Source organism: Artemia sp. Qi Xiang Cuo, chromosome 17 (genome assembly GCF_049724085.1).
Source record: "Artemia sp. Qi Xiang Cuo chromosome 17, ASM4972408v1, whole genome shotgun sequence".
NCBI lineage: Eukaryota > Metazoa > Arthropoda > Branchiopoda > Anostraca > Artemiidae > Artemia > Artemia sp. Qi Xiang Cuo.
Window position 1 is genome coordinate 50373850 of NC_142810.1, and position 264517 is coordinate 50638366.

Genomic DNA, 264517 nt, shown 5'->3' on the forward strand with positions numbered 1-264517 from the left:
AAGCTACAAAATATCAAGGTACTTTCAGAAATTTCTGGTTGGATCGAAATGAAATTAAACTTTTAGTTGCAATACAGAAAATTAAATGGGAAATTAGAACCTTTTACTGAAATTTTAGAACTTAAATGAAGAAATTTAATAGATGAAAATTAAACTTGGTTTCAATCTTTCTAGTTCTGCAGAGTAGTGCTGCATTGTTTTTGGCGCTTGTGATTTTCAATTTTATTAACATACTTTCTGACATTCTTGTATTCGTAAAGGATTTCAGAAAAATTCTCTCCACGCTCGATTTCTCTCCTTCTTAGAATTCTATCCATGCTCGAAGTTTTTATGTTTACTTAGCGGCATCAAATAACAAACCTTAACGACATTATCATACCTGTTATTTGCTCCTCCTCTGATAATACTCCCTATCTTTTTTACCCGTTCGGCCAACTCCTGGAATGGTTTAACTAGTCTATAAGGATAAAAAAAAATAGTTATATTTATAAAATGTGAGGATGGCGCACTACAACTTCACTCAAGTTGGCGTCACTTTTTTAGTCATGGTTTCTATCAGTTTTTTTTCATTTTTATGTTTAAAATTGTCATTCAATAGCAGGCAACTAAACTTTCTGTATCCAGTCAAATAGTAATTAGTAAGCTTTGTTACGTTTTAAATCCTAGAAGTTCTTTTTTCTTGTTCCCCAAAAGTTGTTTATGCTCCAAAATATTTCTACAAGTGTTCTTGGAGTCCCGAAATTTTTTTTTTTCTAGGGGGAGAGGAGAAATTTGTGGGTTCTTTTAAGCTTAAATCTATCTCCAAATCAGTATTTAAATAACAACTCTTTATTATGGTCTAATCTCCTTTGTCACTGAAAATAAATCAAGGTTTACCTTGCTTGACCCCTACCCCCTCCAACTACATACAGATGGTCAATAAATAAAAACCATCGGTACGATTCAAACACCCCTGGACAGAGAAAACGCGTCTTAAAACAATACATTGCCTGAAAACCAACCGTTTGTGTTAACTGTAATTAAGAAGCGACTCGGTCCAATAGTAACAAAACGTAACATCAGAATTGTTATAACAATAGATATATTAAATGGATTGGAATTTTAAGCTGATTTAAAATATTTAAAATTCATTAAGATTAATCTTACACATCGAAACCTACGAGCGTGAGAAAGTTTGTGTAATTTTGAAAAAAATGGGCGAAAACCCCCCAAAAGTCAAGCGACCTTAATGAAAATCGTATTATTAGATTCAGCATACCAGAGAGCCCTATTGTAGAGGTTTCAAGCTCATACCTGCAACAATGGGGAATGCCATAACAAACATCACAGATGTGTGTTTATTACCTACACAGGTTGCCGCATCGCTGAGTACATTTTTCGCAAATATTGGCGATACCACAGCAAATTCCGTCGGGATACCATCTAAATCATACAAAGAATCCCTTGGCCCAAAGTGCATGAAATCAATGGCAGTGAGTCCTGTAACACCAGGTGAGCTCGAATTACTCGTAAAAAATTTGAAGGGCTCTTCTGCTTTAGGTTTTGACCTGGTCCACACAAAGGCACTGAAAGCAGTAGTGACGACCATTGCTGAGCCTCTAACTTACCTTGTAAATCTTTCATAAGATAAAGGGGTCTTTCCTGAAATGTTAAAAAAGGCAAAAATAATACTTCTTCACAAAGGTGGATGTAATACAGACATAGAAAATCATAGACCAATCTGAATCTTATCAGTTTTCTCGAAAGTCTTTGAAACGCCAATGAAAAACCAGCGTTACCAATATTTAGAGGCCGAAGGCTTTTTTTAACAGCCACCAATTCGGGTTTAGGGCTCGCTATTCAATCGAAGACGCCCTTACTTCACTAAGTTTATTCGTAAACAGAATCCTAAATTCGGGTGCTTTACCTGCAGCAGTGCTTCTAGATATCAAGAAAGCGTTTGATAGCATGCACCACGAAATATTACTAGGAAAGCTGGATCATATTGGAGTTCGTGGCCAAGTCCTATATTGGTTTAAGTCTTACTTTGAAAATTGTCAAATTTTCACAGGAAATGACCATAGAAATGATGTCATAGTAAACTGCGGAGTGCCAAATGAATCTAAATTCGTACCAACATTGTTTTTTGTTAAAGTAAATCATCTTCAGCAATTACTGGCTTCTTATAGTTGTAGTCCTTATTACTGCCAACTCTGTCACCCAAAAACGACACCGGGGTCTATAATAGAAGCCAAGGACGAACTAACGGCATTTGCGGATGATTCACATATGGCAAGCTCAGAATGGAACATCAAGTCTTTCAAAACAAAGCTACAAGACATTCTTGAAGAAACGTACCTCTGGATGGACGCAAATCGTCTGGTCAACATTGACAAATCGAGTGTTTTATTTTTTTCACGTATAGATTCGCTGGCTCCTGATGTGATTGGTATTGAAACCTCTCGTGGACTTATCAAGAGACCAGAAAAAGGACACGTTCGATACCTAGGGGTTTTAATCGACGAAAACCTCTCGTTCAGACACCACATAGCAAGTGTCGAGACGAAGCTTTCAAGGAACCTTGGAATCTTGAGAAAACTTAGTCACCATTTCCCTAAAAAAATACTGATCCTGATTTACAATGCAGTTATCAAGCCTCACATTCAATATTGTTCTACGGTTTGGCAATCAAATTTCAAGACACATTTACAGAGACTAAACTCAGTTCACAATAAAGCACTTCAAGTTTTAGGCCCAGCACCGAACAAACTATCAATGGCATCACTTTATAGACTATCTTGCACTGTTTTTTGTTTTAAATATTTTTCAGGAACACTCCCATCACCATTTAGAGGCTTATTCACACTAGCATCACAAATCCATAGTTTAAATACACGATCTTCATCAGACATTTACATACCCCCGACACTGACAGCTAGGTCAGAATTTTCTCCTAGAATTGCGTGTGCTAGAGAGTGGAATGCACTTCCGCAAGAGCTGCGGTCATTTAGGTCTCTCGGCTCCTTTAAAAAGAATCTGAAAAAATATCTAAAAGATTAAATATTTTTTTAATAGATTTATTTTATTATTATTATGTTCAGAATTTTTCGATATTATTATTAATTATCATATTTTAGTTTGATACTTCAAGGGGTGTGAGCGGAGGAGAAGTTGAGTTAAATTTATTGTTATTTGATGGTGGTTCGGGGTGGAAATTGAAGAGGACAGGAGGCCACGCTGTATTTAGAGTGTGCAATTATTGCGGGCCCGAACGTGCATCAATGCACAAGGAACTAAGTTAAGTGTATTTTTATATATATTTTTTTTTGAATTAAAACCCATATTGAACTGAACTGAAAAAAAAACTGACAGAATATGGACATCATTTGGCTGAAAATGACATACTTTCGGATGCTCAAGGGACATATTCACTGACCAACAAGTTGGCAAACCTGACCCCAATTCAAGGGAAATAGCCGATCCTAGTAGCAGAGTATTTTAGCGCTTGTATGATATTTGAAAATCAGAAATTAAAGCTTTAATTATTATTAAATTTGACAGGTCAATACGTACTTTTTTATTTCTTTTCAAAATATCTTTTGCTGTTCAAAAAACCCTAAATATAATATCCTTTTGAACTTCCATTATTAAATATTCTATATATGAAATTTTGTTAATTAATGAAATCTTTATTACAAACGATAACATATTTTAAAACCAATAATGCTTTTTATTATAATAATGAAAACAACTTGTCAAAACTGTAACTATAAATTGATCCTTTTGCACGAGACAAGTTAGCGAAATAGTAGCCCCTGGTACGGCTGTTACTTGTTAACTGGTCTCGTGAAAAAGGATCAATCAATTTGTAGTTAAAGTTCTGACAAATTGATTTTACTATTAATTTAAAAAGCATTATTGGTTTTAAAGTATGTTTACGCTTGTAATAAAGATTCTATGAATTAACAAAATTTCATATATATTATATCTAATGGTTGACACTCAAATGATGTCTTATCTAGGATATTTTGAATAGCTAAAAATATTTTGAAAAGAAATAAATGAATTTAAAGACATATTTAGAAGATGAATTGAAGAAAGTCACGTTCAATCATTTCAAATAACAATTTTTGAAGAGCTCTAATATAGCGGTGTGGCCGTAAGTCTGACCACTATTAATTTAGAGCTCTGAAATGATCTACCTAATATATCCCTCGATTGAATTAATCGGAATAGAGTTAATTCCATATAATACGTACACTGTTAAATAGATGGCTATAACGAGTGTTCGAATTCGGACCAGGGTTGCCAACTTTTTGGTCAATGAACATGTCCCAGTCAATGATGATAACCAGGGTTGCCATTCTAACGAAATTATTGGTGCTAATCAGGGTCTCTAAAAAGTACTACCTCCCGAATAATTTACCGTGTATTGCCCTTGCAGAACACCACTTAAGGAGCACATCTTAAATACTCTTTGACATTATCATATAATTCAGAGTTAATTTTTTATTTCTCTATGGTTAGTTCTCTTCAACTGACTTCTAACTTGACAGAAAATAGTAACTTAAATGGGATGCAACTATTTGTAAAAACGCCTTAACTCTGTATGTTCACTTTCAGCCGCCCTTAAGGAAACCCAAGACGGTCAATCATTTTGTTCAAAAGCTTCCGTCAATCAATTGATTAAAGCATGATTGACCGTCTAGGAACCGATTGAATTATTCAAACTTTCTATTAATCACCGCCAACGCTTGACTCAAGCGTCAAACAGGTTCCTAGACTTTTAATCATGCTTTAATCAATCGATTGAAGGAAGCTTTTGATCAAAATGATTAACCGTCTAGGCTGTCCTTTAGTGTTGTAGTAATAGCGCTTTCAGACTAACCAGTTTCTTAAAAAAATGGGACGGAAAACTGGAACCCGTAAAACACTATATTCTACCCCCCCCCCCAATATACAGGTATATAGCCCAAATTATTCATTTCCCATGTATTTTTCCATTTACCGATTTTGTCAGCGTTGATTCAACTTACGGCTAACCAGGTTAAAAAATGCATGGAAGAAAGAATGGAAGCATGGAAGAAAATGCATGGAAAATATTTAATTTTGGCTATATATTGACATATTAGGAAGTTTTGGAGGTATAATTCAGTGGAAAAGCATCCAAATGTATTAAGTGATAATTTTTTGCATATTATGAAGTCAGAATTGTTTTGAAACGTTTTTCCTCCCGAATATTCCTAATCCTATTCTTTTTGTCCAAAAATATGTTATCTATTGGTTTTCAAAGTCACAACCGGTTAAATTAACGCTCAGACCGGCTTTAGATTAACTGGCTTTTACCTGTTAGCCAGTACACACTCGACAATTTGGATGTTCTGGTACGAGGTTGAAACAACTGAGATTTTTGGGTGAAAGATAGGATGCATATAAATTGGGCTGTATCTTTGCACATTAGGGTGGAGGTTGGGGTTTAACGTCGAGAAGAACATTTCCTGAATATTGGGCATTAATAATTTTATCAAACGTATTTGACTAAATAATATTCAGAATATTTTGTAAAACATTCATCAACAAAACAGAGGTATCCTATATAACTACTGGTTTTAAAGTCTTTGATTTAAGAGCGTCTTTTTAGTCTAGGATTTCAGGAAGAGGATGGGCACCGAAGCCCCCGCTTCTAGTACTTTAATAATGGAGTGCCTATATTATAATGTTTTATTTCGAAATAACTTCTTATAATCTTTAGCACTTCAAATAATATTTACCCTTATTCAGTCTGTCTATGTAATTCTTATTTCTCGATGTTTATACAATGTGTGACTGAACAAAACCCAAAAGCCTTCTGTCTGTAGCCTGTAATATAATGTAGCGTCTATTTGTTAGCATAACAAGAGGACAAGCTAATGAACAAGTTGATTTCTTGAACATTAAATTTTAAAAAGGCACTACTTTTAGCAAAAAGTACTTCTTTTAACAAAAAGTATAAAAAAAAATACTACTTTTGCAGAAACTATTCAAAAAGTACTCCTTTGATTTAAAAGTATTAAAATAGTACTTTGGTACTTCCCGTGGCAACCCTGATGCCAAAAGTGGTACGATTGTACCATTTTGGTATATTTAACCTCTACTGGTACAATTTAGTACAATCACACAAAATTTGGTACATTTTACAAAATTACGGTACAATTTGGTACAATTCAGTATTTTTGCAGTGATGTTTTTATTCTTTCATCTATAAATAATTTTATTCATCCTGATCTTTGTCAGTTCAGTCAAGATAAGAGACAGACAAGCAGTAACTTTTTTTCCATTTTTTGCAAGTTTGTATTGGTTGTCTTGATTTTGTTAGTTAGTTGTTTGGATTTTTTAATGGTTGTCTGGATTTTGAATTGGTTTTTTATAAAGTTTTTAGATCAATGTCACATTTTCGTCAGTGTTGGCACGTCGAAGCTTGATAATGAATGACCAAAACTAATTTGTTAAACTCAATAAAGTTTTTCGCTGTGAAAATTTAGACATAAAGAAATTGTTAATTCCTAAGGCCAAGTACACATTCAAAAGCAATCCAAGCCTTCTTCAGCTGTCTGGTACCATGCCTAAGTTCTTAATCTATTGATTTTATCTGTTTTTCACTAATTTTTCCTCTTTTTTTTTAAATTTGATACCCTCTAGAAACAGTAACAGAGTTTTCTTATCGACACCTTTATTTTGATTTTAGTTTTTTGTTTACTCTGTACCGACAGCATCAATTGGTGATAAAGATACTGATTTTTGGTTATACCATATGGTCTCTAATGCTGGCCTCCATATGCCAATAGCACCATGTCAATAAAATACGGTGATTTTTTGTCATACCATATGGTCTTTAATGCTGGCCTCCATATGCCAATAGCACCATGTCAATAAAATACGGTCTCCAACACAGAACTTCTCAATTATGTTTTAAAATTTCATGAAAAAAATTATCGATAAAAATGACTTTAAAAAAAGTGATTAGCCTTATATAAATATTCCTTACTATAAACAAAACATAATCCAATATTTGTGTTTTCGTGTATCCTATGAAACTGTATTTTTTGTTTCTTTTGAAGAGCTCTTCATTTATATTTTTTGTTTCATTTAATTAACAGGAATTCAAGATTCTGTCTATCTTTTAAGTAATATGTTAGATTTCCTGTTTCTTTGAATTATTATGCATATATTTGTGTTTTAAACGCCTATTGTGCCATATTTGTGTTTTTAGCAGTATGTATATATTTGTGTTTTAAACGCCTTTGATAAATGCAATTTTTATCAGGCATTCTAGACTGATCTCTTTTTCTTTTTGCAGGCCTCTTCAATTCCAGAATTAGGTCAAACAATTTCTCGTTCACCTTGTATATATTCTAATAGCCATCAACAAGAAAAAGTTTCATCAACAAGCAATACTAACAAGCAAAAGTATTAACCGCTTTATAACTAGCATTAAATAATATAACTAAAGTAGTTTTAGAATTACTTCACTTTGGTGCAGTGACAACCTGAATTAGGATGAATATACATTTAACCCTGTTTTATTCACGACATTTTTCATTGTCTTTGTTTATTTTATCTCTTTATCTAATATCCTTCAAACACTAAAATGCGAACCGTTTAACCGCTTTTTAACAATTATTTGATAAAAATAACTAGAATAATTAATAAAATTACTCTATATTAGATGAGGGACAACGTGAATTGTGTTAAATACGCACTTGTATTTTTGTTTCATTGACCAATTTTATCTTCCTCTATCTTTATTTTATCTTTTTATCAAATATCTTTGATGATTTTTTTCTTTCATTTTTTTGTAAATAAAATACTGATTACAATTATAACTTTATTTTAACTATTGTCATTGTTTGTGCTCTGTATCTCTGATCATTTTTAGCATTAGCTGCTTGTTTAGAATATTCAGTTTTTTATCGTTAATTTTGTTTTAGTAACAAAATGCAGAGAAAATAAAAAAAACTGACACCACCCACCAGTCATCCCCCCCCCCAAAAAAAAATTCAATTAATAACCGGTAAAATTATAATTTAGCCCTGTTCTGGTATTATGAAATAATACTACCATCTTTGTGAAATACATACATGACGTAGGCATTGACATTTCCACTTTTTTATTGAGGAAATTATTGATAGTTTGATATTTGCTGAGTTATTCTAGTCTCTGAGAAGTTCAATTTATGCATATAATTGCACCAATTAAGGCGGGACTTAAAAGTAAAGGAAAAATATTGTTTTAAATCGACGTTGTCATTGCAACAATCTAAAAATGAACAATAGGATTTACTTGCAAGTAGTATTTTTCCCCTTTTTGACTAAATTTTCCTCTCTGTATGCATGAATCCATGGCTTCAGGTCTTGGTCCCGAAATTTCATTGATTTTTTTTATATTATAACTTAGATTAATTTTATATTAAAATTTTATTTTGCCATCTTGATTGCACGGAAACAGAAAATTTACCAATCCATTTGGCGTAAATAAAATAATTGCGCTATCTACGTTACGTGTTATTTACGTAAATAGCGCAATCATTTTTTTTAAAGACAGTGGAGTGTAGAAGAAAACTAATTGAGTATTTTGGCTATATTTCTAAGAGACCAAATGAAAAAGCCGAAGTTGTGTTTTTGTTTGTTTTTTACAATTAACTGTCTTTAGAATTTCTTTATTCTAAAGACAGACCCTTTATTGTTTGTAATCCATTGGAAATCTTAAAAAAGAACAAAATTATTAAGTTTTCAGTAATTTTTTTGTCTTCCATGAATCAAGTGGCAGATTAAAGATAAAACATATTATAAGAACTATATGATATCACGCGAGAACTCCTTTTTGGAGGTCAGGCCCTGAAGCTGTGGATACATGTATGCTGAGGAGGAACTCATGGGATGAAGCGACAATCGGAAGTACTGGCACTTTTGGGATGTCTGTAAGGTCAAAAAATATGGGTAACTTATAAGAGTGGAAATTGGCAATAGTTCCAAAAAAACTAACAGTGCCATCTAGTGTCTGGTGACACATGGAATTCTTTTCAAGGTTTGTAATTGTTTTTCAGTCAGGAACTGAGATTAGACACTTATTTCTACCCTAGTTATACCTATGACACAAATTATATTAATTGTTTTTATTATGACACTGAACAAAATGCTGCCAAGCGCTACATGGCGCTGATGGTCTTCTTTCGACACTAGTGCCAGTCCCGACTCTTGTAAGTTACCCATATTCTTTGTGTTAGTGCAAAAACAGTTGGAAATAACCGTGAAATTCCATATAAAAAAAACTATAATCTTCTTCTTCTCTTTTGGATTAATATGCAGACGCTTTTGCATAATCTCATCGCCAGAATAAAATTCCGAGCCTTGCAGTGAGTGGGATTATGAGTCTCATACCACCCCTGGCACATGAAACTCGAGGCATAAACAGACTTGGAAGTATGTACGACTGAGAGTTTCCGGGTGTTGGTTAGGGCAAAAACAATCGTTAACAACCTTAACTTTCACTTTTACAGAAATTCTTAACTTTTACAGAAATTTAGTCTTCCAACCAAATTTTATGAGTCTTTTGAGTTATTTAGTACGAAGTATTTATCTTAAAATCTTACATTTCTTTATACATTACATTATTGTTTTTTTTTTGCCATCTTGATTGAGTGAGAACCAAAAACTTACCAATCCACTGAAAGTCCTAAATGGGTAAACTTTTGTAATTTTTTATTTCCGTGAGTCTAGTGACAAAGTGCAGATAAAATGTATAAGATTTTATTGCTGAAGTTATTATGAGAAAGCGTCACCGTAACAATCCAAACAACAAGAAAAATAAAATATTACGAAAGGAATCTATATTTTTTTTTAATGGGGCCCGACACTGAAGCCGTAGCCATATTCACATAGAGGGGAACCAGGGAAAAGGGAACACTTCATAGTATGTATCATTGTATTTTTTAGAATATTTGAAGGCAAAATCAATCATTGATAATCTTTTCCTTTACCTTTACAGAGATTTAATTTTCCAACTAATTATAAAATATTTTGAGTTATTTAATTATTAAATTATTTAGTCTTTTAATTATATAATCTTATTTTTCATCTTTACTTTTTCAGTTTGATTGAATGCATACCAACCATGCATCAATCAGATGGGGGCCTATTCATGTATCAATCCGATGGAAGTCTTAAAATATAAAGTTTTATAATATTGAGAAAAAACGCTAATCTTAAGGAAATCAAGCAATTCTTTTATCAAATTCTTTTAATCCATTAAATCTTTAATTCAACCAACAACAAATGAGTAAAATAAAAATAAACTCAATTTTGTCTCACCGCTAGTTTCTCCTTTACAGCATGTATATTTCTTTCAATTATATCACTCACAATTATATCCCTACTTCGAAGTTGCTGCTGCATTCGAAATTTGCTTATTTATTTGCTAATGAAAAAATAAGATAAAAAAAAATCATTGTAATAGCACCTCAAGTCTTGGAACAACCAGAATGTGTTGCAGACGATGGATGTCCACTTAGTAAGTCCTGTGTGAGGCAAATATGCGTTGATCCATGCTCGGAAGAGCCTTGCGCTGAGAATGCCATCTGTAGTGTGCAAAATCATAGAGCCCAATGTAGATGCGCGTTTGTATTTGTTGGTGATCCTAGGTTTTACAAGAGGTATGGCAAGATTCTTTCTACATGCTACGTCCCTCCCCCTCCCACCAATATAAAGAAAATGACGGCAGGTGTTTTTCTTTTTTTTTAACAAATAAACTGCTAATTTTTAGGTGAAGGTTAGCCTCCTAATTGTAGAGCAAATGTGGTCACGTAGCTTTTACGTCGTAGCCCCTGCTCCAAAAAATTTGGAAGCCCTTTAGTACAGGCAAACTAGACTTTGACCCCAAACAAATTGCAACAAAAATGATTTTTGCACCATGTTGTAGAAAAAAAAATCTGAACAACATATCCAAAGTTGCACATTGTAGGTCACGGAAAACTAGCTTTTTTTTTGCTTTTCGTGTCAATTTTTTCAGTTAAAAAAAAAAATGAACTGTCAGTAAATGTTCGTTTTTCTTTATATGAAGTACCATCCCGATGTAAAATAAAGAGCTGAACCCGAAAATGAAAGCAAATTTGATGTACAATGTACCAGAAAAAGTTTCATAATCATCAATATGTGATTTCACCCTTCTCATCGTTGTGACCTCTTTTTCACCATACTATCAGAAGGCAGCTATTCTGACATAAAATGATGAGCTGAGCCCAAAACTTATATTAAGCTGATGTAATGTCTACTAGAAAACTCGTTTCATATTCATCAATATGCATATTTTACTTTCACTTGACATGTTTCTTTTAGCCCTTATTGTCCCCCAATTCGTCGATTGCTGTTAAAAACAAATTGCAACAGAAATGATTTTCACACCGTGTTGTTGATAAAAAAAAAAATCTGAACAACATTTCTTAAGTTGCACATTCTAGGTCGACGCAAAACTAGTTTTTTTTTTTGCGTATTTGAATTAAAATCAAGTATTTTTCAGAAGGCATCAAGACATGGCTAATTGTAGAAAAAGCAAAGACAGATAGTCCGAGTAATTGAGAGGTAAATCTGGGATAAGCCCTTTTTAGAACAGTATAAAAATGATGTTATTTCATTTTTTGATAGATAAGTTTATTTATCATTCATCCATATGTCATTCCTAGGGCAGAACTGAGGTAGATAGTCATGGAATTAAGGGATGAAAGATTGGATTGATCTTGGCTTGACGCGTGATGGACAATGTCCACTGGACTTGTATGCAATTTCTGGGACTAAATTTGCTTTGACTCACAGGCGGTGAACAAATGAAACCTAAGCCTATTAGGCTAGGCTGCTTGTAGTCTAAAGGTGGAATACCGTGTCATAGGGTTGACACATGCCCAAAAAGTCCCCTGGACTTGTTGGCTGAACTGTTGGTTTTGAAATCTAATAATTAGTTAGCCTGAATATGATCGTCGCTGGCTCCATCATCTCATGGGTCCGCCTAAAAAAAAGTGATTGTAAGATGTTTATTAAAACATGAGAAATATTCGAAAAGGGAAATCATCTATGAAACTAGTTTTCAGCAATCAATACTTAAAATTCCTAGTAGAAAAAACTATTATCAACACACTGACTAGTCTTCACAACTTATAAGACTATTGAATCAACTTCATGAACATTTGAAAGACAGAATCAAAATCTCACTAGTATTCACAACTTACTCTTTTGATTTAGATATCTAAGCTTCGAACTTCTCCTCATCATTATAGCTTTCAATTCTAGTACAAATAGAGCCTGCTGTCCCTTTGCACGTTTTACACGCTGCAGTGCAAGCTAAGCCGTTTTTAAAGCATCTATATCTTGTTGAGCTACATTCCAGTTGACAGGAGCACTTCACGATTTTCAGAAGCAGACGAGGGGCTGGTGGGACGTCAGAAGTCAATGAATACAAGAAGTCATCTTTATTTTTCCAACTCTATTCCTCGGCTTTCAGTTCAGAATCAGGATCTCCACACCTTACCGGAACTTGGTACAAAACCCCGTAACTGTTAAATTTAGCCGCATCAGAAGTTGGTGGTAACTGTTCTGGGTAGACGAACGTGCTAGCAGTAGTCACCTTTTTAAAAACTTCCCCGCGGAGTTCATTCAGAATTCATTCTTTTGATGAGCCGTATATCATGAACAGAGCGTCTTATCCAGCAACACTTACTTCCTCCTTCGAAGCTGACTTCAGCATGAAAACTGCAGCTGATGTACGAAAATCGGTATCTGCATTAGCTTTTTTAGAACAAGGCATTTTCCCACACTGTGGATCGTTGGAGTTGAGTCAAGCCTAAGATGGCGCGAGCAAAAAGAGTCCAATGGCATGTCTCTTGGCACAGCTTTTCTTTCAATGTGTGAGTATCCCATATTCGGGAAGCCTTGTTCGACTTTGACTTAGGATCAAACAATTGTCTTTTACTTCATAAGCCGCCATGATAGCACAACAGGCCCGAAACCCCAATATCGTGTTTAATGATAACAATGTTGTAATACCGGGGAGAATCAACAGCAGCTTGCACAATTGGGACATCTGCATCACCTGATATCTGGACTACGACGAAGCCCTTTGATCAGAGATAAACAGGCAACGCGCAGATAAATCTGGCCTTGATTTTCTTGCAGGACAAGAACTCATCCTTTTTTACCTTCAGCTGCATATCTGCTGTGAAGAAGATGTCACGGCAGATTATACGACTTCTCTTTAACTGAGCCATACCCTTTATGGTAGCTCGGCCATTGTAGCCGTCGAACACAATAGTGGCAGATGGATACTTTTAGGTCACGTAGTTAGCATAATGGTCAATGATTTTGGAGTATCGTTCATTTTTGGCCCATGGAATCATTTTGCAGAAGAGCTCCACCGTCGATGATATATCGAATGCCTTTGGTAAGGGGAGTCGAGCGCTCCTCAAGATTACAAGCCTGTGCTATAGCCTTGGCAAACATTGGCTTGTTCAGTGACCGGAGCATTCAAGAACTGTCAAAAAGTGATGCCGGGTATAAGCACAGTTCGTGCTGAAAGTACTCAAATTCCGTGAGATTGATCCTCTTTGCTAGCGTGATGCACCTCTGAAAAAGGAGAGTGGGGTCTAGTCTTTTGCAATCGCCACCCGATTTCTGCTTTGCAGTAATTTGAACTGTCTGTTGTTTTATTCGTAGCACAAAATCAGCGACAAGCTTTTAAGACATAGAGTCAACGATTTTTACGTCTAAATCTCTACAAGAATCAACTTAGGCCGATTAATCAGATATCTGACGGTTGTTGATGTCTCTTAGCTAAATATCCCTATTGAATGGTGATCCTTTTTCTTGGAAATCGATAGCGATCTGGTTGTCTTTACAGTTTCTTAAATGCCTCAGTTCGGATGTTTCCTTATGTTGTGCACTAGTTCCATAAAAAACCTGTGACATACCCTCTATCAGAAGATTTACTGCAGAGCAGACTGGTCTATACAGAGCCCATAAAGACCTTTGAGCCTATGTCATACCACTTCCATTGGTAAGACCCCCAGTCGTTTTGAGACAACGCATGAACTCTTGCTCAATGACAATATCCGTGAAGAGCCAAGCCCAGAACCTATCAGAACGTCTGATCACATGCATCTTCTTTGACTGTTTTATTGAGATCGTTTGGGTAGGGTGGAAAAACTAGGGTATTCCCAAGAAATTGTTTATTCAACTGTAAACCCCCGACAAAGAGGTCCTCCTTGATCCGAAACGTCAAACAATATAAGAATTTTTAAACCAAATCAGGATTTGGAGATAGCACTTAACAAACTTAAACTATGATTTGCACAATGAACGCTTTTAACATATTACAAAACATTCGAAAATGGGGTTAGGTATAGAATTTCGGGTAGGGCCACTCTATTAAAAAAAAAAAAAACAATGGACAAACGATGGGCTACGCTTGCATATATAAAGATTGCATGATACCAGATGGAATAGCATAAGGGGTATAATCAATATATTTTATTAATATTGGATTTTTATTTAACGAAAACAAAATAAAGTTTATTCCCAAATATTTAAATCAATTGACACCTCTAAATTGTGTTCTTTTAGTTCAAATACCATATAATATTGCCTGTACTGTTGATTCCGGTTGTCCAAGCATGCATTAATAACCAGTGCAGATCTTCATGCAGCAGCTGCGGTAGGAGTACTGTATGCCTTGTACAGAACTGTCAAGAAGGGTTTACAGGCAACCCACAAACTGGATGTTATGCTGGTAAGTTTAACTGATCTTAAATTTTTCTTTATGTGCCATCTATCTTGCAGGGGTCCTAAGAAAGGATTATAAAGGGAATTTGAGCTTCCTGGGAGGAGGTAAAGAGTGAAGCATTGAACGGATTGAGATGACGGAGGATTGATCTTACATTTAGCCTCAAGTGGCTTGGTCTTGTAGTTTGCTGTTAGTAGTAGTAGTAGTCTTAATTTTTATATTTGCCTTAATCTCAGGAATATTTTCACTACTGAAATTACAAGTATAAGAACAATGATACACTATTTTAAACATTTTATAGTCTCTGGTAAAATTTTGAAACAATAAAAGTTGCTTCATTTTTTAAATCAAAGCCAACTCTGATTCCGTCGATGAAAGATAAACCTCTTAGCTTTAACTGCATATAATCTAGTATGAGAATAAACAATCGCTTTTCGGCAGAAATATCGATAGTTATATATAGATTCATGTTTCTGGGTATTGCAACCCGGTATAAATTCCGGGGTATAGATCTATCCGGGTAGTGTAAAGAAAGTAGTTGAGCCATGTATATGGAAATTTAAATTCTGAATGTAAATTTTTAATTTGTCCTCAAATCTCAGAAACAAATACATTTTTGGAATTACCAGTACATCAAAAATAAGACCTTATTTTAGATCGTTCAAAATTTTTAATCCTATTTTAATATAATCTGATTCAGAAATCTAATTCTATTCCAAATTAAAATTTGGAATTAAATAAGAGTTGTATTTATTTTTAAGGTTAAAGCAAATAATTTTCAGATAATGAACGATCAATATTTTGAATTTTTGTGTGTGTAAAATATAGTAGATTGGTGTTAGTGTCGGGGCTTGTTTTATCATGCCGAAAACAATAAACACGATGTGTCACTATAAACACCATATACCGTCATAATGAAGTCAAAAGGGAGCATTTCAGCCTTCTTCAAAAATAACTTAAGGTAAACTATCGCTTTCCTTGCAAAATTTTCTTGATATTTTAAAGAAATTAATAGGGTCTGATAAATGAAATTTTGGAAATTACCCCAAAGGTCATCTTTGCTAGTCTCTGAAAGGTTCATTAACCTAGCTCAACTATTAGGGGGAAGCAAAAGAGGTTGAGGTTAGTTATTAAGATTATGTACCAAGTGTCTTATGCACCTCTTACAATATATATTTAATCTGTACTTAGTATAATATTGATGCACCATTGTCTTTACCTAACGACCTCGAGAAGAGTGGTTCAAGTGGTTCGAGTGGTTCGACGTGGTTCGAGTCTTATCAAGCGTGGTTTTCACTTCATTTTTTTTGTTTGTGCAACGTTTTTAGTTTTAGTGTTGGGCATTAATACTCTTCTGTTAGGCGAGACATAGACATTTCAGTCAAGACTATTTAGCCCTAAGTGTATTAATTTAATATAGGGTGCTTTAGTTGTTCTTCTTCTATATCAAGCGGCCTTTGCACTACATAGTCTATTTTATGTGCTAAAAGATTAAGCTACGAGCCGTAGAGTATAGCCCTTCATAATTTAAAAAGCCCTTCTAACATGAAAATCCATAATAACAATAAATCCATAAGGCTAACGTGAAAATCCATAATGACAATAGGTGTATCGTTTAAAATCATCTTTATCCTTACAAACAAACTATTCAAAATTAAAAATAAGGAATGAAGATGGGGATCCAAGCTCTGATGAGTATCTTATCCTTACTTTCAGTTGAAACTAAAAATGTTTTTTTTTTTAACTTAATACATCCCAATGACGAATATACCTTAAAAGAGAGCTACACCCTATTAAGCTGTTTGGTGCCATCTGTTTTGAAACATATTTTTCGCTGATATTTTTCTGCTTTTCTTCTTAATTTATTTTCTCCTTATTGTTCTTATTTTCTTCTTTTTTTTTAATCTGGCACCCCAATTACCAAAATTGCAGAACTGTATTTGAAGGTCTTGATCCTTAAATATTGAATTTCCAAATTCTAACAATATTTTAAGTGTCTGTTTGGTTTTGTAAGCTTTCACTTTACTAATTCAGACAATCAGACTCCATCTTCACTGTCCTTCGTATATTCAGTTGCATAGACAAAACTGAGGGGTAGTGTATTCCCTGCCAACTTATGTATATGTTGGAATACCACTGATTCTGCCTGGGTTGGATCACGTTTGTCACGCAAAGCCTCTTTGTGACATGCATAGCATGCTTCGTACCACGCTTCGGCGCACTTCCACCATGTAGTTTGAATTATTATAGGAATAATTTCTGCTGGTCTAAAGTTTAACATAGTTCTTTAGTTTTCTTTGAAAAACTTCTTTTTAAGAAAGTGTTATAAATTATTTTCTTTAAACCATATAATTTTCTATTCAAATGTCTTAAACATCAGTTGTTCAAAAAATCTTAAAAAGTGAAACTTTTTTATTTTACACGAAATCATAACTTTATCTTAGACCTTAGATCCGCCTATGCCTCCAGAGGCACCCAGGGCAACAAGAAGGAGCCACCAATCTTCCCGCCGGTTTGCTGCTGCAAGTATGTCCTCCCACTGAGGTTGGATTGATGTGTGCAGGTTGCGGAGATCTGCCTGGTACGTTTGACGCAGGGTGTTTCTGGGTCTGACCCTGCGGCGTGGACCCGATGGCTGCCAATGGAGCGCTGCATTTGGTAGTCGGAGATTGTCTATAAGTAGTACGTGGCCAAGGTATCTCCATCGGCGGATTCTTATGATATATGTCACAAGAGGCTGGCCAGTCTTGTCACGGATGGATTGGTTTGTTATTCTCTGCTACCAACGGATGTTGAGAATTCTTCTGAGACATGTGTTTTCGAAAGCAAGTATTCTTCTCTCTTGTTCCTGGTTCAAGTGCCAGGTTTTGGCTACGTAAAGCAGCACTGGCATAACATTGCTATTGAAGAGTTGTAACTTTAGCCGTATAGAGAAGCTATGGGAGCGCCATATTTTCCGTAATCTAATGAAGGCCCCATTGGCTTGGCCGATTCTTGTGAGCACTTCTTTTGTGGTCGATCCGGTACTTTCTATTATGCTTCCCAAGTATTTAAAATGGACGACTTGCTCTATGTGTTGGTCTCCGCAAGTGATGCTCAGGGGTGAATCTATGGTAGCCATGCATCTTGTTTTCTCATTATTTATTTTCAGGCCGACATGGCTATCTCTCTCCCTCACTTTGTCAAGGAGTTCTTGGAGTCTTGGCTTGCATGATTCTAGGACGGTGATGTCGTCAGCGAAGTCTACATCACTGAGCCGTGTTTCTGGATTCAGCTGGATTCCCTCTGTGCTTGTATTTAGCAGTATGTAATCAATGACGATTACGAAAAGTAGCGGTGACAAGACGAGCATCTTGCTTAACTCTTGACAGAATGCGGAAGAAACGATTTTGGCCATCTGTTGTCTTTACACAGCACTCGCTATCTCCATAAAACGCAACAATCAGTGAAACTATCTTTTCAGGGATTCCGTAATGAAGTAGGATCTTCCACAGACTTTGGAGGTCTACTGAGTCAAATGCCTTTTCAAAATCGATGAATAGCATATAGATTTTGGAGCGCCATTCTCTGATTTCTTCCGTCAGTAGCCGTAGGGTAAATATCAAGTCTGCACATGAACGGTTCGGTCTGAATCCATGTAGCTCGTCGCAAAGGTGTCTGTCGAGCTACGAGGTGATTCTCTGCAGTAAAATGTGCGTCAGCAATTTGCTAGGTATGGAAAGCATGCAGATTCCTCGCCAGTTGCCTGGGAAGGACGCTTCACCTTTCTTAAAGATCCTGACATGCGTGCTGCGTTTCCAATCCTAAGGTATCTTGGCGGTCGTCCAGATTACGGTGAACAACGCTTTCCAGAACTTGAGGCAGGTCATAACAGTCGCTTTGATCATTTCCGCGGATATCCTGTCTTCGCCAGGCGACAGCCCATTTTTCAGCTTCTTTGCTGCTATAATTTCAGTGGATGACGGCGGATCCGTGCTGATATCTAAGGAAAACAGTGTTGTTTCTGGAATTTCTGGGGAATCCTATGGTGGAGGTCTATTCAACAGCTTCTCGAAGTGACTGGCCCCAACTTCACTTACGTCAGACTGCTGTGTTATCAGGATGCCCGAGGGGTCTGTTACTAGTCTATGTTGAATAGAGGATTTCTTTCCAATAATCTCATTAGTGATTTTATAGATGGCTTTTGAATCACCTCTCTCCGTCGCTCTCTCCGCTCTTCTGCCTACGCTGCTTTTCGCTCCAGCAGGTTTCTCTGGTCTTTTCTGGCACTCTTCTTTACCTGTTTATCCGCGGCTCTGTATTCATCGTTTCTGAGGACCTGTTGGTCGGGGGTTTGTCTTTGGATAAGTGATGCTTTTACTTTTTTCCTTGTCTCTATGAGTTCCCATGTTTGGTCAGATAGCCACTGGTATTTTGGGCTCTTGCGGTACCCAATGGTGGCTTTCGCGGCATCGTGAAAGCACAACTTTATGCTTTCCCAATATTGATTTCTATCAGCATCATCTAGTAAAGACAAGGCTTCAAATTTATTCCGCATCTCTAGTTTAAAGGCTTAGTTGAATTCTCTCAACCTTAGTTTCTCCGAGTCAAAGACTGGGTTTAAGGGAGCCTCATTTGCTTTTCTATTTCTTTTCAATTTGAGGTGGATTTTTGCTGCCATCAGATTATGATCTGAGCCAACGTCAGCTCCTCTATATCCCCTTATATCAAATAGGATTGATCTCCACTTCCTGCTCCAAAGACAATGGTCCCTCTGATTTCGAGTGTGGCCATCGGGAGATATCCAAGAATATTTGAGTACGTCCCGATGAGAAAATAGGGTACCTCCGATTACTAGGTTTTTAAGGAGCGCGAAGTCGATAAGTAGTTCTCCGTTTTTGTTTCGCTGGCCCAGGCGATGCTCACCGAGAACCTCTGGGGAAAACGATCGGTCGTTCCCTACTTTCACGTTAAAGTCTCCTAGAAACATGTCATGTCATGCCGTGGTATGTCGTCTGCCACGGAGTTGAGAGCTCTATAAAATTCGTCTTTTGCTTCGTCGGTGGCGTCATTTGGGGGTGCGTAGCATACTATTACTGACAGTTTCACATGCGCGCCGATGAAGCGGGCTTTCCGGATTCTAGGTGACACCGGTGTCCACTGTAGTAGAGCTTGGGAAGTCTGTTTTGTCATCATTAGGGCTACTCCGTGTTCACGCTTTTGCTGCGATCCACTGTATATAATGATCACATCTCCATCCAGTTTATTTGATCCAGGTCCTAGCCATCGAACTTCTGACACAGCCAGAAGGTCGAGGTGGTAATTTTCCAGTGCTCTTAGCACTTGTTCAGTCTTGGAGTCTTGAGACATTGTGCGGACGTTCCAGAAACCAAATTTGAGGTGTTGCTTCGCATTCATAAATCTTGTCCTTGGGCATGCATAGTTCTTCATCAAAAGGGGTTCGAAAATCCGAGGCTCAAGCTTAATGTTTCGGTTGCAGTTAGGATTTTCCCCGAGGGCAGGCCCTTGAGGTCCTGGTTGTAGGTCGCAAGCCCACAGCTCAACCCTCCCTCTTTATCCTGGCTTGGGACTTTTTTTGTGAATGTTTCTACGTTGCTTCAAAGTTTAATTCTAATGCGACCCATTTTTTTAAGTCGAAACAGAATATTTATGCTATTTAGATTTAAAGACCATTTCACCATGGTGCTTTGCATTTTCCCATGATAGTTTTATCTAAAAAAAATGTACTTAGGTAGACTAAGGTATCGATACGTCTTTTAAGTAATACTTTTGTTAAGGTTTTCAAAGCCAGTCATGTTTCTTATGAGCAAAGCTGGCACTTTTTTTCTGAAATTTTTTTATTTTTTTTAATGTTTTTTTTAAAGCTATTTTTTTTCTTAAGGTTGCATTTGTCTTCTGAGAGGTAATTATACTCTCAGTGTATAACGGGGCAAGCCCCTAAACGGGGCTTCCAAACCTAACTTTAGATTCAAAGATCTTTGTTCTGACAAAAAATAAAAAATGCCACATTTTGGAGCCTCTATTGTTAGGTTTTCTAATACGAGATTTCTGGACTTTTAGAGGGTGTATCTTCCCTCCGTTTTTTGGGAAAACCAGACACATTTTCTCAAGCTCGTATCTTTTTACGAATAACAACAAACCTAATGAATCTTATTTATTTGGAATAAGCATTATGCGCCTATTCATCTGATGTATCTATCGACTCTTGTTGATAGAAGAGCATCGCCAAGTGCTGAAAACCGTGTTGTGACCAAGATAGGTCCAGGATTCCACAAAGCCTCCATTCATGGAGGTCCCAGGGACTTCTTGCTGTACGGTTTAAGCCGGCTTAAGCACTTCGGTGTAGACTTGAGAAGATATGTGATCCCCGTCCTGCACTGGTATTCGGGATCATTGCTTTTCCTGAAGCGAAAATAATTTCAATGATTTAAAGAACATGAAAATTGGAACTTGGAATGTTACGACATTAAAAAATGACTATCGTATCGACATTATGACTGACGAATTCAGACGATTCGAACTGGATTTAGTAGGAGTTTCAGAAACTCATATCCCAGGGGTAGGAAGTATGAAGTTAGGTGATATAGAATTTATTTACTCAGGTAGGAAGGATGGAATACATAGATAGAGAGTAGGGCTCATGATGAATAAGGAAGCTGCTAAGTCTTGTTTAGGCTGGGAATGTATTAATAATAGAATACTAATTGCTCATTTTATGACTAGAAAGTTCAGGGTATCAGTTATAGTAGTATACGCCCCTGTAGAGCCGACTGACGGAGACACTGGTGACTCAGATGAATTTTACTTAGTTACAGGACCAAATAGACAAGGTCCCAGGTAGAAATATGACGATATTCCTCGGAGATTTTAACACCCAGGTTGGTAAAAATAGGGATAGATGGTATCCCAGCCTAGGTAAATTTGGTATAGGAAAAGAAAACAGTAATGGATACAGACTTTTGCAATTTAGTAGGTATAACAATCTAGTTATAACCAATACGGTGTTTGGTCATAAAATGGCTCATAAGTTAACATGGTATTCACATGATGGTAAGACAGCAAACATTATTGATTACTTTGTTGTAAACCAAAAAATGCCAGGATCAATACAACATACTAGGGTATATAGGAGTGCTGTTATTGATGTTAAAAGTAAAGATCACCATCTAGTAGTGTCAAGGGTTAATTTAAAGCTGAAACATCGGAAGGGTAAATACCTCGCGGGAAGTTATGATGTTGGTAGACTCCAGGATGAGAATTTGAGAGAAACTTTCCAGGAACAGTTGAATACTAAACTTGAGAGTTTAAAATTTGATAATGTGGAAGATGGTTGGAATAATTTTAGAAAAATAATTTGTGAAGTTGCTGAAGGTGTATTAGGGAAGAAAGCTAGAATTGCAGCTAAGAATATTAGTGAAAAAGCTTTATGTTTAATAGAAAGGAGAAAGGACTTTTACAAGAACTATCTGAGTGATAAATCGTATAAAAACAAAAGAAATGTAAAGAAAGTGGAGAAAGCATTAAAATATGAACTAAGGATATGAATAAAATATGATAAAATTGCCGAGGATCTGGAAGATGCAGCTAGACGGCATAATAGTAAAATATTGTACTGACACGTTAACAAATTGAGAGGGAGTAGTCAATCCGGACTTGTCCCAGTTAAAGATAGGAATGGGGTCGCAATTAGCGATTAGGAAAAAACTAAAGCGAGATGGGCCGAACATTTTGAGAACTTGCTTAACCGAGATAGAGTTGCAGGAAAAAATATAGAAGAAAATGAAAAAGTTTGTGATACCTTGGATGTGAAGGAAGATTTGTTTTGCGAGGAGGAATTAGCAACAGTACTAAAAGGATTAAAGAATAATAAGGCTCCAGGTACTGATAGGGTGGTAAATGAGTTTCTTAAATATGGTGGCTCTGGGGTTAGAAATAAGTTATTGAAGATTATGAATATGATTTTTGAAAAATGGGAAGTACCTAACGATTTTAGGAAAACCTTAATTAAGCCACTTTATAAGAAAGGTGATAAAAGTCAGTATGGTAATTATCGAGGCATTAGTCTGGTCTCTGTAGGTAGCAAATTACTTAGTAATATGATACTTTTTAGACTGAGAGATGCCGTAGACAAAGTTAGACACTCAAACGGCCACCAGAGGACTCCCTGATTGTGGTGCTTAAAAAAAAGCGTAGACGGCGTGGAAAGAGAGGCGGGCGGCGAAACAGACAGACGGCCATACCCGTTCATGTTTCTGAGGAACGTCTTTCTGACCGGAGGACGGTGGTATGTGAACCAAGGACTCTTGTGAAAATAAGATGTTTGCAAAGGTACGAAATTCGTCCCACTCTTTCTCCATCACAGCTGCAGCCGATCTTACCGTGTTCCTCTGATGAACTTTCCCCGCTATTACGTCCTGAACAGTTATCAGCTCAGGCAAAGCTTCCGAATTTCATTCTGGGTAATGCCCGATCCTTAACAAATAAAGTTGACGAGATGGAGATACTGCTGAGAAAAGTGAGTGTTCCTATTGCCGCAATTACCAAATGCTGGGATATCACTGAGAAAATGCGTAGAATAAAAGGCTACACTAGCTATTTCAACACTCGCCGTGATAGAGGCTTGAGTAGAAAAGGTGGTGGCGTTGGTATCTATATTCGTAATGACATTTTATCTAAGCTGTTAAATATACCAACCGATTCATGTCATGAAGTTGTCTGGGTAGAGTGCAAGCCATCCAAACTATCAAAAAAGTTCTCATGTTTGATAATTGCATCTGTGTATTACCCAGATAGTGCAAAAAATAGGAAAGAGCTTATCAGCTACTTACAGACCTACATAGATAAACTTCGTCGTGCCCATGCCTATCCTGGCTTTATAATAGCTGGCGATTTTAACCAGACGAACAGACAATGGGTATCTAGTGTCCTTGATCTGAAGCAAGTAGCTACCATTGCTACGCACCAGAGTGGCAGTACTCTAGACCTAATTTTTACAAACATGAGTGACAATTATTACTCCCCTCGGTCGTTAGGTCCTCTCCAGAGTTCAGATCATTATTTAATTCTCTGGCAAGCCCAAAATAACCAACCGAAGCCAAAGAGAACCAAAGTGACTATTCGTCCGCTTAACTCTCAATCAATCTGCGATTTCGGTCGGTGGATCGGGACTTACTGCTTCGACGATCTGTGTTCTATAGTAAACCTGAATAGCAAAGTTCAGCAGTTTAACTATCTTCTGTTAGAGATGTTTCACAAGTTTTTTCCCACTAAAGTTGTAGTGGTAAGTGAGTCTGATAAGCCATGGATTACAAGCGATCTCAAACAAATGATCAAGATGAGGTGCAAGCTGCACAGTTCCGGACAAATAGCCGTGGCGGTGAAACTTAGAAATCGAATCGTGGCCGTCAATCGTTTCAAGCGAAGAAATTATGTTCGGGAAAAGGTAGTACCCCCTCTCCAAAGTAGCAGTCGGAAGCGGCATTCCACAGTGAAACAAATGACTGGCAAGTCAGTTAACAGTGAGCTAAAAATACCCAAGCCTGACGGATCTCAAATGAGCACTTCAGACGTAAACGAGTTCTTTGCTGGCATTTGTACCACCTACCCCTCCATCACAGAGGCCGAACTGGTTGATCTCTTAGTCGATTGTGAAACTGACGAAATAAAACAGTTTACCGAATTTGCTGTTTTTAAAGAACTTCAAAAACTAAAACCGAATTGATCTTCCTACCCTGGTGAGTTGCCGGTCAAACTTATTTGCGAATATGCCTTGTTTTTAGCCAAACCATTGGCATCGATCATCAATCAGTGCTTCAGTGAACAAACCTTTCCCGATGCTTGGAAGCGAGCCTATGTCCGCGTAATACCCAAAGTTAAAGGACCTAAGACATTTGATCAATTAAGACCTATTTCGATCACACCGAACTTTGCTAAAGTTGCAGAATCTTTCATATATCGTGAACTTCTCACGGATATTTCACCGTCACTTGACCCCTTCCAGTATGGTTGCTTGAAGGGATGCAGCACGTCTGTTTATTTAGTACGGCTTTATCACCTAGTAGTTGAATGGTTGGAGTTTGGAAGCTTGTTTGTAGATTTACTTCTGCTGGACTACCAAAAGGCATTTGATTTGATTAAGCACCCTCTTTTCGCCCAGAATCTCAAGTCAATGGGGACCCGTAAGTACAACCTCTAATTGGTAGTTGATTTCTTACGTCACAGGTATCAAAAAGTGTACACCCTTTTTCCCAGTGATATTGAATCGGAACGGGTGGAAATTACATGTGGCGCCCCACAAGGTACCAAATTCGCGGCTCTTCTTTTCCTGGCTGTTATCAACTATGTACTTTCTGACTTTGACGATCGTTTTAAATTCGTCGATGATTTGTCTGCGCTTCTTAAATACCACGTAAAGGATTCGCAAGCTGTAGCCCAGTTCGACCCAAATTTTTTCGATTAGTTAAAATCACAGTGTACTGCGAACAGTCTTCAAATTAATGAGAATAAATCAAAGGTTTGGAGGTTCAACCCACTTAAACGCGATTTTACCTACCCCGCGACTTTGTTCCCTTCCGCTTCGTGTGCGACTATCTTGGGCGTCACCTTTAGTGTGGACTGTTCGTTCTCTATTCATGTACAAGAGCTGGTTAAGAAGGGACATTATGCTATGCAGACAATGGTGGCGATGCGCCACCTAGGCTTTCCAGTGTATCAGCTGAAAACAGCGTACCTCACTTTTATTTGACCCATCCTTGAATATGCGTGTCGCGTCTGGGGCCCACAAGTTCATCACATAGATTACTTAAGTGATGATTTGGAGGGGATCCAGAAACGAGCTGTAAAGATCATTCTTTGGGACAAATATGTAGATTACAGCTCCGCTCTGAAGTCACTTGAAATACCAACCCTTCACGATTGCCGTTTTCAGCTGATGATTCGTTTTGGCCAGTTTTTATTGTCTAGTCCTGTACATAGGACAATTTTACCACCTAAAATGCCTGTCCGCGCAAATACCAGAAGCAAAAGCAAACTTATGCCCGTCTCGTGCCGCACAAACAGACTTAGTAACTCCTTTGTTCCTTTTTTTACAAGTGCTTTTAATAAAATGTAGAGAAGTGTTTTCATGTAAAAATGTTTTCATGTAAAAAACAGCGCCTTTTAGTGCATTTTTTTTAATGCGTCTATGAAAGCTGTTGTCATTAAAATGATTCTGATTCTGATTCTGTGTACGAGAATAACACTGCTGCGGTTAAGGTAGGAAATGAGATTAGCAGCTGGTTTTGTATTATATCAGGAGTTAAGCAGGGTTGTGTTCTATCCCCCTTTATATGGATTATTTTGATGGACTTTTTTTTAAGGGGCACAGAAAAGGCATATGGAGACCAAGGAATCAAATGGGGAGGAAAAAGTCTCCTGGACTTAGATCATGCTGATGATTTAATCATCCTAGATGAAAGTGTCAGCAAAATGAATTACGTTTAAAAAGTTTTGCGTGTTCAGGGTGCTAGAATCGGTTTAGAAATCAATATTAAGAAGATAAATCACAAAGTCTAGGAATAAGTGAAGATGAAAAGGTGACGTTGGGCAATGAAAATATTGATCAGGTGGACAGCTTCACTTACCTTGGTAGTATTATCACTAAAGATGGTGGGAGCAGTGAAGATGTTAGAAATAGAATAGCCAAGGCTCAGGGTGTTTTTTCACAGTTAAAAAAAGTCTGGAAGAATAGGAAGATGAGTCTACAAACCAAGATTAGAATCTTAGAAGCTACAGTGATGACAGTGGTCAAATATGGATCTGAAGCATGGACGCTCCGAAAAGCGAATGAAGATTTGCTAGATGTTTTCCAGAGAAATTGCTTAAAGATTGTTCTGAGTACCCGGTTGACTGACCGTATTTCAAACAATAGGCTATACGAAAAATGTGGTTCAATACCGCTCTCTAGGGCTATAATGAAAGAAAGGTTGAGGTGGTAAGGGCTTGTTGTGCGGATGAAGGATGACAGATTGCTGAAGAATGTTCTTTTCGGCCAACCATCTAGGGCTAAACGGAAACCGGGTCTTCCCCGTCTGGGGTGGGAAGACGTCATAAAGAAAGATTTAAAGGAAATGGGAACGTGGGCGGGTATAAAAAGGGAGGCCTTGAATAGATTGGGATGGAGGAGGAGCGTGCGTAGCTGTGTTCGCCTCAGGCGGCTTGGTGCTGCGGTGAGTTGTTGGTAGTAGTAGTAGTAGTAATAGCCCATTGGAACAGAAGGTCAGTAGTAAGGGGACAATCTATTTAAACCAGCCCATAGGAAAATTAACATGGGATTTTAAACCAGCCCATAGGAAAAATAGCATAGGATTTTAAATAGGCCCATAGGAAATTAACATGGGATTTCCAGCGCAGCCCTATCCCTTTTCCAGGGGATTCTCATGACAGCTCTCTGATGTCAGGTTTAAATAGGTCATAGAAAAAATAATATAGGATTTCTGTTACATGCACTCTGACGTTTTTTAAATAGGCCCATAGGAAATTAACATAGGATTTCCAGCGCAGCCCTATCCCTTTTCCATGGTATTCCCATGACAGCCCTCTGATGTCGGGTTTAAATAGGTCAATAGAAATAATCGCATAGGATTTCTGTGACATGCGCTCTGACATCACGACACACCCTCACGGCTTTCTACGACGCAAATAGTAGATTAACATGGGATTGTGGAAGTGAGATAAGTGGATCTACCAGCCCCTCAGCCCATCATACCTGTGTAATGCAGTCACCGGTCTTATTAAAGGTAAAACAGTTGGCAACACTAACACGACACACTCCTGTAGACTCCAATAACATCACATGACTTTTCCGCTCTTAAATGGTCAGATGCAATATTCTGGAGATGATTTTATGTAAGCATGTATGAGAAAACTGGATAGAATGTCTATTTATAAATCAGTGACAGCACACACGTTATCTGATGTCACGTAAAGATTGCACAACCATCACTGTCATGTAATAATTTTCCGACATTGTATTTTTTTTCGCATGAAACGTTCAAGGCATTTTTTTCTTTCTTTTAACATTATGACGGTGCAAACTTTATATAAGGTCAGCACACACTTTTATGTAAGGACGGCGCACATCACTATCGCACAATACCTTTTTTTTGGCCTTTTTTTTTCGCCCGAAATTTTCAAAGCATTTTTTTTAGTTCTTTGACCTCGCTAGGTTTCTTTTTCTTAGGTTTTTTTTAGTTATTAGACCTCACTCAAAAGGTGAATTTTCTTCCAGTGGGAAAGCGCTCCAAGCAACATGACTTAACTCCCATTCCCAATATTATGTATCAGGGAAATACTTTCAAGAAATAACACATTCCCATGACGTCACAAGACTTACTTCTGTCTAATCCATGACACATCTAGCAGGATTCCAAGCTCATGTCAGGCTTCTCCTGGCCAGGTCTAACATTGATTAAGCAAAACATGAAGGAGGAATATTCGTTTTTAGACAAAATTGCTCGAAATACATTTCTAGTGATGAAAAGAAATGGATGCTTAAATCTTCCAAGCTTTTTGATCGTGCTATAAAATTCATCTTAAAAACTCAGACTTTGTAAATAAAAATTTTATTGATTCAAAAAAATTTACAACAATATTAAAAACGCAGAACAAAACAGTTAAAAAGCATGGCAAACAAAAAATAAAACGTAAAAAAAGCCTTATTGCAATCTATGCAAAAAAAAACCGTGTATTATAGAAAGTCGGGGATCCTAGCATGCAATACCATGGGGTATGACTGAATTAGATGCACATTTAAGCCCTATTAAGAACTTTTTAGCTAAAATGTATCTTTTCTCTGAGTGGGATGTTAGATTTCACACTATCGTGACAATACGCCCCACCCTCCCCCTAGAAATCATTTCCAGAGGAGAAGGTTGATATTCGATGCAAATTGAAGACATATTAAGAGCTTTTAAGAAAAATATCCCGTTTTTATAGCTAAACCTATGAATATTTCACAACTTCCTAACAATACAACCCACCCCCCTAGCAATCATTTCCAGAGGTTGCGTTGGTATTAGAGTTAAATTTAAGTCATATTAAGAGAACGAAAATGCATCGTTTCTAAGACTGGGATGTTAGATAACAGTCCCCCTCTGCCGAAAAATTCCTGTAACACATCCACCCTAACTTTTAAGGTGTAAAAACATATTACTCCAAGGCAATACGCACCACCCTAGTAAACTATGGATGGCATACAGCATCCTCTAGCACTCTCGTTATGCCAAGGCATTTACAGATATTTTCATTATAAAAATATGCTTTTAAATCCACTGATTTATGTTTTAGCAATCCACCCTGAAAATGATACAAATCAGTTATATATTACAAATCTAGTTGAAAGATCTTTCTAGAACGGGGCTCTGAAGTTGGAGTCTGAGTAAATTTGTTTGCAGAATGGAGTCAGAGTTGGAGTCGGCATATGGAATGCACCAGGAATTAGAGTTGAAAACGGTTATAAATTACAAATATAGTTAAAAGGAACCTTTTAGAACGAGGCTCTGAAGTTTGAATTTTAGTAATTTTTTGCTGAGTGGAGTCGGAGTTGGAGTCGGTATATTAAAAATGTCTGGAGTTAAAAGTCAAATAGGTTGTAAATTACAAATCTAGTCAAAAGAACCTTTCAGAAGGAGGGCTCTGAAGTTGGATATTTAGTAATTTTATGCTGAATGGAGGCGGAATTGGACTCGGCATATTAAGAATATCTGGAGCTAGAGTTGAAATTAGTTTTAAATTACAAATGAAGTTAAAAGAATCTCTTTGAAGGGGGCTATAAAGATGGAGTTTTACTAATTCTTGCTGAATGAAGGCGGAATTGGACTCGGCATATTAAAAATGTCTGGAGTTAGAGTCAAATCAGTTGTAAATTACAAATGAAGTTAAAAGAATCTTTTAGAAGGGGGCTCTCAAGTTGGAGTTTTACCAATTTTCGCTGAATGAAGGCGGAATTGGACTCGGCATATTAAAAATGTCTGGAGCTAGAGTCAAATTGGTTATAAATTACAAATGAAATTAAAAGAAATTTTAAAACAGGGCTCCGAAGTTGGAGTTTTAGGGATGCCCCCACCTCCTTAGCAATCATTTGAAGACGACAGGATTGAAATTAGATGAAAAATTTTGGTCCTATTTATGTATTTCCGAGAGCTATTAACGAAATACAGCGCGGGACTACAATACATATGATTTAATTCCATATTTTATCGATTTTTTTCTTGATATTATATTCTCCTAGTTTCAAGTCAATGATTCATTTTAGATACGAACGCGCCTTATACGGCATTGCCGTCCCTGAAACAAGAGGTCCAATATGGCTATAGATTTTCGAATCTATCAACTATCTAAGAATTTTCATGAAATAGCTTATTTTGAGCTATTTTGGCTAGAATTCTTGTTCCGTGCCACTAATCATTTGAAAACATCTCTTTACTGAGGGAAAGACTTTTTGGCTAAAAATAAATTTATATGTTAACTCTCATTTTATAAGACTACATACACCCTTAGAAACGAATTTGCAAGCGTACGGTATTGCTGCCTCTGCACCTCGGGGCAATATTTTCTGAGCTTTGGTCATGATGTCTCCAGATTGATCTGGACTCTTGGGGATGATCTTGAAATTTTTTGTAAATCCGTGAGGATATCCACACAACACTTACGATTTCTATTAATTCTTCCATATTTCAATGCATTGGTTATGATTTTTATGAATTCGTAAGGATTTCTATGTATTAATCTGGATTTTCTATAGATTGGCATTAATTTTTAAAGTTTGCAATTGGTTTCTACACTTTGGTCCTGTTTTCTATGGTTTGATCTAGATTTCTAGGACCGGGCCTGATTTCTACTTTTTTCTCTTGATTTTTATGAATTTGCCAGGGTTTTTCTGTTTTGGTAATGATTTTTTTAGGTTGATCATAATGTCTACAGTTTGCTCTTGATTTTATGAATTTGTAAGGGTTTCTTTGTTTGGGTAATGATTGTTTAGAGGTTGACCATGATTTCTAAACTTTGATCATGATTTCGATGGTATGGTCCGGAGTTCCAGGGTTGACTTTGTATTGAAGATAAAATTTTAACGGAATAGCTTTTTAAGTTTTTTTGCCTAGAATTATTTTTTCGTGCAACAAATTGCCTGAAAACATCGCTTTACTGATGTAGCGATAAAAATTTATGGGACTGGGCTTAATTGTCGTCATAAGATTGACCGCGTCAAATGTAATATTATGATTTATAGCTGTGAACTTACACCCTATAAGTTCTCCGATAGAGCCACTTATAGTGCTAAGGACTGCGCCATATGTAATTTTATGAGATAAGGCGGTGTACCGATCGCGCCTTTCGCAGAAAGCGAGAAAATAAAATATGTAATTATATAAATGTAACCTCCTTTCGTTGGGTTATCTCAAAACCAATTACCTGTTATAGTATGTAGAAATCAGATACCTGGGTGTGCTACCTTGGAGACATACGAACTATTTACCTGTCGTGTGACTAGATACAGACATATAAAATAAAATAACACAAATAGAAAAGCAATAGATTTATTGTAACTTACATTTTAGGTGTACAGCAATGCTCACTTCAATTGACGACAAAGAGCAGAGATAATAATAATGACTGAATTGCAATGCCTGAGTGTCGAAATAACTCTGATCATAATAATCCTGAATCTGATTTACGAATCCTCCAAAAAGCACTTTTACCACTATAAAATACTACGCACCAGAATGGCAGTACTCTAGACCTAATTTTTACAAACATGAGTGACAATTATTACTCCCCTCGGTCGTTAGGTCCTCTCCAGAGTTCAGATCATTATGTAATTCTCTGGCAAGCCAAAAATAACCAACCGAAGCCAAAGAGAACCAAAGTGACTATCCGTCCGATTAACTCTCAATCAGTATGCGATTTTGGTCTGGGGATCGGGACTTACTGCTTCGACGACCTGTGATCTATAGTAAACCTGAATAGCAAAGTACAGCAGTTTAACTCTCTTCTGTTAGAGATGTTTCACAAGTTTTTTCCCACTAAAGTTGTAGTGGTAAGTGAGTCCGATAAGCCATGGATCACAAGCGATCTCAAACAAATGATCAAGATGAGGTGCAAGCTGCACAGTTCCGGACAAATAGCCGCGGCGGTGAAACTTAGAAATCGAATCGTGACCGTCAATCGTTTCAAGCGAAGAAATTATGTTCGGGAAAAGGTTGTACCCCTTCTCCAAAGTAGCAGTCGGAAGTGGCATTCCACAGTGAAACAAATGACTGGCAAGTCAGTTAACAGTGAGCTAAAAATACCCAAGCCTGACGGATCTCAAATGAGCGCTTCAGACGTAAACGAGTTCTTTGCTGGCATTTGTACCACCTACCCCTCAATTACAGAGGCCGAACTTGTTGATCTCTCATTCGAGTGTAAAACTGACGAAATAAATCAGTTTAACGAATTTGTTGTTTTTAAAGAACTTAAAAAACTAAAACCAAATTGGTCTTCCTACCCGGGTGAGCTACCGGTCGAAATTGTTTGTGGACTTGCCTTGTTTTTAGCCAAATCATTGGCATCGATCATCAATCAGTGCTTCAGTGAACAAACCTTTCCCGATGCTTGGAAGCGAGCCTATGTCCGCGGAATACCCAAAGTTAAAGGACCTAAGACATTTGATCAGTTAAGACCTATTTCGATCACTCCGAACTTTGCTAAAGTTGCAGAATTTTTCGTGTACCGTGAACTTCTCACGGACATTTCACCGTCACTTGACCCCTTCCAGTATTGTTGCTTGAAGGGATGCAGCAGGTCTGTTTATTTGGTACGGCTTTATCACCTAGTAGTTGAATGGTTGGAGTTTGGAAGCTCGTTTGTAGATTTACTTCTGGTAGACTACCGAAAGGCATTTGATTTGATTAAGCACCCTCTTGCCGCCAAGAATCTCAAGTCAATGGGTGCCCGTAAGTACATCCTCCAATTGGTAGTTGATTTCTTACGTCACAGGTATCAAAAAGTGTACGCCCTTTTTCCCGGTGATATTGAATCGGAATGGGTGGAAATTACATGTGGCGCCCCACAAGGTACCAAATTAGCGGCTCTTCTTTTCCTGGCTGTTATCAACTATGTACTTTATGACTTTGACGATCGTTTTAAATTCGTCGATGATTTGTCTGCGCTTCTTAAATACCACGTAAAGGATTCGCAAGCTGTAGCCCAGTTCGACCCAAATTTTTTCGATCAGTTTAAATCACATTGTACTGCGAACAGTCTTCAAATTAATGAGAATAAATCAAAGGTTTTGAGGTTCAACCCACTTAAACACGATTTTACCTACCCCGCGACTTTGTTCCCTTCCGCTTCGTGTGCGACTATCTTGGGCGTCACCTTTAGTGTGGACTGTTCGTTCTCTATTCATGTACAAGAGCTGGTTAAGAAGGGACATTATGCTATGCGGACACTGGTGGCGATGCGCCGCCTAGGTTTTCTAGTGTATCAGCTGAAAACCGCGTACCTCACTTTTATTCGACCCATCCTTGAATATGCGTGTCCCGTCTGGGGCCCACAAGTTCATCACATAGATTACTTAAGTGATGATTTGGAGGGGATCCAGAAACGGGCTGTAAAGATCATTTTTTGCGACAAATATGTAGATTACAGCTCCGCTCTGAAGTCACTTGAAATACCAAGCCTTCGCGATCGCCGTTTTCAGCTGATGATTCGTTTTGGCCAGTTTTTATTGTCTAGTCCTGTACATAGGACAATATTACCACCTAAAATGCCTGTCCGCTTAAATACCAGAAGCAAAAGCAAACTTATGCCCGTCTCGTGCCGCACAAAAAGACTTAGTAACTCCTTTGTTCCTTTTTTTTACAAGCGCTTTTAATAAAATGTAGAGAAGTGTTTTCATGTAAAAAAGTTTTCATGTAAAAACAACGCCTTTTAGTGCATTTTTTTTAATTTTTATATGACAGCTGTTTTCATTAAAATGATTCTGATTCTGATTCTGTGTACGAGAATAACACTGCTGCGGTTAAGGTAGGAAATGAGATTAGCAGCTGGTTTTGTATTAAATCAGGAGTTAAGCAGGGTTGTGTTCTATCCCCCTTTATATGGATTATTTTGATGGACTTTGTTTTAAGGAGCACAGGAAAGGCAAAGGGAGACCACGGAATCAAATGGGGAGAAAAAAGTCTCCTGGACTTGGATTATGCTGATGATTTAAGCGTCCTAGATGAAAGTGTGAGCAAAATGAATGAAGTTTTAGAGGTTTTGCGAGTTCAAGGTGCTAGAATTGGTTTAAAAATTAATGTTAGGAAGACTAAGTCACTAAGGCTAGGAATAAGTGAAGATGAAAAGGGGATGTTGGGTAATGAAAAGATTGATCAGGTGGGAAGCTTCACTTACCTTAGTAGTATTATTAGTAAAGATGGTGGGAGCAGTGAAGATGTTAAAAATAGAATAGCCAAGGCTTAGGGTGTTTTTTCACAGTTAAAAAAAGTCTGGAAAAATAGGAAGATAAGTCTGCAAACAAAGATTAGAATATTAGAAGCTACAGTGATGACAGTGGTCAAATATGGATCTGTAGCATGGACGCTCCGAAAAGTGCATGAAGATTTGTTAGATCTTTTCCAGAGAAATTGCTTAAGGATTGTTCTGGGTACCCGGTTGACTGACCGTATTTCAAACAATAGGCTGTACGAAAAATGTGGTTCAATACCGCTCTCTAGGGCTATAATGAAAGAAAGGTTGAGGTGGTTAGGGCACGTTGTGCCGATGAAGGATGACAGATTGCCGAAGATTGTTCTTTTCGGCCAACCATCTAGGGCTAAACAGAAACCAGGTCGTCCCCGTCTGGGGTGGGATGACGTCGTAAAGAAATATTTTAAGGAAATGAGAACTTCGTGAGACGGTGTAAACAGGGATGCTTTGAATAGATTTGGATGGCGGAGAAGCGTGCGTAGCTGTATTTGCCTCAGGCGGCTTGGTGCTGCGATGAATTGTTAGTAGTAGTAGTAGTAGTAATAGCCCATTGGAACAGAACATCAGTAGTAAGGGGACAATCTATTTAAACCAGCCCATAGAAAAATTAACATGGGATTTTAAACCAGCCCATAGGAAAAATAGCATAGGATTTTAAATAGGCCCATAGGAAATTAACATGGGATTTCCAGCGCAGCCCTATCCCTTTTCCAGGGGATTCTCATGACAGCTCTCTGATGTCAGGTTTAAATAGGTCATAGAAAAAATAGTATAGGATTTCTGTGACATGCACTCTGAAGTTTTTTAAATAGGCCCATAGGAAATTAACATAGGATTTCCAGCGCAGCCCTATCCCTTTTCCATGGTATTCCCATGACAGCCCTCTGATGTCAGGTTTAAATAGGTCCATAGAAAAAATAGCATAGGATTTCTGTGACATGCGCTCTGACATCACGACACACCCTCACGGCTTTCTACGACGCAAATAGTAGATTAACATGGGATTGTGGAAGTGAGATAAGTGGATCTACCAGCCCCTCAGCCCATCACACCTGTGTAATGCAGTCACCGGTCTTATTAAAGGTAAAACAGTTGGCAACACTAACACGACACACCCCTCTGGACTCCAATAACATCACATGACTTATCCGCTCTTAAACTGTCAGGTGCAATATGCTTGACATAATTTTATGTAACCTTGAGTCAGGAACCTAGGGGGAATGTCCACTTGTAACTTAATGACAGCACACACCTTATGTGATGTCACGTAATGATTGCAAAACCATCACTGTCGTGTAATACTTTTTCGACATTTTATTTATTTTTTTCGTATGAAACTTTCAAAGCATTTTTTTCTTTCTTTTAACATTATGACGGTGCAAACTTTATATAAGGTCAGCACACACTTTTATGTAAAGACGGCGCACATCACTGTCGCACAATACCTTTTTTTTGCCTTTTTTTTCGCCCGAAATTTTCAAAGCCTTTTTTTTAGTTCTTTGACCTCGCTAGGTTTCTTTTTTTTAAGGTTTTTTTTAGTTATTAGACCTCACTCAAAAGGTGAATTTTCTTCCAGTGGGAAAGCGCTCCAAGCAACATGACTTAACTCCCATTCCCAATATTATGTATCAGGGAAATACTTTCAAGAAATAACACATTCCCGTGACGTCAAAAGACTTACTTCTGTCTAATCCATGACACATCTAGCAGGATTCCAAGCTCATGTCGGGCTTCTTCTGGCCAGGTGTAAAATCGATGATGCAATACATGCAGAGGAAATATTTATTTTTAGACAAAATTTCACTAAATGCATTTCTAGCGATAAAGACGGAAGGGATGCTTAAATTGTGTAAACACCTTGATCGTGATAAAAAACAAATCTTAAAAACACAGACTTTGTAAATGAAATTTTTCTTATTTAAAACAAATTTACAGACAATATTAAAACACAGAAAAAAAGTTAAAAAACACGACAAACAAAAATAAAAGGTGAAAAAAGGCTTATCGTAATATATGCAAACAAAAACCGTGTATTATAGAAAGTCGGGGATCCTAGCATGCACGACCATGGGGTATGACTGAATTAGATGCACATTTAAGCCCTATTAAGAACTTTTTAGCTAAAATGTATCTTTTCTCTGAGTGGGATGTTAGATTTCATACTATCGTGACAATACGTCCCACCCTCCCCCTAGAAATCATTTCCAGAGGAGAAGGTTGATATTCGATGCAAATTTAAGACATATTAAGAGCTTTTAAGAAAAATATCCCGTTTTTATAGCTAAACCTATGAATATTTCACAACTTCCTAACAATACAACCCACCCCCCTCGCAATCATTTCCAGAGATTGCGTTGGTATTAGAGTTAAATTTAGGTCATATTAAGAGAACGAAAATGCATCGTTTCTATGACTGGGATGTTAGATTTCAGTCCCCCTCTGCCGAAAAATTCCTTTAACACCTCCACCCTAACTTTTAAGGTGTAAAAACATATTACTCCAAGGTAATACACACCACCCTATTAAACTATGGATGGCATACGGCACTCTGGCACTCTCGTTATGCCAAGGCATTTAGAGATATTTTCATTATAAAAATATGCTTTTAAATCCAATGATTTATGTTTTAGCAATCCACCCTCAAAATGATACAAATCAGTTATATATTACAAATCTACTTAAAAGAACTTTCTAGAACGGGGCTCTGAAGTTGGAGTCTGAGTAAATTTTTTTGCAGAATGGAGTTGGAGTTGGAGTCGGCGTATGGAAAGCACCAGGAATTAAAGTTGAAATCGGTTATAAATTACAAATGTAGTTAAAAGGAACCTTTTAGAACGAGGCTCTGAATTTGGACTTTTAGTAATTTTTTGCTGAATGGAGTCGGAGTTGGAGTCGGTATATTAAAAATGTCTGGAGTTAAAAGTCAAATAGGTTGTAAATTACAAATCTAGTCAAAAGAACCTTTCAGAAGGAGGGCTCTGAAGTTGGATATTTAGTAATTTTATGCTGAATGGAGGCGGAATTGGACTCGGCATATTAAGAATATCTGGAGCTAGAGTTGAAATTAGTTTTAAATTACAAATGAAGTTAAAAGAATCTCTTTGAAGGCTATAAAGATGGAGTTTTACTAATTCTTGCTGAATGAAGGCAGAATTGGACTCGGCATATTAAAAATGTCTGGAGTTAGAGTCAAATCAGTTGTAAATTACAAATGAAGTTAAAAGAATCTTTTAGAAGGGGGCTCTTAAGTTGGAGTTTTACCAATTTTCGCTGAATGAAGGCGGAATTGGACTCGGCATATTAAAAATGTCTGGAGCTTGAGTCAAATTGGTTATAAATTACAAATGAAATTAAAAGAAATTTTAAAACAGGGCTCCGAAGTTGGAGTTTTAGGGATGCCCCCACCTCCCTAGCAATCATTTGAAGACGACAGGATTGAAATTAGATGAAAAATTTTGGTCCTATTTATGTATTTCCGAGAGCTATTAACGAAATACAGCGCGGGACTACAATACATATGATTTAATTCCATATTTTAAAGAATGAAGTTAAAAGAATCTCTTAGAAGGGGGCTCTTAAGTTGGAGTTTTACCAATTTTCGCTGAATGAAGGCGGAATTGGACTCGGCATATTAAAAATGTCTGGAGCTAGAGTCAAATTGGTTATAAACTACAAATGAAATTAAAAGAAATTTTAAAACAGGGCTCCGAAGTTGGAGTTTTAGGGATGCCCCCACCTCTCTAGCAATCATTTGAAGACGACAGGATTGAAATTAGATGAAAAATTTTGGTCCTATTTATGTATTTCCGAGAGCTATTAACGAAATACAGCGCGGAACTACAATACATATGATTTAATTCCATATTTTATCGATTTTTTTCTTGATATTATATTCTCCTAGTTTCAAGTCAATGATTCATTTTAGATACGAACGCGCCTTATACGGCATTGCCGTCCCTGAAACAAGAGGTCCAATATTGCTATAGATTTTCGGATCCATCAACTATCTAAGAATTTTCATGAAATAGCTTTTTTTGAGCTATTTTGGCTAGAATTCTTGTTCCGTGCCACTAATCATTTGAAAACATCTCTTTACTGAGGGAAAGACTTTTTGGCTAAAAATAAATTTATATGTTAACTCTCATTTTATAAGACTACATACACCCTTAGAAACGAATTTGCAAGCGTACGGTATTGCTGCCTCTGCAACTCGGGGCAATATTTTCTGAGCTTTGGTCATGATGTCTCCAGATTGATCTGGACTCTTGGGGATGATCTTGAAATTTTTTGTAAATCCGTGAGGATATCCACACAACACTTACGATTTCTATTAATTCTTCCATATTTCAATGCATTGGTTATGATTTTTATGAATTCGTAGGGATTTCTATGTATTAATCTGGATTTTCTATAGATTGGCATTAATTTTTAAAGTTTGCAATTGGTTTCTACACTTTGGTCATGTTTTCTATGGTTTGATCTAGATTTCTAGGACCGGGCCTGATTTCTACTTTTTTCTCTTGATTTTTATGAATTTGCCAGGGTTTTTCTGTTTTGGTAATGATTTTTTTAGGTTGATCATAATGTCTACAGTTTGCTCTTGATTCTTATGAATTTGTCAGGGTTTCTTCGTTTTGGTAATGATTGTTTAGAGGTTGACCATGATTTCTAAACTTTGATCATGATTTCGATGGTATGGTCCGGAGTTCCAGGGTTGACTTTGTATTGAAGATAAAATTTTAACGGAATAGCTTTTTAAGTTTTTTTGCCTAGAATTATTTTTTCGTGCAAAAAATTGCCTGAAAACATCGCTTTACTGATGTAGCCATAAAAATTTAAGCGACTGGGCTTAATTGTGGTCATAAAGATTGACCGCGTCAAATGTAATCTTGACCTCGTCAAAAGTCTTTAAGGCAGTGAACTTACACCTTATAAGTTCTCCGATAGAGCCACTTATGGTGCTAAGGACGGCGAAATATGTAATATTATGATTTAAAGCGGTGTACCGATCGCGCCTTTCGCAGAAAGCGAGAACAAAAAATATGTAATTATATAAATGTAACCTCCTTTCCTTGGGTTATCTCAAAATCAATTACCTGATATAGTATGTAGAAATCAGATCCCTGGGAGCGCTACCTTGGAGGCATACGAACCAATTACCTGTCGTGCGACTAGATACAGACATATAAAATAAAATAACACAAATAGAAAAGCAATAGATTTATTGTAACTTACATTTTAGGTGTACAGCAATGCTCACTTCAATTGACGACAAATAGGAGCAGAGATAATAATAATGACTGAATTGCGATGCCTGAGTGCCGAAATAATTCTGGTCTTAATAATCCTGAATCTTATTTACGAATCCTCCAAAAAACACCTTTACCACTATAAAATATAGTTTTTGTCCTGCGCTCTAAGAGCTGACTCACTATTGGCCCAAATCCTGAGGAGAGGGCCGCTACTTTGTAATTATGTTCGCAAACTCACTACATTATACAGACTATTTATCCAATAATTTCGTTTTAAGTATGTCGATGATTCTCACGTTCACACTCTCTTATCACTTAGACTTCCTGCGAAACATTGTATTTAGTAGTTTTTTTTATTACCAACCTTCTCGGCGAAATTCAAAACCATCTCCCGTGATTAGCACCGAGTTTCGGCTGGAACTAAAAGGCAGTTTTTCTTTATGCTGATTAAGAATTTAGACTATTGGGAACGGTATTTGAACTCAATTAGGGGACGTTTAATTTCAGTCAGAATTATCTTTAGAAAAAGTAATTTTATTTTTTTTTTTTTAAATATATCCCATTTTACTCACGGTAAATATTATCCTTCCCATTATTTAATGACTTCCCGTCATTAGGATTTGCTTGCGTTTGGGCTTTTGAAATGTTCGAAGTTTATTAACTATTTATTCTACATAATTTTAATTGACATTGTATTATTTCATATTTTTATTTTGGCTTAATCAGGAGTGCTAAAAATTTTCTCTATTACGTTTTTTATTTTATTCTACATCCCTATCTAAAATTCATCTATAGGACTAAGATTATTCATGGTTCTAGGCTAGCTACTATACTAAAGATATTTTTTTTCTACATCTAACACTGATTACTTTTACATTTCCAACAAGGTTGGGGCTATTCTACCTTTACATAAGTTATTTTTTTGAGAATTTAGCTTTTACAAGTTTTTTTTTGATTTTGCTGTCTATAGGGCACACTTCTATCTATCCACACTACAATAAATGAATAGCACGACAACGCTACATATAACTCTGTCTGAGCATCAAACAATACATATAAGAAGGATTAAAAACATACAACAGTGGGTTTACCATGTTCACTGATAACATTAGAACATTTTCACTGGGGATGTTTGCTACGCAACGTTAATGATAAGATATTGAAATTTTTGAGTTATCAAAGTTATTAAAAAGTAACATATATAAATTCACACCTATTTCATGATTATTCATGTCTTTTTAGCGTACTCAATCCTTTTGTTGTAAATTATGGTCCTTCATTCCTTTCGTCTTGTCAAAATTTTTAAAACACTTACGATATAGTTCTTCAACGAATAGTTTGACCATGTCTATGTTCATCTTGCTTCTCCAATTTTCAAACGGGAAATGATGCTCCCAGATACAGGTGTGTGGAATTTTGATATCAGAGTTCATTCTCACCTGCTGTTTTTGGATTGTTCGTAGGGTGCCTTATCATTAAGGGGTTGAACACTGGGATGGCGTTCATTTTCCTCTCAGCATATCATTTTTGGGATATTATAAAGCACAATGAGAATGTACTTCTCATATAAAATTGTTTCGTTCGTGCACTTAGAGACGACGCTTCACTTATAAAAGTGTTAGTGCATGGCTTGCGTCTATTAACTCTTGCGGTGATTCCTTGGTTAATCACAGGGGAATTGAAGTTTGGATTTGGAACAGGTTGACATCAAACTATAGTGACTCCTTCAACATATTGTCTTTAAATTGTGGGAGGGTATATTGTCACTAAGGGGATAGTGACTGGGGTTAATTTTCGTTTCCGTAATTCAATTGTTGGTTTCCAGGTCCAGTTTTCAGAAATTCTCTACTAAGATTTATGGGATAATGGAGATATGAAATTTTCACATAAAGGGGATGGGAAGGGTTCCGAGAGATGGTCGAAGGGATTAGACGCTTGAATCTGCGTCATATAAATAATTTTTGGGATCATCAAATATCATATCTATACAGTCGTATATGGTACATGGGTCCATAATGATTATCAAAAGTGATATTTATGAAATTATATCTTGTACTGGTCGATGGGGTTCTCAGGATTTATGTGATTATATAGTTCGATAATGCACTGCATACTGAGATTCAAATATAGTGTTACCTGATACGCAATACGGTTTGTGGTTGAGGAAACAACGATCAAAAGTAACTATAATTTTCGTAAACAATCTGGGATGCAAATTGCCTGGAGTCTATGGTGAGAGTAGTAATCAAGGTTATACTTCTAGGAGACATATAGCAATTTCTACGTTATTCTATAGAAACTCTACACCTTTCCAAAGAGATTCAGAGCTCCCTCACATGGCATTATACTATGTTCCATCTTGTGCTAGTTAGGACCTTGCATAATATGTTATGAAGGACAAGTTTTTCTGACATAATTTACGTAGACTAGATTTCTACTTCATGATATACATGTCTTTTAGGGTAAATCCGTGTCAGAAAACCAGTGGTAAACCCGTATCAGAAAACCAGTCCGTCTTGTTTAGCTGCCAATATATTCAATTATTTTTTGTATATATTCAAGTTTCAGATTAGAATTTTCTACATTTTGAATAGTTCATTCAATCTACTACTATCAATATTTTTGCAATTATTTACATAGATATGGAATGTTCTAAGCGACTTCTGGTGAGTAAAATTTTCTCATTATTATAATAAAAAGAAATCTATTTTTTTCTCTCGTCATTAAGTTAGGGAAGAATTTCCTTTACCTTCCTTTCTTAAGCTTTTTTTTCACCGTGTTGTTTGCTCTTTTAAAAAGTATTTCGCTAAATATTCAAAACAGGGTCGGTCAGTTTTACTATAATAAAAATAAATCTTTTTTTTTTGTCTCATCATTAAGTTAGGGAAGAATTTCCTTTACCTTCCTTTCTTACGCTTTTTTTTCACCGTGTTGTTAGCTCTTTTAAAAAGCATTTCGCTAAATATTCAAAACAGGATCAGTCAGTTTCGCTATAATAATAAAAATATATCTATTTTTTTTTGTCTCGTCAATAAGTTATTTACGTTTTTACTTTACCGTCCTTTCTTAATCTTTTTTTCACTGCGTTTTTTGCTCTTTTAAATATTATTTATAAAAATATTCAAAATAGGGTCAGTCAGCTTCGCTATAATAAAAATAAATCTATTTTTTTTGTCTCGTCATTATGCTATGGAATAATTTCATTTACCTTCCTTTCTTACGCTTTTTTTTTTCACCGTGTTGTTAGCTCTTTTAAAAAGTATTTCGCTAAATATTCAAAACAGGGTCAGTCAGTTTCGCTATAATAAAAAGAAATCAATTTTTTTGTCTCGTCATTAAGTTAGGGAAGAATTTCCTTCCTTTCTTACGCTTTTTTTTCGCTCTGATTATATATCTTTTCAAAAGCATGTCACTATAAATTAAAAACCTTATCGGTCATTTTCTATATAATAAAAATAATACTATTTTTGTTTCGCCATTTTGTCTATGAAGTATTTACTTTTACCTTCCCTTATTATGCTTTTTTTCACCGTTCTGTTATCTGTTTTAAAAAGTAGTTAGCTAAATATTCAAAACAGGTTCAGTCAGTTTCGCTATAATAAAAAAAAAGAAATCTATTTTTGTCTCTTCATTTAGTGGCTTTTTCAAAATTGAGTTATGAATTAACTTACAAACTATGCCTGAACTGGACACTTTAATTGTTACGAACTTGGCACTTTAATTGTTAATATGGTAGGAGAAAAGAGTTCTTCGCTTAAAATGATTTATTTAGTTCAGGTTAACTGCTTGTGTCATTTTTTCAACTTTTGGAGGTTTAGTACCGTGATATTCGCAATTTTAGTATATAAGTTTTAAAAGCTTTACATATAAAAAAAAATCGTTTTACTAGTAAATTCAAATTTCAGGGGGACTTAGCCCCCCTTCCCTCCAAACTCAAAATTTTCCAAAATTTTACTTTAAAAGCTTTTCTTTTTAAATACTTCGAAAGCGCTAAGACATAGAGAGCTACACACACATCAGAATAAACTTTAGAGGGCAATTTATCTGTAAAAGAGGAGTTATTATTTCCTTACTAAATTTTTCTTCTTTTTTAAGGATGTTGAGGTGGATTCATGCAATTACCCTCCCTCCGAAAAGAGACCAAGATGGGATGATATCACATCGATGCAAGATGCAAGACCATCGGTCATCAGATATGCTAGCTCCAATACAAGTTCGATGGACCTGCCAGGAGCCTCTCAAGCCAGTGTCAGCTCTGCGCAAACCTCTATGCAAACTGGCAGAAAATTCAAGAGAGAATGGATAGATTCTCATAATGCATCAGTCTCATCTGGTCAAGATCGGGAGGACACTCCTCTTCATGCTTTTCCAGGGACTTCAGATGTACAAGTGCAGTCAGAATTTGTAAATGTTTACATATTTTTTTCCGTATTTTCAAAAATAAGGCAAATTTTCTCAAGCGCGTAACTTTCGATGAGTAAAACTTAAATTTGTTTCTAAACTATTCTATAATAATCCTATTTCTTTTTCTTTCATTACCATCAACCAAATTAGCAGTATATAAAAGTGTGGTTATAACACAGAAGTAGCAAATAGCTTATCATACTTTTCTATAGATTTATAAACCTTACCTCTAATTTCTCTTTTAAGCATAATGTTTTCTAATGCAAAAATCCAATTATTTCATTAAACAAACTCTATATATAAACAAATCACTATTTCACAGTTGACGATTGAACAAACTTTCTTAAACTAAGATATGTTTTGCAGTTAGCTTTTGCGCGTATTTAATCCTTTATCAAAATAACCCATCAGAAAATTTGAATTTTAATCTGACAGGTATAAAATGAATGTTAATCGCTCGTTACAAAGTGGGCTTCAAATAACCGGATGTTTCTATCTTGGATGAAGAGAGAGATATATTAACACCGGAAAAAAAGGATTTTTAATAATTTAAAATGTGACAACGCAGTTTTATCAAAAACATTATTTGGATGAAACCGTTTTGGACATTTTAGGCAATTATTTCGGCGAAACAGTTAGAGACATTTTAAAAAATGATTTTAGAATATTTTTTCGAAAAGGATTTGAGGCTGAAACTCTAGGGTTGTTATAATAAACAAGTTCTATTTGAATATTGTTGAGAAGTCCTCTACCCCAACACGAAATGGCTCCGATCCTCCTACCCCGAAGGAAGCTCCCGGTCCCCAAAGGTCCTCCCCGGGGTTCTAAAAAGGACCATCCAGCACATTAATTGCACTTTAATTGTTGATATGGAAGGAGAAAAAAAGTTCTTCGCTTACACTGATTTATTTAGTACAGGTTAACAACGTCCAGCACTTCAATCAAATCCGTCGCCAAACGACATAGGAAAATTCGGATTGTCGAGAAAGTTACACCAACACCAGCAACCAATGTATGGGATTCATGCCCATTAACCGAGGCTGAAGAGCAATGCTTCATAGAACACACTGCATGGGTTGAACGATGGTCGGGTTTTATTGAAAATTACAATCAAGAGGGACAAGCACTAGAGTTGGATCCCTATTTTGCATTTTTATTCTTAAAAAATTTTTTTTTTTGAATAAAACCATTAGTTTTATATATCATTCTCTTGCTCTAACTTATCCTCTAAGAATAAAACTTCATTTTCCTGACTAAAACAATATATGTTTTTAACATGTTCAGTTGTCATTATGAAAGACATATGCCAATGTAACTTTTTTTTCTTCTTTTTATTGTTCAGGTGGTGAGACAATGACTATGAAAAATTTTTCAGGTGGTGGGACAATGACTATGAAAAATTGACATAGTTTATTAACTTTATAAAAATAATGGTTATTTCACATAGAAAATAAAACCTTTTTTCTACAGATTAATGAAATAGCACTGCCATTGAATGATGAAACAACTGAATTTACAGGACAAATTCTATCACCGCCAATGGAGTTCAGAGACGAACCTACATTAGTTGTAGATAATATGGAATGGCAAGGGGTTTCCTTAACGATGTTTTTTTTGGGGACATAGATAGCCTAGACGATTTAACTTGTGATATTGATATGATAGAGGATTCGGACTGGGTAGATAGATTTATGCATTAAGATTTAGGCGATGTTACTAGTGCAACTGAACCGGGTCCTCGTAAAGAAATTACGTCGCAGGACAATACAGGCTGGTTTGATCAATTGTCCCCAAACACCTTGGAATATGTACTAGGGGACCTCATGTCATCTCCAACCATTGCAGTCGAACAGACCGGGGGTATTGACAATTCTATGTCACCCTCCACCATTTCGCTTAATGATACAACAATGCAAATTGTTGGGCCTAATTCTTCCGGGGACATTTTTGACGACAACTTTACTATTAGTGAATTGGATCCTGTACAAATAGGTGCAGGACATGAAAATAGTGTCATGTCCTCGGAATTACGTGAATTTTATTTGTTAGAGTCTGCTCTAAGTCACTTACAAACATATAGGGTAGAATTTAACCCTCCCGAGGAAAACGCGATTGACGGGAGCCTTATTTTAACTAAACCTGTGAAAGTTCCCCAGAGCTACATCGACAGAAGTCGAGTACAAATTGAGATTCAGATTCAGAACTGGGGGGGTCAAGGGAGGTTAAAGCATCAGTGAATCAAAAAGTTTATTTACAAAAGGGAACATCCGGGGATATTTTTTATTTTTATTTTTCAACTGGCAACCAGACTTTTTACCCAGGTCTAAATGAATTTGAAGACAACTTTTTCAACTGGGTAAATAAATTAATATCAACTTTGGACACGTTTAACGAGAGGGGAAGTGGGTCCATCATTTTATACATTGAACACATGGATCTGATTCTCAGTAGATTTAAAAAAAACTTTATTTTAAGGGGAGGGCGGGGTAACAAAATAAATTGCCACCCAGATTTGTCAGCTACCAAAGGGGTTCAGAGTTTCAGTTTTGACACAGGGCTACAATGCTTTAAATATGCATTTTTAGCAGCCCATAAAACATTAAACAAAGAATCGTCAATGAAAAATCTCGATGGACTTGCACGTAACGGTGGAAAACATTTCCCTAAAGTAAATTTTGATTGTTTAGAGCGGAAGTATCAGGTGTCCTTTAAATAAATAAGCATAATCGAGAAAGAAAATGAAAATCTTGGGTTGGGGGTGGTTGTTCTCCAGTATGGCACTGAATTTGTAGATGGGAGATAAAAAACAAATAAAAAAGAAGTTGTGTATTCAGTGAAGACACCGATGGTGAAAAACTTTAAAAATTGGGTATGGGTTATTTACAAGCCTCCAAAAGATGTAAATTCCTATGTTAATTTTTTCCCCGTTACAGCAATAAGTTGACTCATATCCCATAGTGTGAAGAAAGGGGAACGTCACTATTGCCCCATGTGCCTTTCTCCATTTCGAAATTAACAAACATTCTCAGATCACATGAACCATTGCAAAATTCATGGGAATCAACGAATTGAAATGCTGGCAGAAGGCAAAGATACTTTTCAATTTAAAAATTTCCAAAATTCCCTGCTACAAGTTGATAAAATATCTTTAGCTTGGGAAACAAGACTGGTTGAGGTATCAGACCCATCAAGGCCAAATATAGTCAAGGAACACAAACTAGTTGCGTGTTCCTACGCACACGCCCATCGCGATTCCAACAATAAAATGCAGTTGGAAGAGTTTTTTTTGGCTATGGATGAGGAGGGCAGCATGGACAAGTTATTGGTATCTTTAATAAAAACAGCAAACGGCGCAATTTCACGATAAAGTCACACCAACTACCCAATGACATTGTCAGATAAAGAGCAACTGGCATTAGAAAAGGGGACGATTTGCTGGGTTTGTAGAGGTGTTCTTGCCCCAATAGACGGGGTCCAGGACAATAATCAAATTATTGATTCTATGTGACCGGGGAAGAGTGGATTTTAAAAGTGGACCGACAGTTATTATAATGTAAAAATTATACATAAGCTTTTTCTTCCGGTTTTTATAAATGACGCCTTCCACGATCTAACTATTGAGATACAAGCATTAGCAAGTCATTAAGGAAATGGACGAGTGGATGATGATGCATGGGTGATAGACAGCTTTACCTACAAAATCCTACCTAAATCATCGGAAAAGTTGCTTGTTTTGGAATTTATGTGGAAATTTGTTGAAGCCGAAGTTGAGTACACGAATAAAATTTGCTTTTTAGATTCCTACAGTTTTTTCCCCAAATCATTGAGCGAATTAATTCAAGTGCAGAAAAACGATGACAGCTGATATGCTTTCCCCCTTCTCAAGCAACAATTTCCAAATGATTTATATGATTTGTTAACGGTCAAGGGCATATATTTTTATGATTACTATTGTTCCTTGTCGAGATTTACCAAGGAAACTATTCCTTTGATTGAATCGTTTTACGACAGTCTTCACGATCGTAGGTACACCCCCGATGAATACAGTTTTGTTAAAAAAAAAGTTTGGGGAGAGGGAGGGTGTAAAATGGGTTTGACTACTCCAAGCTGTATTTGTCGAATGACGTGTTAACTCTGTTGGACATTAACTGTAAAAAAACGAATAAAATCTATGAGGAATTTTATCTTGATTTGGGCTATTATTTTTCATCTCCTCATCTAGTGATGGACCTCATCCTAAAAATTAGTGGAGAAAAAATTTGGCTAATCACAGACACTGATCAGCATCTGTTCATCGAAAGGTCAATGAGGGGTGGATTTGTTTTTCACGGGGATCGTATATTGGAAACTGATCCAACAGGAGAGAAGACGGGGACAAAATCGGATGCAGTTTTTCTTGATATGAATTCTCTCTACCCCTCGGCCATGTCTCATTATGCGCTACCTTGCGGTGACTATAAATGGCTCAATGACCCTCAAGCTCCCCATTTCCCCAACATTGACAACAGTGTTGAGGAGAATGGACCAGTTGGATGGTTTTTTGAAATTGATGGGGAGATACCAGTCGAGCTTCACGATTCAGTAAAGGATTTTGTTTTCCCGTGCATCAATAGAACTGTGACTAAGGACTCTTTGAGCCCTCGCAATAGGCGTTCAGTCGAGGTGGACGGATTGCATTGGGCACCTTCAAAACAAAAACTTATTGCTGACCTTCTGCTGAAAAAAAACATAGTTGTACATCATGTAGCTTTAAAATGGATGTGCAACGACGGTTTAAACGTCACAAAGGTTCACAGAGCACTCCAGTTTAGTCAAAAACCCTATCTGAAAACGTTTGTTGACACTTTTGTCAACAAACGTTCTGCAGCGCAGACGAAAGCCGAAAAACAAATTTATAAACTCATTTTGAATTCAGCTTTCGGCCAAATGTGTGAGAGTGTTCGCACTAGGAATCGTCTTGAAGTCGTGACAGATCCCGAACAATGTGCTCGAATTATTGCCGATCCAAATTACACTTCCTTCACAATCATTGGCCCGGACATGGTACTATTGAATAGGAAAAAAAGAAGCATTGTCTTGAATAAAAATATTGCTGCAGGCAGTGCTATCTTGGAGATCTCTAAAAAGCTCATGTTGGAATTCTACTACAATGTGGCTAGGGTACAGTGGCCGGAAAAGGGTCAAGTTGAGGTCTGCTGCGGTGACATAGTTTCTCTACTGTTAAAAGTAAAAACCACAAATCTAAGTGATGATTTTGCGCATGGTGAAATTATCTGCTCACGGATGGACTACACTAATTGGGGTGGTCTTTACTCAGAGCTAATGAAACGTCGGGCACCAAATCAGCTTTTATTTTTTAAATCAGAAACGGGAAGCGACATGATTTCCAGTGGTATATTCGTAGGTCCGAAGGTGTTCTTTATACAGACAAATGACGTGGAAATCAACTTATTTTACAAAGGAGGGCCCCTATGCACTGAAGATAAGAATTTCAAAAAGAAAAGCTATAAGAAACGGATCGTTCAAAATACAATTCAAAGAGCCAAATTCCTGGCAATTCGTTCCCAAAAATACAGAAACTTTACTGTAAATGTAGAAAAAATTGCCATGAGTACCATCTCCAACAAGGTCTATGTTTGTCAAGATGGTTTGACTACCCTCCCCCTTGGACACTATTTAACTTCACACCGGGCCAAATGTGTTATCCATAGGGAAAGTCTCGGTTTGAATAAAGTCTAGAAAATTTTTTCCTAAAACCTTTGGGGGGGGGCCTCGCGGCCCGGGGGTGGGGGGGTTGGCCGCCAGCGGGGGGCGCACCACCACTATCAAAGTTATCTTTTTGACTTAGAGCAGAATTTTTTTTTGTAAATGTTTCATTAAAAAAAAGTGATATTTTTTCAAGTGCTTTAATCTAATGTTTTATTTTTTCTCTATAAATAAACAAAAAAAAAGTGAATTTATTTAAATGTTTTTTCTCTGTGTGCCTATGTAAATGTTGTATTTTTTTATTATAAATAAATTTAAAAAGAAGTGTATTTTTTCATGTTTAATGTGCTTTTTTCAATGTATTGTTTTTTATTTAAAAAACAATTTTTTATTGTTTCTTTTTTTTTATGCATATAATAAAAGAAAATATGATTCTTTATTCGTCTTCTTCTTATTATTATTCTTGAACGGAGTAGTAGGGAAATTATTTAGTCATTAGACATCTATGGTCCACAGTTAGTTGTCCAGGTGAACTGTTGAAGGGAACATGTATCAATTTAAAACACCATTCAGATCGTTTCTGTGTGGAACCTCAATGTCAGGCAAAACAACACTCTTAACTAAAGTAACTAGAAATTGCGATAAAATACACACGGAAAAGCTGAAAAAATATACTATTGTTACATTATTTGACAGAAGTCTTGCGATAAAATAAAAGCAATTGCTGCCATCATAATATTGGTGAAAATTCCGTTCATGCAGATTCTTGATGGTTTCCACATTATTGAAGAAAAATCTTGGTTGATCATTGACTATCTGGCTGAATCAGTTAAACAATGGTCCTAGGAAATGCTGCAATTGTTCACTGTTCGCTCTCACCATGAACAGATTTCCGTTACTCTGGTTCTACACAATCTCTTTCATCAGAGCAAATGTATGTGAACACTTGCTTTGAACTGCACCTACTATATCATCTGCAGAGTTGTTCGTGATTATAGCTCGGTAATAACCCTCAATACACAAATCTATCCAGTTGCCCCTAAATTTCTGCTTTCAGTATAAAATTAGGCAACTAATAAACCCTACGGCTACATACTCTTGGATCTTAATCAAAATACACCCGAGGATCTGCGTGTAGTCACAGATATTTTTGACAATGAAATTACAGTATATCTCCCTGTCAAGACTAAAAAGACCTATTAGTCGCTATCATGACACTGAAGAAACTACATGAAAATAGACATTTGTTTTCAGTTCTAAGCACTTCAAAACCTCCGCTCAGGAAAGCAATACTCAAACATGGTATTGACAATGATTTCATTAATTTAATATCTGAACTTTGTTTAAATTTGACCGAGGGTAATGTTCAACTGCCAGAAGTTGTTAAGCAACAGGCAAAGCAACATCGTTCCATTGTACGTACATTAGTTTATACAAAGAAAGGAAAGAATTTTAAAACGAAACGACTTGTTTAGACAGGCAGTGGCATTTTCACGCTTATACTGCCAGTTATTGCAGGACTTGAAAACAGTTTTTCCTACATGGCAAAATCCTATAAATTGACTCCAATAGAACTAGCTCTCTCACCCGTGGAACACTTTGAGAACAATCTGAGTAAATTCCTTGACAATGAAAATATTGAGGATTATAAAAACTGCTTTTACTTCAAGATGCACTTCGCCGAGTGGACAAACACAAGTCCTATTTATCGAAGCCCACTGCTGCTGCTGGTATTGATAAAAAAAAGAACCATCTCCTCAAGAGTCTGCTGCTGCTGCTGCTGGAACAAAATTAACGAAGGAGTATTTGTATTAATTTTTTTCGAAATTTTGAAATCTATGGCCAAAAAATTTTGTTTAACAAAGAAAACGACTCCTAATCTATCTCTTGGAAAGTGATCAAGATCATATTCAAGTTGAGAGCAATGGGAAAGGGATTATAATTCAGGGCAAGAGATATAATCTACTTGATTTAATCTATGACATGGTTACAAATCGTAAAGGACTATTATCATTTGACACTCATCTATACAACTTTCTAAATACATTAAACTTCCCCAAAAGGCTTATTGGCAATAGACAAATTCTAAAAAAATTAAATGAACATGCATCATCATCGTCAATATCGACACCATTAATATATAAACTTGAAGAAGAAAAAGATTTTAAATAGATTTTGAAAAATACGAGCTCACCACTGATAGCTAGACAAAATCGAAAACTTGTCAAGTCAAATTCATATTTACCACCATCACCACCAATAGCCCGTACACCCAAGGGTGTCGGACATTACACAACGTGTTTACGTTCAAAATGGTTGATGTTCTCAAAGGTGTTTATGAAAATATTGATGAGGCGGGGAGTTTAAGTTCCCCCACCACTCTATCTAAAGTCACGGGTGTTCGATCTAAAAGTATAAAAGACTACCTAAAGAATGAATCAAGTTAAAATCTCCACTAAAATCATAGACTTCGTGCTAATCAATATTGAAAAACTAAAGCCTATCACCCACTGCAAAGAATGTAAGCAGATCTCCTGACTCTAGATGAGTTTCAAAGACGTCACAATACACCGTAAAAGTGCATTCTACTTGCAATCAGTGTTTTTAGTCGCTATGCATATGCAATTCTATTGCGATCAAAGAGAGGTGTTGAAATTGCTCAGGCCATTGAAAGTATTCTCGAACAGGATTCATATAAAAAAATTCAAACGGATCGCGGTACTGAATTTGTTAATCCCCATGTTGCAAAAGTACTAGAGAAATATAGTACACTGCTCTATCATAGTCACAGTCCTATGAAGGCTGCATTGGCCGAACAATTGACAAGAACTATTCGACTTTTAATTTCAAGATACTGTATATTGAAATATACACCGGATTTTATTCATGATCTAGATAAAATCATGTTGATTTATAATCATCGACCTCATAGATCATTTTCAAACTCTACATCAACGAAAGTTCATCATTCTGATCATGATACAATTGACATCTTTCTTAAACAATATTCCAATGAATCGGTTGTCAAGAAGAAAAATAAATTCAATGTTGGTGATACTGTTCGAATTAATAGAACAACAAATGTTTTTGAAAAGGGGAATTACTTGTGGTCCACTGAACTTTTTTAAGTGGAAAAAATCCTAGACACTAAACTCATAATTTATCGTCTGCTTGATACCAAACATGAAGAGATTCTCGGTGGCTCTTATGACTATGAACTGCAAAAAGTTAAAAATGCTAGTGAAATCTATCAAATTGAAAAGATATTAAAGACACGTACTCGCAGGGGTAAGAAATAGTTACTTGTTCGGTGGCTAGGATACAACTCTGATTTTGATTCTTGGATCGGTGTTGAAGATATTGACAATGTCCAACATTTCCAATCCTCTCTACAACGACTTGAATATGACAAGTGATTTTTGGACAAAACTCTCCCCCGCCATCAAATTTGACGGTTCGTATGAAGTGGCTCTTGTCGACTGTATTCTCAAAAATACCTATGACATCCTGAGAAAGGATCGTGTGTATGATATAAAAGTTATACCATTCGACTGGACTATGAATGGGGTGGGCTATGTCGACTATGAATGGGTTGAAGCACTTAAATCTAGTGACTATCCACATGCCAAATTGAAATATATTGAATATGATAATATGGGAGATTTGTGTCGTACAATCAATAGAAAAATCTCATATCGTAGGAATGAAAATTCCATTTTAATTATTCATTGGAACATGATAGGATTTACATTAGCTCACCTGTTGATACTGAAATACTTATTCTCAATAATAATCTGAGATATGTTCTTGGCTTTCAACAGATTATGATCATTGGGAAAAATGCTGGCACCGTTTACGGGATGGATCAATCTATTTTTGCTTATTATCCACCCGGTTTCGCCTTAGACTCTTGCATATTTCTCTATGCATCCTTTGTGGAAACGTCAAGTCGGTAATTCAAGTGTCCCCCTCCTACGTGTTCTTGAACGAAAAACAACTGATGAACTTGTTCATCACTATAATATAAAGAATCTTCAGTATGTTCCTGTAAAAACTTCGTATTCGGAACTCTGCCAGTTAACACTAAGAAGTAAATTGGGCGATCCCCTGGCAATAACAAAAGGCTTAGCACTGATTACTTGTCATTTTCTAACCATTGTCAACGACAGTAGAATCACCTAAAATGAACAATAGGAGAATTCCATTTGTCTGCCCCGATATTGATTGTTATGTTGGTGCTATTAGTCCACGTCAAATTGGCAATGGATTGGACTACTACATGTGGCATACTACAATGACTGGCTATGGTCTTGGTAGCTTGTTTGCTAGGCTATTTCGTTCTGCACTACCCCTTGCCATAAAATATTTTGTACCTGCTGCCTAGAATTTTGCTGTATCTACACCAAAGGACTGGGGGTCGGGTAAAAATTTCAAGGAGAGTGTTAAGAAAAATATTAGATCTTCAGCAAGAGCCGTTGGTGAGCAATTAAAATCTCGAAAAAATGGGGAGGGGTTGAAAAGGATGCGGTCGCGTCATTCAGTCATCAGTCTCCACCCAGGCAGGAAGCAAAGGACATCAACAAGGACTTTGAGGACTAAAACAAAGCAGACCAATAAGCAGAAGAAGAACAAAAAGAAAAAGATTGTTAGATCAAAGAGGGAGTTCTTCTCTTAAGATGACTTATCTACCCCACAAGGAATCATATCCATCAATCAGTTTCTCATTGAATCTGTTCAATGCTGAAAATGTTGATGTCAGTGTCAAGTATGGCTACTATGAACAATTTCATCCCCAACAACCTCTCTCGGAAAATATACACTTTCAAATATTTTCCAAGGAAGACTATTTTATTGATTTTTCATCAATATTTATTGATTTAAATGTTGCGGTAAAGAAAAAGTCAGATAATACAGCTCCAAATTCCGGCGATGGTCTCTTCTATGAAAACTGTATTCTACACAACCTATTCAAACAAATTAATGTATTTGTTAATGGAACTTTGGTGAGCACTAGCAATAATTTATCAAACTATGCAAGCTACATACAATTTATGATGATGACGCCAAAGGCATACAAGGAGTTGAGAGGACAATCATTAGGCTATGAATATCGATCAGGTGTTGATACTGACGGTGAGTTGACTACTGCAGTGACCCAGGAGTATCATCTGGTTGGAAAATTTAATCATGAGATATTCAATATATCCCAATGGCTACCCCCCAATGTCAAGATTGACATAAAGTTACAGATGGCACCATCGAATTTCATTTTGAGAAAAACACTTCCTGCAGCACCCGATGCAAATGTCATTATCACATCGGCAATTCTCCACGTCCGAAAATAACAGGTTATGAGCTCTGTTGCATTGGCAGTGGAAAAGCTAAGAGCCAATGGCAACAACATTAAACTTCTTGTCCCCCATACGATCACAAATCAACGTCACATTGCCACCGGCTCTCGTAGCTATAGCGATTCATCATTTATCAATGGAAAAATCCCATGAATATTGGCTTTGGCCTTTGTGAAGAGTGGCAGTGACGTTGGATCTTGGACTGAATTGCCCCATGATTTTAATTTTTTCGGTATATATAGCCTTGTGTGCAAAGTGAATGGTGTTCCACTGTTCACTTTATCATTTGACAAAAAATCCTATAGAACTCTGTACGAGTTGGCCATGCAATCCCTAGATCAGGACTTTCAACTATTTGAAAATGGAATAACCGATTCAATGTTTTCAAAAAATCATGGATTTATTATTTTGGACTTGTCCGGGACACAGGATATGAGCATAGTACCAACAGGGAATGTACGTTTAGATTTTAAATTTGCAGATGATTTTACTGACAGTATCAAGATAATATAGCTGAGTGAATTTGAAACATAATTTTAAATCACAGCCGAAGGCATTGTTGTACTAGAACTTGAACCATGAACACAAACCAAATAATCAACGTATTTAGTATTGATCCATACATGTCCCAGTACAAGTCCTATTGCATACCTTCGGACTTCATTGAAAACATTCCAAGTGTTAACAATACCCTTATCATTGTTAACAGCAGTCCGTCGACTTTGAAGACCGGTCATTGGCTCTGCATCTTTCAAACAGCGAAGAATATTGAATTTTTTGATCCTCTTGGCCTATCGTATAAATTTTACACTCCATACATCAGCAACTTTATTGAAAGCAGTGGGAAGACTATTATTCAAAATCAACGAAGAGTACAGAATTTAACGACCCTGACCTGTTGCTTTCACGCACTACTCTATTTCATGTGCAGATGCCTTAGCTATACCTACAGGCAGTCTCTCGGCATCTACCGTGACGTACCTGAATTGAACGACTTTCTAGTGGATAATATACTTACAAGTGTTTTTAATATTGATTTTAGTGTCCTAAGAATAAAATGTTTTATAGATGTATGTGAAATTGTTTATTAATAAAAAAAAAAAATTATATACATGATAAAAACGACTTTTCTACTCTTTAGATTTCATCCAATACTAGATATTTGTCGACAACAACTAGTGCAGGTAGATTATCTGAATTCACAGTGTACTGATCCTGATGTACTGCAATGTCAGGGTCATATTTTCTACAGTAGAGTGTGACTTTACTCTTGTCATATTCCTTTGTATAGTCAATGATACTATTCTCATTCATTCTATAGAATTCAAATGTTTCAATTTGCTTATTTGAAACAATTTCATAAACAGTGTCCTCAAGTGTCGAATCACATTCCGTCACAGCCAAATAAAAATCAGTGGGCTTATAATCATAACACCCATTGTCTTCACAACGATGACGTAAAAACCATATTCTTTTGTTGTTCTAACAGTTTAATCGTTGACCCGGTTCCTCATCCCAGAACAATCTAAAACCACGACGATACCAATCTCGTAGCAATAAACTAAAATAACGGTTAGGATTCTTTCCAATCATACATGGATATGTATTCTCCCACTGATTACATTTATCATAATGGCAATTGGATCATAGGTGGCCTCTAGGATGAGAGTCACACACCTCTTCAAGACAGGAATTACAACCTTTAATTTGTACAGCATATCTTCTATGCAATTTACACGGGTTGCATAATCTACACTTTTCATCATACTCATCAATCATTGTGCAATTCTCACATGATGACCAGCTGCTCAGTGTGTACATACATCACATAAAGAAAGAAAAACGAGCAAAAATGGGGTTTTTATAGGCCAAATGAAGATACTGAAAAAACAAAGCGAATATTTCGAGAGGACAAACGCCTCTCTTCTTCAGCGCGAAACGAAACGATGTATCAATAAAAGCCAAAAGTTAAAAGAATTAAAACCAACTACCTAACAACCATAAAAGCGATTTATTCGCCAATATCCGCGATTTGCAAAAAATACAAAAAAAAATGAAATCCCATCGACGGATACTAGCGAACAACTGACAAAGGAAAGGAATAAATTAATTCACTCGAAAAAATAAAACGAACCTGCAATTAAATAAGTTTTAAAACTATGTCATTTGATTTCGGATTTTAATTAAGGCATTTCTTGCAGACACCCTTTGAGACCTAAGGGGTTGTTCATGTGTTTGATTAGATGACTGGGAAAGTGGTTCAAGGTTTATTTCAGGGATTACTAACGTATCGGCTTGTCTTTTGAGAAAACCGAATTATGACTCGTTTATTCTTAAATCACCGGAATCTCTGTTTAAAGCTAGACCTAAATGTTGGTATTTATAAATTTCAACAGCTTCTCTGTAGTGCTGGACAATACCTTTATCATGCGAAATAAGACTAGCTTGATTAAACAAAATAGTATGGTTTGGTTTTTCAAAAATGTGCTCTGCAAGGGCAGAGTCAAAATTTTCTGTTTTTTTCCGCTTTTTAAGTGTATTATTAATTGAACTAGAATGCTGAGTTAATCTATCTGTTAGTCGCTGATTAGCTCTTCCGATATACCAAAGACCACACGAACAAGGAATTCTGTAGACACCGGAGTTTTCACCTATCGGGATAGGGTCTTTACCTTGATAAATTTGGGACCTTATAGTTTTTCTGGGTCTATAATAAGTGTAAATGTTATTTTTCCTTAGATTTTTTGAAATGTGGTCTGAAATCCCTTTAACGTATTGGAGACCAAAATAAACTGAATTTTCCCTTTGATTTGTGTTTTCTGTGGAACTATCTGATAATCTTTTAATGCGTTTTGCAATTACAGAATTTATTAGACTAATTGGATAACCATTCCCAAATAAAATACCCCTTAGGTCTTCAAGGGTGTGTTCAAGAAATACCTTAATTAATATGCGACCTAACATAACATAGATTTACTGCGTATTTAATTGCAGATTCGGTTTATTTTGTCGAGTGAATGAATTTATTACTGTGATGTTTCATTCATTCTCTAGTATCTTTTGATGGGAGGTCAGTTTTTTTCTGAATTTTGTGCAAATCACGGATATTGGTGAATAACTCGATTTTATGGCTGTTAGGTAGTTGGTTTTAATTCTCTTAATTTTTGGCTTTTATTGATACATCGTTTCGTTTCGCGCTGAAGAAGAGAGGCATTTGTCCTCTCGAAATATTCGCTTTGTTTTTTCAGTATCTTCATTTGGCCTATAAAACCCCCATTTTTGCTCGTATTTCTTTCTTTATGTGATGTCAGGCCAATGTGATTAAAGAAATTATCTTTGTACATACATAACGGACATGTATGGAACATATTGTCATGTGTTGACACTCTCACTGCCACAATGAAACTGAGCTAGCAACAACAAAAATTGTCTGAGAGAGAGAGAGAGAGGAGTAAATTATTCTTGAGCACCATCTTTCTTACGAAAAAAAGTCCTAAAATTTCAAAATTAATTTTTGAAAGCATATCCACAATATCATTTTGCCGTGTCGTGATCAATATTACAATAAATTGTGTAAATACATTTGGACCACGACGTAGAGGCTTCATACAATAGTCTAATGATGGAGAATCAGTTTTCATTATATCGACAAGCATTCCCCGAGAAAATATCTTCCTTTGAATAGACAACTCTAGAAAATCGTCATCTAGAATCAAACGTTTTTCCATAGGAACTAGATTCCCCATGATTCACTCTTTCTCGAATCTATCCATTTTGTGAGAGAGTCCTAACTCTCTCACAACCATCTTCAGACTAACCAGAATTTTTTGTACTCTAAAAAATATACGCAAGTCTACTATAGAAAGAAAAAAAATACCACTAATTTATAAAAAATTTTATTTAACATTATTACAATAATAATTATTGATACATGTTGGTCTCAACAATATATATTGATAGGACATCTAATACTGAACGAGGTCGATTTATATGGAGAATATTATATCTTCCAGCTAAACATAGCTGTTGGTCCTGTTGAAGTTTGCTTAATGATATCACGTATCTGGCATACATAGTGTCTCATTCAAGACATAGTCTACAACCAGTGGTTATTTCCACAGCCACATTGGGTACTCGTATATCGTTGCTGCTGTTGTCAGCTCCATCATTAATCTCCAATAATGTAAATGCACCACTCATTTTTCTCTAGTAATATCTTCGCAATCAAACTATTCTCTTTGAATTCAATTCTCTTACTAATATGAATTGTAAAGAAAACTATTCCTTTTATTCAAATCCTAATCACCAATCAAGTTATACTCACTCTCTTTGAAAAGGTGTATATGTCCTGTAGAAGTATTACCTATATGCATGGGGATAGTCACTCTCTTTGAAAAGGTGTAGAGCTTCTATAGAATAACGTAGAAATTGCTATATGTCTCCTAGAAGTATAACCTTGATTACTACTGGAGAGTACTCTTCGTTGGTTGAGGTATGATGAAAATAGATGCTACTAGGTTGTATCTGCACTGGACAACGCATTGTAATGATCGATTTCCAATATGTCAATACACTTCCTGTAATAGAAATAGCGAGGCAGAATCACACGTTCTTTAAAATCAAGGAGTCATAATATATAATAGACAGTGAGATTAGGTGCATTTTGGGTTGAATGCAACCTTACAAGACAACCTTAAATAGATACACTAACACTACTACATGAATATTGGCTTTAATAAAACAAAATTATTATCATGTTGGTTTCAGATACATATAATTCCCATTGGGAAATTTAAAACAGTGATGTCTCCAAAATTTTTTTGAGAAAGGTAACAACGATAAAAGGCTTATTTAATTCTTCAATACTTATTTAATTCTCCCTTAGATTTAAAACAATCCTTTAAACATAAGTTACTCTCCATTATTAAGTTTTAGGTCTAATTTTACTACATATTTCATGCCTGCATTGTTCACGCACCTCCGTGCTGTTTAAGAAACGCATGTTGCAGCGTCATAGCCACACAGTTTTACGTAAACAACCTTACAATGAGGGAACAAGACATAGCAAGGGCGTGTGGAGACCTCTATACCCACTCGTTGTCTAATGTCTTCCCTTTTTCTTGGCTTAGACGTTCTCATGGGGTTCCGGGTTTAACCTCTGCATTTCGGCCCTTTTCCCGTGTTCTTCTCTTGGTTTTCGCCTTCTTAGTCTCAGGATTAATTGCCTTGAAATTGATTATTTTGAGACTTATTATCTTTGTGCTCGTGGTAATTAACGGCGTTCGAACAGTTGACTCTCTAGTCACAAGTCGACATCCTTGATTTATGGTTATCGTACCCACATCTTGTAACACTAATTCTGTTTTGTAACTTGGGTCTATTCTTTCTGTATTATTGTAACAAGACAAAGGTTCAAGCATTTCTCTTTGAACAGAAAATAACCAGAGCTAATCTAGAAGTTGAATGAATATTTTTCGCTTATTGCTTCCTATCACGGCCTTGTTTAATTGGACTGGATACATCTTACTGGAATTGTACGGATATACGTTTCTTATTAAAGTAAATTATTAGAATTAATTATATACAATGTGACTTTTTAATTAGAATTTGTTTTTGGGAACTGATATATGTTGAACGGACGGTATCAGACGGTTTTGATTCATGCGAAGCCATGATATACGTTGAACAAAATTTTTCTACAGCATTTTTTATAATTGTATGATTTTTACTTGTGAGCTAAAAAAATTTTTTTAAATTGTTATTCCTTTATGACGCCTATCCATTAAAATCTCTTAATCCTATACTGATTAAGTGTAATTCCATCTATCGAGTTTTTTAACCATTCTACCCGATTGTGTGGTTACCTTTTCTTCTGTTTCTTGCGGTTTTTTCTTTTTTGGTTCTGCCTGCGAAATAAGATCAAAATTTTTGTATTTTTTTTTCAAAAATTCTTTCACTTTTAATTTTGTTTCTTTCGCGTGTGTGGCTGCTGAAGTCGGTTTTGATTTCCCTATTTCTTTTACTACTATATGGTCTGATTCGCCGTCAGACTCTTCGGAACTGGTTTCCGATGATTCTGTATTATAAGTTTTAGAAGTTGCACCTCGCATTTTTGAGGTATCATCTCCCTTTCGTTCGTAATTTTCTACTCCTCTGGAAGTAGAAGGTTTATCCTCTAAGTCCTCACTTTGAGTTTTTAACTCGGGAGATTTGAAAGATTCTTGAGAGCTTTGAGAAGAATCAAGAATATTTGTGGGTTTCCTCCATTGCTTAAATGCCATGTCTTCAGGGGGATGGGATATTCTTTGCGCTAATATTTTCCTCCATGAACTCCACTGCTTGGGCTTGACCATGGACATAGTTAAATAATAATATTGTCCTTGCTGGTCATCCCCGGGTGTTTTATTCTTAGATAATGTACTTTGACTCGTTTTTATTGGGAAATTTATTAAATCCACAGCTTCTCACAGATTTGTTTTAGTTGATCCTTTGGGAGGAGTTTTCCTTACAGTAATACCCGGAGTTTCTACCGCTCTTTTCAATTGCTCCTGTAATGACAGGGGCCTCTCTATTGGTGTTGCAGGGGAAACCATATCGTCTGGAAATATTTTGGGGGAAAAGGGGTCAAAATTCTATCAGGGAAAATAGTTCTTTGTGGCACTGGGGAGTTATCCCTTGAAAAGAAATTGGGAGACGCCTGATCACCCTTGAAGGTCATGCTTGCGTTTGATTCGCCTAGGCTATTTATTTTTGCTTTACTGTGATTAGCCACCATTGTATCAACTTCGATCAATCGCCCTACCTCCTGAACTGCAAGATCCAACGTCTGAATATTTTCAGATATTACCATTCTATATATTTTTGGGGGTAGCCCTTGCAAAAAGGTATTTAGTATGACTTTTTCATACAGTTCTCTTGAACCTTTTCCGTATTTTGCTTCTACTGAAATCTGTATATTATCAAGATATTCTCTTACATTTTGTAAATGGTCAAAGCATACCATTCCGTGTTTTAATTTATTTGTAGAACTGGTTTCGATAAATCTATCTTTAAATGCCGTTAACAATTTGTCCACCGTATTTATTGGCAAATTGGCGTCATCACCTATAGTACGTTCAATCTGCTTCAGAAAGGTTAAGGCCTGATCTTTTAATCTTAACCGAAGTATACCGAGTAACGTTTTCAGCTCTTTTTGTAAGAATTATACAAACTGGGCCATTTGGATGTTAAATTCTTCGATATCTGACTTCCCCTCGTAGTGTGGGATAGACTTTGCTATTTCTACATTTTTTGCGACCAACTTTTGCGCCTTTAATAAATCACTTAGTTCTTCTGACATTTTTTTTTTTTGCGTTTGAATAACTCAAAATAAATTTATTTTTTTCACTTAACCTATTTTGGGGGAGGCTATTATCTCCTATAAGATATTTTAAATAGTTTTCCTATAATTGCTTAGTGGTTGTAGGCTTATTTATTTTTCTTGTATGTCTGTATCTCTCCAATAATTAAGTTTAAATTACAAAGTTTATAGCCTAATTAGTTCGCATTATTTTCTCCAATTTCTGACCATGCCATTTGTAGCGATAAAAATTTAATTGGCCTTAATAATAATTGTGGTAAGAAAAATTGACCTTGTCAAATGTAATCCTAGGCTTTAAAGCTGTGAACTTACACCTTATAAGTTCTCCGATAGAGCCACTTATGCTGCTAAGGACTGCGCCATATGTAATATTATGATTTAAAGCGGTGTACCGATCGCGCCTTTCGCAGAAAGCGAGAACATAAAATATGTAATTATATAAATGTAACCTCCTTTCCTTGGGTTATCTCAAAGTCAATTACCTGTTATAGTATGTAGAAATCAGATCCCTGGGTGCACTACCTTGGAGACATACGAACTAATTACCTGTCGTGTGACTAGATAAACACATATAATATAAAATAACACAAATAGAAAAGCAACATATTTATTGCGTCTTACATTTAGGTACACTGCAGTGCTCAATTTAACTAACGACAAACAGGAGCAGAGAAAATAAAAATGACTGAGGAACGATGCATGGGCGCCGAAATAGTCCTGATCTCAATAATCCTGAATCTGATTTACGAATCATCCAAAAGAGCTGACTCACTATTGGCCCAAATCCTGAGGAGGGGGCCGCTACTTTGTAATTATGTTCGCAAATTCACTACATTATGCGGACTATTTATCCAATAATTTCGTTTTAAATATTTCGATGATTCTCACGTTCACACCCTCTTATCACTTAGACTTCCTGCAAAACATTGTATTTAGTAGTTTTTTTATTACCAACCTTCTCGGCGAAATTCAAAACCATCTCCCGTGATTAGAGCCGAGTTTTGGCTGGAACTAAAAGGCAGTTTTTCTTTATGCTGACTAAGAATTTAGACTCTTGGGAACGGTATTTGAACTCAATTAGGGGATGTCTAATTTCTGTCGGAATTATCTTTAGAAAAAGGAATTTTGTTTTTTGTATTTTAAATAAATCACATTTTACTCACGGTACACTGAGGACAGGCTTTTTAGCTAAGAATAAATGTATATGTTAACTTTCATTTTATAGGACTACCTGCACCTTTAGAAACGAATTTGCAAGTTTACGGTATTACTGCCTCTGAAACCCAAGGAAATATTTTCTACGGTTTTGTCAAAATGTCTCCGGATCGATCCTGATTCTCTGGGACGATCTTGATCTTTTTTGTAAATTCGTGAGGATTTCCACACAACACTTACGATTTCTATCAATTCTTGCAGATTTCTATGTACTGGATATTGTTTATATGATTATGTAAGGATTTCTATATATTAATCAGGATTTTGTAGAGATTGGCCTTCATTTTTAAAGTTTAATATTGATTTCTACCCTTTGATCCTATTTTCTAGTGTTTGATCTAGATTTCTAGGTTCGGAGACTGATTTCTACGCTTTGCTCTTTATTTTTATGAATTTGTCAGGGTTTCTTTGTTTTGGTAATGATTTTTTTAGAGGTTGATCGTGATTTCTACAGTTTTCTCTTGATTTTTTGAATTTGTCAGGGTTTCTTTGTTTTGCTAATGATTGTTTAGAGGTTGACCATGATCTCATACACTTTGATCCTGATTTCAATGCTATGGTCTTGATTTCTATGGTTTGGTCTGAAGTTCCAGGGTTGACTCTGTCTTGTAGCGTCTTATGAATTTTCTTGGAACAAACTACCTTTCATGGCGATAAGGTATAATAGGAGGTAACAGAAGACTAAAACATATATTTTAATCATGATTCACATTTGTCTCCTCTTGCTTTGTAAGAACGTCAGGGATTGTAATTTTCTCTGGGACACCAATCTTTCTTGAGCGTAATATTTCTTGAAAATAAGGCATAATCACGTTTGTGGAGGTAAAGGAGGACTAAAACTTAGATTCTTTAAACGAGCTGTTTTCTGTTAGAAGTAGCAAGTTCCTCTTAACACTAAAAAATTTTCTCTTCGAAGTAAGAACTTTTTCCTTCATACTAAAAAACTTTTACTTAATATTATCAAATTTTTCGAGAAGGTAACAGCTTTTTCTTAATAGTAACAATTTTTTATAATTGCAGCAAGTTTTCCATCAAAGATAATAAATTTCTCTTAGAAGTAACAGTTTTCTGATTTTGATAATAAGTTTTCTGTTAGAAAAAGTAAGTTTTTCTTAACACTAACAAATTTTCTCTTCGAAGTAATAACATTTTTCGTTAATAATAACAAAGTTTTTTTAATAGCAATAAGTTTTCCGTCAAAGATAAAAATTGCTCTTAGATGAAACAATTTTCTGTTAATGCTACCAAGTTTTCTGTTATAAGTAGCAACTTTCTCCTAACACTAACAAATTATCTCTTGGAAGTAATAACTTTTTTCCTTAATAGTGACAAAGTTTGTCTAATAGTAGCAGGTTTTCCGTCAAAGATAACGAATTTCTCTTAGAAGCAACAATTTTCTGTTAATGCTATCAAGTTTTCTGTTAAAAGTAGCTTTTTCTTAACACTAAAAAACTTTCTCTTCGAAGTAACAACTTTTTTCCTTAATACTAACAAACATTTAGTTAATACGATCAAATTTCTCATAGAGGTAACAGCGTTTTCTCAATAATAACAAATTTTTCTAACAGCACCAAGTTTTCCGTCAAATAAAAAAAATTTCTCTTAGAAGTAACAATTTTCTAACTATGCTAACAAGTTTTCTGTCAGAAGAAGTAACTTTTTCTTAACACTAGCGAATTTTCATTTCAAAGTAACAACTTTTTTCATTAATAGTAACAAAGTATTTCAAATAGCAACAATTTTTCTGTCAAAGATTGCAAATTTCTCTTAGTAGTAACAATCTTCTGCTAATGCTACCAAGTTTTTTGTTAGAAGTAGCAAGTGTTTCTTAATATTAACAAATATTCTATTCGAAATACAAAACTTTATCCTTAATCCTAACAAAGTTTTACTTAATACGGTAAAATTTCTTATGGTGGTAACAGCTTTTTCCTAATAGTAAAAGTTTTTATCTAATAGCAGCAATTTTTCCGTCAAAAATAAAAAAATTCTTAGAAGTAACTATTTTCTGTTAATGCTACCAAGTTTTCTGTTAGAATTAGTAAGTTTCTCTTAACACTAACAAATATTCTCTTCGAAGTAACAAACTTTTACTTAATATTATCAAATTTCTCATGGAGGTAAGAGGTTTTTTCTTAATTTTAATATTTTTTTCCTAATGACAGCATGTGCTATTAGAAAAAATTTGTTACTATTAATGAAAAAAAGTTGTTACTTCGAAGATAAAATTTGGTCGTATTAAGTAACAATTTGTTAGTATTATGGAAAAAAGTTGTTACTTCGAAGAGAAAATCTATTAGTATTAAGAAAAAGTCGCTACTTCTAACAGAAAACTTGATAGCATTAACAGAAAATTGTTACTTCTAAGACAAATTTGTTATCTTTGACAGAAACTTTTTGCTATTAGAAACACATTGTTACTTGTAAGGAAAAAGGTTGTTACTTTGATGGGAAAATTTGTTAGTGTTAAGAAAAACTTACTTCTTCTAACAGAAAGCTTGTTAGCATAATCAGAAAATTTTTAATTCTAAGAGAAATTTGTTATCTTTGATGGAAAATTTCCTGCTATTTATTCTGCTTTTTTTTACCAAATCTTTCTATAAATATACTTAGAAGTAGCAACTTTTTTTTAACACTAACAAATTTTCTCTTCGAAGTAACAAATTTTTCATTAATGCTAGAAAACTTTTACTTAATTTTCTCAATTTCTTAACTACATTAAGTTAACTATGTTTAAGTTAGGTTCATTTAACTTAGGTTAGCATGAGCGGTCATGTTAACCTAGCTTAAATGAACCTAACTTAAATGTAGTTAACTTAATGTAGTTAAGAACTTTTCTAGCCGATTACTTGCTAGCGCAAACAGAAAATTGTTACTTCTAAGAAAAGTTTCTTATAGTTCACAGATAACTTGTTAGTATTAGAAAAAAAATTTGTTAATATTAAGTAAAAAACCTGGTACTTCCAAAGACATTTGATTGTATTAAGTAAAACTTTGTTAGTATTAGGGAGAAAATTGTTAGTTCCAAGAAAAAATGAGTTTCTTAGAAGTAACAATTTCATGTCTATGAAAACAAGTTTTCCGAAAGAAGTAGCAAGTTTTTCTTAACACTAACAAATTTTTTCTTGGAAGTAACAATTGGAAGTATTGGCAGAGTAACCAAACCTTTTTTTTATCCAAAACCTAAAAAACAATAATTTGATAAACATTCACCATTTAGACAACTTACCATTTACTGTTAAAACAATATGAAAAACCTACTTTTATCTTGTTTTATTATTCGTTAAAAAAAAAAGAAATCAAATAATTATTATGAAAATTTTACCTTAAGACTGATTGTATAGAAAACCCTGCTACAGAGATTTGAAGCTCCAATCTGTAAAAATGTGGATTTTTTGTTATACCAGAAGAAAGACCATGGATCTGTGTCTTTGTTTGTTTGTGTCTTTTTTTTTTTCCAGGGGTGATCGTATCTAATTAATAGTTTTAGAAGATCTATAAAGGGCTCTTTTGAGCAGATTCAACATCCAAGCGCCTTAAAGTCACCAAAAAGATTGGAGGGTAACAATCCCCATCCCACGTCCCTCTTTTTCCCAAAGTTATCTGATAAAAATTTTGAGGTAGACATATGGTTCAATTTGGTTGGAAAAATTCAATGATTACACTTTTAAGGTATGCCAGAGCCCCCCACAACCATCAGGGAAAGGATTGTAATTTTGAAATTTGCCCATTGTTTACATATAGTATTTCTCATTTGGAAGTATTTGTTTTTGAGCATAATTAATAAGATGAAAAACTGTCAAGCTTAAATAAGTAAAAAGGAAAGGGAACAACAATAAGAAGGAAAGTAAGCAAGCCATTCTTATCTTAGCAAGCCATCATCTGCAAAACGTGTGGTAGCCATCAACTTTTTTCTCATTATAGCCGTGGAAAGTGGGACAGAGCCACATTTTCCATTTTCTTATCGGGACTTTTAGTTTTGTGTTTATTCAAGTAAAGGATACTACATTCTTACTATTTATATTCCGTTCGGAAATTAATATTGAAGCTGAGGCCTTTGTGGCCCTAGCCTAGACTCACATTGGTGTGTTAGGTCATGGAATCATGAAAGCAAAAATAATTGACAAATAAAAAAAGGCAGTGAACAAAGAACCATTAGATTGGAAATAAACATCCAAACCTAGGTTTACTGAACAAGAATTATAGAAGTATTTTGCCGAAGAAGGGGAATTACCGAAGGAAAAATTAAGTAAGAAAAACGGGTTTTAATTTTAATAAAGCAGTGAATAAACACCATAAAATAAACACTTAATTAAACAAATACACTCCGAATATTTTGGCCCCACGTCCGGGAGCCTTTCTCAACGAAAAAAAAGGGGAGAAAATGAAACAAAAAATGTAATTTTTTTAAAACTTAACTTACATCAAAATACAACATACTAAACACACGAAGAGAAAGAAAAACAAAAGAAAAGAAATATAAATAATCGGATATTCAGAATTCAGAATTCGGATTCGAAATATTCGGAGTGTGTTTGTTTAATTCAGTGTTTATTTTATTGTATTTATTCACTGCTTTATCAAAATTAAATCCCGTTTTTCTTGCTTAATTTTTCGTAAATGGAAAAGCAGTGTGGTCTAAGAAATGAATTACCAAAGGAAGGATAAAAGGATCGAAGATGCAATTTAGAATTTAATTCTCATGGGTAACGAGTTACCCCTGAAGGACTATGTCGCATTTCTTTGTACGTTTCTTCATTCTTAATAGACGTTTTTGTCTGTTGGCTATCTAAAACCCAAACACATTAAAAAAAACAGGTTTCAAACTATTTTAATTTCAAATTTTAAAAGCACCAAGAATATCAAATAAATAAATTTTTGCCCTTTAGGCCCATTTTAGCTCTAATATTACCTCAAAATTACGATTATGTGTTTTTTTTAGACCGCGTCTCCCTCTCCTTCTCCTACACCAAGTATTTTTTATTATGATTTACCTAACTTCAATTTATGAGTGAGGTTGGGAAAACATATAAGTATCATTTCATTTTACTAATGATTTTTAAGCGATTATCGTTATCTTTGATCAGACTAATATCAAAAACTTTTGAACGCAAGATTTAGTTCTGATTAAACTGTGATAGACGGAGTAATTGCTGTAAAAAAAAAAGAAAAGAAAGGAAGACAGAAGCACAAACCCAAGAGTGTGCTATAGCGTTCAAACTTTTGAACGCAAGATTTAGTTCTGATTAAACTGTGATAGACGGAGTAATTGCTGTAAAAAAAAAGAAAAGAAAGGAAGACAGAAGCACAAACCCAAGAGTGTGCTATTGAGAGTTTATTTAAGAATTTACTCCATCTAATTGCAACCGAAACCCGACAAAGAAGAAAGACTTCAGAAACAATATACATATTAAAGAAATTAGGTTTTTATGGAAATTCCAATGCACTCCTTATTTCTGCTTTTATATTTCGATCATATGCGTGTGTCGTATTACAAGTCTTTTCACGTGCTAAAATTTCTAATATGGTAAAATGTGAAATATTTTTTATACAATTACCACATTTTGAAATGTATATTCAGAAAACTTGTAAGCATCAATATTTTTAAAACATGTTGTGTAGCAGGAACTTATTTTTATCCCAAATGATTCTAGACGTATTGCGAAACAACTTATTAATGTCATTAAAATCAATATAAGTTCTATATGAGTAGTAACCTAAGTGCTGATTTCACACCTACATTCACACCTACAAGACTATACACAATTTCACACCTACATTCCCACCTACAAGACCATACACAGTTTCACACCTACATTCACGCCTACAAGAATATGGTCAAAAGTGTAAACAATATGAGGCGTACAAGAAACTGGTTTTTTGTTATTGATAAGAATTGCACAGGATTGTACCGTTTGACGTACACATTTTTTAGGAGCCAGTCAGAGACGGCGATGGTTGCTCAATATATGATAACTCAATTGGTAGCTGGTAGTGGAATAAAAGAACAGGCTTTCACTACAGTTCTTATAAGTAAGAGATCTTAATAAAGATAGAGTAGTTTATATGAGAGGGTATTACTAGAGAAAAATGAGTGGTTCGTTCACATTATTGATGAATAATGATAGAGATGGCAGCAGCACTGATATACGAGTACCCAATATGGCTGTGGAAATAACCGGTGGCTGTAAACTATGCCTTGAATGGGACGATATGAATGCTAGATACGTGATATCATTAAGCAAATTTAAGCAGGAGGAGCAACTATGTTTTGCTGGAAAAGTGAATATTCTCCATATTTATAAACTTAGGGCAGCATTAGATGTCCTATCGAAATATAATGATGAGAAAAAAATGCATCAGTGAATATTATTGTTGTAATTATGCTCAATAAAATTGTTTCTAAATCAAAGGTATTTTTCTTTCTATAGTAGATTAGCGTATATTTTTTAGAGTAGAAAAAAAAAATTATGGTTAGTCTGAAGTTGGTTGTCAGAGTGTTAGGACTCTAAAAAAATGGATAGATTTGAGAAAGAGCGAATCATGAGGAATCTAGTGCTTATGGAAAAACGTTTGATTCTAGATTACGATTTTCTAGAGCTGTCTATTCAAAGGGTGATATTATCTTGGGGAAGGCTTGTCAATATAATGAAAACTTATTCTCCATCATTACATTATTGTATGAAGCTTTTATTTTGTGATTTATATGAATTTACACAATTTACTGATATATTGATCACGAAACGGCAAGTTTATGTTTTGGATATGCTTTTAAACACTATCTTTGAAATTTCGGACTTTTTTTTTCATGAGAAAGATGGTATTCAAGGATGATTTACTCCTCTCTCTCTGTATCTCAGACAATTTTTTGTTGCTGCTTGTTCAGTTTCATTGTGTCAGTGAGAGTGTCAACACATGAAAAAATGTTCCATACATGCTCCCTATGTATGTACACACTGGGCAGTTGGTCATCATGTGAGAATTGCACAATGATTGCTGTGTATGATGAAGAGTGTAGATTCTGCAGCCCGTGTAAAATGCATAGATTATAGCTGTTCAAATAAAAGATTGTAATTTATGTCTTGAAGAGGTGGCTGACTCTCATCCTAGAGGGCACCTATGCTTCAATTGCCACTATGATAAATGTAATCAAGAGGATAATATATATCCCGGTATGATTGGAAAGAATCCTAAGTGTGATTTTAGTTTATTGCTAGGAGATTGGTATCGTCGTGGTTTTAGATTGTTCTGGGAGGAGGAGCCGGGTCGGCGATTCAACTGTTGGAACAACAAAAGAATATGGTTTCTACGTCATCGTTGTGATGACAATGGGTGTTATGATTATAAGCCCACTGATTTTTATTTGGCTATGACGGAATGTGACTCGTCACTTGAGGACACTTTTTGTGACATTGCTTCAAATAAGCAAATTGAAATATGTGAATTCTATAGAATGAATGAGAATAGTATAATTGACTATACAAAGAGATATGACAAGAGTGAAGTTACACTCTACTGTATAAAATGTGAGCCTGAAATTGCAGTACATCAGGATCAGTACACTGTGAATTCAGATAATCTACCTGCACTAGTTGTTGTCGACAAATACCTATACCTAGTAAAAGATGAAATCTAAAGAGTAGAAAAGTCATTTTATCATGTATATAAATTTTTATCATTTATTAATAAACAATTTCATATAAATTTTTAGAACATTTTTTTTGTAGGGCACTAAAATCAATATTAAATACGCTTGTAAGTATATTTTCCACTAGAAAGTCGTTCAATCGAGGTAAGTCAACGAAGATGTCGAGACAGTGCTTGTAGGTATAGCCACGATTTCTGAACATGAAAAAGAGTAGTGCATGAAAGCCACATGTCTTAGTCGTTAAATCCTGTACTCTTTGTTGATTTCGAATAATGGTTTTCCCACTGCTTTCATTAATATTTCTGATGTGTGGCGTATATAATTCATACGAAAGGATAAGAAGATAAAAAAATTCAATATTATTCGCTGTTTGAAAGCTATATAGTCAATAATCAGGCTTCAAAGTTAATAGACATGCTATTAACAATGATTAAAGTATTGTTAGCACTTGTAATTTTTTCAATGAAGTCCGATGGTACACAATATGACCTGTACTGGGAAATGTACAAATCCATACTAAATACGTTGATTATTTGGTTTGTGTTCATGGTGCTAGGTCTAGTAGAACACTGCCGTCGGGTGTGATTTCCCTATAGGTTTCAAATTGACTCCATGATATTAGCGTGATACTCTCAGTCAGAGCATTGGAAAATGTACACTCTATACGTACTTTCCCTGTTCGTACTATACTCACATCCTGAGTACCTGACAAGTCAAAAATAATAACACCAAGATTTTCTTAAAATATTGAATTGGTTATTCCAGTTTCAAATAGTTGAGAGTCATGATCTAGGGATTGTTTGGTCAACTCGTACAGAGTTCTATAGGATTTTTTGTCAAATGATAGAGTGTGCAATGGAATACCATTCACTTTACACACACAAGGCTAGATCGACCAAAAAAATTAAAATCATGGGGGGATTCAGTCCAGGATCCAATGGCACTGCCACTCTTCACAAAGGACAAAGCCAATTTTGATGGGATTTCTCCATTGATAAATGATGAATCGCTATAGCTACGAGAGCTGGTGGCAATGTGACGTTGATTGGTGATCGTATGGGGGACAAGAAGTTTAATGTTGTTACCATTGGCTCTTAGCTTTTCCACTGCCAATGCAACAGAGCTTATAACCTGTTGTTTTTGGACGTGAAGAGTACTCAATGTGATAATGACACTGGCATCGGGTGCTGCAGGAAGTTTTTTTCCCAAAATGAAATTTGATGGAGCCAGCTGTAACTTTATATCAATCTTGACACTGGGGGATAGCCATTGAGATATTTTGAATATCTCATGATTTATTTTTCCATCCAGATGATGCTCCTGGGTCACTGCAGTAGTCAACTCGCCGTCAGTATCAACACCTGATCGATATTCATAGCCCAATGATTGTCCTCTCAACTCCTTGTATGCCTTTGGTGTCATCATCACAAATTGTATATAGCTTGCATAGTTGGATAAATTATTGCTAGTGCTCACCAATGTACCATTAATAAATACATTAATTTGTTTGAACAGATTTTGTAGAATACAGTTTTCATAGGAGAGACCATCGCCAGCAGTTGGAGTTACATTATCTGATTTTTTCGTCACCACAACATTTAAATCAATAAATGTTGATGACAAATCAATGAAGTAGTCTTCATTGGAAAACATTTGAAATTGTCTATTGTCCGAGAGGATTGGTTGGGGGTGAAGTTGTTCATAGTAGCCATACTTGACACTGACATCAACATTTTCAGCATTGAATAGATTCAATGAGGAACTAATTGATGGATATGATTCCTTGTGGGGGAGATAAGTCATCTTAAGAGAAGAAGTCCTTTGATCTAACAATCTTTTTCTTTTTCTTCTTCTGCTGGTTATTGTTCTTCCTTGTTTTATTCCTCAAAGTCCTTGTTGATGTCCTTCGCTTCCCGCCTGGGTGGAGACTGATGAGTGAATGACGTGCACGCATCCTTTTCAATCCCTCCCCATTTTGTCGAGATTTTAATTGCTCACCAACGGCTTTTGCTGAAGATCTAATATTTTCCTTAACACTCTCCTTGAAATTCTTGCCCGACCCCCAGTCCTGTAGTGTGGAGGCAGCAAAATTTGATACAGCAGGTACAAGATATTTTCTGGCAAGGGGTAGTACAGAATGAAATAGCCTAGCAAACCAGCTACCAAGACCATAGCCAGACATTATAGTACGTCCCTTGTAGTAGTCCAATCCATTGCCTGTTTGACGTGGACTCAAAGCACCAACATAACAATCGATATCGGGACAGACAAATGGAATTCTCCTATTGTTCATTCTAGGTGATTGTTCTGTCGCCGACAATGGGTCGAAAATGAAATGTAGTCACTGTTAAGCCTTTTTTGATTGCTTGAGGATCCCCCAATTCACTTCTTAGTGTTATCTGACAGAGTTCCAAATACGAAGTTGTTACAGGAACATACTACTGATTCTTTGTATTTTAATGGTGAACAATTTTATCAATTGTTTTTCGTTAAAAAGCATGTAAAAGAGATGCTTTTAAATTACCAACACTTAACATTTCCAAAAAGAATAGATACAATAATACGCAAGAGTCCGAGGCGAGACCTGTTGAATGATTAGCAAAAATTACTTGATCAATTATTTAAAAGGTACCAGTATTTCCTCCATTGATCATATTCTATTTAAAGCCAAGAACGTCTCTCAGATTATCATTGAGAATAATTATTTCAGTGTCAACAGATGAGGTAATGTAAATCCTATCGTGTTCCAATGAATAATTAAAATGGAATGTAACATTCCTACGATATGATATTTTTCTATTGATTGTACGACCTAAATCTCTCATATCATCATATTCAATATATTTCAATTTGGCATGTGGATATTCGCTAGATTTAAGTGCTTCAACCCATTCATAGTCGACAAAGAGTGTCCAATCGAATGGTATAAGTTTTATGTCATACACACGATCCTTTCTCAGGATATCAAAGGTATTTTTAAGAATACAGTTGACAAGAGCCATTTCATACGCACCATCAAATTTGATGGCGGGGGAGAGTTTTGTCCAAAAATCACTTGTCGTATTCAATTCGTTGTAGAGAGGATCGGAAACATTGGACATAAAAGTTACATAGAAATCATTGGGCATTGTCAATATCTTCAACACCAACCCAAGAATCAAAATCAGAGTTGTATCCTAGCCACCGAACAAGTAACTGTTTCCTACCCCTGTGAGTACGAGTCTTTAATATCTTTTCAATTTGATAGATTTCACTATTATTTTTAACTTTTTGTAGTTCATAGTCATGAAAGCCGCCGAGAATCTCTTCATCTTTGGTATCGCGCAGGCGATAAGTTATGGGTTTAGTGTTTAGGATTTTCGCCACTTTAAAAAGTTCTGTGGACCACAAGTAATTCCCTTTTTCAAAACCATTAGTTGTTCTATTAATTCGAACGGTATCACCAACATTGAATTTATTTTTCTTCTTGACAATCATTTCATTGGAATATTGTTTAAGAAAGGTGTCAATTGTATCATGATCAGAATGATGAACTTCCATTGGGGATGAGTTGGACAATGATCGATGAGGTCGTTGATTAAAAATCAACATGATTTTATCTAAATCATGAATAAAAGCCGGTGTATTTTTCAATGTACAATATCTTGAAATTAAAAGTCGAATCCATCATTCGGCCAATGCAGCCTTTATAGGACAATGACTATGATAGAGCAGTGTACTATATTTCACTAGTACTTTTGCAACATGGAGATTAACAAATTCACTACCGCGATCTGTTTGAATTTTTTTATATGAATCCTGTTCGAGAATACTTTCAATTGCCTGAGCAACTTCAACACCTCTCATTGATCGCAATGGAATTGAATATGCATAACGACTATAAACACTGATTGCAAGTAGGATGTACTTGTACGGTGTATTGTGACGTTGTTGAATCTCATCTAGAGTCAGGATATCTGCTTGCATTATATGCAATGGGAAAAAGGCTTTAGTTTTTCGATAATGATTAGCACGAAGTCTGTGATTTCTATGCAGAGTGTAACTTGATTCATTTTGTAGATAGTCTAGTACACTTTTAGTGTGAACACGACTGACTTTGGAAAGAGTGGTGGGTGAACTTAAACTCCCCACCTCACCAATATTTTCATAAACACCTTTCAGAACTTCAACCATTTTGAACGTAAACACGTAGTGTAACGTCCGTTATCCTTTTGTATACTAATTGTGGATGGTAATGGTGACATGATACGTTTTCGCTTTTTCCTCCCCATAATTTTCAAGTTTCCACTAGGTGTGCTACTATATTCCAAGATGGATTTAAAATATTCTTCTTCTTCTTCATGTTTTAATGGTGTTGTTGTTGTTGTTGGTGCATGTTCATTTAATTTTTTTAGAATTTGTCTATTGCTAATAAGACTTTTGGGGAAGTTTAATGTATTTAGAAAGTTGTATAGATGAGCGTCAAATGATAATAGTCCTTTACGATTTGTAACCATATCATATATTAAATCAAGTAGATTATAGCTCTTGCCCTGAATTATAATCCCTTTCCCATTGCTCTCAACTTGAATTTTATCTTGCAACCTTTCAAAGAGATAAGTTAGGAGTCGTGTAATTTTTTCACGATATGATTTGGGCATTAGATTTCTAATTTTCATTACAATTGAATCCAATTCCTCCTTCTTTAATTGTGTTCCAGCAGAATCCTGAGGAGATGATTCTTTTTTGTGATCAATACCAACAGTAGGCTTTGTGCGATAGGGCTTATGTTTTTCCACTCGGCGAAGTGCATCTTGAAGTAAAAGTAGTTTTTTATCATCCTCAATATTCTCGTTGTCAAAGAATTTACTCAGATTGTTCTCAAAGTGTTCCACGGGTGAGAGAGCGACTTTTATTGGAGTCAATTTATAGGGTTTTGCCATTCTCTCTAGAGAAAACTGTTTACAAGTCCTGCAATTATTGGCAGTAAAAGTGTGAAAAAGCTACCGCCCGCCTGAAGAAGTCGTTTCTTTTTAAGATTCTTTTCTTTCTTTTTAGAGGCCAATGTACGTACAATGAAACGATGTTGCTTTGCCTGTTGCTTATTTACTTCTGGCAGTTGAACATTACCCTCGGTCAAATCTAAACAAAGTTCAGATATTAGATTAATGAAATCATTGTCAATACCATGTTTGAGTATGGCTTTCCTAAGCGAGGGTTTTGAAGTGCTTAGAACTGAAAACAGATGTCTATTTTCATGTAGTTTCTTCAGTGTCATGATAGCAACTAATAGGTCTTTTAGTGTTCACGGGGAGATATACTGTAATTTCATTGTCGAAAATATCTGTGACCACACGCAGATCCTCGGGTGTATTTTGATTAAGATCCAATAGGATATAGCCGTAGGGTTTATTAGTTGCCTGATTGTATACTGAGAGCAGAAATTTAGAGGTGCCGGGGTATATCTGTTTTTTGAGAGTTATTAGTGAGCTAGAATCACGAACAACTCTGTAGATGATATAGTAGGTGCAGTTCAATGCAAGTGTTCGCATACATTTGCTCTGATGAAAGAGATTGTGTAGAACCAGAGTAATGGAAATCTGTTCATGATGAGAGCGAACAGTGAACAGTTGTAGCATTTCCTGGGACCATTGTTCAATAGATTCAGCCAGATCGTCAATAATCAGCCAAGAGTTTGGTTCAATAATTCTGAAAACATCAAGTCCCTGTATGAATTGTATCTGCACCAATCCCGTCGTGGCAATTGTTTTTATTTTATCGTATGACTCCTGTCAAATACTGTAACAATAGTAGATTTTTTTCAGGTTTTCCACAATCATTTTATCACAATTTTTTATTATTTTAGTTAAGAGTGTTGTTTTGCCTGACATTGATGGCCCACACAGAAACGATCTGAATGGTGTTTTAAATTGATACATGTTCCCTTCAATAGTTCACCTAGACAACTAACTGTAGACTATGGCTGTCTAATGACTAAATAATTTCCCTACTACTACTCCGTTCAAGAATAATAATGAGATGAAGAAGACGAATAAAGAATCATATTTTCGTTTATTATACATAAAAAGTAACAACACTTAAGAAATACTACATTGAAAGCACATTAAACATGAAAAAAATACACTTTTTAAATTTATTTATAATAAAAAATACAACATTTGCATAGGCACTAGAAAAAAAACACTTAAATAAATACAAACTTTTTTTGTTTATTTATTTATAAAAAAAATACAACATTTATTAGAATAATACACTTGAAATAATATCATACACTTTTATTTACAGCATTTTAAAATTTGGGGATCCTCCCCACCCCCCGGGGGGGGGCGGCCACTGCGGCGGCCGCGGGGCCCGCTGCGGCGGGCCGGGAAGCGCCACGGGCCGGCAAGCGGGGGGCCCGCGACGGCGGGCCCGGGCCGGGGGTATTAAATAGTGGAAATTGATCTGCCTTGCACACACACACACACAAAAACACACACACACACACATTGAAAATTGTTTATGATATAGAAAAAAAAAGAATTAAAAAAAGAATTTAAAAACACCCATTACCCAACAAACCCTCCCACCCAATTTATACTTTTTAAATGAATTTAAGTTAATTTTTCTAGACCGAGTTGTTTTCTGTACTCTGCACATTCAACTCGGTCTCAAATTAAATAATTGCCGTGTGATTGTACCTTCACACCATCCTTCAGTACAATGGCTTTATCTAATATGGCAAACCTGGTATGTCTCACAGCTCTGCCTGTGTAGTCTTTAAATTGTAAGTAGTGAATTGCCCTTAATTTTGCTCTCATCACTAAACTAACTTCTACAAAGTTTTTATACACACTCATGTTGAAATTATTTTTTAAACAATGTGTAGGCGCCCCCTTGCAAACTTGTTTGATATCCTTATTGTGCGTTTCCACACAGTATACCTTCGGACCAGGAAACACACCACTGGATATCAGATCGCTACCCGTTTCAGATTTTAGCATTAACAATTGATTTGGGGCCTGGCGTTTCACTATCTCTGGGTAGAGGGATTCGTCCCAATTAGTGTAGCTCATTCGTGAGCTAATGTACTCACCATTTTCCAAATCATTCAATAGATTTTCAGTTTTGACTTTTAACAGGAGTAAATCAGTGTCCCCGTAATATACTTGAACTTGTCCCTCAATCGGCCACTGTACCTTGCATACATTATAATAAAATGACAACATGAGTTTCTTGGATATTTCGGTTATTACACTCCCGCCTGCAATATTTTTATTTAAAACAATGTTTCTTTTCTTACGGTGTAGGAGCACCATATCAGAGTCTATGATTGTGAACGATGTGAAGTTTGGATCCGCAATGATTCGAGCACAATCTTTGGTGTTGGTTACGATGTCACATTGACTTATGTGTCGTACTCTCTCGCACATTTTACCGAAAGCTGAGTTCAAAATGAGTTTATAGACTTCTTTTTCAACTTTAGTTTTTGGTTGTGAACGCTTACTGACAAAGGTGTCAATAAACGTTTTCATGTAAGGCTTTTGATCAAATTGGAGAGCTCTATGAATCCTTGAGACCTTGAAACAATTGGACACCATTCATTTCGATAGCACATGATGAACAACGATATTCTGTTTCGGGTTGAGGTCGGCAATTAGTTTTTGTTTTGAAGGTACCCAGTGCATACTCCCATCCTCTACTAAAGATAATTTGTAGGGGCTCAGAGAGTCCCTACCCACCAGTCTATTTATGCACGGAAAAACAGAGTCTTTTACCGAGTCATAGATTTCCATGGGTTTTTCCACCGTCAATTTCAAAAAACCATCCCTGTGCCCCATTCTCCTCAACACTAGCAATGTCGGGGAAATCCGAAGAAAATGGATTGTCAAGCCATTTATAATTGCCACACGGCAAACAGTAGTGAGACATTGCCAATGGGTAGAGAGAATTCATATCCAAAAAAACTGCGTCCGACATTTCATTGGTATACTGTCCGGTCAGATCAGTTTTTACGATAAGATCCCCATAAAAAACATACCCACCCTTCATTGATCTCTCTACAAACATATGCCGATCAACATCGGCGATCAAACCTATTTCCTCTGTGCTTATTTTAAATATCAAGTCCATCAACAAATGAGGAGTGGAAAAATAATAACCTAAATCCAACCCAAATTCCCCATAGATTTTATCCGTATTTTTGCACACAATGTCCAGAAGAGTGAGTACGTCACTGGCCAAAAATATTTTACAATAATCCCACCCATTTTTTCATCCACCCTTTTCCCAAACCCTCTTAGAAAATTCGTAGTCGCTAGTGGTGCACTCACTCTCAGTAAGAGAATTGTAAAAAGCTTCAATGGGTGTTAGTGACACCTCATCTAGCCTCGAGCCAGAGTTGTAATAATCATATGGATATGTACCCTTAGACGTTAATAAATCTTACATTTAATCATCGGGAAAATGCCGTATGAGGAGGGGGAAGCTGTCAAAATTATCACTTTTCTGTACCTGAATCAACTGACTTAGAGATTTGGAGAAGTAGCTGAAAGAGTCTATGAAACGGATTTTATTTAGGCAGGTGATACCCTTGTCAACTGTTTTCCACATGAATTCCAGCAGCAGTAGTTTCTCCGATGATTTGGGTATGATATTATATGAAAAAGAACCATCTATCCATGCGTCATCTACAACTCCACCCTTGGCAATGCGGGCCAATGCCGGTAGAACAAACTTTAAGTCGTAGTTGGAATTGTGTATAAAAAAGGTACGAAATACTGCTGTCTAACGTTTAAATTGCATGACTGATGTGTTACCCCTCTAAAGTTACTCCCTCCCGATGTAATGTTCTGCCACAAATCATCATGGTCGATCACCTTCCTCCTCCCCCCAGTCCCAACACCATCAGCAAATTCTCCCTGGCAAACCCAACATATTTTATGATTTTTATTGGCCGTTATGTCATCTGGTGATAGGAGCATTGGGTAGTTTGTGTAACGAAGGCGCGAAATTGCACCGTTCACTGTTTTAATTAGACTGACCAATGCCGAGCGCATGCAGTCTTCACCGTCACCCAACATCTCAACTACATCCAGCACTTGCATGATATTATTGGAATCTCGTCGTGCGTGAGTGTAAGAGACCCCTATGGCTTCATGTATTTTAACATGATTTGAATTTTACAAATTGTAAAGGTCTGCCAGTTTCGATTTGCAGTCTAAAGCGATTTCACTGCTCTGTTAGAGTGTGTTCTGGAGATTTTTAAAGCGTAAGATAGCTACTTTTCTACTTATAGTTTCCACAACCTGGTATCCATGACGTTTACAGTGTTTCATGTGATGCTTTAACTTTAAATCAGAGTGAAATCTTGAGAGGCATGTTGGACAGTAAGAACGTGCCTCATGTTTCTTACCCTCACTTAGAACCCTACTAATATCCGTAATTGGATTAAAATGACCAATTGAATCGGGGTCTGTGGGTGGGGTGTATAGAAGCCACGCCCAACGTTCTACTGCTTCAATTGAAGGAGCCCGCACTGGATATAATACCCCCTTCTTATCGGAACGGTGACCCTCCTCAAATTCTGTTTCATACTGTAACACCGTGACACCAATATTTAGATATGCATTAGCCCGCTCAAAAACATCCATTCCTTTTAGTATCACGGGACATTGACCATTTAAACCATTAAAATCTACTTTGGGGAACTTTAAACCCTCCCTACCATTAACTGCCATTTCATCCAACTTTTTCTTAGTGGTATCCTCGCGCAGAGGTCTGTAGGCCCCAATTAAAAATGCATACTTGAAACACTGTAGCCTCGCATTGAAATAGTTTCGTTGTATCCCTCTACACCCCTCTAAATCTGAATGATATTTTAATTCAATTGCCCTCCCTCCCCCAGCCCCACCTCTTAAAATAAAATCCTTTTTAAATCTATAAATATTAACATTTAAACTTTCAATATATAAAACCACAGATCCACTACCCCCTCGTTATAATTTCCCCACTTGCTTTGAATACTATTAACCCAATTTAGAAAAACCTCCCCGTAAATTGATAAATGCGGGCGAATTGCCAACATCTCTGTGTGCAAGTATTTCGAATACACCTCGCCCGCATTTCCCTTTAAAAAAAATATTTTTAGTGCTATTGAAGCTTTTAAATTGACCGCCACCCCCCACACCCCCATCTGTTGTTCAAGAATGGCTCGAATCTTATTAGTATATAAATGTGTAATGGCCGAGGAATATGTTATTTTATCCCCCGACACTAGAGAGTTGAAAGGATCACCGAAATTGGCGCTGTAGACCTTTGTTTGGTGCAAGGCAGAGTTGGACAGAAAAAAATCTGGAAGAGGGGATACTTGTGTTGTTGTTGCTGTATTACTACTACTACTACTATTGCTAGCACTAGGTGTATCATTAAGCGGAATGGTGGAGGGTGACATAGAATTGTCAATAGCACCACCCCCAGTCTTTTCAATTGCAATGGATGGAGATGGCATGAAGTCCCCTAGGCCTGTTAGTATGTATTCCAGGCTGTTTGGGGACAGCTGATCAAGCCAGCCTGTATTATCCTGTGATCGAATTTCTATATTAGGACCCGGTTCAAATGCACTAGTAACATCCCCTAAATGCTCACGCATAAATTTATCTGTCCATTCCGGGTCCTCCATCATGTCAATGTCACAAGTTAAATCATCTAGGCTGGCCATGTCCCCAAAACAATCATTAAGAAAACCCCTATGCCACTCCATATTGTCTAGAACTAATGCAGGTTCAAATCTGAACTCCCTTGGTGGTGCTGGAATTGGTTCAGGTCGAGTAAATGCTGATGTTTCATGACCCAATGGCGCTGCTATTTCATTAATCTATAGAAAAAAGGTTTATTTTCTATGTGAAATAAGCATTATTTCATAAAGTTGAAAAATCATGTTCATTTCTAGTCGTATTTTTACCTGAATATTTAACAAGTACTATTTCTTCACACCAGCCCCCCACAAAAATCACTTTCTCCTAAAATTGTTTACAGTAAATACTCACCCCCACCTCCCAGTGAAAGTTAAGAAAGACACAATAGACTTATTTATAATGAAGCTCTTTTCTAGTCGTCTTGTTGCCCTAATATTGATTACGCAATATTTTTCCATACCATCCAAATAACTCAATTGCTACTAGAATTATTTAAAGTAAATACTTAACTCCGCCCTAGAAAGTTCAGAAAGATGTAACAGCCTTATTTATGTTGAAGCGTTTATTGGTCGTATGTTTACCCGAATATTTAATAAGTACCATTTTTCCACACCATCCACAAAACTCAATTCCTCCTAGAATTATTTAAACTAAATACTTACCCCCCCCCCCCATCTCCCACAGAAAGCTCAGAAAAAAAAACGATAGCCTTATCTATAGTGAAGCATTTTTCTAGTCGTAAGTTTACCTGAATATTTGACACGTACCATTTTTCCACTCCACTCACAAAACTCAATTCCTCCTAGCATTTATTAAGTAAATAATCACGTATAAGGTAGAGGTAAAATACCTACATTTACAAATTCAGACTGCACTTGTATGCCTGAAGCCCCTGGCAAAGCAAAAAGGCAGGTCCCCTCACGATCTTGAGTAGACAAGACCGATGCATTATGAGAAAACATCCATTCCCTCTTGAATTTTCTGCCAGGTTGCATAGTGGTCTGTGCAGAGCTGACACTGGCATGATAGGGTCCTGGTTGGTCCAGAGAACTTGTAATGGGTGGCAGTTAAGCTTGCATCGATGTGGTATCGTTCCATCTTGGTCTCTTTTCGGGGGGAGAGTAATTGTATGAATCCACCTCCTCCTTAAAAAAGAAGAAAAATTTAGTAAGGAAATAATAACCCCTTTTTTACAGATAAAATGCCCTCTAAAGTTGATTCTGTTATTTGTAGTGCTTTAGAAATATTTCGGTAAAATTTCCCCCTGAAAATTTCACCCTTGGAAGCCCCCCTCCTCATGTAAAATTAATCCCCGTACAAAATCCTTCTACTCTGTCAAAACTGCAAAATTCCACATTTTTGATGATAAAAGCTTGAAAGATTCTCTTTACTAATAGAACAGCACACTCATTTTTCAATTTAAAAACTTGAGGAGCAAATCCCTAAGACAAAAGAGCTAAAATGTAATTTAAACGTTAGCTTATGTCTCCGGAAAAAAAACTGGTAAAATTTCCCCCTGAAAATTTCATCCCTGGAAACCCCCCTCCTCATGTAAAATTAATCCCCGTACAAAATCCTTCTATTCTGTCAAAAATTCAAACTTCCACATTTTTGATGATAATAGCTTGAAAGATTCTCTATAATACTATAAAAGATCACACATTATTATATTAAATAATTTTAGGAGCAAATCCCTAAGACAATACAGCTAAAATTTAATTTAAAAGTTAGCTCACGTTTCCGGAAAAAAAACTGGCAAAATTTCACCCTGAAAATTTCATCCCTGGAAACCCCCCTCCTCATGTAAAATTAATCCACGTACAAAATCCTTCTACTCTGTCAAAACTGCAAAATTCCACATTTTTGATGATAAAAGCTTGAATGATTGTCTTTACTAATAGAACAGCACACTCATTTTTCAATTTAAAAATTTGAGGAGCAAATCCCTAAGACAAAAGACCTAAAACTTAATTTAAAAGTTAGCTCACGTTTCCAGAAAAAAACTGGTAAAATTTCCCCCTGAAAATTTCATCCCTGGAAACCCCTCTCCTCATGTAAAATTAATCCCCGTAAAAAATCCTTCTACTCTGTCAAAACTGCAAAATTCCACATTTTTGATGATAGAAGTTTGAATGATTGTCTTTACTAATAGCACAGCACACTCATTTTTCAATTTAAAAATTTGAGGAGCAAATCCCTAAGACAAAAGAGCTAAAATTTAATTTAAAAGTTAGCTCACGTTTCCGGAAAAAAAAACTGGTAAAATTTCCCCCTGAAAATTTCACCCCTGGAAACCCCCCTTTTTTACAGAAGAAAAAATTAGTCTGTACAAAGAATTCCCCCTCCCTCCTCCCTTACTTTCCATGCGATGAAATAGTTTATTTTTTCGCATTGTAAAACACTCTTAATCATGGAATACAATTGAAAATAGAATATATTTCGTTTAATTATGATAAAATACAATTTGTCTCTTGGTCAAGGAACACCCTTGTTGCTTTTCCATAAACATGTGCCGTTAATCTATGATAACATGAGCTTGAGAAATTTGGTCCCAAAACTGACCCTTCCTTTGTAACACAGAAGCTTCCATTTAAACAGATAAAGAAAACGCATTTTAATTAAAATGAATGAGGAAACTGACATTTTTGAAGGAAATAACTAGAACTACAGAGCAGTGGGGGAGGGTTTTTGTTTACATAATAGAAAAAAGAGCGTACTTTGCGTTTTCTAGAGAGTATACTTATACTATTGTAAGATTTTTATTGTTGGAGGGGAGGGGGCCTATGCCCCTGAATTTGAATTTACTGATAAAATGATTTTATTTGGGAATAAATTAAAAAATTTACTAAACTGTACTCACGTTGAAAATTGAAGTATCCATTGTTTTAAAGTTAATAATATTTAATGTACTATCTATAATACGTTAAATCATAATGAAAATTAAATCGTAAGGTATGGGCATTTTATACAAAATCTCAAGGACGAATAAAAAACCAGTCCTTTTATTTTTAACCAATCACCAATCAACCTACCGTATATTGAGCAACCACCGATGTCTCTGATTGGCTCCTAAAAAATGGATGTTGGCTCGACAAACACTCTGTTTGAGTTATATAATTTCGAGCATACTCCTAAAACATGTTGGACCACATTATACCATGCCAGCTTTAAAAAAAAAATGTCCACGTGAAGCTGAAGTGTAATTCCATGCGCACTTGACAACAATAAGGCAATCTTCCAAATAACATGCGTGCCCACTCTATACCGTGCCAGCTTTTTAAAATGTCTACGTCAAACGGGACATTCTTGTGCAATTCATATCAATAACAAAAACCCATGCCAGCTTTTTAAAATGTCCACGCGTATGGTTGTTACCATGCCAGCTTTTTTTTCGCAATGTCCATGTCTAAATATAGTGTCAAAGGCGTGGGTTTTCCATGTATTTTTCATGTACCGTTCATATTGTATACACTTTTGAGCTTCTTGTAGGCGTGAATGTAGGTGTGAAACTGTGTATGGTCTTGTAGGTGTGAATGTAGGTGTGAAACTGTGTATGGTCTTGTATGTGTGAATGTAGGTGTGAAACTGTGTATGGTCTTGTAGGTGTGAATGTAGGTGTGAAATCAGCACTTTGGTTACTACTACTTATATGGCAATTTTTTAAAGTTGATATGCCTTCATAGAGGTAACTCTGATTTTAGGTCTTAGCTAGTAGTATTATCATTAAATCGAATGTTTGCAGCAAGTGGTGATGATTTGGTTATTCAATTAATCGATCAGTTTTGTTCAAACTACCTGTCAATTATGACAAAGCATGATTTCAAAAGCTGCAATTAAAGAGTGTTTATTATACTTTTTCAAACGCCAACTAATATAGAATGAAACAACAAAAAAGATCTTCAATCATATAAATAAATATCACGAAAGACTAGATTTGAAATTATTTGGGTTTTGTTAAAAGAAAATCTGGCTAGCAAAAAAGCAACATAAGAATCAGGGTTGCCATTCCAACAAAATTAATGATACTACTCTAGGTCTTTAAAAACCACTACCATGGTATCATAGGCAGCCCGATAGCGCTGCCTAAGTAAAGAACGATGTGGGCACAATGTATTATTTATTTTTCTTTTTTCTTCTTTTTTTTCCTCTCCATAACCGGACACCTCGTATCGAAGGAGTTGTCGTAGAAACTTCGAAAAGGGCTCATTCGATTGGAAATTGGAGTGGCTAGTGGCTTTTTTATTAGTCGAAAGTGATTGGAGGGCCAGTCGCCCGCCCCCCACGCCCATCCTTCCCCCAAACATATCAAATCAAAATTTTAAGATAGCCATTTTGTTCACCGGATTTTATTTCCATAAAGAAAATATCTTTTTGAGGAGGACACTCCCGCATAACCCTCAGGGCAAGGGTTTTTATTTATGCCCTGAGGGCATATAAGAACGATGTCGGCACAATGTATCATTTATTATTTTTTTCCTTTAGAGCAGGGCACTTCATATGGAAGGGGTCCGTAACTTTTGATTAGAACGACTAAACTTGATGAAACTTATATATTTGAAATAAGCATAAAAACCTGATTCTTTTGATATATCTATTGGTGGCAAAATTTGGTGTTCTGGACTTTCGGTTACTATTGAGCCGGGTCGCTCCTTACTTACACTTCGTTACCACGAACTGTTTGCTCAAACAATCAGATTCAGCGTACTAAAAAACCCTACTGTAGAGGTTTCAAGCTGCCATATAAAAAATGTGGAATTTTTACGGATGCGCTTTTTATTTGTCCCAGAGGTGATCCTATCGAATCGGCAATCCTAGAATGTCGGGAGAGGATTTATTTGATTAGGAATCAGAATTTAGTGCCCTTTTTAAGGAACTAAAATATTTAAGGATGGTCACCCTCCCACACCCCTTTTCCCCATAAAGTCCCCCCATCAAAATTAATAGATAGCCATTTTGTTCAATATAGTCAAAGATCTATTAACAATGTCTTTGAGGACGGTTTGAGCCCCCACAGTCCCTGGGGGAAGCGCTACAAGCTATGAACTTTACCCATGGGTTATATATAGTTTTGGTTATTGGGAAGTATGCAGATACAGTGTAAAGAGAGTAAAGAGCGTAACTCCAGCGTAAAGAGCAAGGTAAAAGCATAATTTCTGTTCGTTTTAAGTTTAATGTTACTCCTTACCTTCAGTTAAAAAAAAACTCGTTTTTTAAATTTAATTTCTGATCGTTTTTCAAATAATGCCAATAAATCCATGATTTAGTAGGGTCATGCAATAAGTTCTCTTATTTTTTTTCAATTCAGAGGGGAGTTTTTCGGACAAGTGAATAGTTTACCTATGGGGGCCCCTTTATTAGTTAATATTTTTGTGGAGAATATTGAAACAATTGTGTTAGATTCATATTTTTTAAACCATATTTTTTGGTGCCGGTACATGGATGACATTATTTCAGTTTGGGATTATGTGGAGGAGGAATTAACAGGATTTTTGGAACATCTTGGGGGGAACAATTGTTTGGGGGGATTTAAAATTTACTGTTGAATTAGAAGAGAATGGAAAACTTTCTTTTCTTGATGTTCTTTTTTTAAAAAATGATAATAGTCTGGATTTTAAAATTTACAGAAAACCGACAAATAACAATAGATTTTGTCTTATAGTTCCGGGTCACGCTTGCCAAGTAAAAATTGGTTTGATCATTTTTTTTCACTGACCGGATCATTAGTATTTGCTCTCTAATTTTTTTGAGGATGAGCTCTTTTCTCAGAAAAATACTAATAAGCAACATGTATCCAGACTGGTTAATTAACCAGACTTTTTCAAAAAGCAGAAAAAAGGCTTCTAGAGATTTATAAGGAAGTCTTGAAGACAACTCGGGAGAAGGAATTTTGCAGAGTAATGGTCTAAGGGTAGCTGACTTAAAAAAGGCAGAAGGACTATATCAATATAGAAATATAGTGTATATAGTCTAGGACTCTACGCCTATCTGTTGCCCCAAGGGGAGACTGAGATATAGTTACTACAGTAGAAGTTGTTATGTTTCGAGGTATTTGTCTCGTGTGAATAAAACTTCCTCTAGTGGATCAAGAACCCAATATTATGTCCTGGGACAGTCTTTTGAAGTGTATATCTAAACGGTGTGAGTATCCGTCTACACGTAGCTTACACGGCGAGCTCAATAAAATAAAGACACGGGAGGATAAAATTCTCTGTTTGGGGTTTTAGTTTCTGTATAGCTTTATCTCCGATAAGATCCTTGTTTCTATTTGTGACTTACCCACGAGTATCTGCTTTGATATTTTATTTTCTATGCTTTTCTATTATGATGACTTCAAAAATCCCTTTCTTTTTCGCTGGGATGATTGAGAGCTTTCTCTATTCAGCTTTTTATTTCTGTTGCTTAAGTGTCTTAACAACTAACAGCTTTCAGCTAGATGCTCAGCCTTAATCTCACTTGACACAGGCTGGTGCCTCCTTCCCCCCCCCCTTATGGGCGTCCATGCCAGGCGATTAGCATCGACACAAAAGGTTAACTGAATTGGAAGCATACATTTTTTAGGGGGGGGGTGCTCACATTCGTGTTTATCTTCTACCTTTGGACAGAGCTATGACCACTGTCCAAATTTTATATCATTGAACGCTAATGAACCGAATCCAAGAAGGTCAAGGAGGCTAGCTTCCGCCTTTGCTTTGGAAAGAATTAGAGAATTAAACAATATGTAGTTTTATTTGATTTCGTAAATAAACTTTTGTTTTAAATTGTTTTAGTTTAGTTTTACTACTGATGACGGTCACTGTATATGTGACCGAAATATCTGGTATTTTTGTGCATATTTATACACTGTCTATTAAAACGGATTTTATGCCTATTTTGAAATTTTATTTTATCGTCATGGAAAGGCAGTGTGGTCTCCGAAATTATTTGGGGAAATAATGGGCGTGGAGGGGGGGGGGCTGATTCTACCTCCGATTACTTTTGACTATTAAAAAGGGCCTTCTCAATTTCCAATCGAATGAGCCATTTTTGAAATTTTGACAACAACGTTTTCTATAGGAACCTTATATGCTCCCAGGTCATAGCTTACAACCGTAGCCCTGAGGACTGTGGGGGGTCGTCGTACTCGAAGACATAATTTCCGGACCCTTCAACTGCGTTCAACAAAATGGCTATATCAAAACTTTGATCGGAAGTGTCTGGGGGAATGATAGGCATGGGAGGGGGAGGGACATTCACCCTCGTATCCTTTTTTACTATTAATAAAGGTACTAGCCCTCTCAATACCAAATTGAATGAATCCTTTTTGAAGTTTATACGACAACACTTTCTATAAAAACCTTATATGAAACCAGGGCATCACTTACAACGTTTGCCCTGGGAGGTGTGGGGGGTTTGCCATCCTCAAAGACATAATTTCTGGACCTTTCAACTACGTTGAAAAAAATGGCTATCTCAAAATTTTGATTTGATGTGTTTGGGGAAATGGTGGGCTTTAGAGGGGGATTAGTTACCCTTCAATAACTTTCGACTATCAAAAGGGCACTAGCCCTTTCAATTTCAAATCAAATTAGCCTTTTTGTAAGTTTCTACGACAACACTTTCTACAAATTCCTTATATGTCCCCAGAGTATAACTTACAACCCTTATGCTGAAGGGTTGGGGTTGGGGGGGGGGGGGGGGGTTGTCATCCTCAAAGACCTAATTTCCATTAATTTCAACTACGTTGAACAAAATGGCTATCTCAAAATTGTGATTGGATATGTTTGGGGAAATGGTAGACGTGAGATGGGAATTAGTTGCCCTCCAATCACTTTCGACTACTAATAAAGGCAATAGCCTTTCAATTTCCAATCGAAAGAGCCCTTTTTGAAGTTTCTACGACAACCTTTTCTATAAAAACCTTAAATGTCCCAAGGGCATAAATTACAACCCTAGCCCTAAGGGCTGCGGGGAGAGTGTCATCCTCAAAGACATAATGTTCGGATCTTTCAACTACGTTGAACAAAACGCCAATCTCAAAATTTTGATTGGATATGTTTGGGGAAATGGTGGGCGTAAGAGGGGGTTTAGGTACCCTCTAATCACTTTAGACTATGAAAAAGAGCACTAGCCCTTTCAGTTTCAAATTGAATGAGCCGATTTCGAAATTTCTACGATAACGCTTTCTATAAAAACCTTAAATGCCCCCAGGGCATAACTTATAACCCTTGCCCTTAGGGCTGTGGCGGGGTTGTCATCATCAAATACCTCATTTCCAGAACTTTCAACTACGTTGAACAAAATGGCTATCTTAAAATTTTGACTAGATGTGTTTGGGGAAATTGTGGGCATGATAGTTGTGGGCGTTAGTTGCCCTCCAATCGCTTCCAACTATTAAAAAGGGCACTAGCTATTTCAATTTCCAATCGAATGAGCACTTTTTTGAACTTTCTACGACAACGCTTTTGAATAGATACCTTATATGCCCCTAGGGCATAACTTACAACCCTTTCCCTGAGGGCTCTAGGGGGAGTGTCATCCTCAAAGACATAATGTCCGGACCTTTCGACGACGTCAAACAAAAGAGCTATCTCAAAACTTTGATTGAATGTGTTTGGGGAAATGGTAAGTATGAGAGGGGCGTTAGTTTCCCTCCAATCGACTATTTAAAAGGGCATAAGCCCTTCCAATTTCCAATCGAATGAGCCCTTTTCGAAGTTTCTACGACAACTCCTTCGATACAAAGTGCCCTGGTCTAAAATCAAAAAATAATAATAATAATACATTGTGCCAACATCGTTCTTTACTTAGGCAGCACTCGGCTGTGGCAAACCAAAAGGCGGTAAGTGACATTTTGTAAATTTTACAGGAGACAAGAAAAACGTTTTAAACAAATAACCCAATTTAAAACTAGGAAAATGAGTTGCTGGTAATCCTTTCTGAACATGAGCAGACGTAATTTTTTGTGCTGAATCACGTGGTACTTTCAAAAATCCAACTTTCCATTTACTTTTGGCACTTTTGTCACTTATCTTCTTTTGTCGCGTTTTTCGGCAGACCAAAACAAGGTATGTGCCGTTTTGCCGTTTAAATTTAAATGCAAAAAAAAATAAAAGTTTTGACAATGTTTTCAGCTATTAAACTTTCTAATCGACATTTTTTTTTCTTACTCCCTGAATAGGCCATGTTGAAAACTACCCTCTCTGATGCCACCCACGCCTATGAAACGCAGAAAGCAGAAGTCCAAATCCTGTAGAAACTTCTCCTATATATCACATTCTCAGAACCATAACTTCAACTATTTTAATGTAAAACAACGTATAAAAGGATTGTTCGGTTATTTGGAAACTGACCAGAAAACAGAAACAACATTCGACTTCAATTAAACTTTAAGGAACTCAAAAAATCATACATCATTATAGTCCATCTTGTTCTTCACATCCCTCAAAAGTGAGAGCAGCAGATGCTTTGTCTTCCGTTAATATCTTTTTCCAGAATTCTCTGGATCTCTGGTCTCTCACGTGTGGTACCAGCTTTGTCATGATCTCACCTATTTTCGAGGCATTTATTCTCCTCGGTTGTTTCAGAGACTTTGGCAATCCTTTACCAAGTTCTTTCTTCGCTGCAACTGTAAGGGAATCGTAAGAGACAGACTCCTGATCAAAATCCTCACGATAAAACATAGAGGATTCACCTTTTTTTAACACAACTTCAACAATTTTCTGTAGCAGCACTGGTTGGTTATCTTTCTTCTTTTTGGAGGATTTTTCGTTTTTCCACTCGCGAAAGTCATTGATGCAAAGCTCCCTGACGCGAGTATTTTCCCTGGAATCTTCCATCAGCTTCTTCAAAGCGCCGAAGTCCTCAACATTTCGTTTCTTCCTAATTTTAGCCTTGATAAGTCCATGGAGTCCATCGGCAGACATATGAGTATGACCTTTCGTCAAATAATTGATGGTGATCTTGGCGGGTTCCCAGGGTTCGTTCGATATCCTCATTAGCATAGAAAACAGAATGTAATTTTTTTTAGTCCACTACAGTTGTCGGCATAAAATATGAATTCATCTATGTCCCTATGCTCGTCAATAAGTACATGATAAGCTGAAGCAACTGCGTCTGCACTTCTTCCGTAAGTTGCCTCGTGCCAGACAATACAATAGGCTGGAAGAGGAGCCGACCCTGTGGTTGGGCTTTTTGCAGGCACAAACGTTTCGTTGAAACCTACCAGGCGGATCGAAGGGCTTTAATTATCGACGATTAAGGGCCAGTATCATATGTTGAACCTATGCTATTGATATGCTATCATATGCTATTGTTTCACATTTTGCACTTTCTCCTGTTTGTACTTTGCTGTTTTCTCCTTCCGCTCACTTTCAGTTTTCTTGCATTTGTTTTTATAACCCTTGGAATCAGGGATGGCGAAAAGTCGGTGTGAAAAAAAATTGATTCATTAATGGTTGACCTTTATTTAATTAAATAAAAAAAACAAGTTTTTTAAACTGAAAGTAAGGAGCGACATTAAAACTTAAAAGGAACAGAAATGAGTCCGTATATGACTGGGGATATCCCCTCCTCAACACCTCATTCTCTTCACTAAAGTTTTTTATTGTTTGAAAAAATAAAGTTATTAGACAAAGTCAAATTTTAGCGTCAAGTATGAGGCATTGTTGAGGGGACAGCCCCTTTCATATACGGAATAATTTCTGTTCGTTTCAAGTTTTAATGTCGCTCCTTACTTTCAGCTATAAAAACTTGTTTTTTTAATTTAATTTCTGATCGTTTTTTAGTTAATGGAATTTTTATTTTGGCTCACCGTCATTGAATAAGTAAACAAAATTTGCATAAAATTTTACTTTTCTTTTGCTAAATGGATGTCTCTAAATTTGGTTATGACGTAATTTACAAATTAACTTACGTAACTAACTTCTATATTCGTATATTTTTCTTCTGGTAAAAAATACAGTTCCAGATTTTTGCAGATATGAGCTTGAAACCTGTGTAATAGAGGTTTTCTGATATGCTGAATCTGACGGTGTAATTTTCATTAAAATTCTTTCACTTGTAGGGGATGTTTTCCCCCTCTTTCAAAAACCAGGTAAATTTTCTTAGGCCCGTAGCCTTTGATGAGTAATACTAAACTTAATAAGATTTATATATTAGAATCAGCATTATAAACCCATTCTTTTGATACATTTATTGACATCAAAATTCCGTTTTTAAAAGTTTCGATCACTATTGAGCCGTATCGCTTGTTTTTTTATTGTTTTTTTTATTACGTATATGTTATTACGTATATGAGGGGGTTCTCCCCGTAGTCAATAACTTGCTCTTTTCGTAAAAAGTTAAAAAAAAATTTAATTAAAAAACCCCAGAATCAAAAAGGTCGTTTAGTTAGAATAGATAGCTCTTTTGAAAGCACTAAAAAAAAACTGTAGCGTAAAGAGCGAGGTATTAACTTGGGGGAGAACCCCCTCATATACGTTATAATTTCTATTCGTTTTAAATTCTAATGTTGCTTCTTCTTTTCAGTTGAAAAAAGCTTGTTTTTTTTTATTTAATTTCTGATGATTTTTTTAATAATGTTTGTAAATCAAGCGCCCCCTTAATAGAAATTTCACCTATTCCAAAGTAACTACCTCCACAAAAAGATTCTCCCAAGAAATCCTCTCCTCCAGCCCCATCGTCCAGAAAAAAAATCCTTCCTGAAAATGTCTGTATACTTCCCAATAACCAATAAATAATGCTGGCAAGTCCGGCGCCCCCTTCATGGCAATTTCCCTTCCCCCATGAAAACTTCCTTCATGGACAGATCCTCCAACATAACCCCCGACCCCCCCCCCCTCACTACCAGAAAAAACCCTCCTGAAAACGTCTGTATACTTCCCAATAACCAATACTATATGTTAACATTGGGTAAAGTTCATAACTTTTAGCCCTCCCCCCGGGGACTTCGGGGGATTAAGTCATCCTCAAAGACATAGTTATCATATTTTTCGACAATGCTGAACAAAATGGCTATCTAAAAAATTTCGATCGGATGACTTTGGGAAAAAAATGAGCGTGGGAGGGGGACTAGTTGCCCTCCATTTTTTTTGTCACTTAAGAAGGGCACTAGAGCTTTTCGTTTTAGCTCCAAGGAGCCCTCCTACGATAACTTAGGACACTGGATTGATACGATTACCCGTGGAAAAAACAACAACAAAAAAACAAATAAACACGCATCTATAATCTTTCTTCTGGCAAAAAAATGCAAAATTCCACATTTTTATAGATAGGAGCTTGAAACCTCTATAGTAGGGTTCTCTGATACGCTGAATATGATGGTGCAATTTTCATTAAGGTTCTATAGCTTTTAGGGGGTCTTTCCCCCTATTTTTGAAAATCTGCCAAATTTTCTCAGGCGCGTAACTTTTGATGGGTAGCACTAAACTTGATGAAAGTTATAAATCAGCATTGAAATCTGATTCTTTTGATGTATCTATTGGTATCAAAAAGCCGTTTTCTAGAGTTTCGGTTACCATTGAGCCGGGTCGCTCCTTACTTACAGTTCGTTACCACGAACTGTCTGATAAAATAAATAAGATTAATAGAATATTGTGTGGAAAAACTCGGTGAATAGACAGAAAGTGTTACAATATTTGGATAGAGAATTACGAAAAAAGAATTTGAATCACACCTAAAAAAAGAGAAATAATAGATTTCTTATTTTAACATTGATAAATCAAAAAAGATTATAAAAGGATATCAGAGCCAAAAAGAAAGAGAGGACAAGAATTTGAGGTATGCTAAAAAAAAGATGATAAATTGTGGATAAAGCGAAAAAGATTACAAAGACGAAGATGATCATGAAGAAAGCAAAACATAAAAAAAACAGATTTTGAGTCTTCTATTTTGACTTTTCATAGATTTGTTATAGCTTAAACAAAATGAATTATTCCACCTAATACATAGATAAAGAACAATAAATAGCATATGGATACAAGGATCAAGAAATAAGAAAAGCGTTAAAAGGGAAAGAAAATTTTAAGTCATTTTGAAAAGAAGCTAAACTAATTGCTTCTTACAGGCCGTAATAAAGGGTGATTAGAACAAATGGGCCCAATGGAACCCTTCGTTTGAAAAGACCCCGCGCTGGCATCAAAATAAACATTTTTTAGAAATTGTGAAATAGCCTACTCTTAAAATTTCTAATAAGCGTTGCTTTTGGAGAGGGATGATTTTTCAGGCTAAAATCAAAAAAAACTATCTGATGTCAACGATGAATTAGGATTAGGATAGATTGATTTGGATAGATTTGGAATAGATTGATTGATTTGGATAGATTGAATTAGGATAGATTGATTGTCGTAGCAATTATATTGATTCAAAATGAAGACTCAAGAAAATCGTATTTTCAATCAGTTTTAGAGGAATTTATAGAAGAAAAACTTAGAAATATGTAAATTGATGTATTCACAAAAGGTGATGTAGATTTCTGCATTTTCAGCAACTTCATAATATATAGAGGACAAAAAGGAATAACCTTATACTGAAAATGAGGCAAAAAAAGGACAAAAGAAGACAATAATGTAAGCTCCATATAAACAAACTGGACCGCGAAATAAGATAAGATAAAGAGAGAGACATGAGGAGAGTAAATGAATAACCTAGACCATCAAAAGCGGCAAGACCAATCCAAGCAGCTAAGGCAGAGGGCATTGAAAAAAATGTTTGAAGCAATGATAAACGAAAGGAAGGAACAAAGAAATAAGATCTTAAAGATGAGTGGTAGCGAGAAATACAACGACTAAAAAACGAAAGTGAAGAAAAAAGTATACGGTTACATGACAAGCGACAATAAGGATCAGAAAGAATTAAAATTAAATAAGGAACCAAGAAATTTGTGATTAGAAGATAAACAACAGCGAGAACAAGAACAACGCGATTACAATCTTTGACGCCAATAAACTGTGACGCAAAACCCAGTAAAAACTTACAAATATGCCGTCAACTAAACTAAGTAAATGTTAATTACAAGTCATTGCACCATTGCATAAAATAAATTTCTTTTGTTGCCTACTTTTCAAGTGGGAAAATAGAGGGCTCACTGTGGAGCCCTCTATTTCCCACTTGAAAAAGTAGGCAACAAAAGTAATTGATTTGGAAGTTGCTGCTTGCTTGGAAGAATTTGATCCATAGGGTTTACTTTTAGCCATTTCTTAATACATCCACCACAAAATGCGTGCTTACAAACTGGAGACTGGAGAGGATCCTGTAGAACATTCAAGCAAATGGGACAATATACTCTTCGTGAATTTCAGTAGAAAATCTAGTTTGGTTCATGTCACTTAACATTAACTTTCCATACTGAGGTGACCTTGTTCTATGAATCTTTTTATATTAGTTGATAACACAATTAAAAACTAAAATAATTTTAAATTTTCAGGCATTTTAGTAGTATCAATTCAAAGTCTAGAATTGTTGCTTTGACACTATATATATTTTTGTACTTCATATAATAATAGTTTTTATCGAAGCCTCTCTTTACAGTAGGAAAACCCATTTTATTCTAAAATTTAATGACGTACAAAGTAAATGACGAGCAATGACGAGTAAATAACGAGCCTCAGAGATTCAAGCAGCTAAGTGGCCCAAAATATGGCACCATACCCTAGAAAAGCCACTGATGATAATACTGCCACTAAAGCTAAGGCTACTAGTATTACTTAATATCTCAGTTATTATGAGCTAACGTACGTTCTTTCTTATAAAACTTTCTACAATACGCTTTTATTGTATTAAATTTTATTTAATATATGCCATGGTTTTTTCTTTACTAGGTATCACTCATCCTTATAACCATGATAGTAGTATAGCCATAAAAGGTTCTGTGAGAGCCCAACCCCTTCGAATCCCAATCCGGAAACTTTTTTTACCTGTAACATAGGGAAATTAACATATGTTTCTTGGTTATGTTTGATGTTTGTTGGTTATGTTATGTTGATGGTTATGTTATGTTGTTTGTTGGTCATGTTACGTTGATATTGTTTTATGGTTATGTGATTTGATGGTTATGCAGTTTGTTGGTTATTTTGTTGGATGGTTGTTGTTATGTTATGTTGATGTTTGTATTGTATGTTATGTACGAGGCAATTATGACACCTTGATGTTCTGATAAAGATCTAAAATTAAAAGTTTTTAGCTGTGCCGAAATCCCGTGAACAGCAGAACAGATCAAATTTTTTAACCGAAAAGATTCTTTCGACTTATTTTACTTTACTACATTCAAATATAAAATTCACAATGCTAATAATGTATCAATCTTTTTGCCAATTACATATCTTTTTACCAGTGAATTATTATTCACCAGTGAATATATATATATAATTTTACCAGTGGAATAAATTACACAATTAATTAATTAATAATTCCAATAAATGAATCAGAAATTTCACTGGTAGAAACTTTTCTCGTGGGGATTTTCTTTCTTTTTCTAAAACTTCCCATCTCTTGTTCATAATAGTTACCCAGTGTAGTCTTAAAACTCATTTAAATTTCGATCGAAAACTTCATTGGTCTTGATATGTGTAATTATTCGATAGTTCTGTTCATAATCTTATTTTATTTAATTGGCAACTGTCTGTAACTCTCAGCCAATCACTAATCTGAAAAAAAAAACACAGGATGTTATAGGACAGGACTCTGAAGCGAATTGTCTCCAATACACAATCATAACCAAAAGTGATTCCTGTTACCTCCAGAGTATACTTTTTTTTTCAATGCATATTCTCCGAGAGTATTTGCGGGTAGCTGCTGCCTAGGTGTAGGTCTACTGGTATAACATTTTAGATTGAAACACAGTTAAAACGCACCGAATAAAATTTAATAAATTCAATTTTTTAAATCAAATTGTACACCAATGAAACTATGTAAAATTATACATAAGTTTTCTTTAAGTATTAAAAAAAGTATTAAGTATTAAAAACTTCGGTTTAAGCTGAATACCTAATATTTGTGAGCCAATATAGTTTAATACATTTGGTTAATTGTTAAGTATATTTTTAGATTTAAATACAATGAAAAAAGCTGAAATGGTTTTAGTATATTTATACAATACTGTTAAGCAATGAAATTATTCCTTATATACACTTTTTCTATAATTTTTTTGGCATAAGAAGTGCTTCTGGGAAAAAACACTCAAACACATCTTATTGACAGCAAAGCTTTTGAAATAGTGCAATAACCCCCTCAATATTCAATTAAGTTTACAATTTAATATCCTTTGCCATTTAATTCTTTTCACAGACCACACTACCTTTCTTTGACGAAGAGAATAAGAGTTTCAAATTGGGATAAGTCTTTTATTAGACAGTGAAAAAACAAAAAGTAAAGTTCTGAAAATTTCGAAGACACAGTCGGTCTCTACAAGGCCGTACCCAGAATTTTCTTTCGGAGGGGGTTTACTAAAAAAAAAATCCCGGGGGGGGGGGGGGGTGTAGACAAAAAAAAACGCATACAAAATTTGTTTATATCCATTTTTGTTACGTTTTTACGAGTCAGACAAACATTTTTTTTGTGGCGGGGGGGGGGGGGTTCAAACCCCCCTCTCCTCTGGGTACGGCCTTGGGTCTCCATCATCAGCAGAAATACTAAAAGTTTATAATTAACATAAACTATATTTATACAGAAAAAAAAATGCAATAACCTCCGGATCACTGAATGTTTCCGGTTCATTGGCTTAAAAAGTTCATTAACTGAGTTCATTCAAGTCTTGAGTTCCTTAATTTATGTTGAATTCTGAATAGGGTTGGCCCAATCTTCCTCTTCCTGAAATTGTAAACAAAATGTTGCTAAATATATAATTCTTATTTAAGTTGGCACAATCCTTTTTCTTCTTCTAATTGTAAACGGAATGTTGCTGAATTTATAGTGGTAAAATTTCAATGGTCTGTCATCCCCATAAATACGACGTTTAATTTTTTTCACAGAACTGTAAAGTTCCGAAATATTCAGAATTTTACTTTTTGTTTTTTCATTTCTAATAAAGGACTTATCCCTATTTGGAACTCTTATTCGTTTCGCCTTAGTTATTGGTGTGATGTTGCAGATAAGACATTTTGACGATCAGGATGCACTATGCCATTTTAACACCCAGGATGCAGTTAATCTTTTTTGATTTAGTTTAGTAACTTTAGTTGTAAAAGTAGAGGTTATAGTAGTATTTGTAGTCGCATTCGCTGTCCTAAAAGTAGTGATCAGAGTCGCAGCCAGTAGCAGTCCCGAGTTATTGCAGCTGCAGTAGAAGCCGAGTTGCATTCACAGTAACCGCAGTTGCAATTGTAAGTTGTCACAGGCGTAAGTACTAGCAGTCCCAAGAAGTCATAGTCAGAGGCAATCTTGTTGACATTAAACATCTTCTTTGGCAACCCGTGAGTGATAAATATTTTATCTAGTAAGCCAGCGCAGCATAGCTGGCTTACCTTGTGCAGTACATGGAAGAGGCTCTTCTTATGGATCTTAGACATATTAAAATTTACAATTTAAACTCATAAGAAACACTCACTTTGAAACTCCAATGAAAGACAACATTGTAAGGTACTTGTTATGAATCCATTAAACACGCGGGGAAGACTGCATCGAAATGTTAAAGATGCTATATGAAAAACAGGTTTTCGCTGCATAGTGAGGTATTGCTCACTCCGAGACAAAGATTCAAACTTTAGTTTTTTGGGGTTGAAGGGGCAAAAAAAGGTACCTAGGTTAGGTTACGTATTTAATATATGCTATTTAGTATATGTTTGCTGGATTCTTAACAAGTACAGATTGTAATTGGTTATTCGTTGCTGTATAATTTCATATGTCTGCTACATAAGTACCTAGAAGAGCCTCTTTTTCCTAAATTTCAATCTAAACTCATTAAAAACATATATGAACAAGGTTATATGAACTCTAATGTCAAACATTAAGTTTGACAACTTAATGATTGATAACATGTTTCACTGGCTTTATTGATGAATATAACCTAGAATAGATCTTAAAAAAAATTGAATTTCCTTTTTCAACTCACCAACAAACCTTTATCTTCGACAGCTGAATAATTGGTAAGTTTTGAGAGACTTCTACTGGCTTCCTGTGTACTTACCTGGAAGAAACCTTTTTTGGATCTTAAAAATCAGGCACAGAATTTTTGCCAGAAGTTTTTCTTTATCCTCTGGTTTTTGTTTCGCAAACAAGGACATCTTGACTTATTGATTGGAAATTACAGTTAGATTGTCAACATAATAAAAACAATAAAATTTCGCTGGATTTCTGGCTAATTGTCTGGCGAATTTCTGGCTAATTGTCAGATTAGAAGCAATAAAGGTAATAAAACTTTAATTCAATAGTCTTACTTACAAACACACACCAATGTAACAAATAATATTGAACTGTAACAAAATTGTAAGCAATAAACTAAACTATGGCTGAGCAAGTTGGCAAATGATCAACACAGGCGGTCATATTGGCAATTATTAGATAACAATTATTATAGATGATTAACCACAACTACTGATTGAATAAGAAAACAACTATGTGCAGCATAATTAACTTTACCCAATTAATTTTATAATTGGATGAGATGGTCAGTCTAGTAGTCAAACTTTATTCACCTACGGCGTGACATTATAATATCACGTGTACATAATGTGACATATATCACGTGCTTTTTAATTGGATATATAATATCGCGTGACATGATAATAAAAATTATAGTTGAGACGAAAAAAAACTTTATAAATCTTGCTGCTCCAAAACACCTTTTAAGAAAGGTTTTAATTTTATAAAAAAAATTTGATTTAAAAAAAAAACTATTTTAATTTCAAAAAAATTTATTCCAAGATAAATACGCCAAGATTCTTCTATCTAGAAAAGAACAAATTGCAATTTATTGATCTTGTTAATTTTAAACATATTTTTGGGAAGAAATTATTCCAAGTAAAACGGAAACTGAGTCTTAATAATTTCGTGATTTGTAATTAATAAAATTGTAATCAATTATTATTCTAATTAAAAATTATTTTTAATTGCAATTAAAAATTTCTTATAATTATAATTAAAAATGCATTGTATGTGAAAATCCTAGTTAAAAAATTAAAAATAACATTTAACTTAAATATATTGTAGCTCTATATCACTTCTTAAGAATGATTTCTAGCTACATATAAACTTATACATTTATTTCATCTTAATTTTCTTTCTTGTATTATAGATTTGTTTGTAGAAATTGATTAATAGATGTTATAAATATAATAGATTATAAATAGATTTAATCAATATGATTATTACTTCCAAAAATATTTAAGCATATTATTTAATTATATAGACAGCAAAAAACCATGACAAAACCATTATCAGCAGCATATCTTCTGATAGCGGTCATAAATGTGACCGTTCACATATGTGATAACGGTCATATATGCGATAACGGTCATATATGTGATAACGGTCATATACCCGATAACAGTCATATATGTGATAACGGTCATATATTCTGATAACGGTGATATATGTGATCAAAATATCCAGAATTTTTGCCATTGTTTTTCACTGTCTAATAAAAAGATTTATCTTATTTGAACTATTTTGTATGTATAATTACTATAAGTTTGTAATTACAATTAGATAAAATATTCAATCATAATAATAATCAATTAAAGTTACATTAATTCTGAGCAAGTAATTACAATTAATACAATAATTGATTGCAGCTATTAATTACAATAGCATCGAACGCGGAACAGGTTTAAGGATCGACTTGATTAACACGGCTTCTGAAAACTGATTCATTCTTTAATTGAAAAAATCGTTTTTGTTCTAATCCTTATATCAGGAAATAGTCTTCCAGACAATATAAAGTTAAAAGAGACAAAATAAAGAGACAAAGAGATAAAGCCTTTGACACAAAACTTCAAAATAACAACATGATCAGAATGGTTTCTGAAAGGCTCGAATAATTATGAGCCCAAAACAAAAAGCAAGCTAAAGAACTCCCAATCTAGCCAAGCTAGATAGATAAATCCCTGCTAAGTAAATACACGGACCCACCTGACATGATAAAATAAGGTGTAATTGGCAAAAGGTCTCAAAGAGACATTTCTTGATACGCCTGTGGTAATAGCAGGGTAAATATATAAAATAATACCATTAGAAAATTATAATGATTCCCTCACCCTTGCATAAAATTGCGAAACCCAAAGAGTATGGGTGAAAACTGGCGTTAGTGTGGAAGAAAAAAGTAACCATTGCCATCTAACGTTTCTGGGTGTTTTTTTTTTTACTGCAAAAAAAGGCAAAACAGGTGTAATTGGCAAGTTTAATGTAGACTTAAGGGTTTAACCTTAGTTTAAGAAAAAATCACAACTCTGATGATAAAAAAGCAAAAACAAGAAACGACAAACACTAGATGGCATTGGTAATTTTTTCGTTGACACTACGGCTAGTTTCTATTCCTATAAGTTATCCATACTCCATGGTGTAGTTTATATTTCAAAAAGATAAGTAAAAGTCATTGATTAGCACTACACATCTAGGCGCTTAAAGGCGTTGAATTTCGTTGTGGACCTAGATTAAGCGTCATCCAACGTCTTCAAGCACAACGTCATTAAAAACCATTTTTAGGTGGAAAAATATTCGGTTCACCCACCTTTCAGATTTGCCTCTTCTTCGAAACTTTCTGTAACGTCATGAAAACATGCTTTTACACTGAGCAGGAGAAAAAGAGCTTTAAACCATCTAAAAATATTTCGTTTGAATGTTTTACTAAGTCCAAATTTAAGTCTATTCATATTCTTTAGTATGAAATTCTTCAAATTCGATATTTTTAGTTTTATTTGGATTCTTTTTTAATTCTGATTTTTTTTTTTTTTTTTTTTTTTTTTTTTTTTTTTTTTAAGAAGAAGAAATCAAGTCATCAAGAATAAATCAAAATCAAATTGGATGATGGAAAACAGGAATGATATGTGTATGAAGCAAACTTAGCATGAATTTAGTATGAATTACTTCTTTTGATTTTTTTTGGTATCTTCATTAAAAATAAAAATCATCCCCCCCCCCCTCTTGATTAATAGTTCTCTTGGAATATATTGGACTATTAATTGGTCTAAATCTATCTAAAAACCATAATTTGCTGATAATTTTTTATCTTTCAAAACTGAGCAATTTTTAGGACAGTAGACCACATTTAGATCAGCGTTGCCATGTTGAACCAAACAAACCTAATTAGCTAAATTTAACAATACTTTTTATTTTTAAAATTCAACCATTAAACCTCCTAACTCCCAAGAACAGTTAAACCTTTAAGGGAAAGTTCAACCTTTTTAGTCTGTTTAGTATTATATATATTTTGACTTTCTGATTTCTTACTCATCTTTATTCTTCCTATTTTGTACAGCGATGACTTCTAAGGATACGGAGATACTTTTACTTTTCTTTACTTTTTCTTTACTTTTCTTTACTTTTAGTTTTCTTTACTTTTCGATACTCAGTTTTACTTTTCAGTAAAACTGAGTATCTTTTTGTTTTCAATTTATCACTGTCAACGGTACTGAAGCATTTTCAAACAAGTTTCAAACAAGGAAGGACAAAGGCTTGAGAAAAAAAATTTGGTTCTTACAAGATACATCAAATTTTCCCAGTCGTTATGTTTTTTTATTCTTCTTTATGTTTTTAGTCTTTTTTGGACTGGGGGGGGGGGGGGAAGGGTTAGCTCCTACCAGTTCATCCATATGGGCCACTTTGGTAACAAATATTAAAAGTTTATTTACCCATCTATCATATATCTGTTTAATAGCAGTATCATTTTGAACTTAGCTAGACTATGTGTTGTTTCAAAACACCGTTTAAAATTCCAAAAATTGAAACAGTGGACTACAGTTACAATGAAAATCAGTATGTTTTCTTCAGGATCACCACAAAATATTCCAGTTTAAAGCACTGCTAGAGTACAATAAAGTAAAAATCTATTTCAGAAGCATCAGCTCACAGGCAATCGTGTTAAAAAAAAAACTTGAAATAATGTACTAATCAAATTGTCATTGGCATTGCAAAGGTCAATGAACAACATGGAACTCGATGGTATCATGAATAATTTGTTGTCTTTAGGTAAATAACTTTCACTTATCCCTTTTTGTACGCAAATTATAATTTGGTTAGAATTCTGGAAGTCCAGGCATTGCGAATGTTATAGCAAAATTTCCGATTTCTTCTTCCAAGTCTCGTACTTTGGCAGCAATTTTTTCATCTTCAATGAGAACGCGTTTAAAATCCACAAGCTTGGGACCAGATATGACTAAAACTTCTTTTGCAATTATTAAAGCTAGAAAATAAAATTAAATCAGCTAGATATTGACAAAAAAAAAAAAGAAAAAAAAAGCAGGGGATAGGAGACATTCAAAATGGTACAAAGAATGCACAGCATCAGACATGCTGAAAAGTGTAATGAAGCTCAGAGGGCGCACCATGATTGTCTATGGTAAGTGCATGGCGTCAATACCTGAAAATACCTCATGACGACAATGACGACAAGGGTTCGACGGCTACAGACGACATTTTTTTTTTATGACGACATTTTTGACGACAAGGGTTCGACGGCTACTGACGACATTTCGTTTCAGTTTAGCAATCATTTAGTGTACTTGTAAGTAGCAAGAAGTAATTTTTTTTTAAACGTTCACACAAACACAAGGATTTGGGAGATTTCCCCGCATCTGAAAAAATACTCTTTAACCCCCTCCCCCCTCACTCAGAAAAAGATAAAATTGTGTTCGCGTGTCTGTTCAAGAAAAATTTGAACTTAAACCGGGGTGAATTTTCAACTACCCTTGTAATCTGTTGCGTCACTTCTGCGAACCTCTGCCTCACTTCTGCGAACCCTTGAGCGTCATGGCGCCAAAGTCCTGACCTTAAAATACCTCATTTTTACATGAAATCACGACTTAGTTTGTTTTTACTTCTAGTCGGCTGAACGAAAACCAGGTCCTCCCTGAGTGGGTTCAGAAGACAAGCGGTTAACAAGCCATCGATACAATTCAAATTACCCTTTTTGTAAATGACATTTTCTTAATAACATGGCTCAAACAACAAAGTTTTTATGATTAGCTAACACACATACGAAAAAATTGTCTTCCATACAGTAAAAACGATTGGTTAGTCTAGAAAAGTATTTTACTGACCCATTTTCATTAGAAAAAAAAGAAGCTCTCGCTGACAAACGGTCAGCGAGAGCTTCTTTTTTTTCTAACCAGTTTTAACCCTCCCCCTACCGCAAAGATCTTCTGATACCATCTTCTCAAAGTCGGGCTTGTTACCTTTGTGCACAAAGGCTGCACCTTTGTGCAGCTCTATAAAAAGGAAGAAAATCCAAGGTTCAAAATATTTGATTTTCAAGGATGGAAAAAGGAATGGGGTGGGTAGCTATCGTAGTTATAAGAGGGATTTAAAGAAAATTCGAATCTTATGAAGGGGAGAGGGTAAAAAGTGAAGATATTGGAATTGAAAAGGCGCATGCTGCAGCAAATTGCAATGATTTCTTGGCACTAAAATGAAAAAAAAACGCAAAGAAGAGAGAAACGAGGATAATACAGGCCAGTGAAAAATGTAGATTAAAATGCAAATATTTCGGTCAAGACCTCGATATAAATTTCCAACCACTCCTGGTCATAAGGAGACATGTTAATAAAACAATTCTTACTTCATAATATGCAAAATTATGATAGTTAACATATTTTCCAGGAAGAGTATCTTTATCCGCACTATTTTCCTTGTTTTTCCAGTTTTTGAATCACATTTTTCAATATTTTGTCTTTTCTGCAAGTCTTGAAATTCGTTAATAAGACAAACACCCAAGAGCTATCTAGCTAATCTAACCTAACCTCACCTATATTTATTAATATTAGTATCTTTTTGGTAGAAGGCAGTGATGGTGTTGAACTTACGAAAACATATAAATGCAGTCAAGTATGTTTATTTTTCCCAATTTTGTTTAAAAAGTGTACAACAGTGAAAATAGTAAGGATAAAGGGGCTCCCCCTGGAAAATATTTGTTAACTAGGATTATCTTGCATATTAAGATGTAATTATCTTGCTGTTTTCTTAAAATGTCTGCTTATGACCAGGACTGGTTGTAAATTTATACCAAGACCTCCGAATGACCGTCCTCAGTGCCGAATAATAAAAAAAAAAAAAAACTGATAAAACTCCAAAGATAATATAAAAAATAAAAATGAAATAATATAAGTGGTGTGCGCTGGTAGCAGGAGTTTGTTATTGCTCAGAGTCAGTCCATAGCTTCGATTCTGCACATTTTTAAACGGTTTCGATTCAGCTTCTTCGATCCACATCGATTCAAATCAAATTCATCGAACCTAAGTCATCAAAGAAAAGTGGAGACACATGTCCAATATGTAATGGTGTAATGTAATTATGAATACGATAAATATATAACAATTCTTTAAGCCTAAAATTACGCATAAAAACAAACCTGAGAAAATTTTTGAAAATTTTGAAGTTTGTCAACAATTTTTATATTGTCTTAAGACTTTTTTTTTAACAAGATTTATTGAAGGAGGAGAGATCCCTCAAGAAAATGAGTAATCTTTTTGAAAACTATTTTGAAAATCTCGATGAAAATTAAAGCATGAATTTCAGCATATCAGATGACCCTATTTTCACTTCCGATGTTAAATATTTCTTTAAAAGATATTCACAGTATTTTAGAATTCCCAGGTTACTGACATTCTACAAATAAAAGCAAAGCAAGCAAACCTAAGAGTAAGAATAAAAAGTAAGATAGAGAGGAAAGAACGTAAATATTAAGAACAAAATAATGTAAGTAAGCCTTCTGAAAGACTATTGCGAAATCTTCCCAATTTGTAATTTCCTGACGCAATTATCAGATAATTCGTACATATTCTTGTAAAAAAAAAGAAAGATCTTTTTTTCGTATTCCAGCAAGAACAAACATAAGAAAAAAAGGTTAACATTTTTTGGATTTCCACAAGTCTCACTGCAGAATTATAAGACAAGTTTTAGAAAGGGAAAATTATTAAAGAAAATCCGAGCACCTCTTTCCAAATACTATTTTTCTATTACTTCTATTTCTTCTTTATATAGAGCAGATCGTGTTTTGTTGATCTGTCACATAATTATGCATACAATACGTACACAATTCTGTAATATTCTATAATATAATATATAATTCTATAATATAATACTATAGAATTAATTCTAAAATTCTATAACTATAATTCTATAATATGATATGCTATTCAATAAAAAAAAACACATTTTTTAAAGTTAGAGTAACTACTACTATTACTATTTCAAAACCGACTTAATTAATTTGTTTATTAATTAATTCAATTTCATTGAATTCAATTAATCAAAATTAATTTAACAAATTCAATACTTTGTTTCTCTACAGATAGTTTCAGCATCGTTTCTTCAGAATTTCCCTTCTTTTGTGTAGTTATTTATGAGACTAACTGATGATTGACTATTTACGCGGTATTCATCAAGACAACGGTAATTGATATTAATGGCTGCTCAAATCTTGATAAGTGATCCATTTAAAGGCACCAGAAAAGTTGAAACAACTAATCCTTGAAGATAATCTATCCTATCTTCAAAAAAAAGGATTAATTTGTTTATCAGTTAATTAAGTTTAGTTGATTAATTTAATTAGTAAAAATAATCAAATTAAATCGCTTTAAAACTTGCCTCTGAACAGGTAATATTAGAAAATCGTATTTTACTATAGATTTGAAAAAGGTAATTGATCCTTTCAAGGTCTTCTCTGGGATATTTCCCTTCTCTGGTGTAGATATTTCTAAAAATAGCTGATGATTGTCGATTTAAGCAGTATTTGAGCGGTTAAGTTTTTTTTAATATTTTTTTTAGGATTAATTCTAGTCACAAAATTGAGTGGTACGGCAGACTCAAACAGATGACTTGAAAAAATATTGGAAAATTTGATATCATGTAATTTATAATTATGGAGTTCCTGTTGCATTTTTAAAGCAGCCCATGCACAAGGCCGGGCCTTAAGGAAATGAATATGCCTTTAAAATGCAAATATGTACATAGTTAAACATGTGTTCTAAGTCATTTGGTTATATGATTATTAACAAAAAACCTTCCAAGAGCCGACCTCCCGTTCCTTCCTAGTCAGAATTTACAACCCTGCCATCTACATTCAGAGCTCAGTGACTTATTGGAACCTCTTTTCAACCTCTATTTTGGTCAATAGTTGCCACTTCGGAAATAAGTAAATACAAGATTTTTTCTCTAGATGTTATTGTCCCCCCCCCCCAAGATTTTTGAAATAACCTGTCTTTTTTGTAAAATTACTTTCTGTTAGTGAAATCTTAAAAAGTTAGTGACTAACAAGATGCCAGTAAGGAGATAAGGAAAAAACTATACATAAAAAAAAGAAAGAATTATAAAGAAGAGAAGAAGAGAAAAAAGAAGAAAAAAAAGAAAAAAAGAAGAGAATTATATGAACAAATTACTAACCCTTATGAATGTAGTTTACAACTTGAACGAAGTCCTCTTCGACGAGCCCTCGGGTTGTTAGTGCAGAAGTTCCAAGGCGAATACCACTTGGGTTCATTGCACTCTTGTCTCCAGGAACTGTAATTAAATAATTATTAAAAATATTTATTTAAATTATTAAGAATTATCTATTATTAAACAATAATGTTTATTATTCATTTATTTATATTAAGTTTAAGAATTAATAATTTGATTGGTTAGTTTAGGCTATGTTTAAAGTCAATTATTAACTATTAATCTAAGTTTGATTTCAAGTTTAAAATTAATTATTTAATTTAGTTTTATTTATAAATTTAATCATTAATTAATTATTAAGTTTTAAAACTTCAATTATTTATTTATATATTCAATTTTTAAATTTATATTGATCTATATTTATTTATATTGTCTATATTATATTTCTTGAAACATCCGCCTTTCCTTGGAAGCCAATTGGGGGTAAAAAAAAAAACACCCTCGTAAAATAATACAGACGTCCACGAAAACAACTAATTCGGTCCCTTTTAATTAGCAATTGTTAATTGATTAAGTTGATTAAATTGTTAACAAATTATTATTTAATTTGTTGATAATCAATTGTTAATTGATTTTAATTGTTAAGAAACAGTTTATTGAGAAGATTTGAGTTTCAAATGGTAGTTACTACTAAATGAGGAACTATTAAAGGAAGCAGATAATTTTCTTTGTTTTATGTAATTTAGGATTAGAAATTAACGGGAAGAACTCTTGACAGGGACCGGATGACCCCCCCCCCTTCTTCCTGACTGTCGTATAATTGTTTATCTTAACAAAAAAGGGCTAAATATACCACTAAACAAAAAAGTATCAAACTCGTTTTGGGAATTTCTTAAGTGTACAAGTTAGAACTCTACTTCACTCTCCGGTGCGTCTCTGGTTGGAGCATAAACTACAATAACTGATATGTTGAATAGGTGGCCTTTGAATCGCACTCTTGCTACTCTATGTGAGATATGTTCCCACTCTAGAAGTTACTTCGCTGATACGGGGCTTAAAATGATGCCCATTCCCCCATACGCAGATCCATCAAGGGACCCGGAGTTGAAAAAGGAGAAAGAAGCGTCATCCTCAGGAGTTCTAATCTCTGAGCCTTCCACAATGCCGTTGATTCGAGTTTCCGAGACACAGATTATGTCTATGTTGTAACGCAACAATTCCTCAGCGATACACGACTGGGTCGTTAGAAATTTCATCGAGCAGACGTTCCAGCACCATAAACTAAGGGGCTGTCTATGTTTCCGAAGTAGTACCTCAGCTTGCCAATTTTTCGGAGAAGGCGTTGATGAAACTTTCAACGCATCGCTTGCCGGGGATGCCGTAGTATGGGTTGGACTCTTTAAATGGACTTGCATTCGGACGTTTCGTGGAAATATATTTAACCATGCAGGTTTCCACTCCCTGATGGCACCCTCTGCGGATACGAGATACAAGAATTTAAGTACCTAGACTCTCTGGTAGACTCAATAGGAAGATGCCCATCAGAAATATAGTCAAGAATTGCTTCAGCAACTGGAGTTTTCACCCAGCTACATCACTCTCTATAAAACCAAAAAAATATTCGTCCGAAGATAAGCATAATGATTTACCAAAACGAGCAGAAATTAACATAAGTTGGGCTCAAAACCCCTATGCCTTCCCAAGGCCAGAACATAATTTGCACTTTACTGAAAAAAGAATAAATGTTTTTACTTTTATAACTTTAATTAATCGAATAATATTAAGATTTTGATTGGTAAATATCAGTAAATGTATATTAAACTGACAATGAACATTCATTTGTATTTTTTTCAGTAAAGTGCAAATTATGTTCTGGCCTTGGGAAGGCATAGGGGTTTTGACCCCAACTTATGTTAATTTCTGCTCGTTTTGGGTTTCACTTATTTATAGATGCTGATTTGTGGTAGTTTCAAACTTGGTAGATTATTTTATTTTATTTTTGCTCATTTTTTGTTTAATGGAGTTCTTTACTTTTCTTTGAAAAACTTATTTTGTGGAAAACGTTTTTTTAATTAATTTATGCTCGTTTTATATTGACATAGTCTTTTCCGAGAAAAAGAAAATAATTCTTTAAATCTTTTCGTTTTTTTTAAGACTTTATAGTTTGGCCTGCTATTTGTATGCTGGAGAAAAATTCCCAACAATTTTTAATAACATACACCCTCTTAAAAATCTGGACACAAATAGTAGTGTTTAATTTAGTTTCATACCTCCTCTAGTTGACCTGAAATGGAAAACATGATATCATTCGCAAAAAAATTTGTTTACTTTCTTTGATAGTTTGGATACAGTTACGCTATTTTGATTTGGTTAAATTTTAAGAGCAGAAGCAGCCCCAAAAGTTTCAACATGATACCCTCGGTCGTTCTTGGGATACTGCCAAGATGCCTTATTGGGAATTAGCATTAACACAGTGCATTTTGATTTAATCTTATGACAATATTTAGTTTTTAAACATAAAGTCAAATGGGAGGGTGGACGTGGGAGGGTTAGTTTCTCTCCAATCACTTTCGACTATTAAAAAGGGCATCAGCCCTTTCTATTTTCAATCGAATGAGCCCTTTTCGAAGTTCCTACGACAACTTCATTGATACAAAGTGCCCTGGTCTAAATAACAACAACAAAAAAAAAAAAAAATAATACATTATATCCACATCAATCTTTACTATAAAAATGTCAAGCCTCCCAATTACTTTTGACTATTAAAAAGGGCACTAGGCCTTTCAAATTGCAATTAAATTAGCCTTTATCGTGTTTCTATGACAACACTTCCTGTAAACACCTTATACGCCCCCAGACAATAGTAAGTCGCAAATCTTATCCTAAGGGCTGTAAGGGTGGTTTCTATCACCTAACACTTAGTGTCCGGAAATTTCAACTACGCCACACAAAATGCTTATCTCAAAACTTTGATTGGATGTGTCTGCGAAAATGATGGGCGTGAGAGGGGAGTTAGTCTTTCTCCAATCACTTTCAAACTATTAAAAAAGGCAATAGCCCTTGAAATTTCCAATCAAATGAGCCCCTTTGAAGTTTTACGACAAAGTTTGGATAGAAACCTTATTTGCCACCCGGGGATAACTTACAACCCTCGCCTTGGAGAAAGGGTGGGAGGGGGTTGTCATCCTCACAGATCTAATTTCCAGAACTTTCTACTAAGTTGAACAATATAGTTACCTGAAAATTCTGATTGGGTGTGTTTTGGGGACTAGTGGGCGTGAGAGAGCGGTTAGGTATCCTTCAATCCATTTCGAATATTAAAGAAGGCCCTAGACCCCTTAATTTCCAATTGAATCAGCCCCTTTTGAAGTTTTTACGACTTCACTATCATTAAAAACCTTATATGCCCCCTGGGCGTAACTTACAACCTTTGCCCTGCGGATTCTCGGGGGTTTGTCATCCTCAATACATAACTTCCATAATTTTCAGCTACGTTGAACAAAATTACTATCTCTAAAATTTATTTGAATGGGTTTGGGAAAATGGTGGGCGTGAGAGGGGGGTTAATTACTCTCAACTCACTTTCGACTATTAAATAGAGCACTTTTAACTTCCGATCAAATGGGCGCCTTTTGAAATTTCTACAACAACTTTCTATATAAACCTTATATGCCCCAAGGGCACAAATTACAACCCTTGCATTGAAAGCTCTGATGGGGTTTTTATCCTAAAAGACCTAATTTCCAGAACTTTTGGCTAAGTTGAACAAAATAGATATCTCAAAATTTGGATTGGACGTGTTTTGGGAAATGGTGGGTCTGAGAGGGGGGCTATTTGCCCATTTCAATGAAAAGCTTATATACCCTCGGGGCATAACCTAAACTCCTTGCCCTGACCACTATAGGGAGAGTGTCCTGCTCAAAGGTATAATTTTCTGAACTTTAAACTTTGTGGAACAAAATGGCTATCAAGAAATTTTGATCATATATGTTTGCGAGAATGGTGGGCGTGAAAGGGGTGTTTGCTGCCTTCCAATCCCTTTCAACTGTTAAAAGGAGCAACAGCAATTTCAATTTCCAATCGAATGAGTCATTTTTGAACTTTCTACAACGACGGGTTCAGTAAAAGCCTTATATGCCCCCAGGGCATAACTTACAACCCTTGCACTGAGGGCTGTGGGGGAGTGTCCTCCTCAAAAAATAATTTATATCTGTAAATCCACAACACTAAATAAAATGGTTATCTAACAATTTTGATTGGATGTGTTTGGGGTAAAGGTGGGCGAGAGAGGGGGGCTAGTTGCCCTCAAATTACTTTCGACTATTAAAAAGGGCACTAGACATTTGAATTTCCAATCGAATGAGCACTTTTTCAAGTTTCTAAGACAAAGATTTCAGTAAAAACTTATAAGTTCCCAAGGTATAACTTATAACCCTTACTCTGAAGACTGTGGGGGGAGTGTCCTGCTCCAAGGTATAATTTCCTGAACTTTAACTGCGTAGAACAAAACGGCTATCTCAAAATTTTGATTGGATGTGTTTGGAGAAATGATGGGCGTAGAAGGGGTGTTAATTGCCTTCCAATTACTTTCGACTATTAAAAAGGGCACAAGCCATTTCAATTTCTAATCAAATGCGCCCTTTTTGAAGTTTCTACGACAACGCTTTCTATAAAAACCTTATATGCCCCCAGGGCATAACTTACAACCCTTGTCCTGAGAGCTGTGAGGAGGTTGTCATCCTCAAAGACCTAATTTCCAGAACTTAAAACTAGGTTGAACCAAATGGCTATCTCAAAATTTTGATTGGATGTGTTCGGGGGAATGATGGGTGTGGGGGGGAGGCTAGTTGCTCTCCAATCACTTTTGACTATTACAGAGGGTACCAGTCCTTTGAATTTCCAATCGAATGAGCCTGTTTTAAAGTTTCTGAGACAATGCCTTCTATAAAAACTTTATATGCCCCAGGCCATAACTTAGAACCTTTGCCCCAAGGGTTGTGAGGGAAAAAACATATTTTCTATCTGGAAATCAACTACGCTGAACAAAATGGCTATCTCAAAATTTTGATTGGATGTGTTTGGGGGAATGATGAGCGTGGAGGGGGGCTAGTTGCCCTCCAATCCCTTTCGACTATTAAAAAGGGCACTAGCCAATCCCACTTCCAATCGAATGAGCCCGTTTTTAAGTTTCTACGACAACCCTTTCGATACGAAGTCCGCGGGTATGGAGAAAAAAACCAAAAACACATTGTGCCCACATCGTTCTATACTTAGGCAGCGCGCTAGCACTGCCTAATGATACGGCTGTGAGACATGGACTATGAAAGCATCCGACATTCAAGCCCTCAACGTATTTGACCATTCATGTTTAAGGAGAATCATTGGCCCTAAGCTCCGTGATCGTTTCAGCAACGTCGAACTCCGCAAAATCTGCTATCAGCGTTCTGATTTGGCCACTATAATTAAACAAAGAAGACTCCGATGGTTCGGTCAAACACTTCGCCGTCTACACCACAGCTTAGTCAATAAAGCCCTCAGATGTACACCTCTTTCGGGATGGAAAAAGCGACATGGGGGACAAAAGAAAACGTGGCTCGACTGTATCAAGGCTGACCTAGACCCAATCGGTGGCTTCAAGAAGTATGGACCAAGATGGGAAAAGTCCTGGCTCGATTTGATTGAGCCACTCGAAAACGACCGAGACTCTTGGCTTACTACAATGACGAAGCTACTGGACGCCAGGGAGAGCGGAGTTGGTTGAGTTTTGCTACAAGTACAATTACAAAGTACATAAGAGGCACAGAAAAACTTTCTGCGGACAATCAAGTAACTCCACTAAAGTTTTTTTTATTATGCGTAAGGTAAAGCAACCAAGGTAAAGAGTTCTGGTGTGAATACACAAGGAGAAATACTTACAGAATAGTAAATGACTGAAATACCCTAATTTTATTTTATTGTAACAAATAAAAATTTTATGAGTAATAACTAAATTATTTTTTTTATTTAATTTCTGATAATTTTTCAAATAATGCCGAGAAATACGCCCCCAACCTCCATGAAAAATCCCCTCAACCCCACGACTTCTCCACGGAAAAATTTCGAAAAGAAAGTGTTCAAAATGCCACAATGAAAGTGTTCATCGTAAATGCACACCAAACATCTCTTTTAGCACCACGCAGATGTGTCTTTAAGCGTTTCCTTCGATTGTTCCTTGATCAGCATCGAATTCTTCGATCGGCGAAAGTCTTTGGAAACGTGTTGACACATGTTAATTTGTGTACCTAAGTTCATGGTAAGTAATTTTAATTTAAACTAATGAATTTTTGGTTTTGTTACTCATAGTAAGTGTTTTGAAAGTTTATGTTTTAAGGAGTTACTAATTTACACAATTATTTTAATATGTTAGTAATCACCTCCCTCTAAGTATTTGAACTTCTATATTCACATGAAGTCTTTTCATCGCGTAACGCTGTCATAAGTCGGGCCAAGATCAATTACCCCGAAGACAGATCCCATGAGGTTTTTCCGAAGGGAATCTGCAGTTTTCTGCAAGAAGTTTTTCAGTGAAACATGAGTCAAGATTTAATGTCAGGCCGAGTTAAGCAGAGATAGAATAAGTCAAGTGAAGTTGAGCCTCTTTTACTTGATCTTGCAACCTTTTATGTTATTAATAATTTAAATTTAATAATTTAATAGTTTTTATTATAATTAAATAATTAATTATGAATTAATAAATATTAATAAATATTCTTCATATTTAATTACGAATAAACAAAAATAACTATCTATACTTATATATTAATAATATAATATAATAGAGCAATATAAATATAAATCAATATAAATAAATTAATTTAGATTTATAAATAAAATTAAATTAAATAATTAATTTTAAACTTAACTTAATAATGAATAACTAACTTTAAACATCTTGCACTTGCAACCAGATCTCAAAATCGTAAATTTCCTTGAATTTCTGGATACTTCTCATTCAAGTTTTCAAATAAATTTGCCTTTTTTGTTGACATTGAGCTTAAAACGAAACAACCTGACCAAAAATTGGAAAAAAATGTAAAAACTAACAACAAAAATTGAAAATCCATATAATGGAATTCAGATGTAACTTTGGCATTCTTTTAACCGTAAGCTCTCCAGATTCACAGTGGGTGAGCTTGCAGTTATGCCACTAACACCCACCCCATCCCATAGGATTCACTACACCCTCGAGACTGGCACGTACGCAGGGGAGCCTCTGGGCCTGCTCCCCCCCCCCGAATATCACGATTTGTTTATTTTCCCATAATTTTCTGATACTTCTCTCAGAATAAGGGATGCGAAGGATTTCCCCCCCCCCCCCGAAACAAATTTCTGCGTACGTGCCTGAATCTCTCTTCTTAAAGAAAATAGGATTACAAGTCCAGCGTGCAATTGACTCGGCCAAAGTTGAGTCGAAATTTGATAAGTCGAAATACTAATCGAAGATTCAATTACCTGTGTTCTTGTTGCAAGCAATTCCGACGAGTTCAAGGACTCGTTCAGCTTTTGAGCCATTCAGTCCCACGCTTCTCATATCAATAAGGCACAGGTGATTGTCAGTGCCACCTGTCACTATTTTATACCCCTTCTCCTGTAAGCCGTTTGCCAGACATTTGGCATTTGCTACAACCTAAAAGGAAAATTATAAATTGAATAAAGATAGAGGATTTCCTAAAATACTAGAAAACTCTGATAGAAAAGAAATCTCTAAAAACTGAAAACTGAAAGATAGAAAACTCTAAAGATCAACAATACAATTTCAGAAGAAACATAGCTCACCACTACAAAGGATATTACCCTATCCCAGGTCTAAGGCTTGGGTATTCCAGAGGCGGTTTTAGGGGAGGGGCACTTGTCCCTGGCGCAGAGATGTTAGGGATGCCAAAACTTTAAATAAATAATCTAACAGTCGTAATTATTTTACATTATTTTTAATTTTTTTCTTTTATTAATGTAAAATAGAGGACGCAATAAATAAACGGGAATAATTAATAAATTATTAATTTATTAATATAGTAAACTAAAGATAAAAAATAATTAAATAATAGCAATTAAGTAATTTAAATAATATATAAAATAATAATAAAAATGAGCATTAATCGATTAATAAATTGAGAGGTACCTAGCCTCCGGCACAGGCAAAATGATTTCGTAAAAAATCTTATATAGCCAGTCAGTAATATAATTATTGAAACACTGTTTACCACTTTCTGACGCCATGTGACAGCGTATTCGCACAAAAACATGCATACATTCCATAAAATATTGTAGAAATGTTTGGTTATGAAATAAAACAAAAGTATTTTAAAAACAGGGGAGGAATTGGGGGTATCCAGGCATAAAATTTACATAAGGACACCCCCCCCTCCCATACCCCATCTAAAAAAATTAAGACCTGAAATATCATCTTGACATTTCAGCCCCCCCCCCTATATAGTTTTTCAGTGGGTGCACTAGTTCCAGTGACTATCATTACGGTGACTTAAGCGTACGGTGACTACGCTACACGTACGGTACAGTATCATACGGTGACTTAACATTGAAAGCGAGGACTACGATTGCATCAGTTCCTCTCATGTCTAAAAAAAACAATTTGTTTTAAAAGGAATATAAATTCAAATATAAAAATAAGGTTTTTCAAATAAAAGTGCAGAGGGACTTCAAACTTAAAAACAAATAGAAATTACGCTGTATATAAAGGTGCCTACCCTAAACGCTAACTTTCCAATATATAATAATAACACTAAAAATCTCAATAAACCACTATTTAAAATTTAGCGCAAAGAACTACTGGCTTCAGAAGGAGGCGCCCCAATTATGTATATCATAATTTTTGCTCGTTATATATTTCGAGACGACTTTTTACTTTCATTAAAAAAAAACTGTTTTTCATTTATTCAAATAGAGTACAAGGTTTGGTCTTAAAAATGCTCCAAAAAACTAATGATTCCCGCGACGTCATTAAATTAATAACGTTAATAATAAAATAATAATAATAAATTATAAAAACAATAAAACTAATAAATCGTTTTCTCAAACGACTTCCTTGACTTTATTGTGACCCAAAATAATATATAAATAAATAAACAAATAGTTGATCTTGGACCATTCGTGGTATGTAGAACATCTATGTTTGATTGGCCCCCTTCTCCGTCACCCCTGTGGGATGAAATCCCAGGCCCGGTAATGACAAGCAGAGATCAATCCACTGAAGCAGGAATTAATTCAGAGCCAATGGCCCAATCAAAGGAACAAGGATAGTCAAAAGCTATGGTACTAATAAATTCCTATATTCTTTCTTCCTAAAAGGAGATACTAGATTTTTTTTTTTTTTATTTATCTTCCTGATTCAGACAGCATTTTGTACCACCAAAGGTGCATGTCCATCCCCAGTGCGGGTTGAGGAACAGCTTTTTTTTCTTTTCTTGGAAGGGGCCAAATAAATAGTTGCATCAATAGTTGCATCAGTTGCATCAATCATTAACTGGTTAACTATAACTGGTAACCGTTAACTATAACTAACTGTTACAGTTATAATGGCCGTTAACCGTAGACAATTCACCCAATTGTATGGTTCCCTGGCTATACATCACACAGTGTATATTACTTGTTACCACTTTGGGGTCCACTGTCTAAAACTAGTCGGTGCGAGATTCGTGGGGTTCTACCGTAATTTTGAGCTTTTTTTTTTTTAAAGTTCCGATTGTTTTACTGGAAGTTTCATTTTGCAAAAATTGTCTATTCCCGAATGGTTTTTTACCATTAATATTTATTTACGGTTGTTGTTTGAACAATTTTGCATTTTGTTTATTTAGAATTTGTTGTTGTTTTTTTTAATTTTTTTTTCTTTTTGATTTTTTTTTCTTTTCCCTTGTTCTGCTTCATCTTTGTATATTCGAAAGGGGTCAAAAATAAACTTAACTTATTTAGACAAAATTTCTAATTTTGCCAACAAAATAATTTTTTAGCCTATCTCGTGGGGGACTTAGCTTCTATCTCGGAACTCTCCTTCTAACTTAGCAGTGTAAAACTCGAGACAACGGAAAAAAATACCAAACTTTTATAAATTATAGAAATTTTTGTAGGAATTCGAGAATCCAGGCTCTTTCGGGTCCAAGCTATGCCCAAAACTATCGTTAATTAATATGTTTGGTATAACCAAAGGTAAATAATATAAGATACACAAAGACAAACAGAAACTTCAAAAATCTAAGAAATGTTTCATGACTGAAATTTTTTGCGAAGTCCATAAGCTGGTAGGCTAAATTACTTCTTGTTTTCTTGAATTCTCAAGTTAGGGGAGAGGAGGGGGGGTAAATTATTTGGATAAAGTGAAATTAGAAAAAAAATTCTTACTTCAAAATAAGTAGAATAATTGTAGTTGGCATATTTTTCATGCGGACCCGCTACACTTTACCCCCCCCCCTAATGTGCAAATATATATCCCAAATTATATAAGTCCAATGTATTCTGTCACCCATCACTTGTATTTGTGTCTATGAAACCGGATTTCTCTTGGAGGTGTGAATGCATTATGTTAAAAATACTTTTTTGATGTATTTATTTCATTTTGTTTCTCCCCTGTTTTTTCCTGGTAATAGAACCTCACTAGCTGAGACTTATTTGGGAGATTACATTTATTGATGAATAAATAAACTCCGAAATAAGTCCCTTCGGGTATTGTTTTTCGCTAATTTTGTTAGAAGTCTTTGCATTTTAGTGACTGGCAGCATGTTGGTCAGATACCTATCCGGTTCTAAAGACCGAATGCCAATTTATGCGGGAGCTGAGCCCAAGGGACTTCGGTAACGAGCTGAAAACTTTGCTTATAAACCAATTCAACACACCAGAAAATTGTTTCATACTGTTTTTATTGCTGACTTTTGTTTCCAGACAAAATAATAAATAGACAGAAAATATTATCAATCAAATATAGAACTTTAACAATAAAAAACGTGCATAAAAATAAATCATTGGGATACAGCAAGTGGTTGTATTAGTGGTACAACCACTGATACGACCAGTGGTTGCTACTACAAGTAGTTATTGATTTCAAGTTCTGAGAGAGCCAATCAATCAAAATTATTGGAAAAACTATATACTGAGCTTTTAAATGTGTTGGATAATTGGGCAACAGCTATTATGGAGAAGGTTTAGTGAGTTATTGTGAAGGTTGGGAGGGGAATCGGTGCGTGTTGACTCAAAAAGCGCATTTTTATGCCCAAATTTCAGTGAGCTTTCAAACTGTCAACTGTCAGTGACAGCTTGGTGCTGCATGGTGATGACGTTCCTCTTACTGCAAATTAAATAAATAAAAAGACTTTGAATGATTTTGAAAGCGACTACCAGGGTATAACGATATGGTATTGCAATGGTATGACATCACTCTAGAAAAAAAGACATCAAAAAATTCTTTACGCCATTAACGCTAAATATGGATACTTACGCCATCGTTGCTATAAATAAATCAGCTTTTGCAGGTATGGTTTTCAGTTTCGTAAAATAAAGTAATGAGAGAAGATAACAAAAAGTTTGAAAAGAGTGGCGATCGTATTCTAAAATCATCCATACATAAAAGTGACCTAAATTCCAGCATGACCGCATACCTAAAGCGAATGAAACCTTGGAACAGAAGTTTTGTAGATGACAGAACGCAGGTATCTGTTGAGGCAGAAAGTATTTCCACCAGACTAAAGTCACGAAAAAGTAATTTGGAAAAAGGGAGTAACCGAGGTCCTAGGAAGACTGTAAATTTGAGAAAACCAAAAACTCGTGACCTGTGCTTTGAAAATTCGAGCTCATTAGTGTCTTTCAAGACTGAGTGTATTTTCACCCGTTCACATATTTCTAAACTAGTTCATATTTCAAACATAATTCTAAACAAACATATTTCTAAACAAACATATTTCTAAACTATTTCTATAAACTAGTTCACATATTTCTAAAATTAATCGGTCAGGAGAACAGTATTTTGAACAAACAAGTCACCCAGGTACTAGCAACGCTGCAAATTCAAAACAAAGGAAAAATCATTATTTGAACTTTCCAAATTCCAGCAGGTCAGTATCTGATAAGGCAAAATTTTTTCTGCCCGATTACTTGACAAACCGGAAGCAAAAACTTTTAAACTTGAACCGTCAAGAAAAAGGTGTTATGAAGAAATGAGTGACCCAGGTGGCGAGGTAGTGAATCTAAAAAAAAGAAAAACTTACGACTTGAATTTCCAAAATTCGAGCGCATTAGTACCTATCAAGGATGAATACATTTCCGCCCAAAGAAAAAGTCATGATTTTAACCCTCTGAATTTGAGCGGGTCCGTACCTGACAAGGCAGAATGTATTTCCGCCCGATTACATGACGAACTCGGTGCAAACATTTCTAAATCTAAACTGTCAAGAAAAAGACCTCAAGGCCGTATCCCGGGGGGGGGGTGGCCCGGTTTGACCCCCCCCCCCCCCCGAGATTTTTGACCGAGTCGAAAATAAGTCGAAAATTAGTAAAACCAGGTAAAAATCAGTAAAATTAGTCGAAAACTGAGTCAAAAATTAGTAACCCCCCCCCCGAAAAAAAATCCTGGATCCGCCCTTGAAAGACCTTATGAAGAAATGAGAGACTCAGGCAGCAAGATTGCGAATCCAAAAAAAGGAAAACTAGACATGCGTCAGTCACTTTTTTCAAAGGGTGCAGACGCCTTAGATGATAAAAGGCGCACTCCTTTACACTGGGCCGTGAAAAAAGGACAAATATCTGTAGCTAATTATCTTTTAGATATGGGAGCAAACCTCAATTTAAAGGCCGATAATTCAGAAGATTCGGAACAAACACCTTTATACTTTGCTGCTGCAGATGGTAAACTAGACATGTGTCTCTTACTTGTTTCAAAGGGTGCACATATAAATGCTTTAGATGATAAAGGGCGTACTCCTTTACATTGGGCCGTGAAAAATGCCAAATATCTGTAGCTAAGTATCTTTTGGAAAAGGGAGCAAACGGCAATTCAAAGGCTGACAATTCTGAAGATTGCGGACAAACTCCCTTACACTTTGCTGCTGCAATGGGTAAACTAGACATTTGTCAGTTACTTGTTTCCATGGGTGCCAGTATAAGCACATTAGATCATAAAAAGCGCACTCCTTTACATTGCGCCGCGAAAGAGGGTCAATTACCCACGGCTAATTTTATTTTAGAGACGAAATAAAAAATCAATTCCGAGGGCAAGAATTTCAAAGAGTATGGGCCAACACCTTTACACTTTGCCGCTGCAGAAGATAAACTAGACATGTGTCAATTACTTGTTTCAAAGGGTGCACGTATAAATGCTTTAGATTCTAAAATGCGAACTTCTTTACATTGTGCCTTGCAACAACGGCAAATATCACTGGCTAGTTATCTCTTAGAAAAGGGAGCGAACTTCAATCATGAATACACGCCTTTACACTTTACTGCTGCAAAAGGTGAACTAGACATTTGGCAGTTCCTTGTTTCAAAGGGTGCATATGTTGACTTTTTAGATAATCAATGGCGTACTACTTTACATTGGGCCGCACAAGAAGGGCAAATCTCTGTAGCTAATTATCGTTTAGAAAAGGGAGCAAGGCTCAAAATGAGGCTCGTTAGGGATAAATTTATCAACCACCTTTAGACTTTGCTTTTGCAGAAGGTAAACTAGGCCTATGGATAAATTACTTGTTTCTAAGGGTATACATATAGGGTATACACATTTTTTGTTTTGTAACAAGTGTAGTGTATGTAAGAAAAATTTATCATTTTTAGGATGTATTTTTGTTTCGTAAGAATTATTTTTTGTTCTGTAAGAAGTATTTCTATTTTTTAAGAACAATTTGTGTTTTTTGGATGCATTTTTGTTCTGCAAGAATTATTTTTTGTTCTGTAAGAAGTATTTTGTAAGAATTATTTTTTTTGTTTTGTAAGAAGTATTTTGTATTTTGTAAGAACAATTTGTGATTTTTTAGGATCCATTTTTGTTCTGTAAGAAATATTTATTGTTTTATAGGGAATATCTCGTATTTTGAAAGAACAACTGGTGATTTTTTTAGGATGTATTTTTGTTTAATGTCTTTGTATTTTTGTCTAATCTTGGTTTGCAGAGTTATCTTCCTTTTCTTCCCAACTTTGTTTTTCGCAGTTAAAAAAAAAGTTTGGAGGAACAGGAAGATAAGCCTGCAAACCAAGATTAGAATATTGCAAGCTAGAGTGATGACAGTGGTCAAATATGGCTCTGAAGCATGGGCGCTCCGGCAAGCGTATTAAGATTTGCTAGATGTTTTCCAGAGAGATTGCCTACGCATTGTTCTGGGTACCCGGCTTACTGACCTTATTTCAAACAGTAGGCTGTATGAAAGGTGTGGTTCAATTGCGCTTTCTAGGGCTATCATGACAGAAAGGTTGAGATGACTAGGGCAGGTTCTGCGGATGAAGGATGACAGATTGCCGAAGATTGTCCTTTTTGGCCAACCGTCTAGGGCTAAACGGAAGGCAAGGTCATCCGCGGTTGGGGCGGGAGGATGTCATAAAGAAAGATTTAAAGGAAATATATTGTGATTTTTAGGATGTAATTTTTTTTGCTAGAATTATTTTTGTTTTGTAATAAGTATTTTGTATTTTGTACGCACAATGTTGCATTTAAGAACATGTAAGAACAATGTCCATATGTTTCCCAAAAACAAACACTATCTGTAAGTAATGGACAAATTACAAAACTTAAAAAGGCGCTTAAACTTTTACAATGGGGTTCTCTGATTGTTTTATAGTTAGGAAGGGAGGGAGATACCTCAAAGAGTACATTTTAATTACTCCGGAAGAATTACTCCTGATATCGATGAAAGATAAGGTGGATAGGTTACATTCTTGGTTGTGGGGTAAATAGGCTTAAGATTAATCTTGGATAGTCACAATTCGTCATTTTTTCCTTATCTTCTGTTTTTTATCCTTGGATTAATGAAATTGTACCACATTGTGGAGTTTTAAAACGTGCTTTATCGATTAAGTACCTGGAGGTTTATCTTAATGAGATTTTATCATTCAAGTGTCATGCACAGTCTGTGAGTAAAATTTTGTCTCGTAACCTTGGTATAATCAGAAAACTAAACCATCTTTTCCCTATACGTTTCCTACGCCTCCTTTATTTTCCCCTTATCCATTCATATATTCTGTATTGTAAGAGCGTTTGGCTTGGTACATTTTCTTACGTTGTCCGGCCCATTGGTGTTCTTCAAAATAATGCTGTTCGTTTGTTGGTTGGTTTACAACCCCGGGATTTGGAGCGGAAAGTCTACGAGTATATAAGGATACCACCAGCCTCTGGACTACGAAAGTTATATACACTTTGTTTATTTTTAGGCTACATCATGGTACAAATCTTTTATGTTTTGACACTTTAGTTAATTTGAGATCCATGATCAACAATTATGACACTCGATCTTCTGGAGAGATCAATATTCAATTGATTGTTTCGACCCGGTCGACGTTTTCTGTGCTTCATCGGGGATTATAAGTTGGAGTCATCTAGATAAGAGTTTTAAAAATAATAGTGATATTTCTTTTTAAAAGAGAGAAATAAAAGAAATTCTTTTTACTAAGTATGAATTTTAGTTATTTTGTTCTTGTTTTTTTTTTTTTTTGGGGGGGGTGTAAGTAAATAATTGAGTATCTTATTGGCCTCTCGGGGCATGATTTTAATAGTATTGTTGAATTTTTTTGTTGTAAGGTTTGTGGTGCCGATTAGGTCGTACTATTGGTTTAAAAAAAAAACTTCTTTGTCCTGTATTATTTTCTAATGTGTTTTTGCCGCCCCCTCGGAAAAGTGTTTTTACTTCTCGGGGTGGTTTTTATTACTGTTTTTTGTTTTCTTTAGTTTAATAAATATATATATCTCTCTCTAAAAAAAAAGAAGATAGAACATCCAGGCTCTCATTGAGCCATCAGATAAACACGGAATTAGTTCTAGTGGAGAGACGTGAAGAGGTTGAGGTAGAAATTGATGTATAATCCCCAGGGCCGTAACCAGGATTTTCTTTGGGGGGGGGGGGGGATACAAAATAAACTGTAAAAAGTAACATTAAACCCCAAAATGAGCAGAATTTATTTCGTATAGGAGGGGGACTGCCCACCTCTTCATCCACACCTTCAGCTCATAGTCGCAAAACGTCGGTGTATGCTCGTTAGATTAAAAATTGAGAGTTCTATCCTTTTTTAAGTCCAAAGTCATTGGAGACCAACCAGCAGCGTGGGAGTGGTGTTTCCCAGGGGGATTTTCTCCGAGAGGGAAAAACCCCCCCCCCCCCCGGAACTAGGATGGGCAGACTTCTGATAAAATTTGGAAAAAAAAGCTTACTTCAATATATCAGAAAAACTGTTTTTAGAACACATATTCGTTCCTACTCGCTAAAATGTATGCTATATGCGCATTTAAAAAACATGAGTTTTGGAAAAGCACATGCAACTTTGTTATTGTTTTTTTACGATCATGCGATATGCATTTTGTCGTTACACGGGCCATAGGAAGTTACTTCTTGTAAATGTATGCATGTTGATTTGCAGCTAATTATATAAACTACCCTAAGCTCGTATTTTTGTTCAGGTGGAATTGTGTAATTCATCACCCTTTTCATTTTATTGCTGATAAAAGGAAACTTTCGCTTTTAAAAAGGGTAAAATCACTTTTCAAGAGAAAGTAAAATTACTTCCTCTCAGGTTCAGATATTGTACAATAAAAGAAACAAAATTTGATAAAAGATAAACTTAATCATGGCTTGTCTCATGACTAGGGAATCGATTTGAAACTTTTGGGTTGTCACTCGGTATTCACAAAAACGTAAAGCCATTTCTAGGGATGGTGGTGCCAGGGGGAAAAATGCAGCACAACCCCCATTCCGACTCAAATATAAGCAAAAAGGCCGAATTAAAGTAAAAAAAATTGGATCAAAATGGGCAGCCCCCTGCTGAGGCACTCTTCTAGCTGTGGCTCCCAGGGCAGCTGATATAATATATATATATATATATATATATATATATATATATATATATATATATATATATATATATATATATATATATATATATATATATATATATATATATATATATATATATATATATATATATATATATATATATATATATATATATATATATATATATATATATATATATATATATATATATATATATATATATATATATATATATATATATATATATATATATATATATATATATATATATATATATATATATATATATATATATATATATATATATCATTTGGCCTTAAAAACCCCATTTTTGATCCTTTTCTTATATTATGGCAGGCCAATTTTGGTTTAAGATATATAAATATATATATATATATATATATATATATATATATATATATATATATATATATATATATATATATATATATATATATATATATATATATATATATATATATATATATATATATATATATATATATATATATATATATATATATATATATATATATATATATATATATATATATATATATATATATATATATATATATATATATATATATATATATATATATATATATATATATATATATATATATATTATCACAATTAATAATAGTAAGATATATAATCTATAAATTATTATTAATATACCATAATAAACATCGATAAATTACAATCGGACATTATTATCTATTATAATTGTAAAAATTAAATTATATTATAATAATATCCCGTAAGCGTATATTGCACACCAGTAAAGCTGAGAAAAAACGTGTTATAGCAGCGGAAAAATTCTTTTTTCACAGTCTAAGTGGGCAACCCCCCAAGGGCCCAAAATGAGTTTAGACACTTTATTTAGATGAGGGGAACAATGTTTGTAAATTGTGTGAGCAAGTCATGAATTTTTTGCCATGAGTTGGCTATGCCGAAGCAATTTTACGAGGACCGCAACAAAGGTCCTCTTTCGCAAGTTTGACCCCCCCCCCCCAAACCTCGTGAATTATTTAATATATATTATTATAACTACATAAACTTGGATGAATTCAGCCCCCTCCTCCTGAACAAGTCCTTTGTACATGCCTGGATCTTAATTACTGACCAAGTTCTTTTTTTCATCCCACTTTCACTTCTCTCAGTGACAACAACTTATAGAAATGACTTTAAACCTCATACATGACTTACAATCCTTTTTGAATTGATTAATATACTTTTGGACATCTCGAACTATTGAGAGTAACAACATAGATCAAGTGTTCATATACACACAATTTAGTCCCCCCCCCCCCCCCCCAATCTATAAAAAAGTCAATATTGAATTACCACAATGTTTCGTAATTACCACAATGTTTTTTGCCTCCATTTTGCAAAAAATGCAATAATAAACCCTCACACGGAAAACATTTTCCCCAAAAGACACTCCCCATCCAGACACCACGTGCTGTTTCTGAACCCGTCCCTATATTGTCCCCTATCGGTTGCTTGACCTCCAGGCATGAAAAAACCTTTGTACCCTTCATTACGGATAAAATAAACCACTAGTTTTCCTTCTTTTTTTCTCTCTTTGGTACTAGTGATACCCAAGTTTTTCGTTCGTTCGATTTTTTTTTCCTCCTCCCTTTTATATATTATCTTTTAAACCTTTTTAACGTTAATTTTATTTTAATCTTTTTTAGTTTTTACCTTTTTCAGTTTCTGACATTTCACCACTTAATTTTTTTTTACTAACGAATGGTTTTGCCATTCGGATATTGTTGTTCTTGGCATTGGTTTGCCATTTTTGTTTGTTTGTTTTTTTGTGCTTTTTTGTGATTTTTTATTTTTTTGGTTTTATGACTCCGAAATGCGAATTCGGTCCTTCGGGGCTTGTGATAGACATTTTTAGAAGTAAATATCTTATCTCTTATCTTATCTAATCTAAACGTCATTGAAGTGGTCAATTTAAATTACGATAACTCAGGGGCGAAACTAGTGCAGTCTTGGAGGGGGGGGGCGGAATGTGCCAAAAGTGTCAATAATTGACCAAATTGACAAATTTATTCTAAAAAAGTGAAAAAACTAAAAAACACGAAGAGGGCACCATAAAAAAAACTTGGGGGTCCATGCCCCCCCTGATTGATTCAAGTCCTGTCAAGAGTAGTTTGTTTCTCGGTGTTTTACCCTAATTGTTTTAACACAAATATATTGAAACTGTTGTTACAAGCGTTCATTCTTTCTAACATCACGAAATCTGTATTAAATCTTCAATCTGATTGACCAATAGTATTTTAAAATGCATAACTCCACATACTACCCAACATATATTAAAAGCATAGTTGTTCATTTTTAAATCCTGTTTCTATTAACAAGGGTGCCTATTATCTGGCTTAAGATAATACCCAGGGTAAACCAAATTCATCTCTATTTATAAAAATACATAACGGTGGCCGGCTTTTAACCCCCCCCCCTGCCCCCGGAAAATACCCCCCGTAGAAAATACCCCTCGCGGAAAATACCCCCTCCCCGTGGAAAATAAGGCTTTCCAATTTTTTTATTTGAGTTTTTTTTCCCGTGGGGGGAAGGAATTTTGGTACTTTTGTATTATGCGCCACTCACTCAAGTTTACGTTGTGTAAAACTCGAGAACAAACCGGTTTCTTCGTTAGTTTCTTTCATCTTAGCATGAAACAAGACAAAGGCAAGTGACAGAATAGATGGGAAACATATAATTTGGTCTAAATATTTGCACATAGGGGGAGGGGGGAGTATTTGGACAGTTTGAAGTAAAAAAAACAATTCCTTCTAGGTATGACCCCTAAAAAATTACAGAAGAATAGCGAGGTATCTAGAAATTTTGTTAACTAAAAAAAAAAAAAAAAAAAAAAAAAAAAAAAAAAAAAAAAAAAGTAAATGTAATTTTTCATTTAGGTGTTTTTTCCAAGTTTTAAATGTTTTTTTTTCAAAGACCGATTTTCCAAGTATTAAATACTATTATTAGGTTAATGTCGTGTTTCATTTAAGTGTTTTATGATGATGGCTGATCAAAGTTTATGTTATTTGTGGCTTTCATTTATGTTATTTTACTATGTTCATGGCCGTATATTTGGCTTTAAAATACACTTCTCTATCTATCTATCTAATATGCAGAACAAGTTTACCAAACATATTTTGCATGCAGACTCACTATACTTTACCCCCCCCCCCTAATATGCAAATATATAGCTCAAATGCATTTCTAAAGTAACGAAAAAAACTAACATAAAAATTGGTGTGTTCTCGAATTTTACACAGCGTAAGCTTGAATGAGTGGCGCAAAATACACAAGAACCAAAATTCGTTCCCCCTACGGAAAAAAAAACTCGAATTCTCAAATTTGGAAAGCCTTAATTTCCACAGCGGGGTATTTTCAGGGAGGGGGGTATTCTCCGCGGGGGGGGGGGGGTTAAACGCCTAGAACCATACATGACATGAACAGGAATGTTCTGATGGCGTCTCTTCCTTTCGTAATTTTAAATTTCCTTAAATTTCTCGACACTTCTTATTCAAATTATCACATTTTATCATCATTATTATTGCCCCCCCCCCTCCTCCTACAAATTTTTCCATTATTATCACCCCCTCCTCCCCCCAAATAGAATATAACTACGGTCCGGACGCATATATATATATATATATATATATATATATATATATATATATATATATATATATATATATATATATATATATATATATATATATATATATATATATATATATATATATATATATATATATATATATATATATATATATATATTCTTTCCTTCATTTTAAAGCTGCACTTCCGCTATAACAGTGGCATATTGAAAAATCGAAAGCATAGATCAAGAGATCAAGAGTAACTTGTTCCCAAATCATCATCTGCTATTTTTATCGTCTCTAATTAAGAATCCAATAACCTAAAACTCCCCTGTGATTTTTCCACGCACGCACTAAGGATGTTTCTTTATGAGGGGGCGGGGGGATTGCAATATAAAACAGTCGGGGACGGGGGAGGTGGGAATAATAATAAAAAAGGTTGATAATTTAAGGAAGAAATGCTAAAAAACTGAAGAAAATTTATACTAGTTTTTTTTTTTGGTGAGTACGTGCCTCGATTTTTCAATCGTAAATTTACGATTACGAAAACACCTGAAAGCCAAGCAATGTTCAACTCACCAGTTATGCATAAGATACATTATCAGCACATGAGTTGAACGTAGGCTAATTTCGTTTTTATCCACTATAGTCAGGCTTGAACATAAAACTAACCTGTTGTTGATACTGGATGAATTCTGGCTCTTTAGCGAGCTTCATGGCAACGGCTATACCAGCTATGGCGTGGTTGTGAGGTCCTCCTTGAAGGCCAGGAAAAACAGCTTGGTTTATCCTATTTTCGAGGTCGTACGTCACTGGGGGCTTTCCATCAATACGTGCTTTAATGCCTAGAAGACATGACATTATGGCAAATTCTCAACTGAATCTTATCATACATGTTTAATGACCTATTTATTACAAAAACGGTGCTGTTAATATTACTAAGGCTTCAGATTGCAAGACCCTGAAATTTGCATTTCTATAGGAAAATTTGTTTCCATTGATTGCTAGTTTTTGCTGATAACTATTTAAAAAAAACTTTTTCCATGCAATAAGTTTTCCAAGGAACATTAAAGAACTCAATTAAACCAAAAATGAGCAAAAATAGAAGCAAATAATCTACCAAGCGTAAAACTACCACAAATCAGCATTAATAAATAAATAAAACCCAGAACGAACATAAATTACAATAAATAACCGAGTCAAACTCAAAACGAGCAGAAAATAACGTGAGTAGGGCTTACAACCCCTATGCCTTCTCAAAGCAAAAACATAATTTGCACTTTACTGAAAAAAATACAAATGAATATGCATTGTCAGTTTAATATACACATACTCATGTTTATTCTTTAAAATCTTAATAATTATTTCTTATTAGTTATAAAAGTGAAAACATTAAAAAAAAGAGATTCATATACGAAGTGGCCCGGAAGAAAAAGAGCAAAGAACAAAAATATATGGAAGCCAAATAACTCTTTATTCAAACCCCTAAAAAAATTTTAGGGGGGGAGGGGAAGGCACTTTATACGAGCACCCTCCCCTTTTGAGAAACTTAATTTCAAAAAAATGCTTTTAATTGGAAAAGGGAAAAATTAGATAAACTAATGAAAACATTTGTTGGCTAATCGTCAAAATCCTGGAAAGGAGGGGGGGGGGGCCAAAAGTTGGAGCGAATTTTCCAAAGCCCAGTGAAAATGACAGTGAAAAGTCAAAAATGAGCCATATAGTACCATAAAGGCAAAGGTATACTAAAGAAAACTGATCTGTCTCAATGGAGACATGAATTATGTAGGCCTATCTGAGTTTTGACAAGATTTTTTCATCTTGTCAAAACTCAGATAGGCATAGCAAATTACACCCCTGATTAAAACACCCCTGAATAAGCAATTGTTTGAAAAGGAGGAGGAATTGAAACAATTTTTGTTATTTTACAATTTGCTAGTATAAACCTATAAGTCAGGCAAAAACAAGGGGAAGAGAGCCCTCTCTCAAAATGTCCATATTTTGTTACTATTTCTTAGTAACAATTTTTTGATGAAATGATTGAACCATCATACTGATGAAGTAATTAAACCTGGTACTGATGAATGAACTTCAAACTGATAAAGTAATTGAACCATCATAGTGATGAAGTAACTTTAACATAAAAATTTTTATTAAGTAATTGAACCAAAATTTTAATGGGGAAGTAATGAACCATCATACAAACCAATTTTAGACTTACGATTCCTTTTTCAAAAGCTCAGCTTTAAAAAATCAACAAAATGTATTACATTATTAAAAAAAGGAAACAAGATTATGATAAAATCAACATTCTGAGCTGCATAGTTGCATAGCTGTATGCAGCGGCAAAATGCATAGCTGTATGCAGCTGCAGAATGCATAGCTGCATTCGGAGTGCCTATTTTACCGTAAATGTCCAAATTCGTGAATCTCGACATTCACCGGTAAATGTCCGAAATACCTTCTTTTTTCTCCTTGTATTTAGTCAGTGTTGCCAGTCAACTTTTTCAGTTTGATGCAAGCTTTGATGATGACAAGTTAGGTTTAGGTTTGGTTGGGCTAGGTTAAGTTTGGTTTTTAACCCATTTCAGATATTTATAACCAAATTTAACCTAAGCTAAATTAACATAACATAACTTTAACTTTTACCATCATAGCTTACGTAAGACTGAAAAAGCTGACTCGCAACGGTAACTGAATCTAAGCAGAGTAAAAGGAATTTCGGAAATTCACCGGTGAGTGTCGACATTAACCAGATTTGGGACATTCACGGTAACATATATACAGAGCAATCAAGAGGCAGAATAGAGTATTTGACCGTGCAATACACTGTATATAAACTTAGATACATTGTATATAAATTTAGATACACTGTATATAAATTTATATTCAGTGGTGCAATATGTCTATCAGTGTTTCGACTGGTAATTGAACTTTAGGAGAGGGGGGTGAGTAAAGGTATTGGACTTTACAGTCCCTACCGGTGGTGCTGATCTCCGTTTCTGGGCCCTTCAGCCAGGAAGTGCAATGGGGGGGGGGGGCAACCATCCTGTGCTTTCGCACACCCTTCCTGTTTACCTTCCTCAAATTTCTCCAGGTACCCAATTAAAGCTGGGTCGACTCTGGTTGAGCTTAAAGAGTCACGCCACTGACCCCCGTCCAAAACCAAATAACTGAACTGAACCCTCGTCCTCTCAGACAAAGGAGAGGGGGGTAACTTCTACAAATATATCCTGAGCTTAAAATTTTAGCTCTAATAGTTGTGCTGCTGTTTTCAGCCGAGGGGGAATGCTTCTTATTAATGAATATTGAGAATTGATGGGTACTTTTAGCAGTAGATCACAACTTTGACACGATATCAACCCCGAGCCACGACCATGGCTGGAAAACAAAAATTGACACAGAACACGTAAATACTGATTAATGGAAAGCAGAATCTTCTATTTTATCCGTCTATAAAAACGTCAGAAATAAAACTTAGTAAATGAAATTTAAAAAACTCAGATTTTTCCTTATAATTTCTTAATAAATATTTTGATTTCAACTTTAATCCAGAATATAATAAGAACCATACATTAAGCTGAAAATTAAAATAATATGATCATGGATGTCACTGACATCACCATTTCCCTTATTATGATTCATCATTTTTATCATCGTAGTTTTCATTAGTGACGTCGACATTGTTGTCATCGCTATAACCATCCTATCTTGCTCCGAAATACCTCTAAAACAGTTACGACTTCACACCCAACATCGATTCCGTATTGCATTCCCTCCATCAATTTGTTTTTGGGCTCTCCTTTTTATCAATCAATAAATCCATAAATGGATTTGTTAGCTCCAAGGGCATAGTTATTCAGACTTTCAACTAAGCCGAACTAAGCCCTCCTGAACGCCTCGCTCTTTACGCTAAAGTTTGACTTTCTCGCAACTCTATTTTTTTAAACAATAAAAGGGGACAGCCCCTTTCATATACGGAATAATCGAATGAAACGTCGTTCCTTACTTTTAGTTTAAAAAACTTGTTTTTATTTAATTTTTAAACGTTTTTGAATTAATGCAGGTTTTGATTTTGGCTCACCGTACACCGTCACCTTCCCCCATGAAAACTTCCTTCATGACAATATCCTCCCACACAACCCCCGACCCCCCCCCCCCCACTACCAGAAAAAATTTCCCCTGAAAACGTTAGTATACTTCCCAATAACCAATACTTTATGTTAACTTTGGGTAAAATTCATAACTTTCAGCCCTCCCCCCGGGGATTTCGGCGGATTAAGTCATCCTAAAAGACATAGTTATGATATTTTCGACCATGCCGAACAAAATGGCTATCTCAAAATTTTGATCGGGTGACTTTGGTAAAAAATGAGCGTGGGAAGGGGTCTAGTTGCCCTCCATTTTTTTGGTCACTTAAAAAGGGCACTAGAACTTTTAATTTCTGTTCCAATGAGCCCTCCCACGATATACTAGGACCACTGGTCCAATACAATCACCCCTGAAAAAAACCCAAATAAACACGCATCCGTGATCTTTTTTCTGACAAAAAATGCAGATTTCCACATTTTTGCAGATAGGAGCTTGGAACCTCTACATTAGGGTTCTCTGATACGCTGAATATGATGGTGTGATTTTCATTAAGTTTCTATAGATTTTAGAGGGTGCTTTCACCTTTTTTCAAAAATCAGCCACATTTTCTCAGGTGCGTAACTTTTCATGGGTAGGACTAAACTTGATGAAACTTATATATTTGAAATCAGCATAAAAATAAGATTCTTTTGATGTATCTATTGGCAATCCCGTTTTCTACAGTTTCGGTTACCATTGAGCCGGGTCGCTCCATACTTACAGTTCGTTACCACGAACTGTTTGATCTTTCTTCTGGCGGAAAAAAAATCCAAATTTATGCAGATAGCAGCTTGAAACCTCCACAGTACGGTTCTCTGATACGCTAAATTTAACGAGTATCATTCTTATTAAGATTCTATGATTTTTAGGGGGTGTTTCCCATTTTCTTTAGAAAATTAGGCAAATTTTCTCAAGCCCGTAGCCTATGATGGGTAAGATTAAATTTAATGAAACTTATATACTTGAAATCAGCAAAAAAGCCGATTTTTTTTTTATACATCTATGGGTATCAAATTTCCGCTTTTTAGACTTTCGGTTACCATTAAGCCGGGTCGCTCTTTACTTACAGTTCGTTACCATGAAATGCTTGACTTGCATTGGAAAAAATCAGAAAAACAACAGAATTACCCCCCTTCCCCCCTTCCATACTTTGTGACGTCAATTTTACCTCCTTTTCCCTGAATTTTCGTTAACTGACACCCCTCGTCAATTATATTTACAGAACACCACAAAAATATTGACGTCGGAGACAATGAATCTTCTTCCATAGACACATTCATGCGAACAGGACTTTAATTCAGGATGGGGGGAGGGGCAATTATTTCAGGCGGTATTCAGAAAAGCCCAAAAAAGGCGAAATGTGAAACACTGAGGGAAATAGGGAAGAAATCCTAAAACATTTGGAAGTTCAGGAGGGAGGGGGATGAAACCCATATTGGGATGATCTAGTTATTTAACAAGTATATTCACCCTTCCCCATACTGAAAAAGTAACAAATTTATCAATGGATATACCTTGAGGTGTTCTGCAGGAAAATAGAGCTTTCTGGTAAAGATTATTCTTTTTCAAACGTACGCCCCACGAATTATTTCCACAGCCCTCCCGATCCAGAGAAATAACTGTGGACGCCATATAACAATAGGGCCGTTTTTCGACTCATCAAAGTGCTAATATCTTACATGTTTTGTCAGAAAGCGCTTAAAAGTGAAATCTTTGACTTAAGATCTTACATTTTTTGTCGTTTTTATGCAAACGTCTTTCATCATTCTGCTCTGATCAGTGGTCTGAGAACAATGATGAGTATATCATGAAAGTTCTCTCATCACTGTTCTATATGGCAGAACAGTGGCGTCTTTCACGCTTTTTGCTAACATCAGTGAGCTGTAAGATCTAGGAACAAAGATGAGTTGAAAAAACGATAATCTTTGCAGAAAGATGAAAGATCTTAGATGTAAGTTCTTAGTGCTAAAAACCGGCCCTAATTCAATAGGAAAAAGAAACACTGGCGCCGCTTGGTTATTCACCACCATTCCCAAGAATAACCAAGGGGGTGAACACCACCTTGGTTATTCACCCCCTCGCTACAGGTACATTATAAATCCCTTTCAACCACTAAAGGATAAAAAACGTATTTTGCATAAGCTTAGCAAGAAAAACCCAGATTTTATTCAAATGACTGTGATTAAATCAGGTGAAACTGTCCTAAACAGGCCAAGCTGTCAACTTTCCAATCGGGTGCATCAGTATATAAAGCTATACCAGTTTAGAACTTGTCAGTTCACACTGGTCTAACCATGAGAGTGAACGAAGTGTTAAAAATGAAATTCAAGGTAATTTGGCATTATTTTTATTAATTATTATTTAGATTTTTTCTTTGCCAGATCATTAAAACAGTAGTTGGCTTATTTTTTGAACATTACTACCCTCTTAAAAATCCAAACAATTCTTTCGGTAATATTTGTATTTCTTATTGAAAATAACTTTACTTTGAATTTTTTGTTAAAGTTTTCATTTTGACTTACTGGCCTCGAGGACATTTCAACCAGGGCCATACTCAAGATTTATATTTGTGGAGATAGGTCAAAATATACAAAAAACAGGTGCCTATATCATAAAAAAAAAATATTTTCAGCTCAATGTAGATTTTTCCAAAGAACATCTCGTTTATTTTTGACAATACCTTTGTGTAAAATTACCACTAGTTAGCTTGGAATTTTTAACTTGGAAAAATGAAAGAATAAAATAAAATAAATTACTTGGAATTTTGTTTTAGTTATAAAAATTTTCATTTTGACCTGTTTGACATCAAGGGCATTTCAATCAGGGCCATACCGGAGAATTCAATTTTAAGAAGTGTTTCAACAACAAAACAGTCATTTTCTATATCTTAATTAAACATTAAATAGCTATAAATAGTATTTTTGTAGATTATAAAAAACTTAGCCCCCCCCCCCAAAAAAGGTTTCCGTTTATTTTGTATATTTAAAAAAAAAATACAAGCAGATATTTACTCAGGATTTTATTTTGGGGGGGGGATAGTAAAAAACATCTTCAGAGGGAGTGGGGTAATTTGAATAAGAAGTGCTGATCTGGAAAAATCAGGATTTCGAAGGGGCGACCAGAGCTGTCCCTTTGCTCGTACTTCCAAGGGTAAGAGGTTAGTCACTCAAGTAAGTGGTGATTCTTCTGACCCGTAGGTGGTCTACCTTACTATTCAAACAGTAAAAAATACTTTTGGGCAACCACAATCCTCAAGCTGTTTATCACTGTTCTAATTAATTCAATGTACTTTCACCTCGTTCATAGAAAGGTTCTTTGATCCAAGCCAGTTACCATCACTTCAGATTTTTTCGATTTTCCCCATAATTTCCGTACAGGTTTTATTTTCGGGGGCTCTCACGATCCCCACATGCAGAAACTATTGACTTAATTTTGTTTTTTTCGGATTCACGCTAGACTTTTGTAGGTCCTTCAGGCAGACTTCAGGCTGGTTTATTTTTCTATAGCGACATTCAAAGCAAGACTATTATTATAATAATAATAATAACGTACAACATGTAATAATAATTAACGTTATAATAATAACGTACAACAGGGTCTTTAGCGAGGAGTTGCCCATTCTCCTCTGTCTGGTATACATCTCAACCCGACAGTTCCACCACGCTCGGCACACTTCATGCCATCAGCTCCACAAGTGCCACCGGGTAGATAAGGTTTGAAATTGGGCACCCCCTCGAACATGTGTCTAATTTTTTCTAAAATATTGCGTCTTTGTATTTGTATAGTACAACATTGACCTCTTCATTTCAGTAAAAGGGATAAATCCAATTTGAAAATAATTGCCATTAAGAGATCCAAGACGCATGCTATGGACCGAAGCAGACATGTAAACTCAATTTTCTTCATCGCGTGGGACCGGGAATTTTATAAATCTTAAGAGAGTCCATTAAAATCCTTATTTTATTGTATTTCCAAATTTCATACTTGTTGTTTTTCTGACAATACACCCCCCCCCCCCTTATGGTCCCAGATATACCAAAACAAATATACAAAAAAAAACTTAAAGGAAAAACTAATTAGCAAAATTCTCACTTTATAATATGCAGAATGTTTCTATTAATCAGTATATCATTTTTTCTTCCATTGTCATTAACTTTTTTAAATTATATCAAATAATATTTTATCCAGATGCCCTTGTAATTTTCTCAGGCAAAGCTAAATTTCATCAAGTTGAGACAGTGAATTCCTATTTAAAGAACAATGAAACATGGACCTTTTTTAACGGACAACTCTGTTCCAAGACAACACTGCAATACTTCGGGAACTAGGATAGGGTCTTGGATTTGACAATAAACTCTAAAAGGATACCCCTGCCCAGTCTATGATAAATATACAAAAACATTAATAGTTTTGAGCGGTGTCTACACTACAACAAAATAATAAAAAATCCATTCTCCGTCAATCATCAATACTCAAAATACTTCAATTTTGTTGGTTCTATTCGGTTGATATTGTTCAATTCGGTTTATATCCGAACGTTTCAGAAAATATCTTTATACAATTAGTAAGTCCGCAAATCCCAGCCAATTACTAATCCAGTTGCCAAACGCTACATGGCGCTGACAGTTTTTTTTTGTTTTTGACAGAAGCACCAGTATTCCCACTGTCATAAGTTACCCATGCTCTTTGACTTAGGGAGCAAAAAATCCAGAGCTGAATATTCTTTTGACTCTGCTGATCAAGGACTTCCTGTTTTGAAAACCTAAATACCACATATTTGAACAGGATTTTCTAGCTGCCCTTTGATCACTTTCGACTTTTAAAAAGCGAACTAGAACTTTCATTTTCCAATCAAATGAGCCCTCTTTGAAGTTACTAACACTAAGATTTAACTAGCGCTAATCTGAGCCAGATCAGATTTTTCATTCGATTTTCTGATTGGCTCTGTGAAAGATTCTGTTTGGCCCAAATTAGCAATAGTATTTATAATAGCTTATGGGCCTATGCCCTTTCACAGAAAAATACATCCTAACTAAACATAGGTCATTTGGGCAGTCTTTGCCCTAGGCTATATATATATTTTTTTTAATCGTGTTAGGAAATATTATCGTGTTAGCCAATTACTAATCCTAGGCTCTGAAAATAATAACGAGGTCTTAACGACTACCTGAAACCTCAAGGTAGGCGAGTCTTCCTCATTATGAAGAATGTACCCACAGTCAGGTATTTTCGTTAACAACTGAATTTTTTTATAATTTGGTTAACATAGCCTGTTCTGTCTCGCGGCTGGAATGCTGAGGTGAAACTTTCATTTTTTTTTTAGGGCGGGGGGGGGGGGGGTAATTTGGTAAGGGGTCTTTCATTGGACGGGCGTTTTGGGTATATAGCAGTAAAATGGGTTAGTGTGAGGGAAGGGGTACGTTTATGCATTGCATTCATAGTGGAATGATTAGTGTGGCCAGGACCGTATCCAGGATTTTTTTTCGGGGGGTGTTTTAAGGAAGGATTTTTTGGGGGGTGGGGGTTACATAGAAAAAAAACTAAAAAAACGCATAAAAATTTGTTTATATCCATTTTTGTTACGTTTTTATGAGTCGGACATATATTTCCGGGGGGGAGGGGTTCAAACCCCCCTAAAGCCCCCTCCTCGATACGGCCTTGAGTGCGACCATTCCAATTTTTCTCAAATTATCTCAATTGCTTAAGAGACACGTACGAAAAGGCTCCAGAGAAAAAAAAACGGGATTGAAATCTCTTCAGTTTCATCAGCTTTTCAAATAAAAAAATATTGATATACAATAAAGTATTTATTACAATACATATTGTAATCCTGTTTTCAAGGTCCTTCAAAAGCGAAATTTTCACAGCAAATTCTAGACATCAATAAATTTCTAGATTATAAAATATGTGTAAACCAAGAGAAAAAAACATAATATAATAGTAAAATAAATAATAACTCTCCCACCCGGATCTAGCCTCTACTTTGATCGATTTTAAACTCGACAAAACTACTCGACCTTCTGTGTGAAATGCAGATAAATGGAACTGGCATAATGAACCTTGTCAAATCACCTCAAGTTATTTACGCAGCGCAAATTCAACCAAGTGAGGCCAAAGCAGACCGATAAACAAGAATTAGCTTAATAACCAGGTTAGAATTAAATGCAATTATCACCATATGTATGTAATGTCCACTTTAATGTTGTTGAGCATAAAGAATGTCATGTACACCCTTAACGTTTAATATCGAAAAACACTAATTCAATACCTAAATTCCAAACCCTAAAAGAAGAAAATTATTTATATTTACGAAACAAAACAAAAAAATATATTATAGACATTGTAATTTGACTTCTAAAAAATAAACTGGTGTTTGATGATAAGATAGTTTTTTGCGTTTTATCCTTATCTTTTATGAAATGTCCCAGGTGAACATATAAAGTAAGATCCATTTACACACTATAATAACAAGATATAACAGAAACTATAAATGGGTTATATCAGATTCGTTTATGTAAAAATCAAAGACTCATTTCATTTCAATCTCTATTTTAGGTTGTCATCCTCCTGTCGCTATTTACGCTGGTGTATTCACAACAATACGATAAACAACAATATCAGAATTATGGCAACGATAACCTGGCATACTCAACTAAGAAACCAGTTTACCATCCACCCTACACAAGAGATCAAGCCTATGCGCCAACAGAACCATATCAAAGCAGCTCTTACACAGTTGACGACTACTATAACCAATACCAATACAACCCTGGTGGCACAACCGTGGTAAGTTTATTTTCATAAGCTTGTTCACACTTCAAGATACATTAAAAACAGACAGTATGCCACTATATGTTCCAATTGGAGGTTGTGATGGCTAAGGCACGTTTTGCGGATGAAGGATGGCTAGGGCACGTTTTGCGGATGACCAAAGATTGTCCTTTTTGACCAACCGTCTAGGGCTAAACGGAAAGCAGATCGTCCGCGGTTGGGGTGGGAGGATGTTATAAAGAAGGATTTAAAGGAAATGGGAACTTCCTGGGAGGGTTTAAAGAGGGAAGCTTCAAATAAATTGGAATGGAGGAGTGTGCGTAGCTTTGTTGGCCTCAGGTGGCTTGGTGCTGCGGTGAGTTGTTAGTAGTAATAGGGGTAACGAATGACTCGGCTCAATAGTCACCAAAACTTGAAAAGGAGAATTTTGATAACAACAGATACAGCAAAACAATTGGCTCTTTATGCTGATCCCAAGTATATAAAGTTCCATAAGTTTAATGTCTCCCGCCAAAAGCTACAAGGCTGAAAAAAAACCTGCTGATTTTCGAAAAAGGGAGGAAACACCCCAAAAAAGTGAAGTGATTTCAATGAAAATCACACCATCAGATTCAGCATATCAAAGAACTCAGTTGTAAGGGTTTCAAGCTCCTATATACACAAATGTGGACTTTTGCTTTTTTTTGGCCAGAAGAAAGGTAACAGATACGTGTTTCAATGTTTGCATTTTTTGTGACTAAAAGGATTCGAGGGTAACTATACCCCCTTCCATGCCCCTTTTCCCCCAAAGAAATATGGGTAGGTTATTATTTAGTAGGATATACTTCGGTAGGCTTAGGTAGGTTATACCAAAATCAATGGAAAACACACTTCCCGGAGTTAAACCCTGTCTTCTATACAATTTCCTAAGCTTTAGAAGTAAAGAAGCAATAGGGAATAGAGCTTGAAAATAACTTCTGGGTCATGATTCAGGTTCTATATTCAGTCCCGACAATTTCATTTTCTCAACTCAACTAATTTCTAAAGTAGGAAAGGCCCTCGGCTAGATTTTACCTGTTGTTCTGTACATACAATTGCATATCTTCAACATTGGTCATGACAGCTGTAGAGTCAGTTTAGGATGATGAGGTTTAGTGAGGTTTAGTAGGAGTTTGGTGAGGAGAAGTGACACTTTTAGGAATTGATCGACATGACGGAATAAAATGGATTACTGTTAATTGCTTGCTTAAGAAAGCTTTCGAATAATTGTTTTTAATCAAACAGTTCGTGGTAACGAACTGTAAGTAAGGAGCGACCCGGCTCAATGGTAACCGAAACTCTAAAAAACGGGATTTTGATACCAATAGATACATCAAAAGAATCAGATTTTAATTCTGATTTCAAATATATAAGTTTCATTAAGTTTAATCTTACCCATCAAAAGTTACGTGCCTGAGAAAATTTGGCTGATTTTCGAAAAAAGGGGGAAAGACCCCTAAAAGTTATAGAACCTTAATGAAAATCACACCATCATATTCAGCGTATCAGAGAACCCTACTGTAGAGGTTTCAAGCTCCTATCTACAAAAATGTGTAATTTTCCATTTTTTGCCAGAATAAAGATCACGGATGAGTGTTTTTTTGTTTGTTTGTTTGTTTTTTTTTTTTTTTTTTTTTTTTTTTCAGGGGTGATCGTTTAGACCCCTGTGTCCGATAAAATAGTGGGCGGGCGACTTTGAACGGAAATTAAAAGTTCTAGTGCCCTTTTTAAGTGACCATATAGCCTAGTATTGGTTATTGGGAAGTATACAGACTTTTTCAGAGGAGATTTGTTCTGGTAGGTGGGGGAAGGAGAGGGTCGGGGGCTATAGGGAAGGATCTTTCACTGAAGGAAGTTTTAATGGGGGAAGGGACAGTGCAATGAAGGGGGCGCCGGATTTTCCAGCATTATTAAAGAAAAAGATCAGGAATTAAATAAAAAAAAAACAAGTTTTTCAACTGATCAACTGATTGTGATTAAGAGGTCATTTTTAAAGAACTGGAAAAAAAAATTCGAACTACAGTTTAAAGAGCAGGGTATTAGTAGAGTAGGAAGTACTATTTTGCCAAGGCCCCCGTACCAAACAGGTTTTTCTGGAAAGTTTCAAAGTTCACTGCCTTTTTGGTGATAAGCTCAAAAAAAAAAACCAGCACGTCTTGTTTTCAGAGCAGGAATGACGCAGTTTCAAAGTTCATTTTTGATCTGGTTAAGTGGGATATAATCTGGTTTGGTTTGCTATTGCGAGAGGACTCAAGCGATTTCTTTCTTTGTCATGAGATTTACGTAATTAATTAAACCCGTATTATAAAACCAGCGTGTCTTGTTTCGTTGTAATGCAATTATTTTTTGTATATACAAAAAGGGGTAATGAGATATGCGAGCATTTGCCAAAAAGGGGTAATTAATGTTGAACAGGGTAATTACTTCTTTAGTTTACGAGATTTGCGAATTTTTTACGAAAAGATCTCAGTTACATACGGATTCAGTTACACGGGGATTAGTTAAATGAGGTCAAGTTGCATGGGGGGTTCAATAGCAAGAGGGGTTGCAATTATTTTTTGTATAAACAAAAATGGGTAATGAGATATGCGAGAATTTGCAAAAAAGGGGTAATTAATGTTGAAAAGGGTAATTATTTCTTTAGTTTACGAGATTTGCGAATTTTTTGCGAAAAGATCTCAGTTACATACGGATTCAGTTACACGGGGATTAGTTAAATGAGGTCAAGTTGCATGGGGGGTTCAATAGCACGAGGGGTTCAGTTGCATGGAGGAGTTCAGAAGCTTGGGATTCAGTTACATGGGGTCGATGGTCGTTATAATACACAAGTTCTATTTGAACAGTGTTGTGAGATCTCCTACCACACCCCCAAAGGACTCCGATCCCACCCAACCCAACCCGGGTATTAGCGAAGTTACTCTGTGGTCGTTTAATCTTTTGTATTATTTTATTAATTGACTGTTTGATCAATGACAATAACGTTTGATAGATTTTTTTTACGTGAAATACTCTAGTTTCTTTTCTTAGTTTTGAAAACATTTTGGAAGAAACTAAATTTCAGTTGGGGTGGAGGGGGGGGAGGGGAGGAGGGGGCAAAATGAGGTCTGGGGTGAAAATTTGGTCTGAGAGAGGCAGTTGTCCCCTCTGTCCCATAGGAAATTACGCTCCTCAACCCAGCCCCTTGCCACTTACTGACAGGGGTGAATCCGGGGAGAGGGTTAAAAGTTCAAGTGCCCTGTTTAAGCGACCAAAAAACTGAAGGGGCAACTAAGCTCCATTCAATGCTCAATTTCCCCAAAGTTATAGGGGTCGTGTGTGTCTCTTTGGGCTATGTGTATCTCTTTGGGAGCGTTTGAATCTTTTGGTTACTAAAGTATTATATTTTTATCATGTTTTAGGATATTAGATTAGGATTAACTTAACTTCATTCCTTGAGTGTTGTCGGGAGTAACACGTAAGTACCAAATTTTGAGTTCACTGCAAGGGATTTTCCACAAGGAGAATTCCCACCCAACCTAAACCGTGTATTAGCGAAGTTACTCTGTGATCGTTTCATCTTTGGTATTATTTGATTAATTGACTGTTTGATCAATGACAATAACGTTTGATAGATTTTTTTTACGTGAAATACTCTAGTTTCTTTTCTTAGTTTTGAAAACATTTTGGAAGAAACTAAATTTCAGTTGGGGTGGGGGGGGGGTGGAGGGGGCAAAATGAGGTCTGGGGTGAAAATTTGGTCTGAGAGAGGCAGTTGTCCCCTCTGTCCCATAGGAAATTACGCTCCTCAACCCAGCCCCTTGCCACTTACTGACAGGGGTGAATCCGGGGAGAGGGTTAAAAGTTCAAGTGCCCTGTTTAAGCGACCAAAAAACTGAAGGGGCAACTAAGCTCCATTCAATGCTCAATTTCCCCAAAGTTATAGGGGTCGTGTGTGTCTCTTTGGGCTATGTGTATCTCTTTGGGAGCGTTTGAATCTTTTGGTTACTAAAGTATTATATTTTTATCATGTTTTAGGATATTCGATTAGGATTAACTTAACTTCATTCCTTGAGTGTTGTCGGGAGTAACACGTAAGTACCAAATTTTGAGTTCACTGCAGAGGATTTTCCACAAGGAGAATTTTCCATGGGGAGGGAATTTTCCAGGAGGTGAATTGCTACAAGTTTCGTCCACTAGCCTGAACGGTGGAAATTCAATAGCTCAGAATTGGGGTCTTAGTCCACCAGCCTGAACGGTGGAAATTCACTAGCTCAGAATTGGGAGTCTTAGTCCACCAGCCTGAATGGTTGAAATTCACTAGCTCAGAATTGAGGTCTTAGTCAGTGTTCAGATTGGAGCGTTGGGGTCCGACTATCAGGGCTTTTATTTGTCAAGACCTGAATGCTAAGCGATGGACATGAACTTGATTGGGAACCCATTGTGAAAATGGAAAAAACAAAAATATATTGTTGGTATGTGTGTAGAGCATGGCATGGTTACCGCTAGGGCAACAGTCTAACCGTTAACGGTTTTTAGATATCCGTGAATAAGTTCTAAAGCGAGAGTGGAAGTTGGGACAAAGTTCTAGTGCCCTGTTTAAGCGACCAAAAAACTGAAGGGGCAACTAAGCTCCATTCAATGCTCAATTTCCCCGAAGTTATAGGGGTCGTGTGTGTCTCTTTGGGCTATGTGTATCTCTTTGGGAGCGTTTGAATCTTTTGGTTACTAAAGTATTATATTTTTATAATGTTTTAGGATATTAGATTAGGATTAACTTAACTTCATTCCTTGAGTGTTGTAGAGGGTAACACGTAAGTACCAAATTTTGAGTTCACTGCAGGGGATTTTCCACAAGGAGAATTTTCCAGGGGGAGGGACTTTTCCAGGAGGTGAATTGCTACAAGTTTCGTCCACTAGCCTGAACGGTGGAAATTCAATAGCTCAGAATTGGGGATCTTAGTCCCCCAGCCTGAACGGTGGAAATTCACTAGCTCAGAATTGGGGTCTTAGTCCACCAGCCTGAACGGTGGAAATTCACTAGCTCAGGGAGCGTTTGAATCTTTTGGTTACTAAAGTATTATATTTTTATCATGTTTTAGGATATTCGATTAGGTTTAACTTAACTTCATTCCTTGAGTATTGTCGGGGGGGTAACACGTAAGTACCAAATTTTGAGTTCACTGCAGGGGATTGTCCACAAGGAGACTTTTCCAGGGGGAGGGAATTTTCCAGGAGGTGAATTGCTACTAGTTTAATCCACTAGCCTGAACAGTGGAAATTCAATAGCTCAGAATTGGGGTCTTAGTCCACCAGCCTGAACGGTGGAAATTCATTTTCTTTCGTTGAAATGCAAGAGTTGGAATATTTCAGTAGTGTTTGGTTGTGGTTTACCCTGTCACAGTTACATTTTCTTGATTTTTCAAAGTTCATTTGTTATTTTATTTCTTTTTAATGATATATTTTTATGCTTTCATTTGTGTTTGGTTTTGGTTTAAAACTTCACTGTTAATATTTAATTTTTTTTATATTTTAATTTTGATTTTATTTCGTTGAAATGCACGAGTTTTAATATTTAAGTAGTGGTTGGTTGTGGTTTACCCTTTCACAGTTACATTTTCTTGATTTTTCAAAGCTCATTTTGAATTTCTTTCCTTGAAAAGTAAGAGTTGGAATTTTTCACTAGTGTTTGGTTGTAGTTTACCTTGTCAGTGTTGCAGTTGATAGTTTTTTCATAGTTCATTTTTGATTTGACTTCGCTGAAATGGTCGAGTTGGACTATTTCAGTAGTGTGTGTTTGTGTTTTACATTGTCACAGTTAAATTTTATTGATTTTTCAATGTTCATTTGGAGTTTCTTTCGTTGAAATGCAAGAGTTGGAATATTTCAGTAATGTTTGGTTGTGGTTTTACTTGTCACAATTACATTTACTTTATTTTTCATATTTCATTTTTATTTTCTTTTGTTGAAATGCAAGAGTTGGAATATTTCAGTAGTGTTTGGTTGTGGTTTACCTTGTCACAGTTACATTTTCTCGATTTTTCAAAGTTCATTTTTAATTTCTTTAGTTTAAATGGAATAGTTGTAATATTTAATAATTTTTTTGTTTTGGTTTAACTTTTCACAGTTACATTTTATTTATTTTTTCAAAAGTTCTTTTTGAATTTCTTTCGATGAAATGCTAGAGTTGGAATAGTTCAGTAGTGTTTGGCAGTGTTTTATCTTGATTAAGTTAAATTTTCTTGTTTTTTCAAACTTCATTTCGAATTTTATTCGTTTATATTCATGATTTGTTCTATACCACCAGTGTTGGGGAGTTTATTACCTATTAACTTATCAAAAAATTTTTACTTATCATTACATTTTTGTATGTCTTTATTTTCATTGAAATAGTTGTAATAATTCATTAGTGTTTGCTTGTGGTTTACCTTGTCACAGTTACATTTTCTTGATTTTTCAATGTTCATTATGATTTTATGTAGTGTTTGGGTGTGTTTTAACTTGTCAAAGTTACATTTTCTTGATTTTTCAAAGTTCATTTTGAATTTCTTTCGCTGAAATGCAAGAGTTGGAATATTTCAGTAGTGTTTGGTTGTGGTTTACCTTGTCACAGTTACATTTTCTTGATTTTTCAAAGTTCATTTTGAAGTTCTTTCGCTGAAATGCTAGAGTTGTAATATTTCAGTAGTGGGTTATTCCTTGTCACAGTTACATTTTTCATGATTTTGCAAAGCTCATTTTGAATTTATTTAGTTGAAATGCAAGAGTTGGAATATTTCAGTATTTTTTGGTTGTGGTTTACATTGTCACAGTTACATTTTCTTGATTTTTCAAAGTTCATTTTGAATTTCTTTTGCTGAAATGAAAGAGTTGGAATAATTCAGTGTAACATTTACATGTTCTTGATTTTTCAATTTTCATTTTGAACTTCTTTCGTTGAAATGCAAGAGTTGGAATATTTCAGTAGCGTCCTGTTATGTTTTCCAATGTCACACTTACTTTATCTTTATACTACAGGGTTCATTTGTAGTTCAATCATTGAAATACAAGAGTTGGTCTTGTTCATAAGTGTTTGGTTGTGGTTTACCTTCTCAATGTTACATATTAATGTCTATTCATGGTCCATTATGAATTGCTATTATTTATAAGAACTAGATGTACACTGTCAGCACTTCTTTCTTATTGTATTAAATGCCAAATATACTTTTTCTTTTTTGTTCCTAGTTAATTTCGATGTTGTATTGTTTTAAAGCACGTATTGGACTAAATAAGCCTTGTTTGGTTATGTTTTAAAGTGTAACATTTAAATTCTCATGATTTTTCAAAGTTCACTTTGAATGTCTTACATTGAAAAGCAAGATATGGACTTTTTCAGTAGCCTTTGGTTGTGGTTTACCTTGTCACACTTATATTCTCTTGATTTTTCAAAGTTCATTTTGAATTGATATAGTTTAAATGAAAGAGTTGGAATATTTCAGTAGTGTTTGGTTGTGGTTTACCTTGTAACAGATAAAATTAATTGATTTTTAAAATTTAATTTTGAATTTCTTTCGTTGAAGAGCAATATATGGAATATTTTATCAGTGCCTGCTTATGGTTTACATTGTCACAGTTACATTCTCTTGATTGATCCATGTCCATTTCGGTTTGCAGTCGTTTAAGAGCAATAGTGTTACTATGACAGTAGTTTATGGTTGTGGTTTAAATGGTCACAGTTACTTTTTCTTGAGTTTTCAAAGTGCATAGGTTTGTATATCTTATAAATGCAAGAGTTTGTCTTTGTGTCTAGTGGGTTTTCGTGTGTTAACGTGTCACAGTTACATTTTCTTGATTTTTCAAAGTTCATTTTGAATTTTTTTCGTTGAAATGCAAGAGTTGAAATATTTAGTAGTGTTTGGTTGTGGTTTTCCTTGTCACAGTTACATTTTTCTTGATTTTTCATAGTTCATTGTTCATTTCTTTCGTTGAAATGCAAGAGTTGGAATATTTCAGGAGTTTTTCGTTGTTGTTTACCTTGTCACAGTTATATTTTCTTGATTTTTCAAAATTCATTTTGAATTTCTTTCGTTGAAATGCAAGAGTTGGAATATTTCAGTAGTGTTTGCTTGTGGTTTACCCTGTCACAGTTACATTTTCTTGATTTTTCAAAATTCATTTTGAATCAATAAAGAAAATTGATTAAACACGTTTTTAAACTACATGCTATTTGCTTGCCTGTGCTATACAAATGTTCAATCGAGTGGGGAGTCGCCGCTGCGTCATACACATTGCAAAAAAAAGTGAGCAGCACGAAAACTCAACATTTTCAACCAGACTGTTTTTTTAGACAACACACCCACAGAGATGACACACAGACATAGAAACGAGACACGCACAGACACGAAACACAAACAGAGTCATAGTGAGAGAGATATCCAAAAAGTTGGGTTGACCTAGGTTCACTTAGAGTGGCGCGCCACTCTAAGTGAACCTAGGTCAACCCAACTTTTTGGATATCTCTCTCTCACTATGACTCTGGTTGTGTGTCGTGTCTGTGCGGGTCTCGGGTCTATGTGTGTGTGTGTCATCTCGGTGGGTGTGTTGTCTAAAAAACCAGTCTGGTTGAAAATGTGGAGTTTTCGTACTGCTCACTTTTTTTGCATTGTGTAGGAACCAGCAGGGAATCCCACCTGTTTGGAAAGGTGTCACGGAAGGGCATGCGAATAGAATGTGGATTCATATGTTGATTAATCACGTTTCTTGAATGATTCAAAATTAATTTTCAAAAATCAAGAAAATGTAACTGTGACAGGGTAAACTACAAGCAGAAACTACTGAAATATTCCGACTTTTCCATTTCAAGGAAAGAAATTCAAAATGAACTTTGAAAAATCTAGAAAATATAACTGTGACAAGGTAAACCACAACCAAACACTACTGAAATATTCCAACTCTTTCATTTCAACGAAATAAATTCAAAATGAACTTTGAAAAATCAAGAAAATGTAACTGTGACAAGGTAAAACAAACAAAAACACTACTGAAATATTCCAACTCTTTCATTTAAAATAAATAAATTCAAAATGAACTTTTAAAAATCAAGAAAATGTAACCGTGACAAGGTAATCCACAACCAAACATTACTGAAATATTCTAACTCTTGCATTAAAACGAAAGAAAATAAAAATGAACTGAAAAATCATGAAAATGTAGCTTTGACAATGTAAACCACAACCAAACGAATCTGATACTGTCCAGAACATGAATTTAAGCTAATGATATACAAAATGAAATTTGAAAAATAAGGCAATTGTAAATGTGACAAGGAAAGAAAAAAAAAAACACCACTTAAATATTCCAACTCTTGAATTTCAACTAAATAAATTCAAAATTAACTTTGAAATATCAAAAAAATTTAACTGTGACAAGGTAAACCACAACCAAACAATACTGAAATATTCAATCTCTTGCATTTCAACGAAAGAAATTCAAAATGAACTTTGAAAAATAAAGAAAATGTAACTGTGACAAGGTAAACCACAAACAAACACTACTGAAATATTCCATCTCTTGCATTTCAATGAAAGAAATTAACAGTGAACTTTGAAAAATCAAGAAAATGTAACTGTGACAAGTTAAACCACCAACACACAAAACTGAAATAGTCCAACTAAACCATTACAAGTAAATAAATTCGAAATGAAATTTGAACAATCAGGAAAATGTAACTTTGACAAGAAAAACCATAACCAAACACTGCTGAAATATTCCAACTCTTGCTTTTCAACGAAAACAATTCAAAATCATCATTGAAAAATCATGAAAATGTAACTGTGACGTGGTAAACCACAACCAAAACACAACAGAAAGAGTTCAAATATGAAATAAAAGCGAGTGTAGTTAGAATCGAACTTTGAAAAATCATGAGAGTGTAAGCCTGATACCGTGAACCATAACCAAACACCACCGAAAGTTTCCAACTCTTGCATTTCAAAGAAACAAGATAAAGATTTACTTGTAAAAATCATGAACATTGAAATTTGACAATGAAGTATTCAAAATCATTAATTTCATAAAAAGAAATTCAAAATGAACTTTGAAAAATCAAGAAAATGTAACTGTGACAAGGTAAACCACAACCAAACGCTACTGAAATATTCCAAGTCTTGCATTTCAGCGAAAGAAATTCAAAATGAACTTTTCAAAATCATGTATATGTAACTGTTACAATGTAAACCACAACAAAACACTACTGAAATATTCCAACTCTTGAATTTCATCGAAAGAAATTCAAAATGAAATTTTAAAAATCTAGAAATTGTATCTTTGAATATGTCAAACAAAAAAAAAAAATAATTAATTATTAAGAAAATTTATTTTACTAGATATAATTAAAATATTACCTTATAACTATAAATAAAATGTCTCTGTGACATTGTAAACCAAAAACAAACAAGAAATAAATTCAAAAAGAACTTTGAAAAATCAAGAAAATGTAACTGTGACAGTGTAACACACCAAAACAAACAAAATAACTTTACAATCTAGTTATTTTCAGCTATAGAAATTCAAAAATTAAATAAGTATTAAAATGAATAATAAACTGATACTTTTAAATCATCATAAAAAACATTCTTAAATATTCAAGCAATTGCTTGTAAACTATAGAATTACAATAAGAAATTTAAAATAAACTTACAAATCAACTTTTTAATATAAAACCCCACACAAAAACTTCTGAACTATTCCAACTCTTTCATTTCAGAGAAATAAATTCAAAATGAAATTTTAAAAAATCAATAAAAGGTAAATGTGACAAGGAAAACAACAACCAAACACTACTTAAATATACCAACTCTTCCATTTCAACGAAATAAATACAATATGAACTTTTAAAAATCAATAAAATGTAACTGTGACAAGGTAAACCACAACCAAACACTACTGAAATATTCCAACTCTTGCATTTCAACGAAAGAAAATTAAAAATTAACTTTTAAAAATCGAGTAAATTTATTTGTGACAAGGTAAACCACAACCAAACAATACTGAAATATTCCAACTCTTGCATTTCAACGAAAGAAACTCCAAATGAACATTTAAAAATCAAGAAAATGTAACTGTGACAATTTAATACAAAACCAAACAATAATGAAATATTCCAAATATTTCATTTCAAATAAAGAAATTCAAAATGAACTTTGAAAAATCAAGAAAATGTAACTGTGACAAGGTAAACCACAACCAAACACTACTTAAATATTCCAACTCTTGCATTTCAACGAAAGAAATTCAAAATGAACTGTGAAAAATCAAGAAAATGTAACTGTGAAAGGGTAAACCACAACCAAACACTACTGAAATATTCAAACTATTGCATTTAAACTATAGAAAATAATAATGAAATTTTAAAAATAAATAAACTATAAAAGTTAAATTTTAAAAAAAGAACAAACTAAAATTAATAATTAAAACTATATAATTTAAATTAAAGAAATTAAAAATGAACATTTATATATCATTAAAATTTAACTCTTACAAGGTAAACAACAATCAAACACTACTGAAATATTCCAACTCTTGCATTTTAACGAAAGAAAATGAATTTCCACCGTTCAGGCTGGTGGACTAAGACCCCAATTCTGAGCTATTGAATTTCCACCGTTCAGGCTAGTGGACGAAACTTGTAGCAAGTCAGCTCCTTGAAAAGTCCCTCCCCATTGAAAAGTCCCCTTGTGGAAAATCCCCTGAATTGAACTCAAAATTTGGTACTTCCATGTTACCCCCCGGCACCACTCAAGGAATGAATTTAAGTTACTCCTAATTGGATATCCTAAAACCTGATACAAATATAATTCTGTAGTACCCATAATATTCAAAAACATTCCCGGAGCTAGTGAATTTCATCCAGTCAGGTAGGTGGGCTTAGACCCCAATTCTGAGCTATTGAATTTCCACCGTTCAGGCTAGGGGACTAAGATCCCCAATTCTGAGCTAGTGAATTTCCACCGTTCAGGATAGTGAACGAAACTTGTAGCAAGTCACCTCCTGGAAAAGTCCCTCCCTATGGAAAAGTCTCATTGTTGAAAATCCCCTGCAGTGAACTCAAAATTTGTTACTTACGTGTTACTCTCGACAACACTCAATGAATGAAGTTAAGTTAATCATAATCGAATATCCTAAAACAGGATAAAAATATAATACTTGAGTAACCAAAATATTCAAACGTTCACCCCGATATAAATATAGCCAAAAGAGACAAAAACGACCACTCTGACTTTGGGAAAATTGAGCATTGAATGGAGCTTAGTTGCCCCGTCAGTTGTTTGGTCGCTTAAACAGTGCCCTAGAACTTTGTCCCAACCTCAACTCTCGCTTTAGAACTTATTCACGGATATCTAAAAACCGTTAACGGTTAGACTGTTGCCCTAGCGGTAACCATGCCATGGTCTACACACATACCAACAATATATTTTTGTTTTTTTCCATTTTCACAATGGGTTCCCAATCGAGTTCATGTCCATCGCTTAGCATTCAGGTCTTGACAAATAAAAGCCCTGATAGTCGGACCCCAATGCTCCAATCTGAACACTGACTAAGACCTCAAGTCTGAGCTAGTGAATTTCAACCATTCAGGCTGGTGGACTAAGACCCCCAATTCTGAGCTAGTGAATTTCCACCGTTCAGGCTGGTGGACTAAGACCTCAATTCTGAGCTATTGAATTTCCACCGTTCAGGCTAGTGGACGAAACTTGTAGCAATTCACCTCATGGAAAATTCCCTCCCCATGGAAAATTCTCCTTGTGGAAAATCACCTGCAGTGAACTCAAAATTTGGTACTTACGTGTTACTCCCGACAACACTCAAGGAATGAAGTTAAGTTAATCCTAATCGAATATCCTAAAATCTGATAAAAATATAATACTTTATTAACCAAAAGATTCAAACGCTCCCAAAGAGATACAAATAGCTCAAAGAGACACACATGACCCCTATAACTTTGGGGAAATTGAGCATTGAATGGAGCTTAGTTGCCCCTTCAGTTTTTTGGTCGCTTAAACAGGGCACTAGAACTTTTAACCCTCTCCCCGGATTCACCCCTGTCAGTAAGTGGCACGGGGCTGGGTTGAGGAGCGTAATTTCCTCTGGGACAGAGGGGGCCACTGCCTCTCTCAGACCAAATTTTCACCCCCGACCTCATTTTGCCCCCTCCCCCCACCCCCCACCCCAACTGAAATTTATTTTCTTACAAAATGTTTTCAAAACTAAGAAAAGAAACTAGAGTATTTCACGTAAAAAAAATCTATCAAACGTTATTGTCTTTTATCAAACAGTCAATTAATAAAATAATACCAAAGATGAAACGACCACAGATTAACTTCGCTAATACCGGGTTTGGTTTGGTAGGGAATTCTCCTTGTGGAAAATCCCCTGCAGTGAACTCAAAATTTGGTACTTACGTGTTACTCCCGACAACACTCAAGGAATGAAGTTAAGTTAATACTAATCGAATATCCTAAAACATTATAAAAATATAATACTTTATTAACAAAAAGATTCAAACGCTCCCAAAGAGATACAAATAGCCCAAAGAGACACACACGACCCCTATAACTTTGGGGAAATTGAGCATTGAATGGAGCTTAGTTGCCCCTTCAGTTTTTTGGTCGCTTAAACAGGGCACTAGAACTTTTAACCCTCTCCCCGGAGTCACCCCTGTCAGTAAGTGACAAGGGACTGGGTTGAGGAGCGTAATTTCCTATGGGACAGAGGGGACAACTGCCTCTCTCAGACCAAATTTTCACCCCAGACCTCATTTTGCCCCCTCCTCCCCTCCCCCCCCTCCACTCCACCTGAAATTTAGTTTCTTCCAAAATGTTTTCAAAACTAAGAAAAGAAACTAGAGTATTTCACGTAAAAAAAATCTATCAAACGTTATTGTCATTGATCAAACAGTCAATTAATCAAATAATACCAACGTTGAAACAACCACAGCGTAACTTCGCTAATCCCGGGGTTGGGTTGGGAGGGATCGGAGTCCTTTGGGGGTGTGGTAGGGGATCTCACAACACTGTTCAAATAGAACTTGTGTATTATAACGACCACCAACCTCATGTAATTGAATCCCAAGCTTCTGAACTCCTCCATGCAACTGAACCCCTCGTGCTATTGAAATTACCATGCACCTTGACCCCATTTAACTAATCCCCGTGTAACCGACTCCGTATGTAACTGAGATCTTTTCGCAAAAAATTAGCAAATCTCGTAAACTAAAGAAGTAATTACCATTTTAAACATTAATTACCCCTTTTTTGCAAATGCTCGCATATCTCATTACCCCTTTTTGTATATACAAAAAATAATAGCAACCCCTCGTGCAATTGAACCCCCCATGCAACTTGACCTCATTTAACTAATCCCCGTGTAACTGAATCCGTATGTAACTGAGATCTTTTCGTAAAAAATTCGCAAATCTCGTAAACTAAAGAAGTAATTACCCTTTTCAACATTAATTACTCCTTTTTTGCAAATGCTCGCATATCTCATTACCCATTTTTGTATATACAAAAAATAATTGCATTACAACGAAACAAGACACGCGGGTTTTATAATACAGGTTTAATTAATTACGTAAATCTCATGACAAAGAAAGAAATCGCTTGAGTCCTCTCGCAATAGCAAACCAAACCATATTATATCCCACTTAACCAGATCAAAAATGAACTTTGAAACTGCGTCATTCCTGCTCTGAAAACAAGACGAGCTGGTTTTTTTTTTGAGCTTATCACCAAAAAGGCAGTGAACTGTGAAACTTTCCAGAAAAACCTGTTTGTACGGGGGCGTTGGCAAAATAGTACTTCCTACTCTACTCGTATTGACTAGGGGGCGAACCCCCTAATATACGTGTTAAAAATTTATGAATATAGAAGTTCGTTACGTAAGTTAATTCTAAGTTACGTATATTTATTACTAATAAAAACGTTCGTAAATAAAATTAAACAAGTTTCGAGAAAGCCATTTAACCAAATATAATATGCAAATTTTGTTTTAATTATTCCTGTACGGTGAACCAAAATAAAAACCTGCATTAATTCAAAAACGTTCAAAAATTAAATAAAAAAAGCCAAGTTTTTTTTAACTGAAAGTAAGGAGCAATATTAAAAATTAAAACGAATAGAAATTATTCGGTATATGAAAGGGGCTGTCCCGTTCTCAACGCCTCGCTCTTTACGCTAAAGTTTGACTTTCTCACAACTCTATTTTTTTAAACAATAAAAAAACTTTAGCGTAAAGAGCGAGGCCTTGAGGAGGGGACAGCCCCCTTCATATACGGAATAATTTCTGTTCGTTTTAAGTTTTTACGTCGTTCCTTACTTTCAGTTAAAAAAACTTGTTGTTTTTATTTAATTTATTATAAAAAGCTTAGTTGAATATCCCATTGTCCTATACAATTTTAAAGAAAAAATCAAGATACCCAAATTGAGTACAAAAAATTTGTTAGTTTCACTCGATTGTACGATTTTTTTTTGGGGGGGGGAAATCAAATTCCCTAATTTGAGCTAAAACAATACCTTTGAAAAAATATCACGCACAAACTGTGCGATGTGAGAATCGAGCTTTATTTCGACATTTATTTCGAGGGTACGAAGCTATATGAAAGACACGATTTCTTTTGTCGTATCTAACCAAAAAAAAAAAAAAAAAAAAAAAAAAAAAAAAAAAAAAATCCGAAATAAACTTTATTAAATTATTTGAGATGAAGTGGATGGATTTCTACACGTACCCATAAAGGGAAACTCATAGATTAGTTTTCATGTTCATAATTTGTTTTATATTCATTGCTTTTTTATTATAGAAAGATTGAATAAGAGATTGAAATCCGTAAAGCATAACTTTTAACCGATGCGTTCAATTTCAATCAATTTATCTCTATTTCCAATCTCCTTCTATTACCAATATAAGGTTCTATCTTCTAGAATCTTCTTTCTATCCCTTTTCTAATCTATTTCTTTCTTTTTTTGTATTGGCATCAAGAAAACAACATAAAAACAAGGTTAAAATATAAAGACGCACACATTAAAACACGACTAAGTTTATTATACATTATATAAGCAGGGGCTGCGTGAAATAACTATGATTTGTTTTTTTAAGCCACGTTTCCTTTTTTTGAAATTTGGCACTAGCTTCTACCAGAAAATGCATAACTATTTGTAATCTGTCGATTGTTCAGCTTCAATCAATCTCTTTTCTAGTATCTAGGAAACTACAAAAAAAGAGAAAAAACATTGTGTAACGATCCCCGCATGATTTCATTCTATAGTGGATCCTATTAAGTTTATTAACTAAAAAAAAACAGTTTTTTTAACTGAAAGTAAGGAGCGACATTAAAACTCAAAACAAACAGAAATTATTCCGTATATGAAGGGGGCTGTCCCCTCCTCAACGCCTCGCTCTTTACGCTAAAGTTTGACTTTCTCACAACTCTATTTTTTTAAACAATAAAAAATTTAGCGTTAAGAGCGAGTCATTGAGGAGTGGGTAGTCCCTTTCATATATAGAACAATTTCTGTTCGTTTTAAGTTTTAGTGTCGCTCCTTACTTTCAGTTAAAAAAAACTTGTTTTATTTATTAAATTTCTGAACGTTTTTGAATTAATGAAGCTTTGATTTTGGCTCACCGTACATGAATATTTAAAATGAAATTCGCATATTAATTTTCCTATTTTTGGCTAATTGGCTTTCTCGAAATTTTGTTCTGACGTAACTAACGAATTAACTTACGTAACGAATTTCTATATTCGTGTGTTTTCATTACGTATATTAGGGAGTTCGCTCCCTAGTTACCTCGCTCTTTACGCTAAAGTTCGAATTTTGTTCGAATCACAAGCCCCTGAACCACAAAGGCCGGTTAATTAGAATAGATAGCCCTTTTGAAAGTACTAAAAAACTTTAGCGTAAAGAGCGAGGTATTGAGGAGGGGACAGCCCCTTTCATTTAAATAAATTTTATTTACGAACGTTTTTATTAGTAATAAATATACGAAACTTACGAATTACCTTACGTAACGGATTTCTATATTCATAAATTTTTAATACGTATATTAGGGAGTTCGCTCCCTAGTCAATACCTCGCTCTTTACGCTAAGGTTCGAATTTTGTCCGAAATCACAAACCCCTGAATCACAAAGGCCGGTTAATTAGAATAGATAGCCCTTTTGAAAGTACTAAAAAACTTTAGCGTAAAGAGCGAGGTATTGACTAGGGGGCGAACCCTCTCATATACGTAATAATTTATGTTTATTTTAAGTTTTAATGTTGCTCCTTATTTTCAGTTGAAAAAAACTTGTTTATTTTTATTTAATTTCTGATTGTTTTTCAAATAATGCTGGGAAATCTGCCGCCCCCTTCATGGAAATGTTCCTTCCCCCAATGAAATATCCTCCATGGAAAGATCCTCCCCCATAACCCCTACCCCGACCCCCCACTAGAAAAAAATTCCTACTCAAAACGCCAGTATACTTCCCAATAACCAATACTACATTTAAACAATTGGCGCAGCTTATAACTTACTGTCCTTCCCCCGGGCCCTGTGACGGAGCTGATCATGATCAAAGACGTATTAATTAGATTTTTGACTATGCTGAACAAAACGTCTATCTCAAAATTTTGATTGGGTGACTTTGGGAAAAAAATGAGCGTGGAAGGGGGGCCAAGTTGCCCTCCAATTTTTTTGGTCACTTAAAAAGGGCACTAGAACTTTTTAATTTCCGTTCGAATGAGCCCTCCCGCGATTTTCTAGGACCACTGGGTCGATACGATCACCCCTGGGAAAAAAAAAACAACAAAAAAATACAAATAAACACGCATCCGTGATCTTTCTTCTTGAAAAAATACAGAATTCCACATTTTTGCAGAAATGAGCTTGAAAATTCTCTAGTGAGGTTCTCTGATACGCTGAATCTGATGATGTGATTTTCATTAGAGTTCTATGACTTTTAGGGGTTGTTTCCGCCTTTTTTCGAAAATAAGGCAAATTTTGTCAGGCTCGTATCTTTTGATGAGTAAAACTAACCTTGATGAAACTTATTTATTGGAAATCAGTATAAAAATCTGATCCTTTTCATGTAACCACTGGTATCAAAATTCCTTTCAATAAGAGTTTCGGTTACTATTGAGCCGGGTCGCTCCTTACTTACAGTTCGTTACCACGAACTGTTTGACTATGCATTATGTATTATAAGTTTATCTTTATACTATCATATAATTAATACAATTAGCTTGAAGTACCGAGGCTCTTTAGGCTGTTTGGCGTATTATATATTTAGCTTATGTTTCTACTGATTCGTCACCCAAGTTTCCTTTTTTAATTTAAAGCCCGCTACCAAGACCGCCTTCAGGGAAGGGGTTAGGGGTTTGAAACCCCTACCCCGAACAAAAAATGTATGTCCGAATCGCAAAAATGAAATAAAAATACACAAAACAAATTTTTTATGTTTTTTGTACCCCTGTACAAAAATCTTGGATACGGCCCTGCCACTACCAAAAACTCCACAACTGTACACGATGGTTATTTTCATTAAAAACTGAATCCCCAATTTTGCTAATTTTTAAGATATATTTAGTTGTTTAAATTTCATATTAACTGTGCTTGGAACTTAATGCTTGAAGAAATGTGTGACAGAGAAATGTGGGCCAGAGAAGTGACAGACAAATTGTAATCCCTTCCCATTCAAACGCGAATAAATCAGGGGGGGGGGTGTAAAAGATGTTTGAAAGAAAATATTATATAAAAATAACACTAGATTATCACTTAGACTGATTTCAAATGCTACCATTTTACAAAGATAATACGTACTCAATTTTTAATTTTAACTGTGCTAGGTCAAATTCAAAAGGTTTAAATAAAAAAAATGTTATGCCCTTTTCGCAAAGTAAAGTAAAAAATAGCGAATGGAAAATAAAACTGTAAATGCACACAAAAATGTCGAGCAGACTCGATATTTCGAGCACATATCGAGTGTTTCGACAGATCAAGCAGTCCAAGATTTACAGCTACTTGTTTGTGGACAAAACGGTCGCCCATTCGAACAGTTTTGTTTTTGAACAGAAACATTTTGTCTTTCGTCTTTTGACGTCAAAATTAACGTTGGTTTTGAACTTTAACGGTTTTTAGGATTAACGTCTTCAGTCCTAATAAATAATTTTAAGAATCGTTTCAAATAAAATCTTTTCTACTTTCTCTACTTTACTTTTGAGTCCAAAAAAGTTCTTTAAATCTAGAAGTTAAAAAAACAAATGACAAACTGTTATTGTGAATTTTATTCCCTCTCCCTTCTTGCTGAGAGTTTTACAATTCAATGGACAGTTTTACAGTCAATTCAAATAGTTCGAAAAAGTGAAATTGAAAGGATAACGTTTAATCACTATAAAATTCAAATCAAATTCGAATAAAATTCAAATCACGGAAGAAAGTAAAAATGTCGTATCCACGTTGTTGAATAAAGTATTGTTATATCAAAAACGACTTCTTTCATTCGGTCAACAACAAAGCCTGTTTTTTTATCATTTTTCAAAAATATTGAGTTTCTCTAAATTTATTTGCACCTCAAAGTTTTCTTAGAGGTCTAAAAGTTGTTTAAAACCTAAAAAGAAAGGGAAAAATGTTGATAATACCAAGCATGTACACAAGAACTTATTTCAGTAAGGGCACGAGCCCAGAGTGCACCCCCATGCCCATCCGCCTAAATCCTATTTCAAATCTCCTGCCTGTATCTATTATTTAAATTCACTTCCGTTTCCAAGGAAACCCAGGTCCCTCCATGACAAGCCATATTATTCAGCAAAATGCAGCCAGATTATTCAGCTATGGAACTTAATTTTGAAATTTCCTCCTTTAAATCCTTCACCCAAGGCCGTATCCAGGGGGGAGGGTGTTAGGGGGTTTGAACCTCCCCAAAAATATCTATCCAACTCGTAAAAACATAACAAAATTCAATATAAACTAATTTTTGATGCTTTTTAAAAGTTTTTTTTTAGTAAAACCCCCCGGAAAAACTTTGTTTCCCCCCCTCCACCGACAAAAAATCTTGGATACGTCCGTACCTTCAGAAAAAGGCTATTCTGGTGCAAAATTAAAGGAAATATTTCGTCAAAATATCAGATACGCCCTTTCCGCATAGGCATGACAATATACGCAGAGAATTATCTTTTAATGTTCCAACTCGATCTTAAAAAAATTTATCAAATTAGCCTTTTTGTTCTATATAATTGAATTAATCACATGGATAGAGATAAGGGCAGGGGCTACCAGGTTCCCATATTTCCAAGGTTTTAAAAGTTAAAGCCGAAAGACATTCAAGCCAAAAACCTTTAGATACCATTATAGACAATTCAGCCGATCGTCAAAGGGGCAAGAATTAAAAAAAAAAAGTAAAGCACTGATATCGACAAACTCATTCAAGAAACTTCTATAAAGGAGACTTCATTTGAAGGGCTATAAAACAAACTTCATTGTTTTCATTTATATTTTAAATTAATCAAATTTACCAGCCTAGATAAATTATTACAATGTTTTAACGCTTCATCAAGGACATCAAAAAACTAAATTTTTTTTCTTACAGGTCAGACCATTCAACATAAGTACACATGTGAAAGACGAGTCTTCAAAAAATGATTATTCCCATGATCAGTATACAGATGAAAATGGTGTTACAAGGGGCAGTTATAAAACATTGTTGCCAGATGGTAGAATTCAAACTGTCACCTACTATAACGACGCCATCTCTGGATACACAGCAAATGTTACATATGAAGATGCAAAAAAATCGACTTATAGCCATGAGTACGACGCGCTTTACAATAAGCAATATTCCCAACCTAAATACAAGAAACCAGTATATTCTCAACCTGAGTATAAAAAACCACAATATTCCACGCAAGAATACAACAAGCCGGCATATTCTGCACCCGAACATACAACCCCCAGATATTCCGAAGACAAGTACATGGAATATTCCACAACCGAGTATGTAAAGCAAAAATATCCAGGGCCAAAATATACTACACCACAATACGAGAAATCTGAATATTCAGCACCAGAAAACAACAAACCACAGTATTCTACAAACAAGTACAGGGAGCCTGAATATTCTACATCAGAATACAAGAAGCCCGAATATTCCAGCGAATATAACCACCCAGAATACAAGCAGCCAGAATACTCTACACCAGAGTATAAACAGGCAGAATACTCTGAGCCTGACTACAAGCAGCCTGATTATTCTGAACCCCAGTACAAGCAGTCTGAATATTCTAAACCCGAATACAAGCAGCCTAAATATTCTAAACCTGAGTACAATCAGCCTGAATATTCTGAACCCGAGTACAAGCAACCTGAATATTCTGAACCCGAGTACAAGCAACCTGAATATTCTGAAACCGAATACAAGCAGTCTGAATATTCTGAACCCGAATACAAGCAGCCTGAATATTCTGAACCCGAATACAAGCAGCCTGAATATTCTGAACCCGAATACAAGCAGCCCGAATATTCTGAATCCAAATACAAGCAGTCTGAATATTCTGAACCCGAATACAAGCAGCCTGAATATTCTGAACCCGAATACAAGCAGCCCGAATATTCTGAGTCCGAATACAAGCAGCCCGAATATTCTGAATCCGAATACAAGAAGCCTAAATATTCTAAAACCGAATACAAGCAGCCTGAATATTCTGAACCCGAATACAAGCAGCCTGAATATTCTGAACCCGAATACAAGCAGCCTGAATATTCTGAACCCGAATACAAGCAGCCTGAATATTCTGAACCCGAATACAAGCAGCCCGAATATTCTGAAACCGAGTACAAGCAACCTGAATATTCTGAAACCGAATACAAGCAGTCTGAAAATTCCGAACCCGAATACAAGGAGCCTGAATATTCTGAACCCGAATACAAGGAGCCTGAATATTCTGAACCCGAATACAAGCAGCCTGAATATTCTGAACCTGAATACAAGCAGCCTGAATATTCTGAACAGGAGTATAAGCAGTCTGAATATTCTGAACCCGAGTACAAGAAGGCTAAATATTCTGAGCCCAAGCACAAGAAGCCAGAATACTCTGAATCCAAGTACAAGAAGCCAGAATACTCTGAACCCAAGTACAAGAAGCCAGAATACTCCGAACCCCAGTACAAGAAGCCAGAATACTCTGAACCCCAGTACAAGAAGCCAGAATACTCTGAATCCCAGTACAAGAAGCCAGAATACTCTGAACCCCAGTACAAGAAGCCAGAATACTCTGAACCCAAGTACAAGAAGCCAGAATACTCTGAATCGAAGTATAAGAAGCCAGAATACTCTGAACCCAAGTACAAGAAGCCAGAATACTCTGAACCCAAGCACAAGAAGCCAGAATACTCTGAACCCAAGTACAAACAACCAGAATACTCTGAGCCCAAATACAAGAAACCTGTATACTCTGAACCCGAATACAAGAAACAAGATTACTCTGAACCCGAATACAAGAAACAAGATTACTCTGAACCCGAATACAAGAAGCCTGAATACTCTGAACCCGAATACCAGCAGCCAGAATACTCTGAACCTGAGTACAAGCAACCAGAATACTCTGAATCTGAGTACAAGCAACCAGAATACTCTGAATCTGAGTACAAGCAACCAGAATACTCCGAACTCGAGTACAAGCAGCCAAAATACTCTGAACCTGAGAACAAGAAGCCAGAATACTTTGAACCCGAGTACAAGCAGCCAGAATACTCTGACCCCGAGTACAAGAAGCCAAAATACTCTGAGCCCGAGTACAAGAAGCCAGACTACTCTGAACCCGAGTACAAGAAGCCAGAATACTCTGAACCCGAGTACAAGAAGCCAGAATACTCTGAACCTAAATACAAGAAGCCAGAATACTCTGAACCTAAATACAAGAAGCCAGAATACTCTGAACCTAAATACAAGAAGCCAGAATACTCTGAACCCGAGTACAAACAGCCAGCATACTCTGAACCTAGTTACAAGAAGCCAGAATACTCTGAACTCGAGTACAAACAGCCGGGACACTCTGAACTCGAGTACAAACAGCCGGGACACTCTGAACCCGAGTACAAACAGCCAGAATACTCTGATCCCAAGTACAAACAGCCAGAATACTCTGAATCTAAATATAAGAAGCCTGAATACACCACCCTAGAATACCAAGGAATGTCTGAGCATCCAAAACCTGTAAATAAAGAACGAGAATATGCTGTCTCAAAGTACGAAGAGAAGAAAGACAAGTATGACGCCCCCAAATACATGAAAATTGACTATAAAATGGAAGAAAATAAGAAAACTACATACTCAGCCAAAAACTACGAAAAATCAGATTATACAGATGAATACCAAAAGCCTGTTTACAGAAAAGTAAACAAGAAATATCAATACCCAGATTACAGCGAATCACAATACAAGAAAAACGACTACGCCCCTAAACCTCACACCAAATCTTCAAGGAGAAACCGCCGTGAATCCAGAACGACATACTCAAAACCAACCTACAGCCAAATGAGCTACCCAGAAACAAAGAGCTACAAAGAAATTCAATACAAGACAACCACTCCGATGTACAAAGAGAAACCAATACATTATCAAAACAATTATGAAAGTTGAGGATACTCATATAATTTGTCTAAAAATAAATATAACGTTAAGTGTATATATTAAAATATATTTTTGTACCAAAGTCCACTTTAAAATAAAGATGATTATATATGTCCCAATATGCCTTTTTTTTTCTTGAAGGAATAGTCAGGGAGACTTGAGGAAATAATAAGCCAAATTTTCAGAGGCTATGATTGTTCTTCATTGATCTTACATCACTCAGCTCAAATTTTCTCTTTTTACTTTATCAAAGTGTTAAGATCTTAGAGCTCACCGGTCTCAGTCACAGTAATTAAATAGTAAGTAAAGTAATTTAAATTTGATTAAATTTAATTTCTGATTGGTTAGTTTTTCTACCAAATATACTTTTTTGATCTAACATCACTCACTGCATATTTTGTCTTTTAGCTTTATCAAAATGCTAAGATCTTAGAGATCATTGATCTCAGTCAAAGTAATGTTAGAAAGTAATTTAAATTTGATTGAATTAAAATTTCTGAGAGGCTAGCTTTTCTGCCGAATTTATTTTTTTTAATCTTAAATGACTCACCTCAAATTTGTCTCTTTGCTGTATCAGAAGTGCTAGGATCCTTGAGCTCACTGATATCAGTCTGAACAACTAAATACTAATTAAACTGATTTAAATTTTATTAAATTAAATTTCCAAAAACCCAGTTTTTCTACAAATAGGATATTGAACAGAAAATTTTGATGATACTCAAAGAATTTTGCTTCTTTTTTTTTAAGAAAAAAACGACATAAGAAGTAAGATTAGAGGTAAAAGATTTCCTTCAAAAGCTGCTAATCGCATTATACATTGCTTTTGGAGGACACTTTTTTTGAGCTGTTTGAGAGAGAGAGAAAAAAGGGTTTATTGAAAAAAAAAAAACATATCAACAAAAGAACTAGTACTTTAGATTGACTAACACTGAGAGACAAATCTATATTTAAAAGGAAATGTAATTTCTGGAGTGACGAATAATTCCGCCTATTTACAACATTAATTAAAAAAAAACTTTTCCACAAAATAAGTTTTTCAAAGAAAAGTAAAGAACTCCCTTAAACAAAAAATGAGCAAAAATGAAATCAAATAATCTACCAAGCGTGAGACTACCACAAATCAGCATCGATAAATAAATGAAACCCAAAACGAACAGAAATTACAATAAATAACCGAATCAAACTCAAAACAAGCCGAAATTAACATAATTTGGGCTCAAAACCCCTATGTCTTCCCAAGGCCAGAACAAAATTTGCACTTTACTGAAAAAATATAAATGTTTTTACTTTTATAACTTTAGCAAATCAAATAATATTAACATTTTGATTACTAAATATCAGTATATGTATATTAAACTGACAATGCATATTCATTAGTATTTTTTAAGTAAAGTGCAAATTTTGTTCTGGCCTAGGGAAGGCATAGGGGTTTTGAGCCCAACTTATGTTAATTTCTGCTCGTTTTGAGTTTGACTCGGTTATTTATTGTAATTTCTGTTCGTTTTGGGTTTCATTTAGTTATCGATGCTGATTTGCGGTTGTCTCACGCTTGGTAGATAATTTGATTTTAATTTTGCTCATTTTTTGTTTAATGGAGTTCTTTACTTTTCTTTGAAAAACTTATTTTGTGGAAAATTTTTTTAATTAATTTCTGTTCGTTTTATATTCACATAGACTTTTCAGGGAAAAAAAAAATAATACTTTAAATCTTTTCGTTTTTTAAGACTTTGTAGTTTGGCCTGCTATTTGTATGCTGGAGAAAAATCTTGAGCAATTTTTAACAACATACAGCCTTTTAAAAATCTGGACACAAATAGTACTGTTTAATTTACTTTAGCTCCTCTAGTTGACCTGAAATGGAAAACTTAATACCATCAAGAAAAGTAAAAACACTTGATACCATTGGCAAAAAAATCTGTTTACTTTCTTTGATAGCTTGGATACACTTACGCTATTTTGATTTGGTTAAATTTTAAGAGCAGAAGTAGCCCCGAAAGTTTGAACATAATACCCTCAGTCGTTCTTGGGATACTTCTGAGATGCCTTATTGAGAATTAGCATTAACACAGCGCATTATTATCTAATCTTATGGCAACATTTAGTTTTTAAACATATTGGGCAAATGGGAGGGTGGGCGTGGGAAGGTGGGAGTGGAAGGGGGATTAGTTGCCCTCCAATCACTTTCAATTATTAAAAAGGGCATCAGCCCTTTCTATTTTCAATCGAATGAGCCCTTTTCAAATTTTCCACGACAACTCCTTCGATACGAAGTGGATGGATGGGGGATGGACATTGGACATGGGACATTGTGCCCACATCGTTCTTTACTTAGGAGATGGATGGGGGGATGGGTTATCATCCTTAAAGACCTAATTTCCAAAACTTTCAACTGCGTTGAATAAAATGGCTATCTAAAAATGTTGATTGGATGTGTTTGGGGAAAAGGTGGGCGTGAGGGGGGGGGGGGGGGAGTTACGCTCAAATCACTTTCGACTATTAAAAAAGGGCACTAGCCCTTTGAATTTTCAATCGAATGAGCCCTTTTTCAAGATTGTACGACGAAGATTTCCATAGGAACCTTATAGGCACCAAGGGCATAACTCGTGATCCTTGTCCTGAAGACTGTGGGGGGAGTGTCCTGCTCAGTGCTATAACTCCCTGGACTCTAAACTGCATGGAACAAAATGTCTATCTAAAAATGTTGATTGTATATGTTTGGGGAAATGGTGGGCGTGGAAGCGGTGTTATTTGCTTTCCAACCACTTTCTACTAATAAAAACGGAACGAGCCATCTTGATTTCCAATCGAAAGAGCCCTTTTTGAAGTTTCTAGGACGACGCGTTCTATAAAAACCTTATATGCCCCCAGAGCATAACTTACAACCCTTGCCCTGAGGGCTGTAGGGGAGTGTCCTCCTCAAAAAAATAATTTCTATCTGGAAATCCAGAACACTGAACAAAATACATATCTAAAATTTTTGATTGGATGTGTTTGGGGGACAAGGGGATATCAGAGAAATGTTATTTTCCCTTAAATCTATTTTAAATAAAGAAAATAACTCCAGTTAATAGAATATCCTATAGATGAATCAACTTTTCGTTATCTTTCAACAAAGATTTCAATAAAAACTAAAATACCCCCAGGGACTCACTCGTAACCCTTGCTCCGAAGACTGTGGCGGGAGTGTCCTGCTCAAAGGTATAATATCCTGAACTTTTACTACGTGGAACAAAATGGCTATTTCAAAATTTTGATTGGATGTGTTTGGGGAAATGGTGGGCGTGGAAGGGGTGTTAGTTGCCTTCCAATTACTTTCGACTATTAAAAAGGGCACTAGCGATTTCAATTTCTAATCGAATGAGCCCTTTTTGACGTTTCTACGACAATGCGTTCTATAAAAACTTTATATGCCCCAAGGCATAACTTACAACCCTTGTCCTGAGGGCTTTGAGGGGGTTGTCATCCTCAAAGACCTAATTTACAGAACTTAAAACTGCGTTGAATAAAAAGGATATCTTAAAATTTTGATTGCATGTGTTTGGGGAAAAGGTGGGCGTGAGATGGGGTTTAGTTGCACTCCAATAACTTTCGACTATTAAAAAGGGCACGAGCCCTCTTAACTTCCCATAGAACGAGCCTTTTTTGAAGTTTCTATGAACAACACTTTCGATAAAAACTTTGTATGCCCCCAGGGCATAACTTACAACCCATACCCTGAAGGCTCCGGGGGATTTTCTTCCTCCAAAAATAATTTCTATCAGGAAATCAACTATGCTTAACAAAATGGGTATCCCAAAATGTTGATTGGATGTGATGGGCGTGGGGGGGGGGCTAGTTGCCCTCCAATCACTTTCGACTATTAAAAAGGGCACTAGCCCTTTGAATTTCCAATTGAATGAGCCTCTTTTGAAGTTTCTACGACTGCGCCTTCTACAAAACCCTGTATGCCCCCAGGGCATAACTTATATATTCTCTGAGGCCAACCTGACTCTTATACATGATAATGGTAATAAGCTTACCTAAGCTATGGATGTCAGGTATTGTGTTATCTTGGAACGATAATTTCGACAGGACCTGTGCCTGTCATCATCAGGTTCAAATTCAAGACTCTTGCCAGAATATAAAATCACTAAATAAAATAAAACTAAAATCACTGAACAACACTAATAATAAGTCGAACCTGGAATTATTGTTGTAATACGGCCCGGATTTTGGTAGAGGCGTTGATGGCCGCTATCCTAGTAGATCTAAAAAAGGTTGGGTCTATAGAAGTAGGATGGAGTTTTTTGCGAGTTTTTAGCCTATGAGTAATGGGCTCCCAAACTTCGCTGATGCGGAACTCTCCATTGTCTTTATTGATGGCTGGTTTGTTTTTAGCAATTCCAAGAGCTTCTCTGATATTATGCTTTAAGAATTATGGAACAATAGCAATAAGTTGAGCCTGGTCAAACTCAATGGAGTGAGAAGGGTTTTCAAAAATATGATGGGCCAGTGCAAAAAAACTATCTTTCTCCTTAAGCTTTGTCTTTTAAAGGCAGGCATCAATGGAATCAGCATGTTCTTTTAATCGGTGATGTAGAGATCTCATGGTACGACCTATATAGGTATCACCACAACTGCAAGGAATCTCATATACTCCTGGTGAATCAGAAGTGATCTTATCTTTGCCTATGTTTAAGAAGGAGGAGACGGTCATTCCAGAAGGAAAAAACACCTTAAAGCCTAGCTTAGTGAGTTTGGACCATAAAATGTCAGTAATCCCCTTAATATAAGGTAATGACAAAAAGGGTTTTAGCTCTTGGTTTTTGTGCTAATCTTTCTCCTGGAAATAGCCTTATCAATAACTTGTTGGGGGTAACCATTGCCTATAAGAAAATCTTTTATAAGATCAAGTTCAGTCTTCAGCTCAAAATCAGAGGAACACACTACAAACGCTCTATAAACCAAAACCAACCCATCACTATGAGTTGGCTTTCTGTATACACTCAAGTCAAACCTAGTTTCCCGTTTGGTAATGAGAACATCTAAGAAGGGTAAACTGTGGTTATTTTCAAGTTCAATGGTGAACTTTATATCTGGATCCTGCTGTTTAAAAGTATTGAGAAAGGATCTTAATTTGTCTTCTGTCCCATTCCAAATTATTAAGCTATCATCTACATATCTCATGTAGAGTTGGAGATCCTCGAATTCCTGCTTGAAGATATTATTTTCGATATATTGTAGAAACACCTCACTAAGAACTGGTGCCAAGGCTGATCCCATAGTAAAGAACTCCATTAAACAAAAAATGAGCAAAAATAAAGTCAAATATTCTACCAAGCATGAAACTACCACAAATCAGCATCAATAAATAAATGAAACCCAAAACGAACAGAAATTAAAATAAAAAAAAAAACGAGTCAAACTCAAAACGAGCAAAAATTAACATAAGTTGGGCTCAAAACCCCTATGCCTTTCCTAGGCCAGAACAAAATTTACACTTTTCACTTAAAAAAAAATGATAAATGCTTTTACTTTTATAACTTTAATAAATCAAATAATATTAACATTTTGATTACTAAATATCAGTATATGTATATTAAACTGACAAAGCACATTCATTTGTGTTGATTTGTGGTATTTTCACGCTTGGTAGATTATTCGATTTTGTTTTTGCTCATTTTTTGTTTAATGGAGTTCTTTACTTTTCTTTGAAAAACTTATTTTGTGGAGAAAGTTTTTTTTAATTAATAGCTGCAAATAACGACATTATAGTTTATAAGTACGTTAGCCAGGAACCTGATGCTGCATCAGCCTCTGTTAAAGAAAAACAAAGGTTCGACGTTATGTTTTTCATAATGACAAAAGACAAGCCAAGGTAAAACTTAATTTCCAATAACAAATAACGTGATTTTACAAAGGCGCTAATTATAATTTAGGGTCATTTAAAATATTTAAGGGGTTGATTGATAAAAATGAAGCACATATAAATGTGATTGGAAAACTAGTAAAAGTGAGATTCGCAACAGCTAAAGAAAAAGGCATGGAACAAACGACAGCGAAAATCACATTGAATTACAAACGAAATTTTGAACAGTGATCTGTGACTGGAAACTGAAAAAGATGTATTTGCCATCTATAACACTGCTATAGCAAAAGCCGTGGAAAAAAAATTTCTTATTTAAAGATGAAAAAAAATCGACAATGAAATATACGGTTGGGAAACAAGAAACATCAATAACTGGCCACAAAAATAATCTAAAGTTTAGGACTTTAAGATATAGTTCGTATTTTTCACAGTGTGACTGTATCGAACCTGTGGTGACGTCATGACATGAAGAAACTAACTTTAATCTACTAACTGTGGTTAGAAGACAAGCGAGAATGAGAATCCATATATAGATACCGGCCGCGTGCCGTGTGCCGAGGCCCGACGGTGAGGCCACGGTGCTCCTCGTACAATAATATAAATAAATATAATATATAAAGGTTATTAAATGGTCCATTACCTTAAATCGTTTTTCAGAAGAGTGAAAGTTTTTAAAATATATAGCCGTGCGTAGGAAAGAATATTAGAACCTGATTTTTGAGATCTAATTAAACTGAATATAGATTAAACAATAGGCAATTTCTTAGAATAAAGCCTTTTATTTAAAATCGCCATGGAAGTATACAAAAAATGGAAAAAAAATAATAAGACAGTTAAATAAAAAACTTTTTATTCCAAAATAATAATAAAAGTCCGAATATTTCGGCTTCAATTCCAAAAGCCTTTAAAAACGAAGAATAGGAAACCGAATAAAAACTAGCCAAAGCAAAACATATATAGAAAAAGGCAATAAAACGATATATATAAAAAAAGGAAAACTCCAGCAGAGCTATCCAGCAGAGTAGCCACGAAACAAAAATTTAAGTTGACACTATGTTTACCTACTTCTCAGATTTGATCGGGAGAGACAGTTGCAAATTTTGATTTTGGAAGCGGGGGGGGGCAATTTTTCCGATGATGCTCTGCCACTAAAACCTTAAAAAAGCCAACTGAAAATTCAAAAGTGAGAATTAGGACTAGAATATCCCAATTGAAAATCTAAACAAAATTCGAATGAAATATAAGTAAAACTATTAATGTAAATGAAATAATCTTAAAGAGGAAATATAGTCATAAATGAAAATAAATATAATATAATAAATGTAATAAATCAACGACGTGGAATAAAATATAAATTAAAACTTAAGTAAAAATTAAATGAAAGGATAAATAAGCAAAATGAAACAAATAAATGAATAACTGTTTTATAATAGAGACAGCTAAATAGATGTCAGCATGCACGTCAATTAGGGAGAGGGTGTATGTTTTCGCCATCCCCCCCCCCCTCAGTTTCTGAAAGATAGACATTTTGCATTTTCATTGAAAAAAAAATCAAAAAAAGAAAAAAATTGGCCCCCTTTACATTTTCATGAATTGACGCCCGTGAAAATCAGTAGATAAAATAGAGCCCAGAAACTCCGCGGCTAAGCAGTCCATACCTGCTGATCGCAAAGCCTTCTTTTTCGAAGAGTGGCAACCTTTGACGTACGATATAGCCAAGAAACTGACGGGGTATTTATGGGACTATATGTATATTTACATTAGGCATTTGTCAAGATTCAAATAAAAGGAATTATACCGAGCAGCAAATAAAACGAGAAATACCACAAAGGAATTGACGAATTTAATATTAAAAGAAAATTCGACAAAATGAGTTTCCTTTGTTTACCCCTAAGGAATTTGCATTTGAATTCATCCTTTAGTACCGGCAGAGAACCCAGAAAAAAAATATATTCCCGAATATGTTACCAAGCGTTTGCCTAACGTTACTAACGAAGTATCTAACGTTTGTTACAAAATGAAAGTATTTGATATCTAACCTTTTCTAAAAATATAAATATGTTCCCGAACATGCTACCTAACGTTTGCCTAACGTTACTAACGAAATATCTACGTTTGTTCCCAAATATGTTACCTAAAGTTTGTTACAAAATGAAAGTATTTAATATTTAGCCTTTTCTAAAAATATAAATATGTTCCGGAATATGTTACCTAACGTTTGCCTAGCGTTACTAACGAAATATCTAACGTTTGTTACAAAATGAAAGTATTTAATATCAAACATTTTATAAAAATATAGATATGTTCCCGAATATGTTACCTAACGTTTGCTTAACGTTACTAACGAAAGATCTAACGTTTGTTACAAAATAAAAGTATTTAATATCTAACCTTTTCTAAAAATATAGATATGATCCCGAGTATGTTACCTAACGTTACTAACGAAATATCTAACGTTTGTTACAAAATGAAAGTATTTAATATCTAACCTTTTCTAAAAATATTAATATGTTCCCGAATATGTTACCTAACGTTTGTCTAACGTTACTAACGAAATATCTAACGTTTGTTACAAAATAAAAGTATTTAATATCTAACCTTTTTTAAAAATATAAATATGTTCCCGAATATGCTACCTAACGTTTGCCTAACGTTACTAACGAAATATCTACGTTTGTTCCCGAATATGTTACCTAGCGTTTGCCTAACGTTACTAACAAAATATGTAACATTTGTTACAAAATGAAAGTATTTAATATCTAACCTTTTCTAGAAACATAAATATGTTCCCGAACATGCTATCTAACATTTGCCTAACTTTACTAACGAAATATCTACGTTTGTTCCCGAGTATGTTACCTAACGTTTGCCTAACGTTACTAACGAAATATCTAAGGTTTGTTACAAAATGAAAGTATTTAATATCTAACCTTTTCTAAAAAATATGATGCCAGCACGAGGCCCACGCAGTGTTTTATGTGTTGTTGTCGTCACGACGTCGCAATAAGGAAATGGTGATGGGGCCACGCGAGCAGCAACCAACCCACTCACGTGTGCCATATCTGCCATTAAATATGCACCAACTTCATCAGCAATGGCACGAAATCTGGCATAGTCCAAATGGCGCGAATAGCATGAAATACCTTAAGAAAACGAAAATTTAGTGAGATTACCAAATTTTCACATCGGCAATGATGTTCCTTATATTTTATTGGTGAAATATTTACAAGGTAGAAGAGAAAATGGACTTCTCGTCAGGTCACGTCATTGCTGCCCTAGGTCAAGGACCTTTCACAGATGGCCTTTACTTTTCTTTAAAAAACTTATTTTTCGGAAACTTTTTTTAATTAATTTTATAAGAAAAGGAAACGATCAAAAATGGGGTTTTTAAGGCAAACGAGAATACAGAATAAACTAACAAAGCGAATATTTCGAGTTTTATGGTTGTTAGGTATTTGGTTTTAATTCTTATATTTTCGGCTTTTATTGAATTTTATTCATGTTTTAATTTTTTGTTTTTTCATTGGTTTTTTGGTTCTTTTCACATTGGGCACTTTTCTTGAATATATTATTTCGTTTCGCGCTGAAGAAGAGAGGCGTTTGTCCTGTCACTTTTTTTTAGTCAGTATTCTCGTTTGGCCTTAAAAACCCCATTTTAGAGCGTTTCCTTTTCTTATATTATGACAGGCCAATGTGGTCTGCCATTTAATGCAGACACATTATATGGCATGGGCTATATAATAATTCTTCTCCAAATTATTGGGGAGGGGGCGACTGCCCCCCTGAAACGATGCCACTGTATATGCCCGGTCTGGGTAAGCTACATTATGTTTATGTATGCTTAAGCCAAACTAGGATATGTTTGTGTTCGTCAGTCACGTCACTGCTGCCCAGGATCAAGGATCATTCACAGATGGCCGAAATTAGTTCCTGTAAAAAAAATTCTTACCTCCACCCGTTTCCTACCACTAAAGATTGAAAGAATCTTAAAAGAAAAATGTAGCTTTGAGCATGCTTCTTGCGAACCATAGAATTGGATAAGAGAATTAGACATGGAACACATTAAATATTAAGAATTTTTAACTAAAACTTTGAAAATAGTTTTAAACTTTCAACAGTTATAAACTTTTTAAGTTATTAGTTTCAATATTTTAAAATAGTTTGAACTTTAAACGTTAACCATTAAATCTTAAATAGTTTTATTATTTAGCAAATGGACACAGGCATTTAAGAACAGACTTAAGAGCTTTTCGGTAACAATGTACACACTAAATTTAGTGACAAAAGTCATTTAGTGATATAAATTCACTGATCAGACATTTCACAGCACAATTCCAGTATCAAGAGAAAATTATGCAATATTGCTCTGCAGCAGGGTTGCCAACTTTTTGGTGAAAACTTGACTGCCCAAAACTGAGGCCCAAAAAGCCAAAAGATGTTTTTTTTTCCAATTAGCTTGAGACGGATATACTTAGGTCAAGGGGGCTTCAATGCGCAAAAAAAAAACAATTGACCAAAAAGTTGATTCACCCAGAATGGGGTGTGGAAAAGAGCCAAAAACAAATATTTTTGAACGACTTGAACTTTGCATCTGCAAGTGCTTGGGCCATGGGGGACCGAACGCAGAGAATAGTATTTTTTATGTGGGCTAAATGGCTGGCAATTATATTTTTCTTTGTTTGATCAGGGTCTAAGGTCTGGGGGCATCGGGAAACATGGTCCCTACCCAAATCCTAAATTTTCAAGAATTTTTGGGGTTTTCTTATTAAATTTATCAAATAATATTTTTTTTTATTATCTTGCATTATATATTTATATATATATGAGGAAAAAAAAAAAAAAAAAAAAAAAAAAAAAAAAAACTTGTGTACATGCTTGAACGACGCCGTTTGCTATTTAGGCAGGCACGCCTGACGGCTGAGCCATATTGGCTGTGACTGTTGGTTGGCATACTGACAAAATCTCCATGTTAAATTACACGTTTAATGTAAAGTAGTCTCCGCTGATTATAATCATTATAACGACTATATAATCTATAATGAACGATAATCGACGATATAATCTATAATGAATCAGCACCCCACTAGAAAAAGGAAAAAAAGGAAAGAAAAGTGCAGATATTACTCCAATGTGCCTCCAATGCGAAAAAAGGATTTTCCTGGTTACTCAGGATGGGGGACTGTAATTCTTCTAAATGTAGTTCCTGGCTATGGAGTTCCCAATGGAGCAGTTTTCAATTTAATCCGACATCACGTTTGTGGCGTTTTAGGCTGTTCTTGACATTCCCATAGGTTGTTTTCGCCACAAATTTTCGGGGGGGGGGGATTTACATGGGGTGAATTCTCTTTGGGAATGACATTTTCCAGGGCGAACTTTTTGTGGGGCAAATTTTCCAGGGTGAATTTGACACAGGGGTGGGATTTTCCAAATTCAGATACGGAATTCTTTTAATTTGTCTTACTTTCTCTGTCCTTTTTTTTTCCCCCCCCCCCCCTTTCTATTTGTCTTACTTAGTGACTCATTTTTACATATAGAAAGGATGTTCAGGAGGAATTGTCAAGGGGAAATTTTACGAGGGGAATATTCAGCGAGGAGAAAATTGTCCGGGGTAAAGTTCCGAGGGGAATTACGTGAGAGGAATTTCCCGTGGGGGAATTTTCAGTGAGAATTTTATTGGAGGAGAGGAAATTTTCTACTAAGAGGGGGGGGGGGAGAGATTTCCTGAAAAGATTTGGAAAAAGATAAGAAATTATGGGGACATAAGGCATTTAAACAGAAAATTAGGGAAAACATTAAAAATTAAAACGAACAGAAATCATTCCATATGATTGGGACTGTCCCTCCTCCTCCCCTCACTCTTTACGCTAAAGTTTTTTAGTATTTTGAAAAGTTTTTTATTCTAAATAACGGCCCTTGTGTTTCAGCAGTCCCTCGTAGAGAATTGAGACAAAAAGTCAAACTTTACCGTAAAAAGCAAAGGATTGAGGAGGGTACAGGCCCGCTCATATACGGAATAATTTATGTTTGTTTTCAGTCTTAATGTTGCTCTTCACTTTCAGTTAGTTTTTATTGCTTTGTTTTTTTTTTTTCATTATTCAAATACAATTCCTTAATCAGCTTCAAATGGTGAATCTTCCTGACTTGACAGTTCATTTTTTTTTTTATACTCTTAAAGTTTCGGTTACTATAGGCTAGGGCCCGTTCTTTACAAGGCTGTCCCTAAAAAGGCAACCATGATAAGCTGAAAACATCTAGCGCACGGGAACTTAAATAGATGACCTTTTTGTCAACTTATGACCTGGCTTATTAGTCTTTCGAATCTTAAACGTAGGGAGTGCGTAGAGGCACGCGCCAGAAGGTACCTTGTTGGGCCCCAATTTCAGACTCAAATTCTTTCCTTAAAGCTTCATTCACATAGCAAAGTCACTATTCACAAGAGAGCACTGTTTGGGGGGGGGGGGGGCGGGGGTGGAAATGGAAAAAATGAGGGTGAATAGGTTGGAGGTAAGGCCTTGACAACAGCTTAAGAGGAAAGTGACTTTTGTGAACTAAATATTTATTCCTAGACCTTACTGATCTGATTCGCAACAGCTCATTTTTACACAACACAAGACATGTTGTGCTGTTTACGTGTTGTGACGTGTTCAAACACTTCACTCTCTGCATCATTCACAAGGCTTTCCAACCAAAAGAGATTAGATAAAAAGCACGGAGGTAAAAAGACAGGGATAATAAGTCACACAAATATTGGTTTCGAAAGGAAACAATATTTGGACATAGCCAGATTCAGGATTCAAGTCAGCGGTGGGACAAAATTTCCTGTCTTTTTTCTGTCTGTTCTTCCTCTACAAAGACGTAGGTCTATAGGCTAGAAGAAAATGAACGACACCCAGGGCAGGGGTAAGGGATAATGTCCTCCACCCTCTGGATTTGTTAAAGGTAGAGTCACGGTCATCAAAACAGGAAATAAATAAAAAATGAAAAGTAAATGAAAAATATTAAATTAAAAATAAAGAGCGAATTAAACGAAAAATAAAGGAATCAGTGAAAAATGGGAGGAAGGCGATTAAAGGGTAAGTAATATATAGTGCTTTATTTAAAACCAAGAGGTTATAGTATGTGTAATCCTTTTTGGTCAAGAGGAAGGTAGTCAAGAAGGGGGTAGTTTGTGGGAAATTAAGGGGGTAGAGTCACGGTCATCAAAACAGGAAATAAATAAAAAATAAAAAGTAAATGAAAAATATTAAATAAAGAGCGAGTTAAAAGGCGAATTAAACGAAAAATAAAGGAATCAGAGAAAAACGGGAGGAAGGTGATTAAAGGGTAAGTAATACTAAGGGTAATTATAAAAAGGGTAAATAAATAAAAAGGGTAAATAAATAAAGGGTAAGTAAAGGGTAAATAGTGCTTTATTTAAAACCAAGAGGCTATAGTATGTGTAATCCTTTTTGGTCAAGAGGAGGGGTAGTTTGTGGGAGATTAAGGGGGTAGAGTCACGGTCATCAAAACAGGAAATGAATAAAAAATAAAAAGTAAATGAAAAATATTAAATTAAAAATAAAGAGCGAATTAAACGAAAAATAAAGGAATCAGCGAAAAATGGGAGGAAGGCGATTAAAGGGTAAGTAATATTAAGGGTAATTATAAAAAGGGTAAGTAAATAAAGGGTAAGTAAAGGGTAAATAGTGCTTTATTTAAAACCAAGAGGCTATGGTATGTGTAAAAATTTTGGTCAAGAGGAGGGTAAACAAGAAGGGGGTAGTTTGTGGGAGATTAAGGGGCAGCTGAGAGATTCGTTTGCAATTAGTAAATTATGTGGCGCGTCTGATTTGGTGCGAGATATTATTATCCTCAGCTATTTAAACACTTTTGATAAATAAGAATACTAGCCTTAAAAATGACATTTCAAAATTATTGGCCTATGCCCTATTGGGCTTTTAGGTCTCATAATTTGCCTTTGTAACAAGAAACGGCGACAAAGGGTGCGGAAAACTTAAGAGTATGTGAGGGGCTTTAGGGTGGGACTGGAGGTAGAGTAATATAAGGTAGCACTAACAAAGTGATGCGATAACAGAAGTATAAATGAGCCATGCCAAGCATACTGGACCATGAGAGGAATAACGAATAATGGCGGGGAAAATGAGTCAATTGCACGTGCAATAAATGAGCGATACCATAGTGAGCCAACGTCAGTCCACAATAATAGAAGAAATTGAAACTGGTTCCGAAGAAGAGATAGAAGAAATTAGCTTGACAAGTATTCAAGGAGTATTTTTCAATTCGGTCTCGGAAGGTCTTTACAATTAGAAAGATATGATACCTCCATTAATACATGAGCTGAATTTTCACACAATTCGATAATTTTTGATAGATTTTGAATGCAGAAATTTTCATAGCAGGAAAAAACATTAAACAAAATAAAAAACATGAGCTCGATTTTTAGACAAGTCATACAATACGCCAAAAATCACTGAAAATTGTAAAATTATAATACGTCAAACTTTAAATATTTTTTTCTTCAGCTTAAAAATAATCTGTAAAATCAACAAAACTAAATTTTTGAGATTATTAAAAAGAAACATCTTAGTTGACTTTCGGACAACCCTTTATAAATCAGCACATTGAATTAAAAAGAAACATCTTGATTGACTTTCAGACAATCCTTTATAAATCAGCGCATAGAATTAAAAAGAAACATCTTAGTTGACTTTCAGACAATCCTTTATAAATCAGCGCATTGAATTTGGAGCATATAAAATTGTCCATATAATTGGTGTGGTTGAAAGTCCCTTACAAGGGGTGGAGACACAATTTCTTTTAGGGGAAAAAATCCAGCTATACAAAAGGTTGCTCTACAACCAGAGTACCAGCAAATAGTCAATTATTTTATGAGGATTTACTATATTCAAAATAATTTAATATATTAGAGTTTAAATATTTTTTATTAAATAATGCTACAAACTTGCCTCCAACCCCACCCGCCAGCATGGAGCCCCCCAAATACCAGCCGCCCATCCATATACCGTAAGTGACTTTTTTAAATGTTACTGTTTTTTTCGAAAAATTTCTGGCTGGCAAGGGTGTATCCAGAACAGGGTAAATTTCTACCAAATCATATTATTGACTAGCGCATAAAGTGAATATGCCACTCGATGCCTTTTTTTATGCTGATTACGAATATAATAATCATTTCTATCGGAAATGAATTACAACCCCTCTCCTATATATGCCAATTCAGGGTATATATTTCTACATTAGGGGGGTGAGGTAAATATCTACCAAATCATATTATTGAATTACGCATAAAGTGAATATAGCACACGATGCCTTTTTTTATGCTGATTACGAATATAATAATCATTTCTATCGGAAATAAATTTAAGCCGTCCCCCCCCTATATATGCCAATTCAGGGTATATTTTTCTAAATTCGGGGGGGGGGGGGTAAAGTTTAAACTTACCTCCCATTTACATAAGAAATAAAATTTGCGAGTAAATTTTGTCCGGGGTGTGGGTGGGGGTGATCCTGGTAACCCCCCTCCCTCCCTCCCCCCCCCCCTGGAAACTGTGTTACTGACTCGTAAATACTTGAGGGATTATCATTTAACCATAAAACATAAGCTGATCATACGAGCTGAGAGGTTTTTTTTTAGTTATGGCATACGTCATTACGTAGTATCATATGTTATTTATATCATATCATACACAAAAATATGTATGACAAGTATAATATACGATATAAGAATTTATAGCAAATATTTGTGATAATGCAAAGATTTATTGATTTACGTTTTATAGAAAATATTCATAAAAAAATACATGTTCTTGATGATGTTGAGGTTTTTCAAAAGCAGAGGGGGTATCAATGGGCTATCTGGACAGGAGCCAAAAAAGAATTATCAAAGCAGATCTTACATCCAGTCTAGTGGATTCAAAAGAAATAAACTGGATATACAACAAAATTATGTTATTCCAATTGCTCGATAAGGGAACACATTGAACAAACTATACTATACTATATAGTGTATAGTATAGTGTATAGTATATAGTGTATAGTATAGTGTATAGTATAGTGTATAGTATAGTGTATAGTATAGTGTACAGGATACTGTCTAGTATATAGTGTATAGTATAGTTTATAGTATATAGTTTATAGTATATAATGTATAGTATAGTGTGTAGCATATAGTATAGTGTATAGTATAGTGTATAGTATATAGTGTATAGTATAGTGTATAGTATATAGTGCATTGTAGTGTATAGTATAGTGTATAGTATATGGTGTATAGTATAGTGTATAGTATATAGTGTATAGTATAGTGTATAGTATATAGTATAGTGTATAGTATAGTGTATAGTATATAGTGTATAGTATACTATATACTATACTATACTATATACTATACTATATAGTGAAGTTAGTGTAACTTCATTGTTCCTCCTGGGAGCAGTCTCCCCCATCCCCCTCAGTCCCTGACAAAATAGACAACTTGGTGCAAAAATATGCTTTCTTTATAATTGACCCCCCCCCCCCACCCAACCAGGTTAGACGTCAATTAATCTATGTCCAAAAAATACAGGAGAAATGATAGGATATTCGCTATGATCAAAAGAGATCTAGTGGTTATCTCATGCGTAAAAAATCGAGGCAGAGAGCAGTATACATAGCAGAAATTGCTGCAATTTTTTATATTTCTTCTGCACCACAAATTGGCATAAAGTAAAAACTATAAAAAAACAAGGGAAGCCGCTGTCCTAAACCGTCCCCAACTCGTCCCAAATATTTTGGCTAATTTCAACCCTACCTACCCTCTCAGCGGGATTTCTATATACATTCTGATTTCTATATTCTAAGGCTATGATAACCAAAGAATGTCAATTTAACTGGCAATCTAATTAATGGCTAATACACGCTTTTACCAAAGAATGTGTCCCAAGTCAATTCAGAAATTTTGTTGCTGATTGTTTTTATACATCGTCTTCAAATCCAAGACTTATTAACCAGCAATCGATTTTTTTTTAATATAGGAGACAGAAAATAGAGAAGATAGAAGAAGAGAAGATAGAAGAATTTGCAAAATTATAGAAAAACAGTCATTACCAGCTATAATAAGCTTTGGCTTGAAAAGTCTTGCTGTCTCCAGAAGCTTATCGTAGTCAATTAAACCTGTTTCTGGGTTGACCTTGTATGGCATTGATTCAAAGAAAATTGAAGTGGCTGAAATTTTCTTCGTTGGTGTAAAGAAACCATGGGTCAAGTGACCACCATCAGGAAGATCCAGGCCTAAAGCAAAACAATTATAGTTAATACTTATGATATTATTATTATATATTTAATACTTATTATTGACCGTATTATTTAATAATTATATATCATATTTAATACAATAGTTATATAGTATTATATTTAATAATAAATTCAAAGAAAACTGAAGTGGCTGAAATTTTCTTAGTTGGTGTAAAGAAACCATGGGTCAAGTGACCACCATCAGGAAGATCCAGGCCTAAAGCAGAATAACTATAATATTATAGTTAATACTTATATTATTATATTATTATTATATATTTATTATTTTATATTATTATTATTTTATATTTATATATTTTATTTGTATATTTATATTATTATTATATATTTAATACTTATAATAAATTGTATTTATTATAGTATTATAGTATAAACAGTTATAGTATTAGATCAGTGTATACTCTGGGTATAGGTCTAGCTCGGAAAAAGAAAAATCAAAAACACTAACACAGTAAGAATTGTTAATTAATTAAATGATATTTATACAGCCGACGAAGTAAGTATTTATATTATTTCGTATATTTCTTTACTTTTTTGATTGTTCAATTTCCCAATTTCTTTTTCGATTCCTTTCTATCTCTATAAAGAAGGAAGGCCAGACCTGTAAACTGTTGCGAACAAAATGAGGCAAAAAATCTTGCGAGGTATCATTCTTGAGGGTCAAAGACCCAAGATCCGTTCGATCGAATGGAGGGTCAAAGAAAATTCATGACGGTCAAAGGCCCGACCTCCATATACCTGAAGCAACAATTTTCAACTTCGCCATTCACTTTCAACAGAAAAGCTCCTCAATAGATTGAAAAGGTGGATAAGAAGGCCTATATACGTTTTAAGTAGTAATAGAAGTTTCAGTAATAATCCTAAGATACTGCTTTCCTAGCCGGGATACAAATTGTGTCGAAGCATTTTGCTCTGATATTTGTCTTCGATCGGATATTTCTGCTCATTCACATAAGGTTGCTGTAATATCTTTTTAGTTCCTCAATGATGATTGGTAGGTGGTGAGCTGGTTTTTATTTGTACCCCCTCCTTCCCCCTCCCCCGATTACTACTGTAAATGTCTCTATTTGATTTATTTACCAACGCCATCTAATAATATAATTCCGAAACGTCATCTATATCATTTGCTAGGTTGTTTGCAGCGTCATCTACATTCTACAGTCTTAAGGTGTATCAGCAGTGTCATGCAGGTATTTATTTACCCTTACATCACAGCGAATGGGTGAGTAGATCCCTACGCTAGTGGACAGCCTACGATAATACGTACATAGCTGCGAATACAAATTGGACCGCTTTTGGATGTGACTGAGGACTCGGATTGTTAATTGTTATTGAGAATTATTGTATACAGTGACTAAATTTTTGATAGATTAGTAGTGAGAGGAATGGCGAAAGTATTTACGCAGCTTTTCTTTAATTTCATTCAACGGTCACTGAATTCCAGATATTTCCCATGAATCGGGTGTAAACACTGCCGTGAGATTTTTCGACAAGAAATCTGTCACTTTAGCCATAAGATTTAAATGAGAACAGTTAAACAAAGAAGGAATCAGCGCTCTTGAAACAGCGCAGAAACACAATTAATGCATCCGTGCTTGTAGAAGACGCGATTCATGTTATGAGAAAACTGCACACAAAGGATGATTTCCATTCAAATTCACTTCCTATGATCCATTTGAGTTTCCTGCCATACACCACGACGTGTTTACATTATTAACATGCAAACTAAATGAATGTGGTGGAAAGTGAATTCACAGCTTGACCAATGGAACGCAGGTGTGAAAACTAAACCGTAACCCACTCCCAGCGACTCTCCAAGCATCCCAATTCAAGTGAGAGAAGCACCACCCGGAATTTTCAAATCGTGTCCAAAGCAAACAGAATTTCTCGACTCCAATGGTGTGGCCGGAAAAGTTCGGAAGTTAATTACGAGAAGCGAAACGCTAGAACCGAGAGAGATGGAGAAAAAATAGCTAAATGCAGAAAATCAAATTCTGCGGTTGTAGTTAGAGTTCAAAACCAAAATTCCTGGCTGTGGCTAAATTTGTCCCTGAGGATACTACAAACGAGGATTTGAGTCTCCTATGGAAGGGATCCAAGAAGCAAAACGCTATGGTACAAGCAAGTCAGTCAAGCTAACATTCTGAGACAAAGAAGATTTTGAAAAAGCAATGAAATACGATATTTATATCGTTTATTGCCATATCAGGGTGGACAAATACGTTGGCATTCCTCCGAGGTGTTTTAAATGCCAAAAGTTCAACGCGCTGCAACGAGACATTCCTAACAAAGGGAAGTGTCTCAGGTGGTGTGGTGATCACGAAAATTCTAAAGATAATCCATGTGCCCGTGATGCCAAGTGTGCTAATTGCTCTGGAAAACATCCATGCTATAACTCACAATGCCCGGTATATAAGAAACAATTAGAGGCTATTCGGACAAACATAAACAATGAATGGAAGTATTTCCCTTTACAGCAGAAATATATACGGGCATACTCCATGTAAGCTGTCTCTCTCAAGTGATTTAGTAACCAAACATAGCATAACATGCATACAAGAACATTTGACCACATCCATTCATTCAGCAGTTCTTGATCGAGTTCCAAGAAAGGACTATTTTTCCGCTATCCAGCACAGCTCACCAGGAAGACCAAGTGGTAGAATATTGATAATCACAGACTCTAATTTGCTTTCTACGCTGATTGATCCATTCGATGCTTTCTCAGCGTTCACTGTTCCTAGCCCTAGCAGTTTTATCGTTGTCAGTATACCTCCCTACAGATTATCGTGATGTTCACTCAGAAAGGCAATACACGAAGGCTTGTGCTGAACAATAGAAGCCAGAAAATATTATTATCTGTGGGGACTTTAGCTGCAACTTTCTGGACGATGATTATATTTCACTATGCTTAGAGGGTGTCTACCAGAGACTATGGTCCCAGTTCCAAAATCCCTGTCCTTTGCTTTTTTTTTACAGTGCATCCCTGACTACATCAGATATCGATTACTTTTTCTTGAATTTCCCACTCCCGACAGAGATTAAAACTGTGGTAGGCTCTGAGCACAATAGTAGCAATCACCTTGAAATTAACTTATTTGTACCATTTTCTATCCACAAGCGGTGCCCCGGCCGATCATGGTATATGAAGAGTGAATGGCACAAAATAGATTGATACTTGTACAATAAAAATCCTTGATTCGACTCTTGTTAAAGTATCGTTCCACCAGCTTCCTCGTGTTGGAATAATTATTATTTATAAATGTCATATTGAACTAACAGTGAAGGAACTGAAAAAAAAAACAAGTCTTAGGAGCTCGATGGGATCATTCCGAGACACATAAAGCATGAGACAGAACTTCTACACGAGTCTTTAGCCCTACTGTTCCAAACGTGCACCAAGCAGGGACTCGCACCTGCCAAATTCCACGGTTGCCGCACATCTAATATCCTGAGAAAGAATCGAGATCCACTGCTTTGTTAGCTTTGTAAAAACTACAAGTAAATCCCAGTTTCGTCGGCCTTCAGCAAGGTAGTTGAGAAGGTACTGCTGCTCCATATTATGTCAACTGCTTTAATTGGAGACAATAAAACTTGGATTCAGGAATGGATTGAACCGTAGACACGCCCATCGACTACCAAGGAAACTAATAACAATTACTTCTTTGGTCAAGAATCCACTGTTTGTCTCCAGCGTCGACATTTCTGCTGCCTTCGACTCTATTGTCCACTCACACGCACTGTGGTGCCTCTTAGATTCAAGAGTAGATCCCACAATTGTCCCGGTTCTTCATGATTGGCACTACCTCACACATATCCGTCTTTTTTGGGGTGGGAAATGACCACAGAATATCGTAGGCAAAATCTTTCTGAGCAAATTGAAGTTTTTAAGGGAATTGAACAAGGGTCTGCTCTAAGCTTCATCATATTCAAATCTGCAATTTATTTCGCAATTAGACTCATCATAGAGACATTGCTTCTGGAGGGCTTGGATCTCAGTTTTATTTCAAATCTAGCCAAAATAAGTGTTGCAAAAATGTTACCTTGTATTTACAGAGTTATCTTTTATATTACTCTTAATTAAAATTTTCGGTTTTCTTCAAATTTAGCCAAAATAAGTGTTGCAAAAAATTATCTTTTATTTACAGAGATGAACTGATAAGTACTGAAAAACAATTCCAAAGTTAAAAGTGGACAAAATTCTAATGCTTTCATAGAATCTTAAAAAAAAATAAAAACAACCATGTTACTTTTAGTAAATGTTTCATTTTTTTTTTTAAGTTTTAGTAAAAGTTTGATATTTTTTCCCATTAGCCAGCACTATACAAAAGCATAAATGCAACTTCTAGACTTAAATGTGGAACACTTATTTTGGGACCCGTTACCTCTACACTTAGTGGCCACCAAGCCACAAGTGGCAGCCAGTCATTAGTTTATCAATTCCTAAATTAAGCACCATATACCCACCTAATTCACTCGGTATTTTTGCTTGGCTTTTTACTTCTCTTTAGAATGTTGTGAGATATTCATTCTTTCTTTTAATTAAAAATCGGAATCCAGCTCTCTGAAGCTAATTAGTGGTATTTTTCAATTAAACTATATTTTATGAATATAACTACATCTATATCTTATAAATCGACGAACATACTACTGCCGGTAAAATACTATATATTGATAAAAAAAATTTTCCGTAAACAAACGTAATATTGACGGTAAAATACTATGCTTTAAGTATGTAATCATTAACTATGCATTTGATGAATACCTAATTACCGATTACCTTAATTCGGATTTCCCTATAGAATTTGCGTTTTCATTGTTTACCGTGTTTATTTACTAGTTTTTTGCTGTCAACCTGCTGTAAAAAAAAAACCTTCTTTTGTCGCATGAAGTTTTTTAGTTCTCTATCAAACCTAAAAAGCATCCGAAAAATATTCCACGATAAGAAAAAAATGAAGAAGTTAGATGTAAATAAAAAAAAACTGAAGTTTCGGACCTGAAGGGATAATAAACAGGAGGTAAGTTGTATTATCCAGGTTATTGTCCTGGTATTTAGGTATCTTCAGGTACAGGCTAAAGAAGAATGGATATTAATAGATGAGAAAAAAGAGGGGGGGGGGGGGGCTTTAGTTCCATGTAAAATCTAGTTAAAAAATTTTGCTGTCAATTTTCTATGGTATTTTAGTAAGTTACTCTATTTACTCTGCTCCAATGATTAAAATATTATCTAAAATGAAACTAATACAAAAGAAGAATTTCCAGACAAATTTCTTTAGTAAGACTTTCTATAAAACGAATTTAAAGGTTATTCGAATTTTCAAGCCAAGTTTGCGTCAGCGCACTGCCTCTGATATTAGTACAAAAAAGGAAATCAGATTGATTATACCACTATATATAAATTTATACAGTATAATCAAACTCAGTATTTTTGGCTACTACATTATCGGTGCGTACAAACAGCTCCTCCCATTTAATCTGCCATCAGGGGTCCAGTGTATATTACCCTGGAACACGTATTTTGGCACAAACTTTCTCAAATAGCCTTTGAAACCAACCTGTAATTTCCAAAACATCTAATAAGAACATTACACTACTAACTACCGATTTTCATGTATGTATTACTACTAATTACACTACTATTAATTACTATTAATTACACTACTATTAATTACTAATTACCCTTATTACACTACTAATTACTGATTTTTGGTGATGTATTGGAATAAATTAATTTAAAATTTGATTCTTCAAAGTTAATGTTACACAGGTGAAGCCAAGTTTCGCATTCAAGAGGAATTTGACTTGTCTACCCGTGAAAAAATAAAATATCACTTATATTTCTACTTGTTTAAATGTCCTCCGGAGCACTTGCATCTTGGTCCGGCTTTGTATGATGTTTGAGATAGGGAATGATTGTAGTGTCTAAATTTATATACAGTGGCCTATAAAAAGACTACTGCAAACCAAGGAAAAAACAACAAACGTGCTCCACCAAAGTTACTCTACTTTCTGTAACTATTTGCTCCTTGATGCTCCATATCTTTAACCTATTCTTAATAATGTGAGTATATATAGAACCCGAATTTTGTAAATTTCTGATTTGCCTTATAAATGCCCTCTATCTTATTAATATCAAGTATCCAGCTGAATGAGATCAGTGCGATCAACAGAACAGCCCATTATTCAGAGGAAAGCTGAAGGCAGTAACCAAAATAACAATGAGATGATCTCAAAATAATAAACGGGTTGAAGGAGTCTCGACCCAAATCTCTACAGAAAAAACACCACTTTTAGTTTACATGAAAAAGTTACAAATAGTAATTGATGATACAGTACAGCTAGTTCTTTTGAAGTTCTATTGATGATATTTTAGAGAATTTCTGTATTAGTAAGATGGTTATTTCTTTATATTGTTTATATATTATAAATATACATAATTATATTATTTTGTATATTATATTATACCTTTATATGGATATCAATGTAGATTTTTGATTCTATTCAGTATTTTGGTTCAAGGACGTCTCTTTCTAATGACCAACGGAAGGGGAGTAGCTCCAGAATTTTTATTTTTTATTTGGGGGGGGGGCAGAGGGGTCCATATCTGGATAGTCAAGGGGCATGGGCTATATAATAGTTATTTTCTCCAAATTATTGGGCCCCCCCCCAAACGACGCCCCTGCCCAAAGATACCCCAGCAGCATACGTTTACTCCACTTGCCTATCGTTTACTATCGTAGAAGTACTTCAATGGAATATTCACGGTTATGTACCCTATGGAATATATCATATTGATAGTTAACAACAGATTTCCATGAAAATATCTAAACGTAAATGAACAGAAGTCTGGATTTTGGTTATCTTAGAAAGTAGTTGAGCCAGGTGAATGAAAACTTCAGGAATGAACTGTCAGAGCCTCAATAAGGCCTTCAGAAGATAACTTGAAGTACCTACCTCAGCCCCTTCCCAGCCAAGGGCTACTGATGTTTGATGATGTTTGACGATCTTTGTGTCGAAAAATGAAATCTTCACAATTATATCTACACAAAGACACTCCGTATCCAGGAGAGTGGGGTTTGAACCCATCGAAAGGTTTGCCCGACACATATAAACGTAACAAAATGAATATAAACAAATAATTAATCAATAATTTTGATACGTTTTTTTAGGGTTTTTTTTTTGTAACTACCCCCCACCCCCTCGAAAAAAAACCTGAATACGACCCTAGATCTACACCTGAAATAGACTCATAGACTCATAGACTCATTTATTTATAAACAACTATCGTAGCCGTGGCCGAAGCCCCGACTAAATGGCGCTGTTTAGTACATTGCATAAAAATGGTCACTGGCGGTTTAAATAACTGACAAAAAAAAGGCACAAATGAATTGCTATGACGGGTTGTTTGACACTTTGGCGGCACTAGTTGGTTCTTATGGCGGGTGTTGGTGGTGATAGGTGCAGGTGGGGGAAGCAACAAACGGTGTTTCTGGGACGGAAGAAGGGACTGCCCAAAATTGCACATTAACTGTAAGCGCCCATCACGCAACGTTGGCAGTCGTAAGGTACTAAGGGCAGCCTCATAAGAGTTGTATTTCGGGCCTAGTATCACTTTCACTGCCCGTTTTTGAATGGCTTCCAGATCTTCACTTAGGTATTCAATATTATGAGCCTGAGGGCCCCACACAGGACACGCATATTCAAGGATTGGGCGCACATACGTGACGTAAACCGTCTTCAGCTGACTTTGTGAGAAACCCAGTCGGCGCAAGGTAATTAGCGACTGTAATGCGTAACTACCTTTTTTCACCAGACCGGCGATGTGCGCGCTAAATGAACAGTCGTCACTGAAAGTAACCCCGAGAATCACTGAGGTTGAGGTAGTAGGGTACCAAGGAACCGGGCATGAGAGGTCACGCTTAAGCGGATTAAACCTCATGACTTTTGTTTTATTCATATTAAGCTGGAGGTCATTAATGCTACACGCCTCGAGAAAGGAGTTCCTGATCTCACTGCTGAACTGGGGATACACGTCTGACTTTTCAGCAAGATATTTCAGAAGTAGGGAGAGATCGTCCACGTATTTGAATCTGTCTTCAAACTCGAGGATAATGTAGTTAATTACCGCTAAAAACAAAAGAGCTGCCAGCTTAGTGCCTTGTGGTGCGCCACACGTTAGTTCAGCCCACTCAGAGTTTAAGTCACTAGGGAAGAGAGCATAGACACACTGACAGCGGTTACGCAGGAAGTCAACAACTAAGAGCAAAATATGCTTCCTAGCGCCCATCTTTTTGAGGTTATTTGCTGCTGTATAGTGGCGGATCAAGTCAAAAGCCTTACGATAGTCGACTAAAAGCAGGTCAACGAGGCTACTGCCTTTGTCCAACCACTCGGTAATCAGGTGGTAGAGACGTACTAGATAATGCGTCGTACTACTCCCTTTCAAGCAGCCGTACTGAAACGGATCTAGGGCTGGCTGAACTTGGGCTAGGAGCTCTCTATAAATAAAAGATTCAGTCACTTTAGCCATATTAGGCGTAATAGAAATCGGACGAAGCTGATTGCAGGACTTCGGGTCTTTGACTTTAGGTAAGACGCGGACGTAGGCTTTTTTCCAAGCACTCGGGAATTTGTGCTCCTTGAACGACTGATTGATCACTGATGAGAGTGGTTTTGCTAAAAACATAGAATATTCTCTTAAAAGTTTAACTGGCAATTCTCCTGGGTAAGAAGCACAGTTGCTTTTTAACTTTTGAAGTTCTTTATACACCGCGAACTCGGATACTTCAACGATTGTATCTTCAGAGACGTCAGCAATGAGGGCTTCGATTTCGGCTTCGGTGAAGGACGGGTGAGTAGTACAGATTGAAGTGAAAAAGGCGTTCACTTCGGCTGATTTTATCAGCGTTCTGTCGTCTTTCTGTATCTTAATTTCACTGGTGGTACGTTTACCGGTAAGACGCTTGACTTCAGAGTGCCACCTACGGGGCTCACCTTGAAGGAGAGGCGAGACTTTGTCATGAACGTACCTTTTCTGCGCTGCTCGTAACAGTTTAACAATGCGGTTACGAAGTTTGTTTGCTTGAACAATATCCCCACTGCGATGTAACTGGCAGCGAGTTAAGATAAGCTTCTTTAGATCGGGTGTTACCCAAGGTTTGTCAGTATCACTAACAGTTATTTTTTTCTCAGGGAAATGTTCGTGATATTTACATGACAGCAAAGAGTTGAAAGTATCAACTTTCTGGTCGATATCTGTCATAGAGCAAATCTCATCAAAGTCAAACGTCCCAATCCACTGTCCAAAGGAACGAATTGCCTCTTTAGTCATAGGTCGAGTGGTAATTTTTACTTTACGTGGTGCTGGAAGGCCAACTTTGGCCTTCCAAAGAAGTGTGTTATGGTCAGAGTTATGCAACGGACCGAGAGAGAAGGGTACTTCATAATAATCGGGAATGTTCGTGAAAATAAGATCTAATATACTACCACTGACGTGAGTAGGGATTGAGACAACTTGCTTGAGGTCAAGCATGCTGGAGACCCATGCCTTATTAGTCTGATTGAAATCACCAGCGATTACAAAAGCAGGCGCTGCGTGTCTGCGGCGTAGGTCATCAGTGCAGTTTTGGATATACTGGATCAGTTCTTTTCTGTTCTTTGCACTTTCGGGGTAGTAAACTGCAGCTACAACCAAGCACGAATATCGCTTTGATAGGCGCTTTGGTTTGCATTCGACCCAAATTACTTCATGGCATGATTCACTGGGCTGACTTAGTAATTTACAAGGTAAGTCTTCCCGAAAGTACAGTCCGACCCCACCGCCTCGTCGGTTAATCCCTCGGTCGCGTCTCGTATTAAAAAAACACTTGTACCCCTTGATATGCCCGGTTTCATCGTTAATATCCCAACATTCTGTGATAACAGAAATGGGGGAACTCGTCTGTTTAAGAACTACTTCAAGTTCGTCGGTGTTATTGTTTAGTGATCGGGCATTACATACTAGGATATTGGGAAGTCTGCACTTCGACAAGAAAAACTCAGGGGTTAGGGGGGGTGGGGTACTTGACAGTGACGATACTGGGTCAGCGTACCACGGACGAAGCGAAGGAGGGATTTCACTAGGAGGGATGCAGTTAACTACTGTCAGAATACGTTCCCTTGCTGTACTGAGAGACCTCGCTCTGTTGTTAGAAACGAGAACAGGGATAGCACAATTTTTATTTCTTTGGCCTCCTCTTTTCCCTCTGTGGCTACGCTTGGATCGCTGTTGACTTGGATTGACATCTGGCGGCTTTCTCAACAGTCGAAAGAGCCTTAAGTTAATGAAAATAAATGGCGCCACTGTCAGACGAGATGAATCTTCAAGACATCTACAGATCTATAGATCTAGACCAATAGATCCGTAGACTATAGATCTACGGATGACAATAGATCTACATAATGATAAAATGGCATCACAAATTTTATTATAATGACAATTGACATACAATAAAGCTTCCATAATTGGATCTATAGCTGAAATGACAACTAATCTATAAGACAATAGATCTACAAAGTTTTCAAGGCTTTGTAAAACTCTTTTTTTAATTTAGAAGGAAAAAAAATCTGAAAATATTTTTGGAAAAAGTTGGCCTTTGGCCAACTGTTGGATATACAATTTGGCTTGTGGCCTAGGTAAAAAACAACCAATTTTTAAGGGAGTAAATTCTCGTATCTGCCCCTGTGTACATGTACGCTTATCCTAATGTCAAAAGGAATTTTGATAATATTATAAATGAATATTTATATTCATTATATAATATTAGAAAATATTTTAATATTAAAAATGAATCCAATTCGTGAAATATTTAAATATTTGAAAAACTTCAATTCATTCTTAGACCATACTGCCTTTCCAATTATAATTGCAACACAAAAATATTAATAACGGATATAAGCAAACCTGTCATACCTATGATTGTAACAGAAAATTATGCTTAAACAATCTCGAACAAGTTTTAACTTTAATAATGAAGGTAATAAAGTCAACGAAATTGTGCCAAATAGGATATGCAAATGATTGATTGAACTTTCCAGCCATTATAGTTCTTTGACCTGGTTTTGATTTTGACACTATAAGTAAAACTTTTTAATTAAAAAGAACCTTTCCCGTAGAATTCCATACCAGGAGATAGTTCAGACGTATAAGAATACACATTTGGCTTTGTTAATAACGTTTTGTGCTTTGGTTCTCAACCATACTGGATTTTGTCTAAACATAAGTTTCTTTCCCTTTTGTTTTTCTTCTTGCGCTTTTTCGTTGTGTTTCTTTGTTTGTTTCATTCGTTTGGCGTTCTATTGTTGTCTTTTTTATCCCGTTTATAAAGGCTTCCGGTGGTGAAGCGGAGAATTCAGACACCACTTCTGTTGTTAATAACGTTTTGTGCTTTGGTTCTCAACCATACTGGATTTTGTCTAAACATAAGTTTCTTTCCCTTTTGTTTTTCTTCTTGCGCTTTTTCGTTGTGTTTCTTTGTTTGTTTCATTCGTTTGGCGTTCTATTGTTGTCTTTTTTATCCCGTTTATAAAGGCTTCCGGTGGTGAAGCGGAGAATTCAGACTCCGCTTCTTTTGTTAATAGCGTTTGTTTAATAGCGGTTTGTTTGTAATAGCGGTTGTTTGTTTCATTTGTTTGGCACAAAGCAAAAAACGCTAAGGAAATAACTTGTGAGGACAATTGAGGTAAAAAAAAATCTCAGTTTTTATGACTGAGTGATTAAAAATCTTGCTACAAAATTTAAATATTAAAAAATAAGTTACTTTGAGTAATGACGTTTTTTTCATTATTGAAAATAATGAATTCATCATTTCATTAAAGTATTTAGACAGTGTGAAGTTAGAACACAATTCTTGCTTCATAATGTGCAGAATAATTGTACTTAACACATTTTGGATGCTGACCCTCTATACTTTACCCCGTCCCCCTAATTTACAAATATATAGTCCAAATTTATTTCTAAGTATTACATTTTCATCATATTTTGTGATATTTCACTAGGATTAGTCAGAGAAACAGGTTTTACTTAGATGAAGTAGAACCGGTCATGGCTTTGTCTCACAATAACAATGCATAAATAGCAGCCACACTGCCTTTCAATCATAAACAACAAATTACAAGTAGAACAATAGGGATTTTTTCCACGTAAGACAGAGGAATTTCGAACTTTAAATGAATATTTCGAACCTATGGCCAATGGCCGTCGTCATCATAAGATAAATAAATATATAAAAGAGAAACTTACATTAAAATACAACCTTTAAAACTAAAAATTTTTTAAAACAGCCCTAGTCTCATAACAACAACAAAGCTGAACAAGGACTGATAGTTAGGATTAAGACGATGACGAGACGGGCTGAGACGGACAAGGCTGACAAGACGGACTGAGACGAGACTGACAAGGCTGACGAGGCGGACTGAGACGAGACGGAGAAGGCTGACAAGACGGACTAAGAGGAGACGGACAAGGACTGAGACTATGTAATTCATTCGGATGAAATGCAAATAATTACATACACCTTTCGATGCTAATGCTGCCTTTTTGACCGCTAACCTCAAAGGTATTTTTAAAAAACCTAAGAACGACGTTTGTTATCGTACTTACAAACATCTTTCTTTCTTTTCTTTTTTAAATAAAATCCAGCGATATTTCTTGTACAAAATATATTTCAAATTTACATATTTTTTTCTAAATTTTAAACATTTACCTCAAATAGTTTACATCTCTTTCTGTGGCAGCAGCGTGCGTCCTGCACGCTGCTGCCTTGTAAGCTTTAACCATAAATGGCACGAGCTTTATTCCAGTCCTTAGATACACCATGAATTCTGCAACTATAAGCACTGGCTTCGAGAAGATTAATCTTCCTTTCGCCAAGCCAACCTATGAACAATTGCCACTTCCCACAGTGGCAAGTGGTACATTGTTGGTACCCAATGAGTGGTACATTGTTGCTGTGGTCGGGTAAATGCACGGACTGATTCCTTAAGCAAAAACTTTCCTTCCACTGTGGAAGGAAAGTTTAGAATACTAGCAGGTTTGCTAGTATTGGCTGTTGGTTTTGTACTATATTTTTTCGGATCATTTTTAATTAGATTTGTGTACAAAATTTGTGTTTTAAAGTTCGTATTTTAATGTCAGTTTCATTTTTATATTTTTTATTTGTGTTATGCTGAGAACGGCCCTTGGACATAGGGTTGAAACATTCATTTAAAGTTTGGAATTCCACCATCTTACGGAAAAAAATTCCCTATTATTCTATTTGTAATTTGTTGCTTATGATGGAAAGGCAGTGTGGAATTCGCCGATTTTTAAAAATTTGGACTTAAATTACGATTTTGAATTAAGAAGCTTCTTTTTATTTTTCAGTCCTATTTAAAATTTTACCCGTTTTTAATATATTTTCGTTTCAATTATTTAAAGAAACTTACCCATGATTCTTCCATGCGGTTCGACAATTCCTGTATAAACAGCAAAGTTTGCTGGCGAACCCGAATATGGCTGGACATTTATACCCCATTCTTCAGGGGAAAGGCCGTAAGCTTCTAAGCACCTTTGTTGGCAGAGAACCTCAACTTGATCGATATATTCATTTCCACCATAGTATCTAAAAGACAAAGCATTTAAAAATCAAAAAGGACCCATGCAGATACATACGTAGAATGGGATCTTGGACCCTGTGCCTTCTTCCCCTCCCTTTAAAATATTTTCCGATATACTAAATATCCACAAATTTTTGTCAGATCTTCGTCACACAGAACTTCGTCATAAAACGTCAAAGAACTTCGTCATAACGTTTCTGACGTTCGTATAGTATAAAAATAAAAATAATATAAAAAATAAAACCAACATAATAAAATTATAAAAAATAAAATAGATGGTTTTGCTTAAAGATTTCTCAAGGATGGCAACTATCATATAGGTTTGTCTAAAAATAAAAGATAATTACGAAAATGAACTTCCAAAAATTTTTAGAAATGGCTTGAAACTGTTAAAAAAGACTTGTGGGTCGAAATAAATATTGCACTATTGGAACTACAACAATAAAAAAACACATTAGTTGGAGATATTGAACCTTCAGTTTGAAAAAAGGAAAATAATTTTTTTTGACAATAAAATAATAAAAACATAAAAAATGAACTAACATGTTTTTTGCTACGTGCCACTATTCTTAAAAAAAAAAAGAGAGAAATGGGGGTTCTTTTTCATTTTAAGCATCCAGTTTAGGCGTTGGGCGAAGGTATGGAGTACCAACTAAAACAATATTCCCTATGCAGTTAAAAAACCGATCAACCCATAAAAGCTAACAGTTAACCCATAAAAACGAACAAATTCGTCACGACGAGGTAGTGTTAAAAAATTGACCATAACTAATAAGGTGTTGCTCCACCATTCCGTAGCAGACCAACACAGCTGCACATGCTTCTCCTCTCTCCCAATGGGTTCAAAGCTTCATCTTTTACTCTTTCCCATGGAAAGCTAAAGGGCCCTGTACAGAACATTTATATGTACTAAAACCACTATTCAGGGACGTAGGAAGGACAGAAGGTAAAGGCCCCCTCCCTTCAAAATCCTAAACTTTCTTAAATGTCTGAGCAATCCTTATTCAAATTATAAAGTAGCTTTATTTATTTCTCCCACTCCCGAAAAAAGATGTCTTATCGGACCCCCTCCCCCGATAAAAATTCCTGACTACGGGCCTGCATTCGCTTGCTACTGAATGTCATAAAACCTTATGTCATGTCTTAAAACCTTAATGGCATCAATTGTCAAATGTTATAAAAGCTCATTTTCACCCACATATATGCATAGATAGTACCCTTGGGTTCAGGTAAAAAAAAACTAAAAAAAAAAAACTATTGAACTTGGCACATATATTCCAAGAAAAAACCGAATGAGTTTCTCCAAAATGCGCGTCAGTAATACAGATATGAAACAAGGTTAAATATATCGATGCACACTTATTAATTAAGGGCCATAATATTTATCGAAATATATTTCGTTTTCATAGAATGAAAACAAAATTGAACTAAAATCTTTTCAGGGGCATAGTCAGGGTAGTACTTGGTACTTCGTCCCTAAGTTCGGAAAATCAAATAAACGATTATAATAAAATGCGTACTTTTTATTGTATAAGGACAAAAAAATTCATAGAAGTAGGTTATCAATTCAAATAGTTTTGCTTGTACAGTCAGGGTTGCGACCCTGACCTGGAAGAATTTACTAAATCGGAGAGGAAAAATTTACTAGATCCCATCTCTTTTTACTAAATGCATCCAAAAAAATTTTTTCTTTCAACAAATTTTTCTTACCGCTATCATTTGTCCACTGATGCTGAAATCGGTCTGCAGATGGGGAGTTAAAATATATGTCTGAGTATATTTTTTTCTAAATATTATCCTAATAACAGGGCTGCCACTCCTTGGAACTTTCCCCTACATCTTGTGATTTTAGTCCTGAGCTTTGAATTTTTGGAAAGGTGGGGATTTTTCTCTAGTAAATTTTGGAACATTTATAAATTCTCAATGATAGCCCTGTATGAATGGTGGCCGATGTTTTAGTACATTTAGTGGTTTTAGTACATATAAATGTTCTGTACAGGGTCCTTTAGCTTTCCATGGGAAAGAGTAAAGATGAAGCGCCATCTATGATTAACGTGCGTATCAGATGAAAAAAACGATTATTATTATCGACACAAACAATATTTACGAGCATAAAAAGTTAAGCATGTTAGTGAAAATAAATGAAAAAAAACTGAAAAAAAATTTCATTAACAAAAATTTTAATGAAATTTTAATACTTTAGTTAAAAAAAAATTATGGAAAATACAACATAGAATTATAGGAAGCAGGACGGCCAGAACACAGTATATCTAATATCTAAATTAGCCGCCTCTATATATTAAATATTTAAATAAAATATACCCCCCAAAGTAGTTTCTCTCGCTCAAGCCAAGCTGATTATCTCCGAGCGACAAAGAGAACCAGTTTTATTACATATCAAGAACAAAGTGTGGTCGCTATTACATGTGAGTACCTAATATACTAATCTAGTAATTATATTGAAATCTTAGCGGAAATTGTTTCATCAGGTCAAGAATGTGACACTAAATTTATTGATTTCACTTTTGTTGGTGTGACATTACGAACAAACTGTTGATGAGAAATAAGTGGAAAAAAAATCAAACAAACAATATCTACAAAGTTAGTTTCTCAACTGGGACTGTAACCAGTCTAGGCATTAGATCCCATATTAACAGTAGTGATTATTATACTGGAAAAAGCGTGAATGGCAAATGTATGAGTATATTTATTTTTTTGCAAGCTAACTTTCAAAAGATTGCCCGTGATTCGGTATAATTTGAAAATAAATGAATTAAGAAGATTCTATCGTTTCCATGCTACATTTTCATTACTTTTTGTTGGATTGGTAATAAATACACATAGATAAATTAATGAAACGTATATAAATAAATTATATTCGGATTTGTTAAACAACTTTGAACAAAACAATGTCCAAAGACATAATTTCCATTTTACTGTAACCAAATACATCGAATGGGAAATCCAAGATTAGATACTTTTAGAATTCTCTTGAGTTTCGCTTTATTTTCTTCTTCCGTTCCGATAGGAACGGAATTTTCGCTTTATTTTCTTCTCGAGTCCGATGAATTACAGAGAAGAATATTCCAAAGTAGTCTAGTCAAGAACTTTGCCTTGTCTTTTTGTCAGACCGTAACTGTAAGACAAAACTGCATTTTGTTAAACCACCTACTCTAAAGGCATTACATTCACCCTTCATGACGGATCCGCCTTTATTTCTTTGAATGAGAAATAGCGAAGTAGAGTCCATCTAGCGGTAACAATTAATGCTTTTTCAAGCAAGTTTACATTATATTTTACAAAAAATTCAAAGCAATTTTAAAAATCTGGCACGGCGAATAAATAGATCTGAAGCTAATGAACAATATGGTATAAAAATCTTGTCTATTCGGTTGAAATAGTAGCTTCAGCTTAGTCGCAAAATTTCATATTTAAAAAAAAATATTTTTCTTTAAAAAAAAACTGAAGCAAATTTAAAAAAAAAGTAATGCAGTGAATTTATAAAGTCAAATCTCAGCTATCGAATAATACCAAAATTTTTACCTTTAGTCGAAACTTTAAGACGGTATGCGATCTATTTAAAATCGGCCAAAAACATGCATGGTAAGCATAAACCTTAAAAACATAAAACAACTGCAAGCTGGACCTCTCTAATTGAGACAAAGTTCAAAAAGTCAACTTCCATTAGAGATCTGTGGCGAAATTTCCAAGCATTTATGGGGAAAAGAAAACAAGGAAGGAACCCCCAATCCTCCTGAGAAATGGTATCCCAGTTACCTCAACCCAAGAACAATTCAATGTTCTTCTGGACCAGTTCACTGAACAAGCACCAGAAAGTGCAAGACATCACCAAAAGACCCACTCTGCCAAACACAACATACCTTTTGAGCCTTTTACTGCATCACAATTCAGCTGGCTCCTAGTTTGTTATTCAGCAAACTAGGAGCCTGAAATCAGGTGCAATGGGACCTGACATGATACACAATCAAATGTTAAGGAACCTTAGCCCCAAAACAGTAAACATCATTACAGCTTTGTTCAACAAGTCTCAGCAACATCAACAGTTCCAAAGCAGTGGAAGAAAGCCACAGTAATTCCTATATTGAAGACACGAAAGTATCCAAAACTTCCAGCCTCCTACAGACCTATAGCCCTCACATCATGCCTTTGCAAACTTATGGAACACCTTGTTAAGTTAAGAATCTTCCCAGAACTACCAAATTCACTCCAGCCACTGAAAAATGCTTGCCTAAAGTATTTTGGTGCATTCACGCTCAGAAGAATCCTGGGTCATGCACAGACACCATCATGGGCTAGCAAAAAATATGTGGAAGTATTAGGTCGTTTTAGTGTAGATACTAAGCTACACTTGGTGCTGTAACATGTATTAATAATTGTATATATAAATATTATTTCACATTATTTTAATATTGTACATGTAAATTAGTGGTATGCATATGTATGAGTATATATTGCAAGCCAAGCTCATCAGTTTAAAATGCCATATCAGTCAGTTGTGTTTGAATTGTAAAAATGAAGGCTCAAACGTGACATCATTAGACATAATTGAATAAAGCTTGCCGTTGATTTAATGGATTTTGCATTGAGACTCTTCAAAACCCCTCCCTAACCACAGTGACGAAAGCCAGGTGGCTATTTAAATTATTTTACCCATGATCATGACAGAACGACAGCTGGACAGCTGAATTTTGACGTGGAACACCTTTCACCCCTAAAGGCTCTGATGAAATCGAGGAGACGTGCACAATGGGCAGCCTGCCCAGGAGTGCATCAAACAAACAACAACAACAACAATATTTACAAGTGCCATCTATGCTTAAACGATGATTGGTTATAATAAGAAGGATTTAGTTGCCAAGAATTGAATTGTGAATGGTGATGTATGAATTTAGAGGGGAAATAAGGAAGACCTACGTCTAAGTGATTTTTACTCTAAGACAGACGTTTACGACACGTCTGCATAGACGTGTCATATTGATTTTTTTTTCATAGATGCTTATGACAGACGTTTTTGTTTTTTCTTCACTTTTCACTGCGCAATATACTACATGGTATATTATAATTTATAGCACAAAATCTAAAACAATTTTCAAACTCAAGCATTTTTCTACATAAATATAAAATTAGCTGTAATTATAACCCCCTACCCCTTCCCCAAAACAAAAGAAAGAATTTTTTTCACCTCAAAATCCAACTTGAAAAATACTATCTACAAACTTGGTAACGTTGGATCTCAAATTTCACAACAAGTTCCGTTGTCCTTTACTCATCTATGTTGGGGCATGATCCTCGGAGGAAACCTTTCATAAATAAAGGAAAATATATAGACTTTCTGAAAAAAAGCCTGCACCAGGAAAAAAAACTTGGAAAAATTGAATTTCGAACTACATTTATCTATTGATTGTACGAATTTGTCTACTTTAATCAACATAGTGAACACTCTACTACAATGATGCCAACCCTGGTACAGTGACCTACCACAGTAATGCCAAGACGTCGGTTGAATCCCAAGCAATCCTACTACAGTGATGCCAGCCCTGCTACAGTGATACCAACTTACTACAGTGATGCCAAGGCGTCGGTTGAATCTCAAGCAACCCTACTACAATAATACCATCACCTACTAAAGTGATGCCGAAACTGCTATAGTGATGCCAACCTACTACAGTTATGCCAAGAAGTCGGTTGAATCTCAAGACATCCTACTACAATGATACCAAGACCTACTACAGTAATGCCAAGACGTTGGTTGAATCCCAAGCAATCCTACTACAGTGATACCCAGACTTACTACAGTGATGCCAACCCTGCTACAGTGATGCCAACTTACTAAGTGATGCCAAGGCGTCGGTTGAATCTCAAGCAACCCTACTACAATGATACCAAGACCTACTACAGTGATGCCAAGACGTCGGTTGAATCCCGAGCAATCCTACTACAGTGATACCAAGACTTACTACAGTGATGCCAACCCTGCTAAAGTGATGCCAACTTACTACAGTGATGCTAAGGCGTCGGTTGAATCTCAAGCAACCTTACTACAATGATACCAACACCTAATACAGAGATGTCAAAACTGCTACAGTGATAACAAGACCTACTACAGTGATGCCAAGACGTCGGTTGAATCTCAAGAAATCGTACTACAATGATACCAAGAGCTACTACAGTGATGTCAAAACTGCTACAGTGATGCCAACCTACTACTGTGATGCCAAGGCGTCGGTTAAATCCCAAGCAACCCCACTACAGTGATACCAAGCCCTACTGCAGTGATACCATTCCTAATACAGTGATGCAAACCTACCGCAGAGATGCCATTCCTGTTACAGTGATGACAACCTACTACAGTGATACCAAGACGTCGGTTGAGTCCCAAGCAACCAAGGCAAAATCACTAACCAAGATTCACTCAAGCTGAGTTCCTCACAAATTAAATAAGATAATAGAAAATATTTTTCAGTTTTGGCAGCATCATGGCACAAGAGGGACAGCATGGGTAGGCAAGAAGTCCTGTTTTATTAAGTTTTTTATTAAGCGTTTTACTGTTCAGTGGGGCTGGGACGTTTCCGGGTATAGCTCACATGGGACCTAAGCGACCTGTGAAATTAGCGACCCATGGGACCTTCCACCTGTGGAATAAATTCTAGCCAGGCGGAAACAAGCCCTCCGCCCTGAACATTACATTGTTAATTATAGCGAGAAAAAATAAAACAAGAGATTAGTTATATAATCGACTGGCCTCAAAATGAAATTCAGACCGGTGATAAATCACTTCATCAAAGTTTCATGCTTGTGACATATTTGTCTTTTCATTATTCTAATTTTCACAAAGTAGTTAAAGACGTTTGATACGAAAAACGTCCTTTTGCGAGTCGGCTGACAGTCTCAAAGACAAATTTTCAAAGCAAATTAGCACATTTTCTCTGCACCGAAGGAAACTTCCGAAGCAATTTGGTATAAATTGATAGGGGATCTTAGATGTACCAACAATCAGAAAGAGAGGTTAGTTTAAAAACAAAAAGAAACCTATAATCTCTAACTAATTATTAAGTAAATGCTGTCTAATCAATGCACTTATAGCATAAATAATGTGAATCTTGTGCCCGCAAAGATTTCAGTCAAAGCACAGAACAGGAAACATCCAAAATTGTGAAATTTTTCAATAAGACTTCTTTTGGGCTGACTTACAATGTTTTCCAAGCAGGTATACTAGAATGTTTTTTTAGAGACTGCCCTGTCCATAAATTTAAAAAGAAAATTTTGCTCCGTTCAATAAAAAAAAAAATAGAAAGCTACGCTTCTTAATGATGCAAGTTTCATTAAATAGAAATATCTTTATCTCCGGCACAAAACTCAAGAAGTTAAACTGTTTTTCTGAGATTTTCAAGAAAGTAGGTGTCCGCTTTTAGTTTTCTATCGTTTATTCGGATCTCTTATCAAAACTATACAAGCTATAATTCTGAATAGTTTGGCCACACAAACTACAAAAGCTTCTGTTTATAACTTTATTACAAACTTCTACTGATCCTAAAACAGGGACAAAAAATCGTGCGCAGTATCCTAGAGTATAAAAGTCGTCAATTGTCCCGTCAGTTTTCAATTAGGAAAAAAAACTAACGGCATCAAACCGTGAAGGTAATATATGCATGCGAAAACTTACATGCTACCACGGTTCGCTTGATGTACATTACACGATAAGGGTAGAGATCTCTAAAGACAAGAGCAAGGCTTCCAAAGCGTATTGTATACATCAAGAATTAAATTTTGCTTCAAATTATCATCCAATTTTAGTGACACTTATTCCTGACTCCTAAACCGGTTTGATGATGGTAACTAAAGACAACAACCCATTGCACCACAAAGCTGCGATAAATTTTGCAGAGTTATCGTTTGCAAGAACGGAAAGCTGTCTTAATTTCTTTTAATTAAAATTTGTGTCAGTATTAAATTATATCATTATCCTAGGCTAAAAGGAACCAGCAAAAATGGTGGTTATCATGGTTGCAGCGACAGCTCCAACCAGGTAAAGGACAAAACACGGCCAAAGTAACCTAACGCTGAAAATAAATTGTTCTTGCTTTTTAAAACTGTCTTTCGGGGAAAATAATCATTTACAGCCGATCCAGAAACAGTAATTATTATATTGATTTATCTAAATAGTAAATTTTATTTTGAAAATAAATTTATAGGAATTCTGAAAGAACCTCTAACCCACGGCCGTATCCAGGATTTTTTCGGGAGGGGGGCGGAGTACAATAGAATTTTTATCGGGGGAGGGGGGGGTACAAACGAACTTTAATAAACACATCAAAATTTTGTTTATATTCATTTTTGTTACGTTTTTTACGAGTCAGACAAATATTTTGGGAGGGGGGCGTTCAAACTCCCAAACCATCCCCCTGGATACGACCTTGCTCTAACCCCTCCAAAATGGTGTCGGGTCGAAATAGAAAGTAAACGATTAGAGCCAGCATTGTTGAAAACCATTTATAAGAAACTTAGGGGTACCCTATTCACCCTGAACAACAACGAAAATCACTTCTTTGCATGGGTAGCACTGATGTATCTTCTTTGCTCTGCTTTTTATGTGTGGAACACCATAGTGACCTTTTAAATTGCTCATTTAAAAGCAGATTGTATATCCAATCGTTTTTAATAAACTTGACTTGAAACGCCATAATAAAGTGCCATATGACATCCAAAAAATACACTCTGGTTTTATTTCCATAATGCAAAGTCTGCGAAGAATGAAAAAATACCTTTTTAATGTCCATGGTTGAAAAACCCTTAGCCTGAGTATTAAGATCCCCCATCTTCTATATTTCCCCCCTCCCAGCTTCTTTCATATTTTTTTAAATAGTCTACTGACTAACAGAACTAGCAGGCTACTGCTACAGCACAGAGGCTTTTAAAGTATCATTTAAAAGACAATTTTTATATTTAGATAATTCTTATATACTCGTCTTGATAACACCGTCATGTACCAAAAATAGCACTTTTTGGTGTCATATCTGGAGTAGAAATTCTAGTAAGCATGAGAGAATTACTATCGTAATCTCCATGACCAAAAATCTCAAACCTGAGTGCTACAATCATCCATCTTGTACACTCTCCCTCTTCTCCCCCGATTTATGAAAGTTTCATAAATCGGGGGCTGACTATCAGGAGTTTTTAATGACTGTCAAAAGTATGTTTTTTATAACATCAGAAGTATGTTCGAAATTATTTTTTTTATTTATTTTTTTTTAAACTGTTTTTTTATGTATTTGTTTCATTTTTGTTTCTCTTTTTTTCTGGCCATAGACCCTTACTGGGGAGTTTATGTTGGAGTGTTTTTGTTTGGAATTCAGTGGCTGAATACACTGATTGATTGATTGAATGGCTCATTTTCAAGCTGTTGATCATATCTATGTGCTCTTTATCATTTCGTCTCGATAACTCTATCATAACGTGTCTTGTGTATCATATATGTTACATTTTACATATGTAAAATACAACCCCCAGTATCACTATTTTGAACTAGTATTATAAACTATACCATCTGTCTCAAAATTGAACCAGCAGTAGCGTGGAGTGGCTTTAATTGAATGAAACGGATCGCATGACATCGCCCTCAACTAATTAAAGACGTTTTTTACTGCCATAAAGTTATTGAAAGAAAAATTGGTATTCTATGCCTTAAGTCGAAGCGTCACTGACAACAAATAGAAACCACTCTTTATCAGAATTTCAGAATTTGAGTAAAACCATAATTTCATGCTATTCTTGGTTCAAATCTGAGACAGGTGGTACAAGTTTGAGACAAATTTACAAAATAGCGATACAGGGCAATTACGCAAATAATATTGCCACAACCCTGTAAGAGAGACGAAAACTTATTTGCACAAACTTCACAATCTATCGACATAAAAAAAAGCTACTGGTTTTTATTTAGGACAGGCATAAGGAAATTTTAATAATTTGTTTTTTATGATAAGCATTCAATAATTAAAGAACACTTCCCACACTTCCTTTGACTGACTGTGTGAATAAAGAGGTACATCGCTTCTGTATGTGTAAAGTTTGGGGTGTGTTTGAGAGGGAGGGCGAGATCCCCACTCAGGGCCCTTTAATCAAACCCTTTGAAAAATCTTGTATGACTCTGATTTCCAAAAGCTGCAACACGTAAATTGGCTCGTAGATGTAACACGTAATTTGAGTCCCCTCTCTTGAGGTGGCACAGACCATATAGCCTTCTGATACGCAATTTAGATCTTTTGATCTTTGAGATTAAAACGGTCATCTTTGAATTTGATTGGATGATGTGTGGGGTTGTAGGGACGGTGGAAACAGAACTTGGGTAGGACCAGACGTTTTCCACCTGATCTAGCATCTGAAATTCAGATGCATCGTGCGAATTTGTAAGTTAAGCTCCCATTAGCTCACGGTGGTATTTATGTATTATAGCGACCACACTTTGTTCTTGATCTGTAATAAAACCGGTTTTCTGTGCACTCGGAGATAATCAGCTTAACCTGAGTGAGATAAACTGCTATACAAGTATATTTGAATTAAATATTTAATACATAGAGTGGGTTAAGTTAGGTAATATAATGCGTTCTGGGCGGCCTGTTTTCCCTAATTCTCTGTCCTAGTTTCCATAATTTTGTAAGTAAAGTATTATATTTTCATCATACTTTGATAAATAATTCATGAGACCATACTGGCTAATCATGATAAAACATAAAATCGCGAAAAAAGGAAGAAAACGAGGACAATTAACAGCCAGTGAAAAAATTGCTTCTTCACTGGCTGTTAATTGTCTTCGTTTTCTTCCTTTCTTCGCGATTTTATGTTTTATCATATTTTGGTATATTTCATCCGGATTAACCTAACTTCACTTCTTGAGTGTGGTCGCTATAATACACAACTGGGACGGGTGGGGTATCAATAGCACTGAATGGGCAGTTGATCGCCTGCTACCCTTAAAAAGGATATAATAGCTTTCAATTTACGACTAAAAGCCCTTCCCCACTTCATCCATTCACCTGCTTCATGATAAGCCCCTACTCTTCCCCTAAAAAACACGGACCCCATTACTCTTTACTAAGATACTTAACATAATTTGTACACGCTTCAAGATTTAATACAATTATTGCCTTCACGAGGAAAAAATTCGTGGTTTAATAATGGTAAAAACCCGTCTGCTGATTTCTTTAAAAAGAAATTCAGCCGAAATGACTAGAAAGGCCTTGCTTCGGTGAAAAAAGAAATAGGTTTGTGGTATGTCAAGGCCTAAATTCCTGGTGGCCAGGCGCCATTACAAATTAACTATTTCATAAAACGCACATTTTGCAATATTCACCTTGTTACACATTTTCTTAGACCATACTGCCTTTCTATTAATAATTTAAAAAAATAAAAATATTAAAGAAGAAAATACGGGAATATATTATATGTACAAAAATGTTTTTTCTTGTGAAGTCCACTGTCTAATAAAAAATTTTACCCGTTTTTTTAGTATTTTTATTTCATTTCAAACATGAGTAACTTTGTATAGAGGTGGGTCAGTTTTATTCAGGGACTTTATTTAGGGATAGACTAGAAAAATTTCAGAAAAAAAAATTCTAAATTCTGCTAAAACTGGAAAGATTTTTCCTTAAAATTGGTAAAAACGAACACTTTCGCAGTATTGCTTCGCTACTTGCTTCGCTTAGTAGGTTTGCTTTTACTAGATCTAGTAAAATTTTACAAGGAGCGAGGATCGTGAAGCCAACTGCGGTTAAGAAGTTGTTGATTCATTCAGGTCTACAGACGTTCCAATTTGAATGGTTATTAGCATGATGCATCATTTATTGGGCCTTTTGTCTTGGTATAACTAAACCGGTTATAATAAATATCTTCGCTTGTTGTTGGAACAAGAAAGATAAAAGATATTGACATAATTATGTCTTGACGACTATGCTCTAAATTTATACACCTTAAATTACCAAGGGCGTCAAAATGAAAACATTTTTTGAATTGAAAGACCCACGTCCCATCCAGCAGTTTTCCAACTGCTGGGGTGATAATAATTGATTTTCCAGGGGTATAATGAAATATTGTTTAATGTAGTTAGGCTTTGTTTCAAACAGTCTGTTGTAGCGAAATGAAGTAAGGAGCCACCCACAGACATTAGTAATTTGCAAAATTTACAGCCCGCGGACTAAGGAGGGTCATATCATCACCAGAAGCATAGTTATTAGATATTTGGGGACTGGTGAGTTATATGGACACTTTTATATATTGTTCAAGGAAACCAGTCACGAAAAACCCACCAGACGGATAATTTGCAAGAGACCGCTATAGAGAAATACAATGCAAAGCGTGGTTTTTATTGCGTTTACGATACTTAAACTGTTGTTTTTTGGGCTTTAAGGGGGGTACCTAGGTTAGGTTAGGTTACGTATTTAATGTATGATAATCTTTACCCCCCCCCCTCACCCCACCTCCCCCCCTAATGTGCAAATATATGGCCCAAATTTGTTTCTAAACTATTATATGTTCATCCTATTTTATTTCATTAGCATTAACCAAACTTGGCTTCTTGGAAGTTATAATGCACCAGTACCGATACATGAGCTATGTTGAAAAAATAAATATCTAAAAAATGTTATCGGACAACTTTTGGGGAGGGGGCTTGGGAGGGAGGGGGGCTAGCTGCACCCCAATCATTTGGTCACTTAAAAAGGGCACCAGAACTTTTACGCTCTCTGACTATCTTCTAGATCCATTAGTTCGATACGATCGCCCTTGAGGGAAAAAAACACACATCGGTGAACCACAAAATAAAAAATTCCACATTTTGTAGACAGAAGCTTGAAACCACTACAGTAGAGCTCTTTGATACGCTGAACCTGATGGTTTTTGTTAAGATTCCTTGACTTTTAGGGGGTGTTTTCCCCCTTTATCAAATATAATGCACATTTTCTTGGGCTCGTATCTTTGGATGGGTAACACTAAACTTAATTTATTTTACACATTTGGAATAAGAATAATAAGCCAATTCTTTTGATGTATCTCCTGATATATAAAAATTGCATTTTTTAGAGTTTCGGTTACTATTTAGCCGCGTCGCTCCCTACTACAGTTCGTTACCATGAAGTGTTAGATTACGGATGAAACACGACAGACCGTCACGGCTTGACGCTGTAATGAGTTGTCAGCAGCAGTAACAGTCAAGGCCGTATCAAGAGGGGGTAACAGCTTTGTCCCCCCCCCCCCCAAAAAAAAAGTCGTTTGACTCGTAAAAAAAAGTAACAAAAATGCATATAAATAAATTGCATATAGTTTTTTGTAGCACCCTCGAAAAAAATCCTGTATACGCCCTTGGCAGCATTATTTGTTTCGTTTTAGTCATTTCTGGATGAATAAGCTGTTTCAATTATTAATTTTTTTTCACTAAATTTATGTTACTGTTATCAATATACAATGCTCAGTTTGTGAATGTGTGTCCGTTTATTCCTAGTATAAAAAAAACAAACAAATAAATCAAGGCTTGAACCATACGGGAGAGGGCAGGTATTAATTAACCTCGAAAGGGCCAGCACTTTCTGAGTAAGCCCCATGCGGCACCTCTGCTAGTTAGACACTGATAGTATGCAGGCTACAGGTTCCGCAAATTGCATCCAGTCACCATATTAAACATAAGATGACAAACCTAAGACTAATCTCAAAATGTAGAAGTTAAACATCTAAAGATGGTATATATATTTCACAAGTGATATTTGATTTCAACCGAAGTTGATATTTAAGGCTTGATTACATTGTCTGCTATAAATATGAGGCTAAAAAAAATAAAACATATATCCTAAAAGAAAAAAATGACGTATAGCCTACATTGCTCCACAAAATAGTATTTTTCAAAAATGGCATCAGACATCTATCATAGCCGTAAGTAGTGTGCTATATTGCTATCCGGGACGAGATTGTATAATACGACCAAACCCTCCATATTATGGACCTATAAAGTGACCAAGCATTCTATATTTGGAACTAGATATTCAGGGACGAGACCGTATAAAGCGACCGGACTGGTTTCTGAGGCAACACCCATTGTCTGGCCCAATCAGAGAGAACAGATACAGAGAGTATTCCATATGCGGTAACTTGATTAGTATAGTAATCGAATTCAAATACTAGGAGTGATTTTCATTGTAGTTCATATTAGTAAGAGATTTGAATTCAGAGAGAGAGCAGTTTATTATTATTTGAGAGGATATTAGCAAAGAAAATGAGTGGTACGTTTACACTATTGGAGCTTGATGGTGGAGCAGGTAGCAACAATGGTACAAGGGTGAGAGTACCAAACGTGGCAGTGGAAATTACACGAGGATGTAGACTAAGCCTTGAATGGGACGATATGTACGCAAGATATGTGATATCATTGAGAAAATTTAAATTGGAGGAGCATTTATGCTTTGCAGCGATACTGAACATTGTGCATATAAATAGACTTCAAGCTGCATTAAATACACTAGTGAAATATATCGAGGAAAATAAATTGAATCAGTGATTATTATTATTACTACTACTACTAACAACTCATCGCAGCAACAAGCCAAACTGTTTCTAAATCGAAGAAATTTTTTCTATAGTAGTTTAGAGTATATTTTTTAAAGTAGAAAAAGAATCCTGGTTAGTCTGAAGTTGGTTGTGAGTGTTAGGACTCTAAAAAAATGGATAGATTTGAGAAGGAGAAAATCATAGGGAATCTAGTGTTTATGGAAAAACGTTCGATTCTAGATGATGATATTCTGGAGTTATCAGTTCAAAGGAAGATATTTTCTCGGGGAACGCTTGTCGATATAGTGAAAACTGATTCTCAGTCATTAGACTATTGCATAAAGCTTTTACGTCGTGGTCCAAAGGCATTTACACAATTTATTGACATATTAATCACAAGACAAAATTATATGGTGGATTCACTTTTAAACACACACACTAGCTTAGAAATTAATAGAATATGATATTTTCACAAGAAAGATGTTGTTCAAAGAGGATTTACTCCTCTCTCTCTATCCTACTCAATTTGTTGATTGTAGCTCAGTTTCATTTTAGCGGTGAGAGTGTCAACACACGAAAAAATGTTCCATACACGTCCACTTTGCATGTATACACTGCGCAGCTGGTCATCATGTGAGAATTGTACAATGATTGATGAGTATGATGAAAAGTGCAGATTATGCAACCCGTGTAAATTGCATTGAGGATATGCTGTACAAGTTAAAGGTTGTAATTCATGTCTTGAAGGGGTGTGTGACTCTCATCCTAGAGGACGCCTATGCTCTAAATGCCACTATGATAAATGTAATCAGCGGGAGAATACATATCCTGGTATGATTGGAAAGAATACTAAACGTGATTTTAGTTTAATGCTACGAGATTGTTATCGTCGTGGCTTTAGATTGTTTTGAGAGGAGGAGCCAGGTCTACGATTCATCTGTTGGAACAACAAGAGAATTTGGTTTCTACGTCATCGTTTTAAAGACAATGGCTACTATGATTATAAGCCTAGTGATTTTTATTTGGCTGTTACAGAATGTGATTCACCGCTTAAGGACACTGTATGTGATATTGCTTCAAATAAGATAATTGAAACACAGGAATTTTACAAAATGAATGAGAACAGTATCATTGACTATACAAAAAGATATGATAAGAGTGAAGTTACATTATACTCTAGGAAATGTGACCCTGACGTTGCAGCACATCAGGAACAGTATACAGTGAATTCAGATTATCTACCTGCATTAGTTGTTCTCGACAGACACCTATACGTAGTAGAAGAAGAAATCTAAAGAGCAGAAAAGACGTTTTTATCATTTATATACAATATTTTTATTAATAAAAAAATTTACATAAATTTTTATAAAATTTTATGCGTAGGGAACTAAAATAAATATTAAACACACTTGAATGTATATTTTCCACTAGAAAGTCGTTCAGCCAAGGAAAGTCAACATGAATCCAGGGAAACCCATTGTAGGTATAGCAACGACATCTGAACATGAAAAAGAGTAGTGTATGAAAGCCACACGTCTTAGTCGTGAAATCTTGTACTCTCTTCTGGTTTTGAACAATAGTTTTCACACTGCTCTCAATAAAGTTGTTGATGTGTGGAAGGTAGAATTTCTATGATAGGCCAAAAGGATCAAAAACTTCGATATCCCTCGCTGTTTGAAAAATGCAGAGCCAGTGACCTGTCTTCAAAGACGATGGACTGCTATAAACAATGATTAGGGTATTGTTAACACTTGGAATTTTTTCAATGAAGTCCGATGGTATGCAATAGGACTTCTACTGGGACATGTGGAAATCCATATTAAAAACACTGATTATTTGGTTTGTGTTAATGGTGCAAAGTGTAGTAGAACACTGCCTTCCAGTGTGATTTCCCAATAGGTTTCAAATTGACTCAATGATATTAGCGTGATACTCTCAGTCAAGGCATTGGCAAATGTAAACTCTAAACGTACATTCCCCGTTCGTACTATGCTCATATCCTGGGTGCCAGATAGGTCCAAAACAATTACACCATGATTTTTTGAAAACATTGAATCGGTTATTCCATTTTAAATAAGTTGTGAATCATGATCTAGGGATTGCATGGTCAACTCATACAGAGTTCTTTAGGATTTTTTTGTATCAAATGATAGAGTGTACAGTGGAATTCCAATCACTTTGCATATAAGCTTAGGTAGACCAAAAAAATAAAATCATGGGTTTTCCAACTAGATGATACTCCTGGGTCAGTGCAACAGTTAAATCACCGTCAGTATCAACACCTGATCGATATTCATAGCCCAATGACTGTCCTCTCAACTCCTTATATGCCTTTGGTGTCATCATCATAAATTGTATGTAGCTTTCATAGTTGGATAAATTATTGCTAGTGTTCACCAATGTTCCATTAATAAATACATTAATATGTTTGAATAAGTTGTGTAGGATATAGTTTTCATATGACAGGCCATCGGCAGCAATGGGAGTTGTATGACTTTTTCTTCACCGTAACATTAAAATCAATAAATGTTGATGACAAATCAATGAAATAGTCTGCATAGGAAAATATCTGAAAGAGTATATTTTCCTAGAGGGGCTGTTGAGGATGAAATTGTTCATAGTAGCCGTACTTGACACTGACATCAACATTTTCAGCATTGAATAGATTCAATGAGGAGCTGATTGATGGATGCGATTCTTTGTGGCGGAGATAGGTCATCTTAAGAGAAGAAATCCTTGTTAGATCTAACAATCTTTTTCTTCTTCTTCTTCTTATGGGGCTTCTTCCTTTTATTCCTCAAAGTGGTTGTTTATGTCCTTTGCTTCCCGCCTGGGTAGAGACTGATGAGTGAATGATGACCACGCACCCTTTTTAATCCCTTCCCATTTTGCTGAGGTTTTAATTGTTCACCAAAGGCTCTTGCTGAAGATATTGATATTTTCTTTAACACTCTCGTTGAAATTTTTACCCGACCCCCAGTCCTGTAGTGTTGAGGCAGCAAAATTTGATGCAGCAGGTACAAGATATTTTCTGGCAAGGGGTAGTGCAGAACAAAATATCCTAGCAAACCAACTACCAAGACCGTAGCCAGACATTGTAGTACGCCCCTTGTAATAGTCCAATCCATGACCTATTTCACGAGGACTCAGAGCACCAACATAGCAGTCAATATCAGGACAGACAAATGGAATTCTTCTATTGTTCACCTTAGGCAGTGATGACGATGGGTCGAAAATGACATGTAGTCAAGCCTAACCTTTTGTTATTACTAGAGGATCACCCAATTCACTTCTTAGTGTTATCTGACAGAGTTCCAAATACGAAGCGTTTACAGGAACATACTGAAATTGCTTTATACTATAGTGATGGGTTATACTATAGTGGGTTGTTTTTCGTTCAAGAACACGTAGGAGGGGGGAATTTGAATTACCAAATCTCGAAGTTTCTACAAAGGACGCAAGAAGAAATATGCAAGATTCCGAGGTGAAACCAGGTGGATAATCAGTAAAAATAAGTTGATCCATCCCGTTAACAGTGCCAGCGTTTTTACCACTGATCTTATTCTGTTTAACGCCAAGAACATCCCTCAGATTATCATGGAGATGAATCATTTAAGTGTCAACAGGTGAGGTAATGTAAATCCTATCGTGTTCCATTGAATAATTAAAATGGAATGTACCATTCCTACGATATGAGACTTCTATTGATTGTACGACACAAATCTGTCATAGTACCATATTCTTTATATTTCAGTGTGACATGTGGATATTCACTAGATTTAAGTGCTTCAACCGATTCATACTCGACAAAGAGTGACCAATCGAATGGTATAACTTTTATCTCATACAAACGATCCTTTCTCAGGATATCATAGGTATTTTTGAGAATACAATTGACAAGATCCACTTCATCAGTACCGTAATAGAATTTCTTGGTGGGAGGGAGTTTTATCCAAAAATCTCATGTTTTATTCAAATCATTTTAGAGAGGGCCGGAAACGTTAGACATAAAGGCTGCATAAACATCATTGGACATTGTTAATGTCTTCTTAACCAACCCAAGAATGAAAATCGGAGTTGTGTCCTAGCCACCGACCAAGTAACTAATTCTTGCCCCAGCGAATATGAGTCTCTAATATCTTTTCAATTGGATAAATTTCCCTAGTGTTTCTAACTTTTTGTAGTTCATAGTCATAAAAACCACCGAAAATCTCTTCATCTTTGGTGTCTCGCAGACGATTAGTTATGGGTTTGGTGTCTAGGATTTTTTCCACTTTAAAAAGTTCAGTGGACCACAAGTTATTCCCTTTTTCAAGAATATTAGTTGTTCTATCAATTCGAACAGTGTCACCAACATATGATTTTTTGATTCACAATTATTTCATTGAAATATTGGTTAAGAAAAGTATCATAGATTTTATGATCAGAATGATGAACCTCTGGTGGGGTTGAGTTGGATAAAGATCGAAGGGCTCGTTGAGTATAAATCAGCATAATTTTATCTAAATCATGAATTAAAGCAGTTGTATCTTTCAATGTACAATATCTTTAAATTAAAAGTCGAATAGTTCTTATCAATCGTTCAGCCAATGCCACCTTTATCGAACTATGACTATGATAGAGCATTGTATCATATTTCATTAGTACTTTTTCGACATCTGGATTAACAAATTCACTACCCCGATCCGTTCAAATTTTTTTTATATGAATCCTGTTCGAGAATACTTTCTATAGCCTGAGCAACTTCAATACCTCTTTGCCCGCAATGGAATTGCATACGCATAGCGAATAAAAAAACCTATTGCAAGCAGAATGTACTTGTACGGTGTATTGTGACGCCTTTGAATCTCATCTTGAGTTAGGAGATCTGCTTGCATTATATGCAGTTGGAAAAGGCTTTAGTTTTTCGATAATGATTAGAACGAAGCCTATGATTTCTATGCAAAGTGTAACTTGATTCATTTAGTAGATAGTCCTGTACACTTTTAGCGTGAACACCAGTGACTTTGGCAAGATTGGGGGGGGGGGGGACTTAAACTTCCCACTTCGCTAATATTTTCAGAAACACGTCTCAGAACTTCAACCATTTTGAACGTAAACACGTAGTGTAACGTTCACTACCCTTTTGTATACTAGGGGGTGGTGGTGGTGGTGACGTTGACTTGATATCAATACGTCTTCGCTTTTTTCTAGCTATCAGCGGTGTGCTCCTCCTCCTCATCGTCAAATCAATGTTTCCACTAGCTGTGCTGGTATTTTCAAAGATTGATTTAAAATCTTCTTCTTCTTCATGTTTTAATGTTGTTGATGATGATGAGGAATTAGTATGTTCATTTAATTTTTTTAAAATTTGGCTATTGCTAATAAGGCTTTTGGGGAAGCTTAATGTATTTGGAAAGTTGTATAGATGTGTGTCAAATAATAAGTCCTTTACGATTTGTAACCATATCATAGATTAAATCAAGAAGATTATAGCTCTTGACTTGAATTATAATCCCTTTCCCATTGCTATCAACTTGAATATGATCTTGACCACTTTCCATGAGATATGTTATGAGTCGTTTACTTTGTTCACGATATGAGTGCGGTATTAGATTTACAATGCTCGAAACTATTGAATCCAATTCCTCCTTCTTTAATTGTGTTCCAGCAGCAGTAGAATTCTGAGATGTTTGTTTTTTGTGATCAATGACATCTCACATTGCCACTGGCTCTCGCACGATAGGGCTTATGTTTGTCCAGTCGGCAAAATACATCTTGAAGTAAAAGTAGTTTTTTTATGATCGTCAATATTCTCATAGTCAATGCATTTACTCAGATTGTTCTCAAAGTTTTGCATTAGTGAAAAAACAAGTACTAATGGGGTTAATTTATGGGGTTTAGCCATCCGGAGAAAACTCTTTACAAGTCCTGCAATTATTGGAAGTAAAAGTGTAAAAAGCTACCGCCCGTCTGAAGAAGACGTTTTCTTTTAAAAAAATTTCCTTTCTTTTTACAAGCCAATGCACGTACAATGGAACGATGTTGCTTTGCCTGTTGTTTAACTACTTCTGGCAGTTGAACATTGCCCTCGGTAAAATTTAAAAAAAGTTCAGATATTAGATTAATGAAATCGTTGTCAATACCATGTTTGAGTATGGCTTTCCTAGGTGGGGGTCTAGAAGTGCTTAGAACGGAAAATAAATGTCTATTTTCATTTAGTTTCTTCAGTTTCATGATGGCAAATTCATTGTCAAAAATATCTGTGAATACACATAAATTCTCGGGTGTATTTTGATTAAGATCCAATAGGACGTAGCTGTAGGATTTATTAGTTGCCTGATTGTACCCTGAAAGTAGAAGTTTGGGGGAGCCGGGGATTTGTTTATTGAGAGTTATTAGCGAGCTAGAATCACGAACAACTCTGTAGATGATACAGTAGGTACAGTTCAAAGCAAGTGTTGCTCTTGCTCTGATGAAAGAGATTATTTAGAGCTAGAGTAACGGAAATCTGTTCATGATGTGAGCGAACAATAAACAATAGTAAATATCTACTACTGGGACTATTGTTCAATGGATTCAGCTAAATCGTCAATAATCAGCCAAGAGTTTGGTTCAATAATGTCTAAAACATCAAGTCCCTGTATGAATTGTACCTGTACCGATGTAGCAATAGCTTTTATTTTATCGTATGACTCCTACCAAACACTGTAGAAATAGTAGATTTTTTCTGTTTTTCATAAATATTTTATCACAATTTTTAATTATTTTAGTTAAGAGTTTTATTTTGCCCGACATTGATGGACCACACAGAAACGATCTGAATAGAGATTTAAATTGATACATATTACTGTTCCCTTCAACAGCTGACCTACAACTAACTGTAGACTATACATGTCTAATGACTAAATAATTTCCCTATGACTACTCCGTTCAAGAATAATAAGAAGAACAAAACTAATAAAGAATCATAATTTCTTTTATTATTATCATAAAAGCAACACTACAAATAATGCAATTAGAAAAAGGCAACTTAAACAAAAAAATACACATAAGAATTTTTTTTAATGATTGATTTATAAGAAAAACATACACAACATTTATTTTAAATAGGCACTAGGGAAAAAGCACTTTATATGTAATAAATATACTTAAGATTTTTTTTTTATTTATTAATTTATAACAAAAACATAAACATAAACATTTATTTGAAATAGAAACTAGGAAAAAAGCACTTTATATTTAAAAAATACACTCTTTTTTATTTATTTATAATAAAATATTACAACATTTATTTTAAATAGGAACTAGGAAAATTTTTTATTAAACAATACACTTAAAATAATATCACATTTTTTTAAACAGCATTTTTAATTCGAAATGGGCCCCCCCACGGGGGCAGCCGCTGCGGCGGCCGGGAAGCGGGGCGGGCCCGCTGCAGCGGGCCGGGAACATTAAATAACTCTGTATGCTGAAAATTATGCAGAAGAAGAAATTCTGCCTTGCACACACATATTGAAAATTTATTGACTTTGATAAAAAAAAATTCCCAATAACACCCGCGAATTTAAGAATTTAAGTTATTTTTTCCAGACCGAGGTGTTTTCTATACTCTACACATTCGACTCGGTCTGAAGCTGGATAGTGACCGCGTGGAAGTACCTTCACACCATCCTCAAGAACATAAATTTTGTTTGATATCGTCGACATGGCCTTATTCTCAACTCTAACTATGTATTTTTTCAATTGTTAAGAGCGAATTGCCATGAATTTCGCTCTTGGGACTAAACTACGTTCCACGCAGTTTCTATAGACACTCATATTGAAATTATTTTTTTAAAAGTGTCTAGGCATCACTTGCAAACTTGTTTGATATCCTTGTTGTGTGTTTCTAGATAGTATGGCTTCGGCCCAGGAAACACACCACTGGATATCAGACCGCTTCCGGTTTCAAATTTTAACATTAACAATTGATTTGGGGCCTGGCTTTTCACTAGCTCTGGATAGAGGGATTCATTCCAGTTGGTTAGTCCATTCGTCAGCTAATGTACTCTCCATTTTCCAAATCATTAATAAATTTTCAGTTTTAACTTTTAACAGGAGTGAATCAGTGTTCCCATAATACACTTGAATTAGTCCCTTAATCGGCCATTGTACCTTGTATACATTATAATAAAATGACAACATGAGCTATTTTGATATTTCCGTTATTGCACTCCCGCCTGCAATATTTTTATTTAAAATAATGTTTCTTTTCTTGCGATGTAGGTGCACCATATTAGAGTCTATGATTGTGAACGATGTGAAATTCGGGTCGGCGATTATTCGAGCACAATCTTTGGGATTGGTTACAATGCCACATCGACTTCTGTTTCGTACGCTTTCGCACAGTTTACAGAAGGCTGAGTTCAAAAAGAGTCTATAGATTTCCTCCTCAACCTTCGTTTTCGCTTGTGAACGTTTACTGACAAAGGTTTCAATAAACGTTTTCATGTAGGGCGTTTGATCAAATTGGAGGGCTCTATGAATCTTTGTGACTTTGAAACCGTTTGACACCATCCATCTCAATAGCACGTGATGAACAACGATATTCTGTTTCGGGTTGAGGTAAGCAATAAGTTTTTGATTTGAAGGCACCCAGGGCATACTCCCATTCTCTACTAAAGATAAATTGTAGGGACTCAGAGAGAAAACAAAGTCTGCACGGGAAAACAAAGTCTTTTACCGAGTCATGGATTTCCATGGGTATTTCACCGTCAATTTCAAAAAACCATCCTTGGGCCCCATTCTCCTCAACGGTAGCAATGTTGTGGAAATTCGAAGCACAGGGATCGTTAAGCCATTTGTAATTCCCACACGGCAAACAGTAGTGAGACATTGCCAACAGGTAAAGGGAATTCAGATCCAAAAAACTGCGTCTGATTTTTCATCGGTGTGATGTCCAGTCGGATCAGTTTTCATGATACGGTCCCCGTGAAAAACATATCCACCCCTCATTGATCTCTCTACAAACAGATGTTGATCCACGTCGGCGATCACACCTATTTCTTCTTTGGTGATTTTAAGAATCAAGTCCATCACCAGATGATGAGTGGAAAAATATCATCCGAAATCCAACTCAAATTCCCCATAGATTTTATCTGTGTTTTTGCACACAATGTCCAGAAGAGTCAGTACATCACTGGCCAAGTATAGTTTACAGTAATGCCACCCATTTTCACACTCACCCTTTACCCAAACCCTCTTGGTGAATTCATAGTCGCCAGTGGTGCAACGACTGTCCATAAGAGAATTTTAGAATGCTTCGATAGGCGGCAATGACATCTCGTCTAGCCTCGAGGTAGAGTTATAGTAATCATATGCGTATATGCCCTTACACGTTAATAAATCATACATTTCATCATCGGGAAAGCGCTGTTTAAGGAGGGGGAAATTATCAAAATTGTCGCTTTTCTGTACCTGAATCAATTGACTTAAGGACTTGGGGAAGAGACTGAAAGAGTCTAAAAAACAGATTTTATTCAGGCATGTGTTACCCTTGTCTACTGTTTTACACATGAATTCTAGAAGCAGTAGCTGCTCCGATGATTTGGGTATGATATTATAAGAAAAAGAAACATCTATCCATGCGTTATCTACAACTCCTCCCTTGGCAATTCAGGCCAACGCCGTTAAAATAACTTTAAATCGTAATTGGAATTGTCTATAAAACCGGTACGAAATTGTGCTGTCTAACGTTTACGTTGCACGATTGATGTGCAAACCCCTAAAGTTACTCCCTCCCGTTGAAATTTCCTGCCATAAATGATCATGGTCGATCACCTTCCTCTTTCCTGCATTCTCAGTTTCATCATCGAATTCTTCCTTGCAAACCCAACTTATTTTATGATTTTCAAAGGCCAATTTGGCATCTTGCGATAGGAGCAGAGTATAATTTGTGTAGCATAGGCGAGAAATTGCACCATTCGCTGTTTTAATTAGACTGGTCAATGCTGAGTGCATGCAGTCTTAATCCCCCCCCACCCCGACTCAACTACATCCAGCACTTGCATGGTATTACTGTAGTCTCGTTGCGCATGAGCGTAAGAGACCCATATGGCTTCGTGTATCTTAACACCATTTGGATTTGACGAATCGTACACGTCTGTGAGTTGGGCTTCGCAGTCTAAAGCGATCTTATTGCTCTGCAGGAGCGTGTTCTGGAAGTTCTTAAAACTTAATATCGCAAATCTCCGCTAACCGTCTCCACAGCCGGGTATCCATGACGTTTACAGTGTTTCATATGATACTTTAACTTTAAGTCAGTCCAAAATCGGGAAAGGCATGTTGGACAACAGTGACACACCCCAATATTTTTACCCTAACGTAAAACCCTACTAATATCTGTAATTGGATTAAAATGTCCTATTGAATCAGGCTCTGAAGGAGGCGAGTATAGAAGCCAGACCAATGTTTCACTGACTCAACGGACGGAGCTCTTACTGGAAATAATACACCCTTTTGATCAGAAAGCTGACCCTCTTCAAATTCTGTTTCATACTGCAGCACCATAACACAAATCTTTAAATGTGGATTAGCCCGCTCAAAAATATCTATCCCCTTTAATGTTACGGGAAATTTACCATTTAAACAATTAAAATCTACTTTAGGAAACTTTGATCCATCCCCATTAAATGTCAATTTGTCCAACTTTTTCTTAGAGGCGTCCTTCAATAGGGGTCTAAAGGCGGCAATTAAAAAATGCATACTTGAAACGCTGTAGCCTCGCATCGAAACAGATTCGTTGTATTCCCTGACAACCCTCTAAATCAAAATGATATTTTAAAACTATAGAACCTGCCCCCGCTCCCCCAGCCACACCTCTTAAAATAATTTCTTTTTAAATCTACAAATGTTAACGCTTAAATTCTCAATAAATATAAACGAATGACCCGCTACCTTCTCATTATAATTATCTAGTTTAGTCACATTGCTGCTTACCCAATCTAAAAAAACTCATAATTTGTCGAATGCAGGCTAATTGCTAACATCTCTGTGTGCAAGTATTTTGAATAGAGTTCGCTCGCATTTTCATTAAAAAAAAATTTTTAGTGCTATTGTTGCCTTTAAACTGTGCCTCACTCCCCACACCTGCATCTGTTGTTCAAGAAGGGCTAGCACCTTTTTAACATAGGAAGGAGTAATAGCCAAAGGGTCTGTTATTATATCCCCTGACATTAAGGAATTAAAGGGGTCAACGAAATTGGTGGTATATACATTAGTATGGTGAAAGGCAGAGTTAGATAGGAAAAAATCTGGTAGTATAAATGCTAGTGGGGTAATATTTCACTACTCTCGTCAACCTCAATAGTGGGGGTGGTATAATATCTACAATAGCACCGCCACCAATCTGTTCAATTGCATTAGTTGGGTGTGGGTGAAATCACCCAAGTCACTGAGTATACCTTCCACGGTATTTGGGGATAGTTGGTCTAGCCAGCCGGTATTGTCTTGTGACGGAATTTGTTTATGACTATTAGCATGGGGACCCGGCTTAGATACACTTGTGTTACTATCCCCCAAATATTCGTTTATAAACATGTTTGTCCATTCCGGGTCCTCAGTCATATCTATATCACAGCTTAAATCATCTAGATTATCTAATTCCCCAAAAGAATCATTTAAAAACCCCCTTTGCTATTCTATGTTATCATCAACTAAAGCACTATCTCTAAAGTCCATTGGTGGTGTTAGGATTGCTGAAGGCTCATTGTAAATAAAAGATTCTTGAGCTGATGTCGATGGAGGCGATAATTCACCAATGTTAATCTATAAAAGTAGGATTTATTTTCCATGTGAAATATCCACTATTTTGTAACGTCAAAAACTATGCCAATCTTTCGCCCCGACAAAACTTACTTTTCTCCTACCATTATATTGGCAAAATACTTGTCCACTTCAATCATATAAAGTACCTGCAGACAACTTAACCAATTTCATATTTCGCCTTTTTACGATATTAATTTCAAAGAAAATAATTGAGCAAAAAAAGCCCGGTACATATTTAGTAGTTGGTAAGCATACAAGAAGTGAAGTTTGGCTAATCCCAATGAAATAAAAGAAAGTACGATAAAAATATATGTCAAGGAATTAACAATACCTCACTAAGAAGCGATAACCCATTTTTTTCGTACAGCATTCCAATATACTTCTAGTCACATGTTTACCGGCTACTAAATATGTGCCAAAAGTCATATAATGTATCAAAGTTAAAACACTATCTGATTAAGATTTTTTTCCCCATCCCCCTCTCCCACAACAATTACCCCTTGTTAATACACACACACATATACAACTAGCCGATTAAAAATTATTAATGGAGCAAAATATGTAACGTAAGTAACCAAATAATACTGCATCCATCTCTTTGAGTTTGCTTAATTAACATTGCCATGAAATATGCAGAGATTTCACTACCAGTGCCTTAGATAAGGTTTTTCTGCATAGTGTATTATATACAGGTCAATTACAATGATAACAATCTCGAAAGAGTCTCTTGGTCACAATCATAGAAAGAAGCGATTTACGAAATTATTATAATAATATTTTCAGAATATCTACCCCTTCTTGTCTCGTAATTGTAAAAGTAGAGCTTTGAGGATAGTTTTTATAAAAACGCGCCAATGAAAAATATCTATTTTTTAACTCAAGTTAATTCCGTCGAGAAATATACGTCTCGTATAGATCAATGCACAATCAGAAGCAGGTATTCGTATGCAAAGCATATGACTGCTAGAGGCCTCCTGTCTCTGATTTGGCCAAGGCGCGAAGAGGCCTACCCAAGCGCTGACCCCGAGATGTAAGTTAATCACTTCTTGGCAAGTAAAGGTTATACGGAAATCAAGTTGATTAATAATAATTTGCAATGCGAAAATGTAAGTGAGTTATAAACTTAACTAAAAAATATGAGTTATTATGGATTTCCATTTATGTAGAATGGTATTTTTCTCCTAGCCATGTTCAATGATCTGATTTGAGCTATATAAGTGGCGTCAGTCCGGGGATGGAGCTTTGGTCACTTTTAGTCTGGACATTCAGCCCCAATTTCCATGAATAAAAATTAATTTTCAGTTTTTTCCCCAGGTATGAAAGAATTCTAGTACTCCTAGGTAATATTTAAAATATATTAGGCATAAAAATAACACGATTTTGTGTATTAGCTCCATCAGGTTTTCATTCAGAACAATCCTAACCCTCACTCCCTCAAAACCAAAGTTCGCACATGATAAATGAAAAAGTTGTATGTCTTTTTTCAAAAATGAATGTCAGGTTTTTAAAACTCATAGGCTTAATTTTCAATCTCCCTAAACTTGTAAACAGGACACGCGTCTCAAATGGAGCTTAAGCTAGATGTATTTTGAATACGATACATCAAAAATAAATATCACAACTTTGACTATTATAACCGTTTGATATTAATTCAGAATAATCCTAACCCTCACTCCCCCAAAACCAAAGTTCACCCGTGATAAATGAAAAAATTGTATGTCTTTTTTCAAATATGAATGTCACGTTTTTAAAACTCATAGGCTTAATTTTCAATCTCCCTAAACTTGTAAACAGGACACGAGTCTCAGATGGAGCCTAAGCTAGATGTATTTTGAATACGATACATAAAAAAATATCACAACTTTGACTATTATGTCCGTTTGATATTAATTCAGAACAATCCTAATTGAGGGGGTTGTCTTCTCCTCAACAGCTAGCTCCTTACATTAAATTGTTTAGTTCTTTCGAAAAAAAGCTTCTTATTGTTCCATATAAACGACCCTTACAGTCATCCGTGTTTTTTTTAATTCTCAGTAAATATTCTAACAAAATTCGTCATAAATATATCAAATCAATTTACTACCTTATACCTGAAAAAGGATTTAGATGGGACTGCATGATAAATCCGATACATCTTAGCTAACATTAAGAAGAATTGGCATGTGTAACAGTAAACTTTGTTTTTCCATTATCTGATAATAGAATATTTGCACAGCAGTTCAATATAGGCCAGTGAAGACTTAATTCCAACACAAAATGGATTCTTTTAATACAGCATAAAAAAAATTACTCACATGCATCCTTCTAGGATTCTCCATCTAATCTCAATATCAGAGAAAATAATTAATCAGAGCAATTAATATATTTTACTCGCTAAATAACTTATTCAAACAAACGAATAAATTTAACAATAAAAGTGTTATCCTTTCAAGTTATTTTTTCAATTGATCTAGAATAACTAATTGTATTTTAATTTATACTGAAAAACATGATGATATGCCCTCCGGGCCAAAACTAGTATTTTGACAAAGAGATCACCTTTGAATATGCAATATCACTAAACAGAGTTTTGGCAATTGAACTTAGAAAAGCATGTTAGACAAGGCTTGTACCGTCTGTATCAATAGATAACTGCCCTTGGTAAGGCATATTATGCAATCTAGTTTCGTATCTATTATTGTCTTACGGAGTACCGTTAGTAGAAACATCTCTGATTGGCCCAGAAAATAGGGGTTGCCTCAGAAACCAGTCCACTCGCTTCATACGATCTCGTCCCTGAATATCTAGTTCCAAATATAACATGCATGGTCACTTTATAGGTCCATAATATGGAGGGATTGGTCGTTTTATGCAACCTCGTCCCGGATAGCAATATAGCACACTACTGACGTATGACACTGTTCGATCAACCTTTGCAAATACAGATTTAACAAATGATTTCAATATCCATCTCAGAAGACAACAAGGGATTCTTCAGCATATTGATTAAAAATCTGAGGTTAATATTACAATAAAAAATCAACATCAAAGATGGTAAGTATATATCAAAAGTGATGTTTGATTTTCACCGAAGTTGATATTTAAGGTTTGCTTATATTGTTCGATACAAATATGAGGCTAAAATTAAAATAATCCAAATTTTTTAAATAATCCTTAACTAATATTAAATTAAAATAATATGTAAAAAATCTTAATATTAAAATAAAGAATCCGTTGATTTTGTAATTAAAATTAAGTTGCCATCAATCAATGACTAATCATAGGCAGCGCAATCACGCTGCCTAAGTAAAGAACGATGTTGTTTTTCTTTAAGCCAGGGCACTTCGTATCGAAAAAGTTGTCGTAGAAACCTGTAAAAGGGCTCATTCGATTGGAAAATGGAATGGCTAGTTCCGTTTTTAATAGTCGAAAGTGATTGGAAGGGAACTAACGCCCCTTCCAGGTCCACCATTTCCCCAAAACACAGCCAATCAAAATTTTGATATAGCCATTTTGTTCAGCGTAGTTAATTTCCAGATAGAAATTACATTTTTGGTGAGGACACTCCCCCACAGCCCTCAGGGCAAGGGTTGTAAGTTATGCGCTGGGGGCATATAAGGTTATTATAGAAGGCTTTGTCGTAGAAGCTTCAAAAAGGGCTCATTCGATTGGAAATTCAAAATGCTAGTGCCCTTCTTAATAGTCGTAAGTGATTTGAGGGCAACTAACCCCCCTCTAACGCCCACCTTTTCCCCAAACACATTCAATCAAAACTTTGAGATAGTCATTTTGTTCAACGTAGTTGAAAGTTCTAGAAATTAGGTCTTTGAGGATGACACCCCCCCCCCCACAGTCCTCAGGGCATGGGTTGTAATTTATGCCCTGGGGGCATCTAAGGTTTTTATAGAAAGCGTTGTCATAGAAACTTCAAAAAAAGCTAATTCGATTGAAATTCGATAATTAATTTTAGATTAGATCTTTGAGGATGATAACCCCCTCAGAACCCTCAGAGCAAGGGTTGTAAATTATGCCCTGGGGGCATATAAGGTTTTAATAGATAGTGATACTGTAGAAATTTCAAATAGGGATCATTCGACTGGAAATTAGAAGGGCTTGTGCCCTTTTTAATAGTCAAAAGTGATTTGAGGATAACTAACCCACCTCTCACACCCACCATTTCCCCAAACACATCCAATCAAAATTTTGAGATACCCGTTTTGTTCAACGTAGTTGAAAGGTCCGGAAATTATGTCTTTGAGGATGATAACCCCCTCACACCCCTAAGGGCCAGGGTTGTAAGTTATGCCCTGGGGTATATAAGGTTTTTACAGAAAGCTTTGTCGTATAAACTTCAAAAAGAGCTGATTTAATTGAAAATTCAAATGGTTAGTGACCTTTTTAATAGCTTAGATTTATTGGAAGGCAGGTAACCCCCCTCTCAGGTCTACCCTTTCCCAAAACACATCCAATTATAATTTCGACGTTGCAATTTTATTCAACATGGTTGAAAGTACTGGAAATTAGATCTTTGAGGTTAACAACCCCCCCCCCAGCCCTCAGGGCAAGGGTTGTAAGTTATGCCCTGGGGGCATATAAGGTTCTTATTGAAAGCGTTGTCGTAAAAACTTCAAAAGGGCTCATTCAAATGGGAATTGAAAGGGCTAGAGACTTTTTTAATAGTTGAAAGTGATTGGAGAGGAACTAACGCCCCTCTCATGCCCACCATTTCACCAAACACATCCAATCAAAATTTTGAGATAGCCATTTTATTTAACGTAGTTGAAAGTTCTGGAAATTAGGTCTTTGAGGATGACAACCCTCTAAGAGCCCTCAAGGCAAGAGTTGTAATTTATGCCCTGGGGGCATATAAGGTGTTTTATAGAAACAGCTGTCGTAGAAACTCAAAAACGGCTCAGATTGGAAATTGAAAGGGCTAGTGCCCTTTCTACTAGTAGAATCTGATTGGAAGGCTTGACATTTTTATAGTAAAGATCGATGTGGGTTCAACTTTTTTTTTTTTTTTTTTTTTTTTTTTTTTTTTTTTTTTTTTTGACCAGGAAACTTCGTATCGAAGTTGTCGTAGGAACTTCGAAAATGGCTCATTCGATTGAAATCAGAAAGGTCTAATGCCCTTTTTAATAGTCGAAAGTGATTGGAGGGCAACTAATTCCCCTCCCACGCCCACCCTCCCATTTACCCATTATGCTTAAAAACTAAATGTAGCCTTAAGATTAAATCAAAATGCACTATGTTAATGTTAATCAAACAGTTCGTGGTAACGAACTGTAAGTAAGGAACGACCTGGCTCAAAAGTAACCGAAACTCTAAAAAACGGAATTTTCATACCAATAGATACATCAAAAGAATCAGATTTTAATGCTGATTTCAAATGTATAAATTTCATCAAGTTTAGTCCAATCAAAAGTTACACGTTTGAGATAATTTGCCTGATTTTCGAAAAAAGGGGGAAACCCCTATGCCTTCCCAAGGCCAGAACCTAATTTTCACTTTACTGAAAAAATACAAATGAATGTGCATTGTTAGTTTAATATAAATATACTGATATTTAGTAATCAAAATCTTAATATTATTTGATTTATTAAAGTTATAAAAGTAAAACCATTTATATTTTTTCAGTAAAGTGCAAATTATGTGCTGGCCATGGGAAGGCATAGGGGTTTTGAGCCCAACTGATATTTATTTCTGCTCGTTTTGAGTTTGACTTGATTAATTATTGTGATTTCTGTTCGTTTTAGGTTTCATTTATTTATAGATGCTGATTCGTGGTAGTTTCATGCTTTGTCGATTATATGATTTTATTTTTGCTCATTTTTGGTTTAATGGAGTTCTTTACTGTCCATTGAAAAACTTGTTTTGTGGAAAAAGTTTTTTTTACTTAATTGGAGAAAAAGCCAAGATAAACTGAATGAAAGGCACAGCTGGCATAAGCCTTTTTCAGGAATGTATGAAAATAATGTCATTTTTTCTTGTTGATAGATAGTCTATCATCCATCCATCCATCTTGGGGTAGAACTAAGGTAGATAGTCATAGAACTTTAGGGATGATCGAGATTTGAAACCAAAATATAGTACGTAGATTTTTCATAAATAGAGTTTTATTTTCATCAATGTTAGTAAAATATAAGACCACGTTTGCAAATCTGCATTCTAAAACGAAAACACCATGTGCCATAAATTGTTCCACCAATTTAATTTCCGATTTTTGACACAGTTTACTTTCAAGGGTAACTAAGTTTGACGATTTCAAGGGTAAAATTTGGTAGTCTTCATCTCCAGCTCAGAGGCGTCAATTGGGGACGAGAAAGGAGTTGGGGGGGGGGGGGGGGGTATTTTCATTCAAAAATATCTTTTGTGGTATTTTCAATGAAAAACAATAACTAAAAATTTTCGCCCCTAGATTTTGAAAAATTACATCTTGCCTTCCCCTCCCCTACACCTTCGTGAATTGTCACCACTGCCCCAGCTCTTATGGTTATTACCTTAAATGGGATGATTGCATATTATGACCTTACAGTTTTGACATCACTTCACCTATAAGGTTTAGAATACTAGAAACATTAAGCTGAACCCACACAAAACCAAAAGAAAGTCGTCACAAATACGTTGGATTACGAATTAAATTTAATTTATTTTCTGGACATCTTTACCTTCCATGCTTAAAACAAGAGGATAGAACCGCATTGATAGAAGTCGCATTGTGTCTTTTTTTACGTAAAAGGAGACAAAAGATGAAAAATTGTAAGTAAAAAAAAATATATTTTCAATTAGACCCATCTATGTATGGGAGAAAATCTAATGTGTGAACAAAAAAAAATGCTACAATAATCTGCAATATTATTCATATAGCCTAGTTCACCTATCTGCTATGTTTGGTTCTAAAATTGCCCCCCCCCTAGAAATAAATTCCAGTTTGCACATCTATAATACAAAAGATGGGGCACTACAATACCAGTACTTAAGGGTTTTATACCATGGTAAACCCCTCGGCTACCTCAGAATTTACATTCTTTGGCATTTTGGCCCTATTTGTACCATAATTGACGACTTGCAGCACATAATGGGAGGGAACAGCCCCCTAGGGAAAATATTCATCACTAAGCGGTTTCTTCGAAACCAATTTTGATTTTTAAGTCATTAGGGGCCTTGGTTAACTCATTTCTAGACTGCATCACTGTATCCATTATTATAAAATAGGTTTCAGGTACACACTGTAAGTTTGAGAAGGGGGGCAAGTAATGGACTGAACTGTGTACAAGTATAACTAACACTAAAATGCCATGGATATTTAACCCCCTGGACCCATATTAGGCCCAAACATACATGCAAACAGAGATTTTCCAAAATATTTCTTTTGGTTTTTCAAAATTATGAAGTTTTAAGGGGTGTTTTCGTCGGTGTTGCCACGTTGAACAATGATAAGAAAATCTTACACGTTAGATTCGAGAACACTTCTCGTCCGTCCTTTTAAGAAAAGCTCCACCTTGATAAGTTGTTTAGTGCCATATGTCTTTAGCGTAATTTTGGCTAATCTTTTACCCACTTTTCTTTTTTTTTATATTTGGCCACCACTGCTACCAAAAGCTCCACAACTGTGTACGGAGGTCTTTTTCTTTAAAAAATTGACTTCGTGATTTTCCCTAAATTTGTATGATATATATAGTTGTGTAAGTTTCACCTTAGCACATTCAAACAATGAGATTTCATTTTCGCAAATTCAAAGAATCCGACTTGATTTTCACAGTGCAAGGTACCTCAGTTTAAAATGAAGAATAATATAACTTAAAATGAATTACCTTACTCCAGGAAGTCCTTCTGAGTACTTGTTATGCAAGCAACTGCTAAGAGCTTGCAACACCGCCACTGATGTGAAATTTTCAGAGGCTATCATTTCCAAACCTCTCAGCTGTCTTATTTTTTCATGTCTAATTAAGTCATAGATCTCCGGGTCCACTTCTTCAAGTTTTCTGTTAAGAGGAAACTCTTTTGATGCTGGGGAAGTCAATTCGCAATGGCCGTTCATCATGTAGTGATTATATTTTTACTGCAATAAACGTATATTAGATTATTATTATTAAGTTTAAACATGTTATTCTTATTATTATTAATATTTGAATAATTATTATTGTTATTATTATTATGGTACTTGTATGATATACACTCTACCTAATGTTCTTCTTATAAATTTCTCCGACGCTCAATCCTAACGAAATATACCAAAGCAAGATAAAAATATAATTCTTTAGACACAGATTTGGGCTATGTACATTTGCACATTAGGGGGGGGGGATTTGGAAGTATAGCCATTCTACATGCCTAACGTGCTAGGTACAAGTATTCTGCATATTATGTAGTAAGAATTGTTTTCTAACTTCACACTATCCAAATACTAAGTCACTTCTCTTTGTCATGTCTCACGCTAAGCTGAAAAAAAAACTAACGAAAAAAAAACCGGTTCTATAATGCGTCAATGAATGAACAACATGAGCGGTAGGGTGTATACCATACAAGAACCATTATCATTACTATTACAAATATTAGTACCAGGCCATAAGCTTCGCCACCGGGCCCCAGAACGCAGCACATAGTCCTTCCAGGTTAATCCATCAAACTCCTTCATAAGTTTATTAATCCACATTCATAAACAAATAAATAAATTAAACAACACTTTCACGCTGGAGAAAACCTATGAATGTTTCTAGCGAAAGTCCATGTAACTATTTACCTATTAACTCAACTATTTACATAAACCTCAACTATTTAATTAAAACAATTATAAATAAACCAAAAATAGATAAACTATAACCTATATATAAAAAAAATAATAAAAAGATAAAAAAAATATACAGAAAAATAAATAAATAACTGAATTAAAAATAATAATAGATAAATAAAATGTAAAAGAAAATAATAATAACAAATCCAGTCTCCATCACTCATTATATTCAACTCCTTCTCTATAGCCTAGCTGATACTTATTGATTTTGTCATAGTTGATTTAGTTAGAAGTATCTCTGTTTTCTTTCTTTTTTCTTTACCTCTGTTGTTGCTTTTTTTTTTTTTTTGATTGGATGTTTTAAGGATGATATGTTTTAAGGACTTGCGATTTCTAGAGTGTAATCCTTTTAGAGTAGATGTTATTTATTTTTCCCCGTAAAGAGATAGTTTTTATGTGGATGTAGAGCTTTATAATAATGGATTTGCAGCCATCGTAAACAAACTTTCGGGTTTTTGTAGATGGCTGCTGTAAATTTGTTTGTATTTTTATGCTAAATAAATCAATTTGATTTAATTTTGAATTTCTCCCCACGTCCCCACCCTGCCCTTCCAACCTTACCTTGGCCCCTACCCGCCCTTACTGTTAACACATAAAAAAATCATCTGTTTTATAGGATTTGTTTTCTCTTCAGACTCATTGTGATTCTCACTGTTGGCTTAGATTGTGCAGATTGTGTTTACAATTCAATATGATTATCCCTGTTGCATATATACTCACTGCAGATTTTTTTTTTTTTTTTTTCCGTTATTTTCATTTGGGAGTCGTTGTGATGCTTTATGTCGCATGATGTCGTATTAACTCAGACATTTTTCCTTGCCTTTTGCCTAAGGTGTTTGGATTCATTCAAAATTTTATTATATTTTGGCGTTATACATGCCAAAAACTTCTTTCCCAGCTTTTCCCGAGTCTTTAAATTTTTGCTTTAATTGCTTTGTTATATAATTGAGTAACAACCAGGAATTTCCCTATGCTTGTCCTTTGACATATCTAAATTACGCATTGGCAAAATCATCATTAATTTTTTTGTTTCAAGTCATAGTATTACATATCAGCAATTTCGGTTCAACTAAGAAATTATGACGTGAAGTAAATTCCTCCTTCCTGTTTAGCTTTTACAGATTCTAAAATAACATATTCTTTATTCCATTATAATTTCCAAAATTATTATCTAAATTACGCAATAGCGTAATTTAGATAATAATTTACGCAATAATTACGCAATAGCGTAGTTATCGTGTTATACTTTAGTTTTAAGTCCCATTTCCGTTTGCCATTCAAAGTGATTATCGTATGTGATTCTTACTCTTTCTTGTTCCTTGCCTTCTTCTTTAGCTGTCGGGAGTTATTTGTGATCTTGTGTAATTTTGCACATGTCATAGATTTAAAAATTAATTCCTCTTTCCTGTTTATCCTTTACCGACTCCCATATGCTAAACTAATACGCTCCTTCATTCCATGTAATTTTGCTTTGTCTACTAGCCGCAAAGTTCATTATGTAACATTTTCCTTTGCAATTCAATGTGAGTCTTGCTGCTTGAGTCATTTGTCATCATTTGTAATTTTGCATACATCATAGATACTAAAAACAATACGGCCATTCCTGGTGGGAAAATGATGTAATTTACTTTCTTAAAATGTACTCATAAATATGAAGCTACTCATATCAAAAAGGGTGTTATCTTTAAAACACTCTCCGAATTAGAAGTGACAGAGTGTCATTATGGTTTATACGTTAAAACAAAGAGGCTATAATAAGAATGGTGAACAATTTCTTAATTAGTCAAATTGGGCTAAAACAAATAAATTGAGCATAGTCATTGATCTAGTAGCACTGGAACAATATGGGCTAGCCAAAATGACACATATAAAAGGGAGAATCCCTGCATGTGCCAATTGTCCCACTAATACAGGGACAAGGGACGGTACATAGTGGGTTATGATGTAAGACATTTATTTATTATCATAAAAGGATAAAAATCACTTGTATGATCAAACAATTGACACAAAATAACTTGAATGAAGCACGCTTTCTCCTTAAATTAACTACCAGTTGATGAACATGAAACATGAAGATGCCCTGAAAGTAGTGCCAGCAGCAGGAACCGCGAGGATAATTTTTTTAGTATATCTCCTTTAAGGTAAGAAGTAGAGTCCTTTTGGTCTGGCCATTTCCCTTTTTTGAAACCTAGCCATACCCATGGTATTTACTTTGGCGCTGATCTCTTTTTTTTCAAATACAACCGAGGAAAATGTTTCCCCATACACTACCTTTACAAAGTCATCAATGTTTGATATAGCTAAAAACTTCTTCATTCACATTCTCCTCATCAGAATGGTCAGCTTTCAAAGAATCATTACTTTCATCATCTAGAACCATTTTGTCTTTACTGTTTGGCTTAATAGAGTTTTCTTTATGTAGGTGCTTCAAGCCTTAGCAGCCATCTTATCAACTACTTTGTTGATCTTTGCTTTCCCTTTCTTCTTTTTTGAACTTAATTTCGACAGGGATATCATTCATATCTTTTCAAGTTCCTTTCTTATGCCCTTGACTGTGTTGAGAAACGCGTTGCTTTGCTTTGGAAAATGGTCTTACTTGTTCAGGCATAACTGGTTCTTGATCATAGGCAGCTGGTTCTTGATTTTTTTTTTTTTTTTACTTCGAAAAGAGCTCATTCGATTAGAAATTGGACTGGCTTGTGCCCCTTTTAATAGTCGAAACGCTTGGAAGGCAACTAACACACCCTCCACGCCCACTATTTCCCCAAACACATCCAATCAAAATTTTGAGATAGCCATTTTGTTCAGCGTTTTTGATTTCCAGATAGAAATTATGTTTTTGAGGAGGACACTCCCCCACAGCCCACAGGGCAAGGGTTGTAAGTTATGCCCTGGGTGCATATAAAATTTTTATAGAAAGCGTTTTTGCAAACTTCAAAAAGCCTCATTCGATTGGAAATTCAAAGGGCTAGTGCCCTTTTTAATAATCGAGAGTGACTGGAGGACAACTAACCCCCCTCTCACGCCCACCTTTTCCCCAAACACATCCAATCAACATTTTTAGATAACTATTTTGTTCAACGTAGTTAAAAGTTTTAGAAACTAGGTCTTTCAGGATGATAAGCTTTGTTTTGGAGAACGGTCTTACTTGTTCAAGCATAACTGCTCCTTGATTTGAACAGAATGGAGGAGCATTAAGCTTCTTCATTGTACCTCAACCTCAGTGTCTTTAGGCTGATAAAGGACATCATTTACATGACAAATTGGGGAAAGATCATCATGATTAGGGGGAGCAGACCTGTTACGAAAATCAATTTCTATGAAGAATTCTAGATTTTAGGGTCATATTCTAGCTTTCTCAAAGCCCCTCGTGCTGTTATTTGGGGTAAACAATACAGGAAGACTTTGTTCAATAAGAGAAGCAATGTCATATATTGTCAAGGTCTTTTGGATTAGGCAATATTCAGTTATCTGCATATTTGTTCTATTGGCATTTGAATGGAAAGTACACACTAACATCAAACAGCTGGAGCTTGTGGCTGTAGTGAGGGGGAATGCTAGGTAATGTGATGCCAGAATGCTTTGCAAACTGCACTACTTTTCAGGAGAAGTGATACTCTAGGGTTCTCTTTACATGCACATGAATATGCCTTGAAGTGACAAAAATGGATTTTTTTTATCCAACCTAATGGCAAGGCCCCACCTGCTGAATTGGCTGGAGCACCAGTTAGCATGTGAGGTAGAAATTTTTTCTTGGAAATAGGTGGCAGTAATGTGGTAAATACTGACCACTTGCGGAAACGGTTCTGACCATGGTCTCAAAGATGCCTCTCTTTGAGAATGTCACCTTGCCCACTTTCTTCTGGTCCTTCTCCTCAAACACCTTAGAAAGAGCGTGAACTGTAGTCATGGAAGTTTTGAAACAGTTGTATATTTCACTTACAGGCAAATAAAGCTTTCCTAGAACTGTCCAATGTTGACCTTGTTAAAGCTTGTTGCTTGACCCAAGCTTGTGAGTTCAGGCTCGCAAAGTGAAGAGGCCTGCCAGCCAGTCTACCCCTGCCTCTTTGGCATTGCTTCAGTTCTGAGGGATTGTCTTTTTGCTTAATATAGCATAGTCTTGAGCAAGGATTCAAGTACTTTATTTGTCAAACCAAAGCTCATCTTACTTGCTTCTATGAGGTATTTGTGCAGCTGAGCTTCTTCACCAGTTGTAAATACCTGATTAAAATAATATTTCCTATCACCAGTGTAGTTTGCCTTTTTTTTGCGCTGAGTTTCAAATATTTCACATACTCTCATTGAAGTACAGATCAAGGAATTACGTGATCTTCTGACACTCTTTAGATACTAAAGCCATTTTCTTTAGCAGTTATTGCAGTACTTATCTCTTTGGAAGCAATTACAAATGTGTAACCAAATCAAAAATAACTTGTTCCAGTAGTAGCAGAAATATTTGCAGCTGCATGTAGTCACAAATGCAAACAGTTAAAGCCAGTCAGAGTTTCAAATAGTTACAATAGCAGTAGTACTAATAGCGTAAATAGCGTTGTAGTAGCCCTCAAAGATTGAAATTATAGCTTTCAGAAGTTTTGATTTTGTTCAACATACACTCCAATATCTCCAGATACATTTCACCTTAATGCCCTTAGTCATCCCAATATATTATAGATAGACCATTTCAAGCTCCATATTTAGTTATAAATCCCAATCAACGTGTCCTGAAGGTTCAACTTAATGCCTATATATGTTCCTAAGATGTCATAATACACCCTTATGAAGAACTTGGGCAGATATAATGTCTTTGGATTTAGTTCATCATTCCCAATAACATGCTCTGAAAGTTCCAACAAACCTCGTTTTTCCTGGGATATTGTGCATACACCCTTTTGACAATCTGGATATGCTTAGTACCTTTGGATTTAGCTTTACTTTCTCCTATAGTTTCCCTAAAATTTGAAAATTAATACCCTACTCTGTTCTGAGACAGTGTGTACATGCAATTGGTTCCCAAACTAGAAGTTATGACACACCAGTGGGTCACAGGCAAATACTGAGTGGGTTGTGTTCAAATAAGAAATAAAACTTATACAAATTTTTTTATTACTTACATAACTAGACTTAAGGTTTTTTTTTAAAACTTATTTCAATTGGTGGGTTTTATTTTTTTTTGATTTTAATTTTTTTTTTTTTTTTCTTTTAATTAAGGTTTCAGCATCAACTTCAACTTTAGTTACTTTCAATTGCAGTGAGTTTGATGTATTAACTTTATTTCTGTTCTTAGTTTTAATCTAAACCGTAGCAAAACATCTGGCCTCACATACATATGAACTAGTAAAGGGGAGGAGGACTTTCATATCTTCATCAAACAGGCAAGGATAGTAATCAGCAACTGAGAGCCAGAATTTCAATAACTGTTCACAATTAAAACTATTATTTCAGTGAACTTTCAACTACGTTGAACAAAATAGATAACAAAATTTTGATTGGATGTGTTTGAGAAAATGGTGGGCGTGAGAGGGGCGTTAGTCGCTCATCAATCACTTTCAACTATTAAAAAGGCACTATCCCTTTCAATTCCCAATTGAATGAGCCCTTTTGAAGTTTCTTAGCTTTCAATAAAAACCTCCCCTGGGAAATCCCCTGGGCGTTTACCCCCCCCCCCCCCGGGAAATATCCCCTTTGAAAATAAAATGCCTATGCGGCTTTGCACTTTCCCTTTGCACTTTGAAAAAAAAAGAAGACCAGAACTCTCAATTTCTGATTTAATGAGCACACTTCAAATTTTCTGCAAATACGAGGTGGAGGAAGGGGTGAGGAAGAGGCAGTACCCCTCCTATACATAATATATTCTGCTCATTTTGGGTTTAATGTTACTCTTTACTTTCATAATAACAGCATAGACCAGAATTATTCCCAGAAATCATAAGGAAGTAGAAATTGATTTCAAAGTTTTGATGCATTTTTAAAGTTTCTGTTGTACACCTCTCACTTCCCAAAACAACCTTTGCTGAAAAATACCCTTTTGCTGGGTTTTTGATGGAAAACTTTTCCAAGGAGGAAAAGATTACCACCATGATTTTACAATCCATCAACCTTTAAATTTTTTTTTTCAAATTAAAGTGTGCTAAGAAAAAAAAATCACCCAAATTCATCTGCAAGAAATTTTTGGTGGAGTTTTCAGCTAGAATGAAAAATAAAGGGGTAAAAAAGGGGAAAAAGGGAAAGAGAAAAAAAGGTTAGCCAGATTCCACTGACCAATTTGTGGAGTTAGCTACACAACACCTCAAGCAACCTAAGACAGAAGAGAATATTCTAGCTCAAGGTTGGGTTATGAAAATGAAAAAGTTATGCCCAGACCAAAAACGATTTGCTGAACAAATTATTAAGGATATGCTTTTTGAAGCAGAGCTGTACAATTTGACAAGAGAGGGAGTGCAGTTCTGCAGTTCTCATCTTTCTTCTCTATATTTTGCTGTACTAACTTGGGTAAAAAATCAAAACTATCTTGGTCCATTCTGATAAAGTTCTTTTAGTTCTCTTGTTCTGCATTGCATAGAACATTCAGTAAATGGTCATGAGTGAAGTGATTTCTCATCTTTTACTATTTCTTGGACCAACAACGTTTCCTATTTTCTTTTTTTCGTGCTTTAGTGCTTCCAAAATACATGCAAGAAAAGCAAAATCAGTATTATTCTGCATTTCACACACAATGGACACTTCACTACCCAACTCTGAAGTGAAACTAAAAATCTGGCTGTGAGTTAAAATTAAACTTGAAATTAGCTTAGTTCAAGATTGAAGGGTTGATTGAAGCACATTTTCATCAATTGATAGAAGCTTTTGATCAAAATGATTGTATCATAATGTCATAAGTAGTATGAGAGCATAAAGGTATGAGAGCATAAGGTATAAGTAGGTATATGGTATAAGTAGTATGAGATATAAAGTATATAAAGATATAAGGTATAAGTAGTATGAGAGCATAATCATAAAGGTATTATAAAGGTATCATAATGTCATAAGTAGTATGAGAGCATTGCTGAAGCAAATGGGAAAGGTATTAATTCATTATCATTTTATTCCTCCTCCCCCCCCCCCCATTGTATCTTTTACAAGGTGTCTTTTACGCGGTATTAGGAGAGAACTGATCCAGTATATCCAAAACTGCACTGATGACCTACGCCGCAGACACGCAGCGCCAGCTTTTGTAATCGCTGGTGATTTCAATCAGACTAATAAGGCATGGGTCTCCAGCATGCTTGACCTCAAGCAAGTTGTCTCAATCCCTACTCACGTCAGTGGTAGTATATTAGATCTTATTTTCACGAACATTCCCGATTATTACGAAGTACCCTTCTCTCTCGGTCCGTTGCATAACTCTGACCATAACACACTTCTTTGGAAGGCCAAAGTTGGCCTTCCAGCACCACGTAAAGTAAAAATTACCACTCGACCTATGACTAAAGAGGCAATTCGTTCCTTTGGACAGTGGATTGGGACGTTTGACTTTGATGAGATTTGCTCTATGACAGATATCGACCAGAAAGTTGATACTTTCAACTCTTTGCTGTCATGTAAATATCACGAACATTTCCCTGAAAAAAAAATAACTGTTAGTGATACTGACAAACCTTGGGTAACACCCGATCTAAAGAAGCTTATCTTAACTCGCTGCCAGTTACATCGCAGTGGGGATATTGTTCAAGCAAACAAACTTCGTAACCGCATTGTTAAACTGTTACGAGCAGCGCAGAAAAGGTACGTTCATGACAAAGTCTCGCCTCTCCTTCAAGGTGAGCCCCGTAGGTGGCACTCTGAAGTCAAGCGTCTTACCGGTAAACGTACCACCAGTGAAATTAAGATACAGAAAGACGACAAAACGCTGATAAAATCAGCCGAAGTGAACGCCTTTTTCACTTCAATCTGTACTACTCACCCGTCCTTCACCGAAGCCGAAATTGAAGCCCTCATTGCTGACGTCTCTGAAGATACAATCGTTGAAGTATCCGAGTTCGCGGTGTATAAAGAACTTCAAAAGTTAAAAAGCAACTGTGCTTCTTACCCAGGAGAATTGCCAGTTAAACTTTTAAGAGAATATTCTATGTTTTTAGCAAAACCACTCTCATCAGTGATCAATCAGTCATTCAAGGAGCACAAATTCCCGAGTGCTTGGAAAAAAGCCTACGTCCGCGTCTTACCTAAAGTCAAAGACCCGAAGTCCTGCAATCAGCTTCGTCCGATTTCTATTACGCCTAATATGGCTAAAGTGACTGAATCTTTTATTTATAGAGAGCTCCTAGCCCAAGTTCAGCCAGCCCTAGATCCGTTTCAGTACGGCTGCTTGAAAGGGAGTAGTACGACGCATTATCTAGTACGTCTCTACCACCTGATTACCGAGTGGTTGGACAAAGGCAGTAGCCTCGTTGACCTGCTTTTAGTCGACTATCGTAAGGCTTTTGACTTGATCCGCCACTATACAGCAGCAAATAACCTCAAAAAGATGGGCGCTAGGAAGCATATTTTGCTCTTAGTTGTTGACTTCCTGCGTAACCGCTGTCAGTGTGTCTATGCTCTCTTCCCTAGTGACTTAAACTCTGAGTGGGCTGAACTAACGTGTGGCGCACCACAAGGCACTAAGCTGGCAGCTCTTTTGTTTTTAGCGGTAATTAACTACATTATCCTCGAGTTTGAAGACAGATTCAAATACGTGGACGATCTCTCCCTACTTCTGAAATATCTTGCTGAAAAGTCAGACGTGTATCCCCAGTTCAGCAGTGAGATCAGGAACTCCTTTCTCGAGGCGTGTAGCATTAATGACCTCCAGCTTAATATGAATAAAACAAAAGTCATGAGGTTTAATCCGCTTAAGCGTGACCTCTCATGCCCGGTTCCTTGGTACCCTACTACCTCAACCTCAGTGATTCTCGGGGTTACTTTCAGTGACGACTGTTCATTTAGAGCGCACATCGCCGGTCTGGTGAAAAAAGGTAGTTACGCATTACAGTCGCTAATTACCTTGCGCCGACTGGGTTTCTCACAAAGTCAGCTGAAGACGGTTTACGTCACGTATGTGCGCCCTATCCTTGAATATTCGTGTCCTGTGTGGGGCCCTCAGGCTCATAATATTGAATACCTAAGTGAAGATCTGGAAGCCATTCAAAAACGGGCAGTGAAAGTGATACTAGGCCCGAAATACAACTCTTATGAGGCTGCCCTTAGTACCTTACGACTGCCAACGTTGCGTGATAGGCGCTTACAGTTAATGTGCAATTTTGGGCAGTCCCTTCTTTCGTCCCAGAAACACCGTTCGTTGCTTCCCCCACCTGCACCTATCACCGCCAACACCCGCCATAAAAATCAACTAGTGCCGCCAAAGTGTCGAACAACCCGTCACAGCAATTCTTTCGTGCTTTTTTTGTCAGTTATTTAAACCGCCAGTGACCATTTTTATGCAATGTACTAAACAGCGCCATTTAGTCGGGGCTTCGGCCACGGCTACGATAGTTGTTTATAAATAAATGAGTCTATGAGTCTATGAGTCAGTTCATACAGGAGTGTCAAGGTGTTCTGTTGGGAAGTGTTAAATGCTAAACTTGTCCCATTCTTCTGTAAAGGGATTTTAGCTTAGTAAAAGCATAACATCTATGCTATTACATTCACTAGTTTTAGACTTGTGAGAAGAAGGACAAGGTGACTGATGGAAAAGTTGAGGGAGGTGTGGAACTGAGACTGAAGCAAAGAAAAGAACTTTCCAAGGCTGGAAAAGACCCAAAACAGATATTTACCATTTATATTGTGAACTAACATCAGTAAAACTTTTTGCTGTTTTTTCCAATTTGTGGGCTAGGATTCAGTTTTTTTCTAAGTTGGTCTTAGATTTTAAGTTTAAGACCAACTTAACAAGACTACATAAACAGAGCTTTGGCCAGTAAATGGCAAGAACAGATTTTGCAATACATGCAAGTACTGAATAGTATTTTTGAGGTTGTGAAGATGTTGGGGAGACAAGTATTACCTTTTAGAGCACATGACAACCAGGAGAGACTTAAACTTCTAACAAGGCTGGCAATAAACAATGGAGCTTTTCTTAAGGCTATACTTTTGCTCTCAAAATATAATGCCCCTCTTAACTAACATCTGGAAAAAGCAATAGAGGATAGCAGAAAAACAAAATCAAACAAGGATGCATTCTGGAAATCTGGAGACACAGCTAAGGGTCATGGCTCACTAGTCAAATTTCTTTCTAAGACAATAGTCCAGAAAGTGATAAGGAGCATTTTGAAAAATGTATGGAGAGGTATATTAAACAAAATTGGCGAAAAAATGTGCAGCATCCAAATAGACACAACTCAGGATTCTGGGGTTGTGGACCAGGCTTCTGTTGTATTAAGATATGTCAAAGACAAAGAAATCCAAGAACAGCTCTTTGCTGTTGTACCTGTCTAAATTTCCACCAGCAGGGTTATGACTTTTACAAGCCAATATCAAAGAGCATGGACTTAAGTACAAAAACATAGCTGGGGAAGCATTTGATGGTGCTTCTGAGATGAGGGGCAAATTCAATGAACAAAATTTAATTTTTGCACAAAATAGCAAATTTTTTCTCACATTAAAAACGACATTCCAGATTTTGTCTATATTTGGCTTTACAGCCATGTTCTAAACCTTTGCATTGCAACAGAGATGGGGAATCTTTTTGGCACCATGAACACAATTTTATGTTTCTTTCCTGAGTCATAAAAATGAATAGGCCACAACAAGTAGATAACACAAAAGAAGTAGAGTCAAAGTTGAAAAGGTTACAGAAAATTGGTGAAACTTATTGGTGATCAAAAGAGAAAACACTCATTTGGATATTCTTTGGTGATGAAAACAGCAGTTGTTTTGACTCAAAAACTACATCTGAAGCCAACTCACTGCTGAGTAAGCTTACAGAATACAAACCAATCCTAGCCACTCACTTTTTATACTGTATTTGAAGTCATTGGGCCTACTTCAAGGTATCTCCAGACAAAAATATTGGACTTTTTGATGGCCTGGAAGATGGTTGATAAATCAAGAAATAATCTAGAGAGCCTTTCCTTTGAAAGTGTCCAACAAAGCACCTGCAGGTTCATGTCAAAGATCCAGGGCCTTCTAGAGACCACTGTGTTTGACCTTAACATTAGCTCAGAGGTGAGAGCTTGTGACAAAGCCAAGAAAAGTTCATGTCAAGAGAAACAGCAAATTATTCTCAACCTGAAGATCTGGAACAGCAGTTTCAGTCAAAACCAGTCTGAAAGAAGGATTTTCAGACAACAAACAGCTAATTTCTGACATATATATCTTGAAGCTGATATGCAGCGTCAACTGATGCCGCATATCAGCTAAAGCTGCATAACAATGCTAAAGTTTTTTATTGTTTAAAAAAATAAGAGTTGTGAGAAAGTCAAACTTTAGCGTAAAGAGTGAGGCATTGAGGAGGGGACAGCCCCTTTCATATACGGAATAATTTCTGTTTGTTTTAAGTTTTAATATCGTTCCTTACTTTCAGTTAAATTTTTTTTCTTTTAAATTAATTTTTGAACGTTTTTGAATTAATGTAGGTTTTGATTTTGGCTCACCATACATGAATAATTAAAACAAAATTTGCATATTAATTTTACTTTTATTTGGTTAAATGGCTTACTTGAAACTTGTTTAATTTTATTTATGAACATTTTTATTAGTAATAAATTCAGCCTTGTACGTTCAGCCTAACCACATTCAGCCTTGTACTTTGAGGTGAAATTCCAGAGTTAGTTGAAGGTTTTTCATGATGATCTGACATCAGAGTGGAAAAGCTTGGCCTCAGTTTACAATGAAATTATTAGTAGGCTATAGGTTCTAAAAATAGCAGGGATTAATCTAATGCAGAATATGAGGATGGACCTGAATATGGAGGGGCTGATGTGGAAGATTCAGTTTACTGTAGTTTATGCAGCAACTGCATAATTTTTGTGTATTGGCTACTATTAAGGCTCATTTTTTGCTCATCAGCTTTAACATTGCTTTTGCTAATGCAGTAGTATTTTCCCTCTTTTAGTCCAGTTATTCTAATTTGTATCTGATCAAAATACATATTCTGTGATCTGATGGAAAATCCAAAAACTCTCAGCAGTGCTAAACATTCTTCTGAAGAAGACAAATATCCTGAAGAAGACAACTGAAACCTTGCAAAATAGATCTTCTGCTTAAATGAAGCACAACAAAATTGTCTTCAGCTTCACAACTTTCCTGAATCCCAATTTATAGCCTAAGGTTTTAAAGATATGCAGATAGCCTATATTTCCTTACTTTTGAAAAAAAAAACATTGATATAGCTTAAAATTCTAATCAAATAACAGAAATTGCATTTTCATAACTAAACCCAGAGAAAAATAAACTGATAGGCTAACTGAAAATTAGGCTAAGGTAAAATGTTATTTTGTCAAAATTTCAATAGGCCTAGGCATAGAACTGCCATGTAAGCAAATTTCAGGATCCTCTAGAGGGAGAAGGAGTGGAGGTAGTTACTTCCAAATACCTTCCTGGGACATAGCCTAGCCTACTTTAGCCTGTCAGCTAGACCCATCTCTGAAAATTTCATTTTCCTAACCTAGCCCCTTTCTAAGGTAGCCAAAAGTAACTTAAGTAGAATTTTTCCTAATTTTGATTAAAGAGGTGAGTTTAGCCTATTTCTTAGCTAGGCTACCTGAATAGTCTGTTAACATAAGCCTTAGGCCTACCCTAATTTTAACATGGTCCTGATGGTACTCGTACAACAAAACATACTAGCATATCCTACTATAAAATAAACATTTATAGATGATTCCCAATTCTGGGCATATATACCCAAAAATACAAAAGTTACTTAGTAGGAAGCTTCTTACCTTAAAAGAGTAACTGCGTTTGTTTTTCTGACACGCAGAATTACCTCACTAGCCTTAAAAATTGTTTCCAATGCCAGTAATTTGCCATCTACAATTAATTCACAAACAGCCATAGATTACAAATTGGCCGCTCTATTTCTTGAAGAAAACCTTATGACTGTCCATGAAGTAGAGCTACTGAGATTGTAAATAATTTCTTAGACCACACTGCTTATCCATTTACGAAAAATTGAGCAAAAAAACATGTTTTCTCTTTAATAAAGCAGTGAAATAATAAATAACAACAAATAAACACTCGTTTAAAAAATACTTTGAATATTTCGGCCCGACTTCCGGGAGTCTTTCTCAACGGAAAAAAAAACCCGCAGAAATGTTCTTTTAAAAAATAACAGACATAGAAATACAACAACTAAACATACGAAGAGAGAGAAAAAAAATATAAATAAATAATTAGGAAACAAGCTCACATATTAAACAAAATTTTGGCGTATTTAACCGAGCCTTTATTAATTGTTCAAGTAAATATATTTTTCACTTTTTGTTAGATTTCCATTTATACATTGATTGTAAGAGGAGAGTGACGCATGATATCAATATAGACATTCGCTTTTGTTTATTGTGTTAAATACGCCAGTGCTGGAAGTTTTGTTTAATTTGTGATATTGTTTCCTAATTATTTATTTATAATTTTTTCTCTCCCTCTTCGTGTGTTTAGTCGATGTATTTTTATGTATATTATTTTTTAAAAGAAAATTTTTTCTTCTTTTTGTTTTCGTTGAGAAAGTATCCCGGGCGTGGGGCCGAAATATTCGGAGTATTTTTTAATTAAGTGTTTATTTGTTGTTTATTTATTTGTTGATAACCCATCGCCTTTTCAAGACCAGAACATAATTTGCGATGAACAAAATGGCTTATCTAAAAATTTTAATTGGATGTGTTTGGAAAACTGATGGCCGCACGGCGAGGGGCTTGTTGCCCTCCAATCACTTTTGACTATTACAAAGAGCACTAGCCCTTTCAATTTCCAATTGAATGAGCGTTCTTAGAAATTTCTATGACAAAAATGTTCATCTCAAAATTTATTCCATCTCAAAACAACGTGATGGGTATATCTGCCTTCTGATCACTTTGACTCTTAAAAAGGGCAATAGAACTTCAGATTTCCAGTCCATTGAGCCCCCTCTGAAATTTATATGACCACCCTTTCCATAAGAACCTTATATACCCTCAGCGCACAACTTACAACCCTTGCCCCTAGGGTTGTAGAGGGATTGTCATTCTCAAAGACATTATTTCTGGACCTTTCAAATACGCTGAACAAAATGGCCAGCTCAAAAATTTTGAATTGATGTATTGGGGGAAATTATAAGTGGGGGAGGAGGTTGGTTGCCCTCCAATTACGTTCAACTATTAAAAAGGACACTAGCCCTTTTAATTTCCAATCGAATGATCCCTTTTCGAAGTCTCTAAAACAATTCCTTCTATAGGAATTGCCCTGGTATAAAAAAAAATCATAAATTGTGCCCATATCATTCTTTAATTAAGCAAGTGCTATTGTACTAGTAGAGGGGGAGGTGCTACTCCCATCCCGCACCCCTGCTGCCATCTACAATTTAGTTTAATGCTGACGGGACATAATTTATTCAAGGATTATCGATCGAGTCTAATGGGTGGGTGTGTCAAGGTCAATCGATCTGGTGTTGTTTGGCCACGTGCGAATGACATGAGGGGTGATTTACATAATCGATGGGGGACATAATTTATTCAAGGATTATCGATCGAGTCTAATGTGTGTGTGTCAAGGTCAATCGATCTGTTGTTGTTTGGCCACGTGCGAATGGCACGAGGGGTGATTTACATAATCGATGGGGGACATAATTTATTCAAGGATTATCGATCGAGTCTAATGTGGGTGTGTCAAGGTCAATCGATCTGTTGTTGTTTGGCCACGTGCGAATGACATGAGGGATGATTGATTCACGATGGGGGAATTATGAAACAAACATGGCTTCATTGTTGTTTGGTTAGCTTAACCTGAGAAATTGATTTACATAATCGGCGGGGAAATTGTTGATTCACGAAGGGGAAATTAAGAAACAAACATGGCTTCTTTAATCTGTGATTTAAATAATCGCTAGGGGAAATTATTGATTCACGAAGGGGAAATTATGAAACAAACATGGCTTCATTGTTGTTTGGTTATCTTAACCTGAGAAATTGATTTACATAATCGGCGGGGAAATTTTTGATTCACGATGGGGGAATTATGAAACATTAAGGCTTCTTTAATCTTTAGGCCTGAGGGATTTATTTATTATTGTTGTTTTTGGACAAGTGCATGCGAGGGGTGAATGTCAAGGTGTCCTGGTATAGGAAACAGTTAGATCACATGTTTCCTTCTCAGCCAATCAGAGAGTCGGATACATCCTCCTTCTCAGCCAATCAGAGGCAATTAGGCAAGAAACATCTTAGCGATGAATTGTTTTAGCGCGCGAGAAGGTTTCCTATTAATTTGAAATGCGTTAGCACAGAGATGCCAATAACAAAGGAACACGCTGAATTTGCGTGTAGGGATTATTTGGGCGAAACCGTTTTAGACAGGTTATGGAACTATTTCGGCGAAACAGATAGAGACATTTTAAAAGAAGATTTTTGAAGAGAAATTAAAGGTGAAACTCTGTGGTCGTTATAATACACAAGTTTCATTTGAACAGTGTTGTGAGGTCCTCTAACACAACCCCAAAGGGTTCCAATCCCTCTACCCCAATCCAGAAGGAACCCCCCGGTCCCCAAAGACCCCCGAGCTCCCAAAGGCCCTCCACCGGTCCCCAAATGTCCCCCAGGACCCCAACTGCCCCCCGGACACTCAAAGGCCCCCCAAGCTCCCAAAGGACCACCGGCGCCCCAAAGGCCCACCCAGACCCCCAAATGCCATCCCCGGGCCCCCCAAAGGACCATCGAGCTCCCAAAAGACCACCGGGGTCCCAAAGGCCCTCCACCGGTCCCCAAATGTCCCCCAGGCACCCACATGCCCGCCCTGTGCCCCCAAGGCCCTCCCTGTGCCCCAAAGGCCCTCCCCCGGCCCCCTCCTCCTCCCTCCTCCTCCCTCCTCCTCCTCCTCCCTTCTCCTCCCTCCTCCTCCTCCTCCTCCCACCTCCTCCCACCTCCTCCCTCCTTCTCCTCCTCCCCTCCCCCCATCCCATTCCCTCCCCATTTTTTATACTTTTTTTGTGCATTGAGACACAGAACGACCCCCTCCCCCGGCCCCTCCCCCTCCAAAGGTCTGATTTTTTCAAAGTTCATTTTGAATTTCTTTCATTGAAATGCAAGAGTTTGATTATTTCAGTAGTGTTTGATTGCGGTTTACCTTGTCACTGTTACATCACAATAATTTTTCAAAGTCAATTTTGAATTTCTTTAGTTTTATTGAACGAGTTCGACTATTTAACTAGTGTTTGGTTGCGGTTTACCTTGTCACAGTTAAATTTTCTTGATTTTTCAAATTTCATTTTGAATTTCTTTCGTTGAAGTGCAAGAGTTGGAATCTTTCAGAAGCTTATTATTGCGGCTTACAATTTCTAAGTTAAATTTTCATGATTTTTCTCTGCATATTTTGTTGGACTTACGTTTACATGATAGTTTGTGACTATGTATTTATTTTGGGGTTAGGGGATAAATTGTTTATCTGGCTTTTTCTATATTTTTCTATTCTAATTTTTATTTATATAGGTTTTTTTCCATTTTTTTACGCTTCAAGGATTTTTTTGTGATTGTTTAAAATGTAAAAGTTAAATTTTATTGATTTTTAAATGTTAATTTTGTACTTCTATCTTTGAAAAGTAGGAGTTGGAATTTTTCAGTAATGTTTGGTTGTGGTATACCTTGTCACAGTTACATCTTCTTGTTTTTCCAAAGTTCATTTTGAATTTCTTTCATTGAAATGCAAGAGTTGGAATATTTCAGTAGTGTTTGGTTGTGGTTTCCCTTCTCACAGTTACATTATCTTGATTCTTCAAAGTTCTTTTTGAATTTCTTTCGTTGAAAAACAAGAGTTGTACTATTTCAGTAGTGTGTTATTGTAGTTTACCCTATCACACTTACATTTTCGTTATTTTTCATAGGTCATTTGAATTTCTTTCCTTGAAATGCAAGAGTTGGAATATTTCAATAGTGTGTTATGGTAGGTTACCTTATCATAGTTACATTTTCTTGATTTTTAAAAGATAATTTAGAATATATTTCATTGAAATGAACGATTTTTAATCTTTAAGTATTTTTTAGTCTTTGGTGACCTTAGCACAGTATAATTTTCGCTATTATTAAAAGTTAATTTTAATTTATTTTTTTTTAATTATAGTGTTGGACTTTTTAAGTAGTGTGTTTTCGTTGTTTAAATTGTCACACGTAAATTTTATTGATTTTTAAAAGTTAATTTGGTATTTCTTTAGTTTAAATTCAAGAGTTGGAATATTTCAGTAGTGTTTGATTGTGGTTTACATTGTCACAGATTCATTTTCTTGATTTTTAAATGTTCATTTTGAATTTCTGTAATTGCAATGCAAGAGTTGTAATATTTCACTTGTGTTTGGTTGTGGTTTACCTTGTCACAGTTACATTTTCTTGATTTTTTCAAAGTTCATTTTGAATTTCTTTCATTGAAATGCAAGAGTTGGAATATTTCAGTAGTGTCTGGTTATGGTATACCTTGTAACTGTTACATTTTCTTGATTCTTAAATTTTCATTTTGTATTGCTCTCTTTGAAATGCAAGAGTTGGAATATTTCAGCAGTGTTTGGTCGTGGTTTACCCTGTCACAGTTACATTTTCCGGATTCTTCAAAGTTTATTTTGAATTTCTTACTTTGAAATGCAAGAGTTTGAATATTTCAATAGCGTATGGTTGTGGTTTACCTTGTCACAGTTACATTTTCTTGATTTTTCAAAGTTAATTTTGACTTTCTTTCATTGAAATGCAAGAGTTGGAATATTTCAGTAGTGTTTGGTTGTGGTTTACCTTGTCACAGTTACATTTTCATGATTTTATCAAAGTCTCATTTTGAATTTCTTCTCGTTGAAATGCAAGAGTTGGAATATTTCAGTAGGTGTATTGGTTATGTCAGTACATACTTTGTTCACATAGGTTACATTTTCAGGTGATCGATTACATCAAAAGTTACAGTTGTATGATTAGGTTTGGTTCAGGTTGAAATTAGGCAAGAGTTAGGTACTACGTTCAGCAGCGTTTAGGCTAACGTTAGTTTAACCTAGTCGCTAGCACTACATCTAGTTCCTGATTAACTTTCAACCTAGCTTACATTTATGACACCTAACTTTTCGCATGTCTCTCACCGAACCTAAGCTAATCTCAGTAAGCGTACGTATGGCTAACCTAGTCCAGTTAATCTAACTTAACTGAATTCTAGTTTAACCTAACCATACTCACCGGAATGTAAGGTTAGGTTAACTTATCAGTGAGCACTCATGATAAGCACATGTGTGTACATGTGTATACATGTGTGTACATGTGACAAGGTAAACCACAACCATACACTAGTGAAATATTCCAACTCTTGCATTTCAACGAAAGAAATTCAAAATGAACTTTGAAAAATCAAGAAAATGTAACTGTGACAAGGTAAACCACAACCAGACCCTACTTAAATATTCCAACTCTTTAATGTCATATATATAAAGTCAACAAAATGTTTTTTGAATAGTGAACCTTTAACTCTGACAATGTAAACGACGACAAAACACTGCTTATATATACAACATAGTGAATTTAAACTATATAAATAAAAATTTACTTTTGCAAGTATAGACATTTTATCTTTGACAATGTAAAAGATAAACATACGCAAGTGAAATATTCATACTCTTTCTCTTATAAGAAATAAATTCAAAATTAAAATTGAAATTTAACTAACATTTTAATTTTACAAGTTAAAAAATAACAAATAACTACTTGAATAGTAAAACTCATGAATTTAACATATATAATTTCAAATTTTAATTGAAAAATAATTAAAATATAAAAGTATCAAGGTCAACCAACAGCAAACACTAATGACATATTACAAATATTTCATTTAAAAGAAAGAAATTCAAAATCATCGTTTAAAATTAATGAAAATTTAAATGTTACAATTTAAACAAAGATCAAACTCTACTGACATAGTTAAAATCTTTCATTTCAACTAAATAAATTCACAATGAACTTTTAAAAATAAATAAACTGTAACTGTGACAAGGTAAATCACTATGAAACACTACTGAAATATTATAAATCTTGTCTATCAACGAAATAAATTAAAAGTTAGATTTTAAAAATAAATAGAATGTAAAAGTGAAAATTTAAAACATGAAAAGAAAATTCTGAAATAATAAAATAAGTTCATTTAAAATAAATAAATTAAAAATGAAAATTTAAAAAAAAAAGAAAATTTACCTTTTTCAAGTTAAACAATCACCAGACACTACTTAAATAGTAAAGCTCTTTAATTAAAACTAATGAAATTCAAATTAAAATTTAAAAAATAATTAAAATGTAACTTTTAAATTTTAAAACACAAGTAAAACACTACTGAAATAGTCAAAGTCTTGCTTTTCAACGAAAGAAATTCAAAATTAAATTTTAAAAATATTGAAACTGTAAATTTTACAATTTAATACACAAAAAACCGCTATAGAAATAGTCAAAGTATTTCATTACAACCAAATAAATTAAAAAATAAATTTTAAAAATCACTAATATGTAAATTGGGAAATTTAAAAAACTACAACAAACTACTGAAATATTCAAACTCTTGCATTTAAAATAAATAAATTCAAAGTTAACATTTAAAGATCCATAATATGTATCTGTGACAAGATAAAACCCCACCACCCTAGACTGAAATATTAAAACAATTTAATGTCAACTAAAGAAATTAAATATTAAATATGATAAATAATTAAACTGTATCTTTGACAATTTAATCACAGAGCAAACTATAATGAAATATTAAATCTCATGAATATCAAAGAAAGAAATTCAAAAAGAACATTTTAAAATCAATAATTTGTCTCTGTGACTAGTTATAGCCTAACCAGACACTACTGAAATAATAAAACTCTTGCTTTTAAACGAAAGAAATTCGCAATGAAAATTAAAAAATCAAGAATACGTAACTGTGACAAGTTAAACCATAATAAAACATGTATTAAATAGTATATCTCCGTAATTTCAATTAATTAAATTAAATATTAACATTTAAAAATAATTAAAATGTATATTTGACATTTTGCAACACATCAAAGAAAACCTTACATATTACATCTCTTTAATTTCAATTTAAGTAATAAAAAATATAAATTTTAAAATCTAGAATATGTAACTGTAAAAAGTTAGACCACAACCAAAAACAACTGAAATATTCCAACTCGTGCATATCAACTAAAGAAAATAAAAATGAACTTTTAAAAATCAAGAACATTTAACTGTGACAAGTTATACCAAAATAAAACAATATTGACATATTACAACTCTTTTATTTCAACTAAAGAAATTCAAATGACATGTGTAAATTCACTAAAATCTCACGTTTACACTTAAAACAAAGCACACACACTACTGAAATCTTCAAACTCTTGAATTCAAATGAAAGAAATTAAAAATTAGCTTTGAAAAATAAATAAAATTTAACTTTGACAAGGTAAACCACAATCAAACACTAATTAAATATTCCATATCGTGAATTTCAAATAAATAAATTCAAATATAAATTTTAAAAATAAATAATATTTACCTTTTACAAGTTAAGCAACGTAAAAATACTCCTTAAATATACAAAATATTGAATTAAAAATAAATATATTACCATTAAAAATATAAAATAACGTACATTTAAACTTGTAAAGGTAAACCACGACACAAAACTAATGACATAATCAAACTAATTAATTTAAAATAAAGTAATTCTATATGATATATTAAAAATAACGAAAATTTAAGTTTGACAAGTTAAAACACTACCACACACGACTGAAATACTACAACACTTGCATGTAAAAGAAATAAATTATAAATGATATTTGAAAAATCACTAAAATGTAACTGTGAAAAGTTAAAAAACTACCAAACACTACTGAAATATTCCAAATCTATCATTTCAACGAAAGTAATTCAAAATGAACTATTAAAAATCAAGAAAATGTAACTTTGACATGGTAAACAACTACAACACACTACTGTAAAATTACAACTCTTGCATTTCAAATAAAGAAATTAAAATGGACAATTGTAAAATAACGAAACTGTAAATGTTACAATTGAAACATAAAAGACAAACTTCTGAAATATTCAATATCTAGTATTTAAATGAAATAAATTCAAATTAAATTTTAAAAATAAATAAAATGAAACTGTGACAAGTTAAACAACAGCAAGCAACTCATGAAATATTCAAGATCTTGAATTTCATCTAAAGAAATTCAAATTAACATTTTAAAATAAAGAAAATTTAACTGTGACATTGTAACACTAAACAAAGCACTAATGAAATTTTCAAGATCTTGCTTTTTAACGAAATAAGTTAAAATTGTAATTTGAAAAATCAAGAAAATGTAACTGTGACAATGTATACCATGACCAAACACTCCTGAAATAATCAAACTCTAGCAATTCTAAGAAATAAATTCAAAATGAGCTTTGAAAAATCATGAAAATGTAACTTTGAAAATTTAAACCACAAACAAACACTAGTGAAATATTCAAGCTCTTGCATTTCTACGAAATAAATTCAAAATGAACTTTGAACATTCAAGAATATTTTAATGTGACACGGTAAACCACAACACCCCTCTACTGAAATAATCCATATCTTGAATTTCAACGAAAGAAATTCAAAATGAACAATTAGACATCTAGAAAATGTAACTATTAGAATTTAAACCATAATCAAACACTAATGAAATATTCCATCTCTTGCTTTTCAAAGAAATAAATTTAAAAAGAACTTTGAGTAATCATGAAAATTTAACTGTGACAAGGTAAACCACAACCAAACACTACTGAAATATATAAAATCATGCATTTCAACGAAAGAAATTCAAAATGTACTACTAAAAATCATGAAAATGTATCTCTGACATTTTAAACCACAAAAACACACTACTTAAAGATTCAAACTCTTGCATTTCAACTAAAGAAAATCAAAATGAACTTTGAATAATAATGAAAAAGTAGATGTGAAAAGGTAATCCACAAACAAACACTCCTGAAATATTCCAACTCTTGCATTTCAAAGAAAGAAATTCAAAATGAACTTTTAATAATCAAGAAAATGTATCTGTTACATGTTAAACCACAACAAAAAACTACTTAAATATTACAACTCTTGAATTTCAAACTAAGAAATTCAAAATGAACTATTAAAAATAATGTTAATGTAACTGTGACACGGTAAGCCACAACCAAACACTAGTGAAATATTCCAACTATTGCATTTCAATGAAAGAAATTCAAAATAAAATTTGAAAAATAATGAAAATGTAACTGAGACATTTTAAACCACAACCAAACAATAGTGAAATATTCCAACTCTTGCATCTCAAGGAAAGAAATTCAAAATAAACTTTGAAAAATAAGGAAAATGTAACTGTGACATTGTAAACCACAACCAACCACTAGTGAAATATTCCAACTCTTGCATTTCAACTAATGAAATTCAAAATGAAGTTTTAAAAATTATGGTGATGTAACTGTGACAATTTAAACCTCTACCAAACACTACTAAACTATTCAAACTCTTGCTTTTCAACGAAATAAATTCAAATGAAATTTGAAAAATTAAGTGAATGTAACAGTGACAAGTTAAACCACCACCAAACACTACTGAAATATTCCAACTCTTGCATTTCAAGGAAAGACATTCAAACTGAAGTCTGAAAAATAAAGATAATGTAACAGTGACAAGGTGAACAGCAACCAAATACGAGTGAAATATTCCAACTCTTTCATTTCAAAGAAAGAAATTCAAAATTAACTTTTAAAAAGTATGTTACTGTAACTGTGACAATGCAAACCTCAACCACACAATAGTGAAATATTCCAACTATTTAATTAAAACTAAATAAATAAAAATTAACTTTGAAAAATTACTTGACTGTAACTGTTAAAAGTTAAACCACAACCAAACACTACTGAAATATTCCAACTCTTGAATTTCAATGAAAGAAATTCAAAATGAACTTTGAAAAATCAAGATAATGTAACTGTGACAAGGTTAACCGCAACAAAACACTAGTGAAATATTCCAACTCTTGCATTTCAACGAAAGAAATTCAAAATGAACTTTGAAAAATTAAGGGAATGTAACTGTAACATGGTAAAACACAACCAAACACTAGTGAAATATTGCAACTCTTGAATTTCATAGAAAGAAATTCAAAAAGAACTTTGAAAAATAGAGTGAATGTAACTATGACAAGGTGAACCGCAACCAAACACTACTTAAATATTCCAACTATTGAATTTCAATGAAATAAATTAAAAAATAAATTTTAAGAATAAAGATAATTTTAGTGTTACAATGTACAACACGACCAAACTCTACTGAAATTTTCAAACTCTTGAATTTCAAAGAAAGAAATTCAATATGATCTTTGAAAAATCAAGATAATGTAACTGTGACAAGGTAAACCGCAACCAAACACTACTGAAATATTCCAACTCTTGCATTTCAACGAAAGAAATTCAAAATGGACTATCAACAATTCTGGGACTGTAACTGCGACAGGGTAAACTACAACATCACACTCGTGAAATAATCCAACTCTTGCATGTCAAAGAAAGAAATTCAAAAAGAAGTTTCAAGAATTAAGGGAATGTAACTGTGACATGTTAAACTACTACCTCACACTACTGAAATATTCCAACTCTTGCATTTCAACGAAAGAAATTCAAAATAAACATTGAAAAATCAAGAAAATTTAACTGTGACATGGTAAACAGCAACAAAACACTACTGAAATATTCAAACTCTTTCAGTTCAGTTAAAGAAATTCAAAATGCACTATCAACCATTAAGTTAATGTAACTGTGACAGGGTAAACTCCAACAACACACTAGTGAAATATTCCAACTCTTGCATTACAAAGAAAGAAATTCAAAATTTACTTTGAAAAATTAAGTGAATGTAACTGTGACATGGTAAACAACAACAACACACTACTGAAATAATCCAACTCGTGCATATAAACTAAAGAAATTAAAAATGAACTTTGAAAAATAAAGATAATGTAACTGTGACATGGTAAACCGCAACCAAACACTACTGAAATAGTCCAACTCTTGCATTTCAATGAAAAAAATTCAAAATAAACTTTGAAAAAATCAGACCTTTGGAGGGGGAGGGGCCGGGGGCAGGGGGTCGTTCTGTGTCTCAATGCACAAAAAAGTATAAAAAATGATGAGGGAATGGGGGGGGAGGGGAGGAGGAGGAGGAGGAGGAAGGAGGAGGTGGGAGGAGGAGGTAGAAGGAGGAGGGAGGAGGAGGAGGAAGGAGGTGGGAGGAGGAGGAGGAGGGAGGAGGAGGAGGAGGAGGAGGGATGAGGAGGAGGAGGAGGAGGAGGAGGTGGGAGGAGGAGGGGGGCCGGGGGAGGGCCTTTGGGGCACAGGGAGGGCCTTTGGGGCACAGGGAGGGCCTTTGGGTGTCTGGGTGACAGTTGGGGACCGGTGGATGGCCTTTGGGACCCCGTTGGGCCTTTGGGAGCTCGATGGGCCTTTGGGGGGCCCGGGGAGGGCCATGGAGGGTCTGGGGTGGGCCTTTGGGGGTGCCGGGGGTCCGTGGGGAGTGGGGAGGGCATTTGGGGACCGGGGGGCTTCCTTCGGGGTGGGGGTATGAGGATTGGAACCCTGTGGGGTTGGGTTAGAGGACCTCACAACACTTTTCAAATGAAACTTGTGTGTTATAACGACCACAGAGTTTCACTATTAAATTCTCTTCTAAAATCTCTTCAAAAATATTCTTTTAAAATGTCTCTATCTGTTTCGCTGAAATAGTTCCATAACCTGTCTAAAACGGTTTCGCCCAAATAATCCCTACACGCAAATTCAGCGTGTTCCTTTGTTATTGGCATCTCTGTGCTAACGCATTTCAAATTAATAGGAAACCTTCTCGCACTCTAAAACAATTCATCGCTAAGATGTTTCTTGCCTAATTGTTTACATGGCCTTTGGTTATTAATATCCTTTGGATTTCGACCAGTAGAACTGTTCCCGAGGCAAAGACATTAATGACCTGGATCTATTCCTGGAGAAATGTTTCTAGGCGAAAATTTTTAAAGTCTGACAGATGATGTCATTGATTGATTGATCTGTCAAGAAAAGGGAAATTAATTTGTTGTTTCTAAGGGGAATTATTGATTCACGATAGGTGAATTGAGGTCGACAGCACAGGTGTTCTGAATCGTGACAGCACCACGTGGTTTAGTGCATGCACTTGTCCAAAAACCACAATAATAAATAAATCCCTCAGGCCTAAAGATTAAAGAAGCCTTAATGTTTCCTAATTCACTCTCCGTGACTCAACAATTTCCCCGCCGATTATGTAAATCAAGTTCTCAGGTTAAGCTAACAAAACAACAATGAAGCCATTTTTGTTTCTTAATTCCCCCATCGTGAATCAACAATTTCCCCGACGATTATGTAAATAAAGTTCACAGGTTAGTTTAGCCAAACAACAATGAACCCAGGTTTGTTTCTTAATTCCCCCCTTCGTGAATCAATAATTTCCCCTTACGATTATGTAAATCACAGATTAAATAAGACATGTTTTTTTCTTAAGTTCCTCTTCATGAATCAACAATTTCCCCTTCGATTACGCAATCAATTTCTCGAAAATTCACTTCCCCCTCGATTATGCAATCAAGTTCTCGGAAATTCACTTCCCCCTCGAGTCCTAGATCAATAATATTGCTCCCGTTAGAATTCAATGCGCATGTGCAACCTTCGTCCCGGAGCTATTACACATAGAAACATCAAATAAATCGACCTTGGAAAAAGAGGTCATTGACCCCATTACGCAATCTTTCTCCCTAGGGAGGCTATGCCCTTATATGGTGTACTGACAGTCGTTTATGCCCATATATGGTGTGGGTACGGGATCAATAGGGTCACTTCTACTCTTGTAGAGTTTGGCAATTTTTTTTTTAAAGAATAAAGAAAACTGTTTGTAAAGAAGCAACCGCCTGCTTGTTGAAGACGTTTTCTTTTCAGTTTTAAATCTTTTCCCTGGTTTTGAGCTGCAAAGGCAAATAAATTGGAACGATGTTATTTTTCTGTTTCTTAACTACTTCAGGCTTTTGACAATTGCTTTCAGTTAAATTTTGTAACATAGTTCTAATATGACAATGACAAATTTAATGTCAACACCATGCTTGAGTGTGGCCTTCTTAAGTACATGTTTTGAATTGCCTAGGACGCTAATTAAATGTCTGCTTTCATGAAGTTTCTTCAGTGTCGTAACGTCAACTAATGACCTTTTTTATTGTTCACTGGAAGATATACGGTAATGTTATTGTCAAAAATATCAGAGACTATACGCAAATCTTCAGGTGTATCAAACAGTTCGTGGTAACAAACTGTAAGTAAGGAGCGACCCGGCTCAAAAGTAAACAAAACTTTAAAAAACAATAGATACATCAAAAGAATGGCACTGTTATGCTGATTTCAAATATATAAGTTTCATCAAGTTTAGTCTTACCCATCAAAAGTTTGCCTTATTTTCGAAAATAGGGGGAAACACGCACTAAAAGTGATAGAATCTTAATGAAAATCAAACCACCAGATTCAGCGTAACAGGAAACCCTACTTTAGATATTTCAAGCTCCTATCTGCAAAAATGTGGAATTTTGTATATTTTTTTTTCCACAAAAAAGATCACGGATGCGTGTTTATTTGTTGTTTTTTTCCAGGGGTGATCTTATCGATCCAGTAGTCGTATAATATCGCCAGAGGGTTCATTTGAACGGAAATTAAAAGTTCTAATGCCCTTTTTAAGTGACCAAAGAAATTAGAGAGTATCTTGGCCCCCTCCCAATCTCATTTTTTCCCGAAGTCACCCAATAAAAATTTTGAGATATCCATTGTGTTCAGCATAGTCAAAAATCTAATTAATATGTCTTTGAGGATGACTCAATCCCCCACAGTTTCCGGAGGAGGGCCTACAGGCTATGAACTTTGCCCATTGTTTACATATAGTATTGGTTATTGGGAAGTATAGACGTTTACAGGGGGATTTTCGCTGGTGGGAGGGGGAGGGGTCCGAGGAGGGGGTTACGTGGATCCTTCCATGAAGTAATTTTCCTTGGGGAGGGACATTTCTATGAAGGGGGCGCTGGATTTCCCAGCATTATTAAAAAAAACAATCAGAAATTAAATAAAAAATAAGTTTTTTCAACTGAAAGTAAGGAGCAAAATTAAAACTTAAAACGAACAGAAATTATCAGAGGCAACGCTATAGACTTGCCTATAGTAAAGGCCATACGGCTCCAATGTTCTTTTATTTATTATTATTTGTTTTTTTCCCCTGAGGAACTTCATATGGAAGGGGTCGTCACAGAAACTTCGAAGGGGGCTCATTCGATTGGAAATCGAGAGTTCTAGTGCCCTTTTTAATAGTCGAAAGTGATTGGAGTGCAACTATCGCCCCCCCCCCCCCCACGCCCATCATTTCCCCAAACACATCCAATAAAATTTTTTAGATAGCCATTTTGTTCCGCGTAATTGATTTCCAGATAGAAAATATATTTTTGAGGAGGACATTCCCCCACAACCCTCAAGGCAGGGTTTTAAGTTATGCCCTGGGGGTATATAAGGTTTTTATAGAAGGCGTGGTCGTAGAAACTTCAAAACATGCTGATTTGAATGGAAATTAAAGGGCTAATGCCCTTTTTAATAGTCAAAAATGATTGGAGGGTGCTAGCCCCCCCCCACGCCCATCATTCCCCCAAACACAGCCAATCAAAATTTTGAGATAGCCATTTTGTTCAGCGTAGTCGATTTCCAGATAGAAAATATATTTTTGAGGAGGATAGTCCCCCAAAACCCTCAGGGCAAGGGTTTTAAGTTTTGCCCTGGGGACATATAAGGTTTTTATAGAAGGCGTTGTCGCAGAAACTTCAAAACATAGTCATTCGACTCAAAATTAAAGAGCTAGTGCCCTTTTTAATAGTCGAAAGTTACTAGAGTGTAACTAGCCCCCTTCCCCCCCCGCCCATCATTTTCCCAAACACATCGCATCAAAATTTTGAGATAACCATTTTATTCAGTTTAATTGATTTCCAGATAGAAAATATGTTTTTGAGGAGGACATTCCCCCATAACCATCAGGGCAAGGGTTTTAAGATATGCCCTGGTGGCGTATAAGGTTTTTATAGAAGGCGTTGTCGTAGAAACTTCAAAAAAAGGCTCATTCGATTGGAAATTCAAATGGATAGTGCCTTTTTTAATAGTCAAAAGTAATTGGAGGGCAACTACGCCCCCCCCACGCCAATAATTCCCCCAAACACATCCAATCAAAAGTTCGAGATAGCCATTTTGTTCAGCGTATTTGATTTCCAGATAGTAAGTATGTTTTTGAGGAGGACATTCCCCCAGAACCCTAAGGGCAAGGGTTCTAAGATATGCCCTGGGGGCATATAAGGTTTTTATAGAAGACGTTGTCGTAGAAACTTCAAAAAAGGTTCATTCGATTAGAGATTCAAAGGGATAGTGCCCTTTTTAATAGTCAAAAGTGATTGGACGGCAAAGACCCCCCTCTCACGCCCCCCATTCTCCCAAACACATCCAATCAAATTTTTGAGATAGCTATTTTGTTCAGTGTAGTTGATTTTGCAGATACAAAATATGTTTTTGAGGAGGACAATCCCCCACAACCCTCAGGGAAAGGGTCTTAAGTTATGCCCTGGGGGCATATAAGGCTTTTATTGAAGGCGTTGTCATAGAAACTCCAAAAAAGGCTCATTCGATTGGAAATTCAAAGGGACAGTGCCCTTTTTAATATTCAAAAGTGATTGGAGGGCAACTAGCCCCCTCTCACGCCCACCTTTTCCCCAAACACATTCAATCAAAATTATAAAACAGCCATTTTATTAAACGTAGTTTTAAGTTCTGGAAATTAGGTCTTTGAGGATTATAACTCCCTCAAAGCCCTCAGGGCAAGGGTTGTAATTTAAGGATTCCCCGAATCCTTCATATTATTTCTTATGGAAGGGATGCTCGTATAAACTTTAGAGAGGGCTCATTTGATTGAAAATTGAAAGTTCTTGCTCACTTTTTAAGAGTCAAAAGAGATTGAAGGGTAACTAGCCCCTCTCCCTCCTCCACGCTCTAAATGCATCAGATAAAAATTTTTGGATAGACATTTTGTTAAAATAGTTCAAAGTTCTGATAACAAAAAACTCCGGTGTCGACACAGCCCACCAGGGCCCAGGGGTAGGCGGTGTAAGTAATGCCCTGGGGCATAACTTTTTAAGGGGGATTTATAAATTATGGGAAGGGGTTTTGTATGGGAAGAACACATAGTAAATCTATTATAATTATCCAATTATAAGGTTAAAATACATACCCTGTGATAGATGCAAAATTGCTTTGGCACACAAATTCCTATTAAGGTCAATTCCAAACAGTCGTAATCCCTTTGTGTCAGTAAGTGAAATGGTCTAAACCCCCTTATTGGAGCTATTTTTCAATCCATTCATTGTTGTCAATCGCTGTCCACAAGTTATGCAAGCTGTCTATTGTTCATATATAAGGTTTTTATCAAAGAGGTAATCGTATAGACTTTGAAAAAATCTTCATTCGATAAGTTCTAGATCCGTTTTTTAAAGTCAAGAATAATCGGACATTGTTTTTGTTGAAGGACTTGTTTTTTTGTTGAAGGACATGTACAATTTATTTCTATACCCTTTCCCATACATTTGATACATTGCACAGTAGAGCAACCTCCAAAAAATGTCCTTAAAATTCATTTCTAGTCTTAAGCAATTGATTGTTATTTATTAAAAGAGCTATGAATATCCTGGCATCCTGCACAACTTGTTACAGGGGCGGATCTTGTTTACAATCACCCCCCCCCCCCTCATGCCATAAAAACTTGAAACTTTTTGTAATCAAAACGAACAAAAATTAATTTAAAAAAAAATCTTTCCGAAAAATAAGTTTTTCAAAGAAAAGTAAATGCCATTTTAAAGTTAAGCTTAGCAGATACAAATACCTGATAAAATTCAAACTCAAAACGACCAGAAATTACTATTAAAAAATAAATGAAACCCAAAACGAACAGAAATTAAATAAACAATCATAGCAAAAAACATACAACAAGTAATAATATATAAATGAATAAATAGATCTTAAAGCAAGTAATGCTTAGATTGAATATGAAAATCAAGCTTAAAACGAAAACAAATATTTTGCTATTAAAGTATAAATGTAACTTAAAACGAACAGAAATTAAATAACAATCAATGCGAAAAAACATACAATATATATTAATGTAAATGAATAAATAAATCTTAAAAGAAGTGAAACTTAAATTGAATATACAAATCAAGTTTGAATCGAATAAAAATAAGTGCAATCAAGAGTTTGGGTATCATTTCACTGCAGAAGCCTAAAACCTACTGCGTCATTGGCGCTTTACTGAAAACGAATTATATTAAATAACGTTTTCTTTTGTATTTAATATTAAAAATAAATATCAAAATTACAGTAAAATTTTGAACTGATGAGCCTTTAGCAATTAATATCATTATGCATCATATATTCAGTTTAATTTATTAGTTCTTTTCAAGATTGGTCAAGACAAATATAGTATTACTACAAGCAAAATTTGGATACTGCCCCTTCTTTAACTGTAAAAACCTAAAGCCTTCTGCGTCATTGGTGCTTCACTGAAAACGAACTACTCGTATATTACAAATTTATTATTTTCCAGTTCTTACAGCATTGAAAATGAAAATAAAAATTGCAGTGAAAAAAAAATCTTGAACTGATGGATCTGTCAACAATTAATATCATTAAATATCTAATATTCAATTTGATTTTGAATATACTTTCCAAGACTGTTCAAGACTCATATTGTTTTGCCATTTTTTTTAACTCTGCCATTCTTTTGTAACTAATCGTGTTAGTTTGTTATGAAAACATTCTATGGCTTCTAGGCATTTCTATTTGAGCGGAAAACTGCACCTCATACTTTGTGGAACATGCATTTTCTTGCACGAAACACCAAAATATAATAAAATGTCAAGTTTCGGAGTATTACACCACTCGCAAGCAAGTGCCATTGGTATTTTTGAATCCGCATGGTCAATTTAGGGGGTAGAGGGTAGGCTAATTCTCGTAGCAGCCCCATTTCGTTGTGGTATGGTTCACATTTTCAACACCTGGCGTCCGGACTATCATATAATTTACCAAGCATACAACTACCCCAAATCAGTATCAAATAAATGAAACCTAAAACGAACAAAAATCAAAATAAATATTAGAGTCAAACTCGAAACGAGCATAAATTAATGTGAGTAGGGTTCAAAACCCCTATGCTTTCTAAAAGCCAGAATATAATTTGTACTTTACGAAAAAAATTCAAATGAGTCTACTGAAAAAAAATGTGCATTGTCAATTTAATATACATATGCTGATATTTATTCCCAAAAATCTTATTTAATTTTTGATTTCTTAAAGTTACAAAAGTGAAAATATTTCAAAGAATTGTTTTCAGTAAAGCGCCAATGACGCAGTAGGTTTTAGGCTTCTGCAGTGAGACGATACCCAAACTCTTGTTTGTAGTTATTTTTATTCGATTCAAACTTGATTGGCATTTTCAATTTAAGTTTCACTCGTTTTAAGATTTATTTATTCATTTACATTAATATATATTGTATGTTTGTTCGCATTGATTGTTTATTTAATTTCAGCTCGTTTTAAGTTTCGTTTATACATTAGTAGCAAAATATTTGTTTTCGTTTTAAGCTTGATTTTCATATTCAGTCTAAGCATTTCTCGCTTTAAGATCTATTTATTCATTTATATTCTTACTTGTTGTATTTTTTCTGTTATTATTGATTATTTAATTTCTGTTCGTTTTAGGTTTCAGTAGTGTTTGGTTGCGGTTTACCTTGTCACAGTTACATTCCCTTAATTTTTCAAAGTTCATTTTGAATTTCTTTCGTTGAAATGCAAGAGTTGGAATATTTCACTAGTATTTGGTTGCGGTTCACCTTGTCACAGTTACATTTTCTTGATTTTTCAGACTTCATTTTGAATTTCTTTCATTGAAATGCAAGAGTTGGAATATTTCAGTAGTGTTTGGTCGTGGTTTACCTTGTCACAGTTACATTCCCTTAATTTTTCAAAGTTCATTTTAATTTCTTTAGTTGAAATTCAAGAGTTGGAATATTTAAGTAGTGTTTGGTAGTGGTTTACCTTGTCACAGTTACATTCACTTAATTTTTCAAAGTTCATTTTGAATTTCTTTCTTTGAAATGCAAGAGTTGGAATATTTCACTAGTGTTTGGTTGTGGTTTACCATGTCACAGTTACATTTTCATGATTTTTCATAGTTTATTTTGAATTTCTTTCATTGAGATGCAAGAGTTGGAATATTTCACTAGTGTTTGGTTGTGGTTTACCATGTCACAGTTACATTTTCATGATTTTTCAAAGTTCATTTTGAATTTCTTTCATTGAAATGCAAGAGTTGGAATATTTCACTAGTGTTTGGTTGTGGTTTACCTTGTCACAGTTACATTCTCTTAATTTTTGAAAGTTCATTTTGAATTTCTTTCACTGAAATGCAAGAGTTGGAATATTTCAGTAGTGTTTGGTTGTGGTTTACCTTGTAACAGTTACATTTTCTTGATTTTTCAAAGTTCATTTTGAATTTCTTTCATTGAAATGCAAGAGTTGGATTATTTCAGTAGTGTTTGGTTGTGGTTTACCTTGTCAAAGTTACATTTTCTTGATTTTTCAAAGTTCATTTTGAATTTCATTCGTTGAAATGCAAGAGTTGGACTATTTCAGTAGTGTTTGGTTGTGGTTTACCTTGTCATAGCTACATTTTCATGATTTTTCAAAGTTCATTTTGAATTTCTTTCGTTGAAATGCAAGAGTTGGAATATTTCAGTAGTGTTTGGTTGTGGTTTAAATTGTCACAGTTAATTTTTCTTGATTATTCAAAGTTCTTTTTGAATTTATTTCGTAGAAATGCTAGAGTTTTAATATTTCAGTAGTGTTTTTTCGTGTTTTTCCTTGACATTGTTTAATTTTCATGATTTTTCAATGTTCATTTTGAATTTCATTCGTTGTAATGCAAGATATGGAATATTTCAGTAGTGTTTGAATGTGGTTTACCTTGTCAAAGAAACATATTCTTGATTATTCAAATTTAATTTTGAATTACTTTATTTTAAATGAAAGAGTTGGAATATTTTAGTAGTGTTTGGTTTTGGTTTACCTTTTCAAATTTACATTTTCTTGATTTTTCAAATTTCATTTTGAATTTCTTTCGTTGAAATGCAAGAGTTGGAATATTTCAGTAGTGTTTGGTTGTGGTTTACCTTGTCACAGTTACATTTTCTTGATTTTTCAAAGTTCAATTTTAATTTATTTCATTGAAAAGCAAGAGATGGAATATTTCATTAGTGTTTGCTTGTGGGTTACCTTGTCACAGTTACATTTTCTTGATTTTTCAAATTTCATTTTAATTTCTTTCGTTGAAATGCAAGAGTTGGAATATTTAAGTAGTGTTTGCTTGTGGGTTACCATGTCACAGTTACATTTTCTTGATGTTTCAAAGTTCATTTTGAATTTCTTTCATTGAAATACAAGAGTTGGAATATTTCAGTAGTGTTTGGGTGTGGTTTCCATTGTCACAGTTACATTTTCTTGATTTTTCAAAGTTAAATTTGAATTTCTTTAGTTGAAATGCAAGAGTTGGAATATTTCAGTAGTGTGTTATTGTTGTTTACCCTGTCACAGTTACATTTTCTTGATTTTTCAAAGTTCATTTTGAATTTCTTTCGTTGAAATGCAAGAGTTGGAATATTTCAGTAGTGTTTGGTCGTGGTTTACCTTGTCACAGTTACATTTTCGTGATTTTTTAAAGTTCATTTTGAATTTCTTTCGTTGAAATGCAAGAGTTGGACTATTTCAGTAGTGTTTGGTCGTGGTTTACCTTGTCACAGTTACATTTTCTTGATTTTTCAAAGATCATTTAGAATTTCTTTCTTTTAAAAGCAAGAGTTGGAATATTTCAGTAGTGTTTGGTAGTGGTTTACCTTGTCAAAGTTACACTTTCGTGATTTTTTAAAGTTCATTTTAATTTATTTAGTTGAAATGAAAGAGTTGGAATATTTAAGTAGTGTTTGGTTGTGGTTTACCTTGTCACACTTACATTTTCTTGATTTTTCAAAGTTCATTTTGAATTTCTTTCGTTGAAATGCAAGAGTTGGAATATTTCAGTAGTGTTTGATTGTGGTTTACCTTGTCACAGTTACATTTTCTTGATTTTTCAAAGTTCATTTTGAATTTCTTTCATTGAAACCCAAGAGTTGGAATATTTCAGTAGTGTTTGGTCGTGGTTTACCTTGTCACAGTTACATTTTCGTGATTTTTCAAAGTTCATTTTGAATTTTTTTCGTTGAAATGCAAGAGTTGGAATATTTCAGTAGTGTATGGTTATGGTATACCTTGTCACAGTTACATTTTCTTGATTTTTCAAAGTTCATTTTGTATTTCTTTCATTGAAATGCAAGAGTTGGAATATTTCAATAGTGTTTGGTTTTGTTGGACCTTGTCACAGTTACATTTTCTTGAATTTTCAAAGTTTATTTGAATTTCTTTCATTGAAATGCAAGAGTTGGAATATTTCACTAGTGTTTGGTTGTGCTTTACCTTATCACAGTTACATTTTCATTATTTTTCAAAGTTCATTTTGAATTTCTTTCGTTGAAATGCAAGAGTTGGAATATTTCAGTAATGTTTGGTTCTGGTTTAACTTGTCACAGTTACATTTTCATGATTTTTCAAAGTTCATTTTGAATTTCTTTCGTTGAAATGCAAGAGTTGGAATATTTCAGTAGTGTATGGTTATGGTATACCTTGTCAAAGTTACATTTTCATGATTTTCCAAAGTTC

The 264517-nt window shown here is 35.3% G+C and overlaps 3 protein-coding genes across 3 annotated transcripts; 1 reads left to right on the forward strand and 2 right to left on the reverse strand.

Moving 5' to 3' along the window:
• Positions 1-19737: 19737 nt before the first annotated feature.
• On the reverse strand, positions 19738-20127 carry LOC148942304 (protein CFDP2-like). Its single transcript, XM_089103283.1, has one exon. It carries the CDS (start codon positions 20125-20127, stop codon positions 19738-19740), a length of 390 nt encoding a protein of 129 aa, XP_088959409.1.
• Positions 20128-102711: 82584 nt separating this feature from the next.
• Positions 102712-242410, reverse strand: LOC148942305 (serine hydroxymethyltransferase-like). Its single transcript, XM_089102899.1, has 9 exons — positions 242339-242410; positions 228466-228713; positions 194168-194343; positions 180497-180679; positions 172327-172539; positions 129688-129860; positions 115872-116046; positions 108387-108503; positions 102712-104190 (listed from the first exon to the last, which is right to left on the reverse strand). Exons 2-9 carry the CDS (start codon positions 228693-228695, stop codon positions 104024-104026), a joined length of 1434 nt encoding a protein of 477 aa, XP_088959025.1. The 5' UTR covers positions 228696-228713; positions 242339-242410; the 3' UTR covers positions 102712-104023.
• On the forward strand, positions 135441-163637 carry LOC148942306 (uncharacterized). Its single transcript, XM_089102898.1, has 3 exons — positions 135441-135476; positions 139702-139932; positions 160510-163637. The coding sequence occupies exons 1-3, from the start codon at positions 135441-135443 to the stop codon at positions 163555-163557; spliced, it is 3315 nt and encodes a 1104-aa protein (XP_088959024.1). The 3' UTR covers positions 163558-163637.
• Positions 242411-264517: the final 22107 nt, after the last annotated feature.

Excerpts from the sequence above, each read along its gene's own strand:
- LOC148942304 (XM_089103283.1), bottom strand. The coding sequence starts at position 20,127 with ATGTCTCAAGACTCCAAGACTGAACAAGTGCTAAGAGCACTGGAAAAT.
- LOC148942306 (XM_089102898.1), top strand. The coding sequence starts at position 135,441 with ATGAGAGTGAACGAAGTGTTAAAAATGAAATTCAAG. Across the intron at positions 135,477-139,701 it reads TGTTAAAAATGAAATTCAAG|GTTGTCATCCTCCTGTCGCT; the intron begins GTAATTTGGCAT and ends TCTCTATTTTAG. Across the intron at positions 139,933-160,509 it reads ACCCTGGTGGCACAACCGTG|GTCAGACCATTCAACATAAG; the intron begins GTAAGTTTATTT and ends TTTTTCTTACAG.
- LOC148942305 (XM_089102899.1), bottom strand. The coding sequence starts at position 228,695 with ATGATGAACGGCCATTGCGAATTGACTTCCCCAGCATCAAAAGAGTTT. Across the intron at positions 180,680-194,167 it reads ACCGCATGGAAGAATCATGG|GCCTGGATCTTCCTGATGGT; the intron begins GTAAGTTTCTTT and ends GTTTTGCTTTAG. Across the intron at positions 108,504-115,871 it reads TGCTTGCAACAAGAACACAG|TTCCTGGAGACAAGAGTGCA; the intron begins GTAATTGAATCT and ends ATTTAATTACAG.